Genomic DNA, 223,035 nt, shown 5'->3' on the forward strand with positions numbered 1-223,035 from the left:
GCGAAATCCAAAGCTAAGCAGTCAGACTAACTTGAACCATATCTCTGCCAAACACTGTGCAGAACGGAGAAGAATTAGAGGTCCCTTAATTGCTACGAGAGCTGCAGTGCTCAGCAAGCGGCAGGCGCGGGACCTACAGCACATGGCCGTGCCCCCGGTCCTGCACTCTAGCCTTGACTTTTCTCCGGTCGCCTTTTGCATTTGCCTTTTTTTTAAGCAAGGTTCTACAAGCTTTGTGGAATTAAGAGTATATCGATAGTGATGCTACCCCAGTAATACCACTAGTAGGAAATACTCCCTTCAGATACACGTTTTACTCCATATGGATTTTGTATTTAAAAGACAAATACTTGATCAAGCCTTTGGGAAAAAAGTGTGTAAAAATAGTAGTTTGATTTTATCTGTCACAAATGAATTAATGATTAGTCTCTATCTGTGGTGCGAGAAAACCAGCATCAGCTATTGCTTTCATAAGAAATATCCCCAATAACTTCATGCAAATCACATAACTCCTCCCTGTGCAACAGTGGATCTGTATGTTAAAAAAAAATACAAAATCAATGCCATTACTTCTTTCCTTCAGACAAGTGTCACAAGGGGAAACACCGAAAGTTGTGAGGCGCAGATAATTACATTGATGGGAACCATAAAACCAACCAAAAAAAACAAACCCAAGATAAACTCTGACGTTTATTATTGGTGCCAGGACAAATACTGATGCTTCTGCGCGTGCAGAATCTGTTTGAAATTGGTCTTGCCAAGGCTTATTCAGGCAAGTCATCTTTGCACCTTCTTCTCAGCCTTCCTTCACTGCTTGTGACATACAACACACCGTCTGCATTCAAAACCCAATTCTTTGGGTACCTTTTACAGGACCGTTAGGTGTGAGTGATTTCAGAACGCTGACAATGATTTTGCTGAGCTTCAATCAAGTCCTTTGAATGCGAACGCCTCCATTTCGGTACCGTGTTTGGGGTAACGCCTCCCCCAGCCCTCAGCCAGGACTCGGTCGCTGTCAGCCCACAGGAGAGACGAGGTGGTTCCGCCGGCCCCGAGAGCCATCCCCCGGCGTTTGAGTAACCCTGCCCGGGCCAGGGCTGAACACGCCAAGCAGGAGAAGATCCCTGTTTTATATTACCTTTGCTCTTCAGTTACCTGAGCCTAATTCACCAGCGCTGACGTGCTGGTAAGCGTCCCAACGGCACCGCCCCGGCACCGCTGCTGGGGAGGGGAATAGCAGAGTACCCTCTTCCTTCCCCGGGAGGATTCCCCTGTGCCACCGATACGTGGGCAGTTGTTCCGTCTCCTGGAGCAGGCACCATCGCACCTCTCTGCATCACAGCAGAGAGAGGGAGGACAGCGGTTCTGAGGCTGCGTCTGCCTCTCCCTCACCGAAAGCAGAAGGGCCGGAGCTGCAAACCGAGTCTGATGTCAAATGCACGGAGTCAGTAGAGTATATCCATTCCTATAGAGTATCAATGTAACAACAGGAACTTTCCCAGTGACATTTAATGATCTCCGATATTTACGGCGCACGAGTATGCCTAGCAGCTAGTTGCCTTATCTGTTCTTATTACAAATCTGACAAAAGGTGCTTAAAAGTAATTGAATAACAGCAAACCAGACAGTAATATTCTCCTACTCTGCTAGCATCGCAGAACTGATTTTCAAGAGAGTTCATGCCTATTCGGGATTCTCATTACAGCTCGATATTGAAAATCCCCTTCTGTTTAAAAGGCCGCTGAGTAGTCGCTCTAAGATCCGCGTGGTTCCTCTGGCTGCTCTGAAACTGGGAGTGTCTGAAGTTCTGGTGTGTAGTAGCATACAGATAAGGAAGAACGACAAGTTCCTTGCGTGTAGGCATCCCGGTCCCCTACACAGCGACCACACTGGTGCCTCTGCTCCCCTCTGGTCCTTTGTCAGACAACCACCTCCAGTCTCGCCCCGTTCCGCCGTCACTGTGCCCAGCACCCAGCGAAACAGCCCCACTCCTGAGCACGGACCGTGCCTGTCTGCTCCGCGGCTCCGATGGCAGCCTCGCACCCCCGGCTGCCAAATATGACTGCGCTGAAGCCGCGGGTGGCATCGCACCCCTTCCCCGAGCTAAAACGCAAAGCTTGCACAAGCGGAGGGGTGCCAGGCCGGGGCCAACGCTCACCACCCGCCGCGAGCAGTGCTGCGGTACAGTACTGACAAGCACACCCTCCCGCTGCCTTTGCACCGGCTCCGTCGACCCAAACACGGGGCTCGCTTCCCCGGGAAACCCCCCACCACGTCACACCTCTGCCTCTCCGCGGCTCCGCCGGCTCCCACGCGCTTTTCCTCGCTCCCCGTGGCACAGAACCACCTCGCGCCTCTCTAAGTGATGGCACAGCCCCCAGGTGTTCCTCTGCCCCAAGACACACCTAGGGCATCTCTCAGCTCGCAGAAGGGCTTCTTCCCGGGGGTTGCCCACGGCGCGCGGGCTCAGCCCCTGCTCCAGACCTGCCAGCCCGGCCGGACGGCGGCACGTCGCGGCTACGCCTGCCCACGCCCCGCCAGCGAATCCTTCGGCACGCTGCACCTCCCCTTCCTACGCTCCAGTAAGGTGACTACTTCAGAATTCAAAACAAAAATTCTATTTCATCCCATTTAGAAACTGCACTTCAAAATAAAACGCAAGTATTTGTTTCGGTTTGCTTTGCAATGTATCCTGGGGGAGTTCAGCTGGAAAGAAAATGTAAGAGGAGTTTTAGGGAAGAAAAAAGGAGTAGTTTTTCCAACTAGATCTACTTATAGGATATCTCCTTTCAATTAGCCGCTGGGTTTCAGCTGCCCAAATCACGAACAAGAGGAAATAACTTATCTCTGATGTATGGGCATAGTCGAAGGGAGAAAGAACCTCGACTAAACAGAGGGTGACCTTTCATTAGGGAGAAAGCATTTGTAAAATTTCAATAAGAAACAAATCAGTCACGGCGGCTAGAAGGATTGGGCGCCCGTACTAGGTGATAACAGTCAGATGTGCGCCGGTACGAAAGTTGCTGCAGTCAACAGAGGAACCCGCTCCGCTGCCGCCGCAGCACGTTCCACGCCAAGGTTACCGGTGTTCCCTTCCTCCTGGAGTAACCATGGGAGCACCACTGTGAGCCAGACGCAGTGTGAGCCAGGAGCCTGTCTTCTTTCTGCTTTTGAAGAAATTGGGCTGTGTTTTGTTTCCTCGAGAGCAGAATTAGAACCACCCTCCCTTGTGACAAAGGTTTTCGATTCCTAGCTTACAGGGGCCGTTTCACAGTCTTCCCGTTGTTCTTGCTTGCTTACGGCTCCCAGACGAAGAATCTCCACTGCCAACACTTTTTGGAAAAGGAAATAACATTGAGGAATCATGAATCTGCACACCGCGTTACGTGAGCCGTGTCACAGAGGGCACCAAGCTAAGCCATGATGTTGGAGGACAGGGCTCCACGCATAAAGCTACTCCAAATAGTTGTTATAAAAAATATTTAAAATTTCATGATGCCAAGAGGTTATGGCACGTGAATAAAACTTTTACCCAATGGCTAGGAACATATTGTTTAGGTTTATATTTATACATATATAAAAGAACATATATATTTATAAAAGGAGCTCATAAAAGCTTTAAGTTCTGTAATCTTTTTCTCCTGACCACAACACCTCTAAAACCACACTGAAAAAATAATTTATAAAAGCAAACTCCAACGTGCACTTGCTTCATACTGACATAAAGGAGGGAATATGCACGGGGCAGTCACTTGTTTGGTACCTCTGGCGGTCCAGGTTACTCCAGCTGTGTCCTAGCTTCTGGCAGAAGGCGTTTTTATTCGGAACAGCCCGGAGACCTATAGGAGAGACAAGCGAAGCACCTCCAGGACAACTGATGAAGAGTATTTCAGGGATGTGCAACCGCCGCTGCCATACGATGGTGCAAGCATCTAAAAAACCCGTTGAAAACCTGATAGTTACTTTAAATAGAAGGCAGATTGAAGCAAGCGGAGGGAGAGGGAAGCGTTTCAGACTGGGCTCTACCTAGAAGCAAGCGGGCACCTGAAAAACTAGGAGCCTTTCTGCTGTATTGTACAAGAGAGTTCATTGCTTTCAGCAGAGTTTTCCGTATGAAATATTGTAGGTGGGACAATATCCCTATAAATCCTGCTGCCGGGCAGAGCCTGGGAGGACGGGTCCGCCTGCGTGCGAGACCTGCCGTGCAAATCGCGTGCCTTCTGCTCGCTGCGGGAGAAAGCCGGGCAGCTTCGTCAGTGACACTCGCTATTCGCGCTGCCACTGTACGGCTCCCGTGAGATGTTAATTTGAAACAAAGTACAGAAAACTTTTTTTCATTTCAAATGCAAGCTGCTTTTAGAGATTATATTTAGGCTTAGGAATAGTACGATACCCCCTCGAGGATGCTGGAGAGGTGTGTGTATCAACTCGCTAAGGCCCTGCCGCAGCACCGAGGAGATTAGTAACACATGACTCCTGCTACAATTTGCACCCGGAAAGATAGGAAAGAAATCTTCTCGACTTTGAAAGGATTATTCTGGTTGTTTACTGAGTGCTGTCCCTTTTGGTCTCAAATTGTAGATGAAAGTGGAAGGCAGCAGTGCCCACTTCCTATCGCGACGTGTGATGGAAATGAGCGGGGCGGCTTCAGCGGCTTTGCCGGAGGGGTCGGGATGGGAAAAAGGGGTCATACGTTATGGCTCTGACCTCAGCCACATAAATCGCTATCACGGCCTTTTGCAGTTATGTCAAAATTCAGGTTCTGGCACGTTAAGATACCTTCTAGGGGTGTGCAGGCCCAAAGGACAAAACTGGTATACATGACCGAGTCGAACTGCACCCACTGATGCCTGACAAGACAAACTCCCACCGCAATTAGAGAGAGCCTTTAAACCCCTCTCTCCCCCACATTTTGCAGTATATGGATTTGTGTATACGTAAGCGAAAGAGGGTCCTGTAATCTTCAGGATTCTCTTCATGGGGAGAAATCCCCACTTTGCATAATTGGAGGAGATGCTGAAAGCCCGGAGGCGTAATGGCCCCAGTGACCGGCGAAAAGAGCTGTTAAACGGCAATAAGTTCTGCCTAATTTTCCCCAGCACTGCCGGCGTGCGCTGGGCGGCACGTAGCACAGGCGGCCAGCCCAGCACGGTCACTCGGGAGGGCCGGGACACCGAAGAGACAATCAAGCTGCAGGGAGGGAGAGGCGCCGGGTCGTGGGGCAGGTCGGCGGGGCCGACGCGCCCGGGCGCAGTGCCTGCCTCTGCTCCCGCTGGCGGGAGGCCCAGCGGGCAGGTACGCTCTCGCTTCTGGAGATCACACTGTGCCCCCCGCAGCGCTGGGGGACGCTCAGGGGACAGCCACGGGGGCTGCCCGCGGGCGAGGGCTCCCCACCGCCCCGCGGCCACGGACAGAGCGGGGGGAAGGCTGAGCCACCTCTCTTCGGATCTGCACGGGTTTGTCAGTCAGAGGAACCTTGAACTTCACTCGTGACTTCAGGCTGGGAGAGTTGGGGGGGGTCAGCCTGGAGAGGAGAAGGTTCCGGGGAGACCTCAGAGCCCCTTCCAGTGCCTAAAGGGGCTCCAGGAGAGCTGGGGAGGGGCTTTTACAAGAGCATGGAGTGATAGGGCGAGGGGGAATGGCTTCAAACTGGAAGAGGGGAAATTTAGATGAGATATCAGGAAGAAATGTTTCCCTGTGGGGGCGGTGAGCCCCTGGCGCAGGGTGCCCCGAGGAGCTGTGGCTGCCCCATCCCTGGAGGGGTTCAAGGCCGGGTTGGACGGGGCTTGGGGCAACCTGGGCTGGGGGGAGGTGGCCCTGCCCAGGGCAAGGGGGTGGCACTGGGTGGTCTTCAAGGTCCCTTCCAACCCAAACCATTCTGTGATCCTATGATTCATGGAAGCAGGTTTAATTCCTTTCCCCACATGAAGGAAAAATATTAATCCAGTTTTTTTTTTTTCCAGGGAGGAATTTTGGGGAGATTTCAGGGGCAGGGCATTTTGAACAGATTCAACTTAAAATTTCTTATTTCACCCTTCTTCAAAATACTTATTCTTTGTTATTGCACAAAGAGGAATGTAATTACATATGAAGTAAGCCAGACAAAATGTTTTGATTTGAAATATCAGCTGGAAACAAATTTGTTCTTCCCAAATCTCAGGAAAAATCAAAGTTTTTGTTCTATTGAGACATGAGCAAGGATATAGCGACAGAAAGTCCAGCACCCAGAGATGAACGTCTGGTGAATGGAAGCAGCCACAGATTAATAGTTTCCTACTTGTTTCTATGCTAAAGAAGCTAGAGGATTTGGGGCATGATACTTGGGATTTATTTGCATTTCCTATTTCCAAGAAGAAGTGCTGAGAGCTGCAGAATAATGTGACTTTTAATATCTCCACCTCTAGTACAGTGCCTGCATTTGTAAAACTGCTATAAAAAAGTTGGTTTTCCTGGTGAATACGGATAATGTTTATAAATCCTTTTTCCTTCGGTAAATGCGATGACGAGCCTGATCTAGAAGTCAGAGGTAAAAGAGAGAGTGGACACGAGTGAGGGGAAGACGTGGCGCCCGCTGCTTGAAGGCCTTTTGCCTGCCAAGGGCTTTGAGGCAGGGAAGCGTGTGCTTGGCTCCGCTTCACAGACGCGAAGCTGCCGTTGTTCACGCAACTCATAGAGACCCAACGAACGTATCTAGAAGTGATCATTTCAGTAATAATAGCAAATCTCTTCTTAATATTCTTGTAGTAATAGTATTCCCTTTCTCTTCTATTCAGCTAATTGCCCGCCGTCATTATCCCAGTCTCTAACTGTATTACACAATCTAAGTAAAATTATCTTAATAACGCATAAAGTGCGTGCTGCTTTACGGCACGCTTTCGGAACGCACAAACCAAAACACAGCAGAAGAGGAAAGCCCATCGCAGCTCCCAGCTGCCAACAGCTCCCAGTTAAACCGCCCCGCATCAGCTACGGCAGCGCTGAGATTTAACGCGCGGGTTTTGTTTCTGTCAGGCAAAGGCTGACTTATAAAAGTATTTCTGCGTTTATAAACCTCCCCCTCCGAACTGGCAATACGAGCAGTGGATGCGTGCCGTTACCGGAGGACAGTTTGGCAAAGATCAAAGGCAGCGCTGAGGCCGTGCCCGTGCGCCGCCACGTTTCTCCGCGGAGAGAGCCCGCGTGGCGCTGCGCCAACCCAGACCCCCCCGGAGAGCTCCGCAGCACCCTCCAGACACCCCAGTTTGCCTCCCGAGAACGGTATAACGGCAGCAGCGGGAGCCCGTGCCGGGGCTAATCTCTGCTGCGTAGTGCCTGGCTATTGCTCAGCGCACGAAGCGCCTCCATCGCCGCTGCCCGGAGGCAAAGCCGCCTGCGCGCTGCCGCCTCCTCCGAGCGCACGGCGGGCTTTGGCCCCGCGCCGGACCGGCAGCCTGCTCGCAGCCGAACGAGCGTCAGCGAAAGCTCGCACGGCATGAGAAGCGAAGCTTGGCGTGTACGTGGGAACCAGGCATTTGCATTCATTCATGGGTGATTTGTAATTGTCCAATTTAGCAATCAGTAGGTGTTTGCAAACAACTTGGGCGTTTTGTTGACTTGCTGATGTATATGGTAATGTAAACCTGACGCTAGTTTGCGTCAGGCATTAGCTTGCGTTCCTTGATGCGCTGGGAGCTGCGTCGGCGCCTGGCAGCGAAGCGCCGGGAAGGGAGAGCCTAAAGGTGCCCCGCGGTGGGCAGGAGCCTTACGGGGTCTCTGGCCCACCTTGGTCCTTCCACCCGTGGTTCCACAGAGGAAAAGAGCATCTTCTGCTCTCATCTTGGCACAGTTCCCTCCCTCCTCAGGCTAATGCAGCTGGGCTGGTGCCCAGCTCCCCCGGGGAGGGGAGGGGAGGGGAGGCACACCGGCAGCCGGCTGCGCAGAGCGTCGGGTCATTTGGGTCCTGCAGGGTCTCTCCCAGCTTCCAACAGAGAGGAACGAGGGGCTGGAGCTATCGTGTGCCCCCCGTCCCTCCTGTTCTCTGCGAGTGACCAAGCTCTTGGAAAGCAATTCTTGGCGGTGCTGTGAGAGCCGCGTACCCTGACGTCGTGTTTTCCTAAGCCGGTCTCAGATACGCCGCCCACGTAAAAAGAAGGTGACCTCAACCAAAGATCGACAGACCTTTTCTTGGAGACCGGTTATCCTCCGCTTTGCTCTGCAAGTTTTTTTTACTTTCCTTTGAAGCATCAATGTGGCTACTATTAGGGAAAGATCCAGTTCTCGACGGACCAAAGGCAATCCCCTGAGTTTCTACCGAAGAATGACATCATGCCCTCAGATTATGAGCTTATCGCTGCCGTTCTTCACACAGACGTGTTAGCAGACGAGGGAGAGAACGTCGTGCCCGCAGAAGCCATGAATGAACAACCAGGCGGGTGCAGTCAGACACCAGCCCCGGTGCAGCCTGGCCGACCCGGCTCGGAGGAGGAATCAAACAACGGAGACGGTGGTACAAAACTGTCCCTTTGCCATTCTTGGACTGATCCATTATCATCATGTCAAACTGCGCACAGCGGAAACGTTCGTCCGTTAGGCTTCCGGGGGCTGACTGCAAAGAAGCAGAACTACAAAGCACTACCTTCAGTGCCACTCTTGTCAAAAGATTTATTTAAAATCTTTCCCATCGTTTTGGTTTGCAGTGTCTTTCGGTTCCGCTTGGGAGCAGAGGGGAATTGGCCCTGCTTCTGCGTTTGTCAGTAAAAGGTTTGGTGCCTGAAAATTTTGCTGGATGATTTTTACCTAAAACTGGACACCTTTTTTCCTTAAAAGTCTTGCATTGATGATGCAACGCCTATTCTCCCACCCAATGCTAACACCTCCTCACCTCACAATTCGTAGGAATACTACGGTGATTAATGAATGTAAAGTGCTATCTGAGTGCTAATTATTACCCGCGTATACACATACTTCTGCTGCTTTCAAGGGCAGAGCATTCAGGTAACCTGGGAATGGGAAAGTGCAGAAAAACATATATTGATACCTAGGAGTCTTATCCACCACAGAAACGTATAAAGGAAGAATAAATTAAAAATTAGGCGTTTCAATTCATTATTGCACGTTCTAGTGAGCCACTCTCCATCTGTTCAATAAGTTCGGGGCAGCTGAAAACGGAGTTCAGATTGGAAGCTGTTGCAACCTTATCTTCTTGCACTCTCAGGAATACTAATAAGAATTATAAAACCACATTGTTGGCCATTGTGAGGAGCACAGTTAACGTATGCGACTGCAAATCCACATTGTAAGTTGAAGGCAACGGGTTCGTCCCCGCTCTGCCTCCCCGACGCCGGGGCTCTGCATGGGTCAACCCAAAGCTCCCCCACAGCATCCCCCTCCCTCGCACGCCCGAGCAGGCATCGCTAGAAAACTAGAAACTGCTCGCTGATGCTCCACCAAGGTTTTCTGTAGGTTTTTAATCTCATCCATCTTTAAAATGACATGATTTGAGTGTAAATGATATTTGCAAATGTTTCCTTAATGAGGATGCTTCCTTCACATCTATCAGTCAGTGCTGTCTGCTCTCAGAGCTCCTCTGCTCCTGGAACGCCGCGACCAGCCCGGGAGGGCTCGGGGAGCACATGCTCTGCGTGTATAACGCAGCCCTTCCCAGGCAGCAGGTTTGCTCTCCTAGGACACGTTAATTAAAGTCAACTGATTGAAAGAATAATTACAGGAGAACAGGGAGGGGAGAAGCCTAGACCCATAATTTATAGATCTCTGAAGTTTGTGTTTTGCTGAGAGGTAGTAATTTTGCTGAGAGGAAGGAGTTTCTTTTTCCTTCTTGGACTCTCTCTGTATTCGCTCCTGGCACGGAGGTGCAGCGGCACCAGGCAATAAGCAGCAGTCCGGCCGTGGAGCTGCGCACAAGACGTGGGGCCTTTTCCCCCTGCAGTATCTGCTTTCAGCCAGCTGTCCTCGCTGCCGCATCTGGAGGGGTCCCGGAGACACGCTCGTGTCTGACCTAAAAGGCCCTGTCATCCTGAACAGGGTTGTCCCCCCCCGATTTGGAAGGGCGCAAACATTATAGTTGTTACAAACTGCTACTGTAGCATTTCTCGCACTAATTAAAACCGGGCTAGGGATCTTCTTTCCCGACGCTGCCTCTACTTCAGACAAGAGCATTTCAACAAATCAAAACCAGGGGAAACGGTTTAGCATTTTAAGCTAACGATAATTGTTTTAGAAACCCCTGTTTGCTCGAGGGTATAATTCATTCAAAAAATGACCTTAAAACTCAGTGTTAAGCAAATATAAACCCCTTGTTATTTGGGAGTGGATGTTTTTAAGCTGCTGTCTCTCTAACGATGATGGCGCGCTCCTCGCCAGCTCTTCATCCCACCGGCTGCCGGGGCATTCCCGGCGGCGAAGGGCAGCGCCGCCGCCGCCAGCCTCGGGGCTGGGAGACCCCTCAGCCCTCCGCTCCGTCGCAGCCTTCCCGTGTCGTCGTGGGCAGAGGCGCTCGCCTTGTGCCTCTCCTGTAAAGCCGGGCTGGCGGCAGAGGGCACAAGCAGGTTACAAAATGGGAAACGTGTACATTAGGGAACAAGGCTTGGAAAGCTGCGACTGGGCGGTTTTGCAAAACGCCGGTCCGATGCCGGTGTGGTACCAGCCTTGCCACGGCTGCGGTTGGTTCCAGGTACCCATTGATCCAAACCACCGACTGTTCAGCGCAAACCGGTTCTGTAGCAGACCAGAGTTCGTCTTCCCCAATGGTTTGCTTATAACAAGGGTGTTCGGAACCCTAACGCAGCTGCTTTGAAGTCTAATCCTCCTTCCCTAATCTGACTCCCCTAGGGCTTTTCAGCTCGGGTTTGGCCCTTAGAAATACATATAATAAAAATATGTGCAAAAAGTCCTTCCATACCGCACGCATCCATACACGCGCGCCACCGGCACAGATGAACCTGCACGCGGACCCGCAGGGATCTGGCTTTGCTAGTGCTGAAAACCTGAGTGCCAATTCCTCTCAATTTTACTTTTAAAGGGGTGAGAAAGGTTTAAGGGAAGAAATCATAGAAATATGCATTTAATGCCTGCCATCATTTTAATAGAAAATAAAGCTGAATTTGCCAATGTGTGGAGAGAACTCGGCACCCTGTATTATTTAAGGTACAGGTATCCACCGATGTTCCTGGCCTGGAGCCCGCCTTCGGCTGCTTTACACACTGAATAGGTGCCATTAAATTACCGTATCAATCAGAGTCACAGAAATTACTTCATCAGGACTGGACAACGAGTGTTCTTCTTTGGTGCATTTTGGAAAGTTAAAATACCAATACACCGCAGAAGGTTAAAAACCAGGTATGGAAACCATGAAAAGTAAACAAGTCGCCCCGACACCACATACTCTAGGCACACTGGGAACTAACAGAATCACAGAATAGTCAGGCTTGGAAGGGACCTCTGGAGATCATCTAGTCCAACCCCCCTGCCAGAGCAGGGTCACCTACAGCAGGTTGCACAGGACAGCATCTGGGCGGGTTTTGAATGTCTCCAGAGTGGGAGACTCCACAACCTCTCTGAAACCTTCGAAGACTTTTCCTGGTGTAACTATTTTGGATGACCGTCTTTCCACAACCCATCCTCCCTGCAAACTAACATTACGCGGTCTTTCTGTACTTAACAGCTCTTTTGCAAACCAAAGCCACCTTCAAAAACCCTCCTTTGGAGCAGCTCACATTTACAATTAGAAATATGAGAAAAGCCAAGCGATCCCCACCCCTGCGACCTGTTGCTGATCTCCAGCCCGAGTCCTTGTGTTCGAGAACTGCCTTCCATAAGGAGTCTGGTTACATTTTTGGGAACCAGCTCCACCGCCTGGGCTCCAACGGACCTTCTTTCCTATTGCTGAAGAAGGCAGGACCAGCATAGCTGTGTGCCAAAGGCACTTATTTTAATTAATATAGCCACGTGTCAATGCCACTGGTTTTCTGGTTCCCTCTTTCCCCTCTGGTTCCCCGTCTTTCATTTGTTCACTTCTTAGTATCTCGCCGGGATGGGCGCTGGTTCCAGCGGGACCGTTCCTGTGCTCCCAGTGAAGCGTTTGCCTCGGGGCTGTGCTCAGTGCGGGGCTCAGGGTGACGTCCAAAGTGGCCACCTGGGACTACGGCCACCGCCGTCTCCCTGGGGCTGCACGCCACGGCGAGCGCTGGAGCGAGCCATGAGCGTTCGCAGAGCCGAGCCCAGGAGCTGGCTGGGAAAGGCGCCCCGAGCCCCGGGACCAGTATTTCCCTTGGAAATCCGCACGCCCGCAGAGCTTCTTCAGCAGGCGGCATGGTGACCCGCGGGGCGCCCTGTTCCTTCCACCATTTCTGCCCCGGGTGAAGCGGGCAGCTGCCAGTCCTTCGTCCTGCGCCCCACGTGATCGTCTCCCCCACGTTATCGCACTTTATGGCTCTCATATTGTTTAACCAGTGAAAAATAGAAAGTGTCGCATGCTTCACTTGAGGCAAGCGAACTATTCAGAGGGGTTTCTGCGCAAATGGCAGCCGTGGCATGACCTATTTTCCCCAACTGCGCTTTTTAATGATATTCCACCTTCTCTTTCCAACATGTTAAAACCACTGACGTGTAATTAAAGACAAACTGATGGGGCAGAAATTGACTGGATGACTGCAATTAACTGTACCAAACAAATGCCAGAGAAATGGGTTATTTGATCTAAACGAGGACTTGAATCTACTAATCTGCCTTCAGACAATAAACGCTCTGTATGTTAAGTTTTAGGGGTTTGGTTTTTTACCTCTTGCAGATGTGTTACGCCAGACTTCCAGATGAGAGGACGGGACTATGAGTGAAGAGTGTCCTGGAGACTGCGTGCAGTTCTTTTCCTGGGTCAGAACCGGATTGATCTGAGGACAATAATTATGAGGCTGACGTGTATGTTCTCCTTCATCTTGCTGTTTGGAGCTGCTGGGCTCGTTGTCTTCATCCACCTGCAGGATCCAGAGGAAATAGTTCATCAGCAGACACCAGGTCAGCATTTCTGTTTCTATTTGGCTCGCTCGCTCGTTCACGTGCGACGTTTTGTACTTACACCTTTAACGTGTTTTACACATTTCACAGGGGTTGCCTCAACAAAGGTACGTAAGTTTTTGTTTTAAAATAAAGGCTATTTTGAAGTTAATTAACAATTTCTTTTTAAAAAGAGAGGAGCTTGCTTAAAAAACTGTTCCAAGACCCGATTGAGTGATTATGCAGGAGTCCTTGCCAAGGTGCACAGGGTCCAGCTGGGTGGAGTTCATCTTCTGCGGAAGTTGAGAGCAACTTCTGTTGCCAGCTGCACCACTAGCAACGTGAAAACGAGACGTTTTACCGAAAGTTCGGTTCCTGCAAATACATGCCTCTGAATCGCCCTTTGCCTGTACGCGGTATTCTGTGGGTCACGGAGATGCAAAATAGGAGATGCATCAATGAGTCGTGCAAGAAACATGAAACCCTTTGGGATGCAGTGCTTTAATGTGCTTAACTCCCGTGAAACTTGTCATAACTTTCATTCACCCGCACCCCATCTTCCTCTGCTGCTAACTGTAACCCGCAAAGAGCCACAAAGACCGCATCAGTGGGAGAACTAGAAAACTGCGGGCTGAAACAGTGGTGTCTTTTGAAAGGAGGGGCAGGCAAGAATTGTCGCTTGGTTTGGTGACAGTGACGATCTCTTTGACCAAGGCCGCAAGGAGGGCCGGTTTGGAGCCCAGACAAATGCCAGCGCGGTTACTCCGGCTCATAATAACGCCCCTGTGCGCCGAGGTTTGGTCGCTGTCTTTGCTCTTATATGCACTGATATTCTCCTTTGACTAAATCGGTGCTTTATGAGAAATCTATTTGATTGATGTCTTCATTGTGCAGTGAACACGACTGTGTATGTTTTAAAGCATTACTAACATTTTTAAAGGAGCTGAACCCTGACACAGAGAACTCTTAAATAATTACATTAAGTGCTAATTTCTGTGTGCAGGTTTATTAAGTGCTTATTTCCATGTCACTAAACAAACTATACTTTAATATGTTTATTATTTAGTCCAACTGCATACCAATTTTGAAAGCAGCCGCTCAGCTGAAACTATAGCATTAATGAATCATCGGTGTTGTGCAAAGCAGAGAATTAACCGGTCCCTTCAGTGCTTTTGCAATTTATTTTTGTGTGCTTAGATGCAAAAGGGCTTACAGACTAAACCTGGCGGTACTGGCCACGTGCGGCTGAAATTAGCCAGTAGATTGGGGGTGGGGGGAAAGACGTACGGACAGCAAAGGCAGGCAGTGCTCGAATGCAGCTGAGAACGTGTAACTTTGCACTGAAAAGTGAATTCTTTGCTCCTGAAAGAGAAGGGGTTTCTCGTAGCGTCTCCAAAACAGTGCAATTTCTCCTCCGTTCTTTCATTATCGGTCCCTCCTCTTGACCTGTCGTACCTCTGTTCCCTCTGCCACACCCCCCCGAACGCTGACTGCTGATTGTAGTACCCTGTGAAGTGATTTTTGAGAGGGATATCGCTGGAGAAGGGGACGCCCGGGCACATTTATATAAAGCGAGTTTCAACGGGGCTCCTACCCCCAGCAGGGACCCTCACCCCGTAACGAGCTCGGGCAGCGTTCCGCACGGCTGAGACACGGACATCCCAACCGCTGCTGCCGCCAAAGGGCCGCGATCAATCGCTCGATCCTCACGTTCAATTACTATTTATGTTAATAGGAACCAGACCGTACCCTTGGGTAAAAGGTGCTCGATACAATTACTCTTATTTCTGTTTGGCTGATTTTCACGTGCGTTAAGTGCTTTCAACTCCCAGTGGGCTCAGAAACTCCTCACATCCACCGCTTCTGAAAACGATACCAGTTATCACCGAAACGTATTAGGAGGTTTAAAGGACACGGGAACAAATGTCCATTCATTTCATTAAAAAGCGAGGTGGGCGTATTTCGTGTCTAGAGAGTCCCCTGTGAAAACGGGTCAATCACGGGCGAGGTTTTGGGGGAGCTGGGCAGGAGCCTTCCCTTCCCCTGCGCAGACCCCGTCCCTTCAAAGGGTCTCTTTCTAATGGAGATGGGATATTGCTACAATTTGCTTGTCTGATAGCTCCCTCGGTAGAATTGAACAACTGCTACGTAGGGCGGCAAAGTTTTACTGGATTAGGCTTTGCTGTTGTATTTCCCACGTAGTTACTGCGTAGTGCCACGTATCTGCCCGACGCTGGGATCTCACCAGGGCGCCTGGGGAAAAGTCACTACCGTCTATTTTCCACTGAGAAGCAGCGTAGGAGAGCTTTGCATTGTCCAAAAGGGCATTTTTCATTGCTAGTACGTTCAGTCATCTTTAATATAAGATAGTGCAACTTATGAAACAAGATTAATAAAAATACTTTGGTACTTTAGTTTTATCTGTCTGTTCCGGAAATTGTTCTTGATTGTTTTATCCTGGCAAGCACGATGGTGAGGCCTTGATGTACTACTTAAACCAGTATAAAATCCACAGTCATAAACCTTTAAGTAATGCTTACATTACTTTCACTGAGCAAAGTACTCCTGACAGTAGCTGTTTGTGTTGATTTGTTACTATTCATTTATTCTTTCCCTGTGCTTCACATTGCTACCTAATTGTGATGCTGTACCGAGAAAGCAATATCAAAGTAATTTTCCACAACATTAGTTACAATTTTCTTCTGATCTTTCGAGTGAAACAATCCCATCCTGTTGGCTTCTGTGAGCATATAAACCTTGATTACATTTATCTGTTGGAAACCAACGCTTACAACGCCTGTGTGCCCGGGACAGCGGGTGCGGAGCCACACTTGCTGACCGACAAACATGCTGGCTGTGTAGTTTTATTTATATAGTGCACGCCACTGAGCAGATGTATTTCAGACGGACAGCCATTTAGGGTGGGCAAAACAGATTTCCCGAGCCAGTACACTCAATGCAATAGTTGTTCCTGTGGTCAATAAAGAGACGGTATCTCCACTTACGATAGTCGTTTTCTCGGCGTCTTCTATGAGTGGCATTACTACGGAGAATGCCGGACAAAGCAGGGGGTGGGCTGAGAAGTGGTGTGAACGATGGTCATACCCTGTACAGAAACGCAATGCTCTTCTGATAATTCTCCCCGTGTAAGTACGTCATACTTGGCTCCTGCAGTACTCGTGCCGTTGTTCTTAATCAGACAGGGCAAGGGATTTGTTCTGAGTAAGTCCAGCACATCTGCACACGGTGCACGGGAAATATTTAATACGTATATCCCTATCCTAAGGCTGATGACTCTTGACTGCGTAACTCTCCTGCCTGTGATTAAACACGCAAAAACTCTGCGGCAACTCCGTGTGCCGCCACCCCACGGCCGTGTCTGTCCCGCCAGCACAAAAGCGGCTGGGAAGCCATCCCCGGGGTCAGCAGGGGGCTTCTCCAGCACGTGGCACGCGGCTTCTCTCCCGGGATTTACAGTGGGAGGGCTGCGAGGGCTAACGAGCCCCTTCGCAGCCTTGCCCAGGGCCACTGCCGGTTATGAGCTCGCTGACAGCACGGAGAACTTGGATTTGTGAGGGCCGCGTTCGGGCGGTGCTGGAGAGCAACTCGGACACACGACGTCAGCGGGTGAGAGGAGAGCCCAGGGGAGGGAACCCGTCCCCACAGCGCTCGGCGTCCGAGCGGCGGCGCGGCCCGTCCACGGGCAGGAGACAGACTGTGGTCACCAGTACCACAGTGAGGTCATGGATACCAGGACCGCTGCTCCCGAGGTGCACCAGGGACACGGTGCCTAGAGCTGTACTACCGCATCTATAGCTGGACTTCAGACCGTGTGCTCCACGGGACTTTAGTCAGAAGAGGAGGGATATTCTAAAATGCTATCTACTTTTATAATAGGAGATTTTGCCAAATAAAAAACGAGGGAAGTGTTAATATTTCTATACACCTATAGTCATGTAGCAAAGTTCTCTGTATACGGTGAATAACTCGTGGGGAAAAAATTATCGGGTTTTTACCAGATGAGTATTGAATCCAAAAACTTGTAAGAGTTTTCAGCTGAACTTGTAAGATGAATATATATGGACACACACTCCTCTGAGAGCTGGTAACAGGCGGAAAATACATCTCAAAGGGTGCCTGTTGTGAAAGCGCCAAAGGGTGAAAACAGGGAGTAGAATGGAAACGGCTTTGCACTCTGACTAGATCAGAATTTGAAAGTCAAGTATGAACATAACCAAGCCTGAAACTCGTCCGACGGAGATTCTGCAGTGATTGCTGTCCTTACCTCATCTACCCGTTCCTAACATAATACTGTCATCTTCTTTATTTTCTGCTTTGCGAAGGGTGTGATGGGGAGGAGAGGGAGGAAGGAGAGACGACAGCCTGAAGGCTGCAGACCTGGCGGCACAAGGGAGCCAGGGTGCAGAAATCTCACTGTCTATTGCAGTAGCCTTGCAGCAAATACCAATATTATAGCTACACTGAAATTTTCTTAATTACATATTCAGAGCACATACACCTTGTTACGCACAAATTACAGTCCTGTGCACATCTCTGCGTTCGCTGTACATTTCCATAATGCTATCCTAGTGCACAATGTACCGCTGGTTTGTCATCCTGGAAACTTTTTATAAATACAATTGAAAATGAACTAGCATTGATCTATAATTTCAGAAGTAATTTTCCTACAATTTGCAACTTACTCCTCTTTGTAAACTGGAAGCCATTTAATCTGTTCCTCAACTATCCGCGTCAGCAGAAATCACGAACAAAGGAACGTGGTGACCGTGGCGGAGGCGAGCGGGCTGGCCGGTACTCTTTTCAAGCAGAAGCGACGTACTGCGGCGTGTGAGGGTGGCTTCCACCAGCGCGAGAGGGGATGAACCCTCTGCAGGCGCATCCTCGGAGTCTTCTTTAGCTGAACTTCCCCCGGCAAAGACCTCTGCTGTGTGCGGGCTAGTTCCCAACGGTCTGCCGTTACTGGGAGGAAGAGAGAAAGGTCTACTTCCCGGTCTGCAGGGGCAAGGCAGTTAGAAGGGAAGCATGCTCTGAGGAGTACGGTATTCTTCTGGCTGTTGCTTGAAACGGTTGTGGTGGTTTAGCCTGCGAATGTGAACCTGGTTGTTTTTCCCATTGGAAAGAAGCGCTGTCACTGACTTCATCAGTCCACCGCTACAGGGGGTCAAACGCTGCCCAGATGGCGAGAGAGGAGACCCGGCACCACACTGCCAGTGCAAACCTGTCCAAAGCAAACGCAGCCCAGTGCTGAAAGCAATCACCTGTAAGCTGTTTTATCACAAGTAGCACAGAGAGATTGTCTCCTACAACGCTTTTTCCCTGCTTTCACAACTACGCCGTATCCTCGGCAGCTTTATGAAAAATGCAGCATTTATTTATGACATAGTATTGAGAGAGCGCCACTTTTTTTTTTTTTTCTTTTCTTCTTTTTTCCACTTTCTGGTAACACGCTTTAGCCTAAAACCCATTAAAGCAAATACAGCTCTTGAGCTATAGCATTGCAGTCCGGCATTTGTAGGACCGGCGTTTTCCGTCGGCCATCAGCCCGTGCAGCACTGGGGTCAGAGCACTTGGGTGTCAGACTGTGGAAGCGGCACCCAACGCCGCTGCCGTTTGTTCCCGCCCTGCCCCACTGCTCACAGATTCCGCTGTATTGTGTTAAACCAGGCAATTCACCTGCTAACTATTCCCATTTCCTAGTATTACGGGGGTTCTCTGCGGGGAATTCAAGGTAACCGAGGACTGCAAGGTCCTACAACAAAAATGCAAGGCAAAGCACGCTAACCGTGCAATTATCACAAAATCTAGTGCATTACTGGCAGCAGTTGTAACCCCGCTGCAGTGGTGCGCACACACGTCAGAGGACGGAACTCAGATCCACTGCCCATTTACTTGATGGCACGAAGTCCGTGTCACCTAATCCCAAAGGTATTTATGAGCATAAAACCAGAGCGCTGTAGTGGTAAATGCCTCACGTAGTGCAGCTTCTGCTTCCACAAATTTCCCTCTCCTCTCTTTTTCTGTGAGCATTTCTTCTCAGACGCTGACTGGTTAAAAGAAGAAGAAGAAGAAGAAGGAAAAAAAAGGTTTGATATTTCTTTTAAAGCCTACTTTTAAGAACTGTCAGAGGTTGACACTTCTTTGTTGCGTCTGGCAAAATAAAAAGTGACCTGCCATCTCAGAGCTGCATCGGTTTATGGTGCCTGGCAACATATCACAGGCAAAGCTCAGCCGCGCTGTGATGTGTCAGAGGGCTCTGGGAGCGGCAGCTTTGTGGAAGTGTATTCCTGGGGAACAAGCCTGGACGCTCCTCAGGTTCCCCTGGCAATTTGCAGAGGCGCTACAGAAACGTGCCAAAGTTGATCAGCAGACTTTCCTTCCACCTCAAAACATTCAGCCTAAATATAAGGCTGTATTGAATTTTTCATAGAAAATGTGTCAGCACCAGAACGCCGCCTTCCCTATGTCGGCTATCATTCGCTTTGCTTGGGTTTTAAAACTTGATACCACATTGAGGAGCTTACCTAAGTTTAAAATACTTTCTGGATTTTCTAAAGTTTATGCCGTTTTGAACATGTTTTATGATACGCGTTTCCATTTCTCAAAGTTATTAACGTTCCCCTAAAAGCTTAACCAAAACTTCCTCTCTCCAGCAATAGCATCCTTCTTCATTTAGTAAACATTAATTTTCCCTTCATGATTCTAGTGGAGCTTGAAATTAAAGGTGGCTTTCTTCTCTATTATGGCTTGCTTTGTGTATCCGCATCGCAACTGCCAGTTAACTACTGCTTCAGCGCCAGGCAAGAGAGCATAAAACGCCAAATAATTGATCTTGTACGGGCCCTACACAAGAGCAACTGCTTGTGGACATCTTTATCGTTTTCTCCAGATGAACGGCCTATCTATTTTCGAAAGTAAGTGACTGCTTTGGGATCTGTCACCACTTGACATACGCAAGGCGATGAACCGATCCTAACCCGAGTGCAGGCGGGGGGTGCCGGCGCACAGCGCCAGCGCGGGAAAGCACCTCGGCATCGTCTGAGCGGCTCCGCTGCCAGCCCTGCTCCCGCGCCCCCGCTGCTCTGCTGCCCCGGGGCGGAACGTTCTGCACCTTGTAAAACTCGGTCCCATCTGCGTCCCGCGTTGGTCTCGGCCACTTCAGGAGGCCTGCGTGGCGATCAAGGGGGAAGGTGCCCCGGCCAGGGGCTCTGCCTCCGTCGCCACTCCTGCACATCAGGGCAACTCTTTCCCTCTTTTTTCAGAATCGCACATTTCTCTCAAGAGACGGTATTACCTTGTAAACAGGAGGCATCTTTAACTCACTACCTAATTCAAATTCTAATTATTCTGCGTTTATGAGCTGTTCATACCTACGGAAACGGAGTCTTTCGGGGCTTCTGCTCCTGCTTTCTAGTTGGAAACCACACATTTTCTCCCAAACCTCTCTGCAGGGACCGGCTGTCTGATGTCCTGCTCTCTGTAGCGCGTTAGCCGAGTTCAGTGTTCGCAGAGGTTGGGTGTCCCTAAAGGATGAAAGCGCAACACGCTGCGCCACCGGGTACGTGTGCGCGTACTCAGGGAGAGTTACGAGGGCTGGGGGAACCAAGGGACATCGAGTCCCTCTATGGAGCAGCGGGGACTGAACAGCCTCGGGAGGGAAAAAAAGCGGGTTGGGAATGAAATCCCTCGTCCTTCAAGAGGGCGCCTGTGCTCCAGCGCCCTCTCCATTCGAATTCATTTACCTTTCTCCCTCCCTTCGGCATAATGATCGGCAGTGCTGAGCTTTCTCTAGCGACGGCGCAGATAAGGCTTGGGACAAACAAAGGCGCATTTGGCTTTAGAATTATTTTAGGCTCGAGTCACAGGAGCGCCTGGATGGGCTGCGCCGGCTGCAGTCAGCGTGGCTGACATGGAAGCGGAGGAGACACACAATACTTATTCTTGCGGCCGGGAGGACAGAAAGCACAAGCCTAAGCAGAGGAAAGGGGTCGTTTGCCCAGGGGCTATTTGAGAGGGGTGGGAGGGGAGACGCCTTTTCGCCAGCTGTAGGTAGTGGAAGATCCTATGTACCCACGTCGGCCAAGACCCTGCATACCAGTTTCCAGTGCTCGTTGCATTTCCTTTTCTTGACTTGTTTGACTTGACTTTATTTGTTAATAAAGTTCTGCACAGCTTAATGCCCATAAGTCAAACCACAGGAGAAATTACAGACAGCAATCACTGCCGCTCTGTGTGAACTGAATGCCGCTTTAATTGGGTCCTCCTAATTGTGCATGCAGCTGCTAGGAAAAACATGATGATGCTTATCTCGTAGAAGAAACCAAATTCCTCTCACTACTCCATTGTAAACAAATGGAAATGCCTGTGTTCAAACGGTCACAAAAGTAAATGTATGTACCCGCAGGTAGATACCAGGAATTTTATGCCGCAGCAAAGCAATTCTGTTCTCACCGAGACTTTAACGCAGTTCACTGGGGTCGTTTAAAACTCAGCCTAAAGACGCCGGTGAGAACGTAAGCAGGGCTGGGATACCATTCACGTGCCCCAAACAAACATCGGCACCTCAGCCACCAAGTTCCCTTAGATGCTGCGAACAGCCAAGATTAACAGTGGAAACCAATCAACTGGTTTTTTATAAGCTGTTAAATGGAAACCTGCCCCTCCATTCATTTCGCTGGAGAGGTGTTATTACCTTGTAAACAGGAGGCATCTTTGAGTCACTACCTAATTAAAATTGCAATTATTCTGCATTTACGAGCTGCTCATTCGCATGCTATTGAAGGGAATTAAGTTACTCAAGAATGTACCAAGTCAGGTATTGTCTAACACCTGTGTATTGCCGACGTGTTCAGTGCTGCATGGTAAAGCAGCCACGGCGCTGCCTGCTCCCGGGGCGTATTTCACCTATACCCGCAGAAGGATTCTTGGGATGATTTCTATTTTGTAGGAGAAAACCAAAACGAGCGGACCTTAGCAAACCATTATAACAGCAGTGTCAGGAAAGAAAAGCATGTAAATGGGAAAGAAACAGAAAAAAAAAAAAAAAAAAAAAAAAAAGATGTTTGCAGCTCACAAAGCAGAATGGTAGGAAAGGAGGTCTGGGAAGCAAAAGTTGAGATAACTTCCTTTGCTGTTCTTCACATCGGAAATGATTTAATGAAAGGAGCTTTGTGGGGGGTTTCTAGAAGAACATCTGGGGACAGTAGTTGCTAGATACTTTAAACATTTTTAAAAAGAAAAATAAATAAATAAAAAAAAACAAACCACCAAAATGTTTAATTAAATTAGAGCGTAATGGAAAATTTACCGCAGTTTTATAATTCATGTTACTAGACAATGGGCCCAGAATCGTTATGACTGAAGTTCCCAAGGGTGCTAAAATGGAGACAAGGGAAGCAGCAAGGAAAATTAATATTTACTACAGTAAATTTATAGTAGTTAATGAACTTAGAAGGGACACCTTAAATTTTTAAAAGCGCTAAATTTTCCTAATGAACAATAATGATCTAACTTCCATATACAAACCTTTGAGACGCACCATGTTCTTAGCGCCTAAACATTTGCACACCATATTTTTCCTCTTGCTTGTTTCCAGAGATCAAATTATATATTCAGTATATTCTGATTGTTCTCTGCCTTTTCCTCTAAAGGCGCTGGCTTCACTTCTTAATTGAGACCCAGTGGAGAGAAGTTCACCACAACACAATTTAATGAACTATGGAAGAGTTACCTTTTACTGCATGAAATATCAAGCTGCACGACAGAGAAAGAATATCGCCTAGGTGATGTTTCAGTAGATAGTAATTAACTAAGACACCTCCTAAAATAATACCACCCCCCCCCCAAGTGCGGCCCTTTCCCCCGATGAAACTGGACGACACATAGAGCGAGTTAATAAGCCAAGGACACAGTTCCTAAAAGGAGTTCAGCGGCACAGTTTCTTTCCTCCGTGAAATCACAGAGTAGAAATCACAGCCCTACAGTACAGATGAGTGAATTTTCCTCTTTTCCCCCTTCAGCTTCAAAGGCGGAATTGTCCTTGATTTACCCTTCGCATTAGTCTTGGATGTACCACCACCACAGTCCCTTCCAGGGCATCCCGGCGCCTCCTGCCCCCTCTCCTTCGGGAAGAACTCAAGCATCGCTGTATTTTTTGGTTATTTACTTATATCTTGGGCTAGGGGAAGAAACTCTGGCTTTTAAACCTCTCCCGTGAGGCAGTCTGGGGAGCTGGACCCCACCACCTGCAGCCCCCCTTTGGGGACACTGGGGACAGCCGGCTGCCACCCCCTGCACCGCTGCCCCCAGCCCTGTCCCTACCTCGAGTAGCGATGGCTGCCCTCCGTCCTTTGGTCTTTGTATATTTTGTTGCAATTTAATGTTAATTAGATTTCAAATTCCTCAAATTAGGGAGTGCGAGTCAAACGCTGGCGCCTACTGAGTTCAGACGGGTGTGTGAGTTTATAGGTGTTTCTATGGCATTCGGCCCCTTTGATCACAGCCCTCCACGCCACCACAAACAGATAGTCACTTGATTGGAACGAAAGATGTTTCGCAAAGAACTGCTGAGACAGCAGTTCAAGAATTCCGAATATTTTAATATTCATTAATTAAACCTTTCTGGGTTTCTGTCCTTTTAGCAACCAACCACTGATGCTGTAAAAACATTCAAGTGAAGGGCAAGTTGTTAATATTCCAGGAGAAACCCTATTTGCTATGAGAGCAGCTCTAATTAGCAAGACAAACCATCTCCTTGTAGTCATTTAGCGAAATCAGAAGCAAGCACAGGCCTTGATAGCAGCAAAATATTTACCATCTCCTGTCTCAACGGAGAAGGTGCCCAGAGTTAGAGGCTTACCTCGGGAAAAGGCACTTCTGTTGCCTGGCTTTGACGTTGCTCCCTAAACAAAGCACTCATTAGATCTGTTGCATGTTAATGACCGCGTTTTCTTAGCCTAGAGGCATGAATACAAGGACAAGCGTAGGGTCCTGCGCCTGGGGAGGAATAACCCCACGCACCAGTACAGGTTGGGGGCTGATCTGCTGGAGAGCAGCTCCGAGAGAAGGACCTGGGAGTCCCGGTGGACAACAGGACGCCCACGAGCCAGCAGTGTGCCCTGGTGGCCCAGAGGGCCAATGGCATCCGGGGGGGCATCAAGAAGAGTGTGGCCAGCAGGTGGAGGGAGGTCATCCTCCGGTTCCTTTTCTCGGCAACAGGTCGGATAACTGCACAATTCTCTGGGCAAGATCGGATCCTAGAGGTGGGGGGGGGGGCTGTCCCTCGGCACAGAAGCAGTAACAAAAGCAGACCCAGTCTCTCCATCCTCGCAGCGGGCCACCGCGGCGGCGGCGACCAACACAGCCCGGCAGGGCAGCCCACGCTGGCGGGGTTCTCAGGGGCAGCGAAGGCAATACTGGGTGTTTCTTTAAAGCAAATCTATCTTGTAGGTTATTTATACTAAGGAGGAAAAATTTTTTAGATTTATTCTCTGCATTTCCTGGACTTAATACATTACAGTTTGCGCTTTAAAACTGGAGCCCAAAAGCTATTGGAACATTTGCAGTTAGCACGTTACCCAGCGAGGCTCCACCCTGGCCGCAGCGTGTAAATGCCAAATAGCCCATGTCACTGGCCAGCCCTGATATATCAGAGTTTAAAAGAAATACCACTCAAGCTTATCTACCGGTGCTACTGCTTCTATTCAATCAATACCCGGGGGCAGCGCCGTCTGATAACGCTCTTTGTAGTCCAGGGGAAGTTTTCTCACTGTTCCCACCGGACAGCCGGTGAACGCTCTCTGTTCTTCAGATAGGTACTTTGAAAAGTGTGGTTTCAACCAAATATGATCTTCGAAACGAGTATATTTGAAATGCAAATTTTGCAAAATTTTGTTTCTTGGAGGAAGGGAAAAACAAACAAAAAAAAAGAATAAGGGTTAAAACACATCCCAAACCAGAGTGAAACATTCTGGATTAAACAAAATGATCGACACCAAAAGGCACACAATATTGCAGCCGGGGAAAAAAAGAAAAAAAAAACCAATGAATTTATTCTTTTCCCAACTGTTTTTAGTTTAGCTACCAATTCAAAATGTTGACATAGTTTACTTAAGTGGCATTTCAAAGGAAAGCTAATATTTATAAAGTAAACCATTGCTCTCTTCTAGACATGGCATTAAACACAACTTGCTCTCCTGCTGCGCTGAGCCCTCTTCTCTGCTTCCCGTGATGCAGGAGCAATGAATGGGGTTTGGGGGACCTACCTGATATGAAGGGACAGATGTAAAAAATGTGACTTATTTTTAGTTAGAGAATTTTATTCAGGTAAAGATATAATCCGTTCCTCAAGCATTCTAGTCCAAACCAAAATCATTACTGCCAAAGAAAGTCATTTTTTCCTAAGCCACATATACCAAAACCCCACCCCCAAGCCCAACGACCATAACCGCTGTTGGAGGGTAACCTACCGACCGCGGCACGGCAGCTCGGGACGCACCCGCCCACCGCTGCCTGTGTTCGAAAGCCGAAAGCAAAGAACCCACGTACACACAGATATGAAAACTAATGAACTCCAACAGACAACTCCAAAATGTTTATCCACAGCTTTATAGAGAAGCTAATAGTTTTTTAAGTGCCGGGCAAATTTCTTGAACCGAAAAGAGTATTAGCATGATATGCTACTGAAATGCGCATTTAATAAGATACACATCTATTCAAATTCTCTGTACCTTTCTGTCAACACAGCATACTGCAAAAACGAACCATCCAGACTGCGGTTTAAGCTGATATAAAATCAAACGATCCGTGTTAACAAGACAATTAAATAACTGTCAGAAACTGAAGAAAAAATTATCAGAAGTTCACCAGATATAAACTGGTTTTGAATGATGTGAAAGCCTGATTACACAGTATGCAAACTGAAAGATGTTACTGTGATTAGAATAATATGGGTGGTAAATTAGATACCAGTTTTATTATGAAAAAAGTCCAGATCAGGTGCTTCAAAAAAAGAAAGCAAAACTGCAAATTACATGCTGTTTACGCTGGCCCATTTAAAATTACCGGAGAGTGCATTACAAGGAAATTAGCATTTATTTGAAGGCAGTAAAACTGAAAATTATGACAGCTGCTTTTCTGCTGGACACAGCAAACAAAATGAAGCACCATATTTGTTACATAGAGGTTTGGTAGATACTGTTTCCCACAACAAAACAGTACCGTGCAGTGGGTACAAACCGCAGGAATTAAACCTTAAGCTTAAAATTCGACAGCTTCTAGCTAGTACTGTTGTATACCTACAGTCTGAAGATGCAATATAGGGATTTCTCCCCAGCAAAATTTTATTCTCGAGGCAATGCATAAGCAGCCTCGCACCGCTCCCTCACAGGCACATTTGTCAGCTTTGCTTTTGCAAAACCAGCCCAGACGTGGGATGCTCGGAGAGACTGCGGAGCTGATCTGTGAGCACAGCTCCGGCATCCCTGCTTCTGCCTCTCTGAGTTTTTCTGGTCAAAATTCACTATCGCTTTAGTGCAGGAGCCGTCAATAAGTCAGCGTGGTCTGTGGGCCCCTGGAAGTCCGCGGATTGCTTTTAAGGTAACTAAAAGGTCCAAGAAAAAGGTAAGAAAACTAAGCTTACCCCTAGCAGACCTCAATATAAAGAGGTCCACATGTCCACAGAATAATTTTAGAGGCTCTCGGATTTAATGAAGGTTGAAACTGCTGTTTTAAGGGTGTAATTACCAGAAACGCACCGAGAGCCATGCATTAGGTGTGAGCTACAGACCAGAAACGTTCTCTCCAAAAGGAGACTGAGGGAAAAGACAGCGCTTCCTGGGTGGGCAGTGTCAGGCGCGCCCCACAGCAGGTACAAATAGCCACAGCGCTGAGAAGTGGCATTATCTCACTGGGCAGCGCAGGGGCGGGGGCAGCGGTAAATGTGCCGGCGCTTAATGGCCCTTTTTGCAGCTTCAAGGGGAGAAAGCCCAGCACCGCATTTCTTCAGAGGCCACACGATATTTGTTTTGTCTTTATTCAGGGAACTTTTGAGGCTGAGTCTCGGTGTAGCTCTCCCCTTCCCCTCCCTGTGGTTACCCATACGGCTTACCCATCGCCCGGGAGTGCGCGACGCCACGGGGCCGGGCACAGAGGAGCAGCGCGTTGGCACATGGCAACCACGTTTCACCCTCCTGATGGGAGCGAGCGGGACTGGAGGGGGAGAGGATCTAGCAGTCCTGCAGGAGAGTGAGAGCCTTCCCGCTCCAACCCCCAAAGCATCCGCGGTCGGTCTCGGCAGGTTCCAGCGACACCTCTGCTTTCGACCTTTTGGTGCGTGGGGCACACGGGTCTTTCTTAGGATCGCTTTATCCTCTCACACACATAAAGAGCTAATTTGCTCAATGCTCCTAATGCAGGTGAAGATTCATGTACATAAGCGCTTTAAAAACAGCTTTAGAAAAGCCGATGCAAAGACCGCTGAAGTCCCTAGGAACGTTGCCATTGACTTGCTTCGGATTGTGTCCCGAGCACTTATCGGTGCCTTCAGCCCCTGCGCTTCAATAGAGTTGAACTCCGCTGACGAAAGACGATACTCTGTTTTTTTCTTATTACTGGGTAAAATTCACATTCACAGTGCGGCACTTTGAATCAGAGGTTTTCCCCAGCTGCCTCTGATGCTTATCCTCCTTTGTTAGAGAGAATTCGCTGCTTCGTATGGCAGCGCTGGTACCCTCTATTCAAAATCTACCACGCCGCAGAGAATGATGTTGTCAGACAGAGTGATCTTTCTCCAATAGCTTTTGCAGCACTTTTGTTATGAAGATGTTCAAGATAACACGGAAGAGAAAAGGAACAGATTTAGAGTCTTGGGATAACAAAATACAAAGCGTGACAAAGAGTCATAATACTGATACTTGTAATTGAAAGAGCTACTGAGAAAGTATAGCCTGGGCTTCGGGGAAGAATAAGAAGAGTAATGTAGGCTGCCAAAAAAATAAATAGTTTTTTTGCGGAAAAGGATAACAATAATTTTCAAAGGATTGTTAATTGTTTTGTTTCATTGTTGTAACTGAGATTTAATTGTGGTAACTGGAAAGAGCATCAGCTCAAGACAGCCCACCTTCAGGAGTCTGAGCCCCCAGCTCACAGTTAAGTTAATCCAGGGAACCATTAAGTACCATAAACGGACAGGGATAGCACACATATCGTGGGAACAGAGAGTCGCAGCAGATATTCTAGCTCTGTGAAATAAAAATGGTAACAAACAGGCTTTAAAATGCATTGCTATTGAGAGTCCTTAGTGACATTACACTAACAACATTACGGTGGAGCATTTCGGCCAAATTGTGCTCGCACGGTCAAGGGCTGTATGCAGACTCTTAGGTGGCATTTCCCAAAGCAACAACAACGAAAACAACAACAACAAAAGATCTCAGTCTCCCACCATTAAACTAACTGGTAGCTCTAAGGGTAGCGGATTTATGCTAGTGCTAAATACTTTGCAAAACTTCAAATACTGAAGAGTAGGAAGTCACATGAAGAAGAGCTTGTTAAATATACAGGGGACAAAGAACAAGGCTTATTCTGCAAACTACACACTTCCAAAGGCAGCTTACGCGAGAGTGGAAGGGATTCTTGTAATACACATCACCGTCCTTCATGGAAAGCATTCTGTGCTGCCACTAAAGAGAAAGCACACGTTGCCCTTAACTCATCTTATTTTGGTTAGATTTCATATTTCTTGGGGTTGGCGCTTTTCCTATGAGAAAGAAAGACAAAGCCCAACCAAACAAGAAGCCCCAAGGCAGCAGCTACTGCTAAATGAACGCTGAATTTCCTCATTGCTGCCTACCTGCCCCAGTGCAGCGTGCGCCAGGCGGCGATGCCGGGAGAAGGGCTCCCGGAGCGCGGCGACGGGCTGTTTAACGCCCGGACGCATTGCAGCGTGCAGCCGGGCTCTCCGGCATCCACTCCCGCAGCGTTGCTCTCTCTTTGCTACACTTAACGAACAAGTTTAAAAGGATCAAACCAGCGAGCGGGTAATGTACCGGGTGGGCTCTCTCCAAGTATCTTTTTCTTGCTTTCTACCTTTGTCAACAAGTTAAAAATGCAGCAGAGGGGAAAATTGCTAGTGAGGCTTCAGAGCTTGCTGGCTGCCCTACATTGCCACAAGTTGCGAAAAGCCACTCGGAACGGCGCAGAATAGTAGTTATGCCAATTAGAAAGGTTGGAGTAATAGTTTTGAAGTAGCAGATGTCTAACTTGTCATTTTTAAGTGAAGTCTTCTAAGACAATTTCTATATTTTCCTAAGACAATTTCTATATTTTTGCACAAAGTAGTGTAGCCTGCAGAAGCCTTATAATTAAACACGTATCATAGCGAATAGCATGCATCAGGGTTGAGGATTAGGCGATCTTATTCCTGTAATAGGATTTGCCTGCTAATTGTCGCTGACACGACAGCAGCCTCTGTTAATAGGAGCATAGGAATTGCCATGGTGGCTCGGATCAGCAGCCCATCTATCCAGTAAAATATCCCGTCCTTAGCAATGGATGATACGATGCGATTTAGAGGAAAATGCAAGGCGGTCTGCTATGGAATAAACTACTACCCAGTAAAGTTTCTTCAATGGTCTCATTAACGCTCATATTTCTTACAAAGCTCCTTTTACTGTGGCAAAGAAGCCCAATCTTTTTAATTTCTCTTCAAAAAAGTCTCTTTCTGTGACTCCCGAACAGTCTCACAGTTCAGAAGACATACGGCGTCATGCCTCTCCCTGTGCTTCGAGTTTGTTTGCAGCATCACGGTCGTGCCCAGAGGTGGTTGCATGGTTAGAGCCTCAGGGAGGACAAAGACCAGACACTGATGGATTCAAACATGGTGTTGGCAAAAAGTGAGATGCGTAGAGAGGACTCTTTCCTACAGCCTGTTGCTGAAAATAATTGACCGTTGGGATGGGTTCAAGAAACCTTGGAATTCACAAGACAACAGCAATAGTAGTGGAAAGTGCAACTGAATTCAGCAGTAGCTCCTCCGGACTATAGGAGAACCACCTCAAGTCTTTGGGCAGGGCTGTCGAGGAGGACGTGAGCCACAGCAGCTTCCCTGGGCATGCCCCTAGCGAGGGATCCAGGGCAAAGCAGCACCTCCGCTGCACCAGCGTGGTCCTGCCCGGTCACCTGTAACGCGCAGGGAAAGAGGATGTTAAGGACGGAGAGGAATGGAGGTGGGTGACGCAAGAAGAGCGGTGCTCTGAGTATTTGTCTCATCAAGGCTCAAAACAACGTCTGCCCGTGGGCTCGGTTACCGATCAGTCCGTTCCTGACCTCACTTGTCAGCTGCAATCATCGAATGATTTGGGAATCTTGTTTCTTTACACTCACAGAACCAAGTGGTCGTTCAGAGAACTTACACCGTGACTTTTGCATTATTGCTCCTACTGCAAGAATAAGACCAAAAGGAGCTCTGAAAGCGGTACGCTGCAATATCAGGTAATTATATCGCAATACACTCAAGCTTTTTCTAATAATTAGTTAGTCAAACATCTGCTGCAAATTAATATTGGGCCAAACTTGTCTCTTGGGTAATTCAGTGGCCTTCAGTACCATTAGGCAGGGGAGGATCTGTTCCAACACATTTACTGTCTGCGGATAATTTGCTCTGGTTTGGAGCGTCTTCCTTGCATTGCTCTAGCCTGAAATCCTCTTGCAGTGCAGTCGCTATTTACTGGCTTGTGCTGATGCATCCACTTTTTCTGGCTTAACGCAAGAAAATTCAAAATGCACACACTGCCAAGGAAATGAATTTATTCAATAAGGCCCACAATGTCAACTCTTACTAATTCTGTAATGCTGGAATAAACAAAGTCGGAAATTGCGCTTGGCTTTCCAGCCACCAATAAAACCTTATAAATCTGTAAGGACTCATAAATTTCACTGTACAAAACCTGAAATTAAGGCAACTCTTAACTTGGAAAATTCAAATTGCATTTTAGCCAAACAACAAATGAAGCTAATATGGATTGACTGCATTAACGATTCATAAATGCACAGAAAAGGAATAAACAGTCTTTACAGCGTTGCAGCCGTGTCTTTGAGGCATTGATTAAACTCCGTAGATGCCGGTCTGTCGCTTCAGCGGCTATTCAGTAAGTCCGGTGTTTGTCCATCAGTGTCTTTTGTCATTGGTCTGACTGTCCTGCTCCTGCTAAGGTTGGCAGCTATCTCAAAAATATGAACTGTCACCATGGGATAATCAATTAATCAAGCATGAATTGCTTGACCGAGCCTTCTAATGAATGTTAACGTGTAAAGGCTTGTCAGGCGCTCCGCAGACCAGAGGGTCTGTGCGGTGGTATTGCTGCCCGGGAGGCTGGCTGGCAGCAAAGCCCGTAAGCACAGACCTCGCACGTCGCGTGCAAGTATTCCTTTAAAACAGATTAGCTGCAGCCATAGGGATCTGATGGATTTTACAGTCTTTGCCCCTTCTACGGAAAGTGCGGCGAAGCCGTGCAGGAAGAAGGCGGTCCCCCGCAGGAGAGCGGCGAGGACAGGCCGCCCCACGCCCTGGTGCGAAAGGTTAATGCATTTTCATGAGCCATTACCTCCTCTCACGCACAAGAGCAATTTATATCAAACCCTGTAATTACTGCTTAGCAACACCCCAAAAATTCTATTGCTATTTCAGTGATAGGCCTCATTCTTAGGGATTACATTTGTCAAATTAATAGTGAAACTATGCAACTGTTGTCTGTGAAGTTGTGCATTTTAATTATTTTCTATAAATAGTGTGGCTTAGCTCGCCGCGGCTGTTACTAGCAGAAGAGCGGAGGGTAACTATGTCAGTGAGCAGTACTAATGGTCTGCTAAGGTATCCTGAGGCACATGAAAGTATCGCTTTTGTTCCCTAAACTTATTCTTCAACCTTTAAATAAGTCACTTTATTATCTAAATGCGTGACCAGGATGGGTTAAAGACTTTTTTAGACAAACAAAAGCATTTTATTTCTAAGGTAACTGGATTTCAACAACGCAACACTAGATTTGGTCCCTCAGAACTTTTATTTTATTTTTTCTACTGAAACCTCCAATAAAACCCTCAAAGGAAAAAATTCAATACCACATTGTTTTTCTACATACAAACAGAATAGTTTCACACATAAATACACATCTTTTTGGTGCGCTTCCCCTCCTGAACAATCCCCACTGAACAAAACGGTGCTTTTTTAAACCGGAACACTTCTTATGGATTTAGGAGCCCAACTTTAGTCAGCCTGGTTGTAAATTGAGAGCTTCTACTCATGTATTTGTAATTAAGAGCTTGACCGTGCCGGTCCGTAAGCAGAACTCCCCTCTGGTTGAGGCGGGAGGTGTGCCGGAGCCTGGCTGGGTGACACAGCCGAGCAGCAGGAGGACTTTGCATACAGAAAAGATTTTACAATATGCCCTTTGTAAAATTCAAAATCACAATTTATGGACAGGAACTGTCTGTTAATTTATTTTTTTTTTTTAAATACTGCCTCTGCTCTGAGCACGTATTTGAAAATGCACGCGGCTAATTTAAACGGGCGAAACGTCATTCTGTCCTTCTGTGCCACATGTCAGCGCGTGCGTGCCTGCAGGAAGGGGCGCCCAGCCCGCGTAGGGACCCGCAGGAGGGATTCCCCTCCGGTACTGGCACACACGAGCTAAGCACATGGGAATGTGTGCGACCCACAGTACGCACATGAATTTGGAAGACCTGACGTTTACGAACTTGGATTAAGATCGATGATCAGAGAGTCGTGTTTCTGGGTGACGTTGCCAGGAGTGTCCTGGGTGGAACCCTGTGGGTCTGCGCTCGAGGCCCCGGAAGGGTCGCGCATGCCTGGTGTGGTCAGCCTCGGACTCCTCCAAATCTGAGTAAATGACACACAGCAATCGTTCTAGTAAAATGCCATTTTAATTATCATAATTCTTATTCAGCAAAGTCCATTTATGAAAGTGGCGTAGGGTACTGTGGGATGACGTGCCGAGGGCTCTCGCAGGTACTAAGGACTCAAGTAAAGTGCATGGGGATAAAAGCAAGGTTGCTTATAGATATGGACATTCACAACCTGATTTACTAACTCTGAAGAACTCTAGCTATAGAAATGCCCAGAGAGGCAAGTTTACTTATCCTCGTGTTTGATAAACTGAAGGGGAAATGTATATGTAGTCAACTACAATTTTAAAAATAAACAAATAAAAAAATCTTTGCTTCTGCCTTGTAATCCTACAATTGCATGTTAGTGACCAAATATTTTGAATGCAGTTTTATGAAAACAATGTATTTTGCAAGAATAGATCTGAGGCCAAGACTGGAGTTCAGTTTAGGAAGCTAATCCCAATGAGACCCATGCTTCTGCCTCTCTACCAGAGATCACCGGTCCCACATTTTGGCTGGCCAAAAAAACTTCAAGAATTTTCATTTCCAATGCAAAGTCAGACAGTTGTTTACAGAACTGTTAGGAATGAAAAATAACTTTTTTCCCGGGGTTATAACAAGCCCGACTCAGTTCCTCCAGCTGCGTCACCCTCCTAGACAGATCCTTTTTTCAGCAGGGTTAGCTGCTTGAACCAGCCCCGCTCCCGGTTGCACGAGGATCATCCAACAAAGCTGCAGCAATGGCAGTCTGGACTCAGCCCGACCAGGCCTGGGGGTTAGGTTAAACTTGCCTTAGAATCACAGAATCATAGAACCATTTAGGTTGGAAAAGACCTGTAAGATCATCGAGTCCAACCGTTACCCCAGCACTGTTGAGCCCACCACTAACCCACATCCCTCAGCACCACGTCTGCTCATCTTTAAATCCATCCAGGGATGGCGACTCCACCGCTGCCCTGGGCAGCCGGTGCCAGGGCTTGACGGCCCTTTCCGTGAAGAAATTTTTCCTAATATCCATCCAAAACCTCCCCTGGTGCAACTTGAGGCCATTTCCCCTTGTCTCATCGCCTGTTCCTTGGGAGCAGAGACCGACCCCCCCTCGCTACCCCCTCCTTTCAGGGAGCTGTAGAGAGCGAGAAGGTCTCCCCTCAGCCTCCTCTTCTCCAGGCTGAACACCCCCAGGGCCCTCAGCCGCTCCTCACCAGACGTGTGCTCCAGACCCCTCACAGCTCCGTTGCCCTTCTCTGGACACACTCCAACACCTCAATGTCTGTCTTGTCGTGAGGGGCCCAAAACTGAACACAGCACTCGCGGTGGGGCCTCACCAGTGCCCAGTACAGGGACACCATCACTGCCCCAGTCCTGCTGGCCACACTATTGCTGACACAGGCCAGGGTGCTGTTGGCCTCCTTGGCCACCTGGGCACACCGCTGGCTCATACTCAGCTGGCCGTCCACCAACACCCCCAGGGCCTTCTCCACCGGGCAGCTCTCCAGCCACTCTGCCCCACGCCTGTAGCGTCCATGGGGTTGGCGTGACCCAAGGGCAGGACCCAGCACTTGGCCTTGGTGAACCTCACACCATTGGCCTCGGCCCATGGATCCAGCCTGTCCAGGTCCCTCTGTAGAGCCTTCCGACCCTCAAGCAGATAAACACTCCCACCCAACTTGGTGTCATCTGTAACCTTACTGAGGGGGCACTCGATCCCCTCGTCCAGGTCGTTGATAAAGGTATTAAAGTACCAAGGCCTGGGGAACACCACTTGTGACCGGCCGCCAACGGGACTGAACTCCATTCACCACCACTCTTTGGGCTCAGCCTTCCAGACAGTTTTTTACCCAGTGAGTCGTGTGCATGTCCAAGCCATGACCAGCCAGTTTCTCCTTAATTTAAGCCACCGATGAAGGTGCTTTGAGCCAAGATTACTGATTTAACATGGAAAAGCCTAATGCAGTCAAACAAAACCAAATGGATAAAGGGCAGCAGCATCTTCAAATGCCACAGTCTCTACTGCTTATTATATGGCAACTCACGTACTTTCCAGAGGTTTTGGAGATAAAACACTGCAGTCAGTACGTGGATTATTCTGTTCTGAAGTGAAGCTGTATGTTGTTTTGTGCCTCCCAAATAACACATATGTTATTAATATAACATAAAAAGCTTCAAAGAATGAAAATGGCATCTGAGGCAGTCCATATCATGCTATATATATGCTTTTAAAAGCATAAGTTTAGCACTGGAAGTATGCCTCCAGTTGTTTTAATGCTACCCTATATATTTCTATTTTTGCTACATTATTGTAATGGAATATTTACTTACAAATACATTATTTCATTCATTGCAAACACCTGAAATCAGTTTCCAGAAAGAGGTTAAACTTACAAACCTTGGGCTTTATCAACTTTCAGGTTTCCAAGGCTTGATGTTAGATCAGCCAATATACAGCTAGTTTGTTTTAATCAGAATTGATTTTTTAATATTAATCCCACTTCTTTTGATTTTCTGGAACCGCATGAGCGATAGGGCAGAGCAGCATGAGTCATTCATTCATTAGATTACAGTTGGTAACATAAGTCCTTCTTCTGAATACCCATGAAATTAAAATGTATGTGAAGTAGTATTTATTTTCTCAAGAAAGAGAAATGCCCTTGGAGGAGAGGCGAGCGAGAAAATCCCACCCGGGCTGCATAAAATGCTCTCTACCTGTGCCCTCCTGAGTGCCTTCTTCAGAATAGGATGAAAAAGAGAAAGATGGCACTGAAGCGTAACAAAAATGTATCAGTTAACACAGCTATCAAGTTGAGTTTGCTTAACGTCATGGAGTTTGATGCTTGTTTATGCTTTCCCACTGTCATTTATACCCTGGGAAAGTCAACCTAAATTGCTGGAAAGTATAGAGGGGCGTTAATGTAACTGAAAATAGGGCTCAGAGAATGTCATTGATTTTTCATAGAACAGCCTGGAATCTTCAGACATTACTTACAGGTTTTATTTAAGGAACAGACATTTTTGCTACTTCCCTGGTTTTAACAAAGTCAGTCGAAGGTATACATAAATGTAAAGGATTGAAAAGCCGTTCCCTAAATTTATGAAGCCTGGGATCTCCCCGCATGGGATTCTCAATCCTTTCAAATTCCATGATGGCATTTCTGGGTTGATAATAACTATTCTACAATATCATCCAGGTTTTGTTCCCAAGCCCAGTTAAGTTTGCAATATCTGTATAGCTGAAAAAAAAAAAAAATACAGAAAGGCAAATTGTAGCAAATACATTAAATCTGTGACTACAGTGGAACCACCCTGCCGTACAGCGCACGTAATTTAGCCCGCTGCCTCTCTCAGATGCTCTACCCAGGCATCGCTGCACGTGAGTTCCTGTCCCATCGAGGGTTTGCTCATTTCCAAGTGGCCCTCAGCCCGAACAGACATATTCAGTTCAGCACGAGATTTTAATGAAAGACGGCCAGACGCATGAAAACCACATTGCACCGATACCCGAGAGCACCATCGACTTCCAGCAGCACTCGCTTTCATCTACGGAAGAGCAATGACGTTTCTGGCACATGCTGTGTCGCCGCCATAACATTTTTTCTCAACCTGTTGCCCAAAGCAGCCGGGACTGGGAGCTCCCCGCGACCGGCCACCGACAAGCCCGCTGCAGCTACGCCGGGTGCGCGACTCCAGCATCCGCCCTAGGGCACCAGCCCGCCCGGAGCTGCCCGGGAGGGCACTGCCTGTCGGCCTCCTGCATTTTATTATCCTGCCAAGACCTGACTGACTTTGGGGAATCCGCGAGGCGCATCTCACATGGTTTCAAATCCATTTCCATACCTCCGAAAGGGCTTTATCCACAGCACATCCCCGATTACCCAACACCGGATTGCGGGGATCTTTTTGGAAAGAGTTTGCCTACAGCATTGATTTTTGCAAACGCATTCATACACGCGAAACCTTAATCATGCGTCTGCTCCCATGGAAATCAGTGACACGATGTGAATATTTGCCTTCTACTTAATACACTACGGAGCGATAGACCAAGGACAGAAAAGCATCTCTCTGTAAAGAGACTAAGGACTGTGAGAAACTGAAGCAAAGGAACAATAGCTACACCTCTCCCTCCCCATTGCAACAGTTTTTTCTCTCTCTTTCGTGGTATTGCTGTATATTTCTGCTTCTACTCTTCTAAAGCTCGTTTTAATTCAGTGTTTTCATTTTAAAATGCTGGCTGAAGATATAAAGAACCTACAGCATCAACATGTTGAAAGCTGTTGGAAGTCATTGAATCAATTTACAAGATTTTTTAATTCTTTTGTATTTATTTGGTTAATCTTAACTTAGTAGAGGGCTTTTTTCTACAGTCATCTCTAATATTTTTCTGTTAATATGACAGCAGAACACTTATTTCATGAAAAATAAAATGCTAACTACTCACCTAATCACCTGACTGCAGGAGAAAGGCATTTGAAAAAAAAAACATGCTTTTAAGCAAATCTTTGAAATCGTGTTTAAAATATGACAACCAGTAATAATTATTTTTTATGACTGTTAAAACCACTGTCCCCCAAGGCTGACTTGAGGTCTGTCGTGGAGCGTGGTTTGTGCTGGCCTTGTGCCCAGGGAAGTGCGCTGGGTGCTGCCCAGCGGCTGAGCACAGCCCCCAGCCGGGGGAGCAGGATGGGTGCGGGAAGGGCACACGGATCAGACCGGTCCTTATACATTTGGGATCATAGAATCATAGAATGGTTAGTGTTGGAAGGGACCTTAAAGCCCACACAGTTCCACCCCCCTGCCCTGGGCAGGGACACCTCCCCCCAGCCCAGGTTGCCCCAAGCCCCGTCCAACCCGGCCTTGAGCACCCCCAGGGATGGGGCAGCCACAGCTCCTCGGGGCACCCTGCGCCAGGGGCTCACCGCCCCCACAGGGAAACATTTCTTCCTGATATCTCATCTCAATCTCCCCTCTTCCAGTTTAAAGTCATTCCCCCTCGTCCCATCACTCCCCTCCCTGACCAAAAGTCCCTCCCCAGCTCTCCTGGAGCCCCTTTAGGCACTGGAAGGCCACAATAAGGTCTCCCGGAGCCTTCTCTTCTCCAGGCTGAGCACCCCCAACTCTCTCAGCCTGTCCTCGTAGGAGACCTGTCCTCATATTCCCTGCTGCTGCCGACAAACCTGGTTTGTGAAGGAGCGAGGACTGTCCTCCAGGGGACGGTGGGAGCCCAGCCTGGCAGGAGGGGCGCCCGCAGCCCCCGGGCAGCGGTTGTGGGGCGATGCTGTCCCCCCGGCTGCAGCCCAGGGGCTCTCGCCGGCCTGGCAGGCAGCAGCACCCCACCCCAGCAGCACGGCAGGCTGCAACGTCAACTTTCTCCTCCTGCTCCACACGATAAATACAGCACCTCCTTAATCCTGCCAGTGGCTTAGCTCGGCTTTTTCACTACCTACAGCTTACCGGATCAAGCCCCGAGTTGTTAAACGATCCAAGAGAAATACATTTCAGGATTTTTCCTATCTTCAGGCTTTGCAAAAAAGGCTATTGGTGAAAAAGACAGTGAATAATCATATTTGTTCTGCTATTAAATGGCCAAATATCTGAAGTACATCAATTCAAAATGTTTGTGCTGCTGCTGAGTGCCACCACATCCACGTGCACACAGCTGGGCAGAGCGGCTGGAAGACGGTGTTCCCCTCGCGTTCGGAGCTGGAGGTACAGGCTGCACACGCTGTGCTCCCGGTTAATCCTCGGAAACCCGCAAGGCACGCGGGCAAAAGGAGAGCCTGAAACCCCGCGGCAGCACAGCAGCACCGACTCGGGTCTCAAGGTGTACTGCTGACGCCCATCTCCAACAGGAATTATCTAACCTTTTACTGGGAAGGATACGTCATAGAAAGCAAGGGATTAAATTCCCTTTTCATTAAGAAATGCGAGCTGGTGGGGCACACAGCCAGCCCTGCCGCCGCCGCCTCCCTCGCCCGCGGTCGTGCCCCCTCGCTCAGTCGCACACCCGGTCGCCAGCTACGTGCCCTTTGCACGTGGAGGTTCACACAAGAACGTGCTTTGGCCCGCGGTTTAGTGGCGCGGGCGTTCCTGTTTGAACGTACATGGGAAGACTTAGCTTAAAATCTGACATATTACAAATAACAGGATCAGATCTTCAGTGACTGTAGAAGTGTCGAGGAAGTCCTTGCCGGAAGCTAAGGAGCTGCCTACCTGCTTGATTTCTTTGGCTAATTAGGTCCTCCACACTAAGTATTGTTTTGCAGACAGCATTGCACACATGCTGAAAGAGTAATAAACCAGTAGAGCTGTTCATGTTAAGCGTTTGTACTGCTTGTACTCTGTTAAAAAAGGTGTAAAACTATTTAGAAGAGGAATCATCGCTATCATACAGGGAATTAGCTCAAGGATAGCTATTGGTCAACTAAATAAATACCTCTCTCTCTCTCTCTCTCCCCACACAGAGATATAAAGGATGAAAATAATCCTCTTTGTGGGTTTTGTTTGTTCTTGCTCTAAGTTAACCCCTCTCTGCCTGTCTAGAAGGAGCGCCGGGCACAGTCCACGCGCTGCTTTGAGCCGGTACCACGACGCTCACGGGCGCTGTAGCGCTTTCACTGCAGAAGCGCAGTCCTTGCTACCCAGACCTCTTGAGCAACGAGCAACTCCAAGCGCCACACAGATTATAGTATCGACTGATTCCTTTTGCTTGTTTGTTTCAGCAGTTAAAGCCTTGCACAAACGCAACCTGAGGTACGAGACAGGCCCCAGCGTTGGCGGGTCTGTGTGCTCAAGGCCAAGGGAGGACCTCCCTCACCCTTACATCACATCGCAGCAATGTCACTCCGACTTAGAACTTTGGAGAGAGGAGGTAAATGCCAGTAATGTAGAAGGTCTGTCAGCAGCATTAGGAGACCTTCTAAAGACCTAAATTAGCGAGGGACGCTGATTTTCATCCATGTCACAAGTGCTGTAAAGGAAAGGCTTCGGGCTGTGTTTAACAAAGAGCGGGTGTAGGCATCTGCCAGCCTTCACGCGGGCCGGGGGACACGCGGTAAACTCTCGCAGCGTTAGCGTTTGCTTCATGGCTGCTTCGAAAACAACAGTGGCTAACTATGTTGATGGAAGTCTTGCCTGAGGCCCCCAAAGGGTCATTAAACTCTTAGCCTTCTGTTCAACACAGAATGACACGCTCGTTCTGCATTTCCTCTGCTGGGCTGCTGTGGAGGAGCCACGATTCCATTGATATGCCTGGCCCGAGCCCAAAAATGATTGCACCGCACTTTCCTGGAGCGGGCTGTCAGTTCACGTTCAGACAGCCGTGCAGGATGCAATTGTCTGCTCACCGAAAATAGCTTCGGTGCATATTTAAGCCATTTCGATGCGGCGATATGAGAATTAATTCTCTCTCCTCCTTTTGGAAACTTATCATTGGCATGGCGGTGCTGTTCAGCGTGCACGGAATCATCGCATCCCACAACATATTAATATTTTAGTTTGTTATCTCTTAAGTTATTTTTAGCAGCCAACTGTCCTTGCGCGAAGTGCAAAACTGCAGCAGAATGCTCAGGCATGTTCCCTGCGTGGTCAAGGACGTACCGTCGCACATCTGCTCAGCAGGCAGCAGCCTTCCCTATTATTAAAGTAATCTCTGAACTGCTACTGTAACACATGTAATCATCACACGCAGGATGTCTTTTCCCACCTGCTCTCTATTTATTACCCTGTTATCCTACAAGTTTTAACAGCAACTTGCATTTCAGCTGATAAACACCTACAACTGAGACTCACTATCACAAAGCACAGAGAATATTTTTTTTTTGAGCTACCAGAGCATATTCTCAGCTCTTCAGTATGCATTTCTATTCTTAGCATTAGTTTAAGGACACAGAAATTTATAACCATCAAAGATAATTAAATATCAATATTCTGGGTTTACAGGCAAGAATCTCTCACATTTAATAACCAAGCGGGTAACAGACTCCATTGCTTTGTGCTACTTTTTGAAAATGCACAGGCTTTCTATAGGAACCGAAGCACCAGAGTATCAGTTTGGAAGCGGATTTGTGTCAAACTGTGTGTGCTTGAAAGATCAGTGCTCCCCAACTGAAACCTTTGCTGCTGTTTTGTGACATAACTATCTAATTTTTCTACCCCTTGAGAGCAGAACTTTTGCATTTTGGCAAATTGTAGCACAGTGAGTGTAGCTATTAAGGGATACATTAATTTTATTCTTTCCCCGTTCCTGTTCAATACAGAGTGAGAATATGAGTAGCCGAAACCATCAGCAAGCATCAGTGCGGCAGCTTTTGAATTTACTAGGTATTCTCTCAGAAAAGAAGGGAAATAACAATGTCACTGGAGGTGCATTGTGGACTCTCAACCTCCCAGGCTTCACCTGCAGCAAGCAACCCTTCTGAAACTAGGGCTTGGTGCATCCAGCCGCCTTGCCCTCCCCGGATAACTGCATCACTCTCGTGCCGGTCTCTGCAAAAAAAAAAACCAAACCCAGGAGATTCCAACCTTCTGAGAATACAGAAGGCAAATTCTCGTATTCACCTTCAAAACGGAAACAAAAGAAGGGTGGAGAGCTGGCTCATGCTTTTGCCAACGTCTAATTTCTGCCCGGTCCTACTCTTCTGCAGTTGCCGTTGCTGAGAAGAGGAGACTTTCTGGAAAGTGTGAATACCAAGCCGGAGCCAACGCCTCCCGTCCAACGCCACCACTCCTGCAGAACTCCCGCTCCGTGCTTGCTCCCTGCGCCGCAGCATCCCGACGGCGCCTCCCTCCCACATCTGATCCCGATAAACCAGGGAAAAGCCATAGGGCTGGAATTTGCACCCTTAGGCTGAGGCCGGGCCAGCGGAGAGCCCTCCCCAGAGCAGCGAAGGAGGAGAGTTCGCACCAGTTACTCTCTGCTTCCCACAGAGCAGGTTTGCATCACCGCTCAGCCAGAGGCTGCCAGACGCGCTTCTGCTGACTGTGCTTAAACAGAACAGAAGGAGGAGGGATGAGAAAACAAGATGCAGGAAACAAAGAAGTTCTAATTCGTGTATTTCACAAAACAGCTTCATTTGACTGTAGGGAAACCAAAGTGGTGGAACCCACAGCTGTTAAATGTCGCAGAGATTATTTGATATAGTAAAGGTTAGGTAAATATTTTACAGAAATGCTAATTAAGTATTGCTTATTCAGCTTTTGCAATTCGTTTCCAGCCAATTTCAGTGTTATTTTATTTTTCTTTCTTCAGTCCCTCCTTATAGATACACACTTACGTGCACCATCTGACGCAGTATATGATGCCTAAAGTTTTAAAATTAATATAATTTAGCATTAAAAAAATAGATTAATGTCTTATGTCTGTAGTCATTACGCGATACAACAAATACTACAAAACAGGTATAAAAGGGATTTAAAATCTTAATTCATACGATGCAAATCAAATAACATGAAAGCTCTTCCTGAGCAAATCATATTCTTAAGGAAAGAGACCCAGATCTGTACGATTTCCTAGTAATAATTCTATAAACATTCTATAATTCCATAATAGATCACAAAACTTCAGAGGCTCAGTATCAACCTGTCTATCCAGAATATAAGAAACATATGTATTTATACACATATGTATTATAGGTATTTATACATATGTATTTATACAATTGGCTTAGCACAGTAGTTTTCAGGGAGGATAGGAAAAATGTAATTAATTGGTTCATAATTTATTAATAAAAAAGTAAGGAGTTGGAAGGGGTGGCTTTGTTTAAAACACTTAGACTTCACGGTAACCACACGCTAAAATCTCAGCAGGACTGCTTTTAAGAGGAAATGGGATAAAATCACATAATTAATTAACTCATAATTTATTCATGGAAAAGGAGTTGGAAGAGACAGCCTTGTTTAAAACATCGCAACTCCGTTGCTACCAAATATTGCAGCCTCAGGAAGGCAATCAAGTCTTCCACCCTGCCCAACGTGTAAACGCGGGACTGTGCCAGTTACTGTGCTGGTATGTGGCTGGGGGGTACGCAGCCCCAGAACGGGCTCCTTACCCGGAACAACTTATGACCAAAAGTCTCGCCTGCGCTTAAATGACGAAAAAGATAGCGCTCCCTGGAAAAGGAGTGCGCGCTGGTACCAGACCCGCCAGGCTGTCCCCTCCCGCTGCTGCCATTCCCAGTTGTGAAGAACTTGTTAGGGCTTCTCGGTCAGCGAGGGGATCGGCACGCACGCTGTCCGGGAGGCCTTGGGCTCAAAAAACTGGGATGAGCCCTTAAACCTAGATAAAAAATCATTGCGTTTGGTAATTAAAGTTGATAAGGGCTGGCTGCAGGTCTGAATCCAGCAAAGCACTTTCATGCCTGCTAAGCCTGAAGTACGGAATTCGTTTTGCCCACCCGCGTAAAAAAAAGCTCGGTGAGTGACTTCTGTAGGTAGCAGCAGCGCTGGAACACCGAGCCGAGGCCGCTTCCAACAGATACGTTTCTGAAAGCACCCAGCAGTTTTGTTCCCCCCCTTTCTGCATCCCTCGTATTTCAACCTCATTGGTCGGTCTCATACGGCAGATAATAAGACGATCTGACACTACACGGGAACGCATCCATTCGCTGTTTAAAGTCACTGCATGTCCTAAACAAGCTAATAAACAAAAGGGTTCGGGTGCTCGGCATCACTTTTCAGGGTGAGGCTTGCAATGAGAAGCAGCGACTTGTATGGCATGCCTGCTCGCTAACGAGCAGTAACCGACGAGGACGCCGGCTAATGCTCAGCTGCAGCAGGAGTACTGCCGGCTGCAGCCTTCAGCTAATTGCAAAAATCGAGTCCCGCTGTTGCGAACAGGTAAGAAGCGCCACAGCCCCATCTGAAAGAAGAGCCCGTTCTCATTTCTTCCCTCTCTTTCCCGTCAACAGCGGTGGGAGTATGACACAGCCGAGTACCGCGTTAGAGACCTGGAGCCATTCAGTGGGTTTGAGCTCTGCTGTTTGAGCGGGTTCTCGCAAGCAGCTCTACACCACACAGAAAATGTCCGGTGGAAACGGGGCGGCGTTTACCGCGGCCTCAGTGGCTCGCGAGCACTGAATTCATGACCCGCTGAGCATCGTTTCAAACGAGTGTCATCTGCGCCTCCCTACAAGCGTATGCGCATGCCATATATTGTCCAGAAAAGTGTTTAATACATATTTAATAGACTTGTTCTGTAAACACATCCTAATGGCAACAGCACTTGCTAACGAGGGCAGTCCCGTCCGTGGCTTTCAGCGGTAACACTCAACGAGTCAAGTGATTCTGTGCTTTTCCGTGCTAGACAGCTGGATCTTGGCGCCGCTCTGCAAAGCCTCTGCTCGTCTTCATGGTGGTAGAAGAAGTACAGGGAGGTTTGTTTTCATATCCGCCCGCGAAGGCAAATGCCTTAGTTAACACATGTCCCAGCGCAGGAAAATCCAAAAGAGCCAACAAAATCTCTGAGTATGGTCTCCGAACAGCTTTGCTGAACTTCAGTGTCACAGCCTTAACAGGGTAGCTATAATTAATGGAATAATTAAATCAGATTTATATTGAGGCAATCCAAGACACCGGTCCCAGATCAACGGGGGATGCATTTGAAACGACTAACTGTAACCACGGTGGGACGACTGCAGACCAAACCAGCGCTCTGCCTGAGCACAGCGAGGGCCCCGCAGCCTCCGAGGAGGAGGAGGAGGACAGCACCTTTCCAAAGCCTTGGGACAAGAGGTGCCCGGGAACGCTGGCTGGGCTAACTGGAAGGAACTGCCCCAGCTTCATTCGTGCGTTGCAGTTACTTTACATTCTGTCTTCAATGCAGCGTGAAGCAAACTGCACAGCCCTCGCTAAACGCTCTCTGGATTCTGGCTCCCTTCTGGCGTCGCCGGCGCGGCCACGTATTTGTGATGGAGCAGCTTTATATCAAGTTTGACTCTCTCACGGAGATTCATTTCCACAGTCTTTTATTTCCCATTGACTATAACAATTCACAGCAACAACACCTCACGGTAACGTTACGATAAACCCGCAGCGTTCTGCTGCAGCAGCTAAATGAAGTGGTGTCACCCATGCACGGCAGTGCAGCGCAATCGGTACCGCTCCGATTAAACAAACGGATATTCAGGTTCCTCTCATCTAAATAACCGTGAGACAAACTCTTCTGCTGCATAAATCACATGGGTATCAAGGGTCAACACGCAGCCAGATGCTGTATGAGGAACTACACTTCAAAACAGCCAAGTTAAAACCACTCTAATAGGAGATCCTTACTGTTTAGAAAACACAACCGCCTGGCAATGCAGCTGTCAAAACGAGCAAGCAGAAAACGAAAAGGACGTATAGTTCTTGAAACACACACGTATTTGCCTATTTGCTGATTTGAAGGAGAGGAAGGTGCCTGGCCAAAGGACGCGGGCTGCCCGAGAAATGGAGCGTTCGGGAGAATAATGGCAACCTCTTCCCTGCCACGTGCCGCTTGCGGAACAGGGGAATTAGGCCCCTGCGTTTAATTTCCCCAGAGGGCTGTGCAGATCCAGAGAAGGTCAGAGACACTGCTTGAAGGAGTGCCACGTAGGACACACCGGGTAGTTTGCGAAACTAAATCCCTCCGCTGTTTTCCACAGCAGCCCCATCCTTCCCTTCGATCTTTTCATTACAGCGTAACCCAGGTACAGTGAGCCAAGAAAGGGTTAAAAAGAAAATCTGGTCTTCATACTTTTTTGATTTTGTGAGCATGAATCTCTTTCACGGAACAGCTGTCAAGTCGGCCAACGAAACAGGTCTGCTTAGGTCTCCTGATAATACCAACTGCTGTTGTTCATGTATCCTCAGTGACAGCAGCAAGATGAAAATCGAAATGAATCGCTCTACAAATGAGACACTTTTCTGCTTTGACTTTCCAAATGTGACAGCGGTGTTTGTTTTCTCAGTCAGCAACATTTAGGGATGTTAGAAGGCTCTGGTGTCAGAAAGTTGCTCAGGGGGAGGTTTCAAAAAGAAAAAAAAAAAGGGGGGGGGGGGGGGGGGGGAGGAGAAATCTGCATACCAGTTCCTTGCACCATTATGTTGAAATTTCTGTCCATTACTATTACATCCACCAAACTGAGGTGCAGAATATTTCCAGCAATACAGACTACCGCAGAGTTTGAGCGGCAACTGTTAACGTCTCATATCTCTCCACAAAGTATTTGATCAATATCCTTACTGTGCCACAGATGCGAAATGTTGGTTCTCGGCGTCGGCGCTGCTGACCAGGCGCAGCTCCCGCTGCCGGCGGCGGGAGACCACAGCCGTGTCCATCCCTCCGTCTGCTCAGGAGAAAGGTGGTTTTCAACAGATCACAAATTACAGAGAAAAAAGATTTTTAAAAGCATTCCTTCTTCAGTATGAGTTTGAAATACGAATATTTGCCCTGCTATGCAAAGAGCTGAAAACACCCTCCAAATATAAATGAATTAAGCTTCTGCAGTGTATGTGAAATAAATATTTCTCTCTGGCTTGCACAGGAAGAACCTACGGCACAGCGTACCCGCTGGAACTCCTCAATTACTCTCTTGTTCACTGCAATATGTAGCTAGGAACAAAAAATAAAGTTGTAAAAGACTGATTTATTTATTTTTTTAACAATTGCATCAATTGCATTAAAACTCATGAGCCATATTGAAACACTGAAATATATTCTTATACATCCAAATGAAACCTTCCTTTTAAATTTTATCTCCATTGCATAATTTTCCTCCTTATCGAAGACGAATGCAACAATACCTAATACAAGAAGCACAATCCAATGTTCAGATTTCCCCACATTTTTCAGAGTAGAAAGAACTTTAACACTTATCCATTAAAAAAAAAAAAAAAAAAAAGGAGAAGGCTTTTTAAAAATGCATTATGTATTTAAGTTCATTTGGCTTCAAAGGAACGCAGACCTTACCGATTTCTCTACGTGCCGGTTACAGACACGCCGGTTAGAGCAGCGCAGCTCAGGGCAGTACTGCACTGACACAGGGAAGGATGTGCCACACACCAGTACAGTTTTGGAGTACACCGAGGGATTTCGTGTGTATCTATGCCAGTTACGTAGTGATATCCCAAATCTCTAGAATCTTTTGGAAGTTTTACTCTAAGTCCACTGAGCCAAAATCTGTTCTCAGTCCGTGAACATATCTCTGAAGCCCACCCTTGCCAAATAATCAGCTTTAAAACGTCCTTTTAGGATGTTTGTTTAGGCTTTCTTGGAGGGGCTACCCATCCAAAGTCCCGGGGTTGCAGGTGCCAGCTGTGAGACACCCACAGAGCCCAATCATGATTTAATAATTAATATCAGTACTATGTGCTAACAGCACTTCCAGTCTGAGAGTCTCAAAGTGCGTTGCAAATATGAATTAAGCCTCCAAACGTGCTGTGAGTGTCCCCGTGTCACCAATGAAGGAAGCAGTACTCGGTGATTTGGCCACTTTATACAGAAAATCTGTGGGAGAGCAAAAATCGTATCAAGAACCCCACAATCCCAGGTTTATACTGCTAGCACAGCACAAAGCCATCTTTTCTTTTTCTTCCTTTTTTCTGTTTTGGTTTTTTTTTTTTTAATGTTTTTTTTTTAAACTATTTTCTGATTGTACAGGGGTAATTTCTTCTTGAACCATATGGGTAGATCAAGCAACTAGGTCCACAAATTCTCCGTCTTGAACCGGTTATCTATGCTAAGCAGATTATTTTGCATGAAGAGAATTTTTGGCACCTGGTCTTCTCCGAAACGGAGGAATAAGTGAGGATGAGCACCATGTCACTGCAGTTACCCAGCACTGCCTTATAACATCTTGTACTTTAGCTGCTAAACTTAGAACCTGTTCTTTAAAGTTTTTCATGTTGGGAACATCTAGTTGGGCTGACTTATGTTTCCTTATTTCAAAACAAATGATCCAACAGATTTAAAAAATTAGTTGGGGACAGGGGAAGAGGCAATTTTGCCAAGTGAACATTTCCTTTTTCGTTTTGTTTTAAACAGCTGAAATCAGGTGTATATTCTGCTGAACAAGTGGCATTGCTGCAAGTAATGGGACAGTGCTGGAGGTAGAGATTTGCCTTTTGTTCTCCTTCTTTAAAGGTACTCACATATGACCCTTTGCTCCCAGCAAAGACGATTTCTTTGCATTTCTAAGTGGAAGACCAAGCTTAGGACACTGAAAAACTCAGATCAGACAACTAACAGGATAGTCAATTCTATAAAATCCTTATCAAATGACTGATACTGCTGCTCATAGTGAGTTTTCTCTTCTTGATTTTACTCCTAACGCTTGCGCATCACAGACCTCCCTCGGTCCATCTGCGGAGGATGCCAAAGCAGAAGTATTAAGTATTTTGTTTGGCACTCTGGATTCGTGTATAAACAAGCACGAGGCAGCTCAATCAACAGGACTGCGCTCCCAAGAATGGGAGGTACGGAACAAAGGAAGGAGCGATCCTGAAGCACCCGCACATGCTTTCAGTGCTGATCAATCGTTTCACATCCCTTTCCAAAGCCAACAGAGCTGGTGCCACCTGGCACAGTGCCGGCACTCCCAACTGTCACCAAAATAATTAGCTCACCTGCGGATTCCCCAGCCCCGCGGCTGCCGGGGAAGCTGGCGGCACAACCGTGGCGCTGGCAGCCTGGCGAGGAGGCTCGAGCAGAGCCACTGCTCCCGCCCCGAGCCAGAGGCTGGACCGCTGGGCTCAGCGCCGGCACTCTCCTGCCCACCTCAACAAGGTCCTCTACAGCCAGCACATGAAATTTAAATAAGCAGCTTGTTGACGGGTAATGCAACAGAGCTTGATTCTGGGATCTTTGGCATCACTGAGCCGAAAACAAACAAACAAAAAGAAGTAGGAGCTTCCTTGGCTGGTAGCAGCAGAACGCTGCTCTCCACGGCGAGCCCAGCCACAGGGGGACACACATCGAAGGAGCACGTGAGCCACTAAACATTTCAACCTATTGATACCAGGCCATTGCTTCCCCCTTCAGATAATTTCCATGCACCGTCCTCTCCTTCCTTGATCGCCCACGGCAATAGCTTCTTTTTTTTAAGCCTCCAATATTGCCCCTCGTGCAGCTGGTCCCTTTCCACCCGACCGCCCCACCTGAAAAGCAGTCCCAGCCTCAGGATACCTCGGCACTCCCCCACCAGCTAGAGCGCCAGGACCAGCGACTGCAAATTACTCTATTGTGCCCCAAAACTGGCAGCCCCGGCTGACTGCTGGTGTGTGGGTCTACAGAGAATACTCCTGCCCTGGCCCTCCAAGCGCCACTCCGGAGCTGAGGTGAAAGAGCAAGCCTGGCCACAGCCGGTCTTTTACTAGGGTCAGTGTGGGCATGCCGAAGGGATGCGAAGGTGCTGGGAGGGCTGGAGCCCCTCTGCTGGGAGGACAGGCTGGGAGAGGTGGGGGGGGTCAGCCTGGAGAAGAGAAGGCTCCGGGGAGACCTCAGAGCCCCTTCCAGTGCCTAAAGGGGCTCCAGGAGAGCTGGGGAGGGACTCTGGGTCAGGGAGGGGAGGGATAGGATGAGGGGGAATGGTTACTGAAAGAGGGGAGATTGAGATGAGATAGGAACAAATTCTTTGCCCTGAGGGCAAATTCTCTCCTGTGGGGGCGGTGAGCCCCCGGCGCAGGGTGCCCCGAGAAGCTGTGGCTGCCCCATCCCTGGGGGTGCTCAAGGCCGGGTTGGACGGGGCTGGGAGCGACCTGGGCTGGGGGGAGGTGGCTCTGCCCAGGGCAGGGGGGTGGGACTGGGTGGGCTTCAAGGTCTCTTCCAACCCAAACCATTCTGTGATTTTATGAATCGCCCCGAGGACATTGAGGTTTGCCAGTCTGCCCTATTCTAAGATACGAGTACGTTTTCATAGCATTTAAAATGTATAAAGAAGTTGTTGCTGCAGAATTGAGTTGGTTTGGGGGCTGCAAAAAGGAGGAAGTTTTCACATCTGTCAGGTTAATTTAAATAAGGTTGGTTAGTCAGAGCAGTTCAGTGGTTTGGAAAGTGAAGTCCTTAAGAAGTCCTTAAGAGATGAGTGGGGCCTCAGGGAAATGGATGATAAACATACCTACCAGCAGGCCATGCAATTGACTATAACATACCGTACGCATGACCTGAAAGCCATGTCTGCCTCTGCAGTTTGCATGTGCACACACACGTTCACACATCAAACTTGAAAGAAAGAGTGAGGGGTCTTTTGTCCCTTAACGTATTAGAGCTGAATGGACTTAATCGGCGGGCTGATACATGATACGCCTCCTTAATTTGCTCACTTGCCCGGGCAGAGACGTGGTGCCGCGCGTTGCAGTGTCTGTGGACAATGGCGGAGTGGCAGACCCGCCACACGTGGCAGACCCGACACACGCGGGGAATTGCTACCCTGAATGTCCTGCCGGGTGGTCCCGTGTTCGTTGCAGGGTGTCTCCGTGCTTCAGCGTAGCCTCTAAATTAGTCCTGCCTTAACAGTTTTCACTCCATTCTAATGGCTTGACCTAGGTATGTGTTTGAAGAACCTGTATCATAAATACAATCTCATCTTTTACGTTGCGTTTAGATATTATATTTGAGCTACAACAGAAAGATGTGACATTGACTTTTTCCCAGCGTTTTACAGTATGCCTCAGGAGCCCAGGAAACCCGGGATGATCTCCTTTTCTTTCCGCCTGAGCATTTCTTTTTCAACCCAAGTGCTAGTTTGACTTTTCTGCATGGAAAACCATAAAGCAGCAAGTGTTTCCAGAGTTATAAAGCGGGTACATCTCAGGGTTCAAGCATCAGCTATTGATCTTTGCTCTTATACTTTGTTATAGTATTATTGCAGCCTCTAAATAACACACGACTGAATTGCTGGGCTATAAACACACCATTTGTACAGATTCTCCGCGACAAAGATAGTAGGACCCAAATTACTGGGTAATTCAGCTTCTCCTAATACTGCACAGCATATAAACCACCAGATTGTGATCTCTTTTAGACCAGTTATAAAACAAGTAGATATAAACTGTTGTAACAGAGATCGGAATCTGATCCACTGGGTACACACCGCTATCCTTGTTCATTTTCTCTGCACTAAGGGTAATTCACGACCCCCTGACGCTGTGTGCGCTGCCAGGTAGGGAAATACGCTAAGTTCTCATGGCAGGCAGCAGCCTGGCCGTAAGACAGGTCCTAACGGGCCTTTTTTCAGATTATCCGGGAGTCCCTGGCAAGGGCTAACGCTGCCCACAAAGAATTAAATTTGGAAGACTTAAGGAACGTGGCTGTGAATTTTGTACGTTACAGAAAATCAAACAACATACAGCATAGGTAAATCCTGTATTTTTTGGAAGTAAAATGCACAAGAAAGTGGGACTGGAAAGGGCATGTGGCGGCAGCCACATTCCCTTAAGCCATCGGTGCCCTCTGATGTCCCCTGTGCCATCCCCACCTCTGCCCTCAGTGCAGGCAGAGCCCCGCTTCGCAGGGAACAGTCTCTCACTGCTTTTCTTAAGGATATTTGAAAGCACTTACTAAATTCAAGTAACTTCTTGCAGATATTTTGGCGCTGTGATATATTTTAGGTATGGTTTCATTAAAAAAAAATGGAGGCGGTAATTGTTTAGAGAATATATATAGTGCAAAAAAGTATCCGACAGCGTAAGACACAGTGATGTGAGTATACAGACGATGAGGAGTCATTCCTTTTATTATTATTCTCCTGATTTGGTATTGCTATTGTCTTTTGCTTTGCTTTTGACATATTCCGTGCAAACTGAGTTGTAGTAAAAAGTTATAAATAAGCCACTGCCTCTGAAGCACACTAGAATACATCATGCTCCCTGTCCCTCCCCCCTGCACAAGGGAGATTTTTCTGGGCAGCTTTCTTTGTGCTGCTTGCTGCTTCGCTCTGCTGCCCTTGCTGTGAAGTAGCCGTTGTGGAAGTTGTTCCTGTGATAGGAAGCTGACTTTTGTCAGTACACTGCACACACCGTTTTTCACACAGCAAATTTAAGCGACGGTAACCTTATTATGCAATCATTCTTGTGAACATTAGGAAAGCTATTAAAATTTGATGCGATCGTTTATCACAAGCATAGTTATTACAAATACTAATACAACAGATGTGATTATAGTTTACAAGTGAGCGCTACAAGAGAGGATGAGATGCTGGCAATTGTTGTTTGTCACACTTGGCTTAGAATTAATTCAGATTTTAAATGCATCGTTTTGCTTTTTCCGCTATGCTCCTAGATGGATGTTTGTCTTCTAATAGCTCACTGTTTAAGTTCTGTAAATAGTTGCAACTTCTAATGTTAACTGGGTAAGTTACCAAATAATGCCAAATATTACTGCTCCGCTTACCAAACACAGTTTGATACAAAGAATTGGTTGTGCGTTTTTCAGACTGCGGGGCACAGTGTACAAGTTAACCAGCTTTGCAAGGAAATGTTCCTTCTGGCTTGATACTAGAAATTATTTGTTCTGAAAGGGATTTATTTATTTATTTAAACAACCATTCCTACCGTATGGTTTCATTTCAGATATGCAGTGTCAGTCCGGCACGCTCTGCTGGCCAAGAACGTTTGCCTGTCCTGTGTCATCTATACAAACCTTTGTGTTCTGGGTTTACATTTTGGACAGCTTCTTTTAGACATATGTATTTGCTAATATCAAAACGCTAAATAAATCAGTAATATGCCAGACCGTGCGTGAACAGTAACAGCAGGCTGGGTGTCCCAGCATTAACCAAGTCGTGTGATTGACACCTAATCATTTCCTACCTAGTGATCTACAGATAAGCTCATTTTTGCTTCCACCTAAATACCAGAGTATATGCAGATGGCATCAGAAATACCTCTTCTACATTGTCATTCACAGCGACTCCTGCACTCAACTGATCCGATAACCTCATTCTTCAGATACTATCAAGAATATGCAGCTAAATAAAAGCACCTGGTATGGTACCACAATTAATTTCTAAATTGTTACCTTCAATTAACCGTAGAAGCAGAACTATGATCACTGTCAAACAGAGGCAAATCAATCAAATTTAGCTTTTTAAATCCTCTGATGGCACCAATAATTTGAGCAGTTTCCTATCGTCCGTGTTCTGCCCGATTTCCAAAAACTGCTGCAATACGCAAAACGTGGAGGTTCTTGAATGGTGCCCTTAAAACCATGGCAAGGAATGAGTCCAAATACCGGACAGATGGAAAATTAAGTTTAAGGTTGTGTGAAAATACACAAGTCTTTGTGTTGCTGGGATAAAACAGAACCGACACCTCCCAGTATGAGGCCACCTTTGAGAGCAGCTCAAGTCACCGCAACCTCACCACGTAACCCACAAAGAGGGGAAACAGAACAATTTATCAGAAGTATAAAACTGTATTTCCATCCTGCTGCTCTTCACTCATGCAGAAAACCCACGAGTTGTTCGGAGGAGCCACAGACAGGATTACCCAGGGAGGAGAGAGGCCGTCGCGGTGCCCACCTGGGGTCCTCCCCCGGCGCCCGCCGTGCCAGCGCCATCCCTCCCCGCCGGCTCCAGCGCCCGGCCACGGCCACCGCCGCCTCCACACACCCCGCAGCTCACGAGCTCTGCACGGAAACAGAAGCACACTAAACGTTTACACGCTTAAATCCATAACGATTTGTGAAGCAAACGAAGAGGTAAAGCTGGGCCTCCTCGTCATTCTCGGTGAAGATGAATCAAGTATCAGGTTTTGTACCTTACATCAATTTTAAGGTTTCAGCCAGGGTTTTTTCCAATCTCTGTGACCACAGGAGTTAGAAATAGAGCAGGTAAGCTGCTGCTTGCCCTTCTGACAGAAAACCACTGGAAAAAACACTTTTTTTGTTCTGCCCCAAAGGAGACGGTGAGGAGAAGAGAGGGCCAAGAAGAGTCCGTGGTTTGCGAGGTGCGGCGCTGGCCCTGGGCACGGCCGGCTGCGATCCTGTCCTTGCTCCAGGCGATCCCTCCGCCCGAGTTCCCACATCCCCAGCAGCCACGCCATCCCGCACCCCACGGGTATTGAATTCTGCCCCCGACAGGGAAAGCCGTGCAGCGGGTGGGTGGGCGAGCAGGCGCCCGCGCTCGGTGGGCCGAGGAAGGAAGGCGGGTTAGGCCTGAACAGTCACACCGATAAACACCAGACAGGGGTCAACGTGAGGCGCTGAGCTTCTGACCGACCTCTCGTCAAGGCATCACCCGTCACCACAGACGTTAAAATATGCTTTGTCAGCTACCTCGGGCAGAGAATACCGTACGCTTCCCTAGAAAAGGCCCCGAACGCTACACACAAATAAAATTTCGCCGGTTTGCCAACCCGCCTGCCGGCGTGCCGCGCGAGGAGGCCCTGTGGGCGCCTGCCCACACCAGCACCGTGCCCCGAGCAGCCCCCACCGCCCCCATCGCCCTCTCGTCTGCCTTCCCACGGCCGACGCCGTCTCTCTGCTTTGAGAGGCACGGGCTGGGACGACGGGCACGCTTCCGTCTCATGGAAATGTTATTAAAAGCCTTTTCAAAAGTTGCTTCTGTGGTAAAAAAAAAAAAAAAAAGAAAGGGGAGGCGAGTTTTGTTAACAAAACCAAACCCCTTGAGATGTATTTTATTTGCCAAGCAATGTACACAAAAACCTGATTAATTTAAAGTTACATTCATATATTTTAAACAGCCTTAAATTATTCATTTCCATTTTAAAAAATATATCCAAGCACGGTTGCTTCAGTAATAAATCTTTAAGATGGTGGGACGTTTTACATCATACTGTTGCTCTCCAGAGACTTTTCTTTGCACCTTGGGCTGTTCTCTAAGCCAGGAATAGCGGAGTGGGAAGGTCTGTACAACACCGAGCAAAACATGTCAGGGTGCGGACTGCCGGGGGACAAACACTGCGGGGGACGGGGGGCGCTGGAGGACGGGGCGCTGCCGGGCTGGCACAAACCCAGGGCTGGACGGCGTGGCTGCTGCTGTGGGAACCCTCCACGCAGAGCGCAGAGCTCAGCACAAGGTTTACTGGCAAAAGCAGAGAGTTCAAATCATTCTCTGCGGCGCTGACCCTTGCGTGAGCCTCCCGACCCCAGGGCTGCAGCGTGCCCTCCTCCCTGCCGGGCCGCGCGCGGAGATGATGTCCCCACCGCTGCTTCCCAAAGAAACCACTTGTGCTATGCTGACGCTGAAAATAATCCCAGAATCCCAGACTGGTGGGGGCTGGAAGGGCCCTCCGGAGCTCCCCCAGTCCCACCCCCCACCAGAGCAGGGGCACCTCCAGCAGTGGCACAGGACACGTCCAGGCGGGTTTGGAATGGCTCCAGAGTGGGAGAACTCCCTGCTTAAGCTAAGAGGCACCTCGTATATAAAGATTTCCTACAAATCAAGCCACCCTTTCACAGGACAGCATCTCTTGCCATTCTGAAATTGCCCAAAGCAAGTACTGTCATAGACCAGTAAGCTACAAATCTGCACAGAATTTTTAATATATTGATGTACGGTCTGCTTTAATTTTCAAGCTGCAAATCCAGTGAAGCTTTACCCACAGATGATATACAGAAAAGTCTCCATAGGCTGAGATTTAAGTCAGCAAGTTCTCGCAATTTGTTTTCAAAGACTGGGGACAACGAAAAGCGTCTAACCTGCCTCTCCCCCACCCCACAGAGTGAGCGGAATGCGCAATGAAGCGCTATCGGAATCGGTACTTAACATGGAGCACAGCTACCAAAGTACCAAAGCTGAAGCTTTTGAGCCTTTGACAATTAGAGCTCTGCCCTGCCGTCCTTATTCAGCGAAGCTGATGGGAGTTGTGCCTGAAATTGGTTCTGAGAAGCCAGCAATGTGAGACTGCCATGAATATTTTAAAGTAAAGGAGTTGGAATACTCTAATGATCTTATGTAAATCTAGTCTAAGAATTTCATTGGAAATTTTTTTTGAATGGGTCATTAAGCAGGGGAGAAAAGGTTGGAAAGCAGCCTGAAAAGGCGAACATTTTCAAAAGCCAAAATACTCCCCGCATTCTTCAGAGCCATCCAATTAGCCTAGCTTGGGGAAGTCAAAGCAGACCAAAGTGACAGAGCATGAAGTCTATAAGTAACTATAGGCAGACCCTCCGGTTTGTCAGGAGACGGCACAAAGTCAGTAATATGCAGTTGGCATGCTTAAATGCTAAATTTGAACCTTAGATGCATGAAAAGATACCTAAAATTTAGCATTTTTCTCCTTATCGTTAGTGCTGAAAACAGAAGTCCTGCAAAAACTCAAGATTAAGCAATAATAATAAGAGTAGTGGTGGTACCAGTGGTGGCAACCGCCTCATGGTCCCCTCGGGGCCATGGCCCCTGGCCCACCTGACGCACCCACCAACGCAGAGGCTGCTGCAGCGCACCCGTCTGATTAGCTCTTCAGCTAATTCTTTTTGTGGTGTGAAGCAGCACAAACATTTCTTAAGGAACTGCTCAAAAAAAAATCAAAACAAAACAAAAAAACCCCACCCAAACTGTCCTTGGCAGCTGAAGGACTTTTCATGCCTGATTTCCTTAGTCTTTATGTGAATGCATACTATTATTTGTGATGTGGGAAGAGCGTACTTACGAATATTTTTAGTGAAGAAGTGATTAGGATAAAGATATACATGCACAGCAGCCAAACCGTTTTATAGTATGTGTCTGGCACAGCTCACTCATTAAATCTTACCAGTTTTCTGTTGACATTCTCTTGAAGATTTATTCCAGAAGCAGCACTATGTCAGCAGCATCTATGCTGCATTAGCAATTACTTATATGTGTTTGGAATGTTGCAATAAATAAATACTTCTTCAGCACATGCCCGGGTAAAGGACTTTTCTTGGCTATAAGGTTTTATTTAGCTGTACTCAGACCCATAAATGCTGTCCAGCCCTATCCCCCTCCTGCACAGATGCTATAGCAGGTTTTCTCTCAGGTTACAGTCACATAGAATCGTTATGGCTGGAAAAGACCTTTCAGGTCACCAAGTCCCACCGTTATCTATCTCTACCAGGCCCACTTCTAAACCATGTCCCTGAGCGCCGTATCTAGACGGCTTTTAAATACATCCAAGGGTGGCGATTCAGCCGCTTCCCTGGGCAGCCTGTGCCGGTCTTTGATAACCCTTTCAGTGTAGAAGTTTTTCCTAATGTCTAACCTAAACCTCCCCTGGCGCAACTTGACGCCATTCCATGGGTCTCAAGCTAAGGAGGGATGGCACCTTGTGCCCAGTTTTAATTCCGATTGCACCATTGCTCGTTCAGGGAGGCAGAAGGCATCGGTAACTAGGATACATTTAAGACATCCTACCCCATATGGATACAAGAGAATATTTTTCTCTAATTCCTGCTGAAAAAGTTCTCTTCCGATCTGGTTCTCATCGCTGTAGCACAATGACCAAGTTCCTCACAACCTCCAAGATGCCACTTTCACCTCCATGAGGTAGAAAAGAGCCATTATCCTCATTTGGTAGCCGGGAACTGAGGTTCCGCAAGGTTAACTGTCCCCACCAAGGCCACCGTGACAGCAGGCAGTGTGTGCCACTGCACGTCCAGTCCAGGTTTGGCTGGCCAAGCAGCAGGCACATAACTACTGTAAAAGAGACCGCAGAACAGGAGCAGTACACAGATTTAGGAGCCCTCCCTCTGCGTTTCTAGGGATCGGCAAGTTTCTCAATGAAACAGTCATCTGAAAGACTTGGATCAGTAGAATGGATCAGCTATTACACATGCTGAATTAGCTGAATACCTGAATTAGCTTCAAAGCGGTAGATGTCTTTGAAGCAACGATGCTAGTATAAACACCAAATGATTTTTTTACGAGGAAAAAAATAAAGTTTTCATGGTTTTACCTAGAGGTAGTGCTGATGCCAGCAATCCTGGGAAAAGACAAGTTTGGGTTTACGTGACAAGCAAATCTTCACAAGTTACACAGGCAGCTTTGTCAGAAAATGATGACCCGCTGAAATTATTCATGCAATAGACAGATAAGATCTGGGACCATTCCAGTGATTTAATAAGACAAGGACACTGCCAAGTACAAACAGAAGTAAAGTTTGGAAACACCCATAGCAGTCGAGCCTCCTGCACATAGCTAATCCGGATGATTAAACCAGAAATCCACTAAGATAGATATCATCCCTGGTAAGACATTAGAGACTTCACAAAGAACTCAAAATACATGGAAGATGGCATTTACGTGTGCTAGAGAGAGAATTAATATTCAAAGACGAGCTCATGATAGACAAAAGTATTTAGACTGTTTTCAGTGAGAATTAAGGGATCTGGACCACTGAGCGACACTCAGAAGGGTGAGTAAAAAAGCAATTTCACTGATGTGTTGGGAAGAATAACTAAAAGGGGTCAGAAAAAGTTTACCGAAACCACCAGGTACAGATCAGATACTTGGGAACGTCATTCTCTGTGTTTCTGATCGAGGAACCCACATTCCTCCCTGGTTCTTTTCCTGATAGCACGTGTCCGCTTTGGCCTCTAACAGAATACTCTCCTAAATGGGGGTCATAAAGCGAAACAACCCTTCCCAGCCGTACAGCGAGAGGTACACGTGCAATGGGAGATGGCAGTTGAATACAAAATGGCTTAGCGTAAAGACATCTACCACGTTTCCTACATAAATACAACGGATGAAAATACCACACTGATTAGCAAGTTCATAGTTTTGCGTGCCATTAAGCGTCAGAAGATTTTCTTTCATTCTTGGTAGGAATTAGGGAGTAGAAGATAATTCTCCGTACTATTGATACGGATGGAAACTGTTGCCCATATTTAGACATTACAATAATCTCCCTTTCACAACCCTTTAAATAGGTCAGCACGCCTATCGGATATTTATAAACTGGTGCATTAGTTGATTGCTTCTTCCTCCCCTCCCATCTCAAGTTACACAAAGAAGGAACAAGAGCAGGAAAACTCACCTAGGGCCAAGGTATTATTGATCATAATCATAACATTATAATGTCAACTCCTTGCATTTACTACTGTAATAAATATTAATATGAGTTAACTCTAAGTTATAGGCATCATTACAGAAAGAAGCCGCATTTCTGTGTAAATTCTACCTTTTCATCCTGCAAATATCAGTGCCTGTTAAATATTTGAATTTTCACTGCGTTAAAGGTTCTCAAGTTCAACAGTAATTAGTGCAATCAGGTGCCAAATGATTCCATTCCCAGGAGAGCAGTATTATAGAATGAACTATGGCAAAATTTCAGGGACTGACTCTATAGTGTAATTAGTATAAAACTCACATTTTTAGCATGATGCAATAATTGCATAATTTGTTCTATGGACTTTGCAAAGCACTACCTATAAAATAATTTTTAAAGCACCTTAATTTGACAAAAATAAGAGTTAATGTTTGAGGGAGAATGCAAATTACCTTAGGAAAAAAGCATGGTTAGTCGGGTGGATGTTCAGAAATCAAAATTACATAACTGTAAGTGCTGCCTAATTTTCCTTAATATTTACCTCTCGTTTTCCTCCCGCCAGACTCATTTCTGTTCCATTGATAACGAACAGGCTACCAGCGAGAGGTAGTACTTCAGAAAGAAGAGCATACCCAGCTATTAACCAAAGGAAAAGAACTAAACGGTGTGCAGTAATTAGCAGCCGTCAATTCCAAATCTACTTTTAGAGCTGCGGCTCTGGAAAGTCTGACAAACGGTTACGGTCTCACTCCCATCGACCGCACTCGGGGACCGCTGAGACAACATGGTTAAGACCTTGCATATGGGGAATGGTATCTTTCTGGACATTGTTTGATTCCAAAGGCAAATTCAAAGATCTCTAGTGCTTATCTCATAAAAAAACACCTCCAAAGACAATATTTGAGTCGAAGCAGTATCATTTCCTTGCTTACGCAGTAGGTGCTGCTATGGCAGTCTCTCCGTAGGGGTCCAGTCAGACTGGCCCCAGGGAACAGCACTTGTATGGAGAGCAGTTCTGTTTCCCACAGATCTGTGTGTCGCGGTGGGCTGAACCACTGAGCTGATCGGGCTGAGGCTTTTCCAAGAGTTGGGGCATTTATTAAGCCTTTCTGCCTTGCAAATTCTCGCCCACTAGCTGGTGGGAGGGCTCCCACGCCACCTTCCCGTAGTGCGGGCGTTGGCGGGGCTTTTCGCTGGGCTGCCCATTCCCACCGCGCTGGTAAGAGTGTGATTACCGCCGAGACCCCTTCTGCTCCTTTCGCTTGATACCGGCTTCTGGGTTCAACAGTTATTAGAGGCAGGAAGACACACACAGTACACTCGTATAAGGCTTTTCTGCACCTAAAACTAAGTTTTTGCAACAAACAGCTGTAGGGACCGTGCCCGCAGGGAAAGGTTGCGTAGGGTACTCTGCCTGGGTGGGCGAGGATGAATATTGTGCAGCTGCTTGCTGTCAGCGTCATGACTGCAAACTCACAACTAACAGCTTCCTCCCGCCCCGCTCCCGTCGTTAGTGTCCTTCAGCCTCGTTAGGGTTGTCCACCGTGGGAATCAATGCGGCACCTCTGAATCCTGCTCACTCCACGGCCCGCCAGAGCTCAGCTGTTGCCCCCACGCAGCCGCCACGGGGGGACGGCTGTAATGCTGAAGATGAGTGATGCACTGATAAAGGTCGTCTTCATCTTTTTGTATTGCTGGGACCCATTTTTCTAATCTTTCCCAGGAGAAGCTGATGTCATGTTACATCAGGTTAAATAATCGCCTAATCTACATGAAAGCGCGCCATGTGCGTCCCCAGTATACCACTCGGTTGTTTTCCCCAGCTAAGAAAACTGACGGGGTGTGCGCTGCGTGAGGCTGATTAGTACTTCAAACGAACTAACCTGAACATATTAGTTCTGTCAAGAGCTGCATTTTTTATGAGCAAATTTCACAAAACTTTCATAAAATATGGTACCTAAACTGCAATTTGTTTGATTGATCATTTAATATCTTTTAGGATCTTTTTTTTTTCCTCCTGAAAAAGGTTCACCACTTCTAATGCAGTATGCCGCGCTTTTAATCAAGTGTCAGGTTGGAACATCTCAGCTCAAGTCCTTTGGAGGAACGCATCTGGCAATTCGGGGCATGCCAAATTGAATAGAGCTGTGACAGACTAGTAAAGGAAGAGAGCTCCCAAATATGTCCTCCCGCTTCAAGGTTATCTCTTAGATTGCAGATTAGATGTTCGTTTGCCTTGGCTCACGTCAGGGACTGCTGTCCTAGACTCTGCAAAGGGCTTCTGGTCCCTCAAAGCGCCAACTGTGCTATATTTAAAGTTGAAATCTTGAACAAACCCAGATAACTTGGGGAAGAAAGGTACGAACTAGCCAGCGTTGCCTCCTCGCAGTCAGACACTCTTCTACCGCGGCAACACTTCGGCTGAGACTCACAGTAAAAATTGCTCATCCTCCTCCCGGAGAAGGTTTATGTAAATCTTAATTACCGCATCAGAGTTTCAATATTTACTGACGCGCCATAAATCCGCTGTGTACAAAGCAGACTAGGATCCAATAATACAGAGGCATTGTTTAATTATACGTTTATTAGAGCAGGAGAACTAATAATCCCTAGTAAAATCTTTGAAAATTATCCAATCATGATAGAGTAATCACTGTCCTTTCAGCGCAGGATAAAAGCAGAGCAAACAGACGTTGCTGTATCACGCCGCCGCATCAGGCGCAGTTACAGGGCCCCCGACCCCGGCTCACACTGCCAGCCTCACACAACCCGCGTACACAAAAACAGGCATTAGAGAAGCAATTGAGTCATTCAAGTTTTGGTGCCTGTATCAACTATTTCATCTCAATGGGTTGTAGAAGCTCATTTCATAGGCACAGCTCTGATCCAAAGCCGGCAACGCTTAGGGGAGTCTTTCCTTTGTCTCAGGTGGCTATGGATGAGGCCGATCCTGGCAAGCCCCCTCTGTGCCAATTCGCCAGGTTTCTGGCAAGATTTTTCTCCTATGTACAGAATCTGTTCCTGGTCAGACAGAATAACATAAGGGCATTTTGCTCTTTGCAGGTTTGCTGTGCGCACGGCCTCTCGGTTACAGTGTCCCTTAGCGCATGAAAGAATGCGAGCCGGTCGTGGAAAAGAGAAAATGTATATTTATCACAGGCTTTCCCTGCGAATTATTTCTAATGGGGAGGAGAACACTCAATACAGCGTGCATGTATTTTTTCCGCGTGGAGACAAAGCGTCAATGTCTCTTTATCCGCCTGCGAGGTAAGGAGCTGTTCTCTGGCTTGTGGGATGTGGCTGTTGCTAAGACAACTGCGGTGCAGCCACTTACAATGTCCGTGATCATGCACCACAAGCTGTAATTTACCCACAGGTTCCTCATTTATTAGAGCAGAGAAACAGCAGGACAGTTGCTGCACCGTGTCCCGCATGATGCAGCATGCTATGAGTGGCTGTCACTACCTGCGCCGGGTCTAAACTGACGCCGCGGCTGAAAGGAAAGCAAATACTGCAGTAAATGCTTTGTCAAAGTGAAGTGCAACCCCTGAGCCGGGGAAGGGAAACGAAGGAAAGCTCTACCGCTTTGCAATTGCCGCAAATAAAATGCAACTTTCCACTTCATAGACCTTTGAAGGATTTACTAGATTTTGGTGCGCGCCTGGAATGAGATCTAAATGTAAGAATCCTTCAGAGCCTGGGAAAAGGAGCAAAAAGCAGCACGCTCTGGGGCTGTACGTTTGGCCACTCCATCGCGTGGCAAGGAACAGGGTAGCAGTTAGGATTCCCCGGCAGAGCAACCGGTACCTCGGGGAGCAGGCGTTACCGCTTGGGAGGATGAGCTAGCACGAGAACTTCGCTGCTGCGTGGCTGGTCTGCACCCTGCAGTTCCCTCTCTGAGCACCCCTCCAGGACCAGTCAGCAGCGCGAGGGTGCCCGGCCTCGTCCCGGGGAGCACGCACGCGGTGAATCCTTCCTCCTTAGGGCAACTAAGCTGATGAAGGGCTTGGAGCATCTCCCTCACGAGGAAAGGCTGAGAGCGCTGGGACTCTTTAGCCTGGAGAAGAGAAGGCTGAGGGAAGACCTTATTATGGCGTACAAGTATCTAAAGGGTGGGTTGAAGGAGGATGGAGCCAGGCTCTTTTCAGTGGTTCCCAGGGACAGGACGAGGGGTAATGGGCAGAAGTTAGAACATAGGAAGTTCCGTTCAAATACACGGAAACACTTCTTTACGGTTCGGGTGGCAGAGCACCGGCACAGGCTGCCCAGGGAGGTGGGGGAGTCCCCTTCCCTGGAGATTTTCAAGACCCGCCTGGATGCAGTCCTGAGTGATGTGCTCCGGGCAATCCTGCTCTGGCAGGGGAGTGGGGCTGGATGGTCTCTAGAGGTCCCTTCCAACTCTGATAATTCTGTGATTCTGTGATTCCTGCCAGGGGCTCCCGCCACGCACAGAGAGCTTCTGCCCAGTGGCGTCCTACGTTCCTGTGCTGGCCAGGATGTAAAACTATTCTGGGGGCGCTCCTAAAGCCTGTGTGTTATAATCCCGTGTCCGTGCCAAAGTAAGCGGCCAGTGACTATTGCCCAGAGTTCCTCAGGCCAGAGCAGAGGATGAGGAGAGCTGTATGTGCTGCGTCGGCGCTGGGCTGAGCAGTCACGTACTTTCCCCAAGGGGACTGGCAGAAATGCGGGGTTGGAGGCGGGGGAGCAAGGCAAGGCAGAGGCTAGCCGGGCAAAGGAAACGGGAGAGCACAGATCACCGTCCGTTGGAGGATGTGTCAGGGCGGCGGCACCCGCCATCTGAATGCAGGGAAGCTCCTTGATGTACCTGAATTCCCGTTTTAAATTCACAGCGCACAATGGTGTCATATCGCCACCGCGATGGCACCAAGACAGGCAGAAAAAGCGGCTTCTTGTCTTGTTTTGTATATCCAGTCCTAACAGACGCGCGCCTCGTGTTCAGTAGCGCGTCAGTACTGAGCAGTCATGTCTGCATTACCGCTGATAACAGGCACCAGGGAGGGAAGAACTGAAAGACAACCGTAGACGATAACTAGGAAATGCATGTCAAATATTAATTCTCTTGTAATCCAGCACTTCCATGTCTCTCTTAGAGTCCCACGCATCATCAAGACAGTTGTAAGGACAGGCTCCTACTCAGATTTTCACGTGGACAACAACTAAGCCAGTCACGTCATTCAAACAGCGGTTCACGCTCTGCGGTATATAGGTCTTTAAGATCCTTCTTCTACCTCCTTGTTTTGTCATGTACTTACTCTGTGCATAACTATTTCCGTTTAGTGCAATAATATCCATTCTCCTTACGGCACGTTCTCTAATGAACAAATAAAAAATGTTATTTTGTTCGGAATGTGTTATGAACAGCTTAGTATCAATTTTAAAGAAGTGTGACTAGCTTCTTAATGGCTTCTTATTTCAGTTATTTCTAGCTGCAACTAAGCCAGAAAAATGCTTTAAAATCATTCTTATTAAAGCATTTGGAGAGGTTTATAGCAATGCTTAGATGTGCCATCAGTATAACATTTTAAATAACACACCTAAAAATAGAACCGTTTCTAGAGATCATACAGGAAACATGCCCTGAGGGAAATATGCTTATGATAAAAGAGAGTTCCTATACATATTCTTAGCTTCATAAAGCCACTTGAGCATCCCAGTTTGGAGACAGGAAAGTTATGTACCTTAATCCTTATTTATGTTGCTTTAAAATCGAACTGGTCTTCCAAGTTACTCAGGTTTGAATGCTCCAGGTAAGTGCCTGGATCTTGCTAAAGGTTCAGCACTTTGGGAAAATTCCTGTCTCGAAGGGCCCCAATTTCAGACTTAGCTTTGGAGTAGTATTTTCCATAAGTGGAGTCACAGTGGAATCCAGCATATCTGAACTCGAGTACCTAGCCCAAATTTTCCTGCAGCGATTCAACATCTCCTAGGCTTCGACAGAGACTTTGATCAATCTTTTCATTCCCTGACTTCAGCTTCATAACAGAGTTCCCCAAACCCCACTGAACTCTGTGGGACTGCTGAGCATGAAAGAAATGCCAGAGGAGCAAGTGAGGGACACGTGTATGTCCCATGGAAAGTCTTCCTCCTGATGCCCCTTCCTGCATTACTTGCCTCTTTCCCGAGAGACATCCCGTAGCTGAAACAGGTGTACCTTAGAGCAATACATTACTTAGAACTGTATTAAACCTATTTTGACTCCATTTGTTTCAAATGTACTTCAGTTACAATTGGCTCTTAAAATGACAAAAATGCGCAAATACAAGGCGTGTTTGCTATTGTTCTCTATTTTCTTTTCAAATAGGTCTAGCACCCAGCCAGTCGCGACCCGCGCTCACGCTTCCCTCTCAGCACTAGAGCTGAGCAGCTTCTACAGGAAAGAGACAGGCAAGCCTGCTGGGCCCCACGGACTACCGGGCTCTTACTTCCCATAGTATGACAGAACCCAGTTCGAGAGCGAGAAAGAGAGGGGGTGTTGGACACTGTTCGAACTGTTCCGGTCTCCCCAGCCGGAGATACCTACTTTAGTAATGCCTATTGGTAAATGAAGACCCAAGCGTATCCCCAGGATTTCTGTTGCTCACATTCCCCCAAGAGCTCGTAAGATGATACATCACGGTGTCCGAGTATACCAAACACTGTCCAGAGGACTTTGAAACACCACCTTTACAGTAGAATTTGCAACTGTTCAAGAGCATAGTCAGGCTCTCCTTGAAATACAGTGGAAGAGTGAAGCCCATACCAAGCACAAGCAGTAGGTCCTTCGTCTTCCTCATAACAGTACCTGTAAATAAGCAATAGTCAGCTCAAGGTCTGTCATAGTTCCAAAAAAACCAAATTATTTGCAACCAGTATAAAAGGAACTAGAGAATGTCTTGTGTGTCCCCTAACTGTAGGAGCTGTTCTCGGAAAGAATGACTGCTGCTCCTTCTACCTGGCTGGACAGCTGGCGATGATGAATTTTGGCGTGGATGGTATTAATGATAGTCCATTTCTGTAAAAAGACAAAAGCTGTGTCCTGTCTGCACCTATCTTTTGAGGTTACGGTATAGACTGCTGTCTTTTTCCTGAAAGAAGAACAAGAAAAATACCCCTAAATTCGCTTAGATGTGTGTATTCAGCTTCCTATACATCACTCTCTATTTTTATTTTTTTTTTATTTTAAGCACAGTATGTCATTTCTACTTATCAACAACTTGACTTCCCTCCTAAGGTATTACACTTAAAAATCCATTCAAAAGTATGATGTGTAATTCAGTTTGACAAAACACGATGCATTAAGGTATTCCATTAAATCCTTACAAGCCCTTTGTCAGTAAAAAAGTAGTGAGCGTTACACTGGTGCATCCTGACTGCCCATCTTCTCCTACTCAGACAGAAAGGAAAGAGTTAATTCCACTACAGAAAAGAAAGGTCCGCTAATTTCATTCCTTTCTTATTGACTCATTCTTTGGTTTAAATCAGTTTAAAGAGCGGGTGCTTTGTTTCGGGAATTGAATCAAGGCTCTCTTTGGAAAGGCAACCCCTGTCAATCTTATACCTGTGAAAGGGGTCATGAAAATTCATATCTGCTTGGATCCCTATAGGCTGATATTTCTCTCTGTTGGGTCAACTGCAAAAGTACTCAGTGCAAAAGTAAAAGGATGTTATAAAGGTCAGTAAAGGCTGGACCAGGAGCGGTTAGAAATAAAATGAGGTGAAATGGAGTAGACGGCCCCCCAAAGTGTAAGATTTCTTTTTATAATTATACAGATGAATATTGCGTATATACAAATTTGTATTTGAAGGGATGTACTTAGTAGTGGTAAGTCAATAATTCAAGAAGGAGAGAGGTAGCAGGGAATAACTCGGAAGACCAGAGACAGCAGAGACCGAAGGATCTGTTGGGCTGCATTTTTGACTGATGGAAGCACCGACATTTTTCAGAGGGAATAAAGAAGAAGATTTCATAAAGAGAATTGAGTTTTCAAACCTGTCCAAAACAACAATGGATTTTCACTTCTCTGGAGAGTGAAGCTCGATGGTACCAAAGCCGTATTATTGTTAGGTGGGGTTGAGAGTCTCCGTTGGCGCACGCTCGTGTGGTGCTTCCCGTCGCCCGCCCCTGGCAGGCTTCGCTCCTTCCTCACAGCACCTGAGCCTGGAGCCTCGGACACAGCAGGTCCCTGACACCAGCACGAGGAGAAGGGAAAGAGAAATAAAAGAATTTAGAGCAAAAAAAATTTGACTTACATGTTACCCAAGAAAAAAGTTTTGCGGTGGGTTGGTTTTTTGGTTCTTGTTTTTGTAATATCGGGCAAAATAATGTTCAGTTATCATAGTGATAGGACGTGGCAACTAGAAAAAGCAAGTCAAAAGAATAGGATGCAGAGGAGCTGCAAAAGGGAGCTCAGGCAATTAATAGCCACCAAGGAAAAGTCACCTCCTGAGACTAAAGTTCAAACTTGCAACAGCATCCACATTTCCAAAATTAGGCATCTACATTTGTTTCAGTCTTCTGTGAAAATATAAAACCTATTTACTGGCAGAGAGGATTCTTTAAATGTAGCTGTTGTGGTAAGTTAATTATTCATGGCGTGTAAATCACAACAACGTTGGGGTTTGCTCCGTTGGGACCACTGGCGCACTTTGGTGGAGGAAAGGAAAGAATAAATGACTATGAAGATCTTTTTTCCATCTAAGTGTCTATGGTAAAACTCGATCACTGACAAAATCCAGACCATCAAAGAGCTTGCTATGAGTCTGAAACGTCCCAGATTAAAACAGAGATTAGTTAAACCGCAAATCCCTGGGTGCAGTTGGGGGTCTTCATAGCTCAGTAAATTACCCCAGTAATGGAGGAGATATAAGAAAACTGGCCTCCTAAATGGGAGGAAGAATGCTAGGCACCAGTACAGGTTAGGGGCGGACCTGCTGGGAAGTAGCTCAGAGGAGAAGGATCTGGGGGTTGTGGTAGACAGTAAATTGTCCATGGCCCAGCAATGTGCCCTTGTTGCCAAAAAGGCCAATGGAATCCTGGGCTGCATAGGGAAGAGTGTGGCCAGTAGGTCGAGGGAGGTCATTCTCCCCCTCTACTCTGCACTGGTGAGGCCACAACTGGAATACTGTGTCCAGTTCTGGGCTCCCCAGTTCAAGAGGGACAGGGAACTGCTGGAGCGAGTCCAGCAAAGAGCAACTAAGATGATTAAGGGCTTGGAGCATCTCCCTCACGAGGAAAGGCTGAGAGCGCTGGGACTCTTTAGCCTGGAGAAGAGAAGGCTGAGGGGAGACCTTATTATGGCGTACAAGTATCTAAAGGGTGGGCTGAAGGAGGATGGAGCCAGGCTCTTTTCAGTGGTTCCCAGTGACAGGACGAGGGGTAATGGGCACAAGTTAGAACATGGGAAGTTCCGTTCAAATACACGGAAAAACTCCTTTATGGTTCGGGTGACAGAGCACGGGCACAGGCTGCCCAGGGAGGTTGTGGAGTCCTCTTCTCTGGAGGTTTTCAAGACCCGCCTGGATGCAGTCCTGAGGGATGTGCTCTGGGCAGTCCTGCTTTGGCAGGGGAGTGGGGCTGGATGGTCTCTAGAGGTCCCTTCCAACTCTGATGATTCTGTGATTCTGTGATTCTGTGAAATAACTTTTCAATAACTGCCACCAGTGAACTTTCAAACTGAACTAATTTTTGAAATGTCTTAATTAAAAAACAAATATAAAGTACTCCTACAGAGCAATTGTAGGATTCTTTATGTCTGACATGCCTTCACTAATGAGGAAAGATAATGGAGTTAATTTTTATGAAAGTTCTTGTCATCTAATATTATTAAATTGGACCGGCTTTCAAGGGGCTCATGAGCAATTTATTGAAACTGAATTAAAAGGTTCATGTATTGAATTATAAGTAGTGTACCATTTTGGAACATTTTTATATTACCGAGTTATACTTGAAAGAATATTGATTCCTATGCAATGAATGAAATGGCAGCAACAACGCAAGAATGGGAGAAATCTATTTTAGGTGTTCGTAAGAAGGATGTACACATTAGAGTCAGGTGCTTGAGGAACACTTCCAAGTCTATGCTTATAACATTCACAAAAGGTTATTTCTTCCAAGTGGCAAACCACAAAATATTAGGTATTTGTTCAAATAAAGGACAATATTTTTAATAGCTATCTCTTTTTAATTAGTTTCTTTAATACTTATCGTCAGTAGCACGGGAACTGGCAGGCACGCTGAAATAAAAGCAGCATCCCTGGGTTCAGTTATGAAATACTGATGAAATAAACAAATGAAATGCAAATAAATTAGCTATTCTCAGTTCGGACTGCACAGTAATGATTTAGACACAGGCAGAAGTGGTGACATGGGAAAGAGCCATTTCTGAAATGGTTACTCTGTCCTTTTTCTGAAGTTGTCCCGTAATGTCGATGAAAGGCTTTAGCTCACTTTTTGGGTGAGGTGTCCTTTTGTTATCTCAGCAAGCGGGTGAGCATTTTAACAGCAGCACATTGCCATTTCTTTCAGGGAAATAACATTAGGAGATAAGAGCAGCGGACATATTGCACACGAGCACCGTTCATTAGCATACGGAAAAGGACAATCCAGCAGTGGAGCTGCAATTTTATTTATTACCGATTCAACAGATTTCCGTTTTACCCACAAGGATGCAGCGAGAGGTTTGGGTATTAGTCAAATCCGCTCCTCTCCTGCCCCCAAAGCAGCTGATGCCAGCAGGCTTGCCACGTGTCATCCACCTCCGAACCGGGCGAGCTTCTCTGCCGTGACCTGGCCCAACAGACTTTACGTTTCATCCACCCAAGTTTGGGAATACTATAAAAAGCTATAACCAGGGCAGTGTTGTACACAACTGGTTTTTGCTATTAAAGCTTTGTGCAGCTGTAAGAGCATAAAAACACTTTAACGTACATATAGCTTTATAATTTTTTAAAACCGGCTACTTCTCCTCTGTTGTGCATTGCCATGTTATCCTGCTCTCATCTCGCATATATTTTGGTGACTTTTTGTAATGAGTTCTGTGCCCTTGATGAGTATTTTCCTTTTTCCCCTATCCTAATCTTTTTCTCTCTCCCCCCAAAAGAATGCGCAGTTTAATTTATCCAAAGCAGAAAAAAATAACTGAAGGGAATTCCATGAGGTTTTCAATTTATTTATTATTATTATTAATAATAATAATTTTTTTTTTTTTCGGGAGGGTCAGATATTGAGCCTTACTGCCCTTGACGTTGTCACTTCAACTTAAGACCTGTAAGCAAAGTGGTTGCCTTGCACACAGCACATATGGGCCATTTTAAACAAAAATTGACACGGTCAGCGAACACATCCAACTGAAATGAAAACAGTCTCTGGAAGGCACTAGTTGTGGAAAGAGAGCAATTTCAGCCAGCAGGAGCCAGAAGAGAGTGCTGTGAAGGTACCTGCGGAAAGGGGGGGATCTATAGCGTGTTCCTTCAGCAAAGCCCAGTGCCCCACTGCTCCTGGAGTGAAAAATTCAGACGCGAAAGTAAAGGCCTGGCATGCAAGCCGCTTTCAGAAGGGAAAACAGGGGTTTTCAAAGAAAATGATAAAAAAGCAAAGCTGGCTTTTAGCATTAAATAGCTTGATTTGACGTTAAAGGTCTTACGCTCCACTGCAAAGCGTCCAAACAGCAACACCGCCCCGTACCCAAACCCCAGCGCCGGGTAGGTGCAAAGAGCTGAGGGTAGCGGCTTTGTGAAGACCTTGGAGAGGAGAGCTATAATCAGACAGTGATTAAACCATTCCTAATGACTTGATAAGCAATAAAAATGGTGCAGGAGAGACACTGAGAACTGATTAAATAAAAGGTGTCAGATGCAGCGCTGAGGGTATGAGAGAGGGAGGAATTTCAGCATTTGGCTGAGGATTTTAACTCTCTCCCCACACGCACATCTCCATCAAAACAAAGTCTGCCGCGTGACTCCCCACAATTTAGCCCACAGATCAACCTCAGAGCAAATTGGCTCACTGTGCTCTGAAAGGAAATGGAAATGACTTTCTTCCCTACACTGGAAGTGGTAGAATTTACCCATAATATGAATCATCTGACTGATTCCAAATCTCCTAGCCAGACATTTTTACTGATAGGATAAGGTTAAATGTTTCTATTTAAGGAATGGTTTTATAACCTGTTATCAAAACTGATTTGTTTTTTTCTGCGAGCAAACAAACAGCACTCTGAAAGACAGGAATATTTCGTACCAGTCTGTCAAACCCTATTCTTCGTTAAGGGAGGAGAACCCAAGCGGTGGGCGTGCTGGGGGGTGCCCAGAATAGCGGTAGGTACCCGGGAGTGATGTGCGCCGGGCGCAGCCGAGCGATGCTCCCGGGAGAAGCTCCATTGCAGCCCCGCGGAGCAAACACCGAAACGGGCGCAACTGCAGAACTACAGAAAGGGGGGGAGAAAAGCTTCTGTGATACCACAGCGATCTTCTGTGATACCACTGTGATACCACTGCTACACCCCAGACAGAAAACTGTCGGGCATCGCCAGCCCTGCCTTGCTCCAGCGTCACGGCCGGGCGGCCCCCGGCTGGAATCCCCACGGTAAGGCAAGCACAAAGTCAAGAGCGACGCACCGCACCGCCCCTGGCTTCGCCTGAGAACAGAACCCCCTTTGCATGAGCGATTTGCCAAGGCAAATGTGATTTGGACTCCGAGCATATGTGGTTTTCCAAAATAATACTTTCGGGATGTCTCATCCCTTGTCTGACGAGAGGAAGCGGTGAGAGCGGAGAGAGCAGGTCCGCGGGGCGCGGGCTGGTGGCCGCTCCTGCTGGCTCTCGCGCAGACAGGCGCCACCGCAGAGGCTACAAACCACACCTGCGAGGCAAACGGCGCGGCCAAGGAGCTGCACTTGCCCTCAGTTTATGTAGGGCGCCTGGGCCACGGGGAAATGAAACAAACCTCTAGTTCTTCAACCAAGGAGTGAGCTCGGAGCTGTGAGAAGAAATCAAATCTACTGAATCCTTCCACTGCAGACTTCACCTGCAGAACTTTCTTTCCAAGTCCCTTGGGTAGTGCAGGTGTTTTTCCCGACAGTACTTGCTTTTCTTTACACTAGAGAATTTCCAATCAATTAAGTGTCTCAACTGAACCCAAAGTCGTCGTCTGAAACTGTTTTGTTAATGAAGAAGCGGAACGTTCCCGGGGCATTGTGCAGAACGCCGGCACCGGCATCGCCCGTGGCTCTCGCCCAGGGCACCCCCAGGAGCCGCTCTCTGCCCACCAACGCTCCGTAGAGGGGGAGAATGCCAAAGAGCCACAGGAAAGATGAAAACAGGTAGCCTCTGGGTAGGGTTTTGGAAGCTAGAAAAAGAGTGCGAAAGTCGTTACTGTTCTAAACGCAAGGTCCCTCCGAACGGTACCCAAACGCGTGGCGCTGCTGCACCAGGCACAAATGCCCACGTCTGCTCTCCTCGCGGCCGCACGGCGCAGAGACGTGGAAGGACTGGACCACGGGTACGGCTCCGGCCCCTTGGCACAAAATAAAAGGTAGACGCGAAAACAAACAAAAACGCATTTTCCATACCAACACCGCCAATTTACGGGTGTTGAATCTAAAGGCACACAACACGCTTCTCAGGAGGAACGGGGGAGTGGGGTTAAAGGGCGGTGGATGTGAGTCTTCTCCACTACACTCCCCAAAAGCTGAGCTGATTTTGAAAGCACGCCACGGCTGCTTTCTGTAGGATTTCCAAAAGCTTTTTCCTTCCTTCCCGAGATGCTGCATGGTCAGGCACAGGCCAAGTTGTGAAAATTACTCTGAAAAACGCTTGAATCTGCACTAGTTCTGTTTACAAAGAAGAATTTCAAACCTGCCAAGATTTGTAGCACTGCAAGATGAGAAACTCTTGCATGTATACTTGACACCCCCAAAAATTCAGCTTCTACTGCGAGGCATATTGAAGCCACAGGAAAGACTTGTGTTAGCTTTCGTGGGGTGCAATGCCAGCTTTTGTACTTCTGCAGTGTTTGGTGCCAAGTTATGGATGGGATAGAAATCATTAGCCAGCGTTACATCCTTTTATTGGTTACATCTCATGTTTTACTTTAATTTTAACACAGTCTCTGGCATTCTGTTTCCCATTTAAGAGTGAGGTATTTTTACTGTTCCTCCACAGTTCATTACAAAGAGCATTCAACGATTCGTTGTTGTATTACTGGCACTGATTTTACCAATTCAGGCTGCTTTTATGAAAGGCTGGCTTTTAATTTCAAGTAAAGCGCAAATTAGGATAGATATTAGACTAGGGTAAGCCCAAAACCTTTCATGGCAATGGTCACAAAAGACGCCAGGTTGATAAAACCGAGAACTGATATTCTCTATTTATCTGCGTAAAAGATGCAGCTGAGAAAACAAACTTCAGCGTCTTCCTGTGCCATAAACCGTGCCGCACCTGCCATCCCAACCAGCCGCGCCAGAGGCGAGGGAAGGGGAGCAGCCCAAGTCCCTTCTGCTCTACCAAAACTGCATCCCAGTTGGAATGACCGTGCTGTGTCAGCAAAACTGACTAGCACCCAAAGTTGAAGCAAAAATCAAAATATTAGACTTCCATCTTCCAGCATTATTTTAAATCGGTGCCCGTTCTGAAATAGTTTGAGAAACAATGAAAAAGCAGCCGGGATATACATCTTTCAGAAATATTTGCATAATGAAAAGATCTTCATTTGGGCACATGCCGTCAATTTTTGATGCCACGTGATGTCTTTTTACTATGCTATTGACAAAAATTACATCAGAGGCATCGCAGATTTGATTTGGGGAGCAATTAATTTACACCTTCTGCAGCAATTTATGTTGCTCTGTGTTTATCCATGTGAAAACTACGCAAACTCAATCTCAAAATACAGATGAGGAAACCTGCTCTCTCTCCTATAACCGAGCCCGCGTATCGCTGCGAGGGCATTTCAGACTGCAGCAGGTACCCTTAGCAGATGGTAAGTCACTGACAGCTTTAGATGTTCTAAATTAGATGAATCAAGATACCGCTTGTTCCAAGCGAGTGGGTGGTTAATCACATTCACCCTTTGCATTGTTGACAGATAATGTTGATTTTGGTAATAAGAAAACTGAGAATTTTGCAGAAGATGGAAATGTGTTTTAAATTCAGAACAAAAGGTCAATTTTCCACTCATAATCAACTCTCCCATTCTCCTATCAAACCACATGTGAGATAAAAAAAAAAAAAAAGCATTTTAGAAGGTAGAAAAATCTGGGATTTTCCACAGTGAAGGTCAGGAAATAAATAGTTGTTAAAAGGTTGTGTGCAACTGATTCTTCCTGTTACTCAGATCAGCAGCATAGATGATCATCCCTGATTTCAAGCCTTTAGGATGCCAACCCATGTGTCAAAATCCACACGGAAATGTAAATCATTTCCATGTTCAATTACCATACGAAACATCGCGGCACTCATTTGTTCGCTTCTATTTCATTACTCCCATATTACTGATAGATGTTTGAAAGTTAATCCTTCGTATTTTAGCTTGTATTATAGGCCTTCGTATTTTGAATAGGAACCCAAAGTCCTGCACCAGCAGTTATGAAGTTTCAAAAAATCCAAAATAAAAAAACCATCATTATTTAGTTTTTCATATGTGTTCAAATACAAGAAAAATGAAGCTGTCTTCATAGAAGTCTTTGACCTGATTTAGGGCCTTGAACAGTCATCAAAGGAACCTGCTGCATGATCAATAGCGTTAGGAGTGCAGCAGACTACTCGCTGCTCTTCAGAATTCTCTTAATTGGGTTTTCCTCAAGGAAAGCAATTCTGTTTCATGATACTAACTGACAATAGCTGCTGCTTGAGCATGACAGCATTATTAAATATTCTGCTTAATGGTGACATTTGGTCAGTATTGCGAAGTAAAGTGGTGTTTTACCAGCTGTTGATTAGGCGTAAAATGTTCATCTCTCATCTTTTATCAAATAAGCTACCCTAAAAGGACTAAAAAACACAAAACAAAAAACGAAATGCAGAGAATATTTTATGAATTTACTTTAATTGATATCGTATTTTGCCTTTTTAGGCTTATCAACTGCCCGTGAAATTTTCCTACCACATGCGAACGTGCTACATTCGGAGCTCTATAGAATAAATTACTTTCCCTTTAAGGGAGATAATGGGTCCGCTGTGGGGTCCCAATTAAGAGAATTCTCACATACTAACTCTGTGCTTTCTAATTAAGGCTCAGTTATGGCTCTAGGAGGCTGGCCTGGGCTCGGGTCGAGCGGCAGAGAATTTGAACCGCCGAGGCTGGAGCTGTTCAGCCCTCTGAATGCCGTCAGTGGCCGTGACACCCCCCGACGCGCCACGGCCACCAGCGCCGGCGCCGCGGGGAGGGCAGATGCCGGGCAGATGTGCAGCACGCTCTCCCAAGACAGTCCTGAGCCGCCTGCCAAACTTACCCACACCGTCTTCGCTCGCCGTGAAGAGCAAACCCAGCTCCGGCAGCGCTGTGCCAGCCAGCCCCGTCCGACAGGCTGAACCCTGCGCCCCCGCGGCCAGAGCGGGGCTCCCAGCCCCCCCACACCCCCACGGCCAGAGCGGGGCTCCCAGCCCCCCTGCGACCCCGCGGCCAGAGCGGGGCTCCCCACGGCCAGAGCAGGGCTCCCAGCCCCCCTGCACCCCCATGGCCAGAGCGGGGCTCCCCGCAGCCAGAGCGGGGCTCCCAGCCCCCCTGCGACCCCGCGGCCAGAGAGGGGCTCCCCGCAGCCAGAGCGGGGCTCCCAGCCACCCCGCACCCCCATGGCCAGAGCGGGGCTCCCCGCAGCCAGAGCGGGGCTCCCAGCCCCCCTGCAACCCTGCGGCCAGAGAGGGGCTCCCCACGGCCAGAGCGGGGCTCCCAGCCCCCCCGAGGCCACAGCATGGCTCCCAGCCCCTCGCCGTGGGGTCCAGCGGGAGGTGGGATGACCTCTTACGCGGACCAGGCCCTTGGGGGACACAAAAGCTCACACCTTCCCACTGACATTATTCGAGCCACCAACCAGTTTGTGGTAAGAGGCCACAAACAAATGCAACGTACTCAGGAAAAAGAGAAAAACCAAGTAACCTGTTTGCTCGCGCTTCGGCATAACAGTCTTAGCGCTTTGTACGTTGCTGAAGGACTGCCCAAAAGAGTACATCTGCTCTGCGTTAAGAATAGTAACAGGGATTTATTATATGTCTGTATTGGAGACAAGGACAGGCACTGAAGTAAACCTTTCAAGGACTGCGCTGGTTTGGAAATGCGCCCCAGGGCACGGGACAACCGGCGCTGACAACGACCTTGGCAGCGCCAGAAGGCTAATGTTTTCACAAGGATGAACTAACTGTTCCTGCACAAACTCTCCGATGTATTGAGGCACAAATAGGCACGGATTCAAAATCAGCCACGTGTGTATCCAGCTCCGAACTCGCTCCCCCAAGTGGACAGACTTATGGGGGCCAATACGGGACGTCTCTGACCACTTACATTGAGTTCTCCTTGTTCTGCCGGCAGCACTGAGCACTATTGCTAGTCTGCACACACGTACTGAGCGTATACACGTACACACACACATGCACGCGTACGCGCCACATTTGGTGTCACTGAGCCACAGAACAGAGAGCATCCACATCCATCGGTCTGTAAACCCCCCCCGCGCCCGCGAATGCACTCGCTCAGCTACGGGATGCTGAGGAGAGCCCCCCGAGGTGAGAGCACCTATGTCCCCAGCCCTCGCCGCATCCGCAGCTCTCCACGTGCCTCCACAACTGCCGCAGGAGCCGGCATTACCGAATGTCTGACCGGCCTCCTGTTCCCGCAAAACCCATTACCTCCTCTGGACAATCATTTCAGCAAAGAGCAGAAAATACTACAGGGCTGGAAAAAGAAAAATGAGAAGTGGTAGGATTACAAAGATTAGATGGGTTTGTTAGACTGGGAACAAAATCAGGTTTCCTGTTAGGAAAGAGGGAAGGAAGAGGCACGCTTCCAACCTTAATTTTAGCCCTTCTGTAGAGGCTGTAATGAGTTTGGAGGAAAACGCCTTCCTCAAAGAGCTTTCGCCTGCTTCGGTTGAAATTCCACCAGGTAGTCTGGAAGTATGCTAGAGAGACCCGACACGTTAATTTTTATTTTCTGTTATAAATAAGTAATATTATGAAAGAGAGAAAAATGCAAACTGAAATGTCTGTGTTTACAGTGCATGTATGAGAATTCGTGGGCAGAAATGGAGAAGCTGTCAAAGCACGGCAACGCAGATGCACTGCTCCTGCTGTGACACCTTTCTTCTTTTTTTGAGCATGATAGCAGGGAAGGAAAAGCAGAACAGGGGGAGAAAACACACTAGTTATTACAGCTACAGTTCCAATAAAAATTAAGTACAATAAAAATTTGAGCATCCAGGAACAGTAAATCTCTTTTGTCTCCACGCTGGTATAACATTAAAATGAGTACAAACCGTAACCCCATCATGTAACTATAAACCTCATCTCTGCTGCAACAGATTCCAGGGGCAGCTTGCCTTCTCATGCTCTCATTGCCCAGAAATGTGGTTTTGTTAGTCCTGACTCTAAGCCTCTACTTGGAAAAAAAAAAAATGGAGCTATGTCATTCCACTAATGAAAGACGGCCGATGACTGCACAGCTTTTCACTGTGCTCTGTTTTGCTGTGAATCCAAAGGAAGGTACTCACACCTTCTCATCTTCCCCTCTCTCTTCCTTCAATGCACAGCCAGCATAGTTTCCTAGTGAAAACACCTAAATTGGCTGCCTAAAGAGAGACAAAATGAGCCCTCACCAAAAAAAAAAAAAATAAAATTCCACACGTCCGAGTTGGGTGGGTAACTTACACCTCTGGGAGTGGCAGAGCAAGGACATAAATATCCAAAGGCAAAGAGGTGGTGTGACTCCTGTCTGCAAATATACAATATAGATGTCCCCCCAAATCTCCATGTCTGCGCTGAAACTTTTGTGGCCTAGATATTTTCTTTTAAGATTTTAAAGCTGCTGGAGCAGACCTTTCCTGCCCCCCCCCAGGACAGCTAAAGGCACGACCTCCCACGTTCTGCCCCAGAAGATCCAGCGGGAGGCGGGGGCGTCCCTCGGGGCGGACGTCGGTAACTGCAGCGGGTGTTTGCCTTTGCTGCAGAACACTGTACCAAATAACCGACGGTGGGCTGGATTCTCAGAAACACCTTATTGGCTTTCAAGTCAGTGGTCTTAAACTACTTAAGTGCTTTCGGAAATCCAGCACAAGTCTGTAAATCAGATTTGTTCTGTCCAGTTTGCCCAAGAGGCGGCACTTTCGAGTTTTATTCCGAGTCCCAGAATCAGTACGCACCACGACGAGTTTCTTTATTCTTAAATACTCGCGGGTCACACACAGAAGATGAAAACTGTCTGAATCAAGAAACCTGTAATGCTCAAAACTTCCAAAATTCATGCTTCAGGTAGGACATACGACTACTTAAAATGCTCTTACTAAAAATAAAAATTAGAAGCAATTCTATATGAAACAGAGAAACAATTAAATTGATGTCAGCTTAAGTTATTAGCTTTCCCTTGCTAGGGGGAAAACCATCACTAACTGGGAGAGAAAGAAATATTTCCATCCTTGCTATGAACTGGAATTTCAGTTACAATCCGCTGCGGTTGCAGAGGGCACCTGCTCTTTTGAGTGAACAGGTCAAAAAGGTGGTGTTGGACCATGGAGGGTCCTGGGAGTTATGACTGACGTGGAGGAAATTGTTTTGTGGTCTGTCTTTTTGGCGTGCGTTAAATATGAGCAGTACTGAAGCAGCCAGTTGTACAGATTTGGGCATCAACGGCTCCGGTCTCACTTGGGCAACATGTGTAGAGTGTTGTGTCTTGGGCTGCAAGCTCCGGCTGGGAGCTTGAATACCGGGAGGAATTGAGTATTTGAATACAGAGAGGAACTGAAGTGAAGAAATTTAGTTCAGTTCAGCTGAGGGACTGTGGTTTATCTGAAACTTTACCATACGTTTCCCCGTAAATTTAAGAAAGCCGATGTGGCCTTTCTGCTCTTCCAATGAGCCACCCGTGCCAAATTCCAGCAGAAGCAGAGCCACGCAGGGAAACGGCTCAGTTCATGCGTGACTCCGTCGCTGGAGGTGGCGATGCCCGCGCTGCCAGAGCAGAGGTGATGCACGAGGAGAGGTGCCAGAAGAGCTGCAGGAGAGCGGGGATGGTCCCGTCCTGCCCCTCACCGGTGGGATGCCACCCCAGAGAGCAGCGCGCAGCACTCCCTCCGCATCCGGCACGGCTTTAGCAATGCAAAACATGTGTGAAATGATATGAAACATCCCTTCAGCTTTACGCGGTATCACCCTTTTTGCTTCAGGAGAACTCGTACGTAAAGGCAGTGCGTGTGCAGCTGGGTGCGCTATTCCAAAGCCCTTGGTTGCACATTGCTCTGTAGACCAGTAACTGGATAGTTTTATTTTCTGTTACACTTGTTTCATTCAATACACCTGCACTTACACCACCGTATTTTTCTTGATCTGGGCCAAACCGGTTGGTTTTGTGCGTTTCTGAAATGGCAACATCATCAGACAAGGGGGCGATCCAGCTTATAGAGCTCTCTCATCCGTGAGCACCTCTCTCTTTGCTTTGCACCTAATATTTATATGTTTACAGCTATTCTTTTCCTTTTTTTCCTTTTCCATTGTCAAAGGCAATGGAGAAGTAGAACAAAGAATTGCAATTCTTATGACCTTTTGTCAGTCAGAAATACTGCACATGAAATGCAGTTGGCAGGATCCGAGAATTTCGGACAGGTTCAGAGATTGCCAAGACAGACAACTACAGAAATGCCGAATAAACGCCTGCTGCAGCACCGTCTCACCCTCTGCTCCCAGAGCGCTTCCCGAGAGCACATTCCCTCTTGCTCCCAACCCGTGCCCAAGCACGCCCGCTCACGGCACGCGCAGCTGCCTGAAGACGTGGGTGCAGCGTCCATTACAAGACTCGGGCTTCTGAATGCCCTCGTAAAATTGGGCCAAAACGTAGAAGATTAAGTCTTCCATCACAATTCATACTGCTCCTATCGAACAAAACAGGAATTACATTCACGAAGTGAATTCCTGGATTATAAATGGAAACCGGTAACTGCAATTACATATGGCAGCAAACAAGCTTGCAAATGCACAGGCGCGCTCTGTCTTTCCTTCCCTCCTTTTCCTTGTAATGAAGAAGCCGTTACTGGCAGACGGAATTAAGCACGAGCTGCTTTGAATGCTTTTAGTCTGTCACTTGGCTTTACGCTCAAGCGCTGGCGCTGGAAGTAACTCCCTTCTAATAACTCTGCGGCGTATTCCTGAGTACTGCGCTCTCTCATCAAAACCCGCGGGCACCTCCCAAACGCAGTCTGACGGAGCTCAGCGGCGCGCTGGCGCTTTAAATACCGGCTGAACTAAGTCAGTCTATTGCACGGGAACTTTGCGGAGGCGTAAACTTCTCTTTTGTTCAGTTGTGATTTGTGAACATCTACCGTCAAGTCCACCGTGTCAGGATAGGGGCTAGCACCGTCACTCCTAGCTCCTTGCATTCCTGCGTTGAAATGGCTTCTCTCCACGAACTCAAAGCACTTGGCAAACGTTGCTGGGGTCGGAGCCCGCCTGCCCGTCCGCCTGCATCGGCCAGGCTCCGGATGCCTTTGACGCATCCACTGCTTTCTCTAAACCGCACACAGGACCTTGGCTCGGGCGCGGGGGACTGCTGCGCCGCCTAAAATTGCTGAGTGCATTAGGTGCTACCTGCGCTGAGGCAGGCAACGCTTCGGCAGCATTGCAGCTCGTCTTTTCGGCAGGTTAACGAAAGCCAATACTGTTAACTGCATCACGCAGGAAATTCTGGAAGAGGTGGGAATGGATCCGGGGAGTTCTGACTCCTGAGGCCAACCAAGCTGTCCTCTGTGATCTGCATTCAGTTGCCATTCCGCCATTTGCCGTGGTATAAGCCAACTAAGCCACACTGCGTTATCCAGTTATTAACGAGGGCATGAGATGTGCTTGTGGTAGACCTAGCTCCCTGCATGACAACTTCCACGTACGGCCCGAATTCGCAGTGCCAGAGTGGCTGTTACTGTGCCGAGCCCAGTTCCAGGCAAAGCGATGAGCCGGGCAGGACCCCGGAGCCGCGCGGCGCCACGGCTGACACTGCAATTTCCCGCTGCCGTCACTGCTACAGAACTTGTTTCCCTTTGTTATGAGACTTGCTTTAAAACATATTTTACAATTTCTATCTGAAATAAGTCAACAGTGTGATTGTGTATTGTTTCACTAGAGGGACAGACTGCCTGTGGATGTCATCAAAATATCATGGCTGCGTGATGGCACTCCCTCCTACGGGCACTGCTCTGCACTGGCGGGCTCGTGCTCTGATGGAAAATTGGCACAAAAATTGACACATGATAAATCCTCGAGCACCAGCTTATTAGCATTATGCTAGGGAAGCGCTCTCACTCGCCGGAGCTATCCAAGGATGGATACGGTGCAGAGTCTTCCTGACAGCAGCTGATAAAAACGTTCACAGCTACGGCTGCAGAAATAAGAACCCATTATAGGTATGGCACAGAAACTAGTTCTGACCCATCCCTTTGCTTGCCGTAACCCTGCCGCGCTCCCTTCCCTTGGGTAGTGACAAGCTCCCTTTCCTAGCACGTACACGCAAATATCTTATCAATTATATTTAACCTTAAAACAATATTAGAAAATATCACGTGCCGAGCCAGCAGCAAAGAGATGAGATCACCTGAAAATTCCTCAGTAGAAAATGACATTTCTGGAGGTAACAAAGTGCAGCATCCACATATTTCAAGCATCACGGTACAGAATATAAAAAGTCAGATAGTACGGTAAGCGACTAAGACGGGGAAGGATTTTAGCCCTTTGCAGATCTCTGAACTGTTATCCTGTGGTTTTAGACAGAATGTATTCAGCAAATGCATTCAAATTACATTCTGTCCTTTAAACCAAAAAATAATTAACAAGTAGTTTCCCAAGCAGCAAAACTAACGCAAGGTGTGGAGTGTCCGGTGGCTAATAGGGCAGCAACGCTAATTGAAGGTTGCTTGTGGTGTTCATAACATCTTGTTAGGGCGCTTGTGGATCCAGAACAGCTGAAAAAAACCGCTGCACCGAAGTTGACGGCAGCGGTGGATGTGCAATCCCCAGGAAAGCGCTTTGTAACACCGGAGAGCAACTGGAGCTCCCAAAATCCAAAACAGAATGAAACTTCATATTTTATATCTCTTTAGGAATGGGCCGTCTCTTTGGGGGCTTTACCAAAGCCAACACCTAGCCAGCTGTCTCTGGGCAGAGGCCGCGCTACGCCAGTGTTCAGAGACTTGCGCGTTCTTATGAGCCAAGCGAGCGGTGCTGGGTGCAAAGAGGAGCTTCCCAGAGATAATCTTGCTAAACAGCAGAATTCCCCGTGTCCCTTGCCTTCCTGAGCCTCCTCCTAGCCGCGGTGCGGACGGCAGTGCCCCGAGCGGGCTACGGGCCATCCCGGACCAGGTCCTCATTACTTGTGAAGAAGCCAAACTGAACCCAGAAGGGATTAACCGCATTTTTTTAGTTTCTTCCACAGATTTGAGACTTCAGAATACTGTGCTCCTCCCCACAATTTTAGCCAAGAGCCACTATTTCTGTTGGAGAGCATATACCCTACACGGGTATAAAAGCCTTACTTGAGAAAGGCATCTACGACGCATCTCATTTCATCTCATTGTTTTTCAGGCTATATATTTGCACACATTAATAAAATACGTGCAACAGGCACCGGCAAATTCATCAGCGTTCAGGAAAATAAGCAAAATCCGCTGTTGCATTCCATTTCATTTCGACTGTTTCACACACCTTTCACCTTGTGTATCCATCAACCTCTCAGCAGCGGCAGGGGTCTGCAGGCTCTGGAAGCAGCTCAGCTGGTACCAAAGATGCGGTTTGCACGGCCGCGCTTTAACACTCTGACCTCTACTTGTAGAGATGTATGTGCATCGGCAGCCGCCCAAGCACCGCAGGTGTCGTGGTGAGCAGGAGGCTGAAGGAGAATGATTCGGTTTCACTTACACCTTCTTTTTTCCTCTGAAGTTCCGCATTCACAACCCGGAGACCTTCCGGTTAATGATTCAGGTTCTGAGAAATTTTATTGCCACAGAGCGAGTCCGGAGATTTTGGGGCTTGTCAGCAGCCCGCCCGGGGCAGGCGGTGCCCGACGAGCGGCACAAACCTGCGCCGCGGGCGGTAGGAGGGGGCTCTCTTGCTGGCCAGGAGCCGACTCGGTGAGCAGCAGCACAAACGGGTGGTCTACCGCACCCGTTAACGAAATTTCACAACATCAAGGGCGTCTTGAAATTCAAGAACGGAAAAGACCTGCAGGGTTACCTAAGCTATCGTCCTCAGAGCACTGGGCTGTTCTTGGCAGCATTTTTTCGAAAAGCGAGTTTTGAAAGAGCAAAGCGAGGACTTCTCTCAGCACCTCCCTGGCAGGAACAGAGGCGGGAGCCCCCATCATCCCCGCAAAGGGCACAGAAACAGCCAAGGTTCTCCACGCTGCGTGGACGCGGAGGGCAGAGACGGCTCTGTCAGCAGCGCTCCCAGCAGGGCCGCCCCTGCAACCCACTGGCAGAGGACGCCACAACCCGCCACCGCGGGAACCTAATTAATACTTTTCACTGCATCAGTGAAATTTTAGCCAATGTCAATCCAAACACGCTGTATTAATTGCCATTCCATTAGGGGTTTTAATAACTTCTGAGAGGAAAACAGAGTCACAAGAGAAAAATATTCGTATGATGGGAAATTAACTCCAGAAATTCTTATAATATGGTAATTGCTAACGGTGGGACGTGTGACCATGTACTACCTGCTTTCTGAGAGAATTTTCTTCAACCATATGCAAAGCAAACAAGAATGCCACACTTTTTAAAGACTTTCTGGTGTACCGTAGGTACCCTAAGGCAACAGTACAAAATTAATTTATTAGAATTTTCAGCCACTTGAAGGTCTCCTGAATAGAAAACGGAAGAATTACAGATGCCAGTGCATTTCAGACTAGGGTGCCCAATCCCATCGTTTTAACTTTAGCACCTTTCAAATCAAACCTTTGCTTTCTTCTTAAAGTGTGGTAGGTGGCCGCTTTGATCTCTGCCCGCGTGCGATATTCCTTTGTGCATTCGCGGTATTGTTCTCTAATACAAATACAGAGGAAATTGTAGCTTAAAAATAAATGAACATTGTGCAGCACGGGGAGCTGATGTCAAAGTAGACTGAATAGGTTTTTATCTAATACTGAGGCTGTGCTTCCTGAAGCTCCTAGCTCAAGGCATCGTAATTCAATGGCAAATTAACATAAAGTAGACTCATAGCAGACTTTGAAAATGAGCATTATACACCTTCCACCACGCAGACAAAAGAAATATCGTGCTGTAATACGGGAGATTTTCCGGCTCTGATACCCTGGTGAGAAAAAAAAAGAAAACAATCCTCACGTACACACCGAGGAGTATCATAGCTGAGCTGTAGCGCACCTGAGCACGAAGGAAACAAATACCTCCGGCAGGGGGTGAGCTTTAGAAGAAAAAGGAACAGGACTGACTCAGAGTTGGAAAATGCAGAGCGCTATTTCAACAAGCGGGAAGTGTATTGGTAATTCAGCGATGTAAACCCACGAAGAGGCGCGTGGCGGGGGTACCGCCACCCGGTCGAGGTGTCGGGGCTGCGGAGAGCGCTGAAGGGGTGCCCCGAGAGACATCGCGCTCAAAGCACTTCAACTACTAACTTAGCAGGAGAAAAAGCAAAATTACCAGTCAAGGGGAAAACAGTATCTTCCACCTCTGTAGTCGACCAGCGGGAGTTCTGCGGGACGGCACTGGCCCGTTTGGAAGCCAGGCCAGCTCCCCCGGGCCAGGGCCCCTCGGTGCCGCCGAGCGGCTCCCAGCAGGCAGGGCTGAACCCGACCGCCCTTCCAGCCGTTCCCCAGCCCGCCACACCTTTGCCTCCCCCGGTACTTCCAAAAGCTTTATGCTCATAGCCTGAAATCACGATTGACCCCTAAAAGTGCAAAAATAGCAAATTTGTGCTATTAAATTTGCGTGCGATTTTGCGGTCTCCAGGGCTTGCAGCACCTCACTCCGCTCCACTCCGAAATTTGCCATCCACAAATTTCAGTACACGTCTGCTTCTTCCGCACACATCACTAATCGATACCGCGAGCAGGCTTAAGCCAGGACTGATCTCTGAAGAACATCATTAGCAATTGCCGTCTGATAATATGCCTTTTGATAGGATCTGTTGCAATCTTCTCTTTGGTTAGCTCCCCGCGCACATCACACCCCTTGCATCGATTGTTTTGGGTCTTCAAAAAGGAGGAACTGCACGTGCAGGTATCACACTATCGGCAAATAGCTGCTTATCTCTCATTCTGGATTTATTTATAAACTGGCTGGAAGGCTTGCTAACTCCCCATAAAATTACAGGACGTACATTTATTTTTTTTAAATCCTACTCCTTATTTATTTCTAAAACCTGTGAAATCTTTTTGTTGCCCATAATTGTGAAGGTAGCTGCTGGTGACGGTGCTTCCACCAGCTTGGCCAACTTTATTTCTCATTTAAAGTTACTCTGGAATCTCTAATCCCATATTTGAAATTCCTATTACTGGGGGCTGCAGTCACAATCGGCTTGGCAAGGAACATGTTTACGCAGCTCCACTCTGTTAGTGCCAACCGAGTCACCCGCTCCATCAAAAATAACCGCCTTCGGGTCAGGAGCTCCCTTTACACACACACACACACACACACACACACACACGTGTGCACTCACCCGCAGTCGCACAGTTATTACTGACAGTGTCTCTGGAACCAGTAGCTTTCTCTGCCAACATTACCAAATGGGGATTCCTTTGGAGTTGTAAGACATTAATGGCAAAATCAAAAATGTTAAACCATTATTTTCTTATCTTTTATTCTTTCTCACCTGGACAGAATCCCTTTACAGATGCTTTTTGATGAGTAAAAGTTAAGATAAATAGGAGCCCTCTGATATGCTGTATGAATCAAGCAGTTTTAACTTCATCCTTTCAAGCAGAAACACCACTACATAACTGCACTTGACGTGATTTAGCCACTTCTAAAAATATCTCCTGTAGACATCTCACTTTTTCCCTTCCTTCACACACCCAGAGCTTCCACTCAGGCTGTCATTCGTTCATTACCTCCCTCTCTGCACTATCACAGTCTCAGCTGAATATAAAAGATATTAGATCTTTTCCAAACTGCTCCATGCGTTTCACTTCTAAAACTGTAGATTAATCTCAGCTCTTATGCTGGAAATAATTGAAAACATCCTTCCTGAACAAGATGACAAATATCGAAGTTACAACAAACTAATTCATCTCTAATTTCGTGTTTGCCCTTTCCACGGAGCTCATTAAGCTGCCATACAGCACCTCAGCTTTTCTTGAATTTACCGATCCCGTCCACGCGGCGCCGGGTAAAGGTCATTCTACAGGTTCGTGTCAGTCTTTGTTTAAAGGAGCTTTTGCTCACAGCTGCTCCACTTTACTCTTAAAATCCAAAATGCACAGCCCTGATGTTGTTTCTTTGTTCTGCTTCTCTTTCCTTCTTTGGCATAATTTTCAAAGTATCGCACTGCAGAGCTCCACGTCAGAACCTCTTCCAGCGTCTGTCGGGGTTCTGCAGGGGGCAGCAGCAGGGTCAGGGCTTTTAATCCTACCATTAATACCCGCACCACCAGACGGCTCAAATATAAAATATTCAGGCACGTAGATAACACCGTTAAAGCGTTCACTGCAAATGTTACGTCTGTCTCAAACCTGCCCTCTTCTCCAGTGACACAGCTGATCAATAGTTGGCTTAATAATCCGCTACAAACTCTATTCCAGTCTATTGGTCTGATGATTTCTTTCTGCCCGGCCGCTCAGCCCAGCGGCTTCCTCTGTAGGCTGGACATCCTCCTTCGGCCCGTGTCACATTTAACAAAGCAAAACCTTGGGCATAGCCTGTCCTTTAACAAGCACACGACTTAGGTGACAAACGCTATCCCGATTTAAAAAGGCTTTCTGTGAAGATCTAAATATTTACTGTTGGTGCTGCGTACTGTTCTGCATAAGGTAACGGAGTCATTTTCATCCCGGAGAATGAGAACCAATACTTGTAGTATGTCATTCTGTTCAGCTGGCACAGTCAACCGGAAATGTGGTAACACGACCGGGGTGGAAAACTGTGGACTTAAACTTTTAGTCCGTGCCCGGGGACGTTACCACGCACGTGCTTCTGCGCCGATGCGAAGGACTTCCATGGGACTGCTGAAAGCTCAGGGCGGGTAGGGGGGAACGGACGACAACACAGCACCGAGACCCAAACACCCCTTAGCTCACCACAGGCATACTTCCTCCCAGCGAGCGGGCAGAGAGGGATGCAGAGAAGAGTATATACTTGAACGGAACGTGAACCGACTCCCTTGATTTCAAGCATCAAATGAGGGGTTTTTTAGTTAAGTATGCTTTCACATAATAGACCTACTACATTATGTACTTAGAGTCCTCATAACACAGCATACTAGCTATATATTATTATTATAACCCTGCTGAAGTACCTAACTCTGTGCATAAAAAAAGGAAAACAAAGATGCTAGGGAATTTGTTTTCCTGTTTAAACAAAACATTTGCTCATACCAAGAGAGAGATCTATCATGTGGCAAACATATATAAGCGATTCATTCCCTACGAAGATTTATACTTAATGTCTAACTATATTACTAGATGGGAAGCAGAGAAGAAAGGTCATCATTCATTAGGTAAAATGAGGGAGGGAGAATTCATCTGTTTAAAACATTAGCATATAAATATGATAGGAATCCTCAACCTCAATGCCTTCCAAAAACAACCGCAAGTTGTTCTTAGGGGCACAAGTCATCCCTGGCAGACATAATATAGCGGCAATCAGAATGGCACAGACGCACCAGTGGGAAGGAAGTCACACCGACTTCGAGACGAAGGACAGCTTTAACACAAGGCTTTTCCAAAACCTCGCGATACACCACTGGAATGCATCATGAATTCCAGAGGCCATTAAATATATCGCCTGGGAAGAGAAGCGTACAAATACACCACTAAAGTACAACTGAATTACAAACGCTTTAGAGGTTGGTGCTGTTCCTCTCACCACCGCCCCCGACTGTGCGGGCTGTCGGCGTGCCCCGGTGCGCCGCACTCCTCAGTGGGGCTTCTTCCAGCAAATAAAGTTCAGTTCACCACTGCCATGACACGGAGCGCGTCCAACGGCAGCCACAGCAGCTCCGCGGCAAAGGGGAAGATGGGAAAACACCATCACCTGGTCACACGCAACTGCAGTCCCCTTCCTGAAGGGGATTTGCTGTGAAGCAAAGGGAAAAATGTTTCAAATCCTCCTGATATTAGACAGAATTTTATAAAGGAAAACATCTTCCTTTACCCAAATCCATCTTCTACTTTATATGGAGTTGGTGACAACAGACTTAGCTGGAAACACAGTATGTAATTGGTATATTTAAATATCTGATAAGAAAACCTTGGTCTTATATTATCTCAAAATTCCTTTGTTTCACAATGGGAAATTTACTGTTGCTAAAGGAGGCTGGATGTAAACCACAGTATTTTCGCAAAGAGTTCAGAAACAAATTCAGTCTCAACCTCTGTTGTCTTACATCTCTGCAATAAGCAAACTCATCCGTAGACTTATCCTTCTTCCCAAAAAGAGATTAGGCATCCTAACGATCCTCACATGCGGCAAGAAATGTTCTCATTTCTGTGTGCACAGTTCTCCAGCTTTCAGAGTCATCCAACAAAACGAACAAACAAAAAATGTCATCTGATATAACTAAAACCTCTCCATAAATCCACCCCCACAAATGCCTTAATTTAGAGATAAGGAAATAACTGCACTGCGCGTTACGATCACAGCTCCAGAGATTAAAACGAGCCGAATGAATAAACAAGCCGAGGTTTGCGCCACGCTGCAAGCCAGATGCCGCTGCTGCTACACGTGCCGCCCGGGAGGTCGCCTCGTAAGCTGAAGGTGCGTTGATGGGAAGGGGGAAGTAATCAATCCTATACTTCAGAGAAGAAGAAACCGGTAACAGAAACGCCGCTGGTTACGGACACTGCCGATACAACAAAGCGAATTAGAGAAACTGGGCTGACGCTATTGCAAACAAAGCAGAAGTGGCAGGAGGGCAAATGGGCAAGGGTCACAAATCCAGTATAACCACTCAGACAGCAACCCTAAAACTCAAAATTAAAACCAGGTAGCTGAAATTTGAACACAATATTTGTTTCATTTCCGTTCGTTTAGTTCCTGGTCCCAATTCGGGGCTCATTCTCTTCCGCAGAGCCCTCAGGCGAGCAATGCCCGGGGAAGCTCTGCCGCACTGCTTCGCACCGGGCTGCGGAACAGAAAGGCCGTGCGGGAACCGCCCACGTGCACTGCAAAAATCAAAACCCCTCAGAATTTCCTGGATTGACTGGGACCAAAAAGGCGAGAGTAATCCCCCGAGAGCTGTACATCCAGCCTAAACACCCAGCCACCGGGGTTTGCCACCGACCGGCATTTAACGCTTATTCGGTCACAGCCTTGTACAAGACGTTGTCTTTCCTGCTTATGACTGTGATGTGGATAGGAAGCTTGAGAAAAGAGAAGGATCACCCCTGCAGAAAGCGGGACCTACTTCAGAGTGTGCCCCGAGGGCCGGGAGCCTTCCCTGCTGGCTGGGGGAGTACTCGGCGCCGGGAACTTGGGGCAACTTTACCCCCGCCCCCTTGTGCGCTACTTCAAAGCAGCTCTTGCAGATTAAATTATTGCAGAATATCATAAGAAGTTTCCTTCCTGCATAAAACATAAGTCGTACTTCATTCTCCTCTCCTTTACATAATTGGTAACATTTTTCTTCAGCAATTAAATTCTTATTTAAATTCATTTCTTCAGAAATTAGAAGCTGGACAGCCTCTGCAAGCTAGAGATTTTTATTTAAAATATTTGATAGAACTGGGACAAAGCCATAAAACAGATTTTCTCTAACTTTCGTTGCTTCAAGCCAAAGGTCTTCAAAAAGCTTCTCTATTTTTTTTTTCCTGTTTGTCACTCATGAAACCTCTTGCAAAACCGCAGTCATGTGGACACTTCAAGTTTCTGAAAATCACGCTTCCAACATAATATGACAACCATGGACAAGTATAAAGACGGAGCCAAATCTTGCCTCTAGTTTGGGAATTTCATCAGCAATGCTCTAGAAAACAGTACTCTCAAGTGACCTCATTACCATACTGAATTTCCACTTTATTTGGTGGGATTTTATAACTACGACAGTCTGCCCCACTACATAATGGGATTCTCTTCAAGTAAATCGTTATCTCCAGAATTTACAAATGATGTCAGAGCACAAAGAAGAGTTCAGTCACTTGGGAATTACGGCAAGCCATCATCACTACAGACGATTAATATCCTAAATGCAAGAGATGGAACGCTCCTAGTGCAGCCCCAGTGCTAACAGGTTGTCAGTCAAACCGTGGGTCGCAACAATTAGAAAAAAATGTTTTGAAATACTTATTTCAGCATTTGTTGATATATAACAATTCAGAGGGATAGTAATTACAAAAGCAGAGGAGGAACCTGCTACCATTGTTGAAAATTTAATCGTTTAAGAATTGCCAACTTCATAAATGATTGACCGTGTAGAACATCTGCATACCGCACGGTACGCAGAGCCCACCGCTGGCGCTTGAGTGCTACGGAGAGCAGGAAAAAGCGGTGGCAGAGAACAAGAATATTTTCTACCTGACTCTGCGCAAAAGTGTACTTTGGGGGAATTTCCTTTGTTCCCAACACTATTCCCGTCTTCAGCTTATTGCATTTTCTCTCTCTGAACATTTCATAAAACAGAGAGGGAATTAACTTTAAAAAAAAAACCAACAACAAAACCAAACCCAAAGCAAACCAAAACCAAACTTCACAGTAAGATATTCTTTTAAAGACCAGTTATGGAAGTGAAGATCATCTTAATTCAGGATTTTTTATGTGTAGCGAAGGAAATGTTCCGGAGTGGCTGTAAGGGGATCATACGCTCGCAGATCTGACCAAGCACACGAGACACTCACGAGACTCGCGTGTGAGTGGCGGCTTGCTGGGACCAGGCACGCCGAAGAGCTGGAGTCTGAAGAGCCGTTAATCGCTTTGGCTTCGAGGCACACCCTGCCAGAGCAAGCACATCGGAACAGGCAGTTTCAAGGAAGTTGGTAAGAATGCTAAAAGCTTTGGGAAAAACGGAGGAAAATTCAAAGATTCAGCTTTTTTTTTTTTTTTCATGAAGAAAAGAGAGGATCAGAAGGGGACATGAGACGAATCATCTTAATGTAAAAGGCTCTTACTAAGAGGGAGTTTGATGAATTATTCTCTGTGTCTGCTGGGGAGAGGACAAGACATAATTGGCTTAATTTTCAGTGAAAAGGACTTAGGCTGGGAAAACCTCTATACATCAAACGGTAATTATAACTGAACAAGCGGCTAAGAGGGGTTATGGAAACCCTATAATTCTTTATCGGCACGGGCTAGGTAGACATCTGTCAGGCATCACAGAGGCATACCTCATCCTCTCAAGAGCTGCTGTTCCTAAACTTTTTAAGCCTGAAAAAGCTTTATACACACTAGATTTCAGCTTGCCTCTAGGCCTGCCACGTGACGCTTTACAAAGCTTTTTGAAATTAGGAGAGTACCAAAGAGGGATGACCTCCTGGACCTCCTCCCTGGGCCGTGCGGTCCCTTTTTGCAATCTGCACGTATTGGGGGGAAAAAAAAAGAGAAAAACTATAAGATCCCGCAGCTTTAAAAATAGCGACTGATTAATTCTACTGATGTCTTTGGCTCCCTCCTCCTCTATCCGTGGTCAGTGGGGCTGTGCCTGTGTCTGGGGGCGGATGGCAGCACCCTCCCGTCCTGCCCCGCTCTCCGGCGGTAGGAAGCTGTACTTTGTTCAGATCACGCACGGCCTCGGGTTCTTTGATCACCGTACTAATATGCCACTAACTACTTTAAAATGTAGCTCCGCTTCCCTGACCCGTCTCACTGGACTCCCTTCGCGGCGGGCGGGAGCGCTCCCCTCGGCGACGGCCAGCGCTTGCACGCCTTCCCTCTTTGGGTCCTGCCCAGCCGCGTGTAGATACGGTTCTTAGCTCTGGCTGGAAAAAGAAATGCCATGGAAAAAAGGAATCCGCAGGATTTCCTCATGCCTTTAACGAGTGGATGAGCATTTAATGTTCTAAGTCCATTTAAACTGGCCGGTTGTTCTTCAAAACCCTAACTCCTGATACTCCTTCTTAACGGACTACCACAGAAATAGTGATGAATGAAGTTGTAACTCCGTCACACCTACTGGGTGTCCCAGTATCACACTACAGAGGGCCAGCGATGAGTCAGGGCACGACAGTAATTTGTATTGCCTGCATGTAGCTGGTGGAATTTAAAAAAATCGCTTTTGGGACTGGAGTAAAGTGCGCGTGATACATGGTACTAAACAACCTGGTGATGTGCAGAAGGAGCCTTGCCAGGTACACCAGTCGGTCCAAACTGACAGAAAAGGAGAGGTTTAATTTCTTTGGCATTCATAGATTTAAAAAGCAAAACGAAATAAAAACAAAACCCCAAACCCCAAACCAGCAACGACACACCACGCCCTGAAGCTCCCATCCAATTAGGAATTCAAAGTCAAATGTACAAGCAACAATTCGTCTTGCTATTCAAGGGTAGGTATAAAAAAAGCATTTAAATGACAGCCTGGTGAGTAATGATATACATGGGACTGTAAAGTGATGATATGCAGTGACGGTAAAATACAAAAATAAAGTAAATTTTTTTAATTTAGTTGCTGTAATCCACATATACTGGTAAAACTGTGTAAAAAAAGGCTTGTAGTTTTTCAGCCTTAGATAAAAATGAGGAAAATCTGCTGATTATCCATTGTCTGAAGGAGGCCGCGCTCGCGATGCACAGATAAGAAAGCTCATTTAGAGCTACTTGTAGGAACGGGGATTTGCACTTGTGCCTTTGGTAATAATTATGGCCACACACTTACCCTGCCACACGTCATCTATCATCTCATTATTGCTGTCCACCCCCTGAATTTCAGTGGTGCCGCGCGCATCTCGCTGCCGAGGACGCCGGCACCGGAAGGCGCTGTGGAAGCCCGAGACAGCACTATCACAAACAGCATCCCCAACAGCGGGTTATTTGACAGCTCTTGCCCCCAGCCCTGCTCTCTCTTCTGAATCGCTTTCATTAAGTAACTCGGAAACTTCAAGTTATTTAGAAATTTTTAACTGTCAAACGAGACTTTCTGGCAGAGCTGGTTTGGTACCTCCAGACTACAGCTCCTGGGGAGGGAGCAGGAGGAGGGAGGGCAGAAACGCTCTCCAGGCGCCTCCAAGTCACCCGCTGCGCTGAAGATCAGTGGAATGTCAAAACGTTTTGGTCTCCCCTTCTCCGTGAGGAGCCCTGCACATCAGCCCCGGCCCCAGACAGCGCTCGCGCTCTCCCGCCTGCTTTTCGCTGAGCCGTCGAGCGTGCGGGAAGCCAGGGAAACTTTGTACGAACGCCCTGGACTGCGATCGCTCAGGGAAGAGCGGCTTCTAACCTGTGAAAGGACAGATGTTTTGCCTGCGCTCAGCGAAAGGCACTACTTAGGCACAGCAGTATAGGGGCTATGATTTCAGAGATCCGAGCAAGCCCCACAGAATTGACTTGTTTTGCATCAGTAACTGCTGTTTTCTGTCTCCTCTCGCTGTGCCACAGGGTTTGGCCACCAGCGTCCCAACAAAGGCTGAGGTCGTCAGCCCAAAGGCAGTCTCTAAGCCCAGCTCTTCTGGCAAGTAGGGTCCATGCAAGACCTTCTGGCGAGGTAACTGACCGCCGGGGAGCCGTCACAAATGCACCGTGTAGCCCAACCTGTCAGGTTGGAACAAGGTTTCTGAGCTCTACCACCACCATCGCCGGGTTCCACAATGCTCTTCGCTTGTGAGATAAAGCAGAAGTAGAAATCGGTTAGCAACCAATTAGAAAACACAGACTAGTGCCACACTGAACTCTGGTGGTCAGGGCTTCTTTTCCCTGGTTTTATCAGACCTCTCCCTCATCCTCCCTCCAGCGCGCTGCCTGCACGGCCTCCATCCCTCTTCCCTGTGCATTCTCCGGAGGTGACCCAACGGGCAATGGCAGCCCCCAGCTCTGCCCCCGGTGCTCAGCGCTCTCTCCTTGTCAAACCAAGGCACAGTCTCACACGTCGAAGTACTCCGAGGAAACCAGCCTTCCGTGCTGCTGGGTCTTTGAGACGCCAGTCCGGAATAGGGGTGCAAAAGAAGAGAATGAGAGAAAGGAAAGATACTGCATATGCAAAATAGAGCGCACAGACTGACGGAGATGCACAAAACCTCCCTCGGTATCACACAGTGTCCACGGGCTGTGCATTTCCCAAAGCATTACAAGCATCCTCTTAAAAGAATTGAGCTATAGAAGGGAAAGATGAACAAAGATACAGAGAACAGTTCTCGTGAAACGCAGTCCTGGCAAGACAAGTCTATTTTAAGTATATTTAGCATCGCTGCAACAAGTAGCACCCACAGGCGCGCAACTGAAATTATGCCATCCTTATTCACAAGAGGTATTGTCACACAGGTACCCAGCTGCAGCTGGACACGGCACACAACAGGGGTATGAACCCACCACGCGCAGAAGAGGGCCTTCACGGAGGTTCTCCTGCACCTCAGCCACCCGAGAGAAGCCCCCCGGGTTCTCCTCCAATTCAAAGAGATTCCAGAAAAAACGAGCTGTAGCCCAGACAGCCTTTCCCACTACAGACGCTGAAGGAAGAGGACAGTTCTTACTTACCCAATTTTACTAAATGGTAATTAGCATTACCTGTGGGAGCCAGGAGAAGCCCACGCCCACGGAGCAGCAGCGAAGGTCAAACGCGTGGAACAGAATTGCCGCCACGGGAGTTGTGTCAGGAGCTATCCGCACGTTTCTCTGTCATTTATGAAAACCCCTTTCTGTTTCTATTTTAAACAGACCCACAAGTGCCAATCTAGGGAAGTAATTGACGTTCTAGGAACGTTTCATTCTCTTTGCTTCTAAATATCTAGAAAAATGCGGGGGGTAGGGACCGGCCCTGCCAGTGTTTTCCTCCTGTGGGCCACTCTGTCCTCGCCTCTGGGACAGCTGAATCTGTATCTTCCCGAATTAGACATCTGTCGCCGGATTAATCTTTCCTGGCTTTATCTGGGTTGCTTCTTAGTAAAATCGCTATTTCACATACAGTCTACCAAATCCAGTGGAATAATTTATTTCTCGTCTGTACCAGTGGTGTTATGTTGCTTGTGTCAAACCTTCCGGTTATGGTTCAGCATTTAACTCACTCCTAGAGAATTCTGGACTGTCATCTTCAGTGACAAGTGGGTGCAGTTTTCGTAATCACAAGCAAAAACCATGGCTGAGAAAATAGACGTGTGCCTTCAAACCTACAGAAGGAACATCTTGACATTTAAATCCAATTACCCTTTCTCCTTCCTGATGAAAATATGATATCAACTCGTGGGAAATTCTACCAGACAAATATATCATATTCTCCAGCTCCTACGAACTTTTCAGCCCCACTTCTGGAATTACACATTGCATTCTTTACCAGTCATTTTTACAAAATAAAGGGTTACAAGTGCGTAGTAATTGATAGGTGATGCCAAGGAGTCCATAAAAATGTTGTTTGGAAAGCCTTCCTGGAACGATGATCTCCCCAGCTGAAATCATTAAGTGCAAAACTGAAATGAACTCCGAGGTAAGACAGACTACTGCTCTTTGTAATAAATTAAACTGTCAATCACTCAAAGCACCCTTAATATCATACTGTTTCCCCAAGCTCTTAAATTACAGGCTGAATTTCATTTATCAGCCTGCTGTATGTGAAAAAGGATTAATTAAACTCATTCCGGTACTACAGTAAGGCTCTATTTCTCTTAGTACTAAAGAATAATTGACTCCAAATGAATTGGAAAGTGGGTAAGTAATTGTAGTTATTATTCTGATGTAAATATTAGTCCTCTTTTGACATTTCAAAAGATTTAGTAGAGGCACTTTAGTGATAAGACAGATCATTACCCTGGCTGGGAAGAAGAGATAGCATAGGGAAAGTGAAATTACAATAATTAGTTTATATACCTAAAAATACCCCTATCATTTTTTTTTTCATATAGTTATGTACCTTACAGTACATTTTCATTAACTGTTGCTCCTGATTTAATGTATTAAGTGTACTGCAGTAAAGTCAGTGCATTATATCCTGCGATTTCGGAAGGAATTCAGCGGTGATATGAGCTCTCATACGGGAAGAGGAATTAGCGGGAAGTTTGTCTCGGAGACAGTCACGACCCTGCCAGTGCTATAAAATTCAAATCAACTGATTGCCATTGTGAATGGCTAATTGTGATGAAAAAAATTATACCAACAGACAGACTGAACAGCAAGACATCACCTTTTAATTGGACAATCCGGCTAGCTCAGGCAAGCAACTGCAGCACCTTCAGAATAAACAAAAGGGACTGCCGTTAAGAATTGTGGGTAACATGAGATCACCGAAGCCATTTTCTAAATATAGCATCTCCTAACATCCCTCTGGAGATCAGGGCCACATATTCAAAATCAGCAGCCCAAAATTTAGCTTCTAAGTCTTCGTTTTCATTTGGGGACAGGGAGACTGATTTCAGCAAGCCTTTGCCCACCGAAGACTATTTTTTAAAATGCTCTTGCAAAGCAAAATCCCCCCAAATACCTGAAGTCAGAGCCTCTGAATCTACTTTTTCAGGTTTTGCTTCTTTTCTCCTTTTACTTCTTAACTTCTCTGCAGTTTTGATTCTCAACCTCTCAACAGAAGATGACGAGAGACCCTCAGCGCAGTTTTAGCAGTCCGGCCCCCTGAGCCGGGACTGAAATCTGGCTTTGCGCTCCCCAGCAGGACCTGCCCGTTTCGACTGAATTATCGGCACAAGTTCTGCGCTTTTCAGGTCATTCGCATGAAGCGGCAGTTTAGACAGACTTTGCTCATGATTGTTTATTTCCTGGCTGTTCTTTTTCCAGGCTAAAATGGGCTGTTTACCTCACAGAACTTTAAATAAATGTTTCTTCTCCAAGTGCACAACATACCAACCTGCAACGGGATGCAAAGCGTTACAGACTATTTAATTCCACTGAGGATGTATCTGCTCTTTAAAGACATCCCCTTTTCTTTCTTTCTTTTTTTTTTTCTGCATTAATTGAAGAAAACTCTTCAGCAGATTGGACTAGCGCTTAATTTTATATATCTTTGAAAGCAGAGCGTCATAAAACAGACACGGCTGAATATTTGGCACTGGCAGGCTTTCTAGTGGAGTGTGTGTAATAGGACCAGGTAGATAAATGCAAGGTAGCTTTGAATTGTCATGAAGATACCTGGGGGCAAGTGGAACCAGGAAACCATTTAAACCAGTTAATTCAGACAGTCGACTAGCAGAGGAAGACTGTGCAAAAGAAGGATCTTGGGCAATCCATGGTAAATGAACTTCAGCAACAAGAACATTCTTCTGCACTGAAATATAAATATAAACGCAATGTTTATCAATAGCTCGAAATAGTCAAGACACTACTGAGAATAAATATATGAACACCAATTAGCATACTGAAGAGAATAATTAAGTTATTTCCAGCTACACTTTAAAGACCATTAGTATCAGGGAGTTTTGTGTTTCCTCCTTAAAGGTTTGTTACGAAGTACTGCATTTTCGAGATACTAAAACATTCTGCAACCAGATAATTAAGCGTGTTCATATTTTGCTGTACATTGAGGTACCAGATCAATGTGGCCATTGAAGCACAGGGACTCTTTAAATTAAAACCAAATTTGCCTGTAATTTGGGCTTTGCCACTACCCGCCCTGCCTGACTTGTCACCAATTAATTGTTTCAAACTGGCACTTGGATATAGCGGTCGTGAGACAATTTAAAAACCTGGCTGGAGACAATTAAAATAACTCTATCCTCATTACTTAGTTAATGCCCCCAAAATATGGAAGTAGGCGAAAGGAGAAATAAAAATAGATGATAAAGAAAAAGTGATCAGGTTATTGATAAAACTGCCCTAAGACAAATAAGCCATACCATTAAGGAGTGATCGTTTACAGTCCCATGCAGAGTTCAATACCTTCAGTAAACCTTTCACAGGGTCGTTCAAAACCCTACAGAACTCCTCTTATTTGGCAAAGGATAAGCATCCACTTGAAAGTACAAACCAGAGGATCAGCTTAATTTCACAAGCTTGTACACAGGGTCGTGAGTTTTACATAAATCTGTAGCACTCTGTGGGAAATTAGGCATAATTCTTATTATGAAGAGCAAAGGGGGGGGGGGGGGGAGTAAATGCATAGCAATCCCAGAGAAAAATATACCAAAGATGGACTGAAAAATAACATTACCCAAATCAAGCTGCACTCATCACGCAGACATAGAAAGGTTAATGCGAAGGGCAACACTTCAGATAAACCAGTCATCACTTAATCAGAATCTCAGGGAAAGATGATGAAGGATATTGTCAAAAGTAGTTTAATTTCTAGGTGCCAAAACTTGGCTGCTAAAATAACAATAAGGAGCTTCAATATTCTGCCTGCGTGCTATCTGCTGGCAGGTGGGACAGCAGGAAACAGGGGGCGAACGGGTGAGCTTGCCCCAGGGCCATCCCGGGCCTGGCGGGGGAAGGCCTCTGCACAGGCCAGAGCACAGGCTCTGGAGAACTGTGGCGGCCTCCTGTCTTCTTCTAACACTTTACGTGGTCATACCACGCAGTTCCACCAAGCCGCAACGCCCTGCTGCCGGAACCACGCAAAATAAATATCACAGCCTTTAACCAAATCCTGAGATATGTTTCTAGTGAAATAATTCCATCCAGTGAGAACCGGCGTATTTCATCAAGTCTGTAAGGCTTAAGACCCAAGTTTCACAAACGTCTGAGGAACACTGGATATCAAAGGGAATTATGGCAATAAAATGGCATAATAAGATTGGAATATGACTGCCCGGGAGGTATATTGCAGGCGGGGGGGTCGGGACTGCCAGGTTCTCCCGCTGGCTGAGCAGAGCTGTAAATTGGTGGTTTCAGGTAAAACCTGTGTCTTTACGCTTCAGTTTTCCGACTGTGCGGTTTGGGGAAAATCCCCTTCTCTTTAAGTCAGTGAGACTTCTCAAACGGTGATGTGTAATACAAGAGCGCGTTAGCATCTTCCCAGGGCGTATTCTGCTGTCAGCACCAGGGTAAACACACGCAGGCAGAAACGCAAATAAGCAGATTTCATTTGAAGCAGCAGTGGAAAAAAAAAAAAAAACTGTGGAAAACCACAATCGAGGAGATGCTTTGAGGCATTCCACGTGTAGTAACTTCAGGCAAATATCCAAAATGAAATAAAGCAGGTTGACCCAGAACGGCTCCAGCATTCCTTCAATGGAAGCAGGTCTAAGAGCATTCTGATTATTTAAGGAAGTCCTCACAAAATTAAAGCAATATTTGCATCCAATGCTGATTCAAATTGAATCAACAGAAAAGCACTCATTAACTTCGGTAGAGTTATTGTGTGGCCCGTTTGATTATACTCTATGGGTAGTTACAGTCTTGATTATGTATGACATGGTGCTACTATTGATGCTTAAATTTATATATAAAGTTTGAATGATCTTAAATTTTCGCGTAGCGGGTAACAACTAGAATCTGTATCTATTCTCTCCTATTCCTTTGTGTGTTTTCGGACGTGAATGCTGCTCTAGCAGGACTCTGTTGTGCCCGTGTGTGTGTGCAGGTGGCACCCAGCCGATTAAAGCGCATCTTTTTGCCTGTTATTACACACACTAATCAGTTCCGATACCAGACTAACAGAGAGGGCGCAGCCCAGATTGCACAGCCCCGTTTCAAACCCAGCGTTGCATTAATGACATCGTTAAGGTTAATCACGTTGTTTAAAATTTTCATTGCACAAAGGATTCGGGAGAATCTTCAGACGGCAGTCCAAAGCAAAGGCTTAACAATGCCTGGCAGGCGTCTTTCTTTTGTAGTTACATTTTGTGATCTGCGCTCCAGTGACACCTCATTACCCAAATAGGCAGCACTGCCAACTTTAAATTTCATCAAGCTCGTGCTTATCGCGGTCTTTGATCTAATTGTTGTGTACGGGTGCGGGGGGGGGTGTCTTTTGTGCGCAGCTTTCCCTTTTTCCTCTTATCCCCCTTCTCGTGCCACAGTTGACTGACACACTCTCGCCTCTGCCTCCAAGGCAGCCCATCGCACCCTTCTCCTTTAATATTATACCCTTCTCCCACTAACTTTTATAACATAGCAATATTATTAATTGTGTTTAGTCCAAACCAAAGAGAAACCACCCTTCTTCCTCTTGCCTTCAAAAAGATGCAAGTCAAACAAATCACCGGGACACTGACTCGTTTAGATCCTGACTTCAAAGCACCATTCTGCATGTGCCTTTTAAAAGCGGGACGCCAGGATGCCGCCAGGAACCGAAGGGCATCATTGCCGAGGGTTCGGGAAGGCCAAGCTGCCTTTACAAAAATCATCTCGGTATTCCTGAGCACGTCCATCCCTGCCCTGCTCAAGCCCGGATTCCGCAGGAGTCTGCTCGCTGCAGAGGGGCCGCCGGCAGCCCGCGGGCGGGCACAGGCGCCCGGGCAGAGCTGGGCTCCCTGCGGGGTCGCGGGCACTACGAAAAACGTTCCCGGGGCACAACAGCCTGCCCAGTTGCATGCTAAAATACATCGCTCTGTAGCCTAGAAAGCCCATAGGGAGTTCGCTCGAATCGCGTTCCCTTTCGTCTTTTTCTTTTTTTAATTTTCCTAACATCTTGACGCTGCTTCATATGCAGAGAAGCCCAATATTCGCTCAAGCAGAGGAAAACACCGAAACGCTGCACGGGAACTGGTTTGCTGTTCCACCAGTAAAAGAGGAATATTTTGCTGAGTGTTCTTTTCACCTATGCTCCTATATAGCCTAGAAAATTTCTTCCCATGTTTCCAATTGTTCAGCGGTCCAAACACTGAACTAATATTCTTTAATTATGGTCCTGTTGCTGGATACTACATTAAAGTATGATCACATTAAAGTCCTGCTGTGCTGCCTACTCTGACACACAAAACCAAATTTATTTTCTCAGAACTTTAAGCATCACGATGTACGCGAGCCATTTACACACGCAGAAAAGGCGCTTTGATTGAATTGCTTTCTAGTTATTCTTAGAAAAAACTTTAAAAGAAAAGGGCGCATGCCTAATTGCTATGAAAAAAAATCTTTCAAGAACTGCCAGAAGGCAACACACAAAGTTTCCGTATGTGATCAAGAATCGACTTGGAAACGGGAAGTAAATAAATATGAAATCTTTTAAAAATGAAATCTTAAAATTGTATTTCACGGACTTATGCTTAAAAGATGTGGAATTCTACTCCTGACGAAAATGGGCTCCAGAACTTCTTATCTGAAAAACTCCTATAGCAGTGCGAATTGAAAGTGCTAATGCGAATGGAACGTGGCATGACCCGAGTGACCGCCGCCTCCGAGGGGTCGGCAGGATGTGCTCTCCTCAAGCCTCGGTGTGCCGCTGTGCCTGGCACGGCCCCTCCGCCACCACGGCTTTCACTCCCAGCAAGGTTGCCACATCCTCCAAATGGCCCACCGTCTTTTCAGCTATATAGAGATCTCACGGAACGGATTTTTCAAACGTAGCCTACGTTTGCCGAGAAGCGGTTTGGAAGCAGGGATAGCAGAGGCAAGGACAAGACCCAGCCATGCACCTAATTATTTAGAGGCACGAACAAATCTGTTAGCACGACATCGAGATCTCCTCTCATCCCCCTCACAATAGATGGTACACGAGAGCCAGATGCTCAGCCACTGTTCATACAAAATCAGACCCTACAAATCCGCTGGCATTTTTGGAAAGTTAAAAGCTAAATCCTGCTCCTTGGAAGCCAATGGGAATTTCGCCATGGAGCTCAGTTTGCCCCATCACCGTTGGCCGTGTATTCCCCCCCCGGCACGGCTGAGAGACACCTAGCGAGTGCGTTCTTTGGGCCGTGCAGATGGAAGAGATAAAGCAGATTTTGTGAGATGAGGGCATATGTTTCACAGTGTTGTTTCAGCACTTTTAAAAATTTAATTCAACATTTTGACTGCTAATATGCATAGATGAAATCCGATAATCCAGCTGGCAGAAAATCATATTAATATACAGGATCAAAATGGGGAGTGTGGGAGGGGTGGGGGTTTGTTTTTTAACTCCACATGAAAAGAAAACACAGCCTTCTTTCACGGGTTTAACATTAATTAAAAATTGGTAATCTCTGTACTGACTGCAGTGCGCTACATGGTCATTTCTTTTCAGTATGTAACTCCCTAATTTCCTTTGAGTCCATTTAGAAGTCTATTACACTAACGGAGGGAAATGAATCGCTTTGGTAATTATTCTGTTTACACTCGCACTAAACCACACAGCCTTAACCACATTATTTCCCAGGTGAAAAAGGGTTACACAAATGGCAAAAAACCCGCGTGCAGAATGAGGAAGTTATGAAATGTGTTCAGATCGACTCTGTGTGCGTCTGCTGCTGTAAATCGGGAATTACACCGCTGAACATACACCAGAATAACACCGATTAATGTTACGTGTAACATTCACGTGTGATGTCTGCCTTACCAAAGGTAGCGTTTGGGTTTGTTGGTTGCTGGTTTTGACGAGGCCCAAGAGAAAAATTGGGTCCTGTGACTTGTTTTGATTTTTAATGAACCTTCTTAAAAACCCCAGTCAGAAACCGGGCTTCTGTGCTTGTCCACACAATTTGGGTTTTAAACTGTCAGTCAGAGCAATGCAAACAGTGACGACGCTAATCTCAGATTTACCTGATAATATTTTCAATAGGGGACAAATTCACTTCAGATTCAAAAAGAGGATTTAGCTGTACAGGACTCTTTCTTCAGGACCTCTGTTTTATGGGCTCTTTGTAGTAAATTCCAGGAGAGCTGGTCTGTCCTCTCCAGGCTGACATGAAAAACTCCAGAAGGCGTTGGAAGACTGTCAGCACTAACCTGAATCCTCATAAACGGCCACAACAGTAATTAACCAAGTCGTAGCAACTTCAGATGCGGGGAATTCGAGTTAAAAGCACTACTGGAGTATCAGAGGGAGCCTACAGGGGGTTTGTGCGACTGGGACTCTGGTTAGGGAGAAAAACACAGTTAGGACATTTTTCCATGAATTTACAGGAATTATGCATGATTCTCTCACGGAAATCCTCCTGAATAACTATTTTAGCATATCGGGACCTGCAGTTTCTTATGCTGTTTCTAAAGTCATTCCCTGAATTACCAGGAGAAGAAACTGGAGAATCCAAAATGAAAGATGCTTAACGGCATTAGAGAGAGATTCACGCTGCAGAGTTCAGACCCATACTCTGAACTTCCCAACGCCGGTGGGAAGGCAGAGGGCTATAGGAAATTCCAGGTGATCCATCAGAGAAAGGAGATCCTCAGCGGGAACCCCAGTCTAGATGCAAGCGGTCACAGCCGCACTCTTGTCGCACGCTGCGGCGCCCCTCGGCTGTTGGCGGTGCTGCAGAGGACTAACAAGGCTCCTCTGTTTAACTCCTGCCAACTCCCAGGGAAACTCGGAGTTACTTCTTTTTTCTTTCAGGGACCCAAACCCCTCATACATTAAGTCCTCCACAAGTAAAGCAAAGGCTTTTTCAGGGAAAATTCTTATCAAAATATTGTTAGTTGCATGGTCCGGTTCCTTAATGTTGTTAGCGCGTTGGAGATTCCCCTGGTGAGGCCGGCTGTGGTGTTCAAGGAACTCCTAGCGGGAACGCCATTCCCATCTCATCTCTGACCGTGCCGGCAAGAGATCACACAGCTCCTTATCACCCCACAGAGCTTGTTTGGCACTGGCACCGCTGCACCTCACCTCGGGCTGACGCCCGTGCCGCTCCTGCCAGCTAAGCCACGCCACGCCACGCGCTTGTGTGGGTGATGGGGCTTATCTACCAGGAAGGGGAATGCTGGAGGGGACCTGTTTCCTCGGTGAGGCTCCTTCAAAAGGCAGAGGAGAGAGAACAAAGTCAATCGGCTAGAAGAGAATCTGGACTGAAATATGCATAGCAGGGAGAGATGAAAGAGGACAGAGTGATGCAAAAATTAAATTGGGAACAAAATAGGGGAGGCGCGCTGATAAAGGGGTCAGGAACTGTGTGAAGAAGGGCATGAAGGCTGGAGGGTGAAAAGCTGATTAGCTGTTAATATACAAGTAGATCTGAAATGATGAGGTAATTGTTTTAGGAAGCAAGAGAGTCTTAAAACAGACACATAATAATGATACCGAGTGCAGAAAACCCTTAGAAAAAAAAAAAAGAAAAAAAAAAAAACCTAAACAATTAAGAGAGATCTTTACACAATAAAAAGAACTACAAGAGGAATGAGGCTGTGATGGGAAAAAGAACTCAGAAATTGCAAAAAGCATCTGAGCAAAGGGAAAGCCACAGGAAAAGACCCAAACGTGCAATACATTTAACGTCAGCTGCTCAGCATCTGCAATGTCACAGTATTGATGTTTGGTGTCCTGGAGCTTTCCCTTTAAGCTGAAGGGGAAATCAATTGGACCTCAAATAGCAAAATTTGGGCTCTACAGAACATGGCTTTAGGCACCATTTATAGGCAAAATTCTTGCAGAAAGGAAACAGCAGACAGGTAATTTAAATCATGATCACACCGAAATGCGTAAGGAAGCACAGCTTCAGAGCAATCATCCCTTAAGCACTAGGATCCAACTTACGTTTTTCTTTGGAATACTCTCCTGTATTCACCTGTTCTCACCAACACCCACCAACTCCCCAAGCCCGGCCACGTCTTGTAGCTCTGCTCAAAATACTGCTGAATGTAATTAATAAAATCCCTTTCTAATTCTTTTGGGAATCATCGAAAGTGCAACAGAGACCTTAACGTACTGGGGCTGGTTCTGCTCAATACCTTTATCAACGACCTGGACGAGGGGATCGAGTGCCCCCTCAGTAAGGTTACAGATGACACCAAGTTGGGTGGGAGTGTTTATCTGCTTGAGGGTCGGAAGGCTCTACAGAGGGACCTGGACAGGCTGGATCCATGGGCCGAGGCCAATGGTGTGAGGTTCACCAAGGCCAAGTGCTGGGTCCTGCCCTTGGGTCACGCCAACCCCATGGACGCTACAGGCGTGGGGCAGAGTGGCTGGAGAGCTGCCCGGTGGAGAAGGCCCTGGGGGTGTTGGTGGACGGCCAGCTGAGTATGAGCCAGCGGTGTGCCCAGGTGGCCAAGGAGGCCAACAGCACCCTGGCCTGTGTCAGCAACAGTGTGGCGAGCAGGACTGGGGCAGTGATGGTGTCCCTGTACTGGGCACTGGTGAGGCCCCACTGCGAGTGCTGTGTTCAGTTTTGGGCCCCTCACGACAAGACAGACACTGAGGTGTTGGAGCGGGTCCAGAGAAGGGCGACGGAGCTGTGAGGGGTCTGGAGCACATGTCGTGAGGAACTGAAAGGGCTGTCAAGCACTGGAACAGGCTGCCCAGGGAAGCGGTTGAGTTGCCATCGCTGAGGGCATTTAAAAGACGGGCAGATGTGGTGCTGAGGGACATGGTTTAGTGGCAGTGCTGGGTTAACGGTTGGACTCGATGATCTTAAAGGTCTTTCCACCCTAACCGATTCTCTGATTCTATGTTTCCAAAGGAAGGTAAGGTGTTTTACAGTGGAGCTGTGAAAGGTAGCATTAAGCAGTACAAAATATGAACATAGTAGAAATGCGCTGACCTGCTAAACTGCAAGGGCGTCACAGAACCACAGAAAAATACAGGTTGTAAGGCACCTCTGGAGGTCTCCAGTGCAACTGCCTGCTCAAAGCAGAGCAGGCTTCAAAGTTAAATCAGGTTGCCCTGGCCTATCATACCTCCATGAGAGATTACCACAAAGATTAAGGATAAGGAGACATTTCTAGGAGCCAATTTTCTTCCCGTTCTCTCTGCCAAATCAGAAATAACCGTCTCTGAATTCTGCAAAGCAGCCTGACATATCAGAGAAAAAGCAGACTTGGCTGTCAGCGGGGCAAATGCATTCAATCCGTGTAGATGATGCCTCACATGGATGAAGCAATAGCCCCGATCTGGTCAATGGCATATGTCCCTTGGATGAAAAACGGTGTGGGCTGCAACAACAGTCAATGGAGGTTATTATAGCGCTTCCTGCTATGAGCTCATTCAAAGCTATGCACCAGTTCAAGAGAACTGAAAATTGCATTGTATTGGCATTTCTGTTTGGAAGAAGAAAGTGAAGTGCTTCTGACCCCAAGAGTTAAGTTTTGTAGAAACTGGTTCTCTCGCAGATAATGGATTCATTCCGGTTGCATAAAGCCATGTCTTCACAACTCACATGATTTCAGGGGAAGAAGAGAAGGGAAAAAAAGGAAGCTTCAGCCCCAGTAACCTCAAAATCCCAGTGATGTTAACAGGCTACTTCAACCACAACTAAGACTGGTGTTAACAGACCTGACGGGGGAAGGCTGGGGAAGGAAGGAGAACTGTGGCTTTGGCAAACACCCCAGCTCCCCACACTAAACAGTCACTGTGCTACACTGAAGAGAAAACAAAACAAAAAAATTTAAAGTAGAACTTTTGCAAAACAGTCACTAGGTTCCTTGGAAAAGATGATAAAAATAGGTCGTATTGAACACAGTGAAAGCTGTAAGGGAGCTCTTTCGCCTCCAGTTTTACCAAGACTTCCATTAAATGATGCTGTCATGCAATTAGCGTGCTGTTAAATACCAGGCTACTGCTGTGCTTTGTCTAAAGGCCACTAATGCATATAGTGGCAAATAGGCACTGGATCATTGTCAGTGCTGGGGAAGTCACAGAGAACTACAGTCTTAGTCAAAACTGTACGAAACTTCTATTTGCCATTGTTTTTATAAGCAGTAGAAGTCAGAAATGGGAGTTCAGTGGCTTCTACCTCGTAGTCAGAATATTTGGCAATCCAAAGTTTTATGAGTGAGTCTGAAGAACCGGGGTGCAAGGGGTGCTAAGAGGAACCTGAACGTTTCTCTGACTTCGCTTCACATCAAGCGATTGGCACTGCTTAATAGAGAAGTACAAATTGCGAACCGGTCTCAAACTTGCAATGACAGTTTTACACAGATTGGTCCCTTTGCCACCGGAGCTCATTGCTCTACTCTCAGTCCTCTCCCCTGCGCCTTTGCGCCTCAGCCCAAGGATGTAACACAGCCCCTCTGCAATACCTATCGAGGGCAGCGCAGCGTGAGCTGCCCAAGTGCTTTAGCTTGTGATGGGACGCAATTCCTCGCTCCCACCGCCCGGGACCAGGTCAGTCTGGCTTCCACAGTGAGCTCCGGGTTAGGAGAGAAGCGGACAGCTGTGCTCAGGTATGCGGTAGTTGACCATGCAGGTTGTGACAGCCTCACAGGGGGTTCCTCTCACCACTGAAAGACCCTTGTGAGTAACTGTGGTGAAGGAAAAACGCAAAGGGAGCCTGAGGGAAGAGTACAGCTGAAGGAAGAGGGTTTAGAGCCGCGTCCCTCGCGGCCCGAGCAGAGTCGGTCTGCAGGGCCCTGCTAAGAGATCCACTCCGTTCATATCTGGGAGTACATATCCCAGCGTCTGCCGTGCGTAGCTCATCCGGCAGGTACCATCACCCGCCTCGCGGTCTGGGATGGGGCAGACACTGGGGAAGACTCCTGTGCCGAAGGGGGAGAGACTAAACAAGGCGTCGTTCCTTCCCAGGCTACCGCCGCACCAGCTCCCTCCAATTTAAAACGTTTCTGATCAGATAAAGCAGCGCTACAAGGAACTGTTGCTCACTCATCAATCCCTCTGAAAAAAGACATCACAAATGAGTACAATTTAAGCTGTCAGAGCTGTCACTTTCCTACATGTTTTATTTAATGCAGATTTATTAATCCACATTAACAGTGAAGTGAAAACCTTTTGTTATAGTGAGAAAAAGGAAAGGGATACTGGGAACCTTTCAAGCTCTTACAAAGACTGCTAAACGTGGGACAATATTATGAAAACACTTTATTTCACAGTCCCTAAAAAGAATTAAGCTGTTTCTAATGTGAAACACATTAAAACTTTTCATTATTTAAAACTCAGTCCGAAAGAAATATCTGCCTAAGGCAAAATTTTATAAACAGAGACACTTAAAAATATTTGACTGTGAATCCATGGCTCTCTTTACAGAAGCATTTGCATAACGGACCCGTCCTTGTTCCCTGCCCGGAGCCGGCTGTGGGCTGGGTGCTCCCCAGGCAGTGGAGCAGGAGAGCGGAGTCCTCTGCGGATGGTCCCCGCTGCCACCTCCCCTTCTCGGCTCCTCTGTGTCCATCCTACAGCCCTGCGAGAGGCTGAGCAGCAGCGCCGCATGGAAGGGCTGCCCGTACCCCACCTCTCCCCCAGAAGCATCAGGAACACACGCAAACCCTTCAGAGCAGCGGCAGTGGGATGCTGGGCTTGTTGGCACCCATGGTTTGCAGACCTGTGGGTGCACATCACACCCGCACGGACCGCGTCAAAACTGCGCCAATGCGACGGGCTGCGGGTGGGTGCGATTTGCCCTGATCAAGATTCATTGCCAAAGCATCGTTCTTCACTTAGATTTTTAAGGCTTGGACTACTTTAACTTGGGCAAAATGACCCTGATAAGTTACACAGCGTAACAGAAAAGCACAAATTGCTTTGTTAGGCTCACAAACACCGACAAACACTAAATTTCACTCGAGTCTATCATGGTCCCTAAGAGTCATCAAAACCTTCCCAAACACATCACTGCCTTCAATCACACCCAAGCAATGAGACACTCCAGCTTTTTCATAACTCTCCTGATGACTGACAGAGGCTTCTCTTACACTGAATTTATCCCTCGTGTTGCTGGAGCAACAGAACAAGCCTCTCATAGCAGCCAAACGTTGTGAGAACCTGGTCCTCCTCAGGTCCTTCTTCACAGACAGACACTTTCAATTCACTGAACTGCAGCAGCAAATATGCTGGAAAATCATAGTGCTGCACGGAACAAGGGTAGCCTCGCTGGTCCATATTGTAATTGAAAGGCAAATCCACTGCTAGCGAGGGTGTCTGCTGTCCTGCACTTGAGGACTCATTTCTGTTTATGCCAAGTAGATATAAAACCACCACCACCACCTTGCTCTGAGAGCATCGCGTGTCTGCACAGGCATCATTGTCATGCAAAGCAGAAAGAGGGAATTGAGCCCAGAAAACTGCTGCTCAAATTGTCATTTGACATGAGACTTGGCCAATGCCAAGTGCTCTTCCTGGAGCAAAGCAAGACCTTTAACTGTTCAGAAGATGTGGAATGTGGGAAGCCACTATGTGAGCTGCAGAAGCTTTAATTCTCCTTTGCCCTTCTTTTCCTGATCTCAGTGCAGTCTATGAACCTATTTTACTGAACAAGCAAGCAAAGGGAAATGTCGTAAGGTTGTCCAAAGTTAAGTAAGGAATCCTGTAGCAAAGACAGGAATAAAACCCCAATGATGGATAAGCCTCCTTCTCTTAACCTCACACTTGGAAGTCAAAGGCACGACGTTCTGAACGTCAGTCCTACGAACTCCAACCCATTGTACTTTTTGTGATCGGCCTTTGTAGCTTGAAAGAAAATTGAAGTTTTGAGTCCTTTTTTCCAATAAAGTACAGACAATAAAAGATATTGCAAGTCCACGTTTATTAACCTTCTTGAAACGACATACAAATCAAAATAATTCGGTTACAAGAACGGGGCTTACTTCTGTCTTCAGCAGTTGCAAGGTGTAGCTATATTGCAAAATACATTCTTTAATTTGTTTCTGGAGTTTAATCGTGATCTATCATTCCCCTTTTCAGCGGCATTTGGATACTACCATGTTTTTATAATATTAATAACATCATAATCTTCATTAATATGCAAATCTATACCATCTGACAAGCTCCTGTTCTCTTCCACGAGCTCCTTTGTTGTTGCGGCCTCATGAATTTCATTATGAGACGAGATTATTATCAAACAGTGGGAAGGGGGTGGTGGGGAATAGAGAGAATGACGTGGAAATTATAATCTCCTGTTTTAATAATGAACCCAGTTTCGTATTGCAGTTCATGCTCGCACCAGATGCTGCTGAGAGAAGAGGGAGCCGAAGGGAGGAAATTCTTACCAAACCGCTTCTGCACAGTAACCTTTCCAGCAGATGCCACTGGAGGGGTGGGCTGCAGGGAGCCGTTCCCCAGCCCTGCGCCTCATTTACATTTCAGACCACAGCCACGATTCTATCCATACGTGTCTGCGATTCTTAGCTTTACGGACGGCAAAAGAAAACAAAACAGAAAAAAACCTGCCATTCAAAAATTGGGAGCCATTTTCTCTCCAGTTAAACTGATATCGTCAGCCGTAGTATGCAATCACAGTAATTGCTTAAAAACTATAATTATTCTTGGAGCAGTCTGTGGCTGTCAAAAATAAGTACAATTTGACAAAATAGCAAAAAGCTTACGGGAGGGCAAACATTCCCCCCTGGCTGGAAACAGCAGGGCCCCATCTGCCGGGCAGGGCACCCGTCTCTGAATCGAATCGGTGGCTGCAGACGGCCGTCCCAGCAGCTGAGGCTGTGTCTCCCCAGTTCCTCCCGCTGCCCCCTCACTCCCAGCTCCACCCCGCCGCCCCTCCTTCTCTCACCCAACATCTGTGTACTTTTAAGCTACAGGGGATTTCGGGGAAAGCTACGATAGGAATAGCGATATTAAGGTGGAAAAGGCCATCGCCCCTCCCCGAGTTCCCCCGTCACCCTTCCTGACACGAACGGTGCCGGACACCCGCCGGCGCTCAGCACGCAGCCCTGGCAGCGGTGCAGCTCCCCGCGACGGCACGGGAGACACCGCAGCAGGGTCACTACGCTGCTGTTGTCACACCAGACAGGTACCTAAAACTGTCTTAGCGGCAATAAGGACTTCAAGTCTTCCTTTTCAGTCTTATAGAACCCAGCGGTTTCCGAGAGCAAATGCGGAATCACAGAATTCTCTAGGTTGGAAGGGACCTGTAAGATCATCAAGTCCAACCATCAAGCCAGCACTGCCCAGCCCACCACTAACCCGTGTCCCTCAGCACCGCATCTACCCATCTTTTAGATCCCTCCAGGGATGGCGCCTCCAACGCTGCCCTGGGCAGCCGGTGCCAGGGCTCGACAGCCCTTTCCGTGAAGAAATTCTTCCTAACGTCCATCCGAAACCTCCCCTGGTGATTCCTTAGAAAACAAACGGGACTCACTAAAGTCTCTCCAAGATGCAATATTATAAAGAGATGTCTATCCCTGCTGTAAAATGTTGTGTATTACCTGAATTATTGCTTAGTTGTCATTAATACTGAAGTTATCTCTTATTCAAACCTACGATGCTGTCTGCAAAGAACCACACGTAGAAAGAACGTATTTTTGAGGTTTATGGGATTATCTCCTCCTTTCCTATTAAGTATGATTACACATCAGTTACAACGATCACATGAATTTAAGTAACACTAACTGCTGCTGTTTATTAACCAACTTGTTAGAGGTCTCCCCTTCTCAAAGCACGGATTTTAGTACTAGAACAAGACTTAATCTCCAAAAACTGCATGAATTGTGTCATTATTCTAAGCTATTTATCACTCACAAAATTCACAGAAAAGATTAGTAAACTCAACAAGAATGCCCAATTTTGAAAGTTATTTTGCATTATGTATCAAAAATAAGTGTGAGTTAATAATCTACATTACATGACCTACAGCGTAAGATTTCTTTGGCTTTTTTCGCTATTTAAAACATATATTCAACTGCCAATATAAAAAAATGTTTACATTTCAAAATGCAAACTAGCAGTTCATCACTACACATTAATTAAACCCCTTCTAGTTTTCCTGTTTTCCTAGTGGGGGCTGTCAAAAGTCAGAACTTTCGTCACACTGAAGTCACACCGACACGCTCAGCGTTCCCTTTGTTCTCCTCCTCATTACGGAAAAACCTGTCATTAAGAGAATCTATTTAAAGCAAGCAGGGAAATGTGTTTGGACTTTGATTATGGCAATTAAAAAAACCCTGCTATTCAAAGACGGTGCTTTTTTTATTATTTAAATAACATTTCATATTCTTCTAAGACATTTTACTAAGAAGACTGTTAAACTAGGTGACAAAAGGTTACTTTTGTCTTTGAAGCTGAAATATGTAACTATTATTTCTTATCTGTCTGGAATTAGAAAAGCTTCAATATCATCTATTTTAAAGGACTCATTATCAAAATTCACCAGACTTCATAAAACAAACAAATGCTTCACTTCCTGCCCTTGTTTAATCCCAGCCAGACAATTTCTTCTGCTTTTTGAAAAGGAAGATTTCTTTCAACATTTGACAGAGCAGTATCTTTTTATTTTCCAACAGCACAGAGTGCGGTTGTGAAGCCATAACCAGCTTCTTTTCAAAGCGTGAGAAATGGGACAGTTGTCAGGGATATATTTTAAGAGGAAGGCTCAGACAGAATAGGGTAGGTAAAGAAAAACAATGTTCTTATCTTTTTTTATAAAGCCAGAACAAGACTGACATGCAACTGAAAGGGGCCGAGTAGGTCAGATCACAACGCAGAAGGAAGTATTGCAACACAAAACCTTAATTCTCTTTACCTCCTACAGATTTGAATGCTGGCAAATTATTCGTACCGCACACACACACAAATTCCTGCTGGCAATATACACAGAGCTGAAAAATCCCGTGATGAATTATATTTTCATATACTTTCAAAGTTTTGACAATTAATCCCTCCTACTGAAACTGCATCACTTCAGATCTCTGAGCAGACTTGCAAAGTGCCGTCGGTTTTCAGATAACCCAATAATATTTCCATCACTGACCTTCAAATCTCCGTTTCCCACTAAAAGACGACTAATGATGTCAGGGTGCTGCTTATTCACTCCTGGACAGATAAGTAGGTGGAGTTATTTAAAATGCAGTTTTGATCAGAATAAAATCACAAAATGTGCGCCCAACGTATAATGAAAGAAGACAAAGAAACAGTGTGAAGGGTAAAGAATATACAGGTACATCACATATAGGTATGTTTTATTTTTTCAAATAAATGAGGAAACAGTTACACAAAAGAGATTTACACGAGCTGTCTCGGCGCTGCTGAACTTCAGCTCCTGAATTTGTCACCCACTGTTTATGTAAAAGGAAAAGGCTCTCTACTGTGAAATAATGGAAGCGTTATAAAAACACATATTGGATTTCCTCCACTGCCCTACAGCCATCTCTGAGCTGGTTGCTGGTCTCCTGTCAGCGCCAAGGAAGCGAGAGTTTCAGGGAGGAACATGTCTGTATTTGGCATTGCCCAAGTCCGCGTGAATCTGGAGAGCTGGCAGCGACACCCCGACCCGAAGATGCTCAGGGAGGCACCTCAGGGCTCTGCTTCTGCCCCGCGTCCCCAGGGCCCCCCGGGCAGTCAAAACTGCTCAGCGGTACCTACCTGTCTAGCTGACAATCGCGCCTTTATCCAGCAGCCTTAAGTTCAAAAATAAACTATTTCATTGATTCTTCTTCCTCTGCCCTTTATCTTTCCAAGATCATCCATCGTCTTCTTCCAGACTTAACCAGCCCCAACCAAATCCACCGATAAGCCAGCCCAGCACCAATGCTATTGCCTGTGCTGCTTCAGCATCTACAAAGTCTGAAGATTCAGTCATGAAATCATATAGCTCAAGAGATACAAATGTAAAATAAAAAAATATAGAATCACAGAATGGTTTGAGTTGGAAGGGACCTTGAAGATTATCCAGTCCCACCCCCTGCCCCGGGCAGGGCCACCTCCCCCCAGCCCAGGTTGCCCCAAGCCCCGTCCAACCCGGCCTTGAGCACCTCCAGGGATGGGGCAGCCACAGCTTCTCGGGGCACCCTGCGCCAGGGGCTCACCACCCACACAAGAGAGAATTTCTTCCTGATATCTCATCTAAATCTCCCCTCTTCCAGGTTGAAGCCACCCCCCCTCGGCCTATCACTCCGTGCCCTTGTAAGAAGTCCCTCCCCAGCTCTCCTGGAGCCCCTTCTGCAATCTCCTAAGACAACTGCTAGCCTGTACTCTGTTTTAACGGTCTCTGAAGCTCGTGGGCCCCATCGCACATTGACATTCCCGGCACTTCTGTAAGGTTAACTATAGGGACAGGGGCCTGAGGGTCAGCAAAGCAAGAGCTGGCGCACAGCCTGAAGAGAGATACTCAAACTCAGGATTTTCTGAAGAGGGATACTTTAAACTCACAGGATTTTCTGACGCTCGTTTCAGAAGTCAACTTCCCAAGGCTCACCCAGTTCCAGCTTTACTAGTGAAAAATAAGCTAAACTATTTTTCAGTGATAATGCATATTACTGAGGAACTGCAAACACGTTAGAGCAGTCTACCTTTCAAACCTCATGCATTTAAAAAGCATACATGGTTTGGCATTGCGCTTCAGCAACACAGCCCTTTTGAAGGGGCTCTATTCTGTGACCTTGAGTCAAATAGGGTTCTTTTCATTTCTTGTCGACTCCAACACTGCAGCGTGTCAACCTGTTATGAACATTTTTCTAAATCCTAGCAAACTGTATTTTCCCTCTGTGCTTTAATGAAAGGACAGCCACCCTTGCAATAGATATTTAATAGTAGGCAATTCTCCTTTGAGATCTAATACACTAAGGTTGCCTTGCAGCGACTACATGTTAATAGACTCTAAAGATCACAGAGCCTAGTAAATAGGATAATTATAAATTACTTAATGTCAAAGAACTATGGAAAATTCCTTGAAAGGAATAACTTCGTAAGAGAGGGCAGAAATACTGTTTTACAGTTATCAAAACTAAAGAGGATTTAACTGTAAGAAGAAGCACAAGCACCATCTTCGAGAACCACCTCAACATACAAAACCCAACCCTGGGTACTCACAACAAAAAGTGCTATTCGTGGCAATCGCATGGGAAGTCCCACCTCTTCTTGACAGGAAAACAGTAGAAGACTGCAGTCACTGGGAAGCTAACAACTTAAATGGCTTGCCGAGTCTGCATTTTCCAGGGCAGAGACCTATCCAACAGGGGGTTAAATATCACCTCTGAACTAAAGCCCTTACTTTAGGACATCCGTTGAAGTTCATACCCAAGTTGCTCCACCTACAAGCCTCACACGGGTCGGAGCAGGTGAGCGGCAGCCAGCCTGTACGGTGACCCCGGGCGGGCAGGCTGCCCGCGACGCTCCGGGCAAGGGGAGGCACACAAGACAGGTATTACACCAAGCTATTTGGCACCGGGAATAGTAACGAGAAGCACATACACACCTCTGCCACAAGGTTAAGAAAGCCTTTTATTTGCTCTGAAAGCTCTAGAATAGACTCTACGTCTATAGGTAAAATATACACTGTTAACGCTATGAAAAATAATCTACAATTTAGCACTTAGTAACCGTAAATGTTACCGTAACTCTGATGTAATTCAGACTTTGGCCATTCAACAAAACGCAGAGGTTCGAACACGGCCAGTCAGCGAGGAGAGCAGGGTAAATGCTGACGGTTGTGAGCCCCGTCGCTGAGCTGCGGCCGGAAGGCTCTGCAACGGCATTGAGCAGTTAATGCCGACATTTTAACGTATTGTCGTGTTAGACGCTGAGGTATATATGGCATTTTAATTTAAAAAAAAAATTAAAAACCACTTTGCCTCTATCGGCTTAATTTAGCGTGAAGGTGGTGCCTATAGCACAATGTATTTGCATCCAGCAGAAGCAGGGGAAGCAACTTAAATGATATTTTATTAATTATTCAGACACAATTACCGCCACTACTACGCAGTCTGCCCATACAAACTTTTTCTAGCACTTCTCATTCCACCTATTTCACTATGAATTATTCACTAAAGCATTGGAAAAATAATACATAGTGAAAAGCGAAATGCTTTGCAAAACTGTGTCTGTTTTGCCAGAAAAATTTTAGACAAAATCAGAAGACATCAAAATATCCTTCTCAGTCTTAAACAAAATGTTTCAATTTTCCCCAATAAAAATAATTCTTCGTTTCAAAAGCCTGTAATGATGAGTCGTGCAAAAAATCTGAAATAAAGAAACATTCTGAATTTATAACGATATCTTGCTTCTACCAGAACATTATTTACATCATTTTGTAAAGACGACAGCCTCTCTAAGAAGGAAGCCCTCTCTTCAGCTCTAATTATTTCAACCACGCAAAAGCATCCACATTTACCACTCGAATTTTGTGACTTTGCAATCCTTGTTCTTGCAATTGTTCCTTAATCAGGGAAATACAGTATTTGTTTAAAAGAAAGATAAGGCACACCAGTAATCATACTTTATTTAGTAAACCCAACCGTTATTAGGCAAATTATTAACAAGAATGCTATCTAATCCCCGAGAAAATCATGTGTTAAATTGGATTAATTAAAACGAATACCGTGACTTTTACAAAAGGCATTTTATCCCATTTTTACATCCAGCACATTTCAATTCTTAGTTAGAACAGACGCGACGAACGTATCAAATGAAAACGATTTAATACTTAAACCCGAAAAAAAGTTTACTTTTTCCTACGAATAAAGGGACGCAGTAAGAGTACGGACAGCCAGTAACGCACGGCCTATGGTCAAACACCCGCAGTTAATTACGGCATTTTAATTCTCCAAAGCAGCAGCAGCCGAGTCTCGTCACCTCCGCTTTCTCGGCTGTTGCGTGTAACTCTGGCAGCCGCGGGCTGCGCTGCGCTTCAAAGGAAACGGGAAACCAGCTCGGCATGTCTTCTTCCATCCCGCCCCAGCGTGACCTCCCGCTATACAGATGCCACCCATGAAACCGGGCTGACACCGCGTTTGCAAGCTGACTGTTCCGATTTCACACAACGTTTCTGGAGACGTTACGGTAGAGGACAATGAAAAATATAAACCTTACACAGACTAGCTCAAGCTTTGGAAAGACTGTCAAGCTTTATCATGAATCAATTTCTCTTTTAGTTTGGGAACAAAAAGTATGACGGTGACTGTTTTCCAGCTTTTCCTTGTTTTGATTGTCTCAAGTTTCCTCCTAGACAGCAAGGTCTGCAGAGAATGGCCCCATCTTTTGATTGGGCCTGAAAATCCAGAAAGAATGCCAAATTCCAGAAAGAATGTCAATAGCGATCAGTCTTTAAAGGAGACGCTTATATTAAAACAAGCATAACGAAGTTCCGTGCAAAAGCATACCACTTCAAAAGCCAGAAATAATGACGTGCATCTGGAGGTACAGCCAATAGGTCTTCAAATAGGCCACCTAAGTTCTACTACCAAGAACTTTGGGAATGAAGGGATTAGTCATCGAACTCCAGAAAAACTGCTGGAAATCCTTCTATCGGCTGAAGGACGAGCATCAGCGTGTCTGAGAGACAGAACCAGCTGCTTTCGGGGACTGGATTCTTTTCAGTCAAACCAGGAATAGTTTACTTTGGGAACTTAAATCTAAAACGTCACTTGGGATTTCTCACTAAACATTCACATATTTCTAATAAAAAAAATAAAAAATCTTTCAGCAGTATTCAATTCCACTTCAGTAAAGCAACTCTTAAAATATTTTTTCAAGCATTTCTTCCTTTCAGAAGAGCACTCTGTTTAATAAGCAAGACATCAGCGAAAAATAAAACAAATCACATTTGAAATCCAAGGTGATGCATACCTTAAAGAGAACAACTACTTCCTTAGACATGCTTATAATCAGCTCAACACCGTTATCCAACAGCTCTCCTTTAAACATCAATCATACCACAGAGCTTGTTTGCTTTCAGATTTCTGTCTCATGTTGGCTTTGTTCCTTTTTCCCCGTTACTTCCAGAAAATACAACACAGAGACTCGTAACTACGTATCAATAAAGGAATTCTACATTAAGGCTAATTACACTCACACAAAATCTTCAGGTACCTTTTCCTTCTGTTTAAGGGAGTTGTAAATCTATCCTTTTTTTAAACAACAACGGCCGATTTTATCAAGAGAACGTGAAAACTGGAGAAAAATGTAGTTAGCAGAAATCACCCTGAGATGCACAAGACACCAACTGAATCAACAATTCAAAGATATTGCTGCTTCTTACTTCATCACATGTGACAGCAAATGAAAATGCTTTTAATTGTGTAATATTGACTCTTCCTCTAAATAGACTTTAGAAAGCTTTTACGTCCATTTATTTTCCTATGTTTCCTGGGAAGGCACAATTTTTCTGAGTCCTTACTACTTCGGGTACAGCCATTATGACCATCTGTAAAGCTAATAAATAAGGTATATGTGAAAAAATATATACCAGCTGGTGTCCATTTTCCAAAGTGCGTTCCTATTCCCCTCTCTTAGCCGGTAGAGCTTCAGGAGCCTCCTCTTTTAGTCCATTGGAACACCGCAGATTTCTTATGATCCTCGTGTGCTTCAGGGGAAATAATCTGGCAATTAGTGTTAGCTAATGGGTACTCCAGAACTTTTCCTCAAAGCTGCATACCCGTCCTCCAGATTACTGTCCCGCTGATGTATTTGTAAAATGATGTACCTTTAAAATTTCATTGTTATTGATTGCTACCCATGTTCTGCAACGCACAGGGTGTCCTGCTGCCTCACAAGCCTTCCTATTCTGAGTGGGGAAAGGTGGTTTTTAATAGCTTTCTTTGTCCTCATCTCAACTTCATAGGCAATGGGGGGGGAAGGGCAGGCAAAAAAAAGTGGGAAAAAGAAAAAAAAAAAATTTTTTTGTCAGGCTGTACTCCCAAGACTCCCCTTATACAGTATAAAAATCTGAAATGCGTGTTACTCCTGCTATTTTTTGTATCTATAATTCATTTCATCAGACTTTCTTTCATGTATCCATAAAGCGATTCAAACAACAGAAATGGTCGGAGTAAATAGAGAGCTGGTTTTCATTTTACGCCTGGAACAACGAGGCTTGCGGATGTGAAATTTCAGTTACTACATGTAACATAGAGAACTATAGCCTTTCAAACATACGAAGTTATATTAATCTCCGACAAATAGGGCTTTGGCTCTCACTCAGGGTAAGTCATTATGCAGTGCTACTTCCATGATAGCTTTAATTAAATCTGTTCTCTTTCGGGTGAGGTTGGAGCTCGCAGAAGGGCACCATTGCCTGGCTGAGCCTTTTGGCCAAAGCATCGCAGGAGCCAGTGTCAGTTTTTAATATGCCTCGCTAAGGTCATTTCTACCCACAGCAGAGTAGCAAGAGGCAAAAAGAAACCCAGCGAGGGTATCGCGGGTATTTGTACCTGGCCAAGCACAAAGTGCGTTTTGTTGGTGCACCACAGGAGAAACAGCAGCATTGGGTCGCTCCGCTAAGTGTGGAAAAGCATCTTTTGTCTTAAAAGGTGACTAACAGAGCTACCACCAGCGATGGCGGGGATATACTGGGAGGTCCACTGGGGGCTTATCTTTGCAGACGTTTCTATATACTCAGATACTCAAAGTGGATCTTTCTCTACTCATAAATGAGCCAAATTCCATGGGTTCAGGCGCAGTTATGGCCCAGACAGAAACAACAGAAATGGTGACAATGAACCGGATTTGGTTCATCTCCATGATAGTGTCCCCCCCCCCCCCCCCCCCCCCACTGGACTCAGTGTATTAGGTGTAGGTTAAAGAGCTCAACAAAATACCTCCGGCACAAAGCTTTTGCACCTGAGGCAGAAAAAAAGTCAAACAGCAAAAGAATCACGATTCCCATTTGCAGGAAGAAATGAGTTGCACAACATCCCATGGGGGATGTGGAGTAGAACGAAAGCTCCAAGGTGGTAAGCCCAGCTTGGTCCATCGTCTGCCTGCAAAAGATGGGGCACATGTGATACTACTGCTTAAGGATCTCTGAAATTAAGAGGATTTTGACCCCCCCACGGAGCCATAGGGATTCAGTATCCATGAAAAATAGGGACTACACCAGAAGGACTAAGCAAGATAGGCAGAAAGAAAATGCATACGCTTTTTATGGGGGTCGCTGAAATGGATTTTCCTTTTTTAACGATGCCGTGGAGCTCAGTAGGAAAGCTGATTTATCCTGCGAGCACACAGCAGTTGCTCCCTGCTAGAGCTGCTGTTTGAGTTTAATTGGAATACACAGCTCTTTTGTAACATTTATATCACGGAGAATATTTAAGAAAAGCAGAAAGACCCTTTCAGTTCGACACACTCACTTCTGTTGTGATCCCGACCACTGGACCCAAGTGGAACTATGAGCCACAGACGGATTTCTTCGCTGCCTGTTTCGGCCAATAGCACCAGCGGCAGAAGCAGCTGCTCACAGAGGAGACGAAAAACGGGCCCAAACTGGCTAACTCAGGGGACTGGCAACGGGGTACGGAGCCCTTCATCTACAGGTCACTGCTCCGGATCCAGCACAGGGCGTAGCAACCGAAAAGTCATTACCATCACGTGGAGGTTCAGCGGCCTCAGAGCAATCACTTAAATGGCTTCAGCTTCGTCCGGGCACTCACAGCACAGACAGCATTGTTACAATTAGCAGAACCGCACGGTTGTCAGCGATGTGGAACCTTTGGGCGTTTTTCTACATTTCCAGAAAGAGAATGATGTCACTGAAAAAAATCCTGTAACGCTTCTTTTGACCAAGAACATTTATCATAAACCTGAAGACTTTTTTTCCCCATTTTTATCATTATTTTAGTTTTACTTAGCTTTCTTCGGTAGTTTTCTTTGCCTTTCCTTTCCCCGTGCTGTAGATCAGAAGATAAAAGTCTCCGTAAAATGACTTTTCCTAAGGAGTAACTTACATGAACACTGTGAGGTGAAAAACTGCCGCATCTTCAAAGATGCTCACATCACACCCAAACCGCAGCCTCCCCCTGCACAGCACCGGCTGTCCCTCTGCTGCCATTCACAGCACCCCACACCGAAAACACAGGGAAGAGCTTCCCCAATATTGTAACAAAGTGCCAAAAATAAGTGCTTTATTTGTTCACCATTTTGAACAAATCATCACAGAAAGGATTACTCAGCTGTAGCTGTTTAGTAAGAATTTTGTCAACCCTCTCTATTTAACGATACCACTTTCTGGGATTTCCGCTATGCCCAGTGAAGTGACTCTACTGTGGCTCACACGTGGGACAACTCCTCCTCCAGCATCCCCCAACGGCATTAACAAACCCCTCATAACTGAGAAGCAACTAACCATGTCCTGCCACCAAAGCATTCGGGAAAGCTAAAGCCACGACCGTATTCAGGCGGAGCCATTCCTGTTGTATTTTGTATTCCGGTTAATATTCCTGATTTTATCAGTCACATTCCGTCGGTGCAGATGTTACAGCGGAAGCCAGACAGTAATTCAGAGTTTAATAGTTAAAGAGACGCTTGTGCTAAATAAATTCGTGCAGTTCCATTGTGAAAATTCGGTGTTCAATAGGTCTCATCAAACCTTGTGCCTGGTGTGCCTGGATTGGCCTAATAGCACGTTCAGCTGTAGAGCAGAACACGCAAGGGCAACAGTTCAAGAGCCTTGACCAGTCTTTTTCCACTCTGTAGCCACATGCGATGTTTCTGCAGTTGGAAAACTCACACACACACGATTTCTTTACTGATGAAAAAAATGTTTCTGCGTATTTATGATAACAGCTCTGCAAAGTACTCAGAGCATTATGCAATTTATACCCTTATGTAATTATGTGTTACCCAAATGTAAGATTTTTTTAAACAAAAAATGCTGCAAATATTCATAAGATGCAAAGACATTGGTGAAAAGCTAGCAGTATATGACAATAAAAACGCCATATTCACTGTGAAACTTCACGTGCTTCACATTACAAAGTGTTACCCGACAACACTAAAGATATGCTACACAGATAGTTAGAATTTAATTCAGGGGTATGAAAGATTCCCGAGCCCGTACCAGTCACTGCAGGAACCATCCATTTATGTACATCCACAAAAGCAAATAATGCCTTTCCTATTTAAGAATAAGATAGAGATTACAAAAGAGCCAACCTCTAGTGAAGTACATGAATGGAAGTCCCGAGGTTTCTTTCTAGAAGATACAGATCTATTAAAGCAAGCTGGGATTTTGTAAAGGTTAGGCTGCGCAATTCAGCCTTTTGATCATCTTGCAATAAATGGCCCATTTATTTAACTTTTTGGTTTCTTTTTGACGTATTAGTTAGGTGCGCTATGTAGTTTGACCTATAATTCTCAGCTCAGCGGCCAGGCATATTTCATACAGTCAGTATTCTTCACGTTTAGGTATGTCTGTAGAACAATAGCCAGTTCTATTATATAAACCAGTTTTAAGCGCTGTAGATAAAAATCTGGTCCCAATGAAGCATCATGGCTTCAGCAAAACAGATATTATACCATATATTATGTAATTATATTCCTGTAGTGAGGAAGAAACGAGAAGTATCTCAATGAAGCATAAAAGCAATTAAGTTAATTGCTATCCGGTAATGTTTTAAGGGAATGCTATCCTTCCCCAAACCCTCTAGTAGGTTTCCACAGCGATTTTCCATCCTCAGCTTTGCAGGATGACTGTAAAAGCCTACAGGAAATCACTGACTTGGATACAGAAGACAGACTGAGGACCGTGACTGAAGCAGAGACTTTTCTTTATTAAATTACCATCTGCACCAACTTACAGAACGACCCAGCATATCCTGCGAGCTGTGCTTTCGCGTTCCAGATGCAAGGGGCTACCACAGAATAAGGATGGGAAAAGATCGACCTCAGCAATGAGAACTGACAAAAGCCCCCGCGACCCATCACATCATACTGCCCGCGAGTCCTAACGCTCAGGCTGAGAAGCATCTGGCCGTGACAGCCCCTTGCCCTACAAGACAAAGGCACTGGGTGGGATGGTGTTTGCCCGTCCAGCCGCAGGGCAGCAGAGCCTGAACTCCTTCTGCTAACCTGAAGTCTCCTACAGACGCCTGCCGTGCTGCACAAAGCAACGGCCAGAGAGGAGATGCAGAGCGGTAACTGGGAAGTGCCACCAGTGCCAGTGTCACCCCAGGGCAGCGTTCGAATCTGTGCTGCAAATCGGCTGAGCCCGGAGCACGCTGCTCCCGGAAGCCTATAGGCAGGGATGACAGGATAGCGACGCACAACGGTTGAGGTTTTATTTCAAAATGGAATTTAAATAACCTAGGAGACAAAGGAAATCTTTAATAAGGCAAAACATGGATGAAGGGGAGCAACTGCTTTGCTGTGTTTCTAACAATAGCCGCAAGGAAGCGGCACAGGGGAAGCAGGGGAGGGCACTCTTCCAGTCTCCAACATGTATCTTGTGTTCGTCTGTAGCAATGGTGCACCACAAGCTTTGGGAAAAAAAGATGATGTTAAAGCCTTTCTCCTATGAGAAATGATGTTAAAGACTCTGCCTGACTCTCGCCCTGCCAAGCCGGGTACCTCCTGGTTTCTGTAACCACAAGAAATCCAGTTACTTCATACACAACCTCTTCTATTTCTCTGCCATTCTATCCAGTCCATAGCGTTTGCACGTGGAACCCTTTTGTTCTAGTTTTCTGTGCGCATTATCCACTACACATTATTCTTCCGGATGTCTGTGATACCTATGGAATGAAGTAGTTTATATTAAGATGAATACCCGGTGTGTTTAATATAACAAACACTGCCCAGACCAAGATACGGTGGGCACCCGGCACGCCGTCAGCACACTGCCAGATAATGAGGTTGTGGGCATTGCCCCCACAGCAGGTTGCTCATTAGCTCACGTATATATCTTCTCCGTCGCCAAACGACACCGTGATCACTATATTCCTCAGTAATGCTGCCACAAGGCTGAGGATACAAAATTATTTAACATCCGTTGAGTTTTGGAGGGGGTGAAAGAAATGGGACTTAAAATTCTTCCTCTTGTGTTAAAACCAAACACTGGAAGGAACAGTATCAAGGGAAGAGATAAACGCCGAGGTTATAAGGAATTAATGATACATGAAACGGCATCCTTTTGCTCTCTAAGTGATCCTGCAAATCAGGGCTATCAAACAAAGGTCAGGAAAGTAACACTGGGAAAGATACAAAAATAGAGCAGTTAGGGGAAAAAAAAAAAAAAAACACCATAAAAATGCCACTATGGTATCTTTGTTACCCCCCCCCCCCAAACGTCTAATCACACGGGAAACACCTGAGCGCCCGTCTCCTTTGATCTACGGTTTGCGTCTGGAGCTGAGCAAGCCGTAACTTTCCTTAAGTTCTTTTCTTGTCAACGGGTAAAATACCTCAAAAGCAGGAGAGCTGTGCGTATTGATTAGAAATTCCTCGGGAGTTTCGGTAGTTCCCACTTCGTGCCCACCAGGCACACGTTTCACACGCAGCAAAAGCGTCAAAACTACATATCTACATCCAAAAACTCTTCCTACATTTCACCCTCTGGGAAAACAACCGCCATTTTCTGAGGTACGGAGGCCTAATTCTGTCGAGCAAAAGGCTTATAAACGCCGTCGGTGTAGGCGGCCCAACGCCGGCCCTCCGCGGCACGGCCCCGTCCGGCGCAGGAGGGAATACTCGGCAGCGTGCTGCAGCCAGCCAAATTCCTGAAACAGTTAAGCATTTACTGTGCGTAATCTCTCCCATCATGTCAGAACAATCTTAATTTTCACCTCGGGTTGCTTTCAGAGCACTTGTGAGAGAGAGGAGCGTGTGACACTCTCTGCCCCGGCGCTGCCCACCAGCTCTGTGCCCTCCCGGGCGTGCGCTGGGAGCACAGCGCGTGGCCGTACGGCACGTAAGGGTTCGCCAGGCATTAAGGAGCGTTAGGATTGCATCGGCAGCCTTGCTACCTCATTCTCTGCAAAATTCCACTGGGTAAAGCTGAGAAAGAAGGGGAAAAATAAAAAAAAACAACCCAAAAACCACAACACACCAAACCAGGAGGAAAAAGAGCAAGACTCTGCTCCAAGTGAATTCATTATTTCCGTTTTCAAGTAAGCGCCTTACTGCATTCTCCCGGGCACCGGCGCACAAACAAACAATAGCTAATGCTGAATTTCTCATAAAAGCACGATCAATAATTGAGCGATAACTGCGGTATGGTTTGTACGCGGTTTGATTTTCAAACTTGGTAATTACTTTAGATCACCCATCGACAATTGTTCACCGTTTCCAAGTTTTCTTACGCTGCCAGCACAGCAGGATCCCCTCCTCCTGAAAAAAGGGGCTTTTCCAGAAAACATCCGGTCAGCCTTACATTAATGGATGCCTTAATTTTATCCCACAGTAACAGGAAGAAAGCCAGTTGGGCTACAGGTCAGGCGCAGTACAGTCAGGCGCCCTGAATTTTCCCCTGCTGTATGCCTAATATAAGAAATAGGAGATATCCGGCAGCTGCACCGCGAGTCGCTAGCTAATAATTAAGTATTTATGATCTCATCTCCTCGCCAATTTTATCCTGCACACCGAAGGAGGCAAACAGTATTAATCGGATACAAAGACCTATTGTTTGGAAAAATAAAATCTCTCTTTACGAGATCTGCATGGCCATCTGAAATACTCTTTATTTACCTCTGCAGTTCTGTTTAATCTGTATTTGGGACTATAACATACCATTTAAGTGCTGTCTCTCAAGCGCAATACTCTTCTCTCCCCGCTAATTGTGGAAAACGTAGATTTTTCCACAGTTTCAGAAAATGAAAGAAGGTCATGACATTCTAGTGGGCTTTTTTATGCTTTATGAAACCTTCATTAAACTTTGAGAAGACAGGGCCCTGAGCGGCTTGGGAGAAAGCAAAAACCTGCCAGTGCTTCTGGGGAACATCACCTGTAATTTATTCACTTTGAATGCTTTTTATGGTGCAGCGCAAGACAGATGCATGACATGGTTCCAACATCCACAAACCCGAGGCATGAAGTAATTGAATCCATAACCAGAAGCTGGTAAATGGGCAGACTTATGAGTTATTCTGTAAGTGTTACACGGAGAACAGCTTGCTTCACCATCATTATTTTGCTGTAGTGCAGAAATCACGTAATGAGGACTTCACGCTGTTAGGATCCTAACCCTTGATTGTTAGAACATTTCAGTCATATTAAAAAAATGATATATTGCAAGCAGATAGGGAGAAAAATAGTAATTGGAAGCTCAGCAGTGGGTTAAAGCCACAATTTATTTACCGTTTCCCTCACATTAGATGAAACATTAATAGGACTATTAATAAGGATTCTGTATTGGGTTTGTCACGTGGCAGTAATGTATCAAACCATGCTGCTGCCAAAAGCACGTTACTATACTTTTCTTAAGGCTACAGAGAAATCTTATCTATTCTAAAATTACTGAAAGATGTTAATTTTTACTGTTGCTTGAATCAGGACGTGACCTTTGGAGAGAGGCAAAAACAATACATCCATCCGATGATATTGATTTCTCAGTTACACGAGGTGAATGCATTAAGGAAATTGAATTACAAATTAAAATTCTGCACTGATTTATTAAAAATAAGGTGCTGATGAAAAGTGATTCTCTTTACAAGATGCTTTTCTAATTTCCATTGCAATTGCTGTCACCACTGTAGTCATTAGAGCCCAGGAAAGCTGGTTCTATTTTTGGCCGTGGAGTTATAATTCAGAATTGTTTCAGGCTTTTTTTGTGTTACTTTCCCATTTAATTTAGCTTCATGCTTTGGTCTATGTCACTACAAGAAACCCCACCCTCCCTCCCCAGTTGCTCAGACGCCCAGAGCAACTTCAGAAATGGGGAGGAGATGGAGGGGTAGCTTGTCCAAAGCCTTTGACACCTGCAAACGTGAACGTGTTTCGTTGCGGTAACAGTCTACCTCTTAGCAGTTCACTTACGCATTGTTTGCCACTCGGACTTTAAAGAAAATTCACTATTTCAAGATAAAAACAACAGAAATATTCCCCTTAAAAATATCTCAAGTGAAATCAGTCAAACTGATTTAGGCTTCTGCTGCGGCAACTTCTCAAGATAGATACTGCATGGCTTTTATTTTTAAATTCCCGAGATGAAATCATTATAGAAAGTATTCATTTTAATAGTCCATAGATTAACTGACAGACGAGTTCATAAAAATAATGTGTATATGACATCATTAAGTATAAAAAATCTCCTATCATTTTTAGCTATTCCCAGTTCATTGACTCAAAGGAGAAATGTACTTTGGAACAGATTTCGATCTGTTACTTTTATATATATACACACATACACATACACACAGACGCATATATTTTTTTAATTTTATTTTTTAAAGCAATACACCTTAGGTCAGTCTCAGAACACTCACTTTTAAACATGAACCTTGCTGCTGCAGACAACGATTAGACGAAAAGTCACAACACAATAAACAGGCAGAGTTCTGATCTCAGGTCGGGGATGAGAACGAAGCAGCTTGCTTTGAAATAATTATTTTACTGCAGAGCAGAAATGGCATAATGAGAACTTCACGCTGCCAGAAGCTGTAACCCTTGATTGCTGGAATACAGCTGTCACATTAAAAATGACACATTGCCAGTAGATTGGCATAGCTGCAGTAATCATAGACCTCACATCTGCGCTACACTTGCCCAATTAAGGAGATTCTTAGCGCAAGTCTAGGCCAAGGTTAATGAAATTATTTAATATGCTTCATTGCAGCAGTGTTGTTCAAAGAAATAAATGGAAAGGTACATTAAAACTTATTATTCTAATTAATAGAAAAAAATTGAAAAGCCGGAACCTGTTGCTCTAACAAACCATCTTTAAGAAACCATTGCACAGAACTACAGGTAGTTTGCCCAAACCGTTCAGTTATAGCTATATACTTTACAGGAAAATGCTTAAACCAAAGAAAACCGTTTTCATCATGACGCCGATTAGGGAAAACAACCTTAAGCACATCTTCAATGCAGATCACGTTTCTACATGAAATTCTACATTTCTATATGAAATCCTACTCCTGCGAGCACGAGCCAGGCGGCCTTCCTTGTGTCTCAGCTCTGTTATACACCTCCAAATATAACGAACGTAATGATACCTGCAAGCCTGGAAGGGCACACGGGGTTGTAGCTGCCCACAGGAGAACAACTGGTCTGGGACTGAGCCACACTGGTTCAAACCAAACCAAAGTGACTCCTTTCATCGCCGACGCCGTCGGCTCAACAAATACCGCCTTATGTAGCAACTTGCCTGTAAACTTCCAGGTTTCAGAAAGAGGGGAATAACATACTGAAGTTTCCCCAACCAGTATTTCCTTATGGTCGATATCTTCATTATCGTAATTGTGACAATTTTAAATACTCGGACAAGCTTTCGCATCTTGGCGGGGGGACAATCTGTAGCTCTGGAAATAAATACCTTATAGTTAAAGCCCAGTCAGAACCCATTTGAAAAGTCCTTTCTCCGCTCTGAAGACTTTAGGAAGTCCAGCAAAAACCACATTATACAGTTCACGATGATCTAAGTAGTACTTTGATACGGAAAATATTACAGAAAAGGAAAGAAGAATCTTCACTAATTAACATTTGGTGACAGGAGAAAGGGAAGAGTTATTAGGAACCCTCTGGCTGGGTTCGGCAGCGGCGAGGTTAAAAGTTACCAGCAATAAGAACAAGGAGAACAAGGAATGCCACGGGTCCCAGAGAGGTCCGTGTTATCATGGACCCATGGTTTAGCGACTGAACGGGAACACGAGGAAAAGAAAACTGACTGGGGACCCCGGCGGGCTGTGCGTTACCAGAGCTAGGGGCTGCTCTTTCTTTTTGTTTGTGGTTTGGTCTTTTGGTTTGAGGGGGTTTTTGTTGGTGGTTGTTGATGTTCTTTTTAAACTTTGCATAAATCATTTGAAACGGATGAGGAAGGCATGGAAGCCTCCCCAGAGCCGGTACTTTGGGTTTAGCATGAGCCCTGAGCAGAGGCAGCACCCGAGTGCAGTGCGGCGGCGCAGATGTGAGCCGGCCCGGCTCCATGTCTGGGGGAGAACGAAAAGAGGGGAAAAGTAAAGAAAAAGAGAAATGCCATGTGTGTCACTTTGACAACCTCTAGCAATCAGAAATCAATTTAGGAAGAAGTTTTTCCCTGTGGGGGCGGTGAGCCCCTGGCGCAGGGTGCCCCGAGGAGCTGTGGCTGCCCCATCCCTGGGGGTGCTCAAGGCCAGGCTGGACGGGGCTTGGGGCAACCTGGGCTGGGGGGAGGTGGCCCTGCCCAGGGCAAGGGGGTGGAACTGGACGGTCTTCAAGGTGCCTTCCAACCTAAACCGTTCTGTGATTCTATAAATCAGGCTCAAAAGTACCAAATTTTAGCTTAATAAATTTGGGACTTAATGTAACACAACCAAAAATCAGATTAATTTTGCTTTGCTGCATTTTGCGAGGGTCTTTAGATCCCATTCTCCCAGCAACTCACTTCATTCCCCACAGTGACGTCAGCGTCTTATAAGAAGACACAGAGGAAAATGTCCTGGAATTGCCTGAAGAAATACAGACCTATTTTTTGCCCTATGGCATTTGTTTGTCCAGACTGAGCAGTTAATTGAGCAAACAGCTAATAGGTACGATTTGGGTAGGTACAACTAGATATAGAACATAGCGCTTTCACTCAAAAATTACCTTTTGAATGGTAGCAGGCAACAGGAAATCCACTGTTTGGAAAAAACTCACATTGACAATGAAGTCTTCAAGCTATCTAGTCAAATATTTCTCTTTCGGTGTATAGGCTTACCTGGAGCGAGTTAGTACTATGCGCAACACATTCCGTACCCCCTCATGATCATTTCTCTGCCTGTCTCATTACATCTTGGCAATAACTGAGATAACCATGGAATAACTTAAACACCGACACTACCTGTCAAGGTGAATGAAGAACTTCTTTAATACTGTTGTAATGTGAGCATACTAACACGTGGTGAATAAAACAAATCAGCTGCAGCATAACTGGGTGTAACTATATTCATTTTCAAATAATTTGTGCTTGAACCCATTAGCTGATACCCCAGAAAAAACCCTTCACGAAGTAAGGAAATTCACCACAACTGTGAATCCAGTTATTATGATTTTAATGGATACGAAGCCATTTCTACCCGTGCAGACTTAGCTCACCGGGCAGTTTCGTATTTGCATGCTCCGATAAATACATACCCTTACCATTTCCAATTGCGGGGGAAACTCAGATATTTTTAGTATTTCCTTTTTTAAAATAGCTCAACTTATAGCATCAAATTGTGTCATGCGTTGCCACATGAAAATAGTGTCGCCAAATGAAAATGGCGTCACCCGTCGTTATTGGACGTGCGGCGATAAAGCAAGCAGTGCCAAGCACAGAGCGCGGAGATGCTGCACCGTGCTGCTGCGGTGCCCGCGTCTATGCAGGGGGCAGGCTGCCGGGCACGGGGCTTTGCTAAAACATCCTTTAAAATGCACGAGGAGGAACAGTGTTGAACTCCATGTAAAAGCTGATGTTTTCTACAATTTATGTTCCTATTACTTCCTTTTCCCCATATCAAGAATAGAGAAGGCTATTTGGGCAACAGGGACTAACGAAGACAGAGGAAAAAAAAAATAATATGCATTTCCGTTGTTTTGTTATTAGGCCTTACCAAAGGATTTAATAAGTTGAATTTTCCTATTAATGCAATTGAAAATTTAATGAGCTTCTTAATTTATGACTTCACTAGGCCTGAATTATAAAACAATAACACAAGCTGCACTCTAATTGCCTGAGTGTGTCTGAAGATGACAGCGTGTTTAGGCTTTCATTTTAGCATCTAATCTAAATATATTAACAAACAGCACAAAAATCATTGCAGTTGTTCAAAGATACAGGACAGATTTAATTATTTTGTGTGACAAACCAACCCACGCTATTAAAGCATTATCCTTACCGTTACATTCCACACTGCGGTGGAGAATCTCCAAGCTCTTTGCTTAATATTAATAAAGTTTTGTGGCACCCTCGAGAGCTTGTTAAGAAAGATTATTCCCACCAAACCAATAAGCGGAAACGAGATCGAGCTGGTTGTCTCATGAAAATGTAGGGTCTGAGCCAGGTGTTAGAAGGTACTGAGCGTGCTCAGCGCTCATAAACGTGCCCGGAGCTGGAGGCACGCGTCCGGAGCTGGAGGCACGCGTCCCTCCAGAAGAGGGAGCCTGTTCCTCCCCCTGTTCTGTGATTCTGCAGCCTTTTATCTCGAATGACTTTCCCATTCATGTCAAAACTTCCCGGGGCGATGCAGTTACCAAGAAGGTCACTGCTCTGGTCCACTATGGGTCAGCAAAAGCACTACCGCGGGGGTCCCTGCAGCCCGGCACAGCGCAGTCTCGCGCAATCTCGAAACCTCTGCCTGAGCGCCGCCGCACAGCAGACCCGTGCGCGACCAGCCGCTGCGTTTCGCCTGCTCCGGCCAGGAAAGCTTACCAGTGCGGACCCACGCTACAGCAGGGTACCCACAAAGGGTGTTTTTCCATACGAAACTCACGTTTTGGAATGTATCTCCCACCATCCCAAACAAAAGTTCTCCTATCAAATAGATATTCTTAACTTTTTCTATTTTTATTTTAACGGTTTCACACTGTTTCATTACTGCTTAATAGTAGTGTTAACTACAAAATTGTTACACTGCAGAGGAGTTGACATGTTGTGTTAACTTTATTTTTTAAAATTATTGTCTGCACTGTTTTCTTCAAAACAGAAAATACACGAAATTAAAACACCTCATGTTGCATTAGTAGATTGGGGAAATTGGTTTGGGGGGGGTTTAAACATGTTATGCCCTGGTACTTCTGATAGTCATAAAAACTATATTCCAAGAAATACCATTATAAGAGAAATTGAACATTCCAAAGTGAAAGTTTCCTAAATTAATCTCGTATCTCCATTTCACTAGAAGTTACATTCTAAGCTTGAGTCAAACTCCTGTTTTCACCTAGATCTTAACTGGAAAAAGCAGTACAGTAAGTTTTTATTTTGTCCTTGGGAAGACAGGGTTATTGCTCAATTACATCCACCTTCGCACTTTGACACCTGCAATAACACCATTCCTACATTCGTTATCGTACCCGTCTGCCCGTCCTCCCACCGGGTGGTGGTAAAGGTGGGGCAGACCCAAAAGTTCCAGAGTTTCTGCAGACACACTTGGAGCTGGAGGAAGGGGAGGAAAAGAAGGAAAAGGATGCCAGTTCTGGGCATTAGTATTCAAGCTGTCTGCCCCAGCCTGGCCCTCTCCCCTCCTCCTCCCTCCAAAGGAAACGCGCAGGGAGGAACACGAAGAGAAGCAGTCACGGGGTCTAACGGCGCCATTTGTCACTGCCAAGATTCATCACTGATACAGGATTACAAGAGGGAACAACTGAAAGGTTAAGGATTTATCTAGAACATCTGAAGCGGATATTAAACTGAGATTTATAGCAAAGTGCTTAATGAAAATTAATGTTTACTGTCTTAGCTACTGTAACACTGGAAGCAACCTGTTCCTTTTGCAGGAGCCACCGTGGACCTCTTCCACGGGTCAGCAATACCTAAGAGCAGGTCCACACGGTGAGCATTTTGTATTCTGACTTTACTGGGCAGAATCTTAGAAAAGAGGAAAGTTCCCAAGGGTGGAGCACTGCAAGCGCAGGGGCGAAGGCTCCCGGCGATGCCTGTGGGAAAGAGGTGCTAAGTGCCTAGGCGGGGATCGGGGATGGCTGCCGGCTGAGACTGAGGCCCTACCAGCAGTAACCGCTTTGATAAAAGCTAATAAAGGCAGCTTTATTGGTTTTGCAGAGCCATCATCAGCATTTTCCTTTCAATATCTGTCTAATGACATGCTTTTTAAAAGAGTTATAGGCTTGTAAAGATCAATGAAAATATAACGGCCCACGAGCAGGAGCGTTACAAGGCTGACATCTTCATGCCGCGCTCTTACGCAGGTTCACCCGATCTGGTGAGAGACGGCGGTACTTACTTTTAGGAAGCGAGCCACATAAAACGGACAAGATTTTAGCTTTCACTACATAACCCGGTTATGAATTGCATAAAGTTCTAGAAGAATACTTTCTTTTTTTTTTTAATATGAAATTGCAAAAACAAAGGCTTTCATGTACATTAAAAATAGCAGCTTCAGTTATAAAAAGAAAGAAGAAAAAAGAGAGAAGAAAATCGTTAGAGATTTCCATGTTGTGCTTTTTACAGTAAGTGTACTTTATCTATTTTTACTCTGAATTCGGACAATGAAAATCAACTAAAACATTTTCTGTTCTTATTAAATTATCTAACAAGATTTAGGTTCTTAGTGCTGTAACTTACTGTCCAAAACACTACAGAAAGTTTTATTTAATTTAAAGTACTTTTACTTAGAATGAAATCAGCAGTATTCCTACAAAACTATAGGATGTGTTCTTTACTACCTCTCAATTTCAGTACTAGTGATGCATAGAAGGGAATTTTTATTCAACAGTTTGAACTAGTAGCAGCATTTTACATGTCATGAATAGTTGAACATTTATTTATGTCAAAGGAAACATTAAACACAGATAAATATAATCAAATCAAGTTGAAACAAATGGGATTCTTCGCTTGACCCAGGGTTTCTGTATTACGTTAGTCTAGTATTCCGTAATTCTCTAATTCAATAACAAGTGAATTAGGGTTCCTCAGTCCCTGTGTACTTTTAAGGCAAGAGAAATCCCTATCTGGATTTCTAATTATTTGCAAGTTTATTCCTTAAACAAAGGCACATGCAGATAAGGGATGGCGGAAAAACATTGAAAACATTCGAAATCCTAATAGGCACTTCTCTCTTAAGATGTTTGTGTATATTCATTTTGGATATTGTGATGCCTTTAGGGTGTTGAAAGAGAAGAAAGAGAACCCTGAGAACGAGGAGGCGGCACGGTTCTATGGGGAAAATTGGTGCACAGCAATAAAACAGACTAATTCCTTTTGGAGGACTCACAGAGGAGTAAGGTTTAAGCAAAGATACTACAGCTGGTTTTAGATCTCTGTAGCCTTAATATAACAGGGAAAAATTTATTTGCATTATCTTACTGACAAAGGTGAAATCATCACTAAAATTACTGGAACGGGCTTATTTTAAATCGTGTCGGTTAGCCAGACTCGCAGAATATGACCAGAAAGTAGTATCTCAGAAAAAAAAACATTAAAACCTCTTCATTTAATAGCCACTTATCCTATCCACATCCAAATTAGTTTGAAACTCTACAGAGCCAAATAAAGCTTTCCAGCCCCCACACTAAAAATCATGCAAGTAGTTCATATATTCCAATCTAGCTTTTACAAGGAATATTTCTATTCTCTACATGGGTTAGTCCAACATGGCACTTTAGGCGAGACAGGATGTGAGGCCAAACAGCTGGATAATGATATCTGAAAATCTATGTCACCAAAGGAAGACTTACAGTAAGAACATTGGGAAAATGTCTGTGTCAACAGTGAGTATGTCCATCAACGTTAACTTATAACCACAGTCAGAACTTGCAAGAAATTCCAAGACAAAGAAGGCAGCACAAAATATGACCAGAAAACCTTCCGGGCAGAACTCAGGAAAGCCAAAAAAAGTCATTCCTTGCTCAAAAGCACTGCCTGTGATCAGCAATATAATCCTCCATTAAGGACACCACCATTATAATGTTTGCAGAGCAGCAGCCACTTATGTTCTCGGTCAGTCAGTTGATGTGCACCGCGCTCCCGAGGAAGGCACATTCGTCCTGTTCCATAGCTGTGGAGACTGAAGCAGAGAGATGCAGTGATGAACCCAAGCCCACAGAGCAAGTCAAGCATGCCAAGCTTGTAATTTCATGTCATGTCGGCTTTGAAACCTACCACCTTGCAAACTGCTGAAAATTAAACCCGTTTAAAACCTCATCAGCAAGACCCAAAATGAGCGCTGCCTACATTAAGTAACAAACTCAGAAATTGCCTGACCCATACTTGGCCATTTACCACTGCAGATTACTTAAGAATTTTTCTTCTATTAATTCACTCTGAGACAGTATCTGCTGTCTTGTGATGTGACAGAATGCAGTTTTAAGGAACACACCACATTACGAAATACAAAATTAGTCACTACAGAAAAGATCTCTTGAGGAGCCAATGTTGCAAAAATATGTGCAGGCTTTATACCAGAGGTTCTGCGTCTAAACTTTAAGGATATTATTGCTTCTCTGTAAAAATAAAGACTGCAATGAATCACATAGCCTTTCCGTGAGTTCCCCAAGCTAACACGCCGGGATGAAGCTGGAATGGCTGGGAGCTGACTTCAGTATATTGGCAAGGAACAAGCTCGCTAAAGACCACGTTGCCTATCTGTCCCGCAGTGTATTTCTGTTATTACGGAAGCAGTTTGGAAGCCTTGTCTGAAGAGTCTGACAGTCACCAAGGAAATCACTCATATTGCTTCTTCCTGCACTCGCTGTCGACAGCTCAGCAATTACCACCTTCCTTAATGGGGAAAAAGGAAAATTATGTCAATTAATAGGCTGGAGTCTCATATGTTTGTAAGCAAAATGGGGCTACGGACTCAAATCTAAGAGGTAGTAAACTGAGATCGGGCCAAGCTTCCTATAATTTTAATTATTTGATTTTATTCATGTAAGATATATTCCTCCTTTATAAGACTATCAGCCACGTACAAACCATACAAGTGAAAATACAGGTTTCTCAAGTTCCTCGGGTGCAAATGGCACAAGAGATTTTCAGCGGAATATACTCTGAAGAACTCCACTTTTCGGCAAACAAACCAAATGCACAAGCAGTTATGGGAAGGGACTCAAGGCCACACTACTATGCATTTTCTCAAAATAAATGGAATCTTTACGTCCTGTACAGCAGAAGGTACAGAAAAGCTGTCTGAAACGCACGCGGTGTGCCTTTGCAAGTTGCAGTCCATTTCGGCTCCACCAAAGAAAATTTAGAGCATCTGTGAAAACAGAATCTGAGATTGCATGAAAGCACTGAAAGCGATTCCTGCCAGGCGGCCTTAGTCGCTTTATGATGAAAATCTAAAGGGGGGGGGAGCTGGATTTGCATCAGGAAACACAGAGAGACATTTAAATTCATTCTAAACGAAGATACAAAAAATTTTATTTCTGACTTAGTCCTTATGTTACAGTTTTTGACAACTTCACTTTTTGGATAATTAAAGCTTCTCCTACCGGGCATTATGGCAGTTTTTAAAATGCCGGCCCCTTTTTATGCAAGGAGAAAAGGTTGGAAAACTGTGAGAGTGTGTGAAATAGCGATGTTCTTTTCCATATGCCTTCGTGATAGTTTTAATTTTTCTTGAGGCAGAGACATACAGAAATGAAAAACATGACGAAAACTATACCCTGAGTATTTTTTAATGTGGTTATTTTCCTACATTACAGTTCTTGCAGGAACCAAAAAAGTCACCGACTATTTTATCAAATGTTTTTTCTTTAATAAAATTTAACAGGCAGAAACCTGCTTTTTGCAAGCCCACTGTAGTTTTCCAAACTACATGGTTCCAGTGGAGCAGCACTAACGCCTCCATCCTTTTGGGAAAAAGTACAGTGAGAAGACAGAGCACGAGTAAAAAGCTTGGGAGAGCAGTTGCCACCACTTGCAAGATCGATAACGCATTGCTATTCGCTCACTGAGGAACCGATCCCGTACCCACCACAGTAAATGCCAAAATCTTCATAGCTGAAAGAACAGTGCTGTACAGCCATAACTATTGCCTAAACCGGAGCTGTTATAGTACTGCAACAAAGGTTTTTTTAAAACCCCTGCTTCCAATTCCGATTCTCGGAGTAGCAAGTCTTCAGACAGTGGAGTTCAGAGGATTTAAATATTCCATTCCTGAACAAAGAGTAATAAAGCTGTAGGGAACTCAGCCACTGAAGTGAAAAATAGGGATACTTTTATTTTTCTCCCCAATAGATAAACTATAAGACCATGGGAAGACCACCAAATCGGATTTGCAGATAGTAAAAGGTTCTGATGAACACTATTCACGTTAAATGTAATAATCACCCACAGTTACAATGAAGTCACAACTTTGAATGTAAGCGGTTAATATAACACCAAAAGTGGAAATAAAGACTGAAATGAACGGACTTGCCAAAGGTAAAATATTTATTAATAAACAGTGGAGATAAACTGAGAGTTAGAAGCTACCTGGCAGAGCTGCGTACTACTCTCAAAGATTTAAAAATAGGTCTTATATAGTGTTTACACACAAGAGTGCAACCTGTACGCATTCTCAACAAAAACTCAACAAGTAGCTCAGTAAAACGTCCATATCTGAAGTCAAAGAGTTGCATTTCAGGTGAAACAAACGGTGAGACAGGTAAAGCCCCGCATGTGCATACAGTGCTGGGGTTTAATCAGCGCTAGAGCAGAGGCATCAAAACAAGAGTGAGAATATTGAATTACGCTGTGTAAGCCACACGTCCAGTCAGTGGTGGGTTCCCTGCCAGGAAATAGCCCCAGCTGTGAGACGATTGTCTGAGAAGACTGAATTTTAAAACTGAACTTTAAAATTAAACAGCAGCCACTTTTTCTAGCTTTACATGAATTTTTCTAGCTTTACACAAAAAAGTTAAATTGTGAGTTCCAAAAGTTCCAGAACATCTCAAAATGGCCTGTGCTTACCCGTAAAAAGTTTCAAGCTCGCTAAAACTCAAGACCAGCACCTTGACTCCCCCCACCTGGGTGTCCAGCTGTGGGCGAGTCCTGGAAACAACAAAGTCACACAGACACTGGAAGCAGTCAGCACTCAGTTTTTGAGCAGAACCATTTCCCCCTCATTCTTACTGATATGAAAGTCAATCCAAGACACCATTCTTATGCAAGAATTCCAATCAGTCACTAAAATCCGCCTGGAGAAGGAGTGCGAGTGAGCTCCTGAAGGAGAAGCGGGAATTCTGCCACAAAGGAGAAGAGCAGGGCTGGTGAGGAATGACTGACAGAAAGTCACCGCTGTCCCTGAGTTGCTCATTAGTCAGGAATAAAGGGCCTGGCAAAGAGCTCAACCCCTCACACCCAGATTTCCTAGAACTGTCGTCTCCCGCTTGTTTCTCACGGGACAGGACCGAAAGTCTGTTCAATTATCACCCCTTTTGCACCATGTTCCGTAGCTCAGTTAGAGGTGTTAACTTTTTTTTTTTTGGAAAACACTATGTATTGATCTCTTATACTAGGAAGACTTGTCAGTAATTAATGATGAGAACAGGAGAAAAGGGAAAATACACCAGTTCCAGCTAATCAATCATAACACATAGAAACATGCAGCGTCTGGGTGCCCATCTGTGGTCTATGATCCACGGTCAATCTATCAGATCGGTGAACTCCATCACTCCGAGGCACGTCTGTGCAGATCTGGCTTTGCAGTTTTGCCTGCAGCCTTCTCCTTCCATTTGCACTTTCTCTCCCAGAGAAACATCTCTACAAAGTGACATGAAAGCAGTCCCGAATTCTACCTGTATTATTTTGTCTTCCCTCAAGTAGAAAGACCACTGGAGCTTTAGTGTCCTACTTGCATGATTTCTTGAGACACTTCTGGGGTTCTCGGTGAGCTATTCTGGCTCGCTAACTCCTTCTCCGTGCCCGTCACACGTGACATGAAGTGCTTGCTGGAGAGCCATTGGAACCCCTCTGGTCACCTGCACAGTTCTTACAGGCTACTACATAGAAATGCAGTGCTGCGATTTAAACCTCAGATTTTACTTTTATTAAATCTGAATAAAGTGTAACGTCCTTGTCAAAGTCATGCCATGAAGGCAATGTGCAAATATTAAATATGAGAATGGAGAATAACTGAAAGGTATCAAGCAGAAATTGCAAGTAACTGCTGACAGTGCCTGAAAGCTAATGATGCTAATTAACAATATTCCCAGGGATAGGTTCACAAAAGGAATGGGGAATGCAATAGCACAGGCCTGACTTTTCTGCTTTCTTCATAGAATTCTTATCGAATATAAATTAAGTCAGAAAATGGCACTCTCTAATTAGGATGGCTAAATAGCAAAGAGAAGACAAAACAAACAAGTGGTGGTACCTGCCTCATAATAAATTCACAAACAGCTCCTTGTATTCGTTCAACTAAGTTTGCAATGTAAAGGTACCGTGTATCTCCCGCACCTTTGTCAGCTGTCACGGACACAGACCACATGTGAGTTACATGATTAATTAGTCAAGGAGATGGATTCAGTATATTTTAGAACATAGGAACATTATGAATAAACACAGTAGTACATGTCTTTCTTACGGGTTCATACACCTGTTCTTTCAGCGTGTTGCATGTCAAAGAAGTATCAAGGCTTTTGAATTCCAAGTAACACAAGAATCTTCTCTTCAAGCAATTTACGATCTTAACAATGGAGTAGAGGACAGATGAAAGAAAGCCTCATTACAAAGTCTGAATGTAAATTAATAGCTTTCTGGACAAGACTAACACCACAGCTTCAAACAATACTCAGCTAACAAAGTCCCCACAGATACGTATGTGGTGGGACTTACCAGGATGTCACAGCAACACTTTAATTGGGTTTTGACTCAAAAGGAATTTGTTCCTCTAAAATGCTACCATTTCTTTCTCTGCTTCTCTCTTGCTTTGACCCTGATGAATCAAAACATTTGCAAGGCAAACCGTATCAAAACAATTATTTCTCACATGAATTTGTGTTTAAAAAATGGAAAAATAAACAGAAGTTTCAGGAGTTGGGATTTCTTACTAGTACACTTTACACGAAAATATGCACAGCAAAACAGACACGAGGCAAGTTGTCCAAGAGGCATTTTCCGTGCCTGGGTATTCTCTCTGGGGAACATTGTGTAGCCATAAACATGACACTCAGGTGGCACCCACATTGAGAAACGGTGGCTACCAGCTCCGTACTGTGATCTTCTACTCCGAGAATCCCTTACTGGAAAGGGCAGCGAAAGCTGTGGACGAAGGATGGTCTCCATTAAAATGGCGAGAGGGACATTACGACAAGAGTACGGGCTAGAAGGGAGTTAATCAGGGAACCCAGAGGGAAGCAATGACGACACGGCAGCAGCCACAACTCAGTGAGCGCTGTGCCTCAGAATGATGACTTTGTGCAGTTTTGCTCAATTTGGGCGTACGGGATTGGCTGTGGGTACCACAAATGAACTGGGAATACCGAGTTCTTTGACAGTACGAAAGTCCTCAAGTGGCAAACATTGAAGGTCACTTAACATGTGTGCTGATCTCTACTTTGGCTCCCCCATTTGTAATTTTTTCTTGTTCAAACTGATGGATGAACCTAATGCTTTTAATTATTTCCAGGGTATGCCCTTCAGAATTGCATTGCTTTCCCCATATACAGTACTTCTGTCCAGAGACTCCCTTACTTCATTAAGATGGAAAGTCATTTCAGTCACAAAAAGCCAGAGTAATCGTGTTTTAATCAACTGGAGCGCACACAAGCTGCTGCCATCGTAAGTACCCCACGACACAAACGCAGCACGACGCTGCGCTGCCTGCTGCCTACGGGATGGAGGAACTGCAGATTTGCCCGGTTTAAAAATGTGAAGCTAACAGTTTCACTTCGATTCAACGCCTTCCTCTCTTGAGCTCACTGGGACTGAAAAGCACACGACCAATATGAAGTAGGTCAGTTTGTGCACAATACTAGCACCGGAGAGGGGAAAAGAAGGGTGAACGGCTATCTTTTGGGGAAGTATTCTCCTTCACCACAACCACTGCTTAAGAATAAGCCACAAGTCAGAGTTCAAAGCTCCTCAAACAGATTGCATCTGAACTGTAACAAATTGCATGCTTGGCAAAAAAAAAGCTAAAAACTCAGGAGGAATGAGTTATCTGATTTACAAAGAACTCATATATGAAAGAAGGCTCATAAAGGGATAAAAAAAAGCCCTAATGCGCGGTAGCCTGGCAAACTTCTTACGCATTCCCAAAACAGGGAAATAGAAGCTCTTTATTCAGAGAGTTGTGCTTAACTACTGAGAACTCCAAAGGGCTATTTTGGAGACTAGGAAACAGCACAGAAACATCCATCCCCCTCTGCGCAAAGGAAATAACCATCGAACCTGTCTGATGAGTTCTCAGCCCCTTTAAATCAGCTGCCTGCACGGAGCAAGCAGGTTCTTCGCCGCAAAGCGTAAAGGGGATCCATGCTGCCTACCAGAACCATGGAGGCACGAGAACAGAAGAAGGTTTAATATTTGCACAGCAAACAAATAAACATTGTTTTATTTAACTGCACTCCAAAAAGAAACATTTATTTTCTATAAACCTTACTTTAAATGCAGTATATTTTTATTAGAATAAAAATGTGATCCTATAAGATGTTGCTGTTAATCAACGTCCTTCTGAAGAGTACAAAATATCCCACTTAGATTTTCCCTATAAGACATATGAGGTTTTTAGCACCAGCGTTGCTGGTGAGGACAATGGTAAAGCGATAGAGCATAAGTTAAGTTTCAAATTGAGAAGGATCAATTAGCATGGAGTTAATCAAATGCAGACATTCTTGTTTCTGGAAATATTAGCAGCTCAGCTTTTGTTACACCCTCAAAAGTGCTGGATCACAGAGCCAGAGCAGAGACTGCCAGTTCTTTATACAGGGAAAGAAAGGTGAAGGGAAGGACATTATTGGAAAGAATAGAATAGAAGCATGAATTGTAAGAGCAGGAAAAGTACAAAAAAAAAAAAAAGGCTGCAACTGTTAGCCAAAGCCAGAGACTGCAGAAAGCACTGAAGAGGAGCCAATAACCGCATCTTGAGAAATCCTAACATCACACCATGGAGGCGAAAAGAAGCACTCTCAAGTGAACAGTCCTTGTTCTCCATCATGGCTACAAAAATCAGGACTCCCCTGGAAGACACACCGCCTACCAGGGCAAAACTATGTCATGCTCACGGGGAGGTTCTTCAAGAAGCTGCAGCTTTACCTTGCGCGCAGCCCACGGGCCCTACAATGAAGCTTACTGCGGGAGCCTTCTCACAGCAGCTCAGTCCCCAACACTCCGGGACAGCTTCACATCAGCTGGAAATGTTCCTACTGCCCACGGTGCGCTGCCACAGGGCACGTTAAGGATACACACATCCAGCCGCCTGGACAGCGTGTTAGTGAGAATCCGATACCTCCAGAGACACGCAGCAGAATCTGGGCCTCAAACCCTTATTCTTCAGCAGATAAACTACATCTCGCTACTGGAGCTATCATCTGCAATGTGGTGGACTGAACACAGAATCACAGAACGGTTTGGGTTGGAAGAGACCTTGAAGACCATCTCGTTCCACTCCCCCGCCCTGGGCAGGGACGCCCCCCCCCAGCCCAGGTTGCTCCCAGCCCCGTCCAACCCGGCTTGAACACCCCCAGGGATGGGGCAGCCACAGCTCCTCGGGGCACCCTGCGCCAGGGGCTCACCACCCGCACAGGGAAACATTTCTTCCTGATATCTCATCTCAATCTCCCCTCTTTCAGTGTCAAACCGTTCCCCCTCATCCCATCACTTCCCTCCCTGACCCAGAGTCCCTCCCCAGCTCTCCTGGAGCCCCTTTAGGCACTGGAAGGGGCTCTGAGGTCTCCCCGGAGCCTTCTCTCCTCCAGGCTGACCACCCCCACCTCTCCCAGCCTGTCCTCCCAGCAGAGGGGCTCCAGCCCTCCCAGCATCTCCGGGGCCTCCTCTGGCCCCACTCCACCAGCTCCGGGGCCTTCTGCTGTGGGGACCCCCCGAGCTGGAGGCAGCACTGCGGGGGGGTCTCCCCAGAGCAGAGCGCAGCAGAGGGGCACAATCCCCCCCTCGCCCTGCTGGCCACGCTGCTGGGGGTGCAGCCCGGGGTGCCGGGGCCTTCTGGAATGCCAGCGCACATCGCCGGCTCATGAGCTTAACCATCATGATTAGAAGTCAGATCCCTGCATTCTGATCTAGAAGTTACTGAAGACTCACTGTATGAGTCTGCATTTATTTTTGTCAGAGTAAAATCTGACCGGTAACGTGGGGGTTTCAGACAATATTTGAGTTCATAATTCAAAACGTGACAACCTAAAATCGGATCGGTTTGGCAACTGCAGCTACTAGCCTCTCTGCTTCTCACACGTGAAAAGCTGGAATAGTAACAAATAACTTACTATGCTTTGCGAAGTAAAGCTAAAAAAAAGGAATTATTGCATGGTACATACTGTAGCGATGGATATCAGAACACAGTATTGACAGTAACACCTAATTTTTTCCAGAAAAGCCGCATTACAAATGGGTTCCCCAATAATTCCTCTTACAATTCATACATAAATAAAATCATTCTTGTCATATATATAATTATTCTGCCACCAAATACAAAAAAAGTGCCATAAAAGTGAACAGTGCTATGGCGACTGTGTTTGACTGCATTCATTTCAAGAGCGACAGCGGCGTTCTTAGCTCACATTGCAGGAGGCTCACGGTTCTCCCGCATGCACCCTCTCGCTCACAGAGAATGCAGTAAAACTTGTGTTATCTTTGCCATTGCAACAATTAGTGTGAAACAGATGCGAAAATAAACACCCTGTGTCTCAGAAATACGTGACTTCACCAGTCTCTGTAAAACACGATGACGTGTGTCCCGTCCCCGAGTGCTTCGCGTTGACAGGGGCTGAGCAGTGTGGCATTTACCCAACGCATCACCGGAAAAGTTTACTCAGCTGCGGGAAATGACACTGCACAGCTGCAGCGTCACCAGGGACTCAGAGAGGTGAGATTATACAGATTCCCTCTATAGGTTTGCGTCTTTCTTGATCTACAATTTAAGATGTGCTACAGCTTTCCTAAGCCGCCTTTACTCTGCCTTGTTAATTTTGTCGGTATTAAAATGAGGTACTGTGTATGCAGCTTAGATAGAGACTTTTGAGGGGAGGGGGGTCCTAATCAAATAAACTATAAATTTTAGATATAAAAAGGATATCTACATAGCATACAATTAAAACAGATACACACATATAAATTTGTTCTATTAATTAGGCCTCAATTTCAAAATAAAAGCATTTTCTAACAAGAGGTTTATATATATTTAAAAAGTATTCCAAATACGCACACTACGTGTATTTTTTATATATATGTAAAAAACAGTAATTTGCAATGGCAGCAATCTTAGAAATAATGAAATTTCTTTAATGAGTAATTTAATTCAAATACGTAAACAATTATACAGCAGAGTAAGTTAGGATCAGAAACGGGCAGTTCTTTTATACCGCACAAGCTAAGGGCTCATTGTAAATGATGAAAAAAAATGGAAAAAGATGACGTGACCAATATTGGGGGGGAAATCCTTTTCAAACTAAAGATTTTTCATGCTAATTGGAATTCTGAGTACTAGTCTATTATTCATTCTGTGATTGGGTACGTGTGGTTGTGTCTGAGCAAAGAGCAAAGGCTGGAGCACACAAGGACGGGACACTTGGCGCGGATGATCACGCACCGACAGTAACAGCCCTTCCAGAGCACATTTCACAAATCAGTTAGGATGAAGCGAACAAGTATACACCGTTCACAGAAGCCCATTAAGGGATGGAGTCACAGATGCAGACGAAGTTATCATTTTTATTAAAAAATATTTCAGCTGTAGTATAGTCTCAGAACAGAGAAAACCACCAGAGGCAAACCAAAATTGGGTCTTGAAGCAGAGACAGAGAAGGCAGAGAGGCAAAGCTATATAATATTACACAGGGAAGATGAAGGCCATTTTATTGTGTTGCTAGTAGCATTTTTTAAAAAAAAAGGAAAGAAAAGCTCACAATGGGTTTGACTATAGGTAGGACTGGATGAAGCATAAGGCTCGTATTTCATGAAAGACAGCAGAAGCAGACATAAAACACAGGCCAAGCTCGGGTCTGGAAAATCACGGTTGCACAAGGGGAAGAGAAAAGAACACCATGAAAACTGACAGAAGCGATGTACAACTGACAGAATGCTTCTGTCTCGGCTATTTTGCCTCTGTTTGAACACTAGTGAGATGTTGGCCATCGTCGTGTCTGGCACCAAACATTTAAGGATCGCTAACTTCACTGGGTGCAGCAGACACCAGTGGTTTATTCACGGCAAAAGAAATAGTACTATTTTGGCAATAACATCTGAGAGCTGGTAAGTAACAACGATAGCAAAGATACAGCGTAACATTAAATTTAGATTTTGATTAGTATAGTAGATCTGTGCAATGTAACTTCCCTGAGTTCACTGCACTTACGAGGTTTTTTCCGTGTAGCTTTAAACCCGAAGTGACAGACTGCATCATGAAAGAGACAGCTAGAAGAAGCCAACTTTAGAAGTCACAAATTCAGAAAACATTGAAGAGATTGGCAAGTGTTTCACCAAACATTTACATTAAACATAAATTGTTGTTCTGATTACATCTTAAAGCTAGTAAACGAAGAATCATTTTTTTAAACAGTTACTCATCTCCTACTAGCATTTATTTTTAATTTCTTTAAGCACAGTATATCAGTGCTAAGTATTAATCTCTCAAATAAGTTACCTTTACGAAACACTACTACAAAAATGTCAATTAACTCAAAAAAGATAGGTCTCATACCTGCTCTTTGCACTTTTATGTTTTTTTTTTTTTTTAATAATTATTCATGGCATTAACATTAACAACATTAACAGGTAATTACACGAAGGATGTGGTTTGGCTACAAGCTATCACTGCTACCACTGAAGTCACAACAAATGACCACAACTAAACAAATCTGGGGAAAAAAAAAAACCCTGACGCTAATTTTTACATTACAGTTTGGACACAGCAAGTGCTCCGATATTTGGATCTGATTCTGTCCAACGTACTTGCTCAGTTTCCCGGCAGGTGCCCAAGCCTTTCCTCACCTATTTATGTTTTCAGTTGCGAGAAGCTCAACATGCTTTCAGAAAGGGAGTGGATTTGTAGACATTGTATGGTCTTCCCTTTCGGGGAGGGTTGCACAGCCACCCTCCTCTCTTACACTGGTAGGCATAACTAGTTCACATTAGGAGAAATGCTTAAGTATGTCAATTCTCGCCTGCGCACGCTGCCAGTATTGATAGCCAAAGTAAATCTCCAAGACCTGTGACAGAGGACGAGGCATTATTTAACAATACTTCATCCAGTTTAAAGACAGACCAAAATTGAAATACTTGAGAGGAATAAATTGATACTGAACAGAATGGTGACTACTGTCTGTAATAACATTATTATGAGAATTCCTAAGTGCATTATATTACATATGCACAAGAAACCAAAAGATATCCATAGAAAATGAGCAGAATTGACCAACCCACAACACCAGACTAAATTTCTTAACTGTGTTAACTTTTCAAAGCTGTACCTGATACATACGATTTCTGCCTGTAAGAGAAGAGATAGCATAACAATATTCTGAATTTATAAGGAAAATAATATTTAATTTCATCCTTTGCCTCAAGAAAGCCTAAAGTAAAAGTTAAGCAACTACTCCAACTAGCTGTATTAATGATGCCTTAGAGCCGAGGCCAAGCAGCCAACGCAAATCTAACTCAAGTGGCTTAAAGTTATGCCCTTAGGGTTAACAAAAAAGAGGTTACATCTGCTGACAAACAGAACGTTTTCATGGTTTAAACAGATCACCCATGCTCTCGTATCAATTCTCTCAAAGTGCTGGTGCTCAGTGTTTGCTGTTCTTTTCAGACAGCAGTTTCCGTACCTTCATTGCTCTGCACCATTGTCGTGGTTTAGTCATTACACAGCAGTAGAATAAAGTGGTTCTTCAACTGATCGCATCAAGAACTGGACAACAGCTCAGTAACAACTCCCAAAGCCTGGTGCAGCAGAATCAGTTTTAATCCTCCAGAACCCACACAAGGATGCTATAGATTAGCTCTCTTTCTCTTTCGAATAAACCTTCTGACTTTATTTTGCAGTTAAACATTTTTTGAAAAGCAGCTAGGAAAAGGCTTAAGACTCCTTCTGTAAGTTGCCTGGAACTTATTTCTGATGAAGTAACTATAATATGCCCTTTGCTTTTAATAGGCACAGAATCACAATATCCCCATCCACCTTAACTTGAATGTATTGCTAACAAATCGCTGCAGTGGAATTAAAGCTCAAAAAGGAGCCAAAATAGTAATGAGCACTGCTAGGTGAGCTGTAACAGCACAGAAATAACCATAGCAATTTTAGTCAGACTCTACCATAAACACCAGTTGGTGAATCTGACTTAAAAAAGAAGACAACAAAACCTGTAAGTTGGACTTGCTGCTTTAACTGCAATAAGGTAGAATGTGAACTATGCATGCACGGTGTTTCTGAGAGCTTTCATAGTACCATGAAAATTAATCTGATGGGACTGAGCTATTCCAGTGACGCTTTCACTTAAAATGCTTTGCAATGCTTTTACCTGTAATCATCCTAGTCAAAAAGGCAGTGGATTTCTAATGCAGACCTATTAAACTGAAGTCTTCAAGCAACTGAAGTTCTCAAGCGACAGTGATTATAGTAGTTTTATAAGTTGAAAAGACCCAAAACTAATTTCAGAATTAAGAATTTTTTTCCCTTATACATTCCTGTATTATTAACTTATACTTAGCAGAGTTAAGGAACAGCAAAGAGATCCTACACATCTGCTAAAGCTGCCTTCTAGGATGTCACACCTTTATTATTATATTCTCAGGTAGACATCGCTGTAGAAACCAAAAGATTTGGTAAAACACAATTCTTTATTGTTTTGTCTCTCCAAAACTCTACAAACGTTACCTCACTTATCCATAACCCCACCGCGTGTTGCTTGTTTCACAGCACAGGACAGTACTCAGTGCAAGCTGTTACTGTGACTGCGTACCATACTGTCCAAACTTGGGGGGGTTGGAGAAAGCACACAGCTTTCTGTAAGTACACAAAGAACAGCCTTTTTTAGAGCTCTAACCTGGGATCACGAGCTTCAGCTGCCACTCATCCTGCTGCCGGCCTCGTAGCTGAGGTTAAGCAATCACTTTTCTCCCGCTCAGGTTCCCCATCTGTAAAAGGGGGGTACAGACATTCCCTCCATTTCACAATTGTTATCGCATCTCTAAATAAGGGCGCCTTCCAAGGAGTACTGCTACTATGAAATATACATTAATTATGAGTCATCACTGGTCTGTTCATCGTTGTATTAACAGAACTTGTTCCTGTTTGCCTTTTATTTCCTGAGAGGACACACTGTTATCAGTCCAGCCAAAATGAAAGTAATGTTTTTATTTTTACTAAATAATGACTTTATTTTCTTTCTTTGTTTAGGGATAAAATACAACATGGGATTCCAGCAACCAAAAAAAGTAAGTTTTCAGAAGTGCATAAGGAAAATTGTACCCATATTCGGAGTATAGATAGAATGGCTCAGATAGGCCAATAGACTGGAGATGAAGCATTGAAAAGGAAAGATGGATCAAAGCTTTGCCATGAAGTGCAAATTTTCCTTTTAAAATATGCATTTGAGAAGCTATGCAACTTTAGTTGTATGAGTTTTTTCCTAGACTGGATATTGCTAAAAGATACTGTAAACTTTGCATATATTAATATTCTGTATGAAATCGTAACCCTCGAATGAATGTCCTGAGAGGTACTTAAAAATAGACTAAAGAAATATACCGGTGAAATTCCTCCATCTAGTGGCTGTTACCACACTCAGAGTAGCCGTGACAGCCCACCGCAGCCCTTCACTATTTCATAGTTAAGACAAGTGTAAAACACGCACAAGACCAACCCTGCAGCTGCCAGCTGTTACCCAAAGGCCACAGCTGGGGAATCAGTGCGATGTGACCGACATCACTCCATCTCTACAGCTCCAGCTTGACCTTCCCCACAAAGAGTTACACTGACAGAAGACATTCAATCATGGCATTTGAGTGCCCCAAAAAACCTGTAGGTTTATCATCGTCGTTACAGCTGTGAATATCTAGGAAGTCTGAATGTGATAACCTTGAACTATCAGCCACATCATGAGTAAATAAGATTGAATTTCAGCCACTTTGTAAAGGGTAATATTTAGAAATACATCTGGTATTTTACATAGACAAAAACTTTAATGCACCTTTGACTACCAGAAACAACCTCTGAAGATAAGAGCAGAGTACAACAATCACTCCCAAGAACTGAATGCGTAGTGTCTCGTATGGCAAATCATCACTCGGCTTCCCAGTCTGCACATCACATATCACCTCCACCACCAGAAGAGCCAGAAAACCATTTTAGAAGCCTAAGTTCTGCAACAACTTGCATAGTACTCTAAAAATTGTATTTAATACTGATCTGTTCTGTTTGAGTTTTGTATAAATTATCAATTTAAGCAAGTCACCTACAAAATAATACAATTTGATTTTTTTCTTTTGTCACCAATGCTTTCTGTAATGAATACTGAGTTTCTTTCTTGAGACTTTTTTTTAATCTCTTACCCTTAAAGGAATATGTTGCAAGATATAACCTCCATGACAGCACAAGTTTGCTAACTTGTTAATAGCAAATCTTTTTTCAGTCAAACAGACTTGTACAATCACTATTACAATTAAGATTTAATCCGCCACCTTGGAAGAGCATGACCTTACTAATCCCCATACTATACACCTTAAAATTAATCTAGTATCTTGTCTTTGAAGCCAGTTTTAAATCCCATTAGGTAGCAAATAAAGACTGAAAATCAGAAATTTACAGTTTATAAAACCTCTAAATAAACGTTAAGTGTTTTAGGTAAGCTATAAACATTCTGCAACTACACCTACTTCCTCTGTTGAAACACTCCCTAGCAGTTCATACGCCACTCGGCTCCCAGGTGAGCTCTCAAACCAGGGATGACATGCAGTTAAACAGTGTCCAGAACCTAATCCCAGTCTGAGAGGCACAGACATGCAGACAGGGATTTAATTCAGCTGCTTTGAGAAGCGGGCAGTAACGGAGCACATCTGGGCTGTATGCCAGAAGCAGCATTAAGCAGTGAGATCCACCTAATGAAAAAGAACAGGTCCCAGAAACCCCTTATCCACAGAGCGGCTTGGCTGGCTCTGTTTTCCCTTGCCTGGTCCCAGCCGCAGCTTCACTCCCACCCCTCGCTGCTGCTCATCAAGTCTCACTTGCTTCGGTTGCCCGGGCTCACCTCCCTCGAGCCTCCTCATTCACCTGCTCCCACCAAACCCACTTCTGCTCTGCAAAGCCTCCGTGTTCTCCCTGCAGTCCTTTCTGCCTCCCTCTTCCCACTCTTGCTCCCTCTGCTCCTTCACACCAAACACCATACACCTCCCTTCCCTGCCAGGCTTCAGGCCGTGCCCATCGCTGCACAGATAAGCTACTGAAAGAGGGGGAAAAACACACAGATGTATGTGACAACGGGCAATCGGGAATAGTTAAGCAAGTCCTCAAAATACTCGGATGTCTTTTGTGGAAGTTTCAAAGACAATATATCTAAGACAAAAGTATCAAAGTCTGGGTACAGGCACCACCTAAAATATAGCTAAATCTAAATCTGAACTGGAATGTACCAGTTCAGGCTCGTCTGAGCCTTTAAATTGCATGTAAGCACCGAACCATGGCGAGAGAAAAGTCATTGCCGCAGCGTAGGCACAGCACTGAGGGCTCGCAGCAACGCGCTGCGTTGTCCAGTTCTGCTGAACTCAGAACGTACAGATAGATCCACATTAAGCTGTACAAGCTGTTAATAGTGACAAACGCTCTCCTATTTACTAACATCTCTTATCTTTTTCCCCCCCCCATCAGGACTGCGTTTCCAGCGATAACCAGGACAGAAGGTTAAGAAAAAACACTGCCGACGGAGCAGCAACAGTAAAGCAGAGCAACCCATTACACCTGGCTGAAAACGTGCCCACTAGGCTGCAAAGCACAGACAGAAGGCAAAGCAGCATAATGTTTGCGATGAAAGATCAACAGAAAGGCGAAGAAATTAATTCCGTCAGGTTCCATAAACGGAGGCGGAGATTTATAATCAAGAAGAGCCCAATTCTGATTTCCATGAACAGCTCCGTTCTCAACCTGCCCACTCTTAAATCTGAGGATAGAAACAACAACAAGTGGAAAAGTCTCTATCAGATCCAAAGAGAAAGAAAGCGGATTATGAGGGAAACTTGTTCTAAATACAAAAGTAATAACAGAAGAATAATCACTCCTTATCACGTTTCTAGAATATTTGTAGAAGATAAATATAGAGTTTTATACTGTGAAGTACCAAAAGCCGGCTGCTCTAACTGGAAACGGGTGCTCATGGTTCTTAACGGGCTGGCTTCTTCCACAAAAGATATACAGCACAACACAGTGCACTACGGGAACTATTTGAAGAGGCTGGATGGGTTTGATCACAAAGGAATTTATCATAGGCTCAACACTTACACCAAGATGCTTTTTATTCGTGAACCTTTTGAAAAGCTGGTATCTGCATTTCGGGACAAGTTTGAACATCCAAACAATTACTACCACCCGGTTTTTGGAAAAGCCATCATTTCCAGATACCGCGTGAATGCCACCAAAGAAGCATTAAGGACAGGCTCTGGCGTCAAATTTAAAGAGTTCATTCAATATCTCCTGGACGTACACAGGCCAGTGGGTATGGATATCCACTGGGATCACGTCAACAGGCTTTGCAGCCCGTGTTTAATAGACTACGACTTTGTTGGGAAATTTGAAAGTATGGAAGAAGACGCAAACTTTTTCTTGCACTTAATTGGTGCTCCACAAAATTTAACTTTCCCCAAGTTTAAAGACAGGCACTCCAATGAAGAAAGAACTACCACTAAAATTACACAGCAGTACTTTGCACAGCTTTCTCCTTCTCAACGACAACGAAGCTATGACTTTTACTATATGGATTATTTGATGTTTAACTACTCAAAGCCTTTTGAAGATTTATATTGATTTGAGAGCTGGGACATATCCACAGTCATATCAGCCGAATTGCATAACAAATCCAGGTGGCTTCTGTTTATATATACTTGTCTGTTAGTAAACAATTGGTCGAAGAGCAGGAAAAAACCCAAACCAGAACATAAATGGCTAGTGATGTTTACACCTTCACCTTAATTGCCTCCTTTTTCAAATCATATTTTTTCTATAATTTCTCCATGTGAAACGTATGTACATAGATGTATAATATTATATGTCAGGGCTCCCAAATAAAGCACATAATTTTCTGTGCTGGTGTGGCCTGCGTTTGCACTGGAGGATGGTTTGAAACTGGGGAAACACAGCTGATAATTCCCCAGCGGAGCCAACATTTCAAGCTCCTTACTACTTAGAAAACAAGTCTGAAAGTGACAGAGTAGCAAGACAAAAAAAAAATACACTGAGTCATATTTACAGCTCATCGCAATCTGCAACACATGAAGCCATACACTAAACAGGCACTGGGTATTTGAAGTCGTAGATTGTTATTTTCTGATATGCCTAAATTAGTTCGGGAGAAAAAGTTCCTCTCACTTACACTGTTAAAGACACACTGGTGAAAACAACTAATACTTAATGACCATGTGAGTGCAGTATTAAACCAGATGGTGCAATTCAGAGTGAGGATGTGTCCTCCCCCTTCGGTATTTCCCTTATGGCACATTCATCTGCAAAAAGATAAAATGCGGGCTAACATTTGCATCTTTATAAATGTTATTAAGATTCTTTTAATCCTTTGCATTAACATAAATCTCTGGTTTAATCTTCACAGTCACCAGGAATATCAAATCGTTCCTTCACAATAACAAGCAAGAATGACGGCAACTTTCTGCCCAACAGGGTAGTTCCTTCCATTGCTGCAAACAGTTCACACTTGTTTATTCCAGTAATAATTAGATCTGACTTGACACGCAAAAAATATTCCAGGTGTTTCAGCTCAGTTGTTCATTCCCTACACTTCAGAGAAGGCTTTCTTCCATCCCTAGCAGAAATCTCTTGTGAGAATCAATACCGGAGCTTCTGCTGGTTTTGTATATTGCTTCTCACTAACTCTATCCAGTACCCTTGTTTGCCTGTCCTATAACACCACTCGCAATGACGACACCTAAACTGGCCATATGGGAACAAGTCTCAAACTCTGCCACTATGCCAAACCCAAACTCCCCAGTAATTCCTAGGGTTTGTATTTCACAACCAAGAATTCCACCACAACTGGCACCATTCAAATGTACAAACACCTAAGGAGAAACACTTGTTTCAAGCGGTTTCACATTACCGGTTCAGAGCCAAGAAGTTTACTCATACAGATAGTTTCATGCATCAGAAGTATTGGCACCACGGTTTCCCCAGACATATCCAATATCTTGAAGTTTTTTAATTTTAACAGGGGAAAAATTGTTTTGAAATACCTGGTGTTGCAAGCTTCACTGACAAATATTTCGCATGGGTCTGACACCAAACTTTCATTATTTGTTCAGAGAAAAAACTGCATTAGAAAGGTAACATGGGACTTACGGTGTTGCGTGCAGCCAGTGACCTCCGTGGGTCTGCCCGAGCTCCCCATCGCAGCCCTGGTGCGGCAGCCAGCCCCTGCCCTGGGCTCGCACCGCCTCGAGTGCTGGCTGCTCTGCTGGCAGGGCTGGGGACCAGCCCTTACAGCCCCAGGTGGTGCTGGGCCAGCTCAGCTCACCAGTCACAGGCTGGGGGCCGCGCACCTGGGCTGCTCTGGAGAGCCTGGCTGATGGCCTCACTCAGCTGGTCACGCTCGGGAGCACCCTGGGGAAAACAAGGGACATCAAGCACTGCACAGTGCAGAGAGAGGAGAACGTGCATGCTGAGAGTGGTGGGATTTAGGGGGCGGGAGGAGGTATAGCCAAGACCACCACTAGGGATTTGAGTTATGCCATCCTTAGCACTTAATGATGTTAAGTGCTTGAAGAAGTGATGGTATTCTCATTGATGCAACTGATTTGCCTGGAGATACAGAAATCACAAATAGCCACCAACACAAGGAAAGGATAAAATAGATGTTGGAGCCCTCATAGCTTCTTCTTCAGGCTCTGCTCTCGCAAGCAGGGCAGCGTACGGACCACGGCGCGTTATCACCGCTCCTGCAGACCAGTGCTGGACTCATTCACGTCAGCAGCTGAACTTCCACCGAGGGAAGCATCTCCATCCACCTTGGTGCAGCACCACGACAGCAGAAGGGAAACGTGGACAGATAGGTTAGTTCTGCTGCCACCAGAGCACAGCTGGCTGTCGTTTGTATTCAGCCCTCTGCTAGATTAAAGAACTTAATCCTACAGCCTGATTCACATCAGAGACCTGACTCTCCCCTTCCTCCTCCTCCCTCATCCCAGTTCCTTCTCAGCTTAATTTCTATACACATAAATTGATAGAGCTACAATGTCACGTTTACAGCTGAAAGACTTTGTTTGTACAGTTACACATCAGTAAAGTCTTCACTGTATGAGTGGAAAAAAATACCAGCAAAATTGCACTTATTGTATCAAACTGGTGCTGTTCCTACCACTACCCCCCAAATCAATTTTAATTAAAAACATTTACTACTCCAATAAAAGCTAACGGCAGGGGAATAACACTTTTAATGACAAATGAAGATGAAGACTTTGGCAGGGTTTTGTTTTGTCTGAGGTAACAAGCATTCTTTAAACAAAGACTGGTAAATAAATGATTTGCATGTTTATGACAAGCAGTATACGGCACAGTAGCATCTGTTTTACACTATCTCAAGGAAGACAGAAGTATCTTTCTAAATACTTGAACGTACTTAATACTGGCTACTTGCATTAACTTAGCTTCGTTACCTTCATCACTTACTCCTTCCCGACTAGCAGAAACAAGGCCAGAAATGATTTTAAAGGAAAAAAAAATTCAGATCTGTAAAGACAGATACTTTAAAGCCAGAAGAGATGCGTTATCTTGAACAACAAAAAAAAAGCTAAGGCAACAGACAAGTAAACTAATATTTTCATATCAATCAAAATGTTTAAATAAAAAGCAACAATTTTAACTAGATGATGATATGCTTTCAGACTGCTCGTTTCCCTTTGGATTCTCTTGTCTTTTTCCCACATATAAAATCCTGGCATTTTCATTTTTGATAATGTAATTGAACTTTTTTCCAGAGTTGTTCGTTCTGAATTTTTTTTTCCATATTTTGTCCTTCTCTTCATATGGAAATTTATATTCCATTTCATATGGAAAGTGGAAATTCAAGACTTTGTACAAAAAAATCCTATTTTCAGAAAAACAGCTTAGCTCAGAGGTCAGCCGAGGGAAACATATCCCATTGTTATAATTAGCCAAAATCACTTTGTCAATCCGATTGTTTTTTTTTTTAATTCTTCTTAATGCATCTTAGGTAAGAGGTGAATTTTGTTACTACCGGACTGTTTACGGAACTGTACTCCCCATTCTCACCTTAAAAGTTTTCAATATTTTTACTCCCAATCCTTCTCTGCCCCACCTCTCTACTCACACCTCCTATTGTCTTTGAACTCTGCCCACCCCAGAGTTAATCACTGCGCATGGCTCGGGTGAGACAGCGGCCAAACTGCCCAGCACCCTCCTCCAACCGCGGGTTACACAGACCTGCCTCCCAGCTTCGCAAATCCATCCCTGTGGCTGCTACTGGAGATTCTTCACTTGATTCTAGACGGGGCAGCTCTCTGTTACTCCTGATATACTGACAACTTTTAAAATCTGTATTTCCTATTTTAGGATTTCAGCGACCAGCATGTTAGGGGTAAAATGTTGACAGCAACAATCCAGGGGTAATTCAGACTGCTAAAGCGGTCACAGAAGTCGAGGTACGAAGGCACTGAAACACCAACTGAGGAGAATCTTACACCTTATGCCTCAAAGCAGTCTAAAGCCTACAGTAGAAAAAGGAAAAGGGATTAACTCATATACAAAACCAGTGTAAACTAAGTAGGTGTTCCCTGAACAAATCAGTAAGAGAGCATTTGACGCGGCAAGGCTATCACCCCAAGGCAGCCCAGGTCATTAGCCAGCTTTTGCTGCCCCACCACCCCCAGCTGCCACCTGCAGGTCCGTTGCTCCATTGGTGCCTCAGCACCAGAACCACACCAACCAGTCACCATGCCCACACCACAGCCTAGTGAAACACACCCGACAGCGCAACATGCCTCTTATCTGGCTTCACGAAGCCTGAAACAGAAAACAGCAATCATTTTTTAATTATGGGATAATTTAAGAACTTGACATTGGGATGCTCTGTACATAAAGTTCATGAGGATCAGAACAAAGTCATCTCCTCTGAGACACTTGTGTGCTTAAAAAATTATCCTTGTAATGTGTACAAACTGAGTGAGGGCGATTTGCAGGGTTTTTTATTATAAAAGCCCCCCCCCCAGCGTGACAACAGATACTTGCTATGGTTGACGTCATACCAGCACTGTTAGTTTATGGGGGTTTATGCCTCTAAAAATCAAAAAGAATCAAGATATTAAAGTAGATTTTCTTAACTCCTTATGTCCATAATGTTTCAGAATTTGCATGATGAGGTTGTAACACTTTTTCGATAATAATCACCAATATTTGAGCACATCAGACTGCACAGTATAAAAAGTGAAGATGGATTGAGGATAGGAGATCACCTTTTTTGCCACAATTTGGTTTATTGGTTTACATCTTATCTTCATAATGATTGAAGTAAAGAGGTTTTAAAGTTTTTAAAATGTGGGTACTGAGTTCTAATGGTCCTGTTGTCCCATGACCCCCAGCCTTCTTCGAACAACTTACTGAGAAAGTCCACCCTTTGGATGATCAAACAGTGTCTTTTTTTGAGAGCGAGAGATCCACAGAGTCAGAGCGCGCCACACCCACGGACTGCAGGTACTGCACAGTACATGAATTTAATCCTTGGTTTCTCTGCACTACTTCTGCCATCTGGGTAATACAAGAACTCACAAATGCATGGCGGGGAGATATCCCACAAAGATGAACCATAAAATGAATACATGGAATATCAAACATATGCATTGCCTTTTAAACAGTTGTTCTTTGTTTCTTTGTACAGTAACACAAATTAATTAGTCAGGCCAACTCAAACAGTACCACATTATCTGGAATTACCAGCTAAAAACTGAAAAGGAGTTTCTTTTTTGTTGTTGTTTGCTTAATTATTATTGCTTTATTATTGACACAAGTTGCTTTAAATCACTGAGTGACAGACACTCTTCTTCTGCCCCAACAAGAGATAACAGAGGTAGCTGGGCACAGTCTAGGCAGCCATTTGGAAGAGAAACAGAACCGTACGAGTCTCAGCCTCATCCGTTCATTTGAATTTCGGTGATACCAGAACAGCAGCATCTGCATGCAGCAGTACTTTGTTCTCAAAGCACAACAGGAGACAAGGCAGAGCACAGCCTGTTTGAGCTGATACCGCTTCAAGGGCTTATTTGCAGGTTGGCATTGTTATTTGTGGTGACTTCAAAGCCTCAGCATGCCCCTGCGCACTCTTGAAGGATGACTTGGGAAGTGTCCCAAGCTTCGTATGGAAAGATGCATGTAACTAATTTTCGTGCCAAGAAAACAGCTACTGGTTAAGAAGGGCCAGCAATTTTCTTAGTTATCATCAATTAAGCCCAGCAGACAAGGCTGTAAACAAACATCTCTAACAGCTTCCAGCACGATACTGCTCTAAGAATGCACTGGAGTCCAGTACAAGAGAGAAGGAGATTTTACATCAGCTATCCAACTGATACTTACCACTGGCCAGGCACTTCTACTAAAATTTCTCAAAACTATCCATTCAGACAGAGATGTCCGGAATTAAACATGCAGTTAGACTCACAATGGATTCAAGCTTTAAGAATAGCAGGCACTCACCTACTCCACACTTCAGTTTAATCCTGGAATAGATTAAACATTAGGAAGAAGTTTTTCACTGTGAGGGTGGTGAGGCACTGGAAGAGAGGCTGTTGAGGCCCCATGCCTGGAGGTGTTCAAGGCCAGGCTGGACGTGGCCTTGGGCAACCTGGGCTGGTGGGAGGTGTCCCTGCCTATCGCAGGGGGGTTGGAACTCGATGATCTTCAAGGTCCCTTCCAACCTAAACCATTCTATGATTCTATGAATATGCGAAAGCATTACACATAATGCATCACTTGAGCAGTAAGGGCAAGACCGTATAGAACGTACTGACACAGAACGGGAGGACAGACACCATCAAGCCTCGCTCACTGCCACCAAGCTATTTGGTTAACGTGTTACAAGGCAATTGATGCAGTTAGTTGTGACTCATGCTAGAGAGGAAGAGTAACATTTGCTTTACGACTAGTCTAATAGAAACATTCAGCCTTGTAAAAATATTTTCTGGTCTGGTTTAATGAAGAACTCCAAATATTTAGTTTAAAAATAACACTTTGGGAAGTCCTATGCATACACACAATGCGGTGAACAATTAACTGGCACGTAGCAAGGAGCATACATACGCAATACCTCCTGGGGGGTGAAATCTTTTAAATGGCATTTTGCAGGCAGTTTGTGCCACAGTGATTTTTACCCAGTTGCATGAATAAGCTCTTTCAAATTCTGCCACCCACTGCCATTTTTGCCACCAACTCTCTTTTTTTAACTGAAGACACACATTTAACAGAATCGCAGCAGAGGTCAGGCTTTCCGTTATGTACCTCTCTTATATGAGACTTGAATTCTTCTGTTTAAATTCAGCTATTACAGTAGCGCTGGCCCTGTGTTTCACATTCAGCTTTATAGGATTCTCTATCAGTGATCTTTTCTAGCAGTGTCATCATTTTTTCCTGGAGCTTAAAATTATGCTGTCAAGTTATGAAAAATGAAAGCGGCTTTCACAATCCAAGTTTTCCACAGTTACTTTCCCAATCTGGGATTCCTGTCCAGATTTATTTTCACTTAATACAGGAAATTTTCTCTCAACATATCCAAACATACGTAATGTCACCAGCTGCTAAAGGTGTTGAGATTATGTTGAAGCAGAGGGAGCAGCGGCATGGGAAGCAATGGCCTCAGGCAACTGCACTAAGAGCTTGTCCCAATCCATTAAACACCAGTGGAGGTGGCTTCTTTCCTAAGAAATGAAAGCTTCAGGCTACAGTTCACCTTCAAATTCATAGATATAGACTAATGTACATTATCATCACAAGAAAAAGTTATTTTATCTTTAAGTGTGCATCCAGTCAGTATAACAATTTCTGGGTGCCATGGTGTCACCACAGAGAAGTCACATGAAGGTGATGCCAGCCTACAGACAGGTACACGTACTGAAGACCACCGGGCACGGTTTTAGCTGCCTCTTCTATAGAATGTCAAACAGCTGACCTGTTTCTACAGTAATCATTCACAGCAACACTCCTACACTTCATAGTAGTCAGGTATGCTAATGCTTAGGGCAGTTAACTGGGAGATGTGGCTTACTATTTATCTGTTACCTGGCTGGTTTGGGTCTGATCCCCTAGAATTACTCTGCTTATCCCTCCCCATCTCCGGTGTGGAGGAAAATTAAGAAATGTTATAATCTTTAGTGTTTTTCATTGCATTTTATTTATTGATCTCAAATTCACTTTTGATTCACCTATAGCAATACATAAGGGAAAGGATTTTAGCCTGATTTTTTCCCCACCGATATCTCCTTTTCTATCAGATTTTTTTTAAATATTACCAAAAAAAGCCATAGTCACTACAGCACAGGTAATCCAACCAATAAAACAATGTGATGGAGCAAGAGGGTACAATATTTATATAGTCTCACATTACATTTCTGCACTGAAATCCACACAGACATGAATCCTGCTCAAGTGACATGCTGTGTACTCATCAAGGTGATATTGTCTTTATAAATCAGGCGTACAGTGACCATTTCAAGCAGTGTGGAAAACGTGGCAGACAAAATATGAGATGGGTTATGAATGTGACAACTTATCCATGTTTATTTGTGAAAAAAAAAAAAAAAGGTTTATTTTTTATTATCTAAAATAAATCTGAGAACTTCATTAGATCATCCCACCAAAATCGAACGGCAGGTTGATATTACAGTCTACAAAGCACACAGCAGCTGGCAATGATCAAAAACATTTTGCCTTGGAGCTCTTTCATAGGGCGTTTCAAAATTAACCATTCAGAATAAAATGCTAAGCCTGCCATATTTGACCAAAATATGCAGCTTATAAACACTCAAGAATGAACATGTGCAGAAGTAAAACCAATTTTAGAAAAATTCAGGAGATAAAAGGGATGATACATACGTCCTGAAACTCTAGATATATATCTGATTAGAGAAAGGAGAAAGAGAGGCAAATAAAGATGAGAACAATGAAATTCCAGTAAATTGTGTTAAAACACAACCACTACATATTTTCATTTCATTTCTGCACCACTGGTTCCAAAACAGCCTCATGACACCCATCTAAACGTTTTGCCCAGCCCTAACTGGAGCATCCCTACCCAGTTGCTCCGGAGTAACCAGGAGCTGAGCCCAAAAGCAGGTTGCTAAAGCTGGGTCTGAGCAAGGCAACGGTGAAGACAGTAAGACACAAAGCAACGTGCCCAGGGCCAGAAAGACAGCAAGCCGAGTCCACTTGTTACGGTCAAGCTGAACAGGCAGCAGATAGCCCTGGCTGCCCAGCACAGGACAGCCCAGCACAGTCAATAACAAAACCCACATTCTCATCTTTGGTTAGCCAGACAGCACTGAAGCAAAATTTGTCTCATGCCAGAGCTGGTACATACTTGAAAGCGGTAACCCTCTGATGAAACTGGTTTCCAAATCAATTGGTTTTCATTGGCACCTGGACATTCTGATTAAGTTAAAGAGCTTTGTATTGACTTAATTGAATCCAGTCACAAATGAGTTTAGTTGAATCCTTGCCCCCTTCCACAGAAGATGCATTTTCAGTTACCTTCTGCGTGGTTGCATTGCCCAGTGAGGTCCCAAATAGTATACATTGTTTATTCATTTTTTTCTCTTTCACAAGGAGGTACATCTCCCCACTACTCGTCTTTCTAAACTATGAGAAATAAGTAATACCCAGAATTACCATAAGGACTGGTTTTGAACATATTTTCCCATTCCCTAGCTTCAGCTCCGAAACGGGTTTCCTTGCAGATACAGCTGACAAGCAAAGCACCCTGGAGTAACACCTTCCAAAGCCCTGAGCTCCCCAATCCCACTGGCTTTGGAGGCACTGACTCTTCTGTTTCTGCAGTAAAAGGGACACTGCTTGCTATTGAAGGAGCACTGCCCACCCACTGACTTTGTACCAACCTGCATCTTATTCCACTTTTCTTGTCTTTGCTTCAGGTTTTTATGCTGTAGCTTTGCAGATTATCTGCAACCAGAATGGTTTCCAACCAGATGTGTTTGTTTCTCGCCTATCAAATCTCCTATCCCTCCCCAAACATCCATAAAGAAATGGGGCTGGAGAGAAACTACGCTGCCTTGCCCAACTAATAGTCTGGTTCAAAATGGTCTGAATCTTCTCAGCACTTTTTAAACACCTCTGCCTTTGGACTAACGCCTACCTTTTGCAGGTTTAGCATGTGGCATAAATATCACATGATGCGAAACAGACAGGTCTGCCAGAAAATCTAAGCTCATAACATGGATTCACATTCTTCCTGAGAGCGATTAAAATCTGCAGATACACACAGCCTCACTAATCCAAGTCTGTGGAAGAAATGCTAATGCAAATTCAAGTATATACATCCGCACTTCAGTTCTGCCTTCATTGACTGTTTGATTGGTAATTAAGGCATATATTTGGTTCCAGAGATATAGAAAAAAAACTCAAATCCCGAAGGAAGCCATCGAATCTGAGCCCAAGGTTATTAATCATACTGTCTCTAATTGTATATAAAGTATCTTTACTCCCTCAAAAATGTTTTTTTTTAAAATATTATGGGATTTAAATATGTCACAATATTCTGGATATCTTGATTAGATCTCCTTTAATATACTGCCTCTGAATAATTCGTAATTTATTTAACACCACTATAAATCTCACAGAAATGAAGAACTCTTACTAATCATTAAGATTAAGCAGAATTTTTAGCCTGACTAGACCAGCAACAAAACTTGATAAGGGAATTTTTTTTTTCTTAAACAGTGCTTTTTACTGTCTTCTTGTAATTAAAGTTTCAACCAAGGTCCCATTAGGCCAATACTGATCCCCCCTGTGACTCAGACAGACCCGCAAGTCTTCACATTTTCAGAGTTAAGTCTCACTGGTAACTAGCATCTGGGAAGGTTTTGACTAAATCAAGCGAGAACTCACTAAGATTAAAAGCCTAAAGAATTTTGCTCCTCATTGACATTTAAAGAATTTTCTACATCATTCCCCTGATCCTGCAAGATCACGTGCCCTCACAAAACACTACACGGGCTACTTTACGGGATTGACTGCAAGGGAAGGTCCGCTACAGTGGCTAGAAGTGCCAGTTCCAAGTCAGGTACCCTAAGTACACTAAAGCTTATATAGATGCCCTCCCTCACTCAGTGGTCCTTCAAGATTAGGGCACAAAAATCAGTACAGTGGAAGTCAGGGAGGGCACAGGACCTGTGTCAAGCAAAAAGCACACAGCTGCAGGACAAAAGGAAAGGAAGGACTACGCAGAACCACTGGACGGGGGAAGAACTGGCTTGGGAGACGCACTACAGGATCTGCCCATGGGAGAACACACTACCTACACACTTGGGCGGCTGGGCCAGGACTGGTGCTGCAGTGGAACTGCTTTATATGTATTCCTCTCACAGCAGCTGCAGCAGGGGCATTCTTGCTTCTTTTATGGCTTCTGTGCCACTTACATTTTCATAGTCCTTCCACAAGTGTCCCTACTTTGGTAAAAGCCACCACATCCCTCCTGCTTCTGGCAAGAGCACTTCCAAATTTTCTTTTCCAAACTATGATCATAGAAGATCTCCATGGGGCTTCCTCCATTTGTCACCTTCTGATCCTAGCTTTCACAGTTTCTCCTCTGTGTTACCCTTGCAATTCCTATAAGAATCTCTTTCCTGTAGTCTCTCCCCCTCCCCTTGATCAACGTGCCAGACTGCAAGACCCAGTTCAGCCTCCCAGACTCTCTCCTTTATGGCAACGGCATTTTAGAACTGTCTGGCCTACTGGTCCACTAGATCACGCAAATCATCTTCCTCCATTCCATTTCCTTCAGTTGCTCCCCCTTACAGTTTATCTGTAGTTACTAAGCATAGATATTTGCATACCTATAAATAAGCATACATTTGCCATCTTCTAAGTCATGCTTACACATCCTGAGGAAGCTCAACTTAAAATCCTTCTTCCCAATCCTTGTTTCTGTCGACAAATCCAGAAGACTAGCCCACAAACGAAAGCATGGGCAAGAAGGGAAGATCTACTGAAAGGCTAAATGGATTATCAAAGCCTCAAACTCACAACATAGACAAGGTCGGTCTTGCCTGCCCATCAAGGTCTTTAACTGCATTAAAGGGAGTTGTCCAGTCCACCCCGAGGTAGGGGTAGTCAGTGCCAGAGGGAGGCTCTTTCTTCAAGTAAGAAAGGGATCCCCAGCCGCTGGCAATGGAAGTCTTGCTGTTACCTTAAATATGCGTAATAGCTCAGTGCACAGCTGCCTTTTTTTTTAAGCTTTTACCAAACACACCTCAAAACAAACATTAACTTTGATCAAAGACAGCTCTTCAACAAGCCTTGGAATAAAAAGGTCACTGTACCTTTTTCTGTACCATAACAGTGTGAGATCTTATGATATTTACCATAAAACAGAAACAACGGTGTATATAGCATTTGATCAGCTGCACAGTTCACCAATACCAGTTTTGTGTGTTAGTTTTCTTCTGCTCCAAAGAGCTGAAAAAACTAACAGCATTGTAGCACAGCCAGTCAAGACAAAGGGAAAGTAAATCAAAGCACCAAATGGAGAAGAGGCAGAAATCCACACATACCAGCTCTGCATTCAAAGTTACCTTCCTGCTTAGAGAAAGGTTTTCCCTTTCATTCCCTTCTGAAGCATTCAATACAGCTCAGTGCCAAAGGCAAGATTTCATACTCAGTAGAAGAACAATTCTGACGTTCAATGGGAAGTCTTATGTAGCTTGTCCCAGTATTTCTCTTGCATCCTACTACCTGCCCGCAGCCTTAAAGAATAAGGACATTTTATTACATAGGTGATCCAGTGACAGAAAGGTATAAACTATTCATGTAAAACATCTTGCTGCAGTTTTACTATCTACAGAGTCCAATGTTCCAGTTTTGGGGAAGATAAGGTATCTTGGTGGAAAAAGATTAAGATCTAATTAAATTCCTTAACCAAAAGTATTTAAGTTATGACACTTGTGGTTTGGGCTGGGCTGGCCACTAAAACAAATGACAGAAAATTGGTTCTGTTTTGTCTCAAACCAGGACAACACTTCTTGCTGCAGGTACTTAATAGACCCAGTATCCAAGAAAAGCAATTTTTCTTTGTTTTTTTAATACAGTCTGTTCTTTCCAAAAGAAGTGAAGGAAAGAAGATGCTGCCTTGATTTAGAAGTACAATACTAAGCACAACAAGCTCAAGTAACTCTCGATCACAGAATGCTGAGCTGCTTCAAAGATCAAGTTACTACAGCCAGGGTCATGTGAAGTAGAATAGATAATGTAATAAACAGGTAAGGTCTTCAATTAGTTCTTCAAAGATAAAAATTGTCACAATGAAGTGTGTCTGAGATCAAAAGTCTCAAACCTATCTAGGGGCACCAAGGCAAAAGCCGTCCCAGAAAGAAACTACTTGTTTCTCTGTGGCCAGACTATCACTCCAAAGCGTCACCGTCCCCTGCCGTGCCCCCCAGGTACCGCAGTTCTCACACACCACACAGCATGTCACGTGGAATGGCAGTGAAAATGCCAGAGAAGTTTTGAAAACAGCCACAGATGGTGCAAGGCCACCCGAACAATGAATTTATTGTAAATATGGAAACGGTCACACAAATTAAGTATCCAAGCTATCGCTTGGACTTGACCTGTCATTAGTCCTTTGCAAGACACTGTAAATGGATGCATGGGAAGTCTGTTGGAGCTTTTCATAACTTCAGAATCTACGCTTTGTATGAGACAGATTAAAAGTACTGGCAATTAACCACAACAGCGACATGGTACACTCCGTTAGAAAGTCATCCAGTATCCAGCTCTGCATTTGACCACTTATGTTTTCAAGTACCACATAAATCCAGTTTAGAATGCTAAGAAAAAACAAACCAAACCTTCACATTTCTCAACAGGAGGCACAAACTCAGTCCTCCAGGATACATCTCTCAAAATGCATTACGTTCTTCCTACTGCAATCTTTGACTCTTCCATCATTCAACCTTATGAAACAAAAGGCCCAACTGAAATAAGAACAGCAAAATTCACCTGACAAATTAAGATATTTTATTTATCCATGCAGAACTTACCACACTGGAAGACAGCTGCTACCTTAGCATGCTGTCCTGTCATTTCCACTTAATTTTTGCCATACTCTCCAGTGTCGCTTCCTTTACCTCGCTGTAATACTAACAACTATTTGTTTCCCCTCAGCCATGGATTGTTTAAATATCTGTCTTGGAGGGTGGCCTTTGAAACCTGGAAACATTAGTTTGCATCTCAAGCAACGGTAATATCAAATTTAAAAAGAAAGAGGGGGAACCCCCACACACCTTACCCTTCATAAGCTTTCCCAGTGGTTTTGAAAGATCTGGCAGCTGCCTAAGAGGGAAAAATTGTCCCAGTAATAGAGGCTGTGCTGCTGGAAAATGTCATTTCTAAAACTGTTGATCATTAGCAAAACACCATAGATCAGGATCTTTTTAACCAGCAGCACTAGAATAACTGGAGAGGGTGACTACAGCCAGCGAACAGAGTTTTCCACATAATTACTGAAAAATGAAACTAATTTCTTTTCACCCTGGATGGCTTTCACCTCTTGCCAGCAGCATTAATGTAGAATATGGATGTTAATAATGAGGATAGTAGGAACTGGAAGTGTTTTAAGATTTAAAGGCTGACTTTTTAATGGTGTTCATGTGTAGTGTGGCATGCCATATAATTAATACAACTCCTTTTTACCAATTCAAGATGTGTACTTCTCTACCCAGAGCTGCAGTTCTGATGCTATTTAGGGCAACGCTCGGCCCTTTTGCATCCTCTCTTAGATCATTAAGCACTTTGGATGAAATTATAGTAATCCAACTCATTTTCATTTTGGAATGTCTTTAACTTTCTAAAACTACTGCAGGTGGACCTGTAGAATGTTTTATGCACTCAACACTCCACCTACTAAGTAAGAAGATTGATTGACAAAGTATTCAGTAGAAATGGACACTGTAAATCTTTCCTACCTTTCTCCAGGCACTGCCTACGTTGCTTGTGCCGCTCTCACTTAACAATTGCAATCGCTTTCATTCCAACTTTAAGAAAAGTAGCTGGGGTATGAGCAACAAAACCGGAACAGAACAAGACACTAGCACAGAAAGCATAGAATCAGTGACAAATTTTGGAACATTCTTGGGCTGCTTACGTTGAAATCCAGACACCTTCCTGTTCAGAGGTACTTGTAACCTGCAGTAGCTACACAGAAGTTATCGGGGATTACCTGTCCCGGTCACAACCCTTCCTCCAGTACACATGCTTTCAGATCTGCATAAAGACTGGCAGTTTCACTAAGTTTCACTCTTTTGAAATTCAACTGGTTTGAATCACAGCAAGCCTCCCCCCCCCCAAGTTTTCTTGTAAAAACAAACAAACAACAACAACAACAAATTGGAAAGACCTAGTTTTCAACATTCCGTATTTCTCCTCAGTTATTTTAAAGTCAGATTTGAGTAAAACCTAAAGTTTCATAGTTTCTTGTTGGGGGGGGGGGGAACCCAAACCAAAAACCACAAACTTATTCACAGTGACACTCCACAGGCAAACTAAAATTAATGACCAGCCAGACAGTCTTCTCCCCTTGACCTTCAGTTATTACCTTTGCTCCAGCTCCCAAAATGTTCAGGAAAGCCTACACACTAACTGAATGAAGAATGTAATCTTTTGTGTCTTTTAATCAAAGAACTAATGTTGTTGGATAGCTTTAAAATTTACACTTCTATGACTACATTATTTCAAAAGATAAAAATATTCTTTCTTAGTGATGGCAGTCTTGCCCACTATCTGCTGCCTTGATCTCACATATTCACCTGTAGACTTTAGTCTCACAATATTTCATAATATAGGAATGTTTTCATACACTGTTTAAATATTGTCCCATCTAGAATAGAAATAGCATGAGCTTCACTTCATGACATTGGAGGACAGGAAAGAAAACAACAACAACAAAAAAAAAAAAAAAACCCACACATCCTTGGGGAATATAAACATATTGTAAAACACCAGCACCAAATTCCTAAACGTCTAGTACGTAGCAAGGCCAACAGGGTCTCTGGCAGCCAGCTAGAAGCTTCACCTTTCCCATGGACTTTTACTCAGTCACTTTTTAAAAAGAAGGAACCTACAAATGTCTATTCTGTATCTCCTGTAAGTGATAACATTTCCACAAACAGCACAAATTGATGGGGAAAACACCTTCTCTAATCACTCACTACAAAAGCAAAGAGTCCAAACCAGAATTCACAATCAGCTTAAATAATAATCAGTCTAATGACTAGGTTAGCGACACAGAGTCAGAAGCTTGAAGGAACAAAATGAGTGGCTGCAGGGTTATCATGGGGGAAGTTGTTGCTTATGAGCTAGGAGCTGTTGAAAAATCTCTGAGAGTCTGAAGAGACTTGCAGTGCAGAACCACAGAGATCCAGCACCAATTGAAAGAGTTATAAATAATTTTGTACCAATTCACTTTCCATATACCAGCAGCCACAGGATGCAACATCCCCTAAGAGACCAGATACATTTACAAAGATCATCCCCATAGAAGAGGAGGCTGCAGTCATGCTCAGATTTTTTCACATGCTGCAGCAGGATGAAAGACAAGGACTGTAGAGCAAAGACCTACATTGTGAAGATGTCACCTTTAAGATTTATACAAACATTTAATTGTGAAGGTGAGAAATAAAGCAAAAAGAGTGAGTTGCTGCTTTCAAATAGGTAAGTAAGCAGAGGCTTACACAGAGTAAAACAAATTGGTTTCTGCTTTGTAATGATTCATGGCTATAAACACACATACAGAGCCATATGCAAAACCCTGACAAAGCCTGTGGTGTTGAGAAGCACTCACCACCTCTGCTCCAAAACACATTTGCTCTTTGTCTATTGCTTCTTGTAAAAGATACAGAACCTTTCTTTGCCATTTCTGGCAGTGGGGTTTACTGCGTACAGGTATTAAGGTTTCCAGTTAACAAAAGATGTCACAGCTACAAATCGGTAATTCTTACCTTCAAGGGACTCCTGATGCAGTAGGGACTGAATGCTGCACACTTAAAGAACACTCAACAGGAGCTCAAGACTGTGGAAGCATTCCTGATCTTTGCATGCATACACATGCCAGTAAAGAGGAAGCCTGGGGACAGTGTTCAGCAGTGGTCTTCTACGTTCACTCGCCCTAAAATGAACAAGGGATGAAGCAAGCATAAACTTGGGGAAAAAAGAGGCAGCAGCTTAAGTATTTCATTTGTACGCCATGCTTTTTTAATCCTTCTCAGGCTTTGCCCTCTACGGTAGGTAGTTAGCTAACCTCACCACAACCTCACAAGAACACAGGCTTGAATCCTGCCATCTCCCCCACTCTTCACCCATTTACACTATATTAAAAAAGCCCAGGCCTTTATGTGCAAAAGTCAAACTTCATTTAGCTATTTTTCTCCAACAGCTGCAAATACAAAAGGTCATGATATTCTATTTAGGCCATTGTCCAAAGATACCAGCAAGACGTCTGCCTCTTTCACCTCGCTGTACCACACACTTTATTGTTTGAGCAAGCTCAGAACATCACGCCACAGAACAACCACATAGTGTTCTTCAGCAATGAAACCAGTCCTACTGCAAGCCAGTAAGAACAGGGAGAACTTCCTCTTTGCACAGCATAGCATAAATGAGAGTCATGCTTTCAACCTCAGGACAGATGATGGGATGAAAACATGGTGACTGCAGAGCTACAGGAGGGGTAATTTAAACACTAGCCCTCTCCCAGGTCTCGGCCAGAAGCAGGAACAGATCAGAGTGTGGTAGATGAGGAGAGAGAGACAAAAAGTCACACTTAGATGACTGCCAGGAATTCTCAGACATGGCAGAGCCCAGGCAACCATTTTGGAGAGGCCCTTTAATAAGTACACTAAATTGCCATCATTTCCAAATAATTGCAAGCACTGTGTATTTTCTGAACCCACGTATACAACTAGTTCATAACTGAGCAAAGCCCGGCAAGTCCCACAGCCCGTCAGCAGTGGGTCGGTTTCTTGGGTAGATGGGGCTTAAGGGCAGGTACCTCGGCACAGCTGGAACTCTCCGAGGGGCTGCAGGAGACATTTATTTCTCCTGACACTGTAACTTACTGTGTCAGTCACAATGTTATCTGGGTCATCGCTACAAGTTTATGCAGCATCAACAGCAGTAGCAGCTCTGCTGGCAGGCTTCCCTTCAGTACCTACAATGATGCGATATTAGCATCCAGTCCTGATCACTGGAAAACTTAGATTACAACATCTAATCCAGGCAAAACTTCAGCCCACGTTCCAGATGAGAGAGGAGAGTTGTCAGTGAACAGCAGCATAATTAAACGGCATTCTGGCTGCCAGACATCCAGCACAGGGGATTGTGCTGCAGCTGCCACTCCATCTTTGACAATAAACTTAGCACATCTACTTGGTTCTTCTCTCCCTTAATTTGCCTTATAAACCGGTTGTGAAGCAGCAGAAGGGACACGCATTTTAACCTTTCCCTTCCCGCAGCCCCACGCAGGTTGCGTGGGTGCTGCTGGCTCCCAGCCGGCAGCAGAGCCGGCAGACCGGGAGAGCCGGAGGGATGCGATGCTCCTGTGCCGTTTCCATGGCACTGCCGCGGCCCCCAGGCTGCAGCCCTGCCGTCTGCCTTCTCCCGCCCAGCTTGCGCAGGCAGAATAAACCTGCTTTCTCAGGGCTGCAGGGTTATTGCTGCTTTTTTTCCTTCACAGCCCTCTCAACAGACCACCTCCATTGTGTTTGCCTTTCCTCCACATTTCTGCTGTCATTAATTAGGCTCACGCTTTATGGAACCAACAATATTTAGGGCTTACCCAACGAAGTGGGCGCACAGCAGAAGGTGGCCCCTGTCTCTGAAGAAGCCAGGCTAGCAGGCTGCATACACCACCATGATGCTAGAAAAAGCTCATCTCTCAGGGTTTTTTCCAACATTTTTTTTTCTTCTCCTACAGGAAAGCATAGGAATTAGGCGCACATGAAATACAAAAACCAAACTATCTGAAAATAAGGCTTCAGATTTTGGGATTTTGATTTATTTTCATTTAATTCCATTAAATTTGGGGGGTTGCTTCAGTCAACAAAAAAGCTGAAATACAAAAAAACCACTGTATGACTTAGAGAAAAGTCCCAGAGTTGCTAATCAGATGATTACAAATGAGCCTGTGAAAACAAGCAACAGCCATCAAAAATTCACCTGATGACCTTCACCCTCCCTGCTTCCCCCAAGGAGGAAAAATTTGTAACAAGCAAAAAACATTCTTTCAAGTACAAAATGCCCAACACTCGGGAAAGGAAATAAACAGGCATTTGCAAAAGTGACCTCCTGCCCTGCTCTCCAGGATGACATTAAAACAGGAATAAAGGCTCAGTGTCCAAACCCAGTTGTGACTAACGCAGGATTCAGAGCCAGAGAGAAGGAATTTAGTTACAAGGAAAATTGGCTGCTCTTTCATCTGAACCTTTCTTCTTTTCAAGAAGATTTTACCTTAGAACCGGGAAAAAAATAAAGACAAAACTTGGTGTCATTCCCTTTTCTTTCCCATGACAAGCTGTCACTTCTAGATATGGGAACCATATCACCATGTTGCTGGAGAGAATAAGTGGGGCACGATTTCTCCTTTCCTTTGATATGAACAAAGATTAAAGTAATAAAGAACTAAGAAGATGAGAGTGAAGGAAAAGCAGAATTTTTCAAACAAGCAGAGCCTATATTATTTTAGTATGGCATTCCATGAAGCAACAGTGGCATCCAGTGGTATATTTCCATAAGCAAGTTTCATATCTTACTTTCCTTAACTTTTGGCTTCCATCAGAATTATTTTTTTTTTGCAATAGGTTCTCAAGGAACCTTCTTCCCCCAACACACACTATCAGAACAGCTACCAACAGCTACCGTACACCCCCAGGCATCAGTACCAGTAATGGAGACCAAGATGCACAAATGCAAGCTATCAGCCTTCTCAAAGGCTATACATTGTATCTGCATAGGCAAAAATTTAAAATTGTTACTGAGAAGCTGCAATGTTGATAGAAAAACATTTTGAAATTATTCTTAAAAAAACAAAGGATATTTTTCTCCTGGTGCCCACAAGAGTGCAGCAAATATTATTCTGTACTGTTCCCCTCTTCAATTCCCCTGCCCATTTTGTTTCTCTCCAAGGCAATATGTTCATTTTTTTCTCATTTAGTGACATTAAGATTATTTTCACTTTATGATATCTAAGTAGGTGCTCTGGGCAAAAATGAAAGGCTTATAATTATAAGAGTATACTACAGAAAGAAGTCCATTCAGTGAATTTATGAAGATATTTTCAGACCGAGATCACATTTGCAGTTAAGAAAGTACCCTGTGCTAGCACAAGCTCAGTACCATCACCAGCTATAACTTAGTAAGAAGGAGAACTGTCTCCTCACCAACACAGAGCTGACAATCAAAACTGGTCAGTCCTGCTCAGGTCAATCAAAACTTCTGGTTTGATTTGTTTTTTTAGGTTAATTCTAAAGATCTTTTAAAATAATCAGGCCTCAACTTCACCAAAAATTATGTTTCTCACTTAGATTTCCAAAACAGTTAAACTAAATTTTCTGACCCTTTTTTAATAGGACCGTTTCTCTATCCACACTCCACAATAATCGTCAGAAAGCTACTGACTGATGGAACTAGGCTCCCTGAAGAAAAGCATAAGGCTCGTTTCCCCCAACCCCATAAAACATAAAGCCACGCATCTTGTGAAGAAACTAAAGCTTGGCCTACATCCAGGCTTTGTTCAGTGACCGGGAGTTAACTGAGTTTACCTGATGTGGCTCCACAAGTATGAGAGTGCCCACACAACCTATCCCAGCAAACACAGACAGAAAAGGGTAACTACTGCCACACTGATGAAGAAGAGGTAGACAGGGAAGGAAGTGTTCAACACTGAACTAAACTGCACTAGAGCACACCAGCAAACTCTCTGCCATAGGCCACCTTCTACTCAAACCGATTTAGATTAGCAGAATCTCTGAGTAACGGAAGCTGCATTTCAGTTCTGCCAGCACAGCAGAACAGTTCGCTCTTTGGAGTAAACAACGAATTATTTTATTCATCATGGTACTAAAACATCACAGTTCCTAAATATCACCCATTTGTGACTCTACCAATCAGGTGCCCTGAGGAACAGGCAGGTTACTCACTCACACTCATGTTAAATGCGGGGTGCAGCTGACCGAGAAGCCAGCCACCTTGGATGGGTCTATCCCATTGCAGTGTTGCTCCATTCCAGCTGGGGCTAAATGACCAAAATGCTAGATTTGTGTTGTTAGGTATTTACCAATTAGTTTCCCTGCTTGAACTGGTCATTTCCCAAAAAGCATTATTTCTGAGCAAGCAGGCAAAAACTTGCAGATGGAGCCTGTCCCCAAAGCAAGAAAATGCCACTGCCAATAGCAATACAGAACTCTTTTATAATGCATTGTTCTAGCAAGTGATATGCTAACATTAAAAATAGAAGAAAAATGCATAACGAACAAGACAAGCTCAAGACCTATTGCCTTTTGATGAAGTGGAAAGTCCCACATGGGGGGGGGGGGGGGAGGGGGCAGTTATGCACAGGAGATGAGCCTGAACTACAAAGCAGAATTGTGATTGAACTCGTACTATGGTTAGGATAAAGCAATCTTTCAGAAGCAAAGTCAGAACACAGAAAAATCTCAGAGTGACATGGGATGATCAATATCATATGGAATGAAACCTCAGAAGAATCAGACATTTAAGGCAGAGCTGAAAGATTAAGATGAATTTTCTTATTTTCTTTCCCCTGTGCCTCTCAGCTGAGCTAGGAGCTTCCTCAACATCCTTAATACAAAGATTTTCCAATGAATTGCAGGCTGTTTTTCCACAACATACTATAACACTTTGGAAATAAATATAATAATGCAAGATCTCTGCAGCTCTAAGCCCTCCCTGATTTTCTGCAAGTTCTACTGGCTGAAGCCAGCAAGTTCTAACTCTGGCAATTGACACCAAGCAAAAGGTATCTCCACTCTCCCCCATCTCTTCTTCTACAGAGTTTTTCCCCTTTTCTCCTCCCTCCTGCATGCAGTATTACGGTGTTCCTGCACTCTGCGGAAGAGCACACTCACAGCATGCAACCACCAGGGAACAGAAACCAAGCGGGGGCTGTAATGCTGGGCTCCTGCCATTGCATCTCCCACTCAGGGTCAGACCAGGATCTCCCAGACCAGCAGGCAGGACTGTGCAGCACCAGATGGCCCTAGAAATTTGGGACATGTACCTGGAAGTAGCACTACAGAAGGCTCAATAAAGAACTCAAGGTTCAAAAAAATATGTCATCTAAGTAGTTATGATGAATTTTGCTGAAAAATTGCTTGGATCTCCAAAGGTAGTTAAGCCTGTCCCATATTAATTTATTTGAAGTGTAGATTAAGGGTTTGGGGAAGCTACTTAACAACATAAGATTTCTTTGGTACCTTAGAAAAAGAGATCTCTATTTATTAAGAATACAATAGTCTTGCCACATTTACTGGTTTGGACAATAGGAACTATGAGGCGCGAGGTAAGTCACTCATCCTGGTTTCATCTCCAGCAGTGGTGTACATGTTTTCAAACATCACGTAACGCATTTTCATGTCAAATAGGCCCGTTTATCATCAACAGATCTCTTGTTCCTGATACCATCTTTCCACCAGATGTCACACTTCCCCTTTCTTTCTCTCCTACCCCTTTACCTGGTAACTTCAAACCCTATTAACATAACCCTATACATATATGTATTTGTTCCTTTACTGACCAATTCCACAGTCTATCCTTGACTAAATATTAATCTTTCTATTTGGTTTGCAGTAACAACACTGCAGTTAAACACCAAAACATGCATTACTTGTGTAGCTAAGTTCCAGGCCTTACTTACATAGTAGTGCTGACACTGTAATAACCAGAAAAAAAAACTGCATTGCTCTGCTACAGTCCAAAAAACACACATTTGTATGCATCAACAGGTTATTTAAGATGACAAAAATCCCTTTCCTGATGCTCTGTTTTTAAACAGGGTCATTTCTTAGTGGTTTTATTTTTCAGGCCTGCCAATACTTACTCTAGAGAAAAAATGAAAAAAATTCCATTCATATTGGCCAAATGCACAAAGCAGGAACATTATTTTCAAACTCAAATGCCTAAACCCCAGCATTAAATAAATGCTTTATGACTTGATTTAACACTTGAAAAATGAGATATTTGAAATCAGTGATATTTTAAGCATAAGAGCAAAGTTTGGTCCAACCCTGCTACCTTCCAAGATGACCCCTGCTTCGTTTTACTTTACTGTTTTCAAACTGCTGTGTCAGGAGTAGCCCATTAGCATTAGCTATCTTTAGAGTCTGCAACCAGCTTTCTCCTATTGTGATAAATGCAATGCTAATATATTGTTCTAGAAAAAAATAATCCATGGAAAGCTGTAATTTTGAACACAGCATTAGCTCAGCTTCAGAGTGTGCTAGTGTGCTATCATACTAGACTGCAATGGTTTAGTTTATAAATTTCTACAATTCCTTTCCTGTCCTTTGACAATGACCTATTTTTAGGCACACATCACACTGAGTGGGTATGTCACTTGATAGAATACCATCCTGAAGATTCAAGTCTGTCATAAATAAATATGTAAGACAAACTGGTACATACAAGTTGCCTCTGAGACCTGCTTTCAAGTCCATTCCAGAATGCAGTGAATGAAAATCATTTCAAATGAATGTCTGCTGGTCTCTGCCATGTTTCTTCTCTAAGAATTGCACATCACAACACAGCCGAGCATTTCCAAACAGACAGCTCTGAGAAGGTACAGAGGGAGGAAGACAGAAAGGAAACCTTCCGTTAACCAGGTGACAACCCTTTCCCGCCTCTTCCCCTCCCTGTCTCTCAGAGGGGAAGGTATCTATTGGGATTCAGTTGATGCTTCTCCTATTAATTCTGCAGAAAGGAGAAATTACAACCTAATTAAAAAAAAAAAAAAAAAAAAAATCAGTGTCAATAGGAAGACAACCTGCAAGAAGTATTATTCTGAGGAGACAGCGGTTGCATTTTGGGGATTTTGTTGTTTGGGTTTTTTCTTGTTTTTTTTTAACTCCACCTAGCAAATATTGCCTAGCAACAATGGGAGAGCCCTCCTAACGAAATGAATCATGCAGGTATTGGCTGTTTATTCCCATGAAGGGCTGTGTTTCCACCCTGTCAAATGACATCAAGGCCATGTTGCCAGAGGCATTGGGAGTTTTGACCTCTAAAAGGCAATTTTCTCACTGTCTGCTCAGAAATGTAACATTTTTCATATTGAAGGCTTTTATATCATATCTTGTAGGTTTCAGATCTATAAATAACATACTAAAAATCTCCAACACAATAAAGCCCCGTCTATTATTTTTTGCTATATAACGCTGTAAACATTAAATATCACAAAGTTAGCATTCTATTAGAGTAACTATCAGGCACCACAAAACCCCCACATTAAATTGCATGCCCAAGTTTTCTGTAGATGAACAGAGGCCAGAACGTGGTTCTACAGGTTCCAAATGTGAGAAGGAAAATATCCACTAGATCACCAGATATCCATGTAAGATTGGCTTTGGTCTTCTTGCCTAAGTAATTCCTCCCTTGGTTTCTTAATGCAGCTATTACAGGGAAGAGATCTAAGTTACAGGACATAGGTTCATAACAGCATGTAAACAGAAGAACTAAGGATGGTTATTAACATAGAATATAGCAAGTATGCAATAATCCTCACTCATGTACAGTGTGTGTGTCCCCCCCCCAGTTAATTCTTATTAAAAGCTTCCTGTATTTTAAGTGCAGCAGTGAGCTTTGGTCCTAAAATGCTTTGGTCCTATTGCTTCCCCAGTTGCTTTGCAAAGGATAAAATACTCTTATATGCAGCTTGTGGCAACTCAATTTATCCAATAAACATAGTTAACTACAGCCCTGTACACGCTCTTGAACCAATACGTTTTTCAAGTAAGGAGATAATGAGAACACTACAAGCGCTGTTCTGCAAACTGCACTGTTAAATACCATCAGGGGTTTTTTGTTTGCTTGCTTTTGCCCATGTTAAGAGTCATCAAAACTGCAAGAGTATCAGCATTTGCCAGCCATGCAGAGGCAGGCAGTTGTCCTTAAAACATCAGCATTTTCACAAAATTATTCTATCCTGATACTGTCAGCCTTTCTCACAAAATTATTCTACACAACATACAGAGACTGAGGACCTAGATATCAAGATAAGAACTTCTGGTGCTTTCCTCAGAATGAAAATTTTTAAGCTGTATGTAGAAGTAGATGGCCAAGAAATTCAATTCCTAAGACTACAAATCAAATTCCACAATCAGAGACAATCTTCATAAGAGGCATCTATGAAACGAGATAGAAGCACTCTTAGTGGTGTTTTTTTAAACAATCAGTAACTGTTCTCAAAAGAATAGAAAGTAATCTTGCATGATTAAGCAATCCTTTTCCTCCAAAATCCTCAAGAAAGACCCTGCTTTGCTTCCAAACATCAAGTGTAGGTTGGCAAGCTGTCCCAGATATCTGTACTTTGGAACAGATACTTTTGGCTATGTTCTTCAACAAAGAGATTTTTTTTTCATATTTATAGAAGTATAAAAACTCAAAGTTTTTTGATAAAAGCAAAATATTAAAGTGCTTATTACCCTACTTAAGGAGATTATGCCAACATTTTCTTAGAACCGACTTGTAACTTCTTATACTGTGTATTTTCTATCCTAGGAATGCAGTATTTCTCTTCATCAAACAAAATTTTACTTACTACTCTGTTAATTTGTATAGGCCACAAAGAAACAGTAACATCATTTCAGGATTCAAACACTTGAATTAAACATCTATTTCTGGGAAGCCAAGTGTCAGCAGTGTTGGCACAGTATTCCTTGAAGAAAAAAAAAGAAAAAAAAAAACCAAACACCCAACAGTTGAGAAAAGCTTGCCATGCTTTGCAATGCAGCGTGAAACTCTAGAGCTTACAGATACCTAGATGGCTAGATTTATTCAGTCACTGTACATACTCAATCCAACTCCTGTATTATTGCCTTGCAGTTTAGCTTGTGGGAAGAGACCTTCTCCCTTATTATCAGTTTCAAAAAGGAATTAACTCCAAAATAACATATACACACATATACTGGTATATTTAAAAAAAAAAAAAAATCAGGCCTTATTAATCAAGGAGGAAGGCTGAGAGCCCTGAGGCTGTTCAGCCTGGAGCAGAGAAGACTGAGAGGGGATCTCGTCAACGCTCATCAATCTCTAAAGGGCAGGTGTCAAGAGGATGGGGGCAGACTCTTTGCAGTGGTGCCCAGTGACAGCACAAGGAGCAACCGGCACAAACTGGAACATGGGAAATTCCATCTGAACATGAGGAAAGACTAAGGGTGGCGGAGGCACAGGCTGCCCAGAGAGGCTGTGGAGTCTCCTCTGGAGATACTCAAAACCTGCCTGGACGCTGTCCTGTGCAACTGCTGTAGGTGCCCCTGCTCTGGCAGGGGGTTGGACTGGATGAGCTCCAGAGGGCCCTTCCGACCCTGACCAGCCTGGGATTCTGTGAAGAAGTTGTTTGCTTGAACCACACCACTGCAAACAAATCAGGTACATCCTCGCTACTAATATGTATTTAAGTGCCCTGCTGATACTGAGTTTATATAAAATATGTATCCATATAGCTAAAGAAAACACATATTGGACACTCCATACATACCTGAAATTAGCCCACCCCACCCCACCCCCCCCCCAAAAAAATGAAACTTACTATAAAACGAAATCAGAAGCCCATTCATATCATCTTATCATTTCTCCTGAGGGCTCTTGCCAACGCTTTACCCCAGTGTGTAGGCCTACCCAAACCCTTCGGCCTGCTCCCGACTCCAGCCCTGCAGCCCAGGGCAGTTACGAGAGCCGCGCGGCCGCTCCCCGGGCGCAGGGCGGACCGCCGGGCCCGGCACCGCCGCTCCTCGGGGGCTGCGGGGGCTGCTCGCCCACCCACACCGCCGCAGAGGGCATCAGCCCTGCCCTCCCCGCCACGGCGTAGTGTGCGGTGAGGAATGACTGCACCGAGCACAGGTTAGTCAAACTACCGCTCTAACTGCATAAATACGGTGTCTCTCTTCTGTGGTAAAGCCACAACAGCAGCGTTTATTTAAAGTGCAGCGCAGGACCTAAGCAGATTTGTAAGTAATTTTTAATTAACCGAACCCTAAAATATACCTTTGTTGCCGGAATACTCATGAGAGCCCCGTAACGCCGATTAGGCCACCACACAGCATTAATTAGCGCACCACCGCCTCCTCCCTCTCGAGGGCCGCGCTCTGCGGGCCGCTCCCCGCGCTCCTCTCGCCACCCGGGCCTGCGGGCTGCCGGGGCGGCCCTCACGGCGCGTTCCCTCACAGGCAGCGGCCTCACCCGCCCGCCCTGCGCGAGGACAGCCCCTCCGCAGCCCGCCGGGCCCTCCGCGGTGCCAGGCGCCCACCCCACCGGGCCCTCTGAGCCCTCCGCCCCGCGGGGAGCCCCTCACAGCGCCGGGCCCCGCTCCCCGCGCCCGTCCCTTCAGGGCCCTGAGGCGCCGCTCGCCCGCCACCCCCCCCCCCCCGGGAAGCAGCCGCCGGTTTCCACGGCAACGGCGGGTGGCGGGAAGGCCGTGTGGAGGGCTGAGGCGGGAGCGCGGCGGGACGCGGCAGGCCGCGGGCGGCTTCCCCCGGCCTCCCAGCGCGGCCTCCCCGCCCGGCCCGGCCCCGCGCCGCGGGGAGAGGGGGGCCCGCGGCTGCCCCCGGGCCCGCTCGGCTGCACGGCCCGGAGACGCGGGGGCGGCCGGCCCTGGGCTCGCCCGCCGCCCGTCCTGCACGAAATCCCCCGCTCCTGCTGCACGAACGGGGGGCCGCAGCTCTCGCCCTGCATTATTCATGCTCTCAGCACTGGAAATGAGGAGGGGAAAAAAAAAAAAAAACAAACCAACCAACCCTGAAAAAAAAAAAAAAATATATATATATTCATTTAAAACTATTTTTCAGATCGCTTCAACATTCAAATTAATTAAGATTAATTAAAAATTAAATAAAAAATAAAAAGCTCTGAAAGTGATTTTTACTTCACTTACATCTTTAATGTAGAAGTAACTCCAGTGGGGTTGATATTTTTAGTTTCATGTGGCACAACAAGAGAGACGGGGACTTGCTATTCTACCGTGGCAGAGCTGCCGAGCGGGAGAACAATGCGGATGGGGATCTTCGTTTGGGGAAACGACGGGCAAATTACGTGTAGTGTGCCAAAGAGGGGACAAAGGAGGAACACCGTGGCCGAGATGGCCTCCAAGAGCGGCCTCTCGGCCTTCTTCCCCTAAGCCAGACCAATGTCCAACCGGTTCCACCAGAGGGAGAGAGAAGAGGGGAGAGGGAAGGAGAGCGGGGAAGCCCCCGCAGCCGTCACCCACCCTGCTTTATCATTCCCCAGATGCCTGAAAGAAGAACATTTAATCCTTTTGGAAGAATGGTCCTTTTCACAGGCAAAATGTCTGTCCGACCGTCCTCCCCTCGCACCATTCTGGGAATATGTGAAAAGCAAGTAAATATCTGGCCCACCTGGGGGAAAAGTCTGCATTTGAATTTCAGGCCTGTGACTGAAGAGTGAAACTCCGAAAAGCAGCGAATGCAGAAGCACTATGGGATCCTTGCACAGACCCAAGTGTAATTCTTACATCCCTTGTCATTTAATCGTCTCGCCGAAGCTGATGACATGACTCTTGTAAGCAATCACATGGTGAGTGCTGGCGCCCAGGCGAGAAACGGGTTCCCAGTGTGGTGGGCCACTGAAAAGCCTTGCTGCTCCAAAAATTCCCAGTATCATCTGAAATGAGACGCAAGAATTGAACAGAAAAGCAGCTAAAGGAAGGGACTGGAGGGTTGCAGTGATGTAGATGGGATTACGTGGCCTTGGACACCTTTATGGCCCTGTTGACTGAAGATCGTTTCCACCTGTTCAGTTAATTTACCCTTCTACTATTAAATCACCAGTTCCTCAGAGGAAAGACAGTTGCTAGCCAGCAGGTCCCTTGGTTAGGCCATAACTCAAGATCTCATGAGGAACAGGAGGTGGTCTGGAAGATGAACTCCAAGATGAGGTTCTACAAGGAGAGCCACTTCGGAGCAAGAAGATACCTCAGTGGATTCAGAAACAAGGGATTAATGTGAAACTGTTTGATGCTAGGACTTTTCAAATACCTTTATTCACCAAAGAATATCATATCTGAAAATTTACCTGCACCTTTTTTCCAAGAGGATGTCTTGACAATGGAAAACTTAACTGAATAGCGTTCACAAAGGTATTAAACATGTGCAATAGTCCTTTGCATAAAGCAGAATGAGTATAATGTTCCAAAAATGGACAAAAGCATATCCACATAATTGCTGCTACAAACCACTTTAAGAAGGGAACTATGTAGCATCAAATGATTTTTATTTCAAATTGTATTGAATTCATCTGTTTACAGATCCCTTCTACAAGCTCTATATCTAAAAGGCTAATTGCGAACTAAAAGCTGGATATGAAAATACAAATTTGAGTTCCTTTAATAACTTCTTGAACTGAAGACTGACTACAAGGTGGCAAAACCTGTGGCATTGTAATAAAAAACTTGAACTAAAGGTTAAACAAGCGTTTAACAATGACTTTGGTTATTCTTTCCTCTGTTCACCCCTCAATATGTACTTCATGATGAGAAATATGTCTCTTATTCACGGAGTTTAATCCAACAAGAAAAAAGGCATCCCCTTCTTCTCCTTCTGAGAAGAAATCCATGACAGAAATGTGGAATAATCCAATGCTTAGGAAGTCAAGAGCGCAAATCCATGAACAATGATGCCACAGCACACGTATCCTCAAAAACACAGGTTAGAACAGGTAAGTCTAATTTCTGCTACTTGGCAATGCTGTTTCTATATCAAACATTTGGGGATGCTTGTTTTATTAACTTCACATACTTGCACAACATCTGAGGTGATACCATGGATATTACAGGTTTTACAGAGTCAGGATTCCGAAATTGTACTCTCAGAGAATATTGGTCTCTGCATTTTCAACCGAAGACACGGTTTCAGTAAAGAAGTGTATCCCCCCGTGTCTGCCTGAAAGGATGCCAGGCAGGGGAAATGAAAAGCTCTGAATATCTGCATATCTGAAATCAGTGAAGCAAAGGAGAAGAGGCCATCAGGGAGACCGCTAAGGTCCCTGATTCTCAGGCCCAGTGTAAATTAGAGCCCAGCTGGCAGTGGTACTCAGGAGACCATACGCTAGCCGAGGATGGCTGGAGCACAGCATGTTTCAACCATATGTCTGACATACTGCCTCCTTTCCAAGGGTCTCTGGCATAGCGGGATTTGGACAGGCTCTCGCTCAGCTGGCCAGGTTCAGAGCTCTCCTCCTCTTTGTGCTAAAACAATGGCACGGAGGCTGCAGCTCAGCTCTCGGGCTCCGGCAGGCCAGGAAGAGCAGCGCTGCGGTGCATCACCCATTTGGTAGGAGCACTTTCCCACCACGGCGTGTGGTGGAAACGCTCCAGCTGAGCCTGCCTGCATCACAGGTGGGCAGGATTAGCCATCGGGGGGGGTGTGTGGGGGTGTAGGATGCAGAAATCCTAGACCACAACACTGTTACCGCTCCCGTTTCACACTGTTAGCAATAATGAGTTTTGTTCTGTGGTGTGTCTCAATCTGCAAGTTAGTCAGTCCCCCAAACTCGAATTCACTCTTCGTTTCATCCAACAGATGAACATCACAACCCCAAATTATTTTTTTTAGTTTCCGCCTTCCAGTCGTGGGGGGTTTGTCTATTATTTAGATATTTAGCAACATTAAAGTGTGCTTAATTCCATCTTCACGTGCTGTTAAATTCAGGTTCTGTTTTAGCAGCCAAGAAGTCATTCCCTTGCCTCCCAGGAGAATTTGTTTGTCTACTCCCCCTGTTCTCTGGGGTTCACAACAGCTTGGACCACCTTTCATTTAGAGCAAATCTCAAACTGGAGCAGTTTAGAATATACCCTTCCCTGCCGCTGACATTAGACTTTACTTGGTCTTTCTTTGACTACCCTGTCCCTTTCTGGAATCACGGAATCACTTTCTGGAATCTCCATATCTGGAAGAATTTGCTCAGTTTTCTTTTTCTTCCATTTTCATGTCATTGTCATCATGCTTTATTGAGCTGCTGCTCTCTCACATTCTGTCCCAGCCATGCATGATCCAGACCCTTCAGTCTGTTATTTGCCAAAGAAAAAGCATGCTGAAACGCTGCTACGTAAATAAGAAGCAATTCACCTATGATTCTAGATGTGCCTGTGCCCAAAGATCCTTAAACCAGTAAATGATTTGATACAAAAGGGCCATTATGGCTCTTTTCTTCATTCTCTGTATTCTGTTAAGCAATATTTTTGCAGTTTAACATATTCCAGACCTTTGCTGGCAGAAGAAATGCATATAACCTCCCTTAGAAGTGTATTCAGTTGGGAGCTGCCTGGCTACAGAGGATTTTATACATCGTTCAGCTAAGTCAGCGATCCATATGCAAAAATCAAGCTCTCAGGGACACCATGTGGATTTGTGACATTCTTCAGAGTACTTTGTGTCTCTAATAAACCAACGAATGGATTACACTTAGCCATAAAAATGTTTTTTCCTTTCTGTGACATATATAATATGGATAAGCGTTATTTAGTAAGTAGATAAAAAATAATGCCATGCACGTTACTTAAACAGGTTAAAAATATTCCTCAGTATTGTAACCTCTTAAGAAGAGGAGTGAGCGCACACAGCAAAATGGCAACGCATAGAGCTGAGAAACACCATGCTAAACGCTAACATGGGATGTCTTGATTAAGTAAATTTCATTTTGGAAACTATTTTTGGCTTATAACAGTTGGAAGCAGAAGAGACAGGCAAACCTTTCCTATACTGTATTTCCTGACAAGCTATTTCATCTTGGCATTCCAGCGTAGATTATTTCTTTGTATCACGCTGTTGTCATGAGTTAGGCACTGGATAATGGATAGTTTAAAAACAGTCCATCTGTATTTAGTCAATAAAGTAATGGTTTGTAAACTCACTCAGCAGCAAGCTGTTTCTTGGAAAGAATAGAAGAGCATTCAAGGGAAAAGAGTGACATGACTTGGTGATTTCCTAATGATCGGATTTTGTTCTTTGCATGGTCACGCTTGCTGCTCCCAGGAACCCCCCTTATCTGCCTACAAATGACAAACAATTATTTGACTTAATTAGCAAACCTTGGGTCAAGTTCCTGTTCCAGAATGATTGGCACTGCAAGTGGCCTGAAAACTTGCTTCAACTGGGAGACGTCCTTAACTTTTCCTTTTTATTATTCTGTATATGCCAACTGACTGTAGCGAGTCTCGGGATTTCAAGGTGCTTAATATTTTCAGGTTTCTCACAAGAACAAACCTTTCCGGCAGCTCAACGCATTTGTAACATCAGCCTTCCACACCTTCTGCTGCTATCTCGTTCTCAGTGACGGAAGCAATGGTGCTAGTCACAGGATCCACGGCTGCCTGCTCTCTGCATTCAGATGTGTGTCTCCCCGGTGCCTCTGCGGGCTAGGAGACAGCACTGAACGCACTCACATCCATGAAACCTCGCTGAAGGCAAGAAAGTCATGTAGGCTTTGCTGACTGAAGGTGCACCAGGGTCCAACAGCTACTTTTGAAGCACCGATATCTTGAGCAAATCTTCTCTCCCCAGATAAAGGTCCACCTAGACTACAGTGGCGTCTTGACTGTGACTGGGAAGAGTATTAATCTACATGTAGACATCGAATCCTTTGTTGTAAAGGAACAAACCCCTAATTCTCATTTATCTGCTTTAAACATTTAACGGAAAGATCCATTTTCTCTCTTATTGACTGCTTTATCTTAAAATGCCCAGTAGAGCACGGTGTGTTTTAGAGAGGAGGGTCAGGCAGTCCGTGGATTGCTTCCTGTGCTTTTCATAGCCAGTGGGAATATCGGTATCGTTGCCAGGAAGCCAGGATCAAGCCGCAGGTTAAGATATGTGACATAAGTCCCAAAATCAGGCTCAAACCTCAAAATAAGACACCTAATATCAGGAAAAGAGTAAGGACTAAGACAGGAGGAGGCCTGCTAGCATAAATTCATGCAGGCCTTCAAGAGCAACACTGAACAGCGACTGGAAGTTGTTGTTCCTCTAATTTATATAGCATGGTGCAGAAGAGGTCAACATTATTTTTCAATTCATAATGCTTTCTTTCACATAGTCAATAAATTTCAATTCTGATCATTTCAAAATATACTTGGAACATCTTTTTGATAGGAAATTTATATTCCTTCAAATCTGCATCTTTTCACAATCTAGTGATTTTCTGTCCTGTAAAACACACACAATTTGTTGGTTTTGGAAAACACAAAAAAATGGAGAAAAGTGAGCTGGGATTCTTTATGGGCTTCTCTTTAAGACACTGTCTTAAGAGTGACAATAAATTTTTTACCTGTTTATTGAAAAAAAATGGAAGCGAACGATGGAATAAATAGATAAAAAACAGGTTACAGAAAGGTTCTGTCCCAATTCCATTTTTAAGCACCTGCACAGAATACAAAGAACTGCTGGTAAGAAAAAAATCCAAAGTATTTATTTTGAATTATTTAGTATCCTAATAAACACATGCTGGGCATTTGGCCAAGAACTTTTAAATCACCTATGATGAGTTATAACTTACCAGTTGTAATTATAATATGATGCAACCGAGCACAGGAATCTTCTGTTATAAATTTTGTATTGCTTTATAGGGAGGATAATAGAGTTGTTGAGAAAATAAGTTATGTTTGGTTCTAACAGTATTTCTTCTTTTTTCTTCACTACATACTATTTAATATTTTCCTTTGTACACTTCTTAATAGTTGAGCTTTAAGTGGAACTCTGAAAAACAACATTAGGATTCAAACTACAGTGGAAGATTTTATTTTCAGGGTCACAAGTAGCATAGCGAGATTTCTCTCTTAAACAATGACACTTAGTATCTCTGTAGTTCTATGAATACTTTTGAAGTGTCATATTAAAACCAATCTCTTGGCCTTCAGGCAAAGAGAAGCAATTAGTCTTGGAGTTGTGAATAAATAAAAATCCATTTATATACCCGTCCTTGACACGTACCTTGCAAATCTTAGAAACTTCATCTAGTGGGAAAAGAAATGTTAAATCATGAACACCAATACTAATCATATTGCAATGTTGCTTCCTAAAACTGTTTAGCTTGTATCAAGCTTTTAAGTATTAATTCATATGTATATATTCATACATATTGAAACACAACAACAGAAAGGCATTCACACACTTGAGTGAGAAGAAAGAAACGAGTGAGTGCGTATAGAGCTGTAACACGTATCTTTATTACCCTCAACATTAATATAGGTGAGAAAAAACTCAAAGCTCTCGAGTACATTGTCCTTTTCTTAGACAATGTAAAAACAATCCCGCACAAGTTACGTACCACGCACATGCCTTTTTCATCCCAAGTGTCTTTGCTTTGATCTACAAACAAACAAAACAAATCTTTATTAGCCATGCATCCCATTTCCATGCAGCACAATTAAATGGTACCTGTCGCAGATGTGTTGGGATGAGTCGGAAAACAATTTCTGCTTTTCGTGCAGTGCAATATTTTTACATCGTCTCTTTCCTCTTTACTGTGCCTCAATGCAGAAGCATCCTTTTTTTTTATGATACTCTGATTGCTGTTGGAGATTCTCCTATCTATTTTTCATTTAGCAGTTAGTAATTCGGAGGAAGTAAAAATTAGGATCCCAAATCGTCCGCCTGCACCCCTACAGAAAAGCTGAGCGAAACTCAGGTTGCGTGACAGGTCACCGAGTCTCAGTGGAGCTCGTCCTCCCCGCATGCACTTGTTGAGCAGAGCGCCGGGGAAATGAGGCGACTTGGGCGACAGCCTTGTCCAGTGATGAGGTGAAGCCGCTGTCTGGGGACGCGCTGGTGTTCGAGGTTATTTAGAACAATATCCACCCCTTAGTGCCACGCTCTCGTAGCGAGCCCCAGCCCGGAGGTGGGAGTGGGACGGTGACCCCTGCAAGGGCTCGCACCTGGGCCGGTGGGATGGTCAAGGAAAACAAATTTCAGTCTGTTCTGGATGCAAATCTCTCTGCTGACCTAGTTCTCATTCTCCTTTTCATTTCAGAAGCTCAGCTAAAAATCCATAAATTAAGGAAATTAACTGATGGAGCCTCCGGCATCTTTGTAAGCTATTTAAATCTTTAAATTTACAACATCTTCTGCATATATCAAGTAATTGAACTAACTGCAGGGATGTAACTTTAATGAGAAAATTTCCCTCTTCTCCTGTAGTTTGTACTCTAAAAAAAAAAAAAAAAGAAAGAAAAAAAAAAAGCTACCCTTAGGAGAAAAGTTTCTGTTTATTCCTGCCACAGAAGAGAACTTTAAAAAAAAAAAACACCACACCCTCAATTTTAGGGGGTCCTGCCTGCCTTTCTCCCCTCTTCCTGGTGGGGCGGGGCGGCCTCGCGGCGCGGAGAGGAGCGCGGGCGCGGAGGGGAACGCCCCCCCCGCGCGCCGGCGGCCCTGACCCTTCGGCAGCGCGCAGCCGTGCGTAGCTCCCTGCGCGGCCGCGCTCGGCGGCTAGTGGGCGCTGCCGCCCCGCCGGTGGCGGCGGCTCGCCGGGACGCGCGGCGCCCTCCGCGGGCGCGGTGTGCCTAACCCGCCTCCCCCCCCCCCTCCGCCCCGAGCGCCGCGGCCGCACCGCAGGGCCGCCCGCCGGCTGCCGCCCCCCCCCCCGCTAAACATCCGCGGGGGCCAGCGCGGAGGGGGGCGCATCCCCCGCAGGGGCTTGCAGAACCGCGCCGGCACGGGCAAACCCGCATCTTTGGCTGAAAGTTGAGGGAGGGCTTTGCGCCGTTTTTTTTTCCCCTGGCCCCTTTTTTTTTTTTTTTTTTTTTTTTTGCGGGGGGGGTGTGTGTTCCCTGCCGGCTCCCCCCCCACCCCCTCCCCGCGCTGCGCGCCCGCGGAGCCGCCCGCGGAGCCCCGCGCCATCGCGCCGCGCGCTCTAATTGAAATGGCGCTTTTGGCCGGGGGCGGGCTGCCAGGGCGCTCCGCAATAGCACAATGCATGTCGATAGACGTCATTTGGTTTTAATGGCCTACAGGAAATTTGGCGTTTACAATGCGAGACATTAGCAAAGGGTGAAAGGGAGGGGGGAGGCGGCAGGCAGGGACCGAGGCACGGCGGTAATTGCAGCCCCCCCCCCCCCCCGCCGAGACCCCCCGTCCGCGCCCCGGCGGCGCTGTGGGTGCTGCGGGGGACGGGCACGGGGGGGGGGCGCGGGGGGGTGTCAGGGCTATTTTTTTTATTATTTATTTTTGAACTTGATCTAGTTTATCAACAAGTGCAGAGTGGGTGCTACCCTAATTGTAACAGAGGAGTCAAGAGATGTGAGAAACGTGCCCTGTGTTACTTATTTGGGAGCTGAAAATTTATGCCTAGTTGAAAACGCCTGGGGAAATATTACATCAGACCAAATGACAATGATTAAAATCAGCTTTTTTTCCCCCCTTCCCCCCCCGCTTTTCCTCCTTCTTCTTTTCAGTAAGTCTGTTGAAGGACGTGACAGTGGCCTGATCCTCCCCAACGCCGAACCGTTATCCCCCGGCAGGGCCGGGCCGGGCCGGGCTGCGCGGGGCTCCGCGGGGCTCCCGCCCCTCCGCGCCGCGCCGCGCCGCGGCCGAGGGGCTCTGCGGGCGGCGACGCCGGGGGCGCGGGCTGGGGCGCCGGCCGCCTTCCCGGCCTCATTGCATTTTCGAGGGTTGTATTTTATTTTATTCGGGGGGGGGGGGGGGGGAATAAATCTGGAGACCTTCACCAAAAGGAGGGAAAAATATCCAATTTTCATCGCAAAATTAGCTAGGGCGAGAGCAAAGGGCTGAGCTAATTGTAGCCTAATCCTCTGCCCTGCAGGCGTTTGCAAAGCCCTGAGCAAGAATTCGCTTTTTTTCCTCCTCTTCTCCCTTCCCTCTGTTATTTAGAGACGGGATTATTGCCTTTCTTCTCATAACAGCCTCGGCAGTTTCATTTAAAGGCTTTTCCCCCCCCTCTCTCACACACACACACATCCACGCACACACACAAAATAAATAGAAAAAAAGAAGCAGCAAAAACAGAGAGGGGGAGAGGGAGAGAGGGAGAGAGAGAGAGCAGCTTTAAAAATAATAACGCCGGCAGCCGGATCCGCGGAGCCGCGAGGGGACTCCCGGCCCGGAGCGCAGCCGGCGCGCCCCCAGCCCCGCCGCAGCCGAGGGGCTGCCACATCGCCGCGCCGCTCAAGGTAAGGACGGCGCCGGCTCCGCGCCCGCTCCGCGCCGCTCCGCTCCTCTCCGCGCCGGCAGCAGCGCGCCGCGCCGCACGCTCGCGCCTCCGCTCGCTCCCCCTTCTTTTTTTTTTTTTTTTTTTTTTTCTTTTTTGGAAAGTGCCTCTTCAAACTAACTCGGCGCGGGGCTCCGGCGGCGGAGGGGGTTGTTGTTGTTGGGGTTTTTTTTGGTTTGGTTTTTTTTTTTTTTTTTTTTTAAAGCCACAGGACCCGCTGGCAGCCGCCGCGCTCGCTCCGCCCGGGTGTATGTTTTGTTCCGCTCCGCTCCAGCATGGGCAGCGCCGGCGGAGCCCCGCGGCCCCCGCCGCCGCCCGCGCTGCCGCCCCGGCCCCGGCTCTGAAGACGGCCCCGACCCCAGCCCCGGCGCGGCGGAGGCGGCGCGGTTCGCTCCGCGCCCTCGCACGGTACCCGTGAAGCGGCGGGGGTCGGGCGGGCGGGGGTTGCGCGGCCCGGGGCGGCCGGGCACAAAGGGAAGGCGGGCGACAATGGGGAGCGCCGCGTATGGGAGAGACGGGCGGGCTGTGAATGAAACTCTGGCGCCAGTGAGAGTGGCAGGCTCGGTTTGGGGTAGACTTCCAAGCACTCCGGGCTATAGTTTGCATTTCTGCTCCTGCATGCGATGTGGCACACTTCTGCAAAATTAATACATTAGCCTGGCTGATGCTCACCGCCATTGGCTGCGCGGAGGATGTACAGGAGCGGGGAGTCGGGCTCGGCTTCTTTTTTTTTTTTTTTTCCCCTTGCATTCATCTAAGACATCTCCTTTCTTGTTATGTGGGAATAAGTAAAGGACGCCATGTTGTGCCTTTTTTTTTTTTTTTCTTCCTCCCCCCCCTCGGTGGAGCGTTACCTTTGGGCACAGGGCGCGCTGGGCGCGGAGAGGCAGAAGTTGAGTGACCGGGTGCGTCGCTCGCCGGCGCGTCCCCTGCCCGGCGGCGGGGAGAGGCGGGGGGGGCCGGGGAACTCCCCCCGACCGGGCCGGGGGCTGCCGGGGATAGGCGGGCTGCTGGGGGGGGGGAAGAGAAAGCCGCCTTCCCCCCCCCCCCCCTTTCCTTTTTTCTTTTTTCCCCTGGTAACCAGAGCAGCAAAGGAAGCCCCCCCCTCCCCTCCCGCCGCCGTAAAAGTTTTGGCCACCGTCTCCTTTGCCAGTCGGCCCCACGGTGTGCCAGGGTTTACGGGCTTTCCCTTCGGGAGCCATCCACCGGGCCCGCGGGGTGCACCCCCGCCCCGCGCCCCCCCTTTGTCCCCGGGCTCGGCTCCCGGCCTTAGCAGTTGTCTCGGGGGGGCTCCGGCGGCAGACCCGAGCGGTCGCCGTCCCTCTGCACAGACAAAGGTAATTGCCGGGTGTGCAGCCGTGCCCCCCCCCCGGGCTCGCCGGAGGCCGGCGGGGAGAGGGAAGGGGCCGGCGGGGGGGCTCCTGCCGCCGGGCACTGCCCCCGGGCGCCGGGGATGGGGCGGGGGGGGGCTGCCCGGGGTGATTCTGCCCCTCCTGCTCCCTCGGGGCCGGCGGGGAAGGCGCGGAGAGGTGGTGTGCGGGGAGGGGGGGAGCGGCTCCCCGAGCCCCCCGCCGAGGCGGTGCTGCCCCGGCCGCGCCGGGGGTGCGGCGGCCCCGACCTGCCCCGCTCCGGCTCCCCGGAGAGGCAGCTGCTTCACGGCAGGTCCCCAAACCTGCCGGCTTCGTTCCCCGTCTTAAATGTGCATGAAGGAATTAAACTGCACGAGTGAATAACAGCATTAGTTTCAATTAATTTTTATCCTGGCAACAATAAACTTTAGAAACAAAGCGCTTTTACATCCTTAATTAGCCTTGCTTCCCATCTGTAGTCTTTTAAGTGCCTGCTCCTCGATTTAACTTCGTCCCTCCTTCCGAGCCGCCTCCTTTTTCGTTCTTTCCCCGTTTTTCTCGTTATCCCTTCCCGAGCGCTGCCCGTTTCTCTCCCGCAACCTTTCACCTCCCCGTCCCTGCCTGCTCCGCGCCGCGCAGCCGATTGCTCCTGTATTTTCCCGACATCAACAGCAGTGTTGGTTACCATGGCCCCGAGCTATGTGCAGAGGTGGGAAAGCTTCATCCGCCCAAAAGTTCTTACACTTTTGAAGTCTTTCTTTTAGTAGGATCTGAAATGTATCATCTAGAGTGTGTATTAAATGAACAGTATTCCTGAAGGCTTTAGAGCAAGAAAGGCAACACCCTGGAAAATTCTGCAGTCTTTCAGCATTCTCTGCCCCAGGGTTATAGCCCTGGGCACGGAGCTGAATGGAGCTCTTACAACTGCCTTCTGTTTACCTTTTATGGTTAAAATAACAGCTTAGCAAAGAAGCAACTTCATGGAGAAACGATTCAGTGAAATCATCTCAAGCTGTAGCAGCATAGCTAGTTTAATCACCCCTAGAGAGCTGAACAACTGTGAGCACAATGGGACACAAAATCATTTTGTGTGTAAATGAGCATGGCATTGTGATTATTTCACTTTGCATGGGCAAATAGTTTTTACAAGCAGTACTTATGCAGTTAGCTTAGAAAGGCAGAAAAAGATAAGCTGGCTCTGAAGGATCTTGGTGCGTAATGTTTGAAAAACTAAATATTCAGATAATTTGGGAATCGGGCTCTATTGATTTTGCCTTCAGCAGGTTCCTGTGTTACTTATTAGAGCGGGGTTATTGCCTCTGCCACCGGTTGGGATGCTGTATCCTGTTGTAGGCAACTAAAGAGCAGGGATTATTTTACATGGTTTAATAAATGGAGTTTGTTAGTGTTTCTGCGATATTTACCCTTAAGGTTTTAATTTTCACATCAGTATTAGAAAATATGTGCATAAAGACTTTCGCTGGATAAACACATTTAGGATTTTGCTTTGTGCATAAAATAAGTGCATTACTCAGCGTGATGAATTTTAGCTGCGTTTTACATTAAGAAGAGGAAGGAAGGAGTGGTTAGAAATAGGGTTACGGTACCTTACGGAATGGGGGGTATTTATTTTTTTGGAGCAGTAGGAGTGTTTTCAGTGCCCTTTATGTAGTGCTTAACAGTTACGCCCCTTGATAATTTGCTTATACGAAAACAACTGAATTCCACAACTTCAGTAAAAACGTAGGGTTCATTTTTTTTAACACAAATCCTCTCCAACCAGGGGAAAAGCCTGTGCTGCAGTCCCCCTTCTCCTCCTCTCCCCCCAAAAGCCAGTGGCAGCCTCGATAAGTATGAAAAGCCATAAAAGTTTGAGAACTATTTTAGCTTTCCAGTGATTTTCTATAATTAAGTGTTTTTTCAACACATGCTCTAGCTGAGAGATGCCAAAAGCAGAGGATTGTTCAAAAGGTCCCTCCAGTGAATAGTATAAATTAAATATCTACTGTGTGAGTATGGCCTCGCTGAGAACCTCAGACTCTTTACAGATCAAGGAATTTACTGGTATACTAACATTAAACAAAATCCTAAGATAGCAGCAGTGCTTAAATATGCACAAATAGATTCAGATCACTTGATCTTTAGCTATCTGTGCATATTTTAAAATTGAAGTCTGTATTTCAAGACAAACGGTTAAATGTAAGACGCGTTTGCAGAGGACTGGAAGTCCTTTGATTTCATTTGGAAATTGTAACAAGGGGTGCAGATCAGCCCTAATTAGGCACTTGTTTTGTGAAACTGCCTGAGATTGATTTCTAAGGCAGCTCTGTACCGTGCGAGGTCTGTACCTTTATCATTAGTGATAATAGTTGGGGTCTGAACAAAGACAGGGTTGACATTCAGCCTGGGTCTTCTGACCCTTTCATTTAAGTGAAGGAGTAGAGAGTGAACATGAGTTTACAGTGCTCTTTGGTAAGAAAAAAATACTCCCTTTGTCTGTGTTGGCAGACAGCTGAGGCACCCACAGATTAGTAAACACGTTGCTAAAATACTGTAGGTACCTACATACTAAGTTGTTTTTAGAAGTTAGCTCTTTTATTTGTGCTGCATGACAGAGTTACTGAAGATTGCCCACAACAGGCTCTTGTGGGAAACAAGAAAGCAACCTCTTCAGTCATGAAAGGATTCAGTCACTTTCCTTGAAGGTGGTGCTGTAGTAAAAAAATGTTAATGCCCAATTTCGCAGCGGCTGCCACAGAAGTCCTAGGACAGAGTTGCTATTTGCTTCGTGTTCAGTGCGGACGTCCGTCCAGCCTCCGAGGAGAAAACGATGTGGATTCATAATGGGGTGATGTATTTCTGTGCTGTAGATGCGGGGAATCCTAAGGAGCTAGCCGAGATGGAATACAGCAAACGGAGATGTAGCGAGGACTTTGTGAGGCCGCCCGGGCGTATTGAGATTTTTCGGTCCCTTTCTGTATAGCTCAGAATTTGTCTTTACGAAGAGGGTGGGTAACTGCGTGTGCGTGGGGTGGCGTAGCCAGGCATCTTGTGCAAAATACTGCTCAGAGGAAGGCGAGACCAGCTCCAGATTTCTAAGAAACATTGTCAAAGTAATGTGGGAGAAATGGGAATTCACTTTGTGATGCTGCATGTAAAGTACTTGTCAGATGTAAGGAAGAGCCTGGGTGCTTGGTAGCATGCTTGCAGAACAAAATACCTAGAAAATTAGATTATATTCGGAAATGTCTTCAGCTATAATGTTTTGCATATGTTGCTTTACCCGTAAGGAGGAGGATGGATGGACATTTTCCTAAACTTTTTATAAAGGGTTTTTGCCCGTTTGACATGTATGCCGTCTATACCGATTTAACTGAAATCAGCTTTGAGACACACGTTTCATGCAGGATAAGCTGTGCTTTTCTTACGGAAGAGAATTGAGGCATTTTCTTTTGCTATGGTTGTCCTGTTCATTTTTAAGACATTTCAGTATTTTTTGCTTTGTACCTCAGCTAAAGATTTTTGGACTCAATTCAGAAATTTCACTCATTTTCAAATATTTTTAGGGCAGTAAACATGAGGTGGATTGCTGAATTTGTGATTTCACATGCCAGATTGTACAGTAATTTCTGACGCGTCTTGTCATGAAACCATGGGTCAGTTTATATATCTTCCTGTTTTCACTGCTTCCAGGTATTAATTGCTTTCAGTTTGAAAGCTTATTAGTTCTTTATGTCTAATATTAAGGCTTAACTGAAAATTACCCATTTATTTCACAGTTATTGAAAGTAAACCAGAAAATTGATCTTAGTTTGATGTGAAATTTACTACATGTATAAACTAAATGCCTTAGGTACTGAGGAAGTCACTAATTTAGAGGTGTCTCGTTACCGAGACAAACTTGCAAAAACCCCTGAATCCCAATTCACAAATTGGTTATTCGTTTGTCAGGGGATATTTCACATCTAACACATAAGCCCGCGACCTTTAATTAGAATTTTGCAGTTTGTTTTATGCCCCTTGAGGCTGACACCTTGAAAATTTTTTTTCTTGATTTCTTATTGCTAATAAGCATCTTTCTCTTCCCCTCTGGTACTTTGAAGAAAATGATGCAAATACACTTAATTACAGTGGTGGCAATAATTTGTTAGCTGAATATGTGATCAGGCAGATGCAAAAATGATCTGATTAGATCTGTGATCACACTGGAAAGAAAGGTAACGCACTGCTAGGTTTAAGAGAAACTGTTCTTTTTTGCCTTCCTTTTGCAGGAGGGAAGAAGCATGTCCCGCCTGTCTCTAACACGGTCCCCGGTTTCTCCTCTGGCTGCTCAAGGAATTCCTCTCCCAGCTCAGCTCACCAAGTCGAACGCTCCCGTGCACATCGATGTAGGAGGACACATGTACACCAGCAGCCTGGCTACCTTGACAAAGTACCCAGACTCCAGGTAAGACCCTGGCGCTTTCAGGCTCGCCGCCCGGTTCTGGTCGTTGCACGGAAAGAGGCATGTACCTGGGAGGAATATTGCAATGTGAAATAGGATTTATTATATATTCGCCAGTTATGAATAATTCAGTTTCCGATTTATACAGTAACTTCACTGGGGTTCTACGGAAAAAAAAAAAAGCCTGTAAAATTTATGTATTATTTAGGCAGTCTATTCGTTTTCCCTCTCAACATCTTCCGCGCTCTGCCGATGCGTTTGAAGCACCTGTTGGTGTGCTGCCCTAGATTATTGCCAACTGCACCAAGGAACTTCGTTCCTTCAGATTTAGGGAAAAAAATCATTTTTTTCCTTCCTTCAAGAAAAGTGAGCAGCTCTATTACACTGGGACTACTGGATGCTTCTGTCGGCCGCCCAAAATCCCCACCTCAGTGGCAGCTGTGTGCCCCAGTGCCAGCGGTCATCCCTCTGGGCAGTGGCCGGCGGCGGCTCTGCCTGCTTGCAGCCGCGGGTCGGAGTGAGTCTTTGCGTGCTCCAAGGTAGCCGGGTTGTGCTGGACAGGTTGGTGACACGGCCGACAAGATTGACGGAGATCTGGCCAGTGTTATCACAGAGTGGACTACAGATACCTCAAAGTATGAATAGATGTTGGCATGAGGGTGTATTTGTGTATGTGACACAGAGTCTCTTTACGATTTGCCTGGCTCCCAGTCCCACGGGGTACTGGGCACCGGGAAGGATGGAGGTTCCTGGGCAGCATCGGGCCTCTGATGGGAGCGTGGAAGGGACCGCGGTTTTAAGGGTTAAAGCATATTCATTGGAGCACTGCGTTAAAATATACCTGATTTTCACTTAGAGTTGTGATCTCTAAAACAGTTCAGCTTTTTGCCATTCAGACCGCTGCTTTTTGAGGAGTGCGGGTGCCCGCGGGAAGGCGTGGATGTGCGGTGCCAGGGTGCCCGGCGGGCTCCTTAAAGGAGGCACCATTGATGCAAAAGCAAACCAGAGCCCAGGTCAGCAGGTTTCACTGGCAGAGCTTTTGCTACCTGCATGGCCAGTATTTCCGTAAAGGGATAGATTTGGTTTTTTGGGGGTATGACAACCAGTGCAAAGCTCTAGTTTCATTTGAGGATTTTTCACTGAAAAGAACTAGGGATTTTTGCACAGATTTGGCAGGTTCCCAAGCAATAAATGACATTTATGGAGACACCTTGAAACGCCTCTGATGTCATAAAGCATATGGCTGTGATTTCATTCCAAAGAGAGGGAGCTGCTGAAATTCTCTATGGAGAAGAAACAATTATTAAAATACCTCTATTTTATGGCTAGGCCAAAACAGTATGGTTTTTCTAGACAGTGTCTGTTTAATGATGTCTGTGTGGTACTTCTTTAATCAGAGAGAAGAAATCTCTTCAGTGGGGAGAGATTTATAACAGAGAAGCAGACAAATGCTTCACAGTATAAAAAAATACAGAGAAGATGCAGCAGTTGTAATGGAATAGCACATCTGTTTCCCCATTTTAAAATATTACCGCTGACACTATTTTTAAAATATGCCCCATATCAGACTTACTTAATAAAAACCTCAGTTACGGAAGCTTTGGGAGAATATACATAAATTCACAGATTTTATTCAAAGAGAACAGAGTACTGATCCAAACCCTTTTTTTCCCTGTTTGCTAAATAACAACAGTGCATTTCTTCAAGTTTTGTACTTTGTTTAAACTAAAAGTACAAAACTGTGACTGACCAGAGCTGAGGTGCTGCCTGATGCGTTGCTGCCTATTGTTTGTCTAGCTGTGCTTTCTCACAGGGCTTGAATGCTTTTGCAGCTGCTGAAACTTCAGTTCTCACCGGAGTAACAGCTCACAGCACCAGGCCTGTGAATCAGAAAGATTAAATAGTAACCGTGTATATTTTTACAGCCAACGATAACCCTTGACCCGCGTCCCAAGCGGGACGTATTGCTGCATATGTTATGAAGCTGGATGGAGGGTACCCCTTAATATTTTTAAATTTTTTAATTCTTTTTTTAATTTGGTTCTCTGCAAGGCTGCATTAGTGGCCTTGGTGGGTGGCCCCCCGTGGAGCCCGGCCTGCTCTCATTCCCGGTTAAGGCAACGTGCTCGCGGTCATTTCCGTGGGGACGGCTGGAGCTCCTGACGGCGCTTCACTGTCATGGTGTGTCTCTTCCATAAGGCACAGACTGTCTTCGCGGGGTCTGGCTGGGAGAGGAACCCCGGCTCCCTCGCAGGTGCAGGAGGAAGGAGCTAGCTTTTCTGAGCCAGACGGCTGGAAATAATGCCGGAGCACTCCTAGCTTCTGCTCAGAGATAACCTGCACGGCCGCGTAGGGAGGCATGGCCGTACTCATCCGCGTGCAGAGCTTTCTGGGTTATTTTGGACAGCGCATTAAACTCTTGGTTTGAGCATGAGCTTAAAAGCTTCAAATAGAAGAAATCAAACAGATTTGTAGGTTGTATGTCAGCAAAAGAGGTAAGCGTATGCTGAAATGCTTCGCTAAATCTTATCTCCAGTCACATAAAATACAGTTTGCACTCCCTAAAGTTGAAAGCTATGGGATTAAACTTCCTGTTTATTTCTGTTACAACCTCTATTTCTTTCTCTGTGCTCTAAAATCCCAAGTAGGCTTTTAGCTTGTAGTATGTACCGCACATGTATGTTTAAGGACACACACGGATTGTGAGCATGTGTGTAAACACAGTCAGGCTGTGCGTACACAGAGGCATCCCATGCTGATGGAAAACAGAAAAAAAAATATCATCAAATCGTTTTCATGCTTCCATAGTATTTTGAGGAGGCCCAATCCTGTTAGGTCCTGGACAAAACTCGGTTCACGTTGACTTCGGTGGGAGGGAAGAGCTCCCAGCAGCTTGCCAGATCAGGCCCAGCAGGAGCAAGTATAGGTATGACCAGTTCCTGCCTATACCTGCTTTCCAGTCACCCCTCTGGTATGATATAAATTACACCTGACAGCAGGCAGCGTGATACATTTCTTATTGTAATTTGTTAGGATTGAGTGTGCTCAGCCCACTCGGCTGGCTCCGCGTGCCTGTTCCCAGGCTGTGTGCTTGGCTCTAATTCGGGGAGAGAAGGGACCTGATTCTGGAAGGCTTACTCACGTGAGTCAAGTTGGAGGCCAAACCTTGCATTTTGGTAATCCCAGAGTTGTTTCAGAGCGACTTGTGACAAAGTCTTTGATGTTGTTTGTATTAGTGCAGCTGCTGAGAGAAGAGCGTTTGTCCATTGATTAAATTTGCATAAGTAAAGGGTGCCAGATTAGGCATTAAAGGGGGTCGACGCCCTCTTTCCAGTAAATTTTTACGGGCTCCATAAATTCTATCATCTAAAAAGGAGAAAACTTGAGCAGCGCGCAACTGGTGTGACAAAGGAGAAGAGGGTCAAACAGCCGCCATCAAAGATGGTTTCCAAGTCACTCACACTCACCTTACGCACTACTCTCACCCACCCTTCCAGTTGGCTTTTGGAAAGAAACACCACACAGGAAAGCAAGCTGGCCTTTCAGAGGGCAAAAGGCGAGGCAAATGGGAAACATACAAAAGAAATTGTGATCAACAACAGCATAATGATGGTGGTCATGGAAATTATCTCAGAAATAATATTATTAATCCCTCTTCCTACAGCTACTTGAGGCTGCTTTCCGTGCGTAGCCAAAATTGCCATTAAAGGTAGCAAGCTTTGGAGGTACAAGGAAGCTGATGTTGTCTTACCTGGATCTAAGGCTCAATTTCAATAGTTTATTTTCAGCATGGTCTCCCACCAAACCTTCCAACTCTGGTAGCTGTGAGGTACAGGTAGAAAGGAAACAAAAACGTTGAACTCGGCCTAGTGACTCTTACCATCACCATCTTATTTCTGAAGCAACTGGCTAAATAGACAAATTAGTCATCTTTGAGAGCATTTCCTCGAGAAATTCCACTTATGCTTTCACCCAGAGGACCTCTAAAGCAGCCCCTTCACATGTTGACACTTGAATCTGGATTTACGTGACAGATTGTAAAGGCTGCAAAAGCTCCAGCACATCTATAAAGTGAGTTGCAAATTGTATTTATCCAAGGGAGCGAGACAATTCTTACATTTGAAAAACAAACCCACACCACAAGTCCAAGCTCATAACGTAGTCAGGAATGCCCAAAGACATTGCCAGATCATCCAGTCTCGTTCCCACTGAGTTCAGTGGCAGTTGTCTCATTGACTTCAGGTGGAAGAGAAGTTCCAAATCCCTGGATACCCCCACAAGCCCCACCTTCACGATTTCACTGGAAATTTTGATACCAGTTTGAATTTCCGTTAGAAAGCAGCAGAGTTTTCCTTGGAAGCCTGTCCTTTTCACAGCCCTGAATAGGGTTTTTATCTCAGAGAATTGCAGTGAGCTCTTTGTGAGTTGTTCTGCTCTAGAAGGTAAATATATTTACCTTACATTCTTGGCTAATTAGTATTTGTTGTAGAACCCTCTATTAAAGATAACTATGTTCTTTTGTTCAAAATGTGTTTCTAAAAGGTCATGCTTTCCATGGCATTAGTCGTGACAAGAGCGAGCAGGAATAATTTTAATGGAAACGGTGATGTGTAGGTGGGAATGGTGTGTGTGCAGCGACCAGGGGAGCTTCCCCCCGACAGTCTGTAGTGCGCCGTGTTTAGGACCTGTCAGACTGGACCTCTGCTCCCAGCCTCTCCTCTAGCTGGGGAACCCGAAGCACCCACCATTCTTTGATATTTCTGGCGGTTTTCTTACCTCTTCAGGAAAAGGGAGCTTTTTGGCGCCGTGGCCCAAGGCATGCTGAGCCAGTGCGGACATAGTGCACCTCCTGATCTCAGCTCGTGGGGCACCTGGGCTTTACCACCCCCTTCTCTGTAGGCTCTGTCCACCAAAGCAAACCAGCACAGGCTTTATTAACTGTTACAGAAGCTAATGACATGACTTTAGCTGTTACAAGACGTAGAGTTTTCCAGACGTATCCCTGCCTCACCTTCCTCGGAACCCATGGGCTTCTTTGGAGCCCCCTACAAAGGAGTCCCCTAAAGCACGTGTCTTCTCCTCTGAATGTTTTTTGTCAAAACACACTGTACTCTTGTACAGACCCACCCTCACACAAGCTCTCATACCAAGCACGACCACCTGATTCTCGCTGCTCTGCAGGTGTCTGTGATTTTTAATTCCCTGACCTTTTCCTCCAGCACCTCCATCTCTCTGGTTGCTGGAGCTCAGCACTGATACCTGAGATCTTCTGCTTCCCCCCCTTTTCTGCTCTCACACCAGGCTGGACTGAGGTCAGTCGAATGCTCTTCTCCAAGTTTTAGGACCCCTCTGTTGTCCCTGACAGAACACGATCACTGACACCGTGTAGCCAGATACTGTGGTTTCAAGAGATCAAACACAGCTGTTACTGAGGTCTAAAAGACAGATTTTCCACATCGTCCTTTATACTAAGGGCTCCACGCTGGGTCCTGCTCTGTACTTCTTGGGAGGGAAATTCTTAATTTAGATGTGTTTAGGATATATAATTCTCCAAACTTAGCACACTTGAGAGTGTCTCACATTTCTTGCTCACGTAGGATCAATGTAGTGTCACTCTTACCATGACTTACTTGCCGATTTCCCATCAAATCTGTGTATTCTTGATCTTATTACAAGAAAACAATGTCCTATTACCAAATTCTGTCACTTACCCCATGCTGACAGTTAGGGTGTAAATCAGTCCTTAAACAAGACCTGTGCCTTGGACAGGAGGTTATCCGTGGCATCGCTAGTGGCCATCCTGGCGTGGGTGTCTCCCAAACCTCTCCGTGCGGCTGCCGTCCCACGCTGCTCACCCCCCCAGCATCTGTGTAGTGTCTTGTCCCTCTTCAGTCCCTCTCTCATCCCCTGCGCACCTGCCAAGCGACTGGTTTAAGCACAGTGAAGGGGATAGGCAGGCGTGCTGCCATGGCGCGTTTCACCCCTCCTAAGGTACCACTCTTCCCACTGGGGTCGGTTGTCGAGCGCCCTGTTTGTGGAGTGACACCAGGCTCTGACACTCGTGGGCTCTGAACGGTTGTGTATTACCCAAAAGGCAAAGAGTTTCTGAGTCGGAGCCAGCAGCCCACGTTCAGGCAAAGCGCTACGAAATGTGCCTGCATGTGAGCTGCAGCGCAAAGCTCATTAATTTTAATAGGTATTGTGAACTTAAACCGTACACAGACTTTAAAGCAAAACACCTGAGGAGGCAGGAGCAAGTGTTTTTCCTGCGCGGTACAGATGCTCAGAGATGCAGGTTGTGGGCACGGTGCACGAGCACTGCGCACACGTAGCGACGCTGCACACCAGCACGGCAGCTCTGGGGAGCGGGGTGAGCCCGCCGGGGCTCCCCGGGGCTCTGTGTTGTTTAAGCTGATCAGGTGTGTGCTGCCGATGAGAACAAGTAAAGGAGCTGAAAACCAAAGGTTTTGGTTATATGCAGCGCCTTTTCTGGATTAACGTAAGAATTTTCATGGAGATTAAAATCATGTTCGGTTCCATTTCGTGCACCTGCAATTTAGAGATAAATCTTTTGAGTTTTTCTTATTTGTTTGTTGACCGGGCAAATCCCTCTTTGGTTTCCAAGGGAATTTTGACCAACAGAACCCTTAAGGAAAAAACCCTTAAAAGCACCTTTCCCCTTCCCATCCTCCATCTCCCCCCCGTCTGCATGTGGATGTTGCGCTTAGCGGAGTGGGAGCTGGAGCAAGCGAAGGAACTCCCATTGCCAGGCTGCTGAATCGGATAGTGCATTATGAACCGGTCCTTCCCCACCTGCAAAGGCAAGCGTTGCTGTTCTGCACGGGTGCTGCGTGGCCGAGGTCAGGCGAGTCCATGCAGTGCTTCGATAAGCTCTGGGGAAGGCGTGAAGCATGAGTTCCTATGGGCCGACGCGTGGTGCTGCTGGGACGTGGCAGCGTGCGGGGCAGAACGCCGTGGGAGGAGGCGAGGAACCGTCTCCTCCCGCAGACAGACCGGCCGCAGCTGCTGCCGCAGGAGTTGCGCCAGTCCCGGGTCTGTGAGCACCAGGGCATCGCCTGTGCCAGAGGAGGGGCGCGGGGTTTGGCCTCTGTGGAAGATAAAAACAACGTGTAACAGGGACGTAATGAGAGCTGGGAATGATGCTGTTAGATACCCTGTCTCTGGTTTCCACTAATGGGAAAAAATCCTGGATTTGGGGTCTGGCACAGCCCATGGAAGTACACCCTAATAGCAGATTTCCCCACCTTACCCAGGGCTGCTGCTGCAGAGCTGGAGCGGTACCTTTGGTGGTAAAGGGGCATAGTCCCCATAACCCTAACCCCTCATTCCAGTGACTTGGGGAGATGGCAGGGAAGAAATTTACGTGGAAACTGATTCTTCAGACCGGTCTGCGCCCACCTCTCCAGGATCTCCTACTAACTGGCACGTAGGGAGCCACAGCGGAGCTGAGCTGTCTGTGTGATAGAGGTGTTTACTCCTTACGGGACGTCATAACTGCGGCCGTGCCCAGCACAGCCGCTGCCCGGGGACTGCCCGTGGGCTCCGGGGAGCAAAGCAGCGGTTACCCTTTGGGAGTGCAGAGCTCACTGCGATTGGGTGCTGAGACTGGGCCCTGGCCATGAATGAATTATTCGTGTGCTTACTTGGAATATTTGATGAAATGTACAAGAAAATACTGCCTAGCTGGTCTCTGATGAACACTTTTTCAGAAACTATTGTTTCTCCGTACACACTTAAGCCTGCATTGCGTGGAGTTTGAGGCATCAATGGGTATTATGGCATCTGGGGAAGGGGCAGACCAAGCTAGTCATGGAGAGAAGATAGCAAATCAACGCTCCTCTGACTTACAGAAATAAAATTATGTCTGTGGTGCTATGCCTGGCACAGGCTGTTCAAAAAACCTGAATTTGAGAAAATGGCACGTTCCTACCCAGATATTAGCTCGTTCGGCTCGGCTGGTCAAAAGGAAGAACAGGCACGTCCGTGCAGCCTGGCTGTGGTCAGGAGGGATCTCACTTATCGCCTCTGAGAGCAGTCCAGAAGATGAGTGTTGAACAGTGTCTCCAGTACCTTCGGTGCAAAACCCAGCTGACCTCATCTCGTTTTCTGTTCTCCCCTTTCTTCTGCAATGATAACGTGACTGTAGCTGAGTTACGCTTAGCGCATCAGCACTTCCCACACCCTTCCTGCCTACAGCAGGTTGAAAACTAGCCTGGTTTATTAAAGCGCAGAAAGAGAAGCCAGCAGACCAGGAGACCACCAAAAATTCAAAATTTTTTTTTTTTTTTTTTTGGTTTAGCACTCTATGTTTATAGCAGTTTCTGAGGTGAGTTGGTTAAGCACTTTGCCATTTCTTTCCTTGCAGCTTGTGCTTACCACTCACCCGACAGGGCGCTTTGGTGCCAGCAGCACAATTCAAGTGTTTTTCAGCAGTCATTTTCAGGGCAGTAACATGAAAAGAATTAGCAGCGTATTTTGAGAAACCACTCCTGTAGGACGCTGTGGAAGCAACCAGTCTCCTCCTCTCACGTGCTGCTCGTGGAGGCTGTTCCCTGCCGATGAGCGAGGAGCGTGGTGTGAAGTACTGCGCCTGTGCTCAGGTTCACAGGTGAAGCAGCTTTACACTTAAAGCGAAGGGGAATCTCCTTTATTGATTGCTTTGTGGTGTGCTGTGCATCCAGCTCCCTCTCAAAGGGAGAGGAGTTATGTAAAGATGCGGATTCGGTCGCTTTGTACTGGAAATCGTGTCCTGAGGTCACAGCTAACCACCCTACCAGTGGAGCAGACGAGGCGCTACCGAGGCGTTACCTCTTCATGTTTGGTCTTTGAATACAGGTCGCTGGTGTTTGCCTTTGGATTTATAAAGACCCTGCAATGGCACGTAGACTTGGTCTGCTTAGGGGGATATTTCATGAACTACTTAGGAAGTTTATAAAGCAGACTCCCTGGATTATGAAGCAAGGGGGTATCTGTTTTGTAAGGAACATGTTACGAAATGAATTTGTCTCTAGGCCTAACTTAATTATTTTAATGATCCCACTGGTGGTTGTCGTAGGTGTCTTTCTGTGTATATATTGTGACCTACATGCTTGTGATCATTTATGAAATCTAAGATTTAAAAATACATCGGACCATATTAATTCCTTGCCTGCTTTCTACTGAAATAAACGGAGGTGGTTTGGATATTGTCAATATACGTTGGGCCAAATCTCTCTTCCAGTGAAGTCAATGAAAGTTTTACCATAAGCTTAAATGGAAACAAAATAAACCCTATTCTTTTAGAAATCCAACCTAATAGTAAACCTGGCCAAAATAATCCTTAATGTAACCCTGCTGACCTCTGTGGAGTTACAGTGGGGGTGTACAGTGATGTGATGTGTGGAGAGGAGTTAGGAGAACCTGAGCATTGTAGTAAGGTGTTTGCTGGGTATCCACAGCACTCGGTCTCCAAAACATCTGAAGGTGTCAAACCAACAGGCAGATGAAGGCAAAGCATCGTGCACTTAGAGGGGTGTGCACGCACCTTTCCTGGTCAGCCAGCCTTCCCAAAGAGCGGGCTCCGCTGGTTTTGAAGGAGTTATTCCAAATTTGTACCTGTATAACTGAAATCAGAATTAATCTATTCCTGGGTTAATAAAATCTTTAAGAACAAAGTGCATATTTAAATGGAAGAAATATGCAGGGTTCGTATGTGGAAGCACGAGGGAGGCTGGATTTGTGGAGCACGGAGTAACCGGGTGGTGTGGAGGGTGCCGGGCTGTGGTGTGACAGAGGTTGTGCCCCATGCCCCTGCTGGCCACGTTGCTGGCCCCGTGCTGCTGCTGGCCACACTGCTGCTGGCCTTGCTCTGCCAAGGTTCTCTGTTACATGAAGTGTAATAAGTTGATGAGAATACCTCGTCCTTGCAGCACGTCGGCGTGTTCCCTTGTGCTGCACTGACATTAAATGCACAACCTGGTGAGTGAAACAGGGACGTATTGTCCATCCCTCCCATCCCTGGTATAACTCCACTGAAGAGGTGCACCAGGCTGGCGGCTTTCCGAACCCAATCTGATAGCGAGGAGAAGCCACAGAGCTGGAATTAAACTCCAGTCGTAAATGCTTATCTCCATGCTCTGTCCACCACACTGCCTCCTCCTTCACCTCGTCTGCTGTCATTAGCGTGTCCTTAGGTCTTCTGATGCTTAAAAAGAAATGACTCCTGTAAACATTTTAGAGGGGTTTGGTTTTTTTTTTTTTTAATCTGATTTGCTCTCACTTGAAGCTCCGCCAGGCAGGACGGCCACTAGCTTCGCATGCGTGCATGACTGCGGTCCCTGTTGATGCAGGCAGTGTGACGACTGCCTGCCTGTCAGAGCTGGGCACCCGGGCAGGCGGCTGAGCGGTGTTCTGGTGGTCACCTGGACTGTTTGCATTTCACCCTGCTGCAGCATGGTGTGCATTCAAAGGCTAAAATTGCTGCTTTTTCATCTGCTGAGGACCACATAAAACAAAACCTGAAAGGAGTCCTTGCAGGTGGATGCTGGGAAGCTGTTACGCAGCATTTGCACTGTTACTCTTGGTCAGAGTCAGAAGGGCTCGGGTGGCAGGCGCTGGAAACTGAGATTTGCACCACAAAGCTGAAACGCTGAAGGAATCCCAGTCCAAAGGGCAGGCTCCCGCTATGCCTCTCTCCTCCTAATGGAGTGCAGATGCTACCAGTGCTGCAGGTAATCCATTTAGATCTGGTAGAAGCTTTTGCAGCAGCAAATCTCTTTCTTGAGAAAGCGGACAATGAAAACCAGGGACTCTTTTAAACCTTTTTGCTGTCATACTGTGTTATGCCTACAAGTTGTACCAGTACGATTCACACCAAAGGCTGCAGCTTTGGCATTTGGGGAACGCGGCGTGCCTTCCAGGAGACTGCCGCCTAAATTCTGCCGTTGCAAAATTTACATACAATTTCCTGGACAAATTTGACTAGTGGAACTCCATGGGAACCAGTAGATGACAATAGAGAGAAACTGGGTCCTCTGCTTGTGCTGGGGTTGTCTTGGGGAGAGTGAGGGCTGAATTTGGGCCAGTAGTACTTAACACTGCTGTTGAATGGGGGAAAAAATTCAATGACCACTTTTTAATCTTGCGGGAGGGAGGGGGGGAACCAAGCATGGATTTGTAACCAGTTCCAAACATATTTCTTCTGCTGCTCACATCCAGTTATATTCTGTTCACAGACGCGAGGGTTAAAGCAGGGGCCTGCTTCTGCTTTCAATTAAATGAAAGGATGTTTTGGCCTTGACTTCACTGGGACCAGAATCAAACCCATGACCATGGTATTGTATTTAAGAATGAATCTCTTGCAGTCACATAAAAAAGCCAGGTTCAGCTTTCAGTACCTCATCAGAGTCCAACAGTTAATGGTTTTCTTATTTTTTTAAAGTTTTGCCAAGCTTAATTCTGTAAGGCGAGCGTCCTCTGTGCAGCAGGTGTATCTCCTTCCTGGGTCCCAGGTCCCTCTCTGTAGCCCCCAGACGGGGGCTCCCTCTTTTTTTGGGAATGTGGTCACAGAGCTGGGCTCTTCCCAGTGGACATGGCGGCGGGTCGATTCCTCTCTGTCCCCTCTTGTCTGGCTGCAGTAACAAGAAACCTACTGGAAATTCCTCTTTGGTTCTGCCTTTCATCTGCCAACGGCTCAGGCTCACCAGCAAAAACTGTTACACAAGTCCTCCTACTTGATGTGGATTTATGGCTTTGGTGGCTGTTTTCCCTTCAAAATGGCTTTTTAACAGATCATCCTTCATGCGTTCAGTTTCTTTAAGTGAACAGCCAGGAAAAATATGTTGAGTACAGCTTAATCAAAGGTAAGAATAAACAGGAGCATCATTCATTCGGGATTTTAAGTGTGATAACAAAAATACAGATAGAGAGAACCGGATGCAACTTCCCAATCACACACACGCTTGTAGAGAATTATAACCAGTTACAATCTGCCTGTAGCTCCCTGCAGTGTCTTTGTGCCAGAGTGAGTGGTGGTGTGAGCTGTACCGGAGGCGTACAGTAGTATAATTGCAGCAGCGTTACATTCTGGGACTGGGCAAAATTGGTGTAGTTTGCTCACTGGAGGACAAAAGGATGGGTGCAGGAAAATATGTGAATAGAGGAAGAATGTAAGATAAGCTGGGCTTTTTTCCACATTACCGTTTTCAGCAACAGAAGAGCTTTACTAGTTTAGCAACTCAGCATACCAACTAACAGCCCAAGCAGCGTGGGCAGTTTCTTTTGAGCAGAACGCTACGTTATCCCTACCCGAAGAGGCTGGTTTCGTTCCTGCTCCCAGCAGTGGTGAGTGTCCCATGCAGCGGAGGCAGATGTGGGCACCGAGGGTCGCCCGGTGTTCCCGCTCATCCCACACCGTGCGGTGCTGCGGAGTCCCGGGTGGCCCGTGTCTGGGAGCTTTTCCAGATGTGGAAATAAGTAAAAGAATCTTAGGGAAAAGCTGCTCAGCGTTTGTACGTCTGGGGTCAGAAGTAAAGGGCTGTGGCTCAAGCAGCATAAGTATGCTAGCTGTGTGCACGAGCAGCGGGTACCAAAGTGAGTGTGTTAGCTGTCACCATTTACACTGTACAAAAGGGTGCGCAGCCCTTGAGCATCCGTCCCTCTTTCTCCTGCTGCGTACTGAAATGCACTGGTTTCACAGCACCCACACATGCAAAGGACGCGGAGGGCCAGGCTCGCACCCTGGAAGGGAAATGAGGTACATTTGAAGTTTTCCCTGCCTTCACCGAGTCCCACTGGGAGTTTCGCTCTTGACTTCAAGGAGCGAGGATTTAGCCCATTTATATTAAAATAAAACTAGTATCTGCATGTTTTGCAAGCTCCCAGCACCCAGTTGTACAAGGGTGATGTCAATGAAAGTAGCGTCTGGATCCAGACAGGTTTGAAAATCTTGGTGAAAATCCCGAGGTAGGTCCCGCTTGGAGTCACAGCGAGGAGGTGAGCAGCGAGGGAGCTGGCGTGCGGGGCAGCCCTGTTCTCATCGCGGCCCTCGCAGCACCGCGATTTAGGGAGAAGGGATGGTTAAGGGAATAGCAAGAAAAGGCTTGTATAGGCAGGAATGTTTTATTTGAATTGTGCATCTTCTCATGTATTAACAACTTAATTCTGCGGAGTGCCCGCAGCTCCCACAGAGCTTGAACTGAAATGCAGTTCTTGCAGGATTGGGACCTTTGTGAAACTGGGGAGCGCTTTGGGAAACTAAGATGCTAGTTTAGGGGTTTGTTTTAAATGAAGGAATTTTTGTTCCTGCATTGATTTTCATGGACAATATTTAGTGTAAATTCTGTGTTGAGGAAACATGAAAGGCCAAGAGCTCTCGCAGGGCTCAAATCAGAGCAGCAGCAACAATGGCATAATAAAAGTAGGATACTTTTAGCAACGTGATATGTGTTAACATTTTTAATCTTCAACTGAAGAATGGTGAATGAAGTAAAAGGTGCAAGAAGGACAAAAGTAACCTGAACTTTATACTGGAAAAGTGATAGTATTGGAAATGCAGCTAACGTGTGCTTCTTCAACTTCAAATGTAAGTCCAGTTTAAAACAAAGAGAGGAATTCCCAAATTGATAGATATTGTCTACATTGTATGACTTTTCGGCGTGTTTCACCGAAAGGATAGTTAGCTCCTACCGCTGACAAGTTCTGTGTTTTGAGGGTTCATATTGTATTGTACTATTATTTGGTTACTTTTATTAAAAATATGCAAGCCAGCCAGACTCTGCCCTCCTCGCTCTCCCCGGGTAGTTGCTGCCTGTTAGGAACAGGGGTGGCAGAACTGGCCCGTCTTGAACTACCGTAACTGCGGCCTCTCCACCTGCGCGGGGCTGCCGAGCCGCCGCGTCCGCACGCCCGCCCGCCACGGTCGGCGACTCTGTGCTGCTCACGGGTGCTCCAGAGCAGCTCAGCCAGAGCAGGCGAATGCAAACGGTGTGCCTCAGCACCAGAATCCACTGGGAGGCTGTTTGTCGCCATCCCTGCTGCAAAGGGGACGTGTCAGTCACGTAGGGAACTTCTAATGGAGAAACGCAAATTCCACCTGTGTTTGAAAGTTACCTTTTTTTCTTGTTAAGCACAGCAAACGCATTTCGTGACTGACGACTTAACTAAATGTGGTGGGATGCTGATGTGTGTGGTGAACGAATGCAGTTCTGTCTGTGTGCGTCTACTTCTCCTGCTATAAATGTGGTTATATGCCGAATGCAATGAAAGGATTCGTAATACAGCAATTAACATACTAGAAACTATTTGTTTAGTGGAGTCTTTTTATAGCTGTTAAAATAACACACTAAAATATACAAACGCTACTTTAATAAGGCAAAATAAAATCATTAGCCTGACGGCGGGCTGGATTCTGCTGCCCGTTACTCATGGCTAAGCAGCGCTTTGCTCCCAAGCTGTGGACTGCCCGGGGGACGGGTGGCAGAAGCGGGGCCCCGGGGAGCAAATGTGCTGCTGATAAATTTGGGATGAGTGGGCAGTGCTGATGGGCCTAATCCCAGTACCCCTATGAGGTGAAGGGCTTAGGGTTAATACCCTTGTAAACCTGGTGGGAGTGAAAAGCCCGGAGAGGAAAGCTCACGGGAGCCTCGATTCCCTTAGTCGCTGGTCTGCTCCTGAGTGTTCAACCACTTCTCATCCTTCTCCCTCAAGGATGCTTGGCCACACGGATGTGGGACCAGGGGGGCTCTTGACTACCAAGAGAATTTCTTAATGCAGGAAAAGACACTGGCTTCTTTACCTGGGATTGGTGTTTCCAATTTCTTGTCTTAACTGCTAATTTATGGATAGGCAGTACTGTCTCTACAAATTGAAAAATAAGTGTCATGTATCAAAATCTAAAAACGCTTACATATTTCCGTGAAATTATATATCACCAAAGTGTCTTAAGTGTGGGGACAGGCTGTTAGCAAGAGGCGGAAGAGAAAGAGCTGTTAGATCTCTTATCCTTACCATGAATGCTTTGTGGCATTTCAAAAATAAAAATAATAGGTAATTTCCATTTCAGTGTATTTTAGTACCTGTTGCTTCAGAGGACTTTAATTGATAGTAACAGAGAACTGAAAAGGTCGTTGGCCATGCCTTTGTTGTAACTACAAAATCTGTTACATACCTGATTTTGCTTTTTAGTGATGGTATAAAAAGAAGAAAAAAGAATCCTTGCAGAACTTCCTAAGAACGATTCTGCATGGTAGATGATAATATTCTTTACAGATTATTGACTTTTAAAAATACATGTTGATACTATAGACTAGCTCTGATCTATTGCAAAAATAGATATTCTAGCCTGAACAGCAAAATATGGAGGATTAAATCTAGGTAATAGATCCTGCAGTTCCTTCAGGTGCTTAATAGTTAATGAGTGTAATATCCTTCAAAAGCACTGCAAAGTGAGCATATGGCTCAAGAAACTCCTATGGCATTCCAGGGTCAGCGTTGGAAGGCAAGAGCAGGAGGTTATAGGAATCGGAGGTGGATAAACCTGTTACGTTGTGAGTTACCTCCTCTGTCCCTCTGCTGAGATCAGCCGTGCTACTTGGTGCTCTTTGCTTGTTAAAAATTGAGAGGCGGTTTGGGGCCATGGGCTTTAGTATCTCCATTTGCTTCTCATGGGTCAGTTTTGCCCTTGACTGTCTGGTCGCTCACTTGTGCCATCAGGACTGAAGGGTCAGGGCTGAGTGGTGCCGCTGTGGGGCCAGGCAGTGCCCGAGTGTCCGAGGCCGCCCTGCTGAAACGCGGGTGCTCCCCCTGGTCTCGTGGGAGTGGTGGGAGAAGGAGTCGGTGGTGGGGATGGCTCGAGCACGCATCGAGCGAACACTGTGGGCTTCACGCCTGCACTCCATTTGGGGCTGGAAGGTACCTGACCTGGGCTTGCTTATGCCAGAAACCCCCTTCGGAGCACCTCGCCTTCAGGGCACCTCGCTGTGTCTTCAGGCACATGGACCGGTCCCAAAGCGCGTGTGGCTGCTTGGACTTCATAGTTTGCAGAGCAGCACTTTATACCCCCAGTTTAGGACTCAGACTCTCCCCCACGTGCGTTTTTCCCCATCACTGTACAAATAAAAGATTTAAAAGATGCTTCCAACAAAATTCTCCCTGGCTCAAACACCCTCCCAGCCAAGTGTACGCCTGAAGCAATCCGAGGTGGTCAAGATGTTGTCTGTCTTTGGATAGAATGTAAACGGTGAGGGCGAAGCCCGCGGTGTTTCTGCACCGTCCCGTGGCCGGGTCGGCTGTGCTCAGGCCCACGCCGGAGCCGGTGCCTCTCCTTAGCGCTGTTCCCCCATAATGGGAAAAGGGCTTAAAATCACCCGTCAGCTAACAGGGTGTGAAGGTACGGTATAACCATACAACAGACTTTTGTTTATGGACTTTCACACTAATTATAGCTGAAGTTTTAAATTGAGGCAGATCAGAAAACCTGCTGCAGCCCGACGCAACCTTTAGCCACGTTCCTGGCTGTGCAGGGCGTGAGGGAGCATGTGTCCTGGCAGAGACAACGTTTTCACGTCTCTCCCTTACAACTACCATGGGGCCAGAAGGCAGAAGACACCCGTTTGCTGCTCGGCTGGGTTATCCCTGCCCTCCTCTGGCCAGCTCTGCCTGCTTTTGGGACGGGTCGGGGTTTTTACCATACCTCCCCGGGCAAAGCATCTGCAGGTGCTTTGTCTGTTATGGTTTGCTTCGCCGGGAACTTGTGCGCAAACCCAGTCAGTTTTACAGTAAGAGTAAGGGAAATAAGGACACCGCTACTGTAAGGATGCCCGCCCCGGCCCCTGCCGCGGTGGCTGGGACGTAGCCAGGTTGGGTAGGGTGCTGCTGCCCCAGCGGCTTCCCGCTATCCTTCCCCAGCACTTGCCTCCTTGTGCTGGGACCAGTACCCGACGTGTCGCAGTCACAGCCACGTGGGCAGCAGTGCCGGGCACAGCATGAGGCGTTCCGGTCTCTCAAGCACCTCCGCTCCAATTCACAGCATTTTTTCTCTTCCAAGCAGATAACAGTATCTAAGCTACCCACCTAGAGCAAATATTTAAGAGATAAGCAGCGCTGTTTGTGCTCGGCAGCAAGGATGGACTCCGCTCGTACACCTGGGACGCTTTGCTAACATGTCCCGCGGGGCAGTTTGAGGTCATGCCCGGTGTCCCGGCTCTAAACAGCCTCTTCCTCCTCTCCACGGCATTTCCCACAACCGCCACCTCCTCCGGCTCCACGGCAAGGCCCGACAGCCCAGCACAACTGTCGGCCGCCACGTAAAACGCAGGGCAAGCTGCAGAGCTCGGGTGGGCTTCCCCGCGTGGCTGCGCTGAGCGGGGCTGGAGGGTGCCCGGGGGGGTGGCAGGTACGGCCGAGGGCACCGAGTGGATGGAGCACAGACCCGCGCGCTTGTGGGACTCGCGGAGAGGCGTTTCTCTCCTCTTCCCCTCTCCTCCCACAAAACGAGGAAAGAGACACATTTTAATGACAGCTTGCTGAAATGTGCGCTCCCTGCTGATTTGACATTGGGCAGAAAAAGTGTCTACAGAATCAATTTTTAATAACTGTAAACAACTAAATTATGAATGACAAAAATATCACTGAACAGTTAAATATTAATCATGTAATTACTTAAATTAATACTTATAGTGCGATGTTGTGATAGAGAGTTTCCCTTGCGCGGAGTTGCTGCGCTGGCTGGGCGGGCGTGCGGGGGGACGGGACCGCAGCAGCCCCCCTGGCGGCGGGGCTCGGGAGCGGGGTGTCTGCCGGTGCTTGCCACAACCCCAGCTGCTGGTTGTCCCACAGGTCCCACCGTACTGGGTGCTCCTCTTAAAGCCCCTGGAACCAGATTTATTAAGGAAGAACCTCAGTTTCCCGTTCAAAAAGAGAGCTGTCAAGAAAACGGCTAAAAAGTACTTCAAAGGGAGCAAACCCCCACCCCAAAACCTCTCCTGTCCCAAAGTGCAGTTAAACCCCGCGGTGGTGGGGATGTGATGTGCAGAGCCATGGCTGGGCTCTGTGGTGATCTCGGGGAGACGGAGGGTGCCGCAGCGGGAGCTGGGGTGCGAGAAGCCCTGGCTGTTTCTAAGGTGGAGTTGGGTGAGTTTGTGAAAGAGGTGGTGGTGCGCCGCGAGGCTGGGGGCTGCAGTCACCGCCCGGCAGGCTCCCCCCGCGCTGCCACCTCGACAGGCGCTGCAGGGACCTTGCGTGGTGGGAAATTGGTTGAAGTGTCACGGGGGGGTGTTGGGTATCAGCAGCCGTCTGTAGGTACTTGCACGCAGCTCGTGGCTTCCTCCTCTGCCCAAGAAACTAAGAAAAGAATTTACTGGCACTCTTGTCCTTGTGGGTTGGCTGGCTGCATTGTTTGTTTTTAATCTAATAAAAGGAGATCTTAATATCATAGTAAAATCGGTACAAAGCTAGAAACTTGCCCCTTGGCGTTTTGGCGAAACATTATTGAAAATGTAAAAGCCTTTAGCAGAAACAACAGAAGCACAAAGAAATTGTAGAAATAGGATCAACAGGTTGTGTTCTGGGTGTTGGGAGGAGCTGGGGAAGAGCATCCAGCCGGGGCTGGAGGTGCCGGCGAGACCCGCTAAGCTGGAGGCCTGAGGCCAGCCCCGTTGTGGCTCTGCTCCGTAGGGATGTGACGCAGCGGTGGCCGGGAGCAGCAGCCCTGCGAGGGTCGGGGTGGGCAGCACCGCGGAGCAGTGGCCGGGCGGTAGGGGAGAGCACGTTGCTGGGAGGGCAGGAGCGATGGGGGAGGAGGAATGGCCGTCTGGGAAGAGCTGTGCATTGGGAAGATGGTGTGAGCATCGCGGGACCTGTTTTTAAGTTAGAAAGTGAAGCATCTCTTGCATAAGGTGGGAACAATGAAGAAGCCTTCATTGCTCAGTCTTACGCACCGCTGTAGGATCCAAGTGCGGCTCTTTCTGCCTCGTCGCTGTTTTCTGGTGCCTTCCACCTCATCACAGACATCACTGGGACACCGTTCCCGCATGCCATAAGCAAGTGCCTCCTGAAAACCCCATTACCCAGCTTGTCCACCAGTACCATACCAGGCACCATGACCACTCTTAAACCCCACCGTTTTTGGGGTGACTGCTGCCCAATCTGAGAGCTGCAGTGACTCCCCATGACTTTAACTCGCATCCCATGGTGGAGCGCTGGAGGGAGCAGCTTCCTGAGGCCGCCAGCTGGACTGGGACCCAGTTTCTGATTGAACATCAACAGGTTCGCACAGCGCAAAACCATTTCCATCCCCTGCCGGCTCTGTGACAGCCTGTGTGCTTTTTTGCTTCCATGCTTCTGCACGTGGCATTTCGTTCTGGCCACCTGAGACCCACCCACTGAGCACACTGGGTCCCGGTGGGGCTTGTGGAGCTGCCCCGGGTCACTGTGCTCTTTTCCATGGCTTCACACATGGCGAGTAACCCCGTCCGGCGAATTTTCCTTTGGAAGCTGCCATTTGAGTTCCCTTTGTGCTCTCACGGCGTTGCAGTTTCTGGTGGACTTTGTACAGGTACGGTTTATAGCGGCGAGAAGGGAGAAGCAGGAGCGCTTCCCGCACGCAGCGTTACAACATGCTGCAGTGAAGTTGGTTCTTGGAACATAGCAGCCCCCTAAAACGTCAAATAAATCCTTAAACTATTCATCACTCTGTTTTTGGGGTGGCAGTTAAGTCTTTCAACACTCTGCAAGTCTCTTTCCCCAGCAGTAATTTCGCTGGTGAAGAAATACAGCTCAGGGCACTCCACAAAGGCCTCAAAATTCATGTTTTGTTTTCATTACCAAAAAAATGCTCCACTACATTAAAGAGCGGCCCATTAAAATTTTGTACCCTGTCTTCCCTGTGCCCTGTCGTTGTTGGCAAACCTTCCCCGTACGCGCGGCGGAGCCCAGCAGCAGCCGTCGCCTTGCTTCTGCAGCCCTCACGCGGAAAGGGCAGCACAGGGGAGGAGGTTTACGCCACAGCCCAGCGTGGTTTGGGGTAAGAGCTCAGAACTTCCATAGCCACGCGCGTTTACTCAGTCAGTGTACCGTACTGGACCTTCAGCTGCTCTATCGGTGCTTCCGCTGCTTTCGGTCTAACCCAGCACAGCACACCGGCTCGTGTGCATGTCTAAGGAAATAAATTAACTGTCTGGTTCCTGGAATAAAATTTAACACGGTACAAAGCAATATATTTAACTGTCTCAGGCAGATAGCCCTAAAATAACAACAAAAAAGAAAATAATTACTGGAGGCTTGCCAAACCTTGGGATTATAGAAATTGAATGTTGCAGCGCGAATTGGATGGTGTTTTCCGATACCGTTGAAAAGCTAGAGGTTGAAGAAAAACAGTAGATGTATTATAATTAGGGTTTAGGAGAGCATTTGATTATTCTCGTAAGTCACTCTGACTGGCTGAAGGGGGGCATGGACACGAGAGCGGGCAGGAGAACCTGGAGCTTGCTTAAGAGGGCAGGAGGGTTTTCAGCTGCATTCAGTGGGGGCTTGCTCAGTCCAGTTTTATTTAATATCTCTGCCATTAATTTAGAAAGAAACGGCACGTTAATTAAATTTGCAACTAAATCAGCAAGTTAGAAGAAGATCAGGCCGAGGTGCAGCTGTGGAGAGCACATCTCCCCGCGTTGCCTGAACCCGCAACCCCGAGCGAGCGGTGCGGGGCGCAGCGCCGGCGGGGGCCGATCCTGCCCCTTCCGTCGCCCTCCCCAGCCGGGCTGTGGTCTCCCGCGTCCGCGGCCCTCGCTGCCGGGCCAGAAGGCATGGGGTGGGCCGGTGATGCTGGAAGGAGGGAGGCAGCGAGGCCGCGGCGGTGGCGTTCGCCAGCAGTGCTGGCTGTGGCCTTCGGCAGGGTTTGGGGAGCTCGTTGTCCGCAGCAGGGGAAAGCCCTGTCCTGGTCACGGCGAGGGACACGGGGGGGGCGCAGAGCCGAGTCGGAGGGACGGCTCGACAGTGAAATCCAGCGGGCTGCGGGGTAGTCTCTCTGGGAAATGGAGGAGTCCTCACTGGCAGGGTTATTTAAGACGACTTTGTAACACGAGACACTGCAGTTGGAACAATGCTGCACTGTCAGAGAGATGGACTCAATTACTTAATAGGTCCTTGCTGTCTGTCTCCTGCGATTTTCCTTTCAAGAACATATATTCAGCTGGGTTATTTCTCATGGGAAGACAAAGTGTTGTGAGAGAAGCCAGGCGTTGGGAGGGGAGAGGCGGGAGGAACGGCAGCCGGGCAGATGCCTGCTTTGCTCTCTGCAGAGCGTGCTCCTCAGGACGTGGAGAAAGCCGCAGTGATGTGGCTGATGTGGTCTTTTTGCCCGGTAACCAGCTGATCCCCCGCTCTCGTAGCTCTCCCTTCCTTTTCCTTGCTCACGAAAGATTTGCCACGTTGCTTTCTTCTGCCAGACTCTGATCCCTAGGACTGCTGGTGGTGGGACGGTGGTCCCTCAGGCAGCGCTGCAGATGCTGCAGGGGCCATCGGTTGCTGGTTTGCCAAAACATTCAGCGTTGGTTTCCCACTTACCCAGCACTGACAGGTCCACGCAGCTCATCTCGACGTACGGGCAGCCACTCCTCTAGCATGGAAAGGCTTTGATGGCGTTTGAGCACCACGACAGCCAAGCTGGAGGAAAAGCTCATGGCCGGGAACCCACCTCCGCGTAACCGTTGGGTTCTCTGTTAGCAGGACAGGGCGGACAGTGACGGATAACGGAGCGGTGATGCCTGGTCTCACCAAAATTACTCTGCCAGCTGTGGGGTCAGCGTTTCACAGGCACTTTCCTTGTCGGGGTCATGGGCCTAATTCTGTCACTGCTGGTGTGCGCGCCGGCGTGTGCGCACGCGTGTCATGTGGGTGCACACACATGTCGAAGGCATATACCCTTGTGCACTTGTTTGCCACCAAATTAAGATGCTGCGTTATCTTATGCACGTTAAATTGATGCACCTAAATCTGGCTGAATGTTCTTAAGCCCTGAGGGGGTAATGAGGTTTTGTCTCTTTTGCCCATTTCTTTTTCTCTTCTTTTTTTTCAGAATAAGTCGTCTGTTTAATGGCACAGAGCCTATTGTCTTGGACAGTTTAAAACAGCATTATTTCATTGATCGAGATGGTGAAATTTTCAGGTATATATTAAGCTTCCTAAGGACATCTAAGCTACTGCTCCCAGATGACTTTAAGGTAAGGAAAGCTATAGTCTGCAATCCGTTTTTTCCTCCCATTCTGTCATTTGTTTTGGTGCAGGTTGGTTTGTGTGCTTGGCCTAAACACGCTTAACTAAACGTTGCTGCTTATTGTTAGGGATTTTAGTACTTGTGTATTACACCAGGGATGCTATTATTTAATAAATGGACCAATGGTTGTCATGGATACCGTAAAAAGTTAAACGATGAAGCTTACGGCTAAATCAGTTTTTCTAAACTAATTGTATTTTCTCACATTTTTAGCTTATTTATCAGGGTATAACAACAATTAAGAAGCAACATCAGCATTTAGCACTTTCCAGGGTTTAATGCTCAGAATCCAAAATAAATGTTTTAAATTTGATACTTAGAGGACTTAAATTGTATTAATCTTTTTCTGGTTGGTGTAAAAAAGAAACACCCTTAAGCAAGCCCGTGAGGATTTGGTTTAGATACAACCGGTGCAGATCCTGTGATTTCAGGAAGCAATCGTTCACACAATTTAGGAATGTCAGAGTATTCTTGGGAGATGGAATTTACTGAGGGCTTTTTAAGGAGCAGTACATGTTTTCTATGAAATAATGGCGCTGGTTGTTGCTTTGCAAATCCTGATTGTCTGAACGCTCTCCTCCTGGCCTTGTTTATTTGGCTTTGCGCTTACGAAACTTGCAACATTGTCATCCGTATGTATGAAAATTAGAAGACAAAAGTGTCCAAACTGTAGATGACAAGATTCAACAAAAGCACTAACTCCAAGATGAAATGATGAATAACTTGGGATGGCAACAGGGATCTGCTCGGAGTTAGAGGACGCGGAGCGTTGGAGCGTGGGGAGGAAAGTTCCCGCGCCGTGCAGTACGGTTTCGCTGTGCGTGTTGGATTGGGTAGGCGAGATAATTTGGCCAGTCACTAGTGAGTCAGTCCCGATTTGTGGTTGCTGTGGCGGCTTTAGCTTTGGAGTGCAGCTGAACCTCATGCTGCAAACCGCTCCGCGGCCATTCTTGCCCAAGTTACGGGTATAATCGTATCTGACCTCGGCACGGGGGCGTTTGCAGTTCATGCTGAGCAGCCGCGCAGGGCAGTGGGAGCGCACATCCAGTCCCAAGGCAGGGAGAAGTTTTGGCGTTCACGGGCGGTTTCAGAGCTGCAGCCCAGCAGGGCTGACCTGAGCACTGGTGTTTCTGGGGGCGGCGGGCTGGTCGGGGATGCTTACCTGCGGGTCGGGGTGCCGTGAAGCAGAGCGAGACCAGAGCACTGAGGGGTGGATGTGAGAAAAGCTTTTTTTACAGAGAAATGAGAGAAACCGCACAGGTAGGAGTGAGTCTCATAATCACAGACTGGCAGGGGTTGGAAGGGACCTTCGGAGATCATCTGTCCAACCCCCTGCCAGGGCAGGGTCACCCAGGGCAGGTTGGGTTCTCCTAAACCAGGCGCGTTCTGAGTGTCTCCACCACAGCCCCTCTGGGCAGCCTGTGCCAGCGCTCCGGCACCCTCGCAGTAAAGAAGTTTTTCCTTATGGAGCTGAAGACCAGAGCAGTTCTGTGGACTGTAAGGGGGTGGATGGAGCAGCGGTACAGGTGAAATGCCAGAGCGATGCTTTAGCGGCAGCCTTTTGGACGATCTGGTGGGACAAGAAGGCGTGAGAAGCGCGGGTAGAAGAGATGCAGTTGGAGCTGATCATGGCCTCGACCGGCATCCAGATTTCAGAGGTGCTGTGAAACAAAACCAGCAGGATTTGGTAAGAGCCTGGAGGTGAGAGTGCCGCTGGATGCCAAGGACTTGTCTGCGCAGCGAGCCGCTGGCAGGGCTGGGAGAGACTCGGGAGAGCCGGCGCGGTGCCCGGGCTCAGTCCGTTGTTCCAGACCATCTCTTTGCATAGGGTTAACTGTATTTTATTTAGTTCTTCCCTGGGAGAGCTTTAGAGCAAACCCCAGGCTAATGAGGGCTCAAGAACAAAGCAAAGTATTGCTAGGTGGGGAGTAACTAAATAAAAATGCATAGAAGAATGCGCTGCAAAGCTATATTAAAACTGCATTGTAAACGGATTTGACTTCACAGAAATCGTGTAATTTTACCAGCATGATTAAAGTGACAGAAGACAATAATCAAAGGCAGCAAATGGAATCACTCGGTGTTTCTAAATGCAAAACTCTATTTAAGGTATAAAACCTGACAGGTTTTCCAGTGAGACTTGCATTAAATGTTCTTTATGTCAAACAAAGCATTATCAAGTGTTTTGAATATTTATTAGGTTTTACCCCTTAATTTAATCAAGCAGTTTATTAGCCTCAAGGTTTAGCCAAGTTGCTTTTCAACTTGAATTGCTGCTCAGATGGTTATTTTGGAAAGTTTGGAATGTTAGTACCGCACCAGCGTTATTGTGTGTGCTATTTAAGTGTTGTTTTCAGACTAAGTTAACACTGAAATGCAGAGAAAGTGGGGTATGTGTTCCTAGGCTAGTGATTCTTTATTATCAAGTCTGACTGGTGTGTTTACAGTGAATTTTAATTACACTTCCAACTACTAATAAGCCAGAACTTGAAAGTCTTTAGTATCTGACAGGTTTCCCCGCTGAAAGCAACACTCTAATAGTTCATATAATTTTCCTGGGTTTGGGGGATTTTAAGCCACATGAAGTGCGCTGAGAAATTACCGTGAGTTGTTTGGCTCAGTTCTCCTTCGCAGGCAGCCCGTGCGGAGCGAGGTGATGGCGAGCGGCTCGGCGCTGCTTATGCTCCCTCTCCCTGCGCCGGGGCAGTCCCGTCTGGTTGGGGTTAGGGTTAGGGTGGCGGGGTTGGGGTTAGGGTTAGGGTTAGGCGGTTGGGGGACGGCTGGCACGGGCGCTGCCCCTCCTCTGCAGCCCAAATATTCTCTGCCGTGATCCCCCTCTGCTGTCAGAGCTGCTTCCCCAGCACAGCTGTGATCAGCATCTGTCCCCTTCACTGCCAGTACTGAACTTCATGCAAGACCAGGACCTGTTGCACCTACTTATTTGAGACTCACTCCCCGCTTAGAGATCTTCAAACAAAAGTAGACAAAGGCAACGCGTATATTATTGGTCCATCCTAGGGAGGGGAGGAGCACAAGTGCACAGGACATCTGAGTTTTTGTATGGATTATAGAGGTCACCTGTGGCACTGGAACCGCAAGGCTGGGCGCGCTAATTTTATTAATATCGTTTTAAAATGAGAGCATCTAATTTTACGTGCTTTCGAAAGGACTAGCAAACAGCGCAGTTGTCTTAGAGGTGAGCGACCTTTCTCTCGTAGCCACGTGTCAGATCTTCACAGCGCTAAAAGAGGAAAGAAACATTGAGTCAGGATGACAGTTTTGCTGTTTCACGTAAACAGTAACGAGTGTAAAATGGGCAGACAGAGCCATTTCAGTCTGCTCGGGAGTCAATGTTAGGTACAACAACAAACAACGGACCTCTGTAGTACTGAAGACAACAGCATCAGGTTCACGGGAGACACGGTTTTCAGGGTTTTGCTGGCTGTCTCTGTCTGTAGTCAGCAGATCTGGCACTGAGGTCGAAAACAGCCGCACAGCTGGCCTTGCAGTCACACTCGCCGTCTCCTCCCCAGGAAGACGTCGCCCCTCTTTAGAGGTGACTGCAGAACTTGGCCAACATGAAATCCCACCAGGAAAAAAAAGCTTTTTGTGAAAGGCAAAAAGCTGCATCTTCGCAAGATCTGTTTACCTTTCCCATGAGATCGAAACGTTGTCCAGAAGTTGCGGATGGAGTAGGGCTGAGCGCGTCCCGGCTGGGCTATCTGCTCCCTGTTCCAGGTGACCTGACACAACTTCCCCACCACTTCCTGCGGCAGCCACAAGAAGTTGAGGACTCACGGTAGCTCATGAAGGCTTTTTGTGCTGCCTTACAGCAAAATCAGAGGCGGGAGTGTCCATGCCCCCTTTCAGCCTCCCTTTCAGAGAGGGTGCAGTCTCTGTACGCGTTTCTCAGCCTCCGCCTGGGTCGGCGGCTGTGCCAGGCTGCTCGGGGGCTGTTCCCAGCGCCGCAGTGTGCACTTCCCACCGCACTCGGGAGTTAACGCCCCGGTGCTTGCTCCTGTGCCCGTTTCCAGGTGCCACGTGCCTCTTCTGGATGGGTCTGGGAAGAGTCGTATCTGCATCTGCCTTCGGTAACCGACCAAAATGAGCAGCACAGAAATGCTTTCGTGCAGCTCCCGGTGGCGCCTCTCTGGCGAGGGCCCTCGTGAGGCAAATTCTTCTACCTGACATTTCAAGTGAGACTTCTGCAAGTCATCAGGGTGGGATTTTATACCTACAGTGCAAAGGTGGAAATACCAATGTCAGTATTACCTGAGCAGCCTGTGTAGATGACCCAGAGCTGGGCATCGCTTCCCACCGGGCCGCAGCCACACGGTACTCCAAACGGTGGATAAAAACCTGAACGCGAAGGTTGTGTGCTTGGCGGCGTGTCGCGTCCATCACCCTGCCCAAGCACAGGCTTTAGAGAGCCGGACCCCCACGCCACGAGCGTTCCTGGTTTTGCAAAGTCCTCTTCCCTCCCTAAATACATTGTCAAATTCTGTAGCGGTGCCCACGTCCCTCGGTGCAGGAACGCCGCGTTTCTGGCGCAGGAGCCGGGGCAGGGCGGGTGGTGGGCAGGCTGGGGGGGGCGCAGCCTGCAGTGTGCGCAGTCACGGAAACGTGTCCCTTCCCAGCACTGTCACTGGCGGACAGCCGTGAATTTTCTCTTGCTCTTCCTAGCAGAAGACATTTTTTTATCCCCTCTACTCATTACAGCATAAAAAATTCCCGTTATCGCCAGTGCCTGATAAACAGGCGGATGCCCGTACTCCCTAACGCCGCACGTGCACGTTGCGTCTTTGCACCAGAACGCCTCAGATTCCCCACTGCTGTTACAAACCCCTTCCCTGCGGGGCGCCAAACCCTTTCCGGCATATTCGTGCTCAACCCAAATGTGGGAGTGGACAAGGAGATGAGAGTCTTAATTTAAAAACTAACCCAGCACCTTGGCATGACTCAGGCAGTTTCCAGCTGGGTGCATCCCCCAGCGAAACGTGATGCTCCGGTACAGCTCTGGTTTCCACACGGCCGTCTGATGCCATGGCCCTGTAGTTCTGGGAACAGCAGTGGAAGAGCGTGTTCCTCTGAAAACTGGTTGTCTTATCACAAAAATGATGTCAGGAGATATATTATATCTTGTTTATTTAGGACAACTGATGGTAGCAGGAGTCACTGAAGAGTTGCATCGACGCAGTGGGCTAATAGCTGGGCGGGGGAGAGGTAGAGGTGGTGGGACCCCAGTTTTGTTTGCTTTATGGCATTACTGTTTTGGCCCCGCGGCATGCTGGACCATTGAACCTCCTGCGATACAGGATACTGTCAGCCTCGGCCAGAGCCCGGTGAAAATTAGTCAGAGACCTCATGAATGGGATGGGCTTTGTATCCAGCCTCGGAGCACATGTACCTCTCTGCTTCCAGAACGGACTGGTTTTCATATGGCTGTATCCTCTCTTCTGGGTTTTACTATGAGTTTTCTTGGCACATATTCATTTTGATTTGACCTTACAAATAATATGTTATTCTATAGCAACTAGAAACACAGATATCTAAAAACTGTTTTTTCAGGACCTATTGAAAACAGCGGGAGACTTTCCATCACGTTGAGTAAGCGTGGATGCTCCCTCTTCACTCTACACAGCATTACGAGACATTTTTCCTTAGCACCGCATGGTTTCCTTTTGCTCAAAGAGATATGTGGGACCAGTAGGTGCCCAGTGAACGTTTGATATCCCCCTGCACTCACCTCTGTAAGAACCACAGTTAAGTGGACACTGTGGTGCTTCAGTGTACTGCACGAGGAAGATTTCAGAAAGTTTGGGGGCAGGGTTGTTTTTAATTTTTAGGCCACTAATCCCCATAGGTTTAAAACCAATCCCCCGTGCTCAGTAACGAGGGAGCTTTGCTGGTGGACAGGGATAAGCAGTAATGGGTTTCAGCAGAGTGCTGATTTTGGAGAGGGGGAAAAAATACCTTCCATCCGGGGGACGCAGCTCTTCTTTAATCTTCCTGTTGGTTTTCATGTCTCCTCCTAGTGGGTCTGTTTGTTGCCCTCATTTCTTCCCACTTGCTCTTATCACTCTTTTTCTCTTTCTACAGTCCTTTTCTCCTCCCCTTGGCGGTGCGCATATTGTCCCAGCCTTAACAGACATCAAAGAGATGTAAGGGATCGGATGTCCCTTTTGTGATGTGATAACCTTGCGGTGTCACTGTGAATATTCATGCATCTCCAGGCTGCCGGCAGCCCTGGGGTGAAAGGGAACGCACCTCGCCACTTACCGAGACTGTTAGCCTTGC

General features: G+C 45.9%; 2 protein-coding genes across 2 annotated transcripts in view; both read left to right on the forward strand.

Annotated features, from left to right (window-relative positions):
• Positions 1 to 12,899: 12,899 nt before the first annotated feature.
• CHST8 (carbohydrate sulfotransferase 8) lies at positions 12,900 to 151,787 on the forward strand (the record flags this gene model as incomplete). The annotated part of the gene is made up of 3 exons (XM_082489501.1): positions 12,900 to 13,008; positions 148,173 to 148,210; positions 150,639 to 151,787. 3 exons carry the CDS (start codon positions 12,900 to 12,902, stop codon positions 151,785 to 151,787), a joined length of 1,296 nt encoding a protein of 431 aa, XP_082345627.1.
• Positions 151,788 to 192,857: 41,070 nt separating this feature from the next.
• KCTD15 (potassium channel tetramerization domain containing 15) overlaps positions 192,858 to 223,035 on the forward strand; it is a gene marked incomplete at both ends in the record, with an annotated part of 40,082 nt that continues 9,904 nt past the window's right edge. Inside the window, 3 exons of the mRNA XM_082489241.1 lie at positions 192,858 to 192,875; positions 194,299 to 194,474; positions 216,541 to 216,685. Coding sequence (XP_082345367.1) covers positions 192,858 to 192,875; positions 194,299 to 194,474; positions 216,541 to 216,685 — 339 coding nt within the window. The remainder of the gene's footprint in view (positions 192,876 to 194,298; positions 194,475 to 216,540; positions 216,686 to 223,035) is intronic.

Source organism: Vanellus vanellus, assembly GCF_965231255.1.
Source record: "Vanellus vanellus genome assembly, chromosome: 12".
Taxonomy (NCBI): domain Eukaryota; kingdom Metazoa; phylum Chordata; class Aves; order Charadriiformes; family Charadriidae; genus Vanellus; species Vanellus vanellus.